This window comes from Aphelocoma coerulescens, chromosome 4 (genome assembly GCF_041296385.1).
Source record: "Aphelocoma coerulescens isolate FSJ_1873_10779 chromosome 4, UR_Acoe_1.0, whole genome shotgun sequence".
NCBI classification, from domain to species: domain Eukaryota; kingdom Metazoa; phylum Chordata; class Aves; order Passeriformes; family Corvidae; genus Aphelocoma; species Aphelocoma coerulescens.
The window spans coordinates 35,839,414-36,127,771 of NC_091017.1; the positions used below are offsets into that span (position 1 = coordinate 35,839,414).

General features: G+C 38.6%; 7 protein-coding genes and 2 long non-coding RNA genes across 27 annotated transcripts; 5 read left to right on the forward strand and 4 right to left on the reverse strand.

The window, feature by feature from the left end:
• Window positions 1–16,279: 16,279 nt before the first annotated feature.
• On the reverse strand, window positions 16,280–18,560 carry LOC138109026 (uncharacterized). The gene is made up of 3 exons (XR_011150209.1): window positions 18,501–18,560; window positions 18,096–18,190; window positions 16,280–16,343 (listed from the first exon to the last, which is right to left on the reverse strand). It is a non-coding gene; the product is annotated as an uncharacterized lncRNA (long non-coding RNA).
• Window positions 18,561–45,167: 26,607 nt separating this feature from the next.
• On the reverse strand, window positions 45,168–62,915 carry GASK1B (golgi associated kinase 1B). The gene is made up of 5 exons (XM_069013571.1): window positions 62,685–62,915; window positions 60,810–62,093; window positions 53,681–53,895; window positions 49,699–49,925; window positions 45,168–49,399 (listed from the first exon to the last, which is right to left on the reverse strand). The coding sequence occupies exons 2-5, from the start codon at window positions 61,804–61,806 to the stop codon at window positions 49,192–49,194; spliced, it is 1,647 nt and encodes a 548-aa protein (XP_068869672.1). The 5' UTR covers window positions 61,807–62,093; window positions 62,685–62,915; the 3' UTR covers window positions 45,168–49,191.
• On the forward strand, window positions 60,762–65,251 carry LOC138109709 (uncharacterized). Its single transcript, XR_011150663.1, has 3 exons — window positions 60,762–60,842; window positions 64,263–64,396; window positions 64,919–65,251. It is a non-coding gene; the product is annotated as an uncharacterized lncRNA (long non-coding RNA).
• Window positions 65,252–66,989: 1,738 nt separating this feature from the next.
• Window positions 66,990–88,868, forward strand: TMEM144 (transmembrane protein 144). 6 transcript variants are annotated; one of them, XM_069013573.1, is made up of 14 exons: window positions 67,014–67,085; window positions 68,903–68,987; window positions 69,263–69,345; window positions 70,449–70,645; window positions 71,784–71,906; window positions 72,902–73,001; window positions 73,604–73,684; window positions 75,653–75,734; window positions 76,447–76,520; window positions 77,409–77,527; window positions 78,834–78,953; window positions 79,423–79,520; window positions 81,466–81,519; window positions 82,423–88,868. In XM_069013573.1, the coding sequence occupies exons 4-14, from the start codon at window positions 70,507–70,509 to the stop codon at window positions 82,504–82,506; spliced, it is 1,074 nt and encodes a 357-aa protein (XP_068869674.1). In that variant the 5' UTR covers window positions 67,014–67,085; window positions 68,903–68,987; window positions 69,263–69,345; window positions 70,449–70,506; the 3' UTR covers window positions 82,507–88,868. The 6 variants fall into 6 exon arrangements, with proteins under 6 accessions (XP_068869677.1, XP_068869678.1, XP_068869674.1 ...); XM_069013574.1 differs by having other exon boundaries at window positions 68,903–68,980; XM_069013576.1 differs by lacking the exon at window positions 68,903–68,987 and having other exon boundaries at window positions 66,990–67,018.
• A 14,146-nt stretch (window positions 88,869–103,014) lies between these two features.
• Window positions 103,015–189,057, forward strand: RXFP1 (relaxin family peptide receptor 1). 13 transcript variants are annotated; one of them, XM_069013581.1, is made up of 18 exons: window positions 137,366–137,497; window positions 158,562–158,717; window positions 170,914–171,018; window positions 171,820–171,925; window positions 173,188–173,259; window positions 174,802–174,873; window positions 175,905–175,976; window positions 176,795–176,866; window positions 177,627–177,701; window positions 178,016–178,087; window positions 179,047–179,118; window positions 179,865–179,936; window positions 181,112–181,183; window positions 183,152–183,223; window positions 183,452–183,681; window positions 184,967–185,377; window positions 185,886–186,104; window positions 188,161–189,057. In XM_069013581.1, the coding sequence occupies exons 1-18, from the start codon at window positions 137,476–137,478 to the stop codon at window positions 188,460–188,462; spliced, it is 2,274 nt and encodes a 757-aa protein (XP_068869682.1). In that variant the 5' UTR covers window positions 137,366–137,475; the 3' UTR covers window positions 188,463–189,057. The 13 variants fall into 13 exon arrangements, 6 of the variants coding, with proteins under 6 accessions (XP_068869682.1, XP_068869679.1, XP_068869684.1 ...); XM_069013578.1 differs by lacking the exon at window positions 137,366–137,497 and adding an exon at window positions 141,153–141,288; XM_069013583.1 differs by lacking the exon at window positions 137,366–137,497 and adding an exon at window positions 141,153–141,288 and having other exon boundaries at window positions 185,165–185,377.
• A 1,426-nt stretch (window positions 189,058–190,483) lies between these two features.
• On the reverse strand, window positions 190,484–191,894 carry C4H4orf46 (chromosome 4 C4orf46 homolog). The gene is made up of 2 exons (XM_069012123.1): window positions 191,648–191,894; window positions 190,484–191,552 (listed from the first exon to the last, which is right to left on the reverse strand). Exons 1-2 carry the CDS (start codon window positions 191,807–191,809, stop codon window positions 191,397–191,399), a joined length of 318 nt encoding a protein of 105 aa, XP_068868224.1. The 5' UTR covers window positions 191,810–191,894; the 3' UTR covers window positions 190,484–191,396.
• Window positions 191,895–191,995: 101 nt separating this feature from the next.
• Window positions 191,996–211,738, forward strand: ETFDH (electron transfer flavoprotein dehydrogenase). The gene is made up of 13 exons (XM_069013585.1): window positions 191,996–192,105; window positions 194,020–194,166; window positions 194,591–194,820; window positions 195,706–195,787; window positions 196,059–196,177; window positions 196,511–196,588; window positions 199,187–199,333; window positions 201,110–201,250; window positions 203,172–203,315; window positions 208,157–208,325; window positions 210,080–210,262; window positions 210,613–210,834; window positions 211,138–211,738. The coding sequence occupies exons 1-13, from the start codon at window positions 192,072–192,074 to the stop codon at window positions 211,299–211,301; spliced, it is 1,860 nt and encodes a 619-aa protein (XP_068869686.1). The 5' UTR covers window positions 191,996–192,071; the 3' UTR covers window positions 211,302–211,738.
• A 329-nt stretch (window positions 211,739–212,067) lies between these two features.
• PPID (peptidylprolyl isomerase D) lies at window positions 212,068–227,319 on the reverse strand. The gene is made up of 10 exons (XM_069013586.1): window positions 227,176–227,319; window positions 225,295–225,435; window positions 224,740–224,846; window positions 221,165–221,353; window positions 220,286–220,408; window positions 217,923–218,029; window positions 215,225–215,366; window positions 212,953–213,039; window positions 212,833–212,875; window positions 212,068–212,300 (listed from the first exon to the last, which is right to left on the reverse strand). The coding sequence occupies exons 1-10, from the start codon at window positions 227,258–227,260 to the stop codon at window positions 212,212–212,214; spliced, it is 1,113 nt and encodes a 370-aa protein (XP_068869687.1). The 5' UTR covers window positions 227,261–227,319; the 3' UTR covers window positions 212,068–212,211.
• Window positions 227,320–236,099: 8,780 nt separating this feature from the next.
• On the forward strand, window positions 236,100–286,928 carry FNIP2 (folliculin interacting protein 2). Of its 2 annotated transcripts, XM_069013587.1 has the most exons (18): window positions 236,100–236,492; window positions 258,553–258,679; window positions 260,674–260,805; window positions 261,886–261,986; window positions 262,069–262,140; window positions 262,745–262,845; window positions 263,022–263,111; window positions 264,220–264,291; window positions 264,901–265,030; window positions 268,417–268,618; window positions 269,191–269,279; window positions 270,159–270,305; window positions 270,448–270,617; window positions 273,836–275,153; window positions 275,929–276,085; window positions 277,835–278,035; window positions 281,695–281,810; window positions 283,057–286,928. In XM_069013587.1, exons 1-18 carry the CDS (start codon window positions 236,398–236,400, stop codon window positions 283,133–283,135), a joined length of 3,399 nt encoding a protein of 1,132 aa, XP_068869688.1. In that variant the 5' UTR covers window positions 236,100–236,397; the 3' UTR covers window positions 283,136–286,928. The 2 variants fall into 2 exon arrangements, with proteins under 2 accessions (XP_068869688.1, XP_068869689.1); XM_069013588.1 differs by lacking the exon at window positions 263,022–263,111.
• Window positions 286,929–288,358: the final 1,430 nt, after the last annotated feature.

The following is a 288,358-nucleotide window of genomic DNA, read 5'->3' on the forward strand; positions in this document are numbered from 1 at the left end:
GGGGAGATACAGCAGCAGATGCACTGCTGGACCCCTCCCCTGGCAGAGAAGGTGGATGCCAGCAATTACCTGGGCACCAAGGGCTGAGAGAAGCTCCATATCTCCAGAGCCAGAACCCAAGAAGGGTCAGGCTGCTGGGCTCAGAACTGGGTAATGGGCAATGACCAGCCACAGTTCAGAGGCTGCTGGGTGTTTGTGGGAGCCTCTCAAGGATGCACAGCCTCACTGCTCCTTCCTTGTGAGCTGGAAAGCACTTACAGGGTCCCTGCATTTGATATTACCTACATATTTTGCCTCTTTTCCTCTCACCCACTGTGTCTGACTTAGATGAGTAAAGCTCTATCCTCTGTTACAGCAGTATAAAATAAAGGAACTCCGGAGAAGATGAGAAGTTACTCCAGGTGGTATTTGAGGGTTAATGGAGTAAAATTTGCTTCTGTGCCTGCAGCTACTGCCATTCCTCTGCTTGAGTAATAGAGCCTTAAACATTTAAGTGATGGATGTTAGTGCATGCCAGCTGCAAACCAACAGAGCAGGCTGTAAACACATTTTACCCGTTTCTCTCTTTGTTTTTTAATGCGCTCTTTTTCTCAGCCGAGATGCTCTCGCCTCTCCAGCATTGATTCACACTGAAATGAGTGGGCCCAGCCAGCCAGGGCAGGGGAGGTACAGCCTCATATGACTCACGGTGTTCAGCAAGTTTTAGTCATTGGGCTTACAGGAGCACTGTGGTTAGCACCCCAACTGCAGTATTTCACCATTGCAAATTTTCTCCCCTCTTCCCTCAGCTGGAAGAAGCCATTCTTGTGTATCTACAGGATTTTTTTGTTGAGGTGGCTGATGTGCAAGCATATGTACCTTTACATAACCCCCAGCAGCAATTTCAAGAGAATCATGTTTCAATCCATTAGATTGGAGGCAGAAGCTGTCACATTTGTGCAAGTGATTTCTTGTGGGGACGCAGATACTTGTTTTTCACAGGACAGGACTTGAGCTATTTTGTGAAAAATCTGCTTTCTTTCCTATATTAGATGGGGCTGTATTCCATAAATGAGACTGTTTTCTGTGTAGGTAAATAGTTTCATTAGTAAAAAATGCATTGGGTATGCTTAAACTGGGAGCACAGGGAATCTGCGCACTGAAGTGACAGCCCCAACATGCAGTAACTCAGAGTGCACTAGTCCTCCCCTGAATATCTTTCTTTTATTTGTTGGGAAACCCATGAAATGGGTAAAAAATGTCCAGGCACAGATGGTACTGAGAAGCCCTCACAGGGAACTCAGCTGGGTCACTGTCCCTAAGAAGGCAGAGGCAAAGCTGGTGAAGGACCCCAGGGACAAGTGATAAGGCACTGTAAGGTGCTGATAAGGTAGGTTTGCTTCGTAGCTGTAGCACTGCCATTGCTTGTCAAGCCTTCAAAATGAGCTGAGTGAGGCTTGTTGGAGGCAAGGCTTCTCTTTTTGGGTAGCCACATTGCTAAACAAGGGGTGCCCCAGGACAGGTCTGTGTCTAACTGAAGCAGTGACAACAAAATGCAAAGACCCAATTTCATTAGGCTAGGTGAACTAAGCATTTATTACCAGTGAATTTTTAGACTACACTCCAAGTGCACTTTCCTGTTCTTATATACATTCTTGGTGGCTTTTCAACTGCTGACTTCCGAAATCAAAAACCTACCTTAAATCTGACAACTGATTTAACTACTGTGCAGTGCCAGTGGTTTCTTTCCCTCTTGCTCTCCCTTCCTGCAGTGTGCTGGGTTAGTTAAGTGCAGAGGTGTTTGCTCCTTGCATGTTCCCTCACTGGGCCCCCACAGTAAAACACACATTAAAATGAATTCTAATGCATCATCGGTGCCATTTATTATTTCCCCTTCTTACATCTGCTCTTGAAGCTTTTCAGCTCTCTCTGCCCTGGAAGGTTCTGACTATCTGTAAATAAGGCTGGTAGCCTAGCAACATTGAGTGAATGCACTTCCCTTGCTGAATAACACTGGGCATAATCAAATCAGCTTCCTATGCTATCTGCAGCATTAACACTATGAGTTGAAAACAATTACAAATATTTCATGTACATTTGCATTACTTTGAATTGGAAACATTTTTCAGATCCTTCAAAAGAAGTCTGTATCCACGAAGTGAGAAAGAAACGTTCTGCTTAATAGCAAATAAACCATCTCCAGAATTGGGTACAATATTCAGACTGAAAGGATTGATTAACATGACCCCTCAAGGAGACTAAAGAGATGACAAACACCCTACCTGAGCATTTGTATTCACCAGCACAGACAACCAGACAATTTGGAGCTACCTTACATACGTGACAGAGGGACAACTGCCTTGTGGTACGGACATGACATTCTCCCAGGCAGGAAATGAGCCCATGTCATAAAAATTGAGCAGCTACCTACAAAAAAACAGTCCATAGCACCATCTATAATCCTTAGATCTGTCTTGCTCTAAAGGGGAAACTTGCACTGTCAAATTGCATTTACCACAACATATTTCAGGGGTGGAAGCAAGGCACAGCCTTCTCCCTCTCCTGTCATGCTTACATGCATGTGAGGAGCAGCACCATCCTGAAGGACAGATCTCCTGCTCCTTCCATCCCTTGCAGCAGTAGGTTATTCATCCTAGTATGAAGAAGGGTGGCATGGGTATTTTTTAAGAGAACAGTTAAACAAGTTAGAGCACAAAAAGCTGCTTAATTTTATATCAAAGTTATGTCAGAATAAATTCTTCAGTTTGTAGTGCAAGGTACAGACTTGCCATCTTCTTGAAAGCTGTGTTTTGTGTGAGCAGAACTTTATATTTTCCAGCTGCTACATCTCTTCACTTTAGAACAAGGAAATCTTTATTCTGCACTTTTAATTGACCTTTTTAATCTAAACAAGTTTGACTGGGCAATGAGTGAATGAATGGTTCCAGCATAATGTTATCACAAGGCAGAATTGGTGGTGCCAAGCACAAAAATAGCTCTGGCTTTTTCTCCTGTTTCTCTCCTCTCACCACTGATTAGCACAGACATTAGTAGACAGACAGCAAGAAATCCATTTTTACTTCAATTTATAAGCTTGGGTACTTTTTTTTTTAATTAATTATTGGCTGTAAAGATACCTAATTCTATAATAAAAGTAACCAACTGGAAGAAACAGAGATGCTAAACCCTGTTAGGATGAGGTTCAAATAGAGAATTCCTGCTGATATTTTTGAAAGCTTTATTTATACTGATAAAAAACTCTATGCAGCTTAAAATACAAATTTTTAATTCACATTGATATAAATACAACTGAATCAAAATAGACATTTCACTTTCTTTTCACGTTCAGTTCTGTCTAACCAGCTTATATTGCTGAAACCTGGCACAGAATGGGATTTATAGCCAGAGAAAGACCTTGGTTTGGTCTTTGTTACCAGCTTAAAACACACCTAAGTCTACTTTCTTAACTTAGTACCTAGCCCAGCATGGATGGGAGTGAAGATCACAGGCTTATAAGACAAATGCATTTCTTTCCTGATACCTCATTCCAGGCTCTGGAATCTAACACTGCCTGCTCTAAATAATTGTATTTGCCATCCTTTTATCTTCACAAGGTGGCAAAGCATTCTGCTCAGTAAAATCATTGCTTGCCACGCTGAGACAGAGACCTAGGAATCAGTGATGTGCTTGCCCTGAGGTTGTTGCAACCTGGGAGGTAAAAACTGGTCTTGCTACTTTGGGTGAAATTGGAGTGTGGGAGCAACTTCTCAGAAACCCTGGGAGATCTATCTGCCTGTTTCTCACCACAGTCTAACTCCTCTCACGCTGATTACTTCTCTTGCTGTCAACCTTCCCTTCCTTATTAACAGATGAGAGACCTCAGCAGAGTTATAAAGGAAGGGACTGCAGCCAGGCATCTCCTAAACTAACAGGAAGAAGGTTCTGACCGTGGGGAAACCTATAGCAAAGAGTGTGTCTGAAAGAGACGAGGTAATCAAAGATTAAAGCAAACAAAGAGGCTTGAGATGTGCCAGAGGGATCAGAAATGGAAGGTGAGACATGGAGTGGGAGACTGGCAAGCACAAGGATCAGGAGGTCTTCCAACAAAATGGAGGATGAAAGGACAGAACCATAATGTGAGAGAATTAAGATGCTACCAAGACTTACAGACCAAGTTACAGAATGTCAATGTATCAAAATAATGGAGTGGAAGATAATTGTCAACTGGAGTTGAAAAGGAGTGTAAATGCTGAGAGTGGGAGGAAAAGCAAAACAGTAAGGAACTACATTTTTGATACATGCTCTGACTGTTTACATTCATCACACCTATGCACTGTGTGTCTGATTTGCTTTTGAGATTAAGGGGAAGAATTTATCTTAAAAAAATCTTAAATATGCCCTTAATCAACCCTTTTCCTACTAGAAAGAATATTTTTTTGTTTTCTGTATCTTTGTTGGCTTTTCTAAATAGGACAGAACCATCACTTCCTAATGAGATTCTCTCCTTCCCCTAAATGCAGACAGATGGAGCTGCTCATAAAGAGCTGAAAGACTTGTCTGGAAAAGTAATAAAAATGTAGCATGACACCTGATCCTGGAGCTTAGGAAAACATTTTTGAGCTAATCAAAGAATGACCTAATTGAGGTTTATATTGTGGACAGATTGATTAACACACTGAAAGTGCAAAACTGAGAACCCTGTTCTTGTCTACCTGGCTGGGTATTTTGGGTGGGCAGAGTTAACTGTATATTTCGTTCACTAACATCTCAGACATTCTGTAACACATTTTAAAAATCAATTCAAGTACTGAAGGAAAATGGGCATACTTTAAAAGGGAACGTTAGGCACATATCTGAGTCCACGGAGCCTGCCTATGTAGAGGTTTGCCCAGCCCTTTGCAGGGCTATATAAAGTTGTAACACTTCCAGCTGAAAGGAAGCGGAGCGTGCCAGATCGGTAATGAATGATTGGTGCTCGGCTACCTTCAGATCCCCCCAGCCCCTCCTCATTTCTGCAAACAGTCATTATTTTCTGGAATGTCCTTTTGAAGCACATTTTTTCCTCAGTGCTGCAGTGCCCTCCAGTGCTCAGAGAAAACGTTTTTGCTTCCATTATCAGGAATCCAAAATACAGACACCATTTTATATCTAATTGTAAGACTGAACACTTCATGGTATTTCAGACGACTCTTTTGTTTGGTTTCCAACGTGTAAAGGCAGTAGCTATACCTAGCTGCCTCTTCCCAATGCCCTCTGTCACCCTGATCCAGCCAGAGGAGCTACTGTCAGAAAGCTGCCTCTTCCTTAGAAACCTGCACCAGAAGATGGGTCTGTGAATCCACCTGCACCACAGCCTCAAAAGCAGGCTGTGACTGTCTCTGTACCTGGGCATATGGCTGCTGCAGGGCTGTGACCCCCAGCTTGCAATGGATTTTCTTCTCCAGGGTATCTCTTTTGCTGTTTGAAACACTTTCCACAATAATCAAGATGCTTGAGGTGAATGATTATCACCTCAGTGAGTCCTATTCTGAAATGGGTTAGAATGCTCCTCTCCACGAAAGTGCTAGCAGGTGCTTTCTGGAAGTAAGCACCTGCTTACTGTTTTTCAAGAGTGATTTTTGAAGCAGTAAGTTTTCCCAAACACTTAATGATGCCAGCTATTTTAATGAAATAGCCTTGTTTAAGGCACAGAGTGAGTCTAAGTCGTTTTTTTATGTGTGAGTTACATTTTTGCCATTGTGTATCTCTAGTGCAGAGGTCTAAGAAATTACACCAAGTGCTTTCCTAAACACAAATGAGGGAATCAGCGCATCCAGAACAGCTCAAAACAACTGGTTAGATTCAAAAAAGTTTAGGGTGGTGTTTTCAACAGACTAAAGTAATTTGGTTTCAGGCTTCCAACAAATTACCATGAGAGCTGATCTGATAACAAACAACAACAATACAACAATAACAAAGAAAAAATATATATATACTCTGATAAATTGTGTTTAATGGAGGGAATCATCCCAGCACTCTCTTATCTATGCATTTTTCAGTGAAGAAGGCATTTTTTAGAGAAGTTGCCAGGTGAACTAAGGGTTGTATAAATAGTACAGAGAGAGCAATATCCCTCCCACATTTTCTCACTCTCTTCCAGATGTGAAGTACCTGACTGACCACTGCAAAGCTGACAAACCTCGATCAATTCAAACACTTGCAGATCAAATATGCAGCAATCTGGTAAATGAGATCAGTCAAATAAGGAAAAAGGGTTGGGGGTGGGTTGTGTGCAGAGAAAGAAGTATACACAAAGACAGAAGAAAGAAGGAGGTCAGAGATGAAAATAAGTACTTGTTCTCATGGGAAAGAGAGAAAGGATAAAGGAGCCCCTCAAATGCCTTGAACTTTCAACTTATGATCTTCAATCTCCCTCTACCTTTTAGATTGGCAATTTTGTAGTATTATGACCAGCTAGTGTAATAGCATAGCCTTTCAGGGAAAGATTTAAAATTACTTCTCTCTCTGCAAATGATCTACCACAGAAATTGAAAGCAAAAATGTGAAGTTGGGTATTGATAACAAATTGTGGTAGGTTTTGGAATTGAGAGACCCTTCTTCCCAGCATTTAAGTATGAATCTCATCCTAGGAAGAAGTACTTGTACTGTCAAAGATCTTTTTTCAGAAGACTTTCTAAACACACTAGCAGAGATCCTAACAAAAAGGGGAATGTTGGTGTTCATATCTGATTAGAAGCAGATGCTTGAGAATCAGAACAGACAGTATTTAGCTCGTAGTTACACTAGAAAGGCTCTCGAAACTTGTGCTTCATCTTTTTCTTGTTTATAAATCAAGAAAAGCTGTAGAACCTGACCTTTAATGGGAACATCTGGATCTGCTTACTTTCCCCAAAATATTGCCCTCTCCCATGGGTGTGTCCTCACCACGATGATTCCGTGTACAGCGATGCCTAATCTTGACAGACTTGACACAAGTTTACAGAATCTGCTCTGGCTATGGTTTTGAAGTACTGTTATCATCCACACGACTTTATCTGCACACACTCTGTGAAGCAGCAAAGTTCCTGACCAACTCCTGCAAAGCCTGCTCTAACCCAAATCTGCAAGGGTAGGTTTAGATATATATAGCATATACCTAGCACTCCAGGTCCTCGTTCAAAACTCTAGGTGAGGCACAAATAGAAGCTCTACAGATCTCAGCAGGAAAGACTGACCCAAAAAAGCAATATTGTTCCAAATTTTTCAAATGAGCTTGAATAGGAGTACTAATAGAGGGTATTCTCATTCTCTTAGTAGCATACTGTGTAAGATAAAATCCATGGGCTACCAGGGCTGGCCCAGTGCAAGGGTATTCTCTCAAAATTTTGAGGTTAAATTGACAAGCTAAAACATTTCCCAAAGCCACGGGTAACAAAGCTTCAGAAGCATACATCAAGTATGTGCAAGCCTTAGAAGTGCTTCTTAAAGGGAAATTAGGCTACAACTACATTTTTGAATATTACTCTCAATAGTTAATGACCTTAACCAAACCATAAAATTTGTGCATAAATTGTTATCTGATCAGTTAGCTGATCAGTTAAGTACATGGAAAAGGACTACCATTTTAAAAACCCTTATCATTGGCAAATGAATGCCAATTAATGTGATTTGTATTTCTGCATGTGTCATTGCTCTAGAACAGATTTGACTTGCAAAAATAGAAATCCATAATATGAACAATTAATCTCTAATTGTAAATCCACATTAACATGAACTAAGTAAGAACAGACACTAATTGCATTAATAATGCAATGTAACAGCGATCATTTGATTTAGGACAAATTACTCCTATTCAGCAAGATTGCTTTTATTGCTCAGTTTGCCCTAGCTATGTGAGTCTAATATGGTCAATAGAATTGTTTGCATGGCTCTTCTGTATAAAGTAATGTGACTGCACACCTTATTACATTTGTTGACTGTCTCAGTTGAAGAGCAATGCTGAAGTAGTAGCACCCATTAACCACAGCACTCCAGGGTCCATGGACACCATCCTGTGTCACAAACAGACACCTGGGGACACTTATTTTCCTCTTGCAAACATTCTTTTTGAATACCATCCTTTTCAAGCAGTTTATGTCCCAGACTGATCCTTGAAGGCTCAATTCTGATTTCTTATGTTTATTATAATTACATACATACTTGGGCACCATAGTAGAGAGAGACTCTTGTGCTCACTTCATAAACACCCAATATAAGCAGAGATTATTTCAGTTATTCTTCAGAAAACCTTCCTGTCTTGTATTATCAATCATTTTATTAGATACTAAAAATACTTACAGAAAGGTTCTTAGCCCAAGTATTTTACACCTTTGCACTCTTGATAGTGATAACATGTATTGCCAAATTTACAAATGTCTGATGTGTTTTCAGATTAGATTTAAGAGCTGCCATAGTAAGACTTTTAAATAAAAATCCTCAAGACTTTGAAAGATTTAGGAATTCTAAGTCACTTCTTTAAAAAAGTTGAATTATAAATTACGGCCATAGATTCTGATCTTACAGTGTAACAGGAAAGCTGTTACTGAATTTTTACTGTTGCAGTAACTGTAAAATTATATTCATAGGACTCATATGTGCAAAGAGAGTCTCATGCTCCTAAAAATGAGGTCAGATATATTTCTTTCACCTAACAAAACCAGTGGTTTTGTATCATTTCACTAAATGTGTCAACTGCATCCTCTGAAGTAGGGACCCAAGACAAATATATGTCCAGAGTTTGCAACTGTTCTCTTCCACACATTTGACTTTTTTCACTCTCCAGAAATAGCTGTTGATACATGTTCAGAAAAGACTTGGTAGCTGCCAAATACTGAACCAGGGGAGCACAGAGAAAACTGTCAGGGGGTCTTCCATCCCCCCAAAGCTCCATGGTGGGACTGGGTAGCTTGTGCTCACTCAGCAGTCAGAGACAGCACACTGGAGTCTGGAATGGCAAGGATGGGGCCAAATTTTCCCCACCTTACTGTACTTAGTTTTTTTCTCAAGTCCACCATGAGCAGCAAGTTTGGAAGAGAAAAGAAAGCTCTGGACTGCCTCACACTGCAGTGTAGGGAAAATCCTTGCTTTGCTGCACAGTGATGAATGAGATGAGGCTGAAAAATGGGAAAAATTAACAGCAAGGGATAGAAGCACAAGATTCAGGAGTGTGTGAGGGTAAATGGAAGCCCTTGACAGAGGGAAATCAGGAGAAGTGGCCAGGAAGAGGAGAAGGTTCGACAACATGCCCACCTTTTTGTCCTGGATGCTGAACTTACAGAGCCCTTATGTTGGATGTTGTGAGTTATGTTGGCTTTGCAAAACTGGCCCCCAGTGGCAAAAGTGATGTGCACAAACAAACCATTTGAGTTTAGAGTCACTATTTGCCTTATTTGACTTGAGTGCTAAAAAAGCTACATGCTTACATACAGATCTAATTTCCCTCTGCTCACAAACTCCTGGTCATTGATTTCTAAGCTAATAAATACCTTGAGAGTAGTCTATCAGCTCTTACTAAAATGTTTGCATTTCCCCAGAGTCAGTACAAATGAAAATATTTCTGGAAAATATAAACTGTTTTAAAGGATGTGTTCTTAAGTGGTGCAAACATAGGACTAAGTCATGAATACATGTGGCATTTGTGGCAAGGAACCTACCTGACGATGCTTTTACAAAATATTTTATTGCATAACTGGAAAATTATTATTGCTCTTTGGGTGAAATATTACCTGTACCCTAAATTTCAGCTGTATGGCAAGTTTATGACTAAAATAACAATGATAGGGGGTGGCATTGAAACAATATTTTGTGGCAAGACACCCTCATTTCAATTCAGCTGATAGGCATTGGTTTTAGGTGTTTGTTTATAGGAGGTTTTTTTCCCATAGCCATATTAAAAATTGAAAACGAACCGTAAGTTCTAATACTCCTTTCCAAGGTACATGAAATTATATTTCTGTGCTGAAATAAACCACGACTCATTAGCAGGGCCTTACTGTTACCACTTAAAACGACCTTCCATCCTGATTCTACACCAAGCAAACCCTGAATTATGGAAAGCATAATTTATTTTGTGTTTCTGTGCAGTGGTAGCTGAAGAATAGTGTACTGATACACACTTTATCCTCTGAAGTTATTTGTGAATGATGACGGCCATTTTTCCAAGGGTTGAAGAGAGAAATAAAGGCACTAGATGGCAGCAAACGTCTTAAAACTGGATTCTTCCTGAAGTCTGGCTGGAATCGAACAGATGTAGGTAGACTTACAGCTATGAAATGTCTTTTGGAACTTCTTCCATGGTTCAGCTGTTAAAAAAGGCCGCCTTGCCAAAAAGTCGGCGTTCTCTCAAGCTTCTGAAATGCAATTTAAAGTCAGAGCTTTTCTGGTGTCACTTTCTGGATCAAAATGAGAAAATGCCCTTTTTGAGCATCCCACCCCTTCTTCCCCCCCCAACCTGTACTTAATTTTGTATTAATTATGTGTAATTGCGTAGGGCTAGTTCAGATGTTGTCTTTGCAAAGGCTTAGCTGTAAACAGAGGAGGCAACTTGGGCTGTTTGTTATGTTGGGGTTCAGCTGTACTGTACTCAGTATCAGCTCACACTGCTCAGTGTCATCACACTTATTTAACACCCTATTTTCCCATCTGCAGCAGCTTTAGGCACACTGAATAAACATGTCCGTTTTTCATGAGTGTCTTATCTGCCAGTGCAATTTCCCTGAGCAAGATGATGTCGACTGCTTTGTTAACATACTGCTATTCAATCTAACAAATACCTCTTATGCTGCTGTAGTGGGAGTTCACCATAGACTTCCTACAGATTCTGGGAAGCCAGATGTTTCCTAAAGATTTGTTTTTCCTTTATTAGGAAAAAATGGATAATAAAGGTTTTGTATGCCCCTTTGTAAAGTGCTTGTTCACTGAACCAATTCATTAGGCAAACTTTTCAAGGGCTATTTTTATATCATGCAGCTGTAAACTAAGGACATGTAAGGTATAGGACTGAGCATTTGTAGACCTTGAGATGTTTGAGAACTTTCTATTTGCCTGCTTCATGAGGATGGATTCTGTGTGGTAGTGTACAGGCAGATATCGAAGCAGCTCTGAAACATTGTGCACACTCCTAATTTCTGCAGAAAGCTTCCTACTCTGTACAGATTAACTTCAGATGTACAGCACACACCCTCTGCAGCAACCTCACTGCCCAAGGTGTGCCCAGGAGAGGACTCAGGCCAGCTTTTCACAATAATGACAGGTAAATCTAAGGAAGTACCAGCTTTTTACAGGCTTCTGTGTCTGGCTGATTCTTATTTCAGCTCAGCCATATGTTGAATGTCTTCTCTTCATGCAAAAATGGATACCATTTAGCTGACTTACAAAGTCTGAAGATATTGCATGCCTACACAGGAGGAAAGAATGTACAGCAAGAATAAAACTTGGGGCAGGAGGTGAGGTGTGAGCCCAGTGGCTTATTTTCTTGCTTCACCAAAATATCATAATGCACATCTCTGACAGCTCAGACCTTACCTTTTAATTAATGGTCAGAACCCTTTCTCCTAAATTTATTTTCCAGCCTTCCAATCACAGATTTTTTTTTTTATTGGTTTTCAGTTCTGGTTCAAAGAACTGCTCCCTTGGGTTTATCTCCCCCTGCTTCTGGTTTGTTGTTTTTTTTTTGGACCTGCTGTTGCTCTTAAAACATGAACCATTTTCAGCACTTTTCTTTCCTCTTCACTGGAATCTTATCCATCTCTAAAATCTTCCCTTTGCCATAAAAAGAGGAGTTATGGAAAGGGGGAGGCTGTTTTAAAAGAAGTCTAGCTAAATTATTTTTTGCTGAAGTAACATTACTGAAAATCCTGACCTACAAACAAACTAGATGATGTTTCATGTTATGTTCTGGCTTTATCCTAGGCCTTAGGAATAGCTCCTGCAAGAAGCATAATGTCAAGCATTTAACAAATGCTTGAAGAGTTACTTTGGATCTAAATTCAGAGGCAGTATCAATCAATGTAGTATAAAATTTTTCAGCTCTTTCCTACAAGGCCATTTCTGGAATTGCTGGAAGCAATACTAGTCAGCTGCAGTGAATTTAATAAATATTTTGTCAGACCATGCAATTAAGTCTGGTGTTTATTATCCTGTAAACATTTATAGAGCAGCATCCAGCAGTAGTCTGTATGCTTTCTCTTATCATTGAAGCTCTGTGTTACACTGTACTAATGCAGCTTCAGGAAGCATTTTATTAGGAGGCCTTGAAGTAATTGTTAGGTTTAAATAAATTTTATATGAATCTTTATATAAATTAAGAAATAACTCTTGACATGGCTTGTTTATTAACCGTTAGGAATGAACTTCTTCAGATTCATGAAAGGAAGAATCTCCCTTGTGTTCAGTATTATCAGACACAGAAAGACGTTTACTTCTCCTTCCCTAATCCTCTGACACAAAAAAAAAAAAAAAGGAATTAAAAAAAATTTTAAGAGACAACCTTGATTTTATCTGAAAATGAAGTGAAAGGTTGGAAACTGGTTGCCAAGTTGGAGTTTTTTCCCTTACAAGGAAATGCAGTTTTGGGAACAAATAGCATTCCAGTCTTTTCCCCAGTGGGCATTATGCCATTGTACTTGCAGACATTGTGTCATGGAAATGTGCAAGAAGGCCTCAAACAGCTAAGAAATGCATTGCCTAGTTATATATTTAGTTTCTACTGTTTTAAAGCTACTGTCCACTCTTATTCAATAACAAAAATGACACAAGCTGAGACTTATTGACTACAAATTTTTCTGCTCTACAGACTTAATGAAAAGCCAAACTTTACATGAATTTAAAGTAGTTAATAAAATTTATTCTTACTGAAATATTTTAATGTTGGTAACAGCATTTTTAAGCAGGCATGTCTGTAGGTGATTCCCATGCTGGCCAAACTTTTCAGTGTGAGCAAGGAACACATTCAAAATTCAAAACAAAGCCTTTTTCCTTTTTATTTAAATGAAAATATTATTCTTTAACAAGAATTTTAAAGATATTTCTCCTTTAGCACTCCCTGCTTTCACAAGAGCTTTTAAAATACACATGAGAAAATTTATATCAGATACCCATCTTTCTTTTCTGATTTTCAAGGTAACTGTTTTATTAGTGGGATACTTTTGTAATTAAAGGGGTTTTCATTTATTAATATTCTTAAATTAATCTTTCTTGGGAATTTACATTTATTATGAAAAGTGTGATTTCTGCTTGGAGACCTTTTTATTCCTTGATACTATCCAGTAAAAACATGGTTTAAATCCACATGAGCATTTTGACAATCTATTGTTTTCTTGGGCAACACACTTTTTAGTAAAACACAAGTTCCTTTATAGTTCTCCAACTTTCATCATGCATAATAAAACATCAGTTCAACTTTAGATGTTAGAAATTCCTTTTTGTGACCTAATTCAGATTAGTTCTCAGCACTAATGCACTTGTGCTTTCTCCAGCCTGTTGCTGTTTGCTTGGTGGGGGGACCACACACAACAAATTTCCATCTAAGTGGGATATTCCTAACCTTAGTATCCTTCTGCTGTCTTGCAGGCAACAAAGTATATTTGAGATAAGGCTGAAGGACAAATGAAAACCTGTACTGGCTCATAGACTACTTCCATAACACTCAGTTGCTTGTGACTCTTCAGTATCATCCCTGTTTTCCAAGACCTGAGAGCCTACATCGGAAAGAAAATACACTTTAAAGTGCCCTTGAAATTTCAGTTTCATTCATTGGTACCACTGGGGTACCAATAATTCTTAGCATAGTAATATTTGGAGAATAAAGAGAATGGTTTGGTGGATTGTAGGCTACAGTTTGCTCTCAGGGCAGCTGTAAGAACACATCCAGGGAAGGAGCTTCCAACAATACATTCGAGAACTCTTGGGGACTGTTTATAGTTTTGCTGTCCCAAGAAAGGATGATCTGAGAAGTGCTTTTGACCATTAAATTCCTGTGGATCACATCACATTTTCCTTTAAAGCTGAACTTTCTTATCCATGGGTTCTGTACAGTGAATAGATACTGCAGTGCATGATGATAGAAATGTGCATATACAACGCTTTAGCAGGTGTTTAGCCCTTTTCAAACAGGACTTCATACTGGCTATTGGAAAAGATTAAAGCACCAGCAGGAAGTCCTGTACCTTTGCCACTCCAAAATAAGCAAAAACAAGGGCATTTTACTGATAAGATGCGCTTTATTTCAAATTATGCTATCAACATCACTGCACATTTTTCCTATTTACCCACACATAAGTGCAGATATAAGTTAACCTTTCTTTAAAGCTTTGCCAAGAGCAGAACAAGAATAGATGAAAGCTCGCAAAATCCCATGGTTATAGTTTACATTTTCAGTGCCCTGCTTTATGTGGCATTCAGATCCTTTGTATGCTCAAGGGAAAAAGTGACACTGGTGTCCACTTCCATTGTTGGTACTATTTTGGGCTCAACTTCAGTGTGAACTGCAATTACAGCAGAGCTTCCTTAGGAGGGATGTGAATGATGAACATGGTTTCCTTGGCCTTAAGATGAATGTTCTCTTCAATGTCATGGTATTTTTGTATATGTTAAGGACGTGATATTTTTAGCTATTAGAGAAGTTGTGCATTTTTCCTCTTTAGCCCACTTACTTAATTCCATGAAAAATATGTGTCACCACAGGTGACAGGAGTCAGCTCTTTGCTTTCTTAATAATTACTATTTGTTTAGTAAGTGGATTTGCCCACAATTTCTGTCTATATGACAAGCTGATTTCCATTCCTGCTTACTACGTTGGCAAGTAAAAATTAAAATTCAATTCATGCTGCTCTAATTCCATATAACAGTTTCAAGATTAAGTCCTCAGTGATAATAAGTAAAGCATTTATGACTAAGCACAAGTTATCCAACAACTGCTAAACACACATAAGAAAAAATATCCCTTTCAGCAACTTCCGTGTCTGTCCTGAAGCCTGGCTTCTAATAGCTAAATTAACCTGATAAATATGGATAACCAAATGATCAATATCTTAATCCATTTTTCAGAAAAAAATATATTTTATAATTTCTTAGCCTTGGCCTCTGTTCCCAGTAAAAAATCCTAGGTAATAAAGCTCATGGAACAGTCCTCCTTTACTCTTATTCTGGTAATTTACACTCACGAGAAACCACAAATTTCTACGTGCAAAATTTTTATCTAAAATGGCTTGTGTTTAGTTTAAAAAACAAAAACAAACAAGCAAACAAACACCCCTGAAGTTCTTTTCTGTGCTAGCAATCAGAAAATAAAAAAAAAAAAAAAAAAGAAACTGATTGATAATTCCCTTGTACTCAGAGGAAATGAATGCGAATTGATGGATTGCCACCAGAAATACAAATTAAACTATTTTGGATAGAATAACAACCCTATTACAAATCCAGAACATCTCTTCAGATGGTTGTTGAGTGACTATTAACAATTTCTGTACATACACACACACAGAGGAACAGTAAAGGCCAGAAGCATTTATCGAGCCGCTACACCAACAGAAGAATTACCACAGTTAGTTTGTAAATTGCCTTCCATATGTGACAGTGTGTGACTTGTTGTTCTGGCCACCACTGAGTACAATGAAAGCTTAAATTGCCATCACTACCCCAGAATACCTTCTTTAGAAGCTGATTCTGTGTTTCCACATGTAAGTCATCGCTCACAGTCAATGATTAAGTTGGGTGACAACAACCATGACTCGGCGACTAAAGATAGATGGTCTTGGGATCTTGCAAAACTAAATCTTCTCTCCCTTATGCATGCCTAAAGGGGCTACATCAGCCCACAGAGCTGAGATCCAAATCTGTGCCCTGTATTAAGGTTGTGTCCCACCCTGGGAACTGGCTGACAGAAAAACAGCAAACTGTTGGTGGCTGTATAAATTTATGCGTCTCTGGGAGGCAGGGTCATGGATTCAGCTCAACAGGGCACATATGCTGAATAGACAGCAACAAAAAAAGCTTTCTTGATCCATTAATTTTTAGCATTTCATTCTTAGTATAGTTTTTCCCAGAGCAGGACTCTATCAAAATAGTTTTTCCCTTTTTGCAAAGTCATAGCTTTTGTGAATGCCTTGGACGAGAAGGTTATCCATCACAGTGCAAACACCCCAAAATCCATGATCCTCCAGCCTCATGATTTCCCATAGTTTCAAGAAGGCAGAGCAGTCAGGAGGACTACAGCAGCTAATTTCTCTGGGCAAATGCTCAGTTTGCCCCTGCAAATACCTGGAATTGATCCAAAGCAGTGATCACACAGCATTGGAGTTTCCCCATTCCTCTCCTTGACGGTCCCTTACCAGGGTTTGAGGAGGCCTCTAAAAGTATTTGTAATATAATTAGTAAATATCAGTAATATTCTACATTTACTAACAACTTGTATGCAAGTTCAACATCTGTAAATGCCTACATGATTTACCCCATTATGGTTTGTTTGTCAGGCAGTGCTCTGACTTGACAAGGCAGAAAAGCCTGCTTATGAAAGCTTCACAAGCACACTGACAGAACAACACACTGTTTTCAAAGGCAGGTAAGATTTAAGATAAATTCATGAGGAGGAGTTATTTTTGCTCATGAATTTTCTTTACTTATATGTCAAAACTGGTTAATATTATAGATGCTCAAGTCAGTATCCAGTAATTTCTGCTCTTTTGCTTTTTCTTCTCTGGTCAATCCATCAGTAGTGCTTTCTATTAGTTAAAAGATAAATTACATCAAATAAGAAAAATGGTTGCTCAGCAACTCAGACTCCCACTGAGCCTGACAATGGTAACTGGAGGAAATTTCTTGAAGCTCTTATGTGCTAGCTGAAGGGAAAAGAACATTTATATTATTTTAAATACTCCGGTCATGAGTGGCTATAAATAACAATGAGACTTCTAAACAAAACACACCTTATTTTTTCAATTCTTCTTCCCAAAACAGGTAAAAGCTTAAGCAGTTCTGATCTGGGGATGGCAGTGAAGGGGGCAGAGGAGTGAATGAAACTAGCTCAATTTCATATTAAATTTCTATATTGTCTTTCACAGGTGTCTATTTCTATAGTCTGAAGGGCTTTCAGAGTGTTTTCTCAATGTCTATTAAATGACCAGTGATCATGGAACAGTAGTAATGAAATAGAAAAGCCAGAGTGTGTGTGCATGTGTGGCTCTGATTTTTGTATGGATGTTAGTACTGGATCATGCCTCCTTCCTCTTCCTGATCTCACTAGCCACACACAGCTAGGAAATGCTACAATGGGTGCTTATAATTAGGGCGGTAGTTAGTAACCATCAGTGGTCCCAATTAATTTACCAACTGATTGGATATGCCTCAAAAAAATCCTTGCAAGTTGTAGTTAATTATTGGCTTTATAACATTACCTTCCTGCTCCCTTTCCAAGCAGCTCTACTGGTCTAGAACTGACAGAGTTCTGTTCTGCAGTAACAGCACTTTGATCAAAGTCCTGGTTAACACAGGCCTGACATTGACCACATGCCTGATTTCTGCCAGTTCCCAGACACTGCTGAGGAATCTAACCTCACCAAATTCCTATGAAGAGATATGATAAAGCTGCCTTCTTTTCTATTTTGTAAACACTGCAGAACGTAAATGTAAGATTAATGGCTCTTTCACTCTAATAATGGGAACCATGTGACTTTTATTAAAGTTAATAGTTATCTCTATTCTTACATTCAAGGTCTAGAAACTCTTTTTTCTATCATCAAAATGTTAAAAAACAGTTGGCTCTTCCTAAGTACAGTTTTCACAGGACTGATTCTCAGTGTAAAAAACTGTAATGGGAAGAAGTATACAAATGCTAAGTATCTGAGTTAAAATTTAGTATAATTATAGTGCCAGCATTCTGCATCTCTTTGAGGTGGAAAAATTTATTTCACAGTCTATAATATCTTATTTTTGTATTATTCAATATGGGCAATTCAAAATGCAGTACATAATTAGTAGGGACAGGTAGTCATCTTAATTTTCTATTCATTAGTAAATTAATTGGTGCCCAAGAGCTGACATGTGAGAATTCAAACAATGCGGCGTAGCTCTCTTCCTAAATTTGTCAAATGTTTCTACTGTACCTTCACTGCTGTCTTCAGAATAATAGATGTTTCCATTCTCTGTTGTGCACTCAGGAAGCTGAGAAACATTTTGATACATCTTTGATTAAAGGCGCCTGTGGTTACAGAGCAAAACACCTTTAGCTGCCAATTTTGGTTTCTTCAGCTGAGAAATAAACTAGCACATTATGGGCATTACACAAATCCCAGTCTCAAACAAGATGTATTAAGTCATTTAAGGAACTTTGGGAAATAAAAACATGTACTTTAAAATTACCTTTAAATTACCTGTAGATAACACTGGTATGCTTTGATTGCTTCTTTAGAGGCCACCTTGTAATTTTCTGTATTTTCACATTTCTCTTAAAAGAGTGCATTTTAAAAGTTTTATTTTGAAGCAGTAATAAAATATTTTCAAATACTTACAACTTTTGAATGGTGTTCAGTGTTGAATGCAGTTTACTGCATTCACCCTTTTTCTGGAACCCATCTCTGTCCTCCAGCCAAAGGCTACATGTGGACTGGTTGATGACATGGTCAAAGTCCAGGTGGAGCTTATTCTGAGACAATGTGTCTTTTGGAAATATTTAGTTCAGGATCAGTATACATTTTTTTAAATCTTTTCTAGCTACTAGAGGATATGAAAATACTGAATGTGAAGTTCACTGCACACTTCGTAGGCAGCCTGAAGATACTCAGGAATTAAGCATTTCAATGATGACTGCTGATCCTTTGGAATCATGACTGACAGAGAATAGTATTGCTTGCCTTCAACATCCAAGTGAACAAGTAAATTCCTCCTAATTTCTTCTCCACCATTTTTATAACAGCTTTGCCCTAAGCACCTGGTTTTGTCACCAAGCTCTGAGACTTTCTTTTTAAAAATCTCTTGACAGTACTGACTGCACCAAGTGTATGTTATTTTTAGGTCTTATGGGACTGGAGTCCTGCACAGCATGTGACCTGTTGAGCCTGGATAAATGCATCCAGGTAATACCTCTACAGTGATGTTTCAATGCCTGAAAAAAATGTGATTGCTAGCGACTTTTGAAGCCTACTCTGTGGGCTGTATGCACAGAATTGTTACAATAAAACACATCAATATATGTATTATGCCAATATTTGGTATAATGAACTTTTCCAAATGTTTTCTTCTTTGTCCATTGTTTCTTTAACAGAGCTACATTTAAAAAAATAAAGATCAGTTCACTTTTAGAAGTGAGTTTCAAGCAAGGAATTCCACCCAGGATTTTTATTTTAGTATTATCTTAGTAAGTCAGTAATATCTCAGGATAAACAGACTGTTATGAGGTAGGATAATTGTTTGTGAATTCTACAGCACATCATAATTTAACCAAATATGTTAGGGCTTTATTCTTCTCCTCAGTTATGGGAGGAGTCAATGAAATGATGTTCTTTTAGAAAGAGATGGATGATTTCTCTAACACTTGTTGAATGAACTAGTGAATAAGCAGGAAGAAGAAATTCTCATTTTTAGATAGGCTTGTTTTCACCAAACGGACTGAGAACATCAGCAATGCTGTTTATGGACACCACTTGTGAAGCCCCTGCAGTGCTGTCAGCAGCCTGAATGGATATACTGCCTGATGCCCTGCAGAAAGGCCAGACCTTTTTCACAGGCCAGGTCACATTCTGCAGAATTGCTCAAAGCAGAAGCAAGAAGAGGAGATTTTGTGTACCCTCTGTGGCCCTCATCAGAACTTGTTGAATGCCCAGCTCTTTCTGTTGACAGGCTTTTTGTTGGCAAATTTGTTTTCCACTTCTTAAAAATAAAAGGTACAAGAAAATGACACTGAAGTAGAAATGAAAGCCAGAAACACTCCTCTGTGTCAATTCTGTAGTGTTTTGTCTCATTCTTATCCCTCCCTCTTGTTCAATTTTTTCTTTTAAATAGAAATGCCAGGACTTAAACAGAGATTTGAGACAAACACAAGGCACCACTGTAGATTTTTGTATGTATCAATGCAGCAATAAAGACACAGAATTTTGAAAATTTACATCATTCACTGAATGCAAAGAGACTAAATGCATTTTCTGAGAGAACTGAGAATGCTCTCTTTTTTTCCCTATCTTCAATGATTTATGAAACTTTTTATTCATAACAGATGTGTCCAGCCACACAGAGAAGTTTGACTTGTGAAACATATTTGTATTTTGAACTTTACTTAATGTTTCATATTTTTACATACAGAGTATGACCTGTGTATGAAGAATTGTTCATATTTTTCTTTTAAATGCAGTTTTGACTGGAGTTGTCAACACCACAAGCCATTATACATTTTGGTAGAACACAAAACACCAAAGGAATTCCTGGATTTGATGCAGACATTTCAAAGGGAAAAATGTCTATCTGGAGAGGGTACTCAGGGGTTACAAGTTACAAGTTTTACATTGTTTTCTGTTCTGCCCTGCTGGCTCTCTGCCCTGCTGACCGGGTTGCTGCCTTCGCCCTTTGACATTTACCAAATGGTTGCTAAAGTAGCTAAATATCTAAAAGGCTTCCAATTGGGCATCTTTAGAAGATCTTCACTCATATAAATGACAGAGATACACTTGGGGAACATCACTCAAAGTTGAACTTGTTCACCAACTGGAACTTAAATGTGTCAGATCAGGAAACTAATAAAACACTTCTGTGTTATGTTTGCTCTGATGAAGAGCCTTGCATTTTTATGCTTAATTCAACCTTGAAATGAAGGAATTAGGTTTGTAACTGTAGGTTTGTACCTGCAGAAGTCTTACAAGTAATCCATGACAGTGTAGAAAATAGAAAGTTCTGTTAACACACACATCAGAAACAATCAAGATGGAACAGGCCTAAGGCAGCCCTCTAGCAAGATTATTCAGCATGACTGTAATGACTTTTTAGTCCCAAAACTTTACCTGCAATAATGGTAGCAGGGTCAGAGAAGTGCAGATATTTTACATGATGTCACCTTTTCAGAATGTCTCAGTACACTGAGTACTTACCCCAACCTGACCTCAGCACAATTAGCAGCACACATAGCAGTTCTTTTCCCAAGCTATAAATTTCTCTTCTGTTTTTCTTTAAACTGGCTATTTGAAGGTAGAAATAGAGGGCAAAAAATGGATACCAGGTTTTAGCAAACATTGAATAATAAGTAAAGTGCAAAGGTGAAGTCACAAAAGCCTTAATCTTGTGGTGGGGATGGCAACACACAGCAGTGACTAGACCAGAGTCCTACACTGCATGAGACCTGAAGCCCAGGGCATTTAATGCAGGAAGAAATCCTTCCAGCTGTCATAGGCTCCCTGCAAGGATCTGGAGACCCTTAGAGAAGAATCTCCCATGCTCAGCAGCTGTCCTGGGTGAGAAGAACAGGAGCATTATGGAGCAGGAACAAGTCTCCGATGTGGAAGGTGAATACCTAAGAAATGACAGAAGCAACAAGGAAGATGGTACAAGTGCAAAAGGGATTCTGCTCAAAAATTCTCAATGGCTGTGACTGAACCAAACAGCTTTAATAGCAAGGTGCACTGTGAACCATAATGGTACAGTTAAAGTAGTAGATAAGGCATTTTTCTTCAGCATACAATGAAATAATTTCATACTTCTAAGAGTGAATATGAATACTGGCCACCATTTTTCATTTTACATGGTGTCATGCTACCCTATACCATTTATTCTTTAGACACAAGGTCCCAGATAATCAAATGGGGGGAACAAAAAGTAAAGCAGAAACACATGTTTCTGTCTCTCCAATGTTTTCATCTTCTTGTGACAGGAGTTCTGAAGCTTTCTTCTGAGATCAGAGAATTTAGCACCTATTCAGACAAAATCAAAACCAAGGAGACAATCTGATAGGCTCATTCACAGGAAAAATAGCAATGAAATGAGAACAGAGTTGACTAATAATACTTGTCTCTGATCTGTATTTTCAAGGTGAACCTTTGATAGATGTTTGAAAAATTTCATTTTCATGCAACACAGGTCTGAAAATGACATTCATATTAAATTTCACAGCTTCTTTCAGGTGTTTATTTATTTTTTTTCTACGTTGGAAATGTCTGTTCTATCCTTCTATTTTGGCACATTCTTACATGACTTTCAGGGGAAAGGACCCACTCCTTAAATTTACCCTTGTCAAAGGGAGTTTTAAACCTTTATGAGGGGCCATAGATATATAAATCATATTCCAAATGGTCCACTCCTACAGAATCTGAGACATGATGAAAATGACATAACTACCACTAATTCAACAAAATTATTTCTAATTGATGTGTCAGAGATAATAATTCAATGCCTGGAATTTTCTGGTTTTTTCCTGACTTGGTCTATCTTTAATTATGGAAATTTAAGCAAAAATGGAAGTAATCCTACCTTATTATGTGTCCTGACTCTCAGGGAAGTCTAAGTACTCCTTGTTTAGGTGGAAGTGATCTTCAAAATCATTATGGTAAATTAAGGAACATAGCACATGTAGCAAATGAAATGCACAAACAAGGACATAAAAACAAAAAAAAGTGCTTTATTTAGCCAGTCATCTGCAGCTGGGTACTGTACTTTGCAAGACAGAGAGAGAGAAGGATGAGAAATGGTCAGTTCATTCATTTCCAGGCTCACTTGAACAGATGCAACTCTAAAACTGCCTTACTGAATTCAGTACGGATTTAAGTTACTAGGTAAATTCCTAGGCCTCCCTCTGACTTCATTTTCTCATAGATATAAATGATACTCTAAAGTGTGCTTTGTGCACAGATCATTCATTTCACATGCTGCAACCAGTGCGATGCTAAAATAGCCTGGAAAAAGCCAATGAAGAGTGACATCCAGTTGCCCTCTGAAAGCATTACACATTTTTATCTCATACACTGAATTCTTTGTTATGGTCAAAACCTAGAAAACAAAAGATTTTTTTCAACTTGAAATTGGTACTCTTTAGTCATTCCTCAAAAATTTGCTGCTCCTCCTGCAGATTACCTGGCGGTTACATCAGGATGACAACAGAATGTCTAAGTGGGTTTTAGAAAGCAAGTAAGAAAAATAGGATGCATAATGGAAGAGTGGATCTAGATAAGAAACCACTAATAAATGTTTATAAAGTCACTGGATCCTCACTTGACCTGCTCTAAAAATATTTACTAACATTACAAGCTATTTCCACTTTTGTAAAGGAACAGCTCAGGCTAACAAAAATAACTTGCTATTCATAGGAGCAGAGCAGGGGAAGTAGCTACTTTGTTCAGTTATGTGAAGAACTGAATGGGGGAGAAATGTCTTCTCATATAAAAGCCAAGGGGTACTAAATACCCTAATGTTTTGGAAAACCTTGTTAGCTCTGTTTTCCCCCATCTCGTCAGTCTTTCTCCACAGGTGGTTATAGATTTCGAGGTAACAGGTGGTTCTTCTCACTTTGTCCTAGAACTTCTCTGCCTAGGGCTGTTCCCACTGTAGCCAGAGCTGTCTGGCAGACAGAGCCCCAAATCCAGCATCTACCATCCAGTCTGGCAGCAGATCCTTCAATCCATCTCACTTTATAACTTTTCTTAATCAAATGAATGGTTTCGTCGTTTAATACAGTTAAATTTGAAAATGTCTTTGCTAGAACATGATAACACTTGGTTCACTTGAAAAGACTACCTTTGTCCAATGTTTGCAGCAGTAAATTTAAACGTAAGTATTTAGAAAATGGAATTCTTATTTGCGGTTAGCTGAGGAATTCAGCAAGCACTAGCATTTTCCATGAAAGGATCTAGAATTGAAATGGAAGTTGACATACTGACATAATAGTCTCATTTCTGTCTATGCCAGAAGACTGCAGCAAGCTTTTAGTTAACAGCTTTGAAAAACATTGCTAAACACAAATGCTTCTATTGTAATACTCCAGCTATTTTAATTACAGCAACTAACAAAGGTTTTGTGTTTTCTATGCAGCCACCCAGTTCATAGTTTGAACAGGAGACATTTCATTTCTGGAAAAGTTCACTTGATACCATGACTTTTGAAACAGTTCTGAAGTTATGAAGATTCCTTATGATTTCTGCACATTTCCAACATTTATTAATAAATCCTGTGTCTTCATAGTTGTAAAGCATTAAGAGTATTTGAACACTTGCTATCAAAAAATTATAAATCCCTCTCAATATAGTTTCAAATGCTCCTCTGTAATAATTAGTATATAATGATTACTTCTGGGTGTGGATATGAAGTTGAGCCAGCTTTCTGCTTTTGTTAGTATTTAATGTCCAGTTATGACTGAAATCATAACTCTATATTTAGTATTCTAATTTAAGAAGTCATATTTTTGAAACGTTGAAAGATAAAGAAACTTTTACATTCCGGGGAACAAATAAAAGAGTGTCAGTGGGAGCTGTAGAGTGCTTTGATAAAACGAGACAAAAGCCATGGAGCTAGGTGTCTGACAATCATTTAGGAAGTTAATTTAGACCCCTCTATTTTTTGAAGTTTATTTTAGGCTCCTTCTTTTTTAAAAAAAAATTTGTATCTAGAACTATGATAAAAAGCAATAATGCAAAATATTTCCCAAACATCCAGTCTTACACCAAGAACATAATTCATTAAGTAATTTCTATTCTGAAATTATCTTTTTAATCCCCATTCAATGTTGATGAGTTACAATTATTGCTTTTTTGAGCTTATCATTGTTGTTTTAAGTGACTTTTTATAATACATTCCCATCAGTCATTTCAATTCTAAGACAATGGACTTTAAACTATGTAAACAACCATTGCAGGAGGTTATGAAAACCTACCTAGTAAGAAAACTGAACTGGACTGAGGTCTTGTGCATGTAGTAGAATAAATCATGAGCAAATTGATTCCAGCTCTTTTTTACATGACAATTTTTCTCTTAATGATTGGGAGTTATTTTAGGTATGTGGTATTCAGAACTTAGGGACTTATAAATCCAAGTATCTTAAAAACTGCAGTGACAGAAAAAACATTGAGAGATCTTTTCTCTACAGAGAGTAAACAAACCCCACATTTCTAACTCTGCAGCTTCCTATTATCCCAAGAGACTTTTTCTTCATTAGCACTGACATTAATTTTCCAGCAGCTGTGGAAGGATGGGTTGAACATACATTCATCTTCAAAATGTCATTGCTGCTGTTCTCGTGAAGCATTCTCTGACAGCCACTTGTTTGAACATCTAGCAAATGATTGGTCATGACAAATAGGTCTTTAATCAGAAGCAAATGATAACAGTGACAACACTTGTGTGTCACTTCTGCCTCTTTCACCTCTTCCTGCAGCTACTAGTATTCCTGTAGTTTTCTTTGGCATGCACAACAGACACTTCATTATTTTCTGTTCTTTAGCACCCAGCAGACTCTGGGAAAAGCTGTCATTTGTATTGCATGGCTACAAAACACATGATGAGCAGACAGGCAGGTATCAGCAACCACCTACACCTACAGGTTGAAATTTATATTTCTATATGAATTGTACAATTGTCCTTACTGCCAAGAAAAGTAGTTTTATTCCAACTTCCCAGAGCACTTTACAATGAATCACAAAAAATTTCTTTCATTAGATAAATGTGAAGTGGCTACAATACTACATAGCACATTTACTACAAAGCCCATTTATTCAATATAAGGGAGATAATTCATTATCAGAGAAAGTGAAAAAACATCCATCAGCCATAAACAACACATGCAAAATATGAAACAGATTTCTGAGCTGAGATTATGTAGAGATATAGCGTATGTTTGCCAAACTCAGTCCTATAGTGATAATCCCTTACAAACTTCTTTAGAAGATAATTACATTTCTCAACCAAGTATTCTAAGAAATTATAGGGAGTTGCTACCATTTCAGAAGTTCTTTAAAATTTATTCCCCTTAAAAACTGCCTTAAAATATATCCACTTAATGCAATTCCAAAAGTTCACTTGCCTGCACTTGATCCTTAGGGTAAAAGATAGAAACCAGTTGTATCTAAAACAATCTTGTATACCCTTCTGTTTTCCAAACACCAGTGATTTACCAGCTTCTTGAATGAGAAGCCACATCCACACCACAGTTCCCCGAAGAGCCCACCCTGTGTAAGCGCACCAAACCCTTCAGCCACTTGTCTCGCCCAGCTGGGCACAGAAAAGGAGGCAGAGGACACTGGAAGGGAAGGTGAGTACAGTGAAAGACTGCTTCACAGCGAGACACAGCTGAACCTGGCAGGAGCTGCTGGAGCACTTCACCGATGGGAGAATTGGGAGCTACACAAAGTCTCATTAGCCTTTAGTCCCTGCCAGCTTGACTTCACAGCTGGTGTGTATCTCCTGCACATGTGTGGTGTGTGGCAGCCAGAGGGGAGCTATCAAAGGCTCTGAATCAAGGGTTATGCTGCTATAAACACAAAACCAGCAGGATTTAGGGCTCCCTGATGAGCTGCATTCAGGCCAGATGGAAGTACGCAGGAAGCAAAACTAAAGGAATAGGATGCGGGTGCTAGTTGATCATCAAATCCTCACATTACATTTTATCACCAGATTCTGACCCATTACTTGTAATTTTCAGGGCTGTGGCATCTTCTGAGACAGTCTCTTTTTCAGCCCCATAAACCTATAAAAATTCAGACCTTTCCAGTGTCACAAGTAAGCCCAGTCAGTGAATAATAGCACTGTTGTATCTGAGTCAACTGATCGAATTATTTCTCATGGCTTAGAAGGGATTTCAGACATTAACAGCTGCTTACACAAAGCATCACTTTTTTAGTATGAGAAAACACGGTACTAAAATTTCACATGATTATTTCAGCTCAGGCTGAAATGTTGCTGGTTTAAGACTGGTCACATATTTGCAATTCACTTAACTCGTGTGTTCCTCTCCTCCTCATCCTAACCACTGCTTTTATAATTTATGTTGGTGTTCTCCCTAAGGCTCAAAACACATCCAACTCCATGCTCAGTGCATCTCTTGGATGTCTCTGATTACAATCAGCTTTTCTTTTACTACCAAATGTGACGTAATCCCAAAACATGAAATAATAGCAAATATTGATGTGTAAAATCCTGAGTGTTCATATTATAGAGTTATAGCAGTTAGAGATTAAATATATACATAGTTCATCTATTGTCTCTGTAACAGATTTAGATCTGTTTTATTAAAATTTAGGGTTTACCTTCTGCTCACATGATCTACAGTTGTTGCCAGAAATGTTGTTCACAGCTGCAGGAGCATCTAAGCCCCTTCTGACTCTGTGCCTAACCATGCCCTTGTGCAGGAAGGAAAATGGTGTCTATTTTCCCCTCCTCTTCTTTACAATCTAGAGATAGGACCCAATACTGAAATATGCAATAACCACTCACTGATTAGAGTTGCAGCTCCACGTCCTCCTCTACTGAAATTCTTGCTCTAAGCACGTTTCCTGCCTGAGGACTCTGTGCTGGAAGAAGGCAGGAGGCTGCCATTGGGCATGTGTGCCACAGGGCTGCCTGCCTCCACCTGGATATGCACTCATGGGATGCAAAAGTCAGGTCTGATGGAGCTTAGAAATATTGTGAATTAGCTGCCAGCCATAGTTTTGGTACTTGGAAGAGGCCAGCGCTGGCTCCTGCCTCAGCTTGGGTTAAGTGGTGGCAGAAACTGGGACCAGTAACTAGTTTTCGTCACATACCAAGCTAATGTGGTAGGTGTGCCATGACTCGAGAAGTTCTGACTTTCACTGTCAGGTGTTTTTTTTATTACTTGCTCCACGACCATCATTGGTGCCATCCTGCTCTTCCCAGTTACATTCTTAGTAGCATAGAGGTTCACTGTCTCCCAGACATCACAGGCTGAGACCACTTACTTTGTTCTCATTATGCCCAACAAAGGAATGCTGCTCTGGGTTTGTTTCATTTATTTTTTCTTTCTCTTACTTCACACCCTAGCTCTCCACTCAGTTGCGGTGCTTTTTTTCTGAAGCCTTTCCAGCTTATCAATGCCTTCCATATAACGTAGTGCACTGAACTCAGTGTGGTTCTTTAAGTGGAGTGAAATCAACATGAAGAAACACAGGCCCCATCTTGTTTTATCAGCTGGAATTCTGATGCAGCACCTCAGAAAAGATTTGCAGCTATATTTTGTAGCAGCCATAGTGTTCTTCAAACTCAGTTCAGTTTTGGTGTTCTCCCTCAGATTTAGGTTCTTTCATTCACTTGTCACTGACATAATTATTTTCCTCCTATTTATACAGACAAAATGCTTACAAAACTCCCCTTTTCTCCAGAGATGTGATTTTAAAAATTCATAACTTTTAGAAATATATCAGCCTAATTCTTTGCCACATAGTATCATTGTTTTCTGTTGATGCTTTTTAGTCTTAGATTCTCTGCGCATCTTCATTGCTGTTTTCATTGCTTCAATACTCATTTACATTTTAATTAATTAGTTTTATTTTATATCTTAATTTAGATCACTCATTAAAAATCCATTACTTTTGAGAATTAGCATTAAATTAATAGAATGGAATAGAAACATCTGGGAAGAATATAAAGCACATATAAATTATCTCCTAATTTGCCTGACTGCTTTCCAAAGGGAAAAGCTGAGGGAGAAATTCTCAAAACACGGACTTTGAAGAACAGGATTAAACTTCACTCTAAATGCATTATCTCTGAATTTGCTCTTGAGATATTTAGGATCTGTGAAAAAAAATTCCTGAAGTTTAAACAACAGAATTGTCACTCTTTTCCTATGCCCTTAGTAGCACCTAATGAGCTGCTTTTCAGGATAGTGACAACACTTACTCTAAACCTGTTGCAGAAAAGGGAAGTGAATGTTCCAGATGAACAGCTAGAAGGAGAATGAGATTCAGAAAAAGACACTGTTTTTATCTTGGGAGAAGCACTGCTCCATATAAGCACTGCTCCATAGAAATAAGGAGTTGACTAGAATAAAAATGGTGGAGATTCACATACACATATTGTTTCCCTAACTCAAAAGGGCATTCAGAGATTGGGAACTGATTCTGGGATATCAGCACCCCACCATTTACACTACAAAAATTAATCTCTGCCGAAGTGAACATATTGTGAAAAACTGTAGGTCACTGAAGGGATTTATAAATGCTAACACATTTATTTTATTCAGAAAACAACCAATAGTTTGCTTATTCGAGCAGGATCTGTAGAGGTGGAAAAGTTTCGATAAAAGATTTAGTCTTGACTGTGTGGGAAAGTTTTTTCGGTACATGACATTATGTCAAAAAATTGAGGCAAGAAAACCACGTGGCTTGTGGCTTTAACTGCTGTATTTTGCTTTGGCTTACCCTATGTCACTCCAAGAGGAGTTTTTGTATGCACAGCTGTGCACCTTGGCTCCAGGGGTAATTATGCTGGTATAACTGACAGAGTCTCTCTTGCAGGCAAACCCCTGGTTCTCCGAGGTCTGATGGATGGGGAATAGCTATGGCTTCAGGAACATCCTGAAACATTCACCCCAACAGATCTTGCCTAAACAGCAGTTTAAAATATCTGCTGGGACATACTGAACTACCATTTGAATGACGCACTGTGATCTTCTCAATCAAACCCAACTAAAGCAATTAACTGAATGGCATTGGTCTGACGGCCTTCCAATTTTGCATTTGTACCCTTCTTGCAGGCACCAAAAGGATTATGCCTGCTTGGATGAGCAGTGACAGAGAAAATGCTTCTTTCCATTTTCTCTGGCAGAAAAATGCCTCTCTGTAGTCTTCTTTTCCACGTGATATACATCCTTCAGCTTATCCAGGATTTCCAAAGTATCACACATATTTCACTATAACAGCCTCTGCTCTACTGCTTTTAAAATTTCAGCATAAAGAAAACATTAATCATCAGTCTTAACTTTCCTGTATTTTTTGTCTTCCCTGTGAGCAAGTCATTACAGTATGTCTGATTATTAGGAACAAGGAATAAACATTTCCCCTCTGTGAAGAACAGGAAACAATGTTTGGAGAACAATCAAGTCTATTCTCCATGGAAAAAGATGTAGCAATGGGAGAGAGGCCTGATCTTTTTCCAAATTTAAAAAAAAAAAAAAGAAATCTACTTTCATCTGAAGAAAAAGAAATTAGCTTATGTATTCACCCAGTCTGACCTCTTTTTTAAACATGTATTTCATTGTAAAGTACACTTAAATATCAAGTATGACTATGAAAAGAAACCAAAACACTAGGGGTTTTGGACTAGGTATTATGCTTTCATCTTGTGAAATTCTTGTTTATATCTGTCTGCCATGGTAAATTATGTTTTCAGCTGAGCATGAAAAAAAAATGCACAAGATACAAAGAGGGGCCGTTCCCCTACACGAAGAACACATGAACATGCACTGCCACCTGCACACAGCTGTGCTTTACATGGGAAAGTCATTCTGGGAAATAATACCAGCAAAACCAAGTGCTCTGACCACAGTCCAGCTGAGGTCTTGTAAACATTGACAGATCTCTGTGGTTTTCATTTTGTTCTGTATTTTTCCTAATATTTATTAAATATCAGGGAAAAGAAAAAAAATTAAAAGCCACCAATGTGTTTGGCAGCGCGTTGGTTACTTAATCAGACCCAGTCCAAAGCCATACATCTGTGTGTGTCTCCTGTCACCTGTCCCATCCCATTGCAGTTTGTATTACAGATCTCTGTTGCATCACATAGTTCTTCCCTTTGTACTAATAACTAATTCTTCAGTGTAGGGCAATATGTAATTTTGTTGCCAGAGCACCCAAGGGGCCACAATATGGTTCCCAGTTTGGCCCAAAGGGAGGAAGTAATAGATGCCAATTTTTAACTGATGAACAATGCTTCCCTGTGTGTCAGCTCAGACATGTGGTTTGTGCATCTGGGAGCTAAACACGAGGTTTAAACGTTCCCACTCGCACCCCACACAGCAGAAATTTGATGGAAATTTTTCTCCTCACTGTGCAGTCCAACAGCTGCACTGGCTGTCGCAATATTGCCATTAAAAGCCCTGGGCTGGCGCTCCCTCCCTGGCCCCACAACAAGTGCCATGAGAACGCTGCCATCTCAGTACACCACATTTCAGAAGAAAAAGCAAATTTACCAGTCACATGCAGCAATGATGTTGCCAAAGCTGATGGTTTTAGTTTTGCCTTTTTGGGGGGTATTTCCCAACTTACAACAACAGAATCTCAGGGAATGGAGACTCCTTTTTTAACTCATTTTAAAGCATATTTCCAGATCTTTCCGTTAGGGGGTAAGAAAAGTCTTGGAAAAAAGTGAAATATACACATTTGTTGGGCACAGTAGACAGGGGGCCACAGCAAAGAAGCTAATACTTAATTGTCATATTTTTTAAATCAGTCTTTTACCTCTGAACTCATTTTCACAGACAAAATCTTGGAGTTCAGACACCTGAGTTATTAAAACTGTAAAGGCTCCTTGCAGACCCTCTGCATGCTTAGAGCTGTCACATTTCCATCTTTGAGATCCCAGCCTTCATGGCTGCTTGACAGGAACAGTGTAGCTGCTCTGATCTTACCATGACCAAAAACGAGATAACAAGAAAGGGCAGCAAGAAGATCTGAACTGCAAAGGAAAATACACTGAATGGTGCCTGTCAGGTACAAATTCCTACTTGGAGCTCACAGAACACTGAGGAAACATTGTTCTTTAAAAGGCTTCACACTTAAAAATTGCCATGAACTGAAACTCATTCCATTATGCTACAGAGCTTAAAACACATCAAGAAGATGATTAATGCATATGGGAAAATTCAAACACTGACATGCACAAGGACATGAAGATGCTACAGAGAATTTGACCTAGTAAGCAGGAAATGTATGAAGCAGTACCTGCAGTATGTAAAGATTATGGGGGTTTTATCCCAGAAAATAATACTCCATTGGTGCTTGCCAAAGCACTCAGCCTCCATCTGACATCAGCATCCATCTGAGACCTTGTTGATTCATATGTGTAGGATAACCTTTCTGGCACATTCCTTTAAAATTACTGGTTGCGCTGTAGCTGCGTTTCAGATTTTACCCCCTCTAGAACCAGACAGTCTGTTAAATGCACTCAGCAAATAATATGTTTATTGACTTTCATGTTGTATTAAAAAGCTATTATTCAAAGGAATGTTCTCAATGGTTCATTCAGCTCTGGGCAAGGCTCTGCCATATGCGCTGTTGTTGACTGAATTTGCAAATCCTCCTACACATGCAGCAAAATACCAAGGCATCACAAGAACAAATTAACTTTATAAATCTCAGTCACCTTTTCCCTTTCCTTGAAACAATGCTGCTATTTGGTTATTTGCAAAATTCCACTTGGGATATAATGATCTTTAGTCCCAACATATCACTGCACTGCCACAGAGATACTAACTTTCACTTAAGCAATTAATCTTGAAAACTCAAAACATTTTTTTCTTTTTGTCTAAGAAATCTCATATCTGGGGGCTACTTTAAAAATATAAGGAGCAAATCTGTAAGTAGTTGTCTCAAAAGTGAGTACAGAGCAAAAGACGGACAACCATATCTTAGTGATTTAGCTGAACATTTATCATAAACTGTGGGAATATTCTAGCAAGTTATAATTAGCATTCATTAATCACAAAAATTGATTTATATTTTCACTTTCCATGCAGGTTTTAATGCAGATTATGGACAGGATTCTACCCACCTTGTGGTTCTTTCCTATTTTAACTCAGTTTTCAAACTGGCTTTTTTTGTTTTGACTAGCCTCTGCTTGATACTATCTCATTTGTAGAGTTAGAGTTAAAAAAACAAACAAACCAGAAGTTGGCAGTTGTACACTCCTTTGTATCTTTTTAATCATACTAAAGAAATTACATATTACTCAAAAAGTTAACTTCCATTTCCACTGGTAATGGAAAAACATTTCTGAATTAGCCTTATAGCAAAAAATTAGTCGTTCTGTTACATCCTGCAAAGAATTGGGTGTGCAACCCCTTCTGACCAGTAGGAACCCTGAATCCACTTACCCACCTTCATTTTTTGCAACACTGGGCCTTGTTCTTTCTGTACCTCCTGCTAAGTGTCAAATATATTTTCCTTTTTGAACAATACAAAATTAGGGCTATCTATGGACCTGTAAAAGAAGCAATCCTCTGGGAAAACAATAGCACAGTGGTAGTGACACCATTTCTAACCTGGCACTGCACAGCTCAAGGCCTGTTGGTTTTGGCACCAACATGGGAAGGATCTGCCATAGAGACATGCCATAAAGTTCTTGAAAGGAAAGACAATGTTTGCATTTGGTGTGTTCAGGAGTTGAAAGCTACCAGAAAGAGAGCTGCTGTGGCCATAACCTTTGCTAATTTCATAGAGTCATAGAATATCCTGAGTTAGAAGGGATCATCGAGTCCAACCCCTGCCCCTGCACAGGACGGCCCCAAGAATCACACTGGGATGCGATGCCTGAGAGCATTGTCCAAATGCTTCTCAAACTCTGTCAGGCTGGTGCTGTGACCACTTCCCTGGGGAGCTGTTCCAGTGCCCGACCACCCTCTGGGGGAAGAACCTTGTTGTAAAATCTAACCTAAATCCCTCCTGACACAGCTTTATGCCATTCCCTCAGGTCCCACAGTTGGTAACCACAGAGAAGAGATCAGTGCCTGTGCCTTCTCTTCCCCTCATGAGGAAGCTGCAGGCTGCAGTGAGGTCTCCCCGCAGTCTCTCGCAGGCTTAACTGACCAAGTGACTTCAGCAGCTCCTCACAAGGCTTCCCCTCTTCCCCCATGTTCACACCTCCCTTTTGGACACTTTCTAGCAGCTTTATATCTTTTTTTTATCGTGGCACCCAGACCTGCCCCCAGCACTCGAGGTGAGGCCGCCCCAGTGCAGAGCAGAGCAGGACAATCCCCTCCCTTGCCCTGCTGCTGATGCTGTGCCTGATGCACCCCAGGGCACGGGTGGCCCTTCTGGCTGCCAGGGCCACAATGACTCACATTCAACTTGCCATCGACCAGGACCCCCAGCTCCCTTTCTGCAGCGCTGGCCTCCAGCGTCTCATTCCCCAGTCTGTCTGTACATCCAGGGTTGCCCTATCCCCACACTGATATTATGAATGGTTGCATGTATGGAAATATTGCAATCAGCAAGCACAGCCCAGATACAAGACATGACTCCAGGCATGACATGAGAGCTTGTAGGAAACTCTCAGCTGTGAATGGAAGAGAGAAGACTGTGTCCTGTAGAAACTGCTCAGAACTTCAAAGCTGAATCTGACAGCAAACTTGCAAGTCTGAGTGACAAGCTGGCTGTTGATGTTGCCCACAGTGACAGGGGACATGTCTAAGAGGATTTGAGGAAAAACATTAATATCTTCATTCGACTTTAGCAGCTGGCAAGAATCCCATAAGATGATATCAGGCAGAGGCCAGTCAAAACAAACTGGAGGTTTGATATTTCAAGCCAGTTTAAAAAATAGAGACAATGAGGAACTGTTTGAAACAATGGTGAACTTTCAAATTACTTTTATAGTTGGTCTTGAATTTTTCCCAAAAGAACACTATCTTGGTGTGGAAAATAGCATGCAAAAGGGAAAAAATTCCTCCATTTCTGCATTTTCAAAGAATGGAAAAGGATATAGGATTAATATATATATTTGGTGCAAACTCATCTCCACTCCTCCTAAGTGATCCTTAGCAGCTGTCCATTTCACTGTCATCTCCCAACAGAAACTTTCAAATGTTCATGTTCTACCTTCCACTGGAGAAAATATGACCTTATCTGAGCTATACTGTATATTACATTTGCCACACTGCATGCATGCTGTGCCTGGCCTCACACCTGCTGGTGACTGCATGGATTTGCCTGGTGGTCACCATGCTGCTGGCTTGGTTTCACTGGACCTACTCTGTCCCTCTGGCTGGGGAAGGGGGACAGCACTTGTCCCTGCCAGCCTCAGCTGCCAGTCTGCCTCCGCTCCTGTAGGTCCCTGAGATAAATGCATGGGGACAAGCTCATCTGCCAGTGTTCTCCTCCTTGCTCTCCCCACTCCCAGAAGTGCAATTCTTTCTCTGTGGCTAGTGCTGGGAACCTGCCTTTCAATGCAAGGCTTTCAGCTGAATTGTGCTGAGATACACTTACTCTTGCTCTTGTCTTCTCTTGGTTCCATTTTCCAGCTAACTATGACAAGCAGCCCAGCCTAGATAAACAATCCCATACCTCAACCTAAAAAAGACAATTGTTTCCCAGTTCCTGTGTGGCTGGAAGGTGTCAACATCCTTCTGCATGATTTTGGCTCTGGCATTGTCTGTCTCACAACAGAAGGCTCCCTTGCCTCACAATGTGTCCTTGATTAGTTGTTCAGAGGATTACAAAGTCTTGCATTCACTTCCCAGAAGAGCAAGAGGCTCGGGAGAAACTTTACTGATCACTTCTACCAAAGTGAGCAAAAGTTTTCAAGGAGATGCTTTATGGTACTCATTTTCCAGCGGCTGACTCGACTTGCCATGCTCCATTAAGACAGCCTTGTGTACTAAGCATGCCTCAGAAATGGAAAATTGTGTCTTACGGTAAATTAGACGCCATCCCCCCAAAAAACCAAGATTAATTCCTACAGGATATGTGCTGGCACAGTTCCAAGCAGCTGGATTTGCACAAAGCAGCCTTTTTTTCTTTAATAGATTCTGGTGAAGTTTTGTCCCTGTCTGTAAAAATTGCCTGTATTATCATGAAAATAGAAGCAATTGAGCTTTCCCTGACCTGATCTGGAGGAAACATAAAAAAGTTGATTTAGTTATGAAACCTATTTAATTTATGCTCTCAAAGTTCTTCACAAAAGCTTTGTTGAAAACTATTTGGGAAAGCAAAGAGTGCCTCAAACATGCTGTTAATTACCATCTGCTTTGTGGCTGTCACCCATTCTGATTCCTGGGGAGTGCTCTAGAAGTTTTCTGTGTGCAACAATTGCGCAATAGTATCCAAACCAGACACAGAATTTCCTAATATACTCCAGTTTCATGCTGGAGAACTATTAAGAACAACTATTTGTATGGCTTTCTGGGATGCAAGGTTAGGTTTCCAACATCATCATATTGCTTTTGCAAATGCTAGAACACAAGCAAGGCTGTGCCCTAAACAGAGATCCTCATCTTGCATGAATGTTTTATTCTTCAACAAGGAATATCTTTCAAATAATTATCCTATGTTGAGCAGTCAAAAGACATTTAAGGATTTATTCAATTTTTAATTAATGCTTTCATCCTGTTTTTTGTTTTCAGTCAGGTCAGCTTTAAAATGTTTATAAAGCAAGATTGAAAAGCTCAAATAGTGAGTTCTGCATGACTGAATTAAAATACAAAAATAAACAAAACCATAATTCTAATACCATAATTATCTAGATGTCCCTTTGGATTTTTAATTTTCCATGGGGTTTTGTTTTCTGGGATTCTTTTTTCCTTTTTTGAAGCCTGTCTTCAAAGTATTGCTCTATTTTGCATCTTACCTCTTGTTTTTAAACAACTTAATTTCAAATATGTCTATAAAACCTGATTTTTAAGGGCATCACTAATTTCATTCTCAACATTACATGTATTTCAACCCCTCACCAGATCTCTCCTTATTTGTTGAAAGTCTGATCAAGCCTGGATTAAGGGACTGAGGCTAAGGAAACATTCAACTAGAATGTAGGAAGAAGTCTATGTGTCTGATGTATGCCTCCCTTTATTGCACTAGGCATCTTCATTTTGAGCAAAGCAATTTGAAGAAATGGGTGATAGTTCTTGAGACATTATTTGATACACTTGGAAAAAATATTCAAATTTTCAGGGGCAGAACCCTAATCAATTGTAATAACATGGTACCTCTGTTTCCATTTCTAATGTAGTTATTATCACAGGTCAGTACACCAGGGAAGAGTCACCATTCTCCCAGGCGAATCAAAGTGCTATCCAAATTATATTCAATTAGACACTTAACTACACTTACAAATCTGTGCTCTAGCTGTTCGCAGAGAGACATGCAGGGCACCCTGAAGTGCAAGAGACCTGACAACTTGTACCTGAACTGCACACCCATTCCCACACAATATAATTTTTTCTTTCTGCCAATGCTTTGTATATGCACATAGTTTTTTAACTACTTGCATCCTACCTTCAGGCAGAAAGAAAATGACACAGAACAGTATCTGTGTAAAACCTGAAGCTAGACCTCAGACAAACTCTGCATGCAAACTAAATCTGAATTTGAATCCTTCTAAGTTAACAAGTGCTTCCAAGACTCGAATAAAAACCATCTGAATACATGTAATTTTTAGAGTGCCCTGCTTTTTCAGTCCATAATATTTCCTAAATGCTTTTTTATATGTAACTGTCGTGGATGTGTGAAAAGTTTCATACATTTGAAGTTCTGAACTATATCCAAGCTCCATGAAACAGGCCCATTTAACAGGAGGTAGATCTATGTAGGTGTAGATAAACTACCTGACAGAAAAAATGCCTTCAGCTCTGATGCTAGGCTCTAACACTGAAATTGCTAACTACTGAAACACTTTCGTCTGCTCTCAGAGCTACAAGAAAAAACTATCACTACAGGAAAGCAGCTGCCTGTAGAGATACAGAAGAAACCCACAGAAATGTAGGAGATAAAAGGGAAATATGTGTTAACAAGAGCCAGTGGAAGCACACAGGGCTTCATTACAAGCCTTCTGGTCTCTCAGGGACTCTGCTTGACAACCCAACATGCCCTGTCTGAGCCAACCAGCTGGCAAGTGTCACCCCTTCCAGGACTTGGCTCTGAATCAGAATGGCCTAATTAAAGATTAATGCTCTCTGACAAAAATTAGTAACTGCTTCTCATGCTTCAGAGAATTCATAAAAATATTTCCACACTTTTATAAGAAAATTAAAACCATCTAATTGGATTGCAGTTTCAGGAACTGCAGGTATTCACCAGGACATCTTCTTATGATAGTTTCAAAGCTGATTTGAAGCTGTGTTTTCAAGCATTGTCAATCATTCAATTGACTGTCTTCCAAAGCTGTTATCAGATCCTAAGTCAGCTGTAACTCACAGCATTTTAGGAAATATTTTTCAATAGTAACATCAGCTTCATGTGAAATTTTCTATCTAGAGTTTAAAAACAAGCATCACATCATCAAAGTGAGAACTGAAAGGGAAGGCAACTGTTTCAGTGTGCCATACTTTTACTAGAGTATATCTAAAGTGGTAACTAATGAATGGCCATTTTAAGAACTGTTTGATTGCATAATTTTGTAACTAATTAATTAGTCTCATGTGGCATCTAAGACTATGTCTTTGATGAATTAGAAATCAAACATTATATGAATGAGCCCAGAAAAAGGTATTATGAGCAGGCAGCATCAGAATCAATGCACAGTTCTATCCTTTGATAGTTTTTCCTCTGTGATGCCAGGCAGAAATGACTCCCATTTTGTGATTAAAAGAAGTTTTTGTCTCAGAATTCATTGTAATGCTCGCACACACTTGTCAGCAGACATTTTGTAACAAGCAGAAAAATAGTTTTTCAGATGGCTATGCTGAAAAATGCTAAATTTTCAAAGTTTTCCAGCATCTGCATATTGTAAGAAAACTCACCCACACAAAACTGAGCTTTCTCCAAGAAAACTTTCTAGTATCTAAGCCTGTTTCATTTATTCATCTTTTCCATTCTATTTAGGCTTAGTTTGCTGCTTTATTTTACTTCTTCAGGTTTTGATTTTGATTGTCTCCTTGGAGCAAACTGCTTGATGACCTTCTATTTTGGAAATCACAGTTCTAACCCACCATGCCGGGAAGAACAGATTAGCCTGACTCTCAACTGAGTGTGTACCATCATTATCAGAAGCCTGAGCCAAAGGTTACCATATTCCCTGGGACTCCTGCCATTAGGTCCCCAGGCAATGTTCTACTGGATTTTAAATGAGGAATGACCTCTAGATAAAATGGCTGCATCTAAACAGTTTAGACATCCTGTTTTAGCTGGAAATGTATGTTGAGCTGAAATTAAAGATTTTTTTTTCTGATGTAAATATTCTGCTACACTTGATCCATATTACTTTGCAATGGGAAAGTGCAGCATTATGTAAAATGTAGCACACAGGTTAGCAGCTTTTGAACGGATTACAAAACCTGAACAAGCAGAGAGCTTTAAACTGACAAAAATACATGACACTACATATTTAATTGAAAGCTGAAAGATGTGCCAGACAGCACTAATGTCCTTCCTCATGAACCACATTTGCAAATTCTAATCTATCATATCCTTCTACATAGGAGGCTGTTAAATTGGTTTAAATGAAAAACCACTCTGAACTGTATTTGCAAAATATGTAGAATACTTGGATTCACAGAATCGTACCTCCTTGAGTTGGAAAGGACCTTAAATGTCATCCAGTTCCAGCCCTCCTGCCACAGGCAGGGACACTTTCTTCTAGACCAAGTTGATTAAAGCCCCATCCAACCTGGCCTTGAATGCTTCCAGGGCTGGGGCACAATTCCTCTGGGAAACCTGTTCCAGTGTCTCGCCACATTGACAGTGAAGAATTTCTTCCTAGTACCTAATCTACTCTTTTTCAGTTTAAAGCCATTTTCCATTGTTTTATCACTACATATTTTTTGTAAGAAATCCTTCACAGGTGAAAACTTCATGTGTGGATAGGAATATATTCATTTTTCATGTGTTCTTGTAAGACCCTTGGAGAGCATTCACAGGATATCTCTGTGACACATCTTTCCATTAACTCCAGATACAAAATCTTGTATCTGGAGTTAATGGAAAGATGTGTCACACCATGCCTAATCTAGAAATTCAGTGTTACCTACTGTGCTTCTGAGATTATAGTACTTATTTTAGAAAGTATAGAATGTATCTTGGGATCATTTAACATCCTGAAGCACCTTACACTAAAGTTACTGTAAAGAATTCTCTTTTAAATAACCACCAGCACAAATGAGAATCAGAACCCCATTAGGAACACATAAAGAACTAATGTGGATAACTTCGTTTCCATTTTTGGGAAATCATACCCAGGAGTGTATTTAAACATTGCTAATGTTTAGGGAGGAGCTGGGTAAACTGAGACAGAACCTAGATACAACCTACCATTACCTAATCTTCCATTAGCTATCTTCTTTCCAAATTATCTTGCTAGCCCCTTTATTGCCTGTGACTCATGATGTGAGAGACATATCACAAAACACAGCACTCTGACTGGGCAATCTCCTAATCTAGCCAGAATATGGTAAAAGCTGGATGTCTAGATGTAGGCTGGAGGAGATCACCTATTTTCATTGGGAATTAACAGCTGCAAACTTGGGCCAAAAGGGTCCTTTTCTGGAGGATCCTGGTGGTTTTTCTCCATTGAAAAATACAAAAATTGCATAATCCATATTCATTTCACTCCAGAATGCTTCAATGGATCTTGGTGACATCTGTTTGCCAAATGAGAAATGGGAAACAATTGCAGAAGTTTCCCTGGAACTGAAGGTTCAGAGTTGACACTTAAAGAATGCAGCCTTTGCTTTCACTAATGCAAGTAAGGACTTAATTAAGGACTTGAAACATATGCATGAGAAGGAAGGAATCTAGCAAAGCTGACCATACACTGGGTTGCAACACAAGCCTACTGTGGCTCCAAGAGGTTGTAAGAGTGGCCCCCAGGGATGGGGGCTGGAGGAAAGCAGATTACAGACAGCTACGTGAGAAACTATGGCCTCCCTTTATCTGGATCCCACAGTGAAAGTCATCCAAAGTGCAGGACTTTTCCAGGCTTTAGTCAACATATAGTTACAGGGAGGGTGGCAGTTTATAAAGAAATTTGGTCAAGGAAGTTCTCTTAATTTTCTTAAACTTTCATCCAGTCCTTAAAAAGTAGAATAGTCACAATATTGAGCTCCACAAGCTGTTTTTAAAAACTGAATGAGTATCAGACTACATTTTCAGATCTACACTTCTGAAGTACGCTTTTCTCTGATGATCTGCAGCCCCTTCTTACAAGGCATATTTACACAGTTTTTGGTAGGACTTATCCCCAAACCAAGAGAAAAAATTACTTATTTTTCTTTGCTAATTATACTATTACCTATGCTTAAAATCAGGGAAAGCAAATCGGTTGAAAATTTGACCATAAACTATATGTGGGAGGCAGGCTGCCAAGAAGTACTGAAACACATGTAAGTTTTGTTTTCTTAGCAGGAAAGAGAGCAATTGTGAAAGCCTGGGGATATCTACACTGGGTGGTAAAGCTAACAGCAGAAAATCAAAGAAATCTTAGCACTAAGCCAACAGTGTAACAAAAAATAGGAGTCAGCTCTTCATGTCCATGCAGATTATCACTCTGATAAGACTGTGATAGAGGGTAAGAATTCTTTCCCAGTATGGTGTTGACACTGCATAAGCTTTAATCTGTTGTTCTTTGGCTTTTGGATCTCTTGCTTCGCAACACAAACACTAACAAATTGACAAAAGCTGTGTTTGCACATTAGAGCTACTTGCAAACTAGCATTTCAAGTTCAAGTTTGGACATACGAGCACGCAAAGCAAAATGAAGTGGAAAGCTGTGATTTTAATGGGGATTTAATCTCTTTTGTTCTTTGACCTTTTGCGGCTCTCAGAATACATCAACGCTTCTGTCGCATGAGTTGCCTTATTGGCTTAGTTCATGCTGATACAGCCAAGCAAGCATTCAAGTGCAAGTGCAAGTGTAGGGTTTGATGGTACATGGCACTGTTTCCAACAGCAAGTACAAGGGTGCTAGCAGCATTACCTGATGGGGTACGAATCCTCTGAATCGGCCCAGCTGCGAGCCCAAGCGCAGTGACTCCTGCAGCTGGACAGAAAGAGCCTCAGAGCTCAGTCAGAAAGTAACTTTAGAAGAGTGGCTCAGGCAGCTGGCAGTGCACTGAGTCTGGGGGAAGCGCCAAGCCAGCTGAGTATCTTTCCTGCAGAAAAAGGCAGAACAGCACTGAAACAGGACTATAACACAATTTTCTCTGACTATAACACAAAAGTCTGATTATTGAGAAAACAGCATACTGCATTTTAATGTATATAATAGGGCCGTTTATTTCCCCTTCCCTTTTAAGCCACAAAGCAACTAGCAACCCTGTAATGGAAGTCTCTAGTCAGAAGTGCAGCAGGAACTGAACTACAAGGGGAACCCACAGGAGAAGAAGAACCCACAGCAGGAGAAATGAGGGTTACAACAGTGTTCAGTCAAGATGAAGCCAACAGTACTTTGTGGATTACCTGTGTGATAACAGGTCTAACATTCTTTCACTGAAGCATTAGAGAAAAGAAAAAAAACCCAGCAACTAGGCCTCTCAGATTTCTCATAACAATCTATCTCTCACATGAGCCCTCTGCAAAAATTCAGCTGGGTACACTCTAATAATATACAAAAGAAATAATTTGGGAGATTCTTTCCAAGCATTTTTCCATCCAGGCTGCAATTGAAATTCTGAATAGTAGCAGTGGTATCTGCTATAACAGGAATATTATATGGAAGAAAAACATCTGAGTAAGGGAAAAAGATGTCATGTTTGTTGTTGAAATCTGAGAAATGACTGGTATCACAATGACACTTCACATCTTTAGAGATCACCAAGAGAAAAATTCCTGGTTATTGATCAGCTGCAGAAGAGATTCACATTTTGTAGGGATCAGATGCAACATAAAAACTGCAGGTGTAGTGTTCAGACTTTTCAATGTAAGTCATTCAGTCCCAGAGGAGAAAAAGAGGGAGAAAAAGTTAAACCTATTACATTGAAAGAGTCAGCAAAATTTAGGAGTATACTGGGTATTCAAACATACAGAGCTGTCTGAGTTCAAAAACCTTCATTTTATAGGCTAGTGAGCTGTGATGGAAAAATTGTCCATGTGATCATGAAAAGTAGTAGAGTGAGTGAATGGGAGTTTGGGGAGAGAGCTGTTACAGTCATGTGGGCCTGATCATATCTCACATAAAATCCTCAGATATTTTCCTCACATAATGAGGGTTTTTAAAGTCAGATCTTGTCATATACAACAGGATGAATCCTTTCATCTTCCTTCAGGATGATGTTTCTATAAGGCAGGTATAGCTTTTGTTTGGGTATCACCTGTTTACTGCAACTATGCCACAGCTGTATTCAGAGCATGCTTCAGCCAGTTCTCACTTTTATTTTTGACTGCATATTTCTATTTCAGGAGACCTGCACAGGAAAAAAAAACCCAGGTGACCAGAAAGACCCTGTCTTAAGTATGGGATACATTCACCTATATCTGAAAATTAAGATGTGTGACCTGGAGTTGTTTCCGATTTCCCAGAGCACAGGAGCACGTTGGACTGCCAGCTTGCACCATCTGTCAGACATTAATTCTCACACTTCAGAAGGCTGGCTTTCACACAGTTAATAAATTCCATCCAAATCTCAAAGTTTTTCACACAGCCAGCTGAAGAATACCTCTGATAAGGCATGCTTGTACAGCTTAGCAGACCTCCATGGAATGCCATGCCAGCTTTTCCATTGAAGGAAATAGAGATAATGCTCCTGTGAATGCCGAAACCAAATGATTAAATAACAAGTAAATGTACTGCAGAAGACTAAAAAGGAAATAACTACTGAAACTGAACTAATTTTTAGAGAAAGACACTTATTTCAGTCAAATAATGGCACTGGTATACCCAGTGCCAAATACAGATAGGACAAGGCATCACAGCAGGAAAAAATGTTTCTGCATTTTTGTTCATTTAGTCTTTTCCAAAAGAACAAAATCCATGGAACTGCTTTTGGAAAACTATCCTTAGGCATTAGAAGGTTGCCATCTGCTTACTTTCTCTTCTTTCATCAAAGACTGAGCAGACTCACAACAAACCAAGCATCCCCATACTTGCAGATAAAGAGAATTCTCTATGTATATTCTTATAAATCAGGGGAAGCCTGAAGAGCTTACAACATTGCATGTGGCTGAATAGCCTTCAAATACAAAAATACGTGGAATTCCCTGCTGGGTCCCACCCAGCCCAGCAGTACATCTCGGACTGTGACACTGTGAGGTGAGCACATGAGCTTGGGGCATTATCTGTGACCCCTTTCCCCTATATTCACCAGCATCCAGAATTGTTGTATTAGGAATGTTAGAGGATAAAAGCTTGCCTAATTCTTACAAAGTCCATATATAAACTTGCTATGCTTGAATTTGTGTAATCCTCTTTGAATGTCCTGACACAGAGAAATATAGGTGAAATGGGCTGAAAGTCTTCAAAGAACACTTGTAGATCCTGCTGAAAAACACTTGTAGATCCTTCTTGGATCCCACATATATTGTTTAGAGAACTTACATTCTAAGTTCTATATTCACACTACATTTCAGGAAACTCTCATTAATATGTCAGTCTCCTAAGGTCTCCCTTTGACCTGAGGATTCAGTTCTCCAACCTCTGAGAATACAGATTAACCTAACTGACTTAAATTGTTTTATCCTGGAAATGGGATAATTCAGTGAAATTGCAATTAATTCCCACAAATGTGTCTGATAGAATTTAGCCTGAAGCATGCAGTAATGTGAAAAAATATGTAATATTTTTATTAAAACAGAGCAAACTACTTTGTGTGGGAAAGAGAATGTTTAAAAATGTTTCCACATCTTTGTGTTTCCCATTAGTCTCTCCTGGATCATAGCAAAAACTGTAAACTTCAGAGGCCAAAAGTTTTTAGGCTAATTTAACTCTGTGTGAGTCTCTATTCCACGTGGAGTTCAATGTCTCTCTGCTATTCCTGTATTTGCTCATGGCATGCTACAAAGTTTGCAAGTCATTGACCAATATTTCTGTTCTGGCATTATAAATGGGCATGGCCTTTTCTGCTCGATGTTTGTGTAAGTAGCATTGCCAGAATGGCTAAAGAAGGTAGTAAATACCAGTGCTGCAGTAACCAGAAGATTCACAGCTACACTGAATCAGCTCAGTGAGAAAGAGTTGCAAGTCTCATAAGTAAATAGCTAGAAAACATTTCTACAGAAAGATCCCTATGATCTGTTTTAGATTGTTTCTATGAAGAAGCAGTTTCAAGGCCATAGTTCTTTCTAAACAGTAACTAATGATCCACATATGACAACAATATGCATTATGGTTTTGTTATTACAACTTAGAGATCTGAACTGAAAATCTGATAAAGATATTTCTTTATTTTGTATATTCCTACATATTACATGACAATAGCAGCAGAGATTCAAATGAGTCATTACTTGTGAAAACATTGTTACTGTTCCTAATTAACGGACAAATAGACTTTTAAAATTCACAAATTCCAAAATAAAATGGAAATTCAATATCTATTATAAAACTTAAAAAAAAATCTGAGTTGATATCACTCTGGAAGTTTAGCACAGATACAAACATGTTGTTTTTCTCTACAAAAGATTATATAAATGTGCTAGCAAAAGAAGAATCAATCCTCTGAGAACAAAAGATTCATCTATTATAATGTTTTGTTTAAACTCCACTTGTGTATAAAAGTCCACTTTTATAAAGTCCACTTTTTTGTTTAAACTCCACTTGTGTATACCCAAAGTTGGACTTATGCTCACAGATACAATTCTACATGTAAACAGTAAATTGTATAAACAGTTCACTCTTTATTAGCCAAATTGACCATTTTCTAGAAACAAGCCAAAGTATAAATACATATACATGTATTTTTCTGTCTGCATACACACACACATGCATGAGAGCGTTCCCAGAACTGCTCTGGAAACCTTGTCCTTTAATGTACCCTAAATCTGTATTTGTAAGTTTGAAACCATTGAATTAATCTTTTTTTTTAAATTTATTTAATATAGTGTATTATAGAATACCCGCACAAGAAAAGAAGGAAACTGCTCTCACAGTGCTCCACAGTTTTCATATCCTCAGCTTCTGAAACATTTAAGACTATTAACTTGCTGGCAGGCTCCCAAGGAATTTTAAGGCATCTGTGCCTGTGCTACTTATTTTAAGCTCTGTCTTCCAATGCTATGAAATCAGCAAACTCTTTTGACTTTCTCAGTAATTCCATTTCATGTGGTTCTGGCTTTCAGGCAGATTCAAGAATGACATAATTGCCTTTTCCCACCCACAGGTTTTGCACTGTTGCTGTTGGTTACACCCTTCCACGTAATATGCAACATGAATCTTTGTCTGATCCCACATGCCCAGAAATGGAAGACAGCCCAGCAAAGAGGACTAAAAGCACAGTTTCTTGGCTTTCTATCAATCTCAATAGGTTGAGTAAGGCTTCTTTGGGATTTTTCCCCTCAGTTAATATTACTTTAGCTATAGTGCAGTTCCTGTCAGTCCAAAGTCATGCTACTTCCAAAGGATGTGAACCAATTTCCCAATACACTTTACCCCTGCTACTGAAGCAGGTTCTCTTAAATGTAGTAGCAGAGAATAAACAAACTCAAAGTGTTCCTTCTGAATTTTTTACTATAGCATTTATGCAAATTTATGCACTCAAAAAATACAGAATTCTTCATTTTCATTTTAAAAAATGCTAGAACTTGGCTAGTATGCATTCATAAGAGCTATTGCAAGCATATTTTGCATTATTAACAATATTGGATTAAGTACGAAGCTCCTCAGCAGCAGGATAAATATTACACAGAAGCCCATTCTGGAGTTTGTTATCAACATTAGAGAATTAGAAGCAATTTGCAATACTGTCTCACTGTCCAATATCACAAAGACTCTCCTGATTTACCTGAAGAGTATGAGAGTGTTCATACACAAAAGAAATATGGCATGCTAACACAGCATAGGGAGTATTCCTTTGCCCTTCGAAAGTATCCAGAAATTTTGCTTTTTACAGTTATGCTTTTGATGCTTGGTCAAATTTTTAAGTACTGCACAGCATTATGGCTACTCTTAAATCCAGGACTACTGAGAGGCACTGGTTCAGGTCAGCTTCAGGGCAATTTCATACTCGTAGGCAATGACATTGCTGCCTTAAGAGCTGGCACTGAACTGCCAGGCAAATAAAAAGCATGTATCATACTCAAGGAAACTAGTCCATGTCCAGAAGAAATGGAGAAGAATGCATCAAGTTATCACCATAAAAATAAATGACCCGGCCTGAAAAGATAATGGATTTTCTTGTCTTCTTTGGCACTGAGCCAATTCTGGAAAAAAATTACAACTGGGCAAAGTGAGGCAGTGACTCGGCATCAGGATGTGCAGTCTAAAGATAGAAGAGTTCTCATGGGACCTTGTCATAATCAGCTACATTCATAACTCTGCTGGGCCCTCTGCTAAGTTCAGTGCAGCTGAGAGTTGTGCCTTTCTCTCACTCCCAGCAGTGAGGGATAATGCATTTGAACAGGTATCTAGCAGGAAGAAACCTGTGAGATAGGCTAGAAAATGATGGCCATCATACAGTGAAATCCACTGCAACAGGAATTGCACGTGAAATGGATACTGGGGATTATTTCTTTCTCTAGACTCTGTTCACAGTGCAAGCCAAAGTAATACTTTTGTTTCCATGATGAAAATTATCTGGCTAATAAACTGCAGTATTTTTAAGAAAGGGCTAAAATGAAAATCCTATAAAATTCTACCTTGGAGCTGTTAAAAAGTCCAAGGCACTCTAAACCACTAAAATCCTCTCGAGGCAATAGTTAAGTTCTAAGAAATTTTAACAAATTGATCTTTCCTTTGCTGACAAAATAAAATAAAAGATTATTTAGCTGACTAAGGTCTTAAAATTTTAGTAAGTGTTTTTATCTCTGCCTATAATGAGATCTATTTCTTCCAGTAATGTAATTATTGTTAATGGTTTTTTGATACTAAGAAAGGAAACTGATTTTAGCTGCAGTGGAATTGTAGTTATTTAAAACATTAAATTCACCCATTCACAGCAACAGTGACATGAGACATTTTAGTTTGTCATTAATAACATTACGCAAGCACTTTCAAAAATCTTCCACACCCTATATATTTTTAGGACACATAAAGACAAGAGTAGCTATGAAAGTATCCAGCTTCTACCATTACCTCATGGCAAAAAGATGGTATTTCTCTAGAAAAATGGTAAGAGTCTTTCTAAACAGACAGGTAGAAGGTATATGTCATGATAGGCTATATCAATTGATATTTTATTTCTGGAGCATTTCAAGGGTAAAAATCTGAAGTGCTTATCCAACCTTCCCTAACAACCTTACCTGTGGGAACACTTGGGGCAAGTCATCAGCTAGAATCATCACCCCACAGTGGTCAGCCTTAATGGGAACCCAAGCCTGAACTGCTGGCTAGAGCTGAGCATACAAAATAAACATTTCCTCTGCTGAGTTTAACACTCATGTCATTAGGAGGTCTGCTTTTCTATAACATTCTCAAAAAATATTGTCAAGAATTTTGCAAAAGCAAAACATGTACACTTACTTAGCAGCATATTCACACAAAGCTAAAGCCATGTTTTTTTAAAAATACCCAGTTAATCAAGAAAATCTCAGATCATCCACCCACATATCAGAACAACTTACACTGAAAATAGTACATTGTAATGAGTGACTCAGGACTGACTGTACTCCATATTGGACACATAAAAACTGTATTTGTCAAAATAATTATTATTGTTAAAGCCATGTTCTCCTTGCTCTGTTTTTAAAATTCCCTCATGTGCAGCGCAAACACTCCTGCATTTAAAAGAGCTGAATTTAGTTCTCAGTTTTCAAAAGATCAAAATAAAATAAAGTAAAACAAGCCTTTGGAAATGTTGGCATTTTAGCATATCTAATAAAAAGACAAATTCCTGTACTATACATGTTTCAGCAAGTGTCATCAGTGTATCAAGTGCTTACAAATCTCTTTTCCCATTTAAATTTTCAATAAAAACTTCTACTGACTTCAATTAGGAAAGTAAGAGGAATCCAGCCTAATGTACTGAAAATCCTGTTGCTAATTTCCAAACAGTTTAACTGAAAGAGTGTTCATGGTACCTACATATTACAGGATATTATTTATTGTATCATTTGGTTATTTTTCATTTCACTGGTGACATAGAAGAGACTACACTGTGTTGAGTTGCAGCTGACATTTAAATGTTGATTTTAAACCATGTAAGATTTCTTATTTAAAAGAAAACTTGAAAGTTTGAGGAAAAAATAATGATATGAATTAAATCAATTTTACTGTCAGTTTTTGCCCCATAAAACATTTTTTAAAGACTTTCTTTCAGATGGAAACAAGACTGTTTCATTCATTCATGGGCAATACTTTGGCTCCATGTGCATTTATATAAGTAAGAAGAATTTTGGACCTCCTTTCTATTACATCAATAAGCTTTTCAATTCCTTTTCTGCCTCCTTGGCTCTCCCAGTATATTTTGTCAAGGAACAAAGACTGGAGCAACTTCTCACGTAAACGCTGGCTCTTCAGCACTGAAACTGCAGATGCAGGGAATCTGGAAAAGCATGAAGAAATTCATCAGTTTTTGCCATTACTCTGAATTGCAGTATTTATGTTGTGGTTTAGCAATCAATTGTACAAATATAGGCTGCAAGTCAGCAAAGGAAGTCTATGTATGCCTAATCATATGTATGTTAATTGTATCTTTTACAGCTGTGGGATTACTCATACATTTTTAGATACATCCTGTCAATGTCGTGGGCCAATGATATTTATTGCAGTAGCTTAGTGTCTCATACTCAAACCAGGAAGAAATTACCAATCTTTTTACAAAATTAATAATTTAAAACTTACTCATCGATTCCTTGTAGGATTTTGAAGTCAAGATTATCCTCATTTCTGTCAAAGAAACCCTTATTGTCTATAAAGGCCAAGTGCCTTTGGTCATTCCTTCTCTGAACGATGTGTGTCAGGTCAACAGCATCCTGATCATCACATTTCAGCTTCAGTCCTTGCTGCATGCAGGAATCCTCCTTGAGAGGCTTGAATCCACAACAGTTTCTGTCTAGACGATTATAGATCTGAAACAAAGTACAGCAGAGTGCCAAGTGGAAACAATACTGAAGTACTTGGGGCAAAGTGTCGGTGTAAAACCGCTTTCTAACACAGCTGACAGGAAAGCAAGCTCAGGGCAAGTATAATTAAAGACAGCAGTGAAACGGTATTGAAGACCTGGTCCCCTTACCTCAGGTACTGCTAGAAGCAATTTCTTAGACTGTGTATTTTATCTGCTTTATAGCCATGATTTGTTATGTCAGTAGAATTTTTTTAAAAACAGTGGAACAATACCACTGTGTAACTGGAATAACGGGATGGTGAATACAATTCTATTTTCTTTCTCAGAAATTTCTCTTTTTACATTCTCTATGCTGGAGAACAATAGAAATAGCACAGTCTGACACACACAGACAGTCTTCATTTTGTGGGATCTATTAGACTAACAGTATCCAAAATAACTGGAAAGACCAATAAAGTCTAAGATGGTCTCAGACCATCAAAAGCTAAAAAATGTAAGAACAGTGTATTTCTAATCGTGGAGCAGCCTCCCTGTGGCATATATTTTTATGACATGATGGTCTAGACTATTTTTTCCCATGCAAAACCTCAGTTATTCATCACACAGCACTTAGCTGGAAGGAATACATACATCTGGCCTAACTTCAGTGGAGTAGAAGTTACGCAAATCTTTCGACTTGGTCATTTCTATTCCCTTTCATAAACAATGACAAGAACAAGGCACATCCAGAGCAACTGATGCCATTTTAGGATAACCATCTAATACAGGAAGCATAAATCACTCCTTGTAAGTGTTTCTACTCCTGTTGACTAGATGAGAGTAAATATTCAACCTTGCTACAGCCTTGAGCACACAAATAGGCCCGGATTGCCCTTAGAAGTATCACCTGGGACTTCCACATGCCACACCTTTGCCCCTGGGCACAGGAGCCCCCTTTAAGGTCAGGCAGTTCAGCCCTCCTCTGAGCCCCCTTCAGAGGAGGGAGTGTGTGGAGCTGGTTTTCTGCTTCTTGTTCTGCTACATGGATGTTTCTGGGTTGTTGCTTGAGGTTCCTGCCTGGCGGCCTTGGAGCTGCTTTGTCTATGCCTCATGTTCACTGGGATACAAATGGGACTTGTGGCTTTCACCGTCCTTCCTGCTGGGCTGCCTTTCCTGCTGCTGGTTCTGCCTGTCCTAGAGCGGCCTTTGGCTCCAGCTCATCTTCTCAGAGAGCAGACCTGCTCCTGCCAACAGATGTTTAGAGAGTGGAAGTCTGGTCTGGTGCATATAAGACTTAGTGAGTAGCTGATCAAAGGTCAATAATTTTTTCTGTCCTTTGTTGTTTACTGATAACTCTTCAAACTGCTCTAAGCACAAAACCATTACTGTTCACATCAGCCTTCTAAAATTACAATTTTATTTTTGTAACATCCAAGCAAAATTAACTGTTAGGACTCCACCTGATGTAGAACTTTTTTGCATGTTGAAATTATAAGGCCACCTCTTTCATCAAATGAAAGTCTGAGAATTGGGTTTGTTTTGATTTTGTTTGGGGTTTTTTTATATGTAGTTCTATTACTAGTAGTATTGCTGACAGTGTTCATTTCCAAATATCAAAATCCTGAGGAAAGGAACAGATTTCTCTTTCTCTTTCTCCTTTCATGAGCAGCATTCATTATCTGAAGGCTATAGAGCCCCTCTTGCTTCCAGCATTCTAGCTCCTGGTTCTTTTATTCAACCCATCCAAAGGTAAAAAAGTAAAGTAGTAAAGCAGAGTCCTTCTAGAAAGACTCCTTTAGTGTATAGACCCAATTCCTTTGCACCACACTTACTACAAGCATTAAATAGACAATGATCATGTTCTTACAGCCTCTTCATAACATCCTGCAACATTTCAGTGCTAAGACATAATGATAGACCACTCTGGAATTGATGCATATAGTTTAGCATAATTTTTTGTCATACACTTATGTCCATAAGAGGTCCAAACCCCCAAAATTAAAGAATCTGTTTTGCTTGAGTATTTGCAGAAGGCAAGTAAAGGTCAACTATAAGCATTTTATATCCTGCTCCTATGGTTTTGCAGCATCTGCAACCAGGGATTAGGAAGACCTATCAGAGGTACCAAACCTGTTCTTCTGAGGGAATTATGTTTAATAGAGAATACTTTTCACCATTATTCTTTATTTCTGAATGACTCATGAAAAACAGATTTTATTTTTCTTAATAAAGAACCCCTTCTTGGCATTTTTATTGGTTTTAAGTTTTTATATTTTGCTGCTGATAAACTTTGAGAGCACCCAGATAAAATTGTAGTCTTTAAGAACTATGAGACTCACTTTCACACACTTTCTGGTATGCATGTTCTTGTCTGGTAGGCAACTGGAGATATAAATCACTCTGATACCAGCTACTAGTACAAGAGTAATTTGCTTCTTGTCATGCAAAGTTCAATCCTGTTGTATCTTATCTTAACCAATCACTCCTTCTGGATAATAGTTCTATTATGAGTATTAAAAACTTGCTTTAGAAGACCTTGGAATTAGATATCAACATAGAACTCACAAGAATTTTTTAACTGTTAAATGAGAAGACAACGATGGCATAAAAACATTAACTCTGACATAATCTGTAATGTTCCTATAGGGGTGCTACTATGTTTAGCAATAGATTAATCCATGCATGACTTTATACCCATTTCTAAGCATTACTTGGTCATAATGAGACTAAAGATGGAGTCATTAGACAAGTGGCAATCTATTTTTAGAAAAGAATTGAATATTCTGTTCAACATAAAAAATGTGCAAATATCTAAGTAAAAGCAAAATTTAGGACATTCATTCACTCTAGAACAGGACTGAGAAGAGCAGGGATAGGCTAAGCATAAGCCAAGACATGATTTTGACAAGAAATGTGACTCTATTAAAAACTGAATTACGTGAACCAAACATGATGCATAAAATTAATGCTTGCTGCAGTTTCAAATAAACCTGTAATTGCTGCAGGAAGTTCAGTCATCTGGACCTGTCCAGCAGGTCTAAAGTACTGCCATAAAGTACTGCCATGTCTCAGGAAACCATAAAATTATCTTCCAGATGGGTGGCTCAGTTCAGGCCTTGCTAATGGAGGGAATGTATTAATACTCTACTACAGAACTGCTGTAACTGTGGCCACACACAATAGCACTGGGCAGCACCCCAGGTTGGTGTTATTTGGAGAGCTAATGATGATGCACAGTACTTGCTCAAAGAACAGCAGATTATCATTCATCAGTTGCTGCTCTACTCTTTCTTTACTAAGTCATTGGCTAGGTTTTGGGGTTTTTTTTTAAAAAAAAGGAGAATTAGCCACTACAACTGTTACCTTGCTCCAGATTGCAGCTCACCAAAACCACTTCAGTCACCTCTTGGGGCTGGGGAGGTGCAGGAAGGACCATACAGTAAATAGAGATTTACAGCTCTGAACACAGGCAAGATCTCTGTTTGGAGAAACAAGGAGTGAAGGAGAAACAGTATGCCTGCCTCAAGGTGAAATAAATCAAGGCAAAAGCCTTTGCTTCCTCTTTAAAAAGAAATGAGTCAGTTAGGTTCCTGCCTGATTACAAACTGTATTTTAGATATTTTAATCATAAGAAATAACCAGAAATAATTTCAAACTATGCAAATGCCTCTCTTCCCCATTAAAAAAAAAATGAAATACACTAAAATTACTTTTTCTAAAAATCCTATATTTGCTCACATGACTTTTGAGGCAAATAGTTGAGTTCAGTAAACATTTTACCTGCAATAGAAAATCAAAGAGTGCCATCTTGGACCACTCATGATGATGGATTTCAGTACAGCCCCACTCAGCTTTGGGAACTTTACCATTCTGCCAGCATTTCTTCTTCAATAGCTGCTGATATTGTCCCCATGTTAACCTCACTGAAGAATGGGTACTATTATCTGTTGGACTCAGTGAGGAATCCCAGAGAATAACAGGACAGGCTTGACCGCCTGAAGAAAAAGGAAAAAATATCATTAGTATAGTGCAATACTGCCAGTTTTATTTGATTGTTCTTTAGACATTGCCTAAGCATTAGTAATTATACCATTTTACAGATCTGGTAGGACTACCAGCCAGGGACTAGTATCTTGACAACCTTTGGTTAATGTGGTCTTATCCTACATCCATAACCAGCCACCACAGGAATGGAAGCATAGGCATAAATGCCTTTGATGTATGAAAGACTGTCTTTGTTTGAAGCAAGAGATTAATGTACAAAATCATACACTAAACCAAACCATTAAAAAGTTTCTAGGTAGGTTAAAAGTCTACAATGCCTCTGTGAATCAACGATGTATTTTCCCTCTGATTCTAGTGAACTGCTGATTTTCAAGAGCTGGAAACTTATGTCAAAGGGGTTTTCTTTGCATAATGGATATAGAGACACCACAAATTATATACTCAAAGTGGATTTATTTTATTATTTTTTTAAACCTATAATGTATGACTCCACAGCTCTGAAAGGATATATGAGAATACTAGGGAGTGTGAGCTTAGCATGAATAAACAACTAGACAAGTTTGGGGGTTTTTACCTAGATATGAGATCTGTTTTGTATAGCAGATATTTTAGCCAAATGCTTTAGTTCTTCTGTGTAAAATATATTCTCCTCTTCCCTGAAACTAAGACAGAAGACTTCTCTTTGGTGAATTCTAGTGCTCAGCTTCACTGTGAGAATAAACATCATCAAAGAATTTAAAATGAGCTTTTCCAGTATAAGAACTGATAAATATATTTCACACGACATCAAGTAACAGACATATCTATCTTATTAGGAAACTGTCCTTTTATTCCTGATGCAATGCTACTGCTGCTTAAACTGCCAAGGACCCATGACTGACCATGGTTTGTACACATTAAAACAAAGAAATACTTTATATTTTAGGGTGTGTAGACAGAAGATCAAAATATGTCTTGGTACAGAGAGGAAGAACCATTTAACTGCAACGTTTAACTGCTGTTTACTAAAAAGTGCTGGAACACATATAAAGCTTTAAAAAATTATTCATATTCATCTTGAAGTTCAAAGAACTGAGTCTACATTATTGCACAATTTATTGCATAGTTAAGTGCAGCCTAAATTGTCCCTTTGTCTTCCACATGCCCATGGAGACAGAGAGATCTGAAAAAAAGCTTTTAAAAACAGATGAAGACAAGAGGTCCAGGTCACCTTCTTCAGAAGCAAACCAGACAGAAAATAGCACATGGAAAACAGGTATCAGTGCCAACAGCGAGGTGAAAGCTGCCAATGTCAATGCTCCATTTGTAAGCAGCCAGGACTGTGAAAAACAATCTCCATACAGCTGAATCAAAAAGCAACTTGTTCAAAGGATGCTGACTGTTGTAAAACAACAGGTAAGAAATTATCTTTGCCTATTCCTAGCACTGAAACATCCAAAGTTCCATCTCCCACTCGCCAAACACGCATGACAGGCCCTGCATGCAATCCAGCCCAAGAGAAAAGCCAACTCCTTTCCAAACCAGAATGTACCTGATCTTCTCTCTGCCATGGCTTGAACATACAAGGTAGTCCTTCCAAAGCCAAGCCAACCCAACAACCCACCACCTCTTTAACTTCCTTCCCAGTTGCCCAATGTTTCCTAGAAAGAATGTCCTTCCATTAGGAGCATCAATCTCTCTTTCTTTATGGTCAGTATTACCTTTATCAGCACCATGCTCCACACTCGCCTCCACTGAAAAAATGTGCTGAGAACTCCTGAAAATCAGGCTTCTCCTCTGCTGAGGTGCCTGAGTAAGTATTTAGGTAATTCATTTGGGAAATCCTACCCATTTCTCCAGCTCTCTCACTCTGGCTTTATCATCTACATTGTAGATGACTTCAGCCAAGTTAGGTCAGCTATGGGCTAGGCTCCTTTTTCAAGACAGTTGGAGAAAGTCTATAAAAGCATCACCAAAAAAAAAAGGACAGCTTTCTTCAGGACCAAATCTGGTCTATTATTTTTGTATCTCCAGTAACAACTTACATAACTATTCATGAATTCTGCCACAAATTAAATATATAAACAGTTTGCTAAGAAAACAAACATCTCCTGTCTACCCAAAAAGGACATGATAAACAATAGTAATATAAATACTTGAAAACTAAGAATAATATCATGCCAGTTTCCATTAAGATACAAAACCATTTTTAAAGACTAGTCAAATACCGGAAATGTTTGCATTCAGAGGAAATGGGAGCAGAAAAGATGAGCCAAAAAAAAATCTTTCAACTCTGTAATATAAATTGGATTACAGGAATATGAGACAGCAGCTTCAGTAAAGAGCTGTGACTCAAATTTTTGACACTTGCACAAAAAACATGAAGATGCTGAATTAAAGCAGATAAGGGGTCTGATTCATAGCTGCATGACCCCAATGAAATCAGAGGAGCTTTTCTGATTCAAACCTCATGACGATGGGGCTGAAGGTACCTCAACAGTGAAGAGACCTACAGCCACAACTGGGAAGGTTGAGTACATTTCAGAAAAAGACCAATGTATTCTGTGTTTCTTTCCTAGTCAGCTTTATATATTAACACAGAGGGCTACTGCTTTTGTCTGGCTGCAGCTGCACTGCACTGAATCTCACCCAGAGCTGATTGGCTTAATTTTATTTTTATACACCATTTTAGATCTATATATCTACTTAACTATCCAAAGGCAATCTTCAAAATTGTATGGTAAGGATTTTTCAAAACTCATATTGAAACTGTCTTCCTAGTAATTCACACACATTTTTGAATATCAAAGTATTTCTAAAAATGTCTTAGCTAAGTTGAATAAGCTAACACAGATGAAACCTGAGGCTGCTGAGACTAGACCACCTCAAGGTACTCAAACTGCTTCATGTGCTGCTATGTGATGTATCACTGCACGGCTTCTTCAACACAGGCATCATCTTAGATTTCCACACCCCACACCACTTTGAAAATAAACTGCATGCTTCTAAGCTACATGTGGTTAAGAACCACATATTGCTCTTGAAAACATTACTCTCTCATCTTGTGCTCTGACTTATAGCTACAGCATTTTTTCTAACTTCCTCGAAAGAAAATATTTTCAAACTGGCCCAGAAGATCAACATGAAAACCAGAAAACTTTCATGAGGTAGTTAAACCCTTTCTCCATTGTCCACTGTAAGGCAGTACATCTCACCACTGCCACATTTGCAAGAGGCAGTTTAGTTGTCCATGTATTAGCAGGAAAGGATAATTCAGTATGGAAAATGGCATACAGAGCATGATTTTTAGAGCTTAAGTTTTTAGGGAAAATATATGGAACAGAAGCAGAAAGCAGAGAGAAGTTAGGCCATTTGTTTTTCTTTCTTCCCTATGCACCTCATGGCAATATTCTGTCCTGTGCTCATATGGATGTCAGTATTAAGGAATGCATGAAATGTGCATCAGTTGCTCTCTAGACTGCGGACTGTATTATTGCTTATACGTGAACTTCTCTACCCAAAAGAATATTGGAAATATGTCTGTCATACCCCTTTGAGAGGTACAACACTATATGGAAGCATTTTAGAGCACTCTGAATGCATAAAGGAGGGATAGATTTTTATTCTTTGCCCTGACATTAGTGATTCATATTGCATAACTTTTGACGGGATGGCAAGAGCAGGCTGATAGCACAGAAAAAACTAGGACACCATTTATGATCATGCAGAGGCCAGTAAACCAAAACAACAAGTGCAACCAGTGGAGATATCATGTCATTCATCTATTTGCACTAAACCAACCACGAAAGGTGTTACTCAAAGGAAAAGCTTCTTGCATGTTTGGGGGAAAAAGGAGGTTCTGGACAAATAGTGGGCTCAATCTTGAGCTAAAACAAAAATAAAAAAGGTGAATGGAGTACACCAGTGCTTATTATTCTCAATTCTCAGCACAGGATGAAACATATTTAGTCAGACTCAGGATATCAGAAAACCAGAGGGGAAGAGAGGTAGCAGTAAGTTCAGTCCCTCAGCAAGTGGTGCAACAAAACTGCATAGCAACAGCTATTGTACCAAAAGCTGAATAAAGAGCCCAGTCCTGCTGCTACTATCCAAGAAGCCAGGGTGCTATTCTTACAGCTGCCAGCTGAGACAGAGAAGCTAGCCTGCCCCAGCCCACAGAACTCCAGCTGCAGCTCAAGCCTAACAAACACTGCCATCGTCCCACCCAGCAAATGCAGTTGCTGAGCTGGAGGCCATGCATGCAGTCATTTGACTTAACTTCTGTGCAAAGGTCATTAAGGAAGGGCTGTGACACCAAGCAAGGTCACTTATGTCTCTTCTATTCCTCAGGTTAGGGTTATGAAATAATGAAGTTTCTTAGTGCTGTGGTGACATCATTTGACCATCCCAAAACTCAGACACATAAGGGTCACGCTCCATTTATTCCACAAAAGACAATATTTTATGATTATTTCTTGGTGTTTTACAAGTTTGTCCTTCTTTTTTTATAGGTGTTTGGAGACATTTTTCACACCTTGTAGGTAGCAATGGAAGTAACAAATAACTGCTTGTGTATGCACAAAATCATGCTCTTTTAGACTGCTATGCTCAGCTCAAAAGGGCTTTTCCTACCTATACTACCCAGGTTTTTTACATTCAGTCAATTCATTGTAAAAGTATGAGAGAAAGAGTTACCATACCTAATTTTTCCATCCATAATGGATGATGGAAAAATTAGACAAACCACAAAGAAATTCAGTTAACACTTAAAGGGGTTTACAATTAACTAGGGAAGGTGAGGGCACCAGACAGGGAACTTGAATACAGTATTTTGCTAGACTTTAAAAAAGTCAGTGTCAGATCTGTGGGAATAAGGGAAATAGAACCTGTACAGGGATTTACTAAGCAGTTCTTTGAAACTGCTTTTGACAAAATGAATGACAGTTTTGAAAAGCCCATTTTTTAAGATTTTAATGCTACATCAAACATGTCTTGTTGGATCACATCACAACTGAGGCAAGCTAAAGGGATGTGTCGGGGAGAGAGATATGTCAGCCCAGAAATAGTGAACATTCATACACACATACACAGTCTCTAATCCTGCATTGCTTGCTTTCCCATGTGAATAACTGATTCACACAAGCCACTCTGTAAAAACCTTTACAGTGCCCACCTACCTTAACTTAAACACATACAGGTCATTGAAATGAGCTAATTGCTCATTTTATTTTTAAGAATATATTTTTGTTCATTTTCTAAACACAGATATTTTCACATTATGCCAAACACATGCATGTAAATGGTAAAGAGTTCAAGTAGTTATTAGGCATCTGAATTCCAGCATATTTCCAGGCTAAAGAAATCATGAGGGGCAAGGTACAGTCACTGTTCCAAATGCTCTGTTCAGCGTTTAGCTGGAAAAAATGAAGTGAGACCAAAATAGTGTTATTTCTCTTCTCATCACCTAGCAACACTCCTCTTGCAATAGGAACTTAGCCAGTTATGAGGAAAAGAAAATTAGAGGGCAGAATGACACACTCTGTCCCAGACAGTCCAAAGCATACTGTAAGGTGACAGACACTGAGCAACACAATGCACAATTAGCCTAATAGCAGTTTTCCGAGGTTTGCAGTCTGTCATCTCTGCAGCCACACTGTGCAGAGTTCCCCCAACCGAACTGCCTTAATGCCTCATGACAGCTCTATAGCAATAGATCTTGCTCCTAAAAATAAAATAGGCATAATGTATCTTCCATGCTCTGCAAGTATGAATAATATTCAGAAGCCTCCAAACTGTTGTTCCTAGAGATTCATTCCCATTGTTGTACAGGCTGCCAAAGGGAAGGTTTACAAACAGGAAGACACTGGAGATCACGAGGTTGTCTTCCTGCTGTCAAACTTTACAAAATCATTCTAGCATTACTTTTCTTTTTAAGAAACACAGACTGATATTAAAGTATTTGGTATAAGCTGATTTCAAAGCAAGAAATGAACAGCAAAAACACAGCTAGCTACTTTTGCAATGATTCATTAAAATGCCACATAGTCCTGTTGGATTGTGATTTGTGGCTGTACAAAAATAGGAGTTAAGCTGGAGACATATTTAAGAAGGTAGCAATGTTTAAAGTAAACTTCTAATTCAAATCACGTCTGAATTCTACCTTTAATTTCACTAAAGGTTAAAAATCAAATTTTGAATTGGAAACTCTATAGTAATCATGTAACAGGCATATTGAGATATTTACTCTGTGTGTTTCTTTGGATAATATATAGATGTGTGTAGTGAACCTCATAATGTACAGCAGGATTCACTGAAATGTAGTTTGTTTGGGTTTTAACTACCAGAGGAAAGGGAAACACTTTTTAAAAAATTTTCAGTTCCCAAGGCGATTAGTACCACAAAAGAAGATTCAAGCTTCTGCAGGAAGGTTCCCTACCCCTCCAAGTAGATTATTCGACCCCTTTCCTACCACCTGAGAGATGAATTTTTGTGCCAAGTTTCAATAGTATTTTATTAAAGTCAATTCTAGAAGATGAGAACTTTATTTAAAAAAATCAGAAATGCTCATTGAATCACAGAGATTCTGGAATCTCTTTCACCAGTTTCACTTCAGGCAGTCCGCACAATGTCATGCAATCTACAGATTGCTCTTTCTCTTTTTCCTTGTTCCACACTAGTGTGAGGAAACTGTTACTGCCCTCAGCAACTCTATGATATTTGATGCAAACTTTGGGGTATTCATCCTTTGGACAGGATAACGCCACTGTACACACAGACACTGGCTTTATTTCCCTGTAACAATGGGGTTAGTTCTCAGGCTCGCAGGAGTTAAAGGGGGTGGCTGCTGCTGCCCCACAGCTAACACAGAGTGGGAAGGAAACCTCTGCACCCCACCTGCAAGCTGAAAACCATAGGAACATGTTACCTTGGAAGAACTCTGATCTCCTGCTTACAGAAGGTAAGCTCCTGTTTAGCCCCAAGATCCGGTCCAAATGAAAGGCAAACACCTCGCTCATGTCGAGAGGTCTTTTGACAATTCCACAGTGTCCTTGATTACAAGCAGTTCCCATAGCGCTGGGACCTCTTGCAAATACTACCAGGACTGCTTTGTGTGAAGGTACTTCTTGAATGCTCTCAATGGGAGAATCTGCCAGCATGCGCATGCTTAGGATGTCATCTTTGCTCATCCAGGAGGGAGAGCTCTCACTGTAAATCCTGATATTGCTTTCCTCAGGCTGGAGCTGTGCCTTTACAGCTCCAGAAATCCTCCCAGGTCTCTGGTGACCTCTCTCCTTGATAGCCATTCCATTATGTCTGTGTCCATCCAGTTGGTGCTTTCTTGCCTCCAGAGCGATTGCTGCTCCCATTGTGCCTGCAGCATGTGTGGCCCTCCCTGGCTGTTGGGCAAAGGCCTCTTCCCAGCCCATAAAAGTGGCTTTTGAAAAGTGTTGCCCATAGAACAAAGGGGTTGCATTTTTCTTCCTGCGCTTTGGCTTCACTGTGCCTCTGATGTTGGCAGGCTTGCTGCGCTTGGACCGCAGGGTGATATAAACTACATTGGGTGGCAGCAAGGTCCCATTGCTACCAAGCTGGGGTTCCTGGAAATTGGGTGGTGACAGGGTGCCATCCAGTGGGATGCCCAGAAAAGGAGTTTGAGCTGCATCTTGGAGACTCCTGGAACTGATCTTTTGATGTCCTCCTTTGTGCTGTGGTAAAACATGACCCACTTGGCTGACAAGGAATCCCAGGTAGATCACACAGGCAGCGCCCACTAGCAGATTCCTCCTTGTCCTTGGGCGTCTGCAAGTCCAGAGCCTCAGCACCCGTGAGGGCCACAGGCAGCAAATAAACAAGTTTTTGACTTTACCTGGCTGATCAAAAGGGGTCATTTCTCTAGTGAATCCACATGATGAAAACAGCATAAAGTCTTCTGTACATTCCAGCCAGGATGATGATGCATGATTTCCCTTCCCCAATTTCTGTTTCTCCTTTTCCAAGAAGCTTCCAGCATGCGTGATGGACAGAGGCTACTGATATGCCTGGGAAAGTGGTCAGCACTAAGGATGCTGACACTCCACCTTCTCAAACTGTTGAATTCTTATCAGCCATCACAGGGGAAGTGATTGGCTTCAGAGAATGAATGGAGCCAGCTGCGTAAGCAAAGTTTACTGACTTGTAGCCTAAAAGATCTATGTATCTTCTTTGAAAACTGCAAAAAGAAAATAGTAGCATTTCCTTTCATTACTCACAAATAGCATCTGTGCCTCTGTATTTTTCAGAGAAAAGAGGTTCTAGATGAGACAGTATGCATGTAGAAATTTTTCAGGATACATCTTTTACTTTCTCAGTACAGTATAAATCAAACACCAAAACAATTAAATACAGGCTCAATTTGCAATCTCAGCTGGATATATTCCAGCATTAGAAAAAAAAGACGGTCAAACCCAGATCATTATCTTTTTCTTACGAGACAAAGTCTTAACTAAACCTCATGTTATGGAAATGCTGTAAATGATCCAAATACGAACCAGTGACTGTAGTAGTTAAATATGCACATATTCACTAATTTAAAAATATATTAGAGTGCCAATTTCCCTGGTTGACTATGAATATAGTTCCCATAATTCACAGACACACACTAAAGTTAAAAGATGGTTAATTCTCTTCACTCTTGTGAAGCCATAAAAAGAATCTAGCTATAGTTTTTAAAATAAAATGACAGTGGCTTATATATCCTTTCCAAGAAGCAAAGAATAAGTGCATATTGTATATATAATGCTATAAAAATAAAATTTCTTACCTATTCAGCTTGACACATCCTTTGTTCTGGTAAACTCCTTAGGTTAATAAAAGTAACTGAGTAAAAGCTGGCATCTAGAACATATTTCACTTTTGAGTATTGTTCACATTTAGGTATTTCATTGCAAGCTAAGAACTGTTGGGAAGCTAACTTTACTGAGAGGTTGTTGCATATGAACTGCTATAAACTTACATGAACCTCACGTTATAAAAAATACCCCAAACCAAACAACCCCACACACAAAACCACAGCAACTTCTATTTTAAATTCTGTAATGAAAAGTCCTGTGAAGTATGTGCCTTTCAAAAGTGCATTCCATCTATTTCTAACTCCTGAGAGCCCCCTAGTGCACTGCATGCAAATGTACTGAGGAAATTCCCTTTTCTGCATTTAGTTTTTTGGGGCTTTTTTATTTTAAAATACCGCCCACCCCCTGGATTTAAGAACTTTTGGGAATCATATATTGTTGTGATGAGAAATGAAAAAACAGATAGCGAATTTTAAAATGCTATTAATCTGCTACTAAACAGCTCAGGAGCTCATGAGTGTCTCCTATTTGTGCCTTCTGAAGTGAGGCATAGTATAGTCCCTGTACAGCTGGAAAAGTTGAGGGTGACAGAAGTTAAGGGGAAAGCTCTGACATCTGACTCCTTTCCTAGTCTAAGTATAAAATAATAAAATGGATATGTTCACTGTAATTCAAAGTAATGGAAATAGTCTCCTCTTCATAGGTAACACTAAAGGAGAATAGACAGTTAAGAAGTTAGTTTATGTTTCATATTGGTCCAATCTGAATTTATAAAACTTTTTAAGTGGATTTTTTTAAACAAGCCATCACTTACCTTTACTTTTTGTCTAAATATATACTGTCAAGTTAAAATTTCAATATCTGTGCCCATTACCAGTAAAAGAGCCTTCCTATCATCTGTTTTTCCCAAATCTGAGTTTTTTAGAGGAATTGTGATTGTATGAAATATCTCCATCCATTTCAGTTCTTCTCTCTTTTTTTTTTAATTCAAATCTAACTGATGGGACATATCCCAAACAAAGAGAATTTATTCAAAAAGCTCCAGACAAGCTGCTTGAGTTGGAAATGTATCACACTGTTTTCAAATACCCAGTTCCTGCATGTACACAGCACCTCTCTATTACAACCAAGCAGCACCAAAGCACAGTACATTCCAGTTACTAACAGCTCTCCCCTGCTATAACAGTTCTCTGAAATTCTCTGTAATCTATGCAGTCTTTCTACTGTTACTCTTTAAAGATTATCTGGAAGAAATTATAAAAGGATATGGAGAATTGTTCTTCACTCCTCATTTCATTTGTAGCCTTGAAATCGTAAGGTGGTGTACACACTGATGTACAGTGTTGACTGCTGGGGTTTTTTGAGGCTTTCTATAGCAATAATATTTCCTTTATTTCTCATGTTCAGAAGAGAGAACTCATGTTCTTTGGAATGGATGGTGGTAGAAAATCAACTAAATAGAATACAGTATCTTATTAGTTTAACAGATGTTTGCCTCTAATTTTGGAATTTTAAAAGGCAGAATATCAAGTGACTTTTTTTTATTTCAGCCTTTGTGGTGTACAGCTCCAGCGCCCCAGCAGATACTACAAAATAATGAAGGCTGAAATGACTATGGAGTTGTCTGGAAAAAACACCATTTCATCCTGTTTCACAAGAAACAAAGAAAATGCATTTTGTTCAGGTGGGTACTATTCTTCTTTCTGGAATCATTCTAACCCAAAGCTACTGCAAAGCACTAAAGGGCACTACTGAGCTGAAACAGTACTTCTTCCGTCGTCATAAAATACTTAAGACAAACTTTCAGAACAAACAGACTGAACAGCGGTTGTTGTCTGACCAAATTCAGGCCTATATTACTTCACTCTGCTACCTACAGCTAGCCTGTAATGTCTATCAGATTTTGTATTTGTTCCTTGCTCTAAACTGTACCAGTGATATTGCCATCTGCATCCATTAAACTCAGCTTTTCATGTAATTTCTTCATATACCCATATTTCATGGTCAGTGTTGTTCCTTCCTAAGGTTAGGAATACAGGAATATAAAAACTAATATAGGTAAATAGCAATGAATGGAAGAGGGGAATTTAAGAAGTATTTTCTAGTCCTTCACAGTTGTAGGTATAATGTATAAATGAGAATGAATAGCTGGACTAACTATTTACAATTTTTTCGCTTGTTTTTTGTGGTTTTTTTTTTCATTTAGCGTTGAAGATCACCTCCACCTATACCTGCATTTGTAAAGGTTTTCTGCTGGTGCCGGACAAGGGGCAGACTCTGAAGCAGCTGGTGGCCTGCACTGCTGCCAGTCTTCCCATCAGGCAGTCTCTGGCCAGTTTGCAGAGACAGGTGGAATGTGCCAATGCCCAGCAATCACAAGGTCCCATGTGTTGACTTGTGTCAAGATAAAGATCCCTGGACACCTGAAAGGATGTGGTTACAGGCTAGGCTCCTTAATGCATGTGCTCTTGCTTTCTATGTGCAGGCAGTTCAGTGTAAAAGGTTAACATTTTTCCTAACACTTTTTTTTTTTTAATAAAATAACACAACACATATACTTGCACATTAGAATTCTTTTTTTTTGCAGGCTACATTTGTGATTATCATACAGAACATTATTCCTCTTGGCTGCATTATAGCTGTACTGTTTCCATAGAGACATTCTGCTGTTCATCTCAATGACATATGAACAGACATTTATGTTAAAATGATTGCTAAATGGTGCATTCCCAGCTTTACCAAATCCATACTACTGACATCTTATTCTTCAGAGAAACAAAGTAAGCCCTTATTACAGATGATGCAAATTTGATTTGCAAAATATGAAGCATTACTTTAGAAGGCTCATGCTGTGTTTGTAAGGAGATCAATTTGGGCTGCCATCTGGAAACTGTACTTCAAGAGTACAGAGAGAAATGTTTGCATCGTGACTAAACATGCTGACTAATAGTCTGTGCTTTAACTGGTCTGGATCAAATCCTTACAGGGAAATCTGCAAAGATCTCTTCTTGACATCATGTGAAAGATTTTTTTCCTACTTTATTTTGGTTGCCAAACAACACAGGGGTTTCGAGACCAACAGGTGGTATTTTTTGTGCTTAAGAAAAGAACCTGGATGCCCTGATGGGGCTCAGGGGTTTTTCTTGCCTTGCTGCGCACCACAGGGCCAGCAGCTGTTGCATGGCCTCAAAATGTCCCTGCCTTTCCCGAGATGCCCACCCCCCCTGCAGGTGCCTTCAGCCCCCAGCCCTGTGACAGCCTCCAGCAGCCAGCGAGACCTCAGGAGCGAGAGGAGCTGCAAGGAGGCCATGCTATCCCCTCTGAGAGCAGCCCCATCTTTGAACTACGTGTTCCTGCGCAAGTGTTGCCAAAACTTGGGTGCCTTTTCTGGAACACAAGTCCTATGAGGAGCAGCTGAGGGAGCTAGGGGTATTTAGCCTGGAGGAAGCTCAGGAGAAACCTTATCACTCTCTACAACTGCCTGAAAGGAGGGTGTAGCCAGGTGGGGATTGGCCTCTTCTCCCAGGCAACGAGGGTCAGGATGAGAGGACATAACCTCAAGCTGGGGAGGTTTAGGTCGGACATTAAGAAGAATTTCTTCACAGAAAATATTGCAATATAGTACCCAGGGGGATGGTGGAGTCACCGTCCCTGGAGGTGTTTAAGACTGGATGTAGCACACAGCAGGTGATGGACTGTCTGGCAGGTGGTGGAGTCACTGTTCCTGGGGGTGCTTAAGACGGGAATGTGGCACTTAGTGCCCTCCATGGTTTAGTTGACATGGTGGTGTTGGGTCACAGGCTGGACTCGAAGATCTCAAAGGTCTTTTCCAACCATTCTGTGATTCTTCAGTTACGGTCACAGCACCGGCCTGTTGAGGCCACAGCCGCAATTCCACTAGGGAGGGAACTGTCTCATCCGCGTGCTTACGGCCGAGAGAGGAAAAGATGCTTTTATCACGACATGAGTGCATTAATTTAAGGATTCCTCCCCGCCAGACGGGAAGCCAGCGCCTCGGGACATCCGCTCTGCCACGGCGGCGAGAGAAAGGCAGGCGAAAACAGCCCCGCAGTCGCCTCCGCCCCGCTCCCGGACAGGGCGGAGGAGGCCAGTGGGCAGAGGCGGACGGGAGCAGGCAGCTGGAGGCGGGCCGCGGCGCGGGGCGGCGCAGGCGCGGGCGGGAGGCCGCAGTGAGCGGCGGCGGGGCCTGTGCGCGGGCTCGGCAGGAGCGCGGCGGGAGCGGGCGCGGAGGGGCGCGGGCGGCGGGGCCGCGGCCGCACGGAGGGACGGGATCGGGGATCTGTCGGTACGGGCCTGTCCCGGCCGCCTTCCGCCCCGAAGCGGAGCGGGGCGCCCTAAAACTGGCCGCGGCGGTGAGCCGGGCACAGGGCACTGAGGGAAGGAAGGCGTTCGGCTGGACCGGGGTCTCGCGTATCCCCGCGGGGTGCTGTCCCGAGCAGCCGGGCTGCCCTGCCGCGGCCCCGGGGCCGAGGGCCGGGCTGTGTCCCGCGCGTAGCCCGGGCCTGCCCCGGCGCGGTAGCGCCAGTGAAGCCACAGCGGCTCTTGTGGAGCTCTCAGCTGAGCATTTTCCTTGTTGCGTGATAGCACTTAGTGAAAACAGTGCCCGAAGAATGTCTTTTCAAAGACTTCACCTTAGGGAAGCAAAGATACATTTCTTGAGCAAGGGCCCCGTCAAGGGTTATGGTGTCACTTTGGGGGCGTCTCTCTGAGGCACCTCGGGACTGATAGGAGTGTCCTAAATTAAAAGTGAAAGTATCCACCCTTAATGGTAAATGGATGATAGGAGAAACGTGCAAATAGACAGTCAGTGTGACATGCAACATTTGAAAACACACACTCAATTAGCAAAGAGGTTCTTTGGAATCTTGGCAGCAATTTGGATCACCATTGAGGTGAAAGCTCTCAAAGACAGGCCTCTTGATTTCATCCCTGTCTGCAGAGACCGCAGCAATGTGTTGCTGTTGCAATAAGTGAGCATCATGATTTGTTGTGGGTAGAAAATGGTGTCATATTTCTGAGGGAAGCGTGAAAATGCAGCCCACAACACTCAGTGGGGTGAACTTAGTAGGCTAAGAGCTGTGTGTGCCAACAAAATTTCAACATCCAACAACAAAATTGTATTTCTTCTGCTGCGTGGGAACCCTGAAGTGCCGTTCCCGGTAACGGCAACTTAGCGGAAAAAAGCCTTCAATAACAATATCAATTCCAATTGCCTCTGCTTGAGTTTCCGATACAACCACTATGCTTTAAGATCATAGCAGCTTCAGCAAATGTTCTGGTTTGGCATTTGTTACCTCTAAGTCTTTGGAGGCACATATGGAAATACATCTGGCAATAACATAGGATTGAAGAGAAGAGGCTCTTAGTGAACTTTCAGGAGCTCTCTGATGTAAAATGTATGTAGAAAAAGTATAGTCAACTTAAAGCTGTGTGCCAGTTTTTTATTTTTTCTTGACATTTGATCATACAATAGCAAAATTATTTAGCTTGGAAGGGACCTCTGGAGGTCATTGGCTCAACTCCCTGCTTAAAGCAGTGCTGTCATCAAAGTTAGAGCAGGTTGCTTCAGACCTTGTCTGATTAAGCTTTCTCTTGAAGGATTTGAAATGGAGTTGAAAGCTGGGTCTGAAATTTAGCCAAATTTGGAAGAAAGTGTCACAAGCTTTGGAAAGTTACAGAGTTCTAACCAGTGTGAATGAAGCATACTCTTGCTTAGTTAAGTGGAAGCTGTGTTTCCTCTCCATTTTTGGGGTGAGGATTCTGGTTCTCCGATTGTGCGAAAGTCTTCACTGTGCACAATGCAGAGATTCTTGGAAGATGTATTGCCCTGCAGCACTATTCTCTTAGTAGATACAAAACTGAAATATTTTTAAAGTAACATTTCTCTATGCAAAACTAAAATGACTGGCAAACCACTTTAAATAAATAAGTCATTATGCAGGTAAGATACTAACAACCTTTTAAATTTGAAGGCAGAAGTGGTGATTCCAGCATTCGCAGAGCTGCAGGGTAATCAGCTTTATTTCTACACCTTTAACAGCAGGAAGGTCTTCTGGGCAAAACCCAACTCTTGTGCCCTAGTTGCGTTAAATGTTTTCACTCAGAGATTCAGGTTTGATGGAATGAAGAAAGCTGATGTCAGCTTTTATGTCTCTTAATCTGTTCACAGCATGTCTTAGTGTATCCTGTGAAGTCAAGTCTCTGAAGAAATCGAAGCATTATTGCTTGCACTGCTCAGTGTCTACAGGTCCTGGGTAAAACACACTTTGTAGAAGAGTGTTAAATACAGTTCTTGGAGAAGCTTATCCTCTAAGTAGGAAAGACGGATGAAGAGTGAGGGAGAAAAAGATAATATAAATGGAAGCAGCTGTGCCATTGTAATGGCGTGTCTTTTAAATGTCATCACTATTTCTCTTAAATGCTCAAGATAGAAAGACATTGACATCTCTCAAGGGGAAAATTATAGAAATTAAATTGTTATATTAGTTGTGGAATCAAACTTTTCATCTGCTAATGCAAATAATTTCAGCAATCACTGGTGGCCCTGCTGAAGCTGTGGATGAAAGCAGATCAGCAGATACAGTTTTCAGTATCCTAAGGACTGTGGAGAAGGTAAGACTAGGTAAAATAAGATGAAAGAATGTTCACCAGCTCAGTTCTTGTGCAGAGAGTGTGGTCACAACACCTTTTACAAGACGTGGCAAAATTTCCACCATCCTATTTCAGCTTTTTTTCTCCGGGCAGTACCTAGTCCACCTACAATGGGAAAGGGCAAACGGCACTGGGATGCTTTTGGATTCAGTGTAAATAGCATTACTTTGACAAGAAGATTGCATGTGTATTACTATAACTATATTAAGTATCCTGTTGCCATTTGAAGTTAAGTTTCCAAATGCTTTTCTTATATGTAGTCTTTCAAGTGTGGTATGAAGATTATGTACACAAAGTTCATGTTATGGTGCTTGTCCTCAGAGACACCTTTTCTGTCAAAGTTCTAACTCGTATCAAAAGTATGTGTGCCACATCTGTTGAGTGTAACCTCAAGATGACTCTCCCACTTTCAGAACAGTCAGAGGTATTCTGGGATTAAAACTATCTTTGCCTTTATTATTATACTTACGTGGATTGAACAAAGAAATCTTAGAGGCTCCCTTTGCTCCCCACAGAAAAATGAACCTTCCTTCATATTTTATATTAGCTAGAGCAATCCCTGTGGTTACCTTATGATTCCATATTGATCCCAGTGTGACACCTACAGAATCTCTGCACCTGTTCCTGACTACTCGACTCTGCTGTACCTGCTTCTGCCAATTAAGATTTTGTCTAACCCCGGGTTTTTTTGCACACCCCATTGTCCCCCCCCCCCACCTTGGGTACAGGAATAAGGAATATTCTGATAGAGCATCTCACTAAAGATCAGTTCTCCCCATAGCCCTTGCCATGTTCAAGTCCTCATAACCTTTGAGTGCACCTCTACATTCACTTTCTGTGTCTTCCGACAAAACATACAATATTGATTGGGGATTGTTATGCATCTGTTCTGAAGTCACTTTATTCATGTTTTATGGCAGGTTTTCATGCAGTTCTACAGTACACTTTGCAGTTTATTTCAGTTTTTAAGAGATTGATAAGTAGGGTCCTTTAAGTTCCAGATTTCTAAACTAGGTTGGTATTATTTAATAGTCCCCATACTTAATTCCGCTCTTTGATTTCAGATTCTGTAAGGACCTGCAGCAAAACAACTCCACAAAAAGAAGCACCTTCAGAACAAAGATGAATATTGGGAAAGCTTACAGTGCTGTTAACATCAGCAATGGAACAGATCTAGCTATTGGCTTTACCTCTTCCACAGTAGCTGTTCTTCTATTTGGGACAAATTTTGTGCCTGTCAAGAAATTTGATACTGGTGATGGTAAACTTAATTATATTCCTTTCTTTGGTTTGCTATTTTTGCTAATAGGAATAATATTTTACCAGCAAATTACTAGAGTTTCAAGGCTGTCATCACAGCCTTAATCCAGAGTGTGTTTAGTTTTGTCTGCTGTTGTTAGGGTATAAAGCAATAATAGAGCTTCAGGATGTGGCATACCTTTGAAGAGCCTTTTTATATGTTGTGCACGTCGACAGTGATGATGTACACTTCACGAGAATTTCACAATGGAAAGTGAAATGTCCTTTGTTCTACGCTTGTGGGGATTCTCAGATACATATGGTGTTTTTATAAATAAGGTGGAAGTTGTTGGACTTTGCAGCATTGCCTTTCAATTGCAACCCTAACATAAAAACAAAAACTGAAAGTCTAATAATTTTATATGGTGACTTGGTAAGAGGAAACAATTATTCCTATTTCCTACTTGGAATATTATCACTTTACTAGGTTTGTGTTCGATTTCCATGTTTACGTGAAGCACGACCCAGTTACCAGATCCCTAGATCCCTAGATGAATAAATCTGCCATTATTGCAATATAGTACCTGCATTGCAGTCTGGATATAACCTCTGCTCTTTGTGCCAAATATGACCCTAACAAGACAATCTTAGGCTTTCAAGGGAAAGTCTAGCACAGCTGGCATAGAGTTAACAAGTCTGCCTGACCCTTCAGGAATCTGCAGAGGTAGAAGAGATCTGTCACTGACCATCCTTAGTGTCCAGGATTAGTGGAAAAGCTTCAGCTTTGAAGAAGTTTCATCCCATGCATGCATCTGTGTTAGCAGCTACTGGGGTGGTGGGAGAAGTTTGCAGCAACTGAATGTCATATTTGTCAGAAGTCCATCAAAATTTTCATGTGTTTAAGAATCAGAGCTTGTTGAAACTTTGTCTAGCAAAGTGTCTTTTGCAGCTCTGTAGGAAGAATGACCGAATTATAACCCACCCTACAAACACATCCTTTGAATAAATTGTAATGTGGTTCCCTGAAATTCACAAAGGAGGTGGCCACCTTTTTGATGTTTTTCTGTACTGCTGTATCTAAGGTAAACATATTCTGGTAAGAGATTCACACATGCGGTATTCTACAAATTCTCTGTTGTGTGCCTTTGATTTTTCCACAGGCATGTTCTTCCAGTGGATTCTCTGTGCCTCTATATGGATTGTTTCTTTAGTGGTCAATTTGATCCAGAATTGCCCCCGGTTTTGGCCTCTAGCTATGGTTGGAGGTTTTGTGTGGGCTACAGGTAAGGAATAAGAGATTCCAATTCTTGAAACTTTTCCATATATAAGATAGTACTTATTTAGTAGTGTCTTGGGGTGACTTTATGATGTGTACCCCATATCGCTGCCCTATGCCCAGGAATTAATTTTTATGCCTTTTTGTGCCTTTAAACTGAGCCTGAGAGGGGGATGGAAAAACTGAGCAAAACTTTCTCAAAGCAGTTTGTAGCTTGTTCAAGGTCACACAGAGACAGGGACTTTTCTTTCCAGCTGTGGCAGGGGAGGGAGGAGGCACCCGGCTCGCGGCTGCCCAGTCAGCTTTTGGCCAGTTGTTCAGTTTCTTTTTCTCCAGAGAGAGACTGAGAGTTGAACTTTTTTCCTTCCCTGGAATTTCGGATTTTCTCCCTTTTCCACTGGACTGCTTCAATATCAGAACACATCAGGAGGACTTTCCACTGAGCACAGAGGGCCTGGCCCTGGGCCAAGCCCCAGCTCCGAGGAGACCAAAGGGAGGACTCGAACGCTTTCCCAGGTTTTTTCTCCACAGGGAAAGATTCTACTATTTAGCATTACTTTCCTTTTCCAGTGTGTTTGTTAAATAAATAGTTTTTATCTCTTTCACTTTCCTTTGAGGAAAATTTATTTTTTCCTGAACCTGGTGGGGGAGAGGTGGTGACCTGCCTTCTCTCAGAGGATGTATTTCTAAATTTGGCCAAACTGGTGCAAGTAGTTATGCAGTTCTTTAATGTCTCACTGTTAATGGAACTTTACCCTTATAGTAAATACTGGTTTATTATGCTTATTTTGTAAGAGGCGAATTCACACAAAAAATAATGTTTAAAATTATATGGAGGAAAAGTCTATGTTCAGTGTATTTATTTTTTTAAAACCCTGTTTCTTATGACCTTGTAGCTTCCTAAATTTCTTTGCCTTCTGACCAGGCACAGAATCTAAATCAAATATATACAAGTTCACATTCTATTTTTTAACTGATTTCAGTTTTGGTTTTGTATTTCAGGCAATGTTACAGTTGTCACTATTATTAAAACTATTGGCTTAGCTCTTGGTCTTTTGATATGGGCTTCTTTTAATTTGCTGACAGGTTGGGCAAGTTCAAGGTAAGTAGGTTTTAAATCTTAAGTCATTACATAATTAATGTTACCAATTCTTCATTAATAACTGCAGTGAAAACTCACCTGTAGAATCATAGAGTCATTCAGTTTGGAAAAGACCTTTAAGATCATCAACTCCAGCCATTAACTTAACACTGCCAAGTCTACCATTAAAGAAGATTTATCCTATGTATTAAAACTTTCTCCTTCTCAGTGGAGAGTATGCAAGTTAACTATTTTAGCTTTTTGTATTTCCTCTGTTTTAATAGAAAGAAGAATGCCCAGTGATGTTATTGAGTCGATAAATAATGTATTTCTTTATGTAAAACTAGTACATATTTGTATTTTTTCTTCTGCAATGTGATCTGATAAAATAATTTAATTTCAGTTTTTAAATATATATATTTAAAAACAACACACGTTAAATTAAAGGTTGTTTTTGTAAAGTAGACATAGCTTTTTGCAAGGCAACTGAAGCGCTGATCTAATACTGAAAATATATACTTAAGCAGAATTATTTACATGAGTCAAGACTTCAAAGGCTAGGTTATAATTTAACTATTTGTATAAAATCAGTGCAACTAAGTGCAACTGGTTAAATGTTCCAGGTTTGGTTGGTTTGGAATTGACCCGGAAGAGGTATCAAGACCAATCTTAAATTATATTGGAGCTGGACTTTCACTTATAAGGTAGAAATTGATCCTTACAATGCATTTCTGTTATGTAAAATATATATTTAATAACCAACCACCAGGATGATTTAACAAGAGAATTAATATATTGGAGAATTTTTGGCAATTTACTACGAAATTCATGAGCTATCCACAGCTAGCTGGTCAGTGTTCATGTAGAAGCAGACCTGTTATCCAGTACAGGGATGAAATGGTTATCCATAAACACGGAAATATATTTTTATGCTGGTAGGCATGTTCAAGGCAAAGCAGAGATGCACAGATTACCTCCCTAGCTAGGTTATTCAAATGGTTCACTTCCCCAAATGCCATGGGAGGACAGACTGACTAGAAGAATTTCATTGAGAAAACCTCAGATTTCTGATGTTGCTTCCCTCAGTCAGAGGTACAAATCTTAATCTCATAACTATAGAAGATGCCACAGAACCCCTTCCCTGATACTTTGGGGTCCATGAGAGGACAGAGGCTTTGCATATTTTCCTGTCTGTAGTAGCTCCATGCCTTGTAAGTCTTAGGTCACACTTCAAATTCCCACACAGTGTCTTCCTTCACAATCTTTGGAAGGACTTTATTCTTTCTTTTTGCTTGGTTTTTATTTGTACGAGTGCAAACATTTTGGTCCTAACACAGAGGAAAGAGGATCTTTGGTTATGTAGCAGTGTTCTTGCTTTCCAACTGGGTGGCTGGGAAGATGGCCCTAAATCCTAGGGGCTTTACTGTAAGTGTGCTGGCAGAAGATGCACGAAATGCCTTTCAGAAAAAGAGGTTATTAAGAACATGGAGATAATGACGCTGTTTCTGATTGGTAGGAGAGAGCTGCTGCCTTAGAGTCAGGATTTTTGGTTCTGCTTTTCTTCTTTCCTAAGAGTCTGCAGCTTTGTACCCATTCCCGTTATATGTGGCACGTTAGTTTGGGAGGTACTGAGAAAATAGAAGCAGTACTGCTATTCCTACCTGATAAATTCATGCAGCTCACCACCTGCTTCCTGTTTCTGAGATATCATGGAGGAGTGACCAACAGGGAAAAAGATTGTGACCAAACATGTGTTCCTGGCAAACTGCATAAAGGCTGTGCATGTTGCTCTGTGAAGCTCAGAAGCAGGCTTTTCATTTTCGCCTCCTGTGTGGAATCTGTATGTTTCCTCTGGAGGAAACTGACATCCTTTTATACCTATGCTTACTCTGTCATTAAGAGATGAATCCTTCTTCAAATAGAAACAGTTACAGTTAGAGGAAGAAATTCCTAGATCATTAAAATGTTTTTCATAAAAGTAAAAAACAGATCCTTCCAGTTCTGATTGCAGGTATTTACCTGATCTCCTGTAGGCAGGATTAAGAGTAGTAATATTACCCTTTCTTCTCCATTTTATTCACTTAATGCATTGAGCAGCACTGAGCAATATCCCTTCTCCTTCCGCATGCTCACAAGGCCCTGTAGCAGCAGTATTCCATCCCTCACGTATGATAGAACGGTAAAAATTAACATTTTTCTGTCAGCATAGAGGCAATTCTGTGCAGGTTTAAGCTGTTCCATATAGAATTTTCAAGCATGTGTTCCATTTATGTGTGATTTAATACAAAATGGCATTGTTAGCTACAGCATCTATTGTTAATGTGGTTGTAACTACACACTGTTAAAAGGTGTTTCAATCACATTACATGAGAAGAGAGATCTATAAAGTGATACAAAAACTGATTTATTTCCTTATTTTCACTTGGGTTGTCTGTTAGCTAAGTTAAATTAATAACTTAAAATTATTATATTTGTATATTTCATAACTTATTACGATTACATATATATATAACTTTAAAGCAATTGCATTTTTTAAATATACTGAAATGACTCTAGGGTTATAATGAAAACAAAGGAATATGCCTCCAGATAAAACTTTTGTCTCTGGACACTAAATGTTATGTCCTTATGAACTGACGTGGTATTTATTTGGTGTATTTTTCTCTTCTGAGTGCTGTCATATTTCTTTTTATAAAAACTGAAGTCCAGAGTTCTTCAGCTTCATTAGAAAGCACACCTTTACTGAGAGAAAGTGTAAGTACTCTGCAGTTGTTACTTTACAGCAGTGAAAGTACATATCCATTTTAAAACAAAAAATGTGTTAGGTTTGCTAGATTTATGGCAGACTACATAAAACAACATAAGTATGTACTGATTATATCTTAATCTGTGGATCTTTGATATCATTTTGAATATTAGCAACAGAAGAGGTATTCCCAAGTGTTCTTTCTTATTTGTCAGCTTTAGATGTCTTAGAAAGTCCATTTTCATTATGATGGAGATTACATAAAAGACAAAGAGTATTACTTTCAGACAGTATGTGAGAAGAGGAAGCAATTTCAATTAAACGTTAGCTATAAAGCTGTGAGGGTGCTTAGGTGAAAGGCTGGATTTTTGCCAGGTTGCTGAGCCAGGAGATTGTCAAGGGTTGCTGACTGTCTTCATCAGCTGTGGCCAGTGGTTGGAGGCCAGTGAGGGGTACCAGATTGGCTGTCGCTCCTTTGGGAGGCAATAGCAGAATATGCAGACAGCTGGAGAGCCACAGGCTCCTCCTACCATTGTACCTGACTGTTAGAGGTCAGTCTCAGTGGCTCCCTGAACAGAGGGCCCTGAGAGTTTTCTAGCTGTGCTCAATACTCACTAGAGGAGCCAGTCTACCAGACTAAAGCACAGAAGACAATTTGATTGCACATTTTAAGAAATCAAACTAAACTAAACTTGCATGAAAACTCTTGGTTTTTTGCAGTCTATTAATGATTCTGAAGATACCACAGAGGACTCATGGGTGAACAAACTTTCTCCAGCAAAAAAGAGACTCATGTAAGTTGCTAACAGTTCTTTTACTGGTACAGAGCAAGTAGCCAGAGAAAGTAGTTAAACAGTGTTAGAGCAGAATTTGTCCTGTGGTTTCCTAGCGAAGTCACACACTAATGAATAACAGCTTTTTACATAGTAGTGTAGCGTGCATATCTATATATGAATAGTTGCACAGTTATTTAGATTATTTCATTGGCACTGTTGAGTGTGTCTAACCTTACCAATTAGGTATCAGGTACTCCTGTGAAAAAATATCATTTGGCAAAGTAAATAACAGTATCAGCTCAGTAATTACAGAGCTGGGTTTTATCAGCTGGTTGATTAGCACTCCAGCATAGAAGAAGCCTGTGCTAATGACATGCTTCCAGGTGTGGTTTCCAAGCGAACACATCTGGGGAAGGCCTGGCAGTATGGTAAGGAGACAGTAGAAGTGCTCCAAAGCTGAAGCAAGGAGATGGTGTGGGGAGTGGAGCCTACCAGGAGGACAGCAATTTGGAGATGGAGAAGGGGACTGAAGAGGCAATGAACCTGGGACGTTATAAAGATTATATAGATTGCAACAGCAAAGGTGAGGGTGGAAGCATTTTAAATTGAATTTTTGTTTGTTGTTCCCTAGCTCTGCTTTTAGGAAATCCTAGTTAATTTCCCATGTCATTAATCTAGATTGCTGGCTTTTGGGGCAGGAATTGTCTGTGTTGCTTGACCACAAAGTATAGTGAAATTAAGTGAACCATTTCTCTACTAGAAAATTTAAATGTGCTAAAATGTATTATTTTTATAGCTAGCAATTTTTTTATGATGTACAGTTTTTACCTGCAGTACTGGGCTCACGTGTTGTCTATTTCCTTAATTCATGCTAGGCTGTTTTCTCCAATTTTTGTTCTTTTATAGAGGCTGTAGCCTGGCTGTAGTAGCTGGAATACTCTACGGTTCCAGTTTTATACCAGTACTTTACATCAAGGATCATGGAAGAAGAAATGAAACTGTATACGCAGGAGCAAGTCAGTTTGGTAAGGGCTAATAGACTGCTTCTACTTTATTTCATCGTTGTGTTCTCCTGCTTTTTTAAAGGCATAGGGTGAAAACCTTGATATGCCTGAAAATATACCATGACAATTTATCAGTTCTGTACTACTTTAGATGTTGTCATAATCATAGCCCTAGCACTCCTTTTTTCTTAGAGGTGAATTACACCATTAAAAAGACTTGAGAAACATCCCAAAGACTACCATACGTAACTCACAGGTATGCTTCTGAAGGCATTAAATATTAGCACTCCCAAAATACAGAGTTTGTATGAGTGGAGAAGGAGTTAAACAAGGGCACGAGCTTGCCAATTGCCAACAGCAATAAAGGAAGAGAATATTGGTCATAACTGATGAGGAGAACAGCTATATGACAATATAAGTAATTAAAACCATGTCGTTTTTTAAATTGAAACTGTTTAACATAAGCCTAATTACCAATTTCAAACTACATTCCCCCAGAAATGTTTTCCTTAAGGTTTAGGTTATACTTTGTCAGGTAATGCCTGCAGCTGCTTAAGAGCAAAGTACTGCTGAGAACACATAATGTTGCCATTGTCATATACAATTTCTCTTGAATACTGCAATGTATATATTCCCCAGCCAGGCAAAACAGATGTTGTCATTACCATAGCTGCCTTTCCTGTTGAGAATTTACAGCTCCAAGGAGACAAGGATCACTTTGCTGCATGCTTCTGCTTTACCATGTTGGAAATACTCTCTTCAGCACATACAAAGTCCATAAAGGATTTGTTATTATTCATAATTACAGTGATCAAAATTACAATACATCCTTCAAGATTAAAAAAGGACAAAACTGAGCCGTGTTTTGCTTACATAGTCTGTGCAGTTGTCTTGCCTGTAAATGTAAAGAACAAAACAAGGATACAGGAATACAGGAACATAATTGTAGATGGTCAAGAGAGGTTGTAGTTGTGTAAAATCCCCACCCCAGTTTTGTAGCCTCAGCTGAGGATTTTCTCAAGTTTTTATTAAATTAATTGAGTAATGTAATAGAGTTCTAAAAATAACAACTCATAGAAATGCTCAGAAGCCTGTACTAAATGATGGAGTCAACGCAGCATTTAATTCATGTTTAATAGGTGTTACTGATTGTATCCATCCACAGTTAAACTGGCAACTGAGTTAGTCACAATGAGATTTGAATTTGAATTCTTAGGAGTAGCACCTTTATGCGTTTTTGTCCATATGAATGCTATCAGTGAAAATAATTTTGTTAAGATTAATAACTGGTATTTTTGCTAACATCATTCTGTAATTTCTCTTACAGATTTAGATTATGTTTTTGCACACTTCAGTGGAATATTTCTTACAAGTACCATCTACTTTTTGATCTACTGTGCAGTCAGAAAAAATAAACCATATGTTTATCCCCAAGCCATATTGCCAGGTATGTTTTTAAATTAGTAGTTCATTTCAGTTACTTCTTCAGACCATTTTGCAGTGATTAGTTTGAGTTGTGTGTTGGAATTGTAGTTCACCTTTCAAGTATCTTCATTTGACTTTTTGTCTATTTTGAAGGGGCACTTCTATTAGGTTAATTAATTAAGGTTGGGAGACAGTGATAATTTTTGTTCTATTCTGAAACTAGAACAAAATGACATTGCAGATTTTCAAAAGCTAACTGCCAGAGTGCCATTGCCCAGAAAATTGTGAACTTTAATTAATTTGCTACTTCAATTGGAGTACCTGATTTTCATCCATTGAGCATTGATTTAGATTGCCAGAGCCAGCTTAAAGTAGTTAACATACTAAAATACATAGATACAATTTCTGTATTATGCTATAAGTGTAAAACTTCCACAAATTGCTGCCTGGACCTTGCTGTGCATGTTTTTGATTGGGATTTATTTTTCTAGGGTTTGTTTCTGGTGTGCTTTGGGCAATAGCCAATTGCTGCTGGTTCCTGGCCAATCACTATCTTAGTGCTGTTGTCAGCTTTCCAATAATTACTGCAGTAAGTATATAAAGTAAAATTTCTAACTTTAAGAATTAAAATTGAATGGGTTTTTACCCTTCTGTTTTTTGGAATTGAGTTGAAATTATGATGGGTCTAGGGCATTTTTAGGCAAGAGTACAGTGCCTCCTCTGCTTGTCTGTGATAGTCTTTGGATTTTTAGGAACATGAGTGACTTTGACAAGCATCATCTTGGTCAATGTCAAGCATAAGAAAAACCAGAAGAATTGAAAGTGTGAGTCTTTAGGTTATGTAAAAGCCAAAGCTTTGTAGATGGAATTATATCAATATTAACTATTAAATTGAAGTGATTAAAAGAAGAATTATTTTATGCTTTCATCCCAGGCAGTATATTTTGGTCTGGATGTTTTTGAATTTGTGAATTTTATCCCCTAGTAGTCGTTTTGCTTAATTAAGTCAGGCTTTTTTTCTTTTTACATTTCTTGAACAAACAGAACAGATTATGTACTATTGAAAATAATGTTCTTATGCAAATGTGTGGAGAATAGGTTGGCCTGTTCTGTCTCTGTGTTACTGCTGTTCATGATGTACCTTTAAAGCATAAATTCCAATCACTAGGTAAAAGTAAACTTTGCATTTACTCTCTTGACACTGTACTAATTGGTGACGCAAAGGTGGCAAATGAGAGTCAATAAATATTAAAACCAAAGTTTTGCTTAACAGCTGTATTTTGGAAGCAAACTAATGAAACAACTTTAATAGGGATTAAGCTTTGCCTCAAGATGCAGTAAGTCAAAATAAACTCTGCAGTATGCCACCAAAAAAAAAAAACCAACAAAACTTGGGATCATTCTAATTAGAAATGGAAGGATTAATGGAAAGCTGCTTTAGTAACGTAGTTATTGGTATGCCTAAAGGGCAAGGATATAAAATAACAAAATGAAAAATGTAAGGACAGCAGTGATGAGAAACTGACTGTCTGGACTGCAGGTTCAGAACTGCTGCTTTATTTCACCGTGGAGAAAATTTTCAGAGAGGTATTCATCACATCCCTTTAAGACTTTGTTTCCCTTTTAAAGGTGCATTCCTCTCTCAGCACACATTATCTAGAAAGTGAAATAACCCCTCAAATAATAGTTGGTAATGTTACTAGGAAACAGCACCCACACATATATTCAGCATGAGACACTTTTTCCTGTCTATATCTGTGTCCCATCAGCTGCATTGAGGATGAAGAAAGGAAGGTCACTGGCCAAACATCTGTCAAGTGTTTCTCAGAACAGCTCTAATGGGAAGTATTAACAGAGCCAGTTTTTGTTTCATATTCAGATATTTTCTCATCAGAGATGAAAATTCAGATCATTGCTCCCTCAGGGGAAAAACTGTATTATCAAGACTGCCTGGAAGTTGCTGTTGTGTATCACTGTTTGCTGTTAGCCAGGAAACCTGTACAACAACATCACAGATAATCAGGAGTTTCCCTGACCTGTCTCCCTGGCTGGCTCTGTGCTTTGTCCAGATGCCAGCTATACAGGAAATACATCTATGTTCCAGTCTCTTGATATCATACTGAGCAATAAAATCAAACTTTGTCCAACTAGTTAGTCATGCTAATAAAGGAAATGTTAGGAAACATTGTGCACTCTAATTTGGACTAAAGTAAGGCATGTTATTTGGAGTCTACTGAAAGAACATGTAACAGCTGGAGCAGACTCTGCAGTGTAATTTAGAAAGAAGTTGTGCCTACTGCAAAAAAAAAAAAAAACAGTTTCTTGACTCTTTAGCCCTTCCTGAAGATTTTATTTTATCTTACTTAGTAAATATTTCACTGATGCTTATGCTTTTGTCATGAGTGCTTTACTTATACTGAATAGAAAGACCTAAATGTGTTATCCAGACAAAATTCAACCACCCTGAGAGCAGTAATGAGAAGGAGTGAATTTTAATGAAGTTGTGTAATGTACAAATTAATGTTATTCTTTAGGGTCCTGGCCTTGTTGCTGCAATGTGGGGAGTCCTTGTATTTAAGGAAATCAAGGTAATGTTATTAGGTCTCTTACCTAATACCTCTTGCTTGTCTCTAGCCCTAGAAACAGCATGACTTGGTATACAGCTGTATCTCAGATTTCTCCTCCTTACAAGTATTGTGTTATGAAACTGAAAGTGATATCATGCAATTTAAATTTTTCCAAGAAACATGAAGAACTGTGAACAATTTTTAGAGGAATGAAGATTTTAGTTCCATAGCTGTATGAGGAGCAGTGGATGTAGATGAAGACTGTAGCACAGCCAGGAGGCAGGATGCCAGGCACAGCCTGAAGACAGTTTTCATTTGAGCCAGTTCTTTCAGTGGGGGCAGGGTAATGAGCAGTTGTCCCAGTAATCACATCAACAAGTAGATTACATTTTTAGGGTCAGGTTCAACAAAGGATGCAAAAATCCCACAGAGGTTGATTTGCCTTTGTAATTACAGTGTAATGTAAAGATCCTAAACTGATACAGCAGTGATTGTCTACAACAAGCTAATTTACTGGATTTTAACATATAGGGCAGAAGTTAGTTGTTTAGTGGAATATGAAGGACTGAATGCTTAGCAGTGTAATACCAGGTTCTCTTTGCCAATCTGTCCAGGATCCAGAGGTACTTAACTTGCTATTAGAGATGATCTTTCCCACTATTTTTGGTGACTGTGTGTCAGGCATCCTTGGATCTAGAACTAGAAGTTCTGTGTCTCCTACTACAGATTAGTGTTGCATCACAGTAGAAGATCACCATGTTCGTTATCCAAATCTTCCTAACTCTCTAAGCCTTTCATTCTTTTAATACATTTTAGAATAATTTCTGCCTAAATGAAACCTAGTACTTTGTTTTACTCTTTTTTAAAGTGGTATCAATAATGACAGTATGATATTTTCATTTTTCTCTTCTTTTGCCTATACAGGGACTGAAAAACTACGTGTTACTGTCAGTATCATTTTGCGTCATTTTGGCTGGTTCACTTTCCACAGCTTTTTCTAAAGTTTGAAAGGACCTTCTGGACCAGTAGATGGTGCTAATGTTTAACACAAATAGACTGTTGGTAGGTCACAATACATAATATTTTTCAAAATGTATGTCCAACATTTACCGTAACTTGCTATAGCCAAGTGGAAAATGAAAACATTTGGCGTGAAAGAAAATATGGAAATGTTTGTTTCTGCGTTTCGTGGAATAGTAAGAAAATCAGAGGACTTTATTAATCAAAGCTAAATGATTTTATTGTTACTAATTATTAGCTTTTTTCATTCAGGTGCTAAACTTCATGTCATCATAAATTGCAGTTTACTGTTGTGATGGTGGATAGTGATTTTCGTTCTTAGTCTGGAATACTGTATGTGTTTGCAAGCTGATTTGTTTTATTAAAACATTTTGTCTTACTGGCAAATGTAAGATACGTCTTGAAATATTGCTTATGAAACTGATACACATGAAGGTAACAAAGCTTTTCTTTTATTTAGAAGCATTATTCTTTAAAATCATTAGTTTACATAGAAATGTTATCTTCCAGTCACTTCAGACTTGTGAAGGAAATAGAGTTAAAAGGGTGCTGGAAAATAAATTACTTTTGTTTCACAATATTTTCCATAACCACCACCAACACTGTGGTTTTCCTACTTGTGGCAGCTAACCTTTATATATGCAGACCATGTTGTCTGAATCTCCCCTTAGCCTTTTCTTCAGTACATTAGACAACTCCAGCTCCTGCAGTCTTCCCTTGCTTGTAACTTGCTTGTAATTTCTCTTTATCTTTCCTGATAATAGAAAGGTTTGGCTGCAAGGGACCTTAAAGATCATCTAGGTCCAACCCCTCTGCCAAGGACAGGGACGCAATTCATTAGACCAGGTTGCTCAGGACCCCATCCAACCTGACCCTGAACACTTCCAGAGATGAGGCATTGGTAGCTTCTCTGGACAGGCTATTCCGATCTCACCATCATCTGAGTAAAGAATTTCATTCCAAAATCTAGTCTAAACCCAAGCTCTTTCAGTGTGAAACCATTGCCCCTTGCCTTGTCACTGTCTGCCTGTATAAAAAGTCCTTCTCCCTCCTTTTTATGTACCACTTTAAGCTTCTGGAAGGCTGCAGTGAGGTTTCCCTGAAGTATTCTCCATGTTGGTCTCTCACTAAGTGGACTACATCTGTGTAGAACACCAAGACATGGCAGTCAGGCTTTCAAAAACCAAGAAGTGCAGCAGTAAGATTATTGGAAGGGTTCCCTTCCAGTTTGAAAGCTCTTCTCACAGTTACACATCACAGCTTTTTGCCGTCATGGCTTGATATCGTTAACACGTTCAAATTGCAACCATAATTTCTCCTTTCTCCCTTCCACCTTTCTTTGTCTGCTCTTCACCAGATTTGATCTTAGAACTGTTACTCAACCTGCTTTTTCCCATCTTGTGTTGTTTATTCCTACCTGGGTGTCAGAACTTGGTGTCGGAGAGGTTTTTCCCCTCTAAGGCATTTCTCTGATTTTGGTCTCTGTGTTAACCCTGTCCTCCAACAAGGTGGCAGCATTTTTCAGCCAGATGTTATCTGCAAATTTAATAAATGTACTCTCTAATTGCTGTAAATAATTAATGAAAATGCTGCGTGATACTAGCCTTTACTTGCATTTTGGTATCTAATACTGCTTACTTTTCAGGGAACGGTTGATTAACCTTTGAATACAATTTTCCTGTGTCCTACAGTGCTTTTACTTAGACTGTGTTCTTGGAGCTTTTACATAGCATGTGATGGAACTGTTCAAATCAAGGTATACCATGTGCTCCACCCTAATACCTGATACTGGAGAGAAAACTGGGAATTTTTTCTGTCCAGTACCCAGGTCAGGCACAATTTCTCCTTGACAGAAACTTGACTGTTACTTACCTAGCCACTGTTCTATCGACTCAGGCAAGGAAAAGTAATCTATTCACTGTGTTTTCGAAGTAACTTGAATTAATTTGGACATTTATTAATTTCCTTGTTTCTGTTTAATTTCTTAAAGATCAGTCTTAAGGGTTCCCATCTTAAATATTCCAGGAATATAGTCTGTGCCAGAAAGTTACTGATAGACAAGGAATTGGCAAAACCAAAATGCAATATCCTCAGGTTCCTCGATTTACAGATATGCTTTAATATGGCAGTTCTTCCCCGTCATTTTTTTTTCCAATGTCCCTGTTCACAGTTGTGTTGACAGTGGCCATGATCTGTTTATGACTGAAAGAGCAAGGGTGCTGTTCATTTCTGTTTACAGTGTCATTGCTGAATAGGGGCGAATTATCTCTTATTTCCACACAGGTACTGACAAAAATACTAAACCTTTAACTCACTATTGTGCTAAAATATTAAAAATGCAGTATGATATTTCTAAAGATGGTGTGGTTGCAGCACTAGTGCACTTTGATGCACCAATGCAGCTGCTCAGGCAGGATCATCTGTTTAGTTTACCACCACCTGTTAGATCACCTGTCACGTTTGGCTAAAGTCTGCAAGTACACTCTGGTCAGTGAGGAGCGTACTCCTCACTAGTCTGTGTGTTGGAGTGAAAGCTTCTCTGGACTCAGGCCCAGAGGGAAGCCAAAGCACAGGGGTTGAATTAAAACTTTTGGACAAGCTGAGATACATGAAGTCACACTAAAGTGATATAGAAATATAGATTTTTAACTTTTAGTAGAAATATATGCTACATGCCTTAAACATTAAAATGCTGCAGCAGAGACCTTAAACACAGTTCTTACTGCAGCAGTGTTACCTTTTCACAGAATTCTTTACTTTAGACAAAACATAGATGGAACTATACTGTTCACATTTTTTAGATAGAGTGTTCACATAAACAATAAGAGCTGATAGAAACTGTACACACAAATCTGTGTAGTACCTATGTAACACTTGTGTAAGGCTTACGACTGTTAGCATTAGACCAGGATAAGTTAAGAAAAACTAGAATCATGTGTTAATCTTATTGGTCAATTAACAAATATAATTTACACTTCTATGAGAAAAAATATAGAGCATATATAAGAAGCTGTTTTCTGCCTGCTGTTTGCTGTTGCTGCTTAGCTTTATCATGTACCCTTCAAACTCTGCCTTCAAGAAAGCTATGAGACTATGAAATAAAGAACTTAGCAGAACAGCAGTCTGCTCTGCTCTCTTACCCTAGTCCGAGAAAGAAGGGTAATCCATCCAAGCTCAACTTTTATGTATAGTAATTCATTAATGTCTCAGTCCTGCTCTCTAGGAGGTGCAAAGGCAGCAGCAGGACAACCAGCCTTGGGCAAGCAGGTGACAGCAGCAGGGGCAGAGAGGCAGGTCCCTGCCCTGCACAGCCCCTCTCCTGGCCAGCAGGAAGCTGTGCTCTCAGTGAGCAGTCAACTCTGCAAGAAACATCCCTCCTGCTTCAGAGGGCCCTCCGGGCCCAGCGCAGGCTGTTCCCGTGCCCCTGCATGCAGGATGGCCAGAGGATGCTGATATTCCAGCCACGCCTACCTGTGCCTGGTCCATCTTGGGAGCAGCATGGATGCAGGCACACTACCAGAGTTTTGAAACTCAAGGGCTTCATGGTGTCTAGAATTGTGATCACTTTAGGTAAAGAAATGTCACTTGAAGATAAAGAAACTCGGATGCAATATTCCATGCTGAACTGGCCTATGGGAGATGTCATAAACCTTACATTCTGTTTATCATCTTTATAACAGCCATGATTTTAAAGGCTAGGGATATTAGATTTACTACGGGAAAAAATCCCAACCAAACAAGTAACCAGAGGGGTTTTCTTCTTCACAACTAGACATGGATCCAGCTCAGCTATGTAGAAGGTACAGGGTCCTGTGGCTGCCGTTATTTCCCTGGTCATGAGAGGCAGTACTACAGAAGAACTTCCTTCCTTTCTGCTTTCCCTTCCTGCCCACCTCCACCCATTCCCTGGGATAGATGATCTTAGAGGCTCTACTGTCTTTCTTGAGGGATGCTCTTAAGTTAATTTCTAATATGGGCACAGCATCCATCTACTGGATATGATTACAGGAACAGTTAAATCATCCAGGGCAGAAGCACCTTTGCATTTCCTAGTTTTTGTACAAGATAGCTGGCTTTCTGAAAAAAAAAGACAAAAACCTGAGCTCCTGTCCGTAGCAATTGCCATGTAAATAAATGTTTGTAGTTTGATGCAGTTCTCCAGTCTATGTTTAAAGCTATCAGATGTGCAGACTTAATTGCTGACTGCTAGGGTGTTAATTAAAATTATTGCTTGTGACAGCTCAAGTGTGACCTTTATTAAAATGTTTTTTAGCAGCTATCCTATTGGATTTGACTTGTTGACTGCAAGAAAAAAATCCCACCTCTTCCAGCACTTTCTGTAAAAAATCCCATGTGGTTTTCCAAAATAGTTTTTGTGATGTTCACTTGGAATATGTTGTATAAATATTCCACTCATTTCTGAGATTTTCTTGGTCTTGACGTTTCTAGTTAGAAATAACACTGTTACTTCTTTCATGCAAGGGTAGTGGATTAACAGCATGTTTATAGAGCTATTTGTACAAAACAGTCTGGCAGTGACCGAGTTTAGTAAGAGAAAATTCTACAGCTAATATAAATTATCATGGTTCTGTTTATATCAACATATTTTTGTATAAATGGAAGAATCACATTTCTTGGAGAAAATTAAACTTTCAAATGTTTGCTTAAACAGATTTTAAGAATATGTTTGAGCTTTAAGTATTTTTCTCTGGTAATACTTAGAGGTAAAGAAGCCTGTAAAATATAGGTAAACAGAGTTTTGCAAGATTTTTGTGCAGTCTTGTGAACCAGGGGAATCAGTGTCATCTGTTTTTAGAGTTGCCTTACCTGCTTATTCCTTCCTCTGTGTTTATTATCAATGGGTATTTTGAGGCTCACTGCCCTTTCACAGTTTTATTTCTTCATATTCTTAGTAAAAATGATTTTACCTGGAAAAATAATTTAAATACAGTTGTTCCTGTCTTCAAATGTAAACAGTGAAAACTGGCGCTTTTTTATTCCTATATAAATTTTATATTTATTTATATCATAATTTTCTTTTTCAAGGTAAGTTAAATACTATTTCAACTGTCTGACCTGATCGATGAGCTTTCTTGCATCTGGCCTGAAAATAAAATGTAAATTAAGGTGCTGTATGCTAGCAATTAGTGTCTGTTTGCTTTTCATTTTGACCTTGTTTTCAAATAGAAAACTGATGTTTAATGCCCTATTCCATAATTACTAAATGACTAATGAATTCCACTTTCCTTTAGCTATATGTAATGCTGATAAATAGTGACTATGGAGCATCTTATTTTAATTGCTACTGCTGAAGTGGTGATTTCTTACATTCTTCATGCTTATCATAGAATATTTTTAAAAATCTAAAATATATTTCATTTTTAGCGTACATACCAAATAGTTCTTGGGTCTCTTACTGCACTGAAGGGCCTGTTTGAGAGTCTAACCTGAGAGAGGAAATAAAGGAAGCAGGACCTGCGTTAGTCCTGCTGCTGTCAGTGATTCAGGCAGTCATTGTGCAAGTAAGTTGGAATGATCTCAGGTTTTGGTATTCACATAGAAACAAATTCACTGGTACTGACTTAAATCACACCTAGAGGTACATTAGTTATTTCCTACGTCCTTGCATTTTTCATGCTGCAGATCTTCTAAAAACATTTCCCACAGAACTGGGAAACAAACCACACATCTCCCAGGCCAAAGCAGGGAAGAGGTGGGGAGGGAGAAGTTTTTCACATCACTGCTTAATAAAATGAGAGAACCAGAGGCAGCAATTTTTCTGTGCCCCTGGGTTTGCTGCAGTGAGGGAAACTGTCACAGCACTCTGAGCTAGTCTCCCTGAGCCTGTAGGCAAACCTCCAAAGACATGGTTTATTGTTATCATTCAGGGACCAGAATAAAAATGTTATTTGTGGCTAGAGGCTGGGGAGAGCAGCACTTGTTCAGGAGTTGCAGAAGGGTAACTGCTCCCCACCTGTATTTGTACATCTGAGCTCTGATCCCAGCTACGGAAGAGCCCAGGGAATACAAAGGCTACAGGCTCTTCGCAGATCCATCTTAGGAGAAGGGCTGATCTAGTCCATAGATAGCAATATTTCACATCAGGTGATGCCCTAACTCTGCAGTTCATTTCCAGTTGACTTTGTGCGCAATTGGAAGGTCGGAACTTGTATAAAAGTGTATCATGGCTTGTGCTCCTTGAAGCAGACTGCGCTCATCATGGTCAGAGGAAATGGTTCAACTGTTGGCTTGTCTTGCTTCCAGATGTACTTGCAGTGAGCATACATGACCTCATCATCAATTTCTGCTTCACATGTTTGTGTCTAGCATTTTTGAGTGAAGTAGTTGAAATTTAGTCCATAAATCCAAAAGCTAGCATTTCTAGCTAACTAAAGTTTTATGTGATTAAAAAATGGCCTTGTTTGGATGTTTCCAGAAGTTGGCAGAATATCACATTACGTGATGTCGGTAATGTGATCAACGAGATATTTGTTACAAATAAATTAAGCACTTGCAACTTGTGACTTGCAACACACGTGTTTTCTTGACTTTCGAGAGGCTAGTCACCACAAAGTTTCTGCCTGTACTCTTCTAACTTCGCAGACATGGAAGTAAAATGCTTGTCTTTTTCTCTTCTTCATTGATTACACTGATTATAGTTTAGAGCCAGATAGATTCCTTTTCTTAACTTAGTAGGCAACAGTTCATTCAACGAAGCAATGGAGAACTTTGCAAGAAAGGAAGATAAGCTGAACTTTGTAGATGTATTCCTATATGGGTTTGGTGATATCAAGCCATGCTATTCTTTAGAAAATCACCTTTTCTTACTTTTATTTGGCGTCCCTAATGTTTCTTTTTTTTATAGTGGTAATCCAGTTAGACTGATCCAATTAATAAACTTCTGCTACTTAATCAGGATTTCACTCATGGTTCTCATTATGTGGGTCAAGTTGATTAAAGATTATGCCACTACCCAACTGTTTGCTGACAGACACCTTGCAGCAACACCAATGGATAGGATTGTGAGGGCAGTTGTGGACTTACAGGCAAAAAATCAGCTACATTAACTTTCTTCACTGTGAAGAGGTTACCTAAGGAAATTGTGGGGATTGGGAATAGCACTTTAACCTAGCACATTAAGAGCATGTCCCTGCTACTATTAATCTGATTGTTGGGACACAACTGCTCCTTCCTAAAACCTTTTCTTTCCTCTTTGTTTTACTTTGGTGAGAAGATTTAGCTTAATTTTTTATTTTTTTTTTTACCTGAAGCTAAGCACTTTGCAAACATCTGTAAATTTACTATGCCCTGCTAGGCCTGCAAATTTATTTGTGGCTTATCCTATATAGTATAATTTCCATGCCTTTACAGATAGAATCTTGAGTTTAGTAGAAATTCAGTCGTGGCTGCTCTAAACACAGTTTTGCATATGATTTGTTCTTTATCAGCTATGCCTTACACATTGCATATTAAATATTGTCTGCTGTTCATGGCTGGGGCTGTTTAAGGATGAGATGTGTAAAGTTTTGTAGTCTCTTTCAGTTTTAAGTCTTCACAAAGTGTCACTGTGATAACTGCAACTTAAAACACAAGTATCTTGTTTACTGGGCTACCATGAAATATGCCCTGATAGGGATTTGGAGACCTCTTGCATTTCTTTCATGAGGAAGATCCAAAATGGCATGGTTAGACTCCAGCAAATGGATTTCTGAATGGCTAGAAGGCACAAAGAGCTGCGATGCCATGAAATTGCTTCTGAAAATTTAAAAGAATATAGCACTTCAGCAAAACTGTTCCCTTCTGTCTTACATTAGTTTGTTATATCTGTGTATCTCTTGCTAAAAACGTTCGCTTTGAGATTGATGGCAAGTTGCTGATGGAAAATTAGTCAGAATATCAAATTTTAAGGCTACCATTAAAACATTGCAAGGAATATCAGATTCAACTGACCAAGTTATGTGTATCTGCAAATACCTAAAGGTGTAAATATCTATATATGTGTGTAGACATGTAGAGATATACTCTAAATTAGGTCCTTTTAGTTAAAAAAAAAGGTCTGGAAGTTTTTGCAAGTAGCTACCTGAAAATGTCAATTCAGTGATTAACAACAGTTGAAAAATGCTAGCATGTTTAAAATTATTAAACAGTAGCTGGGCAAATATCACTATGCTAGTGTATAATTTCAATTCACTGATCCCTGAAATACATGTATAATGGATTTTTTAAAGTCAAAGAGAAACAATATAATCTTCCTTTTTACAGAATATTTCCTAATTTAAGTAACACAGGACCCAGCGTGAATTATAGAACCAAAATGTGCTAATAACATGTCCATACATTAATAATAAGAATCATGTTAATAAGGATTGATTAGTCACTATGGGTTATGCAAGAAAAACTGAACTCACAACAAAATGATTAGAAATGAGGTTTGAAAGACAAAAGAGAGTGACTTTTTCAAAGAAAGCATAATCAGTGTTTTGGAACTTATTCTCAGAAAAATAATACCCATTAGTATTATAAATGGGTTCTGAGGCAATTAGTGAAAGATAAGGCCATTTCTATCAGTCACTACAGCTGATCTAAACAGAACCTCTGGCTCAAGCCCTTAAGTCACCTGACTTCCAGAAAGAACTATTTCATAATAGAAACTTTTTAGTTCCAGACACAATCAGTCAAAGACCAATATTTGCAGACTTCAGTTATTCTATTATATATAGAGAGCCTATGATACTCATTTCATTTAGATGGTCATATAAATTCCATGGCCAGGTTAAGCACATAAGCACCTTTTCAGAGTAATTTTTCAACAACTCTCATTATTGAGATGTTCCCAAGCAGTGCAAGTGTTGTGGGTGGTACTGACACCCCATGCTTAAGCTAGAACCTAAACTTTATCATTTAAAATCTGTTTACACTGACCAAGAGCATTAAACTAAAAGTCAAAACTTTAGTAAAAACTCTGAAATATTCCTTCTAACACAGAACTTTGCACTGAAATTTCTCCATGTAATCAACATGTGATCTCATAGTACACGTGGGGACCACTTTTGATTAGGGGTGATTGTATTTTTTCTTCAACTTCTGTCCAAATTTTTCACCATGGTTTGTGTTGTCATGACAAGCACAAGGAAGTCAAAAGGCAAAACTCCAGAAAATAATAAACCAGAAAATGTTGAAGAGAGATGACTGAGAAAAGCAAAAGGAACAAGCTAGTAGAAATTAATGTGATGAGAAATATAAGCAGAACATTTATGTAGGACTTTCACTAGAAGGACAATGAGCTTTTAATTAAGATGTGGCAGACAGGCAGAAATTCAAGAAATACAGATGACAGATCAAACCAAGAGGAAGATGATTGTCTTTCCCTTGCAGTAATAAAATGAAGAAGCAATGAAGTTAGAATAACAGTTTCTGATTATCTGACTTAAGGGGACTTTCAGCCACGCACTTTGGCATATTGAACTGATTATGCTTCTAATTTAGGGTCTGTGGCATGTTTTAGCATAACTTTTCTCAGATAACAGCTTGAAATCTCTGTCTTCCAGCCTTACACAGTGAAGTAAAGGAGGCTGAAAAGAGCAGTCTTTGTAAAATTTTATCTGAGAATTCTTTCCATATTTCTCCCCAACCACAGCAATGTGTGTGCAGCATAACTTATTTTCCTGGTTACTCAAGTAGTAATTCCATTATTTCTCTGTGTGTTTGTTCCCAAAATAAACATGACTTGGCAAAAGTTTCCATTGTATCTTCATTTTGAAACCTGTAGACACAAAAGCTGGCTAATAATGTTTGAGCCTATTAGAGAAATGACATAGTAGAAAGGAAAAATAGGGGTTTAGTCCTCTTATGACTACTTGAATGTCTATTAGATGCAAATTCATTTCGAAAAAGTGTCCTTGTATGCAACTAAAAATAGGAGTCCGTAGTTAGGTCATTTTTCTGTCAGTTTCATAAGGGACATAAATGCTGTACTACTTTACCAGGAAAATAATCTTCCAGTTTAAAGTACAGTTCTTAAAAAATAGTATTGAACTGAGCCTCATGCTATCATTTTATTGATAAGGCAGTGTCTCATTTAGTTCTCCTAATATTATCATTTTTTTAAAAAAAGATAGCTTCAGGGAAGAAAATACTGCTGCTGGTGTTGTGATGTAAACTCTGCTGTTTTTCATATTTTTAAATATTTAAGCCTAGGCCCAGAGCCAGTACATGGAAACAGGAAGTATGCATCTATTGATGCCAGTTGGAAGGGATTATCTTGTTTTCCAGAATCTTGTCTTCCACTTTAAAAGGAGATTTGAGAGCACGTCCTTCAGCTGGAGAAGTTTCACAAGAGGATCTGAATGAGCTGTGTGAGAAGCTCAGCAGTGGGTGGAGTTGCAGTTATCCAATGGTGTGCCCACAGACCCATTAATAAGGGGGGCTATGATGTGCCAGTCTTGACAGGAGAGTGAGTCAGGTGGACAAAATGTGTGTGCCCAACTGTTCCTGCATTGTGAATTGGAGTGTGAGAGAAAGAAAAGTAATTTCCTAAGAAAAGATGTTCTCAAAAGCAACTTCACTGACAAGAACCAAGGGCAAGGTAATGTTAAGGAGTAACAATGTGCTTTGGTCAGGAAATGATAAAAATTGTCTCTCAATAGCCAGGATGCTTTGAACTATTCAGTAAAATATTCTTATTTTGGCCATACTGTGTCTGTAAGCATGGGCAGCTGCAGAACAGAAGGGGTGGGAGATCTGTCTCTCCCTGTAACCCCACCCTTATGCAACAGTGACTTATACAGAAGAAAGAAAATCTTACTCCTAGAATCAAGGCCTGTTTCTGAGATAAATATTAAAGAGATTTTTTTTTTTATCATATTGCAGCAGGTATCAGAAGAGACCAGGTTTTCCTTTTAAACATGGATAGGAATACAACCCACTGATTACATAGCAGTATCATCAGCATTGCTTTTTTATACCTCCCCCCTTTATTTCTTCTATACTTCTACATTGTGCAAGAGCAAGTCAATGTGGTTATCTGCTGCAACATTTATTCTGTATTTTTAATACACACATTTTCCAATCAGTTGCAAATACTGAAGATTCAAAGAAATTGTCATCAGCTGCACTGAGTTGTCAAATGGTTTAATATGAATGATTCAAAACACTAGCATGTTTTTTGGGTTTTGGGGGGGGTTTTTTGCATTTTTTTACATTTCCCATTTTTATTTAGCTTCCTATGGAGTAAGATCTGAGAAAAAATATAGATGTGTATGTAGATTTGTACAGAAGCATAAATATACATATATATATAAGATTAACTTATTTTGCTACAGTAAAATTCACAGCAGTGAAAATCTGCATAGCAGCATTACAAATTCAAGACTGTCAGTTGTCATGAGCAGAGATTTCTAATGCAATTTTCTCACTAAAAGTAAAATCAAAGTTGTCTTATGCCAAATAACCATTGCAGATGTACATCCTGGGTTGCCTTATCACTCTGAGGAGGGAAAATTATTCTGGCTTTCCTAGTAAGATAGAAAACCAACCTAAAGAAGTTATGCTTGGACTGTTCAGTGCTAGGGAGAGGAAAACTTTGGGCACTGTCCAAAGCAAAGTATGCAGGAATGCATTTTTAAAATGCTTCTGGGGAAGAGTTTTATATACTGCACCAGAAGACATATTTAATCTGAGGTACTTTCTCCTCTTTAGCAGTGTGATCAATAAGCAAGTCAAACAAATGGAGAAAGCAGTGTTGTTCATGGATAGTTTTGCTTTTCAGTCAGAGTGAATCGAGGTGTCACTGCCTTGTAATGGGTTTGTGACATCTGCAAAATATTGGGAAAGAAAAACATGCTAGGAAACTTCATTTTAAACACAGTTATAAGGGTTTGGGTTGGGAATTCTTTTCATTTGGTATCGTTGGGAGGTGTGTATATATGAATAAAACCTCTTCTAGCCCGTAAAGAAATCCCCAATTTAAATTACTTATGTATCGGTTTGGTTTTTTTTTTTTTTTCATAACAGAATACCTCCTTACAGCAAAGAATCAAAATAAAGGAAGAAGTTGGGAGAAAACTCATGTGCTACAAAGATTTGCTAAAACTACTAAAATGCCTGAACTTCAGTGCAGATATAGAGAGTTGTTTTCATTATATGTCAAATAAAACCCCAGTTTATTGAGATACAAAAATTTTTGTGCTAACTTATTCCAAAATACTGCTGCAACTTGGAAAGTGCCATGGTGATAGGGGAAAAAATGTTACTGTAGCACAAAAGATTCAAATATTTTTCTTACATCAAAGCATAACAGAGGCTGTAGATGAGTACGACATTTCCATATTATTATAGGTTTATAAATAATATGTATTTATGATTTTAGGGATGTAGGACTCCCACCACTGACTGGTAATCCTGATTCTTGGATGTTTTTCCTGGAGGAAAACTGGTTTACCATCAGTTAACTGCACTCTTGTCTGTAACAGAGAAAATCCTGCAGATGCCAATGCTGATTCAGGCTTGATAAGATAATCACAATGCCTATAGACAAAAAGCAGAATAAAATCTTTATCCAGAGAGAGTAGGCACTGTGGAATCTCTGCCTATGATACGAACAAGCTATGCTCATGCAGGACAGGAATAGTTCTTTAGTTTCCTTAAATTCCCACAAAAATAGAGTTAGAGTTTTCTCAGCAGTGCAAAAGGATCAAGTATCAGAACACACAGAAATAGGTCTGGCAGTAAGAAAGCTGAGCAATCTACCATGATGTACTTTAGGGAAATCTTGACAAGCCTTAGTGGGGAAAAAAGTCTGTTGCTCTGAAGAACTGTTCATTGCCATGGGCCTTGGAGTCTAGGAGAGTTCAGTCCACACTGATGGCTTGGTAAGATGTTTATCCATACTGTCTGGACAGAACTGAGAGTGTATCTGAAGATTTTGACCTCTTTTTCTTCTAGAAAACACGGGGGAAAAAAAAGGAAAACCCCACCTTCCTAATTTTTTTAGACAGGACATATTGAAAACCAATAGAAAAATTATTGCTGCTATTGGCTGTCTGAGAAACTGACACAAATGAAAGGTAACACGTGAAAGAGAACACTGTTCACATATTTTCTTTAGAACAGAAGTGCACCTGCAAAAGAAAAGGCATTCCCTGGTAAAATCTGAACTAAAACTCAAAATTCCATCAAAAGAAAGGTGTCTATTAAACTTTAACGTGCCCTTTCTCACTCGAAAAACGTCTCAAGAAATGTATATGTTAAGCTGCTGGCTCTTGCTTCTAAACCTTTTCAAGTCATAGATTCCCAGATGTATTCCTCTGCATGATTTTCCAGTTCAATAGCTTTCAAATTGTTTAGTTCCATATAAAACATGAATTTTAAATATGTGTAAATTAAAAGTGCTCTTACAGTGAAAAACATTTACTTTAGCAGATTCTCATGAATAGAACATGAGCCATTATCAGGACAACAGTGTTCTTTCTGAGAGTCTGCTTTAAACAGCTGTATTTCTCATTTTCACCTCCATTCATCTTCACCCAAAATTCAGTTATATCATGAGCTAATCTTTTTCTTTGCTTCTAGGCATAGAGTTCAGATTAAGATCTTTTAAGAAAGTGTAGGAGTTTAGGAGGATGTAATAATGCCTAGGTGGAAATAGGACTTTTGAAGCACAGTGTTGTTTGTTGAGCTTCTAACTAATTATTTGGTTGGAAAGTATGGCAAAATCATCTGTTGAGGAAACAGTGTTTTAAAGATGAAAGCTCATATGCAAGTCTTAACTAAGTGTGAACTAGGCCTTCTTATATGATTCAGGAGAAAGAAGACATTTCCTGGGGAAATTTAAAGGCTCAGAGGCCAAGGCAATTTGGGATGTGATCTTTGAGAAGAGGTGGCTTTCCTCCCCTCTCATGGTTTAAATCAATTAGTTGAAGGGATATAAAATGAATGGGCATAAGGCTATGTTTCAGAAACTTCATTTCCTTAGTCTCTTTCAAAGTCTTCAAATAAATCTCCCCTCTTCAGTGACATTCCCTTCAGTTTTTGTTTTACTTCAGGCAATACCTCACATTCTCATTTACACAGTACACGTCCCATTTTTAGAGTATCATAGAAGACATCCTTATATACACATTCAAAATTCAAAAGTTGCTTATTTTTCTCTAGTTTTCAGATGGTTCTTACATGAGAAGTTCCTTTATAGCAAAATATGCAATTACTTGTGCCTTTATGGTAAGAGAATAAAGATCACTATCCCTAATATTATTTGCATAGAATAATTTATCTAATGATTATTACAAAGAGAACTACAAATATGTGTCTCACTCATTTCTTTTTAAAGGAATGTTTGAATTTTTGGCTGTGGTATAGAACAACTATGCTATAAGGCTTGAAAAAAAGGTCTAAAATTGCATATATAGATTCAAATTTCTAAATTTTTGCAAATCAGGGACAAGTCTGTCTAAAAATCAAACTTCTTATCTAATCCCTCTTCTTCTTTGAGTTTAATTAATAAAATCAAAACAGTAAATCTGAACAACTACCTCAATATTCAGCTCTCTCTAGGTGTATAACACCTTGATCTATGTATTAGCAAATAATGGTAAAAGTGGTAACATTTCAAGTAAAAGAAATGGGAAAACAACTTGGTGATGTTAAACACACTTTTCAGAGTCCTCTTTCTGTTGATGGCTGAGCATCATGTTCTTAAACATGAAAATAAGGGCACACTGAGGAATATTTGGTGATTTTGTTGTCACTAAAACTACCAATAAGCAGTAAATAAGACATCATCTGCAATATAAAACAACAACAAAATAATAAAGGTATGCTCTTTGTGCACATTTTAGTCTTATTCAAGATCTAATGTAATCTTTTTAATTTTACTACCCACGACCCCTCTGAAGTAAATGGTTACAGATCCTCTGAGGTAAATAGAACTTACAATATAACTCTAATATTTTATATTAATGCAAATCTACCTTACCTGTGGGCTAGGAAGATAGAAGTGACACAGAAAGCTACGTAGCCAAGTGTTTTATTGATTTTATGCAGTTTTGTACTTTAGAAGTGTTTATTTTGAAGGGATTAATAATTCCAAAATATTTTGTACAGATTATTCATTAACACAGAATTTTGGGGGGAGGATTACTTTAAACCCAGCACAAAAAAGAAATTCCTGGCACATCACATTCTTTTCTAATGTGCCATTCAACAATGTTTGATTGCTGTGCTTAAATTGCCAAAGTTATTTATATAGCTAGATATTTTTATTGCCTTTGGCTTCAAATCTAAAAATGAATTCACAGACATCATTACTGCATAGTCCTTTGAAGAGACTCTAAGGTCTCCCAGCTGCACAAGCTTTAGCATTCTACCCTAGCACCTTTCACAATGCATCAGTCTCTGAGCTGCACTTTATTTAGACATTTATTTCAGAAATGGATGCCATGAATTTTTGTTTGTGGCTGTTTGAATTCAGCTCACTCACTGGGATTCTGTTACACCTTGTGCTCAGGCAAATTAACATCTGAACAATGTTTGTTTGTTGATCTACAGAGTGATTCATTACAAGCTGCAAATCACAGTTACTTCTGGGAAAGCTGCATATTGTTAAAGTGTGCCTTGCAGTAAGTAGAACAGCTGAGATAATTGTAATTTGAAGCTCGAAACTTTTAAGGTTACTGCAGTACAAACACAGGGAGATGAGGTTTTAGGCATTTATTTGAATCCATGTATAATTAGAAATGTTCATATGCTTATGCAATTGAATTTATTAAAGAAACTGTTAATATCATCAGGAAGTTAACGGGAAAATAATTATGTCTCCGTTATGCTAGGTAAGTAATGAGCTAATAATGTTTTTCTCTTAGCCCATTATGTGTGTCTGTCTCACAACATGTTTGCACCTGTTGTACAAATAGTGTTCAAAATGTACCTTGGATCATCAGGAAATTGAAAAAAAAATAAAAAAAAGAAGAGAGTTCCTAAGATGGGAGATGGTATAACAATTATTAGACTAGATTTTTAATTTCAGTTTAAAAAAATTCTTTTTCCTGCTTTTAATATGTTTGTATCATAAATACAGTAGAATTCTCTTAATTGGTTTTGAGAGTTTTGGAAAACTCCCTGATAGATGGAATTTCTTAGATTTTAGTCTTCTATTAGAAGGTATTCTGATAAAACTGTCAGATGCTAAGTTGAAGTTTTATTAAAAAGTTCATAAACTGGAGTTACAGAAATGTCTTTCTATTTTTTTTTCCACAGGTCTCTAAAATAATTTCTAATGAAAAAAATAGGGCAGCTTCCCCTCATATTGAAGGAAAACAAATTCCTCTCAAAACTAATGTGGAAAATAATTCAAGCCTAGACTTTTAATTGTAAATCTACAGTCTGATTCCTATCTCTTTAAATTCCATATTGTGTCACACAAAATATTTTGCAGACAAGGTTGTTTATGGTGCTGCATTAGAATTTACAAAGAACAGCAAGATGGGCTCTAAACTGTTCCCTCTCTGGAGCAGGGCTTGTAAGGGGGCCCTGTAGTTCATCAGTCAGGAGCCAGCCATGGAGAAAACTTTCTCAGCAGGTTATTTGACCCTTTCTGGAGAACTTTCTTTCTTCAGCATGTTACTGATTTGTTTATTTCTACTGGCAAAACCTATGCCTGTAAGTGTTATTTCACTGGGTGAATATTCGAGGTACGAAAAGTTGTTCTCTCTAAATAGCTACAAATTTTATGTTCAGGGAGCGACAGTGAATCCTCTCAAAATAATTCTTGTTTTACTCTCTTTGCTGTATCATACTGAAATGATGTGGAATTGAGCCCAAATTGGCATAGTAGGTAATTCCTAAATTGCTACATTTCGGGATCCAAATTTGGGGATCTCTTCTTTCACTATGTAGACACATGGCACATTTTCAGGAGACTGAATAGACCCATCCTACCCTTTCAAACACGAAAAAAAGAGAGATTTTCCACTATTGTTGTAAATATGTTGTAGTTAGGAAGCATGTATGATTTAGCTTCAAATGCTGCTGGTAGAATTGACAGTTTAATGAAATGTCTGTGCAACTTACTAGACTAAAGAATTTAGTTTTATCTAATTTCACTCTGTGAGATGGAAAAATGCTTTATTTAATCATTGCCCCAGAAAGTGTAGCCTGCTGGGAAGGTAAGCTTGTAAGAGCTATTAGAGACTTCACTGCAGTTCTGTGAAAATATAATGCTTGAGTCTATAAATACAAATTGTAGGTTTTTCAGAGAAAACTTTGTATTAATTCTGTATGTCAACTATGAGTCTATTCACTGACAGATTACTAATTTATTTCTGTAAGTTAATGCTGTGAATAAGCAGAATAGGACCAGAAGCTATGCTTCTATCTAGCAGGCATGATGGAACCATACAGGAGAAGAGGAACAACACTAGGGAAGAGATAGTGAACAGAGACCTTTAATATGGACATAAAGTGCTAAGCAAGCTGAATAAATCTGAATATAAGAGAGGACTGACAAGAAAACCCTAAACAAACGGTAATTAAACTTGAATCTATACTCCAACCTTCTTCAAATATCCCTTTATTGATCTTGAAAACTAAGGCCTTCTCAGAGAGAAAAGGAAGTGTGACCAAATATCTTTGTAACAGCAGATTATTTTATTTGTGATAATCTCTTCAGTTGTTAATAATGGAAATTAACAAAAACATATGTTATCATTAAATTTGGAAATAGTTAATAACATTAGCAGACTACTGCTGCATTTTGCCAGGTGTAGGAAAATCTGCATGTTTATGGATATTCTTTTTCTTCTCAAACTAAAATGTCTTGGCAACTTGACCAACCTTGTTTCTAGATCCTTTCTTGTCAGAAACCCTACATTCTTCTCAAAACATTCTCCTGACTATCCTCTTGTAAACTAAACTCCTTATGCAATTTTCCTATGTTACCATGTCTTTTTAACCCTCTAGATCCAACCGAGATTACCCTAAATCCTCCTCAGTGAGCTTTCTGCTCCAGACACCAGGAAATTGAGAGTATGAAGCTGTCATGAATGCAGAATGGATGAGCTCAGTTTGGGCAAAATGCAATAGAACAGTGCACACATGCAGGGGTGTTTGACAACAAGGATAAAATGAAGTAATTAACACACTTTACTTGTAAGGTTGGTCCGCTTAGATATTTTAGAGGTTGTCAAATTGAGAGAAATAAGTTAGAGTACATGAGAAATCATATGCAGAGCTCTGGATGCAAGTGTTATCTCTGGCCAGCCCTTGTACCACGCAGTGCTACTAGACATTCCCAGTGTGTGAGGTCTGGGGCCTCCAAAACCTTTTATGTTCACTCTGTGCAGCAGTCTATGAAAGGGAATAAAAAAAGTAGAAAAATGCCAAAGGAACATATCAGAAGCCTGTCTTCACAGGTCTCACATTATTTAATTAGGACAAGATTATTTCTGTGGATGGGGACAGAAAGAGACACTGGCCTGGAATGGGCAGCTGTGAACACAGAGCATCCACTGAGAAAAGCTCAAGCCTCAGTGGGCCCTGTGTTTCCTGGTGGTCGGTTTCAGTGTTTCTCCGTGGTTACCACAGTGACATCATTGTTTTGTTGTGGTTTACTAGGGAAAGAAGTGACTTGTTCTTGATCCCAATTATTCACCTTGTGTTAGTTTCTGTGTTGTCATCTCTTTCCTTTGTTTAAAATCAAATTGAGGAAATAAATATTTCATGAACATTTTAACTTAATTGTGCTAAGGAATACAGAAAGCAAGAACCCCAAAAAATGTGTATCAAACAACAACTTTGGATTACTTTTCCAGAATATGAGGGAAATTCAAAACTCAGAATTATAATGGGTTCATTTTCAGATTTTTATAATGCAAAATTGAGGCTTGTTCTCTTTCTGTTAGTAATATGTCTTGCAGATGAAATTTCATTCTACCACTGCACCTTTCCCATCTCTCCTTTTTAATAATCTTTTGAGTCCTTTGTTTTCTCTTATATCAGCTCTTAATTCTTAGCCTTGCAAGTTCAGAACTGTCATAAAGCTCTAAATACCTCCACCCTTTCTTACCTGGAAGGGCGAGGCAGTGTGCCAACAGCATGTTGGTTGTCCACTCAGGCAAGAGGAGCTCAAATAATATTTTAAGACATATTATAAGTCTCATTGATTGGATTTACATTTGGCATTATATAGTTATATATTTATAACCAAAAAAACAATCTAATTTTAAATTGCAGTCATGGGGAAACAAAGGAGTGGTCACATCTTTTACCAGTATATGATGTCTCTTCTGCTTTTTGCAGTTAATGTTGCTTACTGTACAATAGTTAGGTAAAAAAAATTCTGGTATGAAAAGTAATAAGAATGGGGGGAAAAGACTTCTGAATGATATCTTCATATTTTTTTAGCAAAAAACTCTGAAACTAGTGATTTCCGTAGCATACTGAGTCTTTGGGATTGTTTCATGTCCTTTTTCATTCTTTCTTCTTGTATTTTTACAAGGAAAAAGCAAGTGTTGGCAGAGGTACTTGTCCAAGTCACTGCAACCTGCATTAGTTTAATATTCTCCTTTATTGACAGCTAAGTTAATACAGCAGCATTAGACTATTGTGGGGTTCAAAATGTTGTGGTGCTTGTTCAATTGAAATACACCAGCCGAGGTGCTTAAAGTTGAGAGGCTGTACCAGCAAAACTGCGTTTTTCTCAGCAGAGCTCACGTAACTCATTTACCACATTGGTACAGTGTGATCTCTTTAATACACCCTCATTTATACCAAGAGTGTTTTGCTTCTTCCATACCTGACTATGCTGGCATGGTAAAGCACAACTAAATTGAAAATATTTATGAATACAAATGCATGCTCTTTCTCAACCTTAAAAACCCCTGTGCAGGCAGAACAATACATTCCATCATGAGCAAGTTAAGCAAGAGGCATGTTTCCCCATATAATTTTTCTATTTCTATTTGCTATCCTCAGCTTAGCTTACAATTTTCCTTATTTGTGATAGTTCCCTTCCAACTTTATTATTATTGGGCTTGTTGATATTTATATTTTTTAAGACAAATTTGTTCCTCTAAAGGAGATGTCTGTGAAAGAGATTTTATCAACAGAAGGATTAGCTTCTTTTTCTTCATCCTTTGAAAGAAAGTTGGCTTTGAAGGTCTTATCACTGCGCTAAAGATAACATTGCAGACTGTTAAATCACAATTTGATTCCTCAAAGAAAATTAATTAACCTTCAAATGTGTATTTAATCACACATCCTATGCATTTCAGCACAGCTCAAGCATTAAGTACATGAGACATTACTTTTCAGTAAAAAGTAAAATGAACAACATACAACATTTGAGAACTAGGAATTTTAATCAAAAATACGTTAAAAGAATATAATTTGGGATCCACAAGGCTGGGTTTGTTTCAGATCAGTGTTGCTGAACATTATTACTTGACAGCTGCTCTGCATCAGCTGTAATGAGGTACTGGTTACAGTTCACAGCCAGCTGACAAGGCCCTGCGTAGTCATTGCCCCCCAGTGCCACAAATCCCCAGTTTACCTGGGCAGTGGGGCTACAGGACAAGGATCAAACTAATAGCAGAGAGGCAAGACTCATCGGCAGGATAATCTCTGCTGCCTTTCCCTGGGATACATTTTCTCTTTCACAGGTAATTACTTGGAAATTTTTTGAAAATTTTCACCAAAATCTTTTCAAGGAACTTTGAAAACTCTCAAGTTAGGTATCTCTCTTCAAATCCCTTTAACAAAGTGCATTCAATCTGATGTCCTTTACCAAAAGATCCATTAACTAAATTAATTTGCTCTAAACAGGGACATTTCTACTAATGCTGGGTTTTTTGTTACTTCTTATGATCTTTCAACTATTTCAAAGAGATGCTGTCAGTATATTATTTTTAAAAGAAGCAATTTCTGAGCTCTGGATTTAGCTAGAACTACTGCTAAGACCATGTCTCTGTTTTAAAATGTCTCTTACAAAGTACTTTCTTTCCCTTTGCCATCTTTTTTTCCAGTGTAACAATTTTCTCTGACACTTTCAACTCAATAACAGGAATTTTCGACTTTGAGGTTGGTGACCTCCTCCTTTATAAAAAGTCAGCTTTCAGCTACTCTGCATTTTAGTGAAATAACCTCATAACATTTTCCATAGCAAGATGCTATGATGTAATTGCTGCTGAATTATGATCACTGCAAGATACTATGAACAAGAAAAGACTAACAAGCAAAGTGAAGTAATAGCTAAGTGTATTTTCTTTATATAAATAGTCTCTTGCAAAATTTTTCTGCGTGCAAGTTTTCCTTTAATAGGCATTGTACTACAAATGTATGATGTTGGTGGAAGATACGCTCATTCTGACATGGAATTATTTAAATTGATTATTTCTCAAGACAGCTGTTCCTTTAACATATGGATGAAATTATTTCTTTCTATTGTCAGCTGGAAAAGAGTTAATTAGATTCTCATCCAGGTGTAGAGACAATTAGGCTATTAGCTATTAATAAGGCACCTGACAGACATGAGGCTTCTTCTCCTCACCTGTGCCTTGCCAAGATATTACTTGTATTAATTGTATTTGGTTAATGCTGTACTTAGGAAGATTGTTTTTTCACAAATACCCCTTCAAAGAGGTTTCTTAGTTTTAGCTCTTGGAGGTTTCACAAGCCATCTGATGATCGGTAGGTATTATTTAGAGTATCATATTGATGATTTGGGTTATACTGTACTGTTACTTTTGCTTAGTTGGAAGGCTGAGGTATTTCAGTTGTAATACCATGCCTAAAATTCAGCTAGGAACCTTCTACATTTTACACACATAGTACAAAGAGTTTGAAAACTGTTTGATGTGCACCTACAATAAACAAAAAATGTATTGAATGGCATTATTAGCTTTCTACTGTTCCTTCAAGAAGAAATCAGATATTTCAGGGTACAAGCTGAGAATGCTTTTAGTATGAAAGCTGCTTAAGTTGGGAAACAAACTGCCATTGGATAGGTGTGCTGTTTCCTTAAAAACAGAAACAAAACAAACAAAAAAATCCCCTTATATTTTAGTAAAAGAGAATTTAGTTAATAATAATTAATTATAAAGCCACTCTAAATCTTGAATCTTATGATTCTGCTGAATTTAAATCCTGAGAAAGATATATTGGAAAAAAACTTGTCTCAAAGAGGACTGTCTGTGAGAAGAACGAATTAAAGGGACGTTATCAAGGGCCCTTTCCATTTGTGCTCCTTGTCATGCAACATCTTTTTTTGCAGATTTCTCTTTCATAATTTTAAAGAAGTGGGGAATACTGATTCTGTATGACTGCTAACAGGGGTTGCATCAAGCTAGTGAGTGATCACCAGTGAGGTTCCTCAGGGCTCCATGGTGAGGGGCCTTGAGGGGAAGCCATATGAGGAGCAGCTGAGGTCACTTGGTCTGTTCAGCCTGGAGGAGACTGAGGGGAGACCTCATTGGAGTTACAACTTCATCGTGAGCAGAAGAGGCGGGGCAGACACTGGTTTCTTCTCTATGGTGACCAGTGACAGAACCTGAAAGACCTGAAGCTGTGTCAGGGGAGGTTTAGGTTGGGTATTAGGAAAAGGTTCTTCCCCCAGAGGGTGGTTGGGCACTGAACAGGCTCCACAGGGAAATGGTCACAGCACCAGCCTGACAGAGTTCCAGAAGTGTTTGGACAATACTCTCAGGCACGTGGTCTGGTTTTTGGGGCTGTCCTGTTCAGGACCAAGATTTGGACTCAGTGATCCTTGTGTGAGTCCCTCACAACTCAGGATATTCAATGATTCTGTGATATCTTCATTATTTGCAACAGTGCTGGACCAGTCCAGCTCACCCCATAGTATGAAATCTAAAATGTGGCTTTGGCTCCTGTTTGGTCAGAGTTTTCCAGAATGTGCTTTCTAAGACTACTTTCAACAGCTTTTGATATGTACCATTTAATGGAAGGAAAACACAGTGATTGTCTTACACTGAGATTCCAAGGACATGTTATGCCTTAATAAGTAGAGGAGGAGAAAGCATCAAAATTACAGGAAATCCTTCTGCAAGGGTTTTTTATTGCTTTTTAATCTGATGAGAAATGTAAAATAAACTGTGCTAGGCTTGATTCCCAAATTCTGTGGCCATCAACAAAAAATTATGTGGCATTATTGATTTCAAGGCCTTGGCTGCAGAGGACAAATTATTTTTTGCAAACACAACAGTAAAATGTATATCTCCTGAAGGGAGCCTTGCAGTACCTAGAAAACAGCATGATGTTGGGGTCTTTATGTGACTATATAATTTTACTCTTTGCAAGTGAATTTTCATTTTTGGTAGATAAATAGCCACCGGTCAGATTCACACAGGAGAGAAATTACCAATTTTATTTTCATTTATTTGATATGAGGACTGGCTCAAGGCTGCTCTGGTCCCATTCAATGGCAAGCTTCAGAAAGGCTGCTCTAAAACTGAGGGGAGCTACAGTTCAGTGATACAGCCACATCAGAGGGTCTCCACAAGCCAGAACTGAAAGACCAAGGCATAGCACTGAGTGTGCTGATTGCCAGCTTCCTTAGTAGTCATCTGAATTGTGGAAAAACTCAGGAAACAGAATAAACAATCTTCTGTTTTCCACCTGTCAGTGTAAAAATAATTAATTTGGGGATTTAAAAAAAAAGAAGTGGTTTGTGATCTGAAATACATGATGTGAAGAAATGCTTTCAGTCTACAGACCTCTTTAAAGACAAATGTGAAAGGTTACTGCTTGACTGTAGGCTTAAATTTGCTGTGAATTACTTACAAGTTCATTAGTTAGCATTCCACAAATCAAAATCTGTTGAATGCTTCCATGGAAAGATTTTGTGATGCAGGGAAGGGGCAATCTATAGAAAATGTTTCTGTCCTCAATTTAAACAGACATTGCTTTGCAGCATGTGACTTGTGCATAGATATGCAAACAAATACACTATTTTGAACAACTATGGCAGAGCAGTTTGTAAAAAAAAGTAGTCTAAAAGTTTGAAAATATTGCAGATATTCACCTCTTGAGAAATAAGGCAAGAAAAAAGGAATAAAGCAATGAGCAGTAGGTTTCTCTTTAGGTTATTTTTTATTTATTCCCTTCCTTCTAAGCAGAAGCAAACAATTTATTCTCTAGAGCTCCGAAAGGTTAATCACTTGCAGGAAAATAAGAATGTGAAGAATATCTAAGTAATAAGAGCTAAAAATGTCAGACGCCTGGGGATAAAGCAAATATTTCTGTGTTTTTCAAATCACTGGCTATTGTGATTTTTTGAACACAAGGAAGGATATTATTTTAAATAAAACACTACCTGTTGCATAAGGGGAATTGTCAATGGTTGCAAAGTAAAAAAAAGATCAGTTTGGAGGGGGTGAATGACTGGGTAGTATTCCCTTTTGAGTGCACCAGTAAAGTACAGGAGGCAGGGAGCTGCTCTGCTGTTGGAAAGCACACTCCCCTGCATGCCCACCAACAGGCAAGCACCAGCTGAATTCTTTTCAGACCTGCCAAGCCATGAGACTGGGTTCTGTAGGAGAAGACACTCAAAGTTAATGGTAGAGTGTATTCAAAGGGTATTATACCACCCCTTTCCTAATCATCTCACCGAGCAAGGAAAAGTAATTGGATCATTGCACATAGAAATCTGTTTTCAAAAAATTTTGTTTTTCTTTACAGAAGTTTTTTCTGGGTCTTTCTCAAGATATTAAAAGGAGTGGTTTTCTAAACATGCTCAGAAATCCCTATTTCTGAGGTGGGTTTGCATCTGAACACTGCAAGTGTATCAGCTAGAGACATTCAAGATGTAATATTTCACCTGTAACTTAGGCGCAAGGGGCAAATGAAGAATTTTTCAAGGTTTATAAAATTCCTGGGATATGGTCTCTCATTACCCTTTTCAGTAGATTACTGTAGTTCCTTAATCTTGTCCTACTGCTGCAGAGAGAGAATCAGTATGTATTTTACTGATTTTACATTTTGGATTTAGGGTCTAAGAATGGAACCATATTTTAAAGCTGAATGGTTATTTCAGAAAGTTGATTCTCTAGTTGCTGTAGCCAAAAAAAAAAAAAAAAAAAAAAAAAAGCACTTATTTGCAACATGTACATGCTTTTGGTTTTGAAAAATCTGGAGATTATTATTAAAAAAGAAAATCTTGCTTCTTAACTATTTTCTATCTGCTAATTTGTTTTGTGTTGCTCTCAGTCTTCATGACTGCCATGCCCAAAAATTCATGCAGATTTGTAGAAGCTGGTTTGCAGAAGTGTAAATTTGACCTCTGCATTCTCCTAACTTTTATCACTTTATAATCTGCAATTAAGTGATTGGAAGAGATTGCCCTAGTGGTAAATACCATTTGAATGAAAGACCTTCTAAATCATGTTCTGATTGTACACTCCAATCTGTTTTGTAAGGCGTGCTCCTGCTACAGGTTGTAGCCTGCTTTCATTCACTTGCTTCCTACAGACAGGTTAATGATGTTCCTGCAATCCAAGGCAGTCCCAAAGCAGGCAGAAAGAGAATGGGGCTTTGGCTGCTGGCTTTTCTGTGGCTGACAATGAAGGCATTTAAACAGAAGGTTTTTTCACATAGTACACTTTGTGATTGAAACAGATTTACTGCTTAAATGACCCGACCTTTTTCACAGTTGGGCACAATTTGGTTAATTTTGTGAAGGATTTTATCTCCCAGGGCAGCATGTTCTGTGGATACACTAAATGATCTGTCCTACATTTTAGATGTATCAGAGCCAGAGTTAATTAAAAGACATACATTCTGTATAATGTAACGACAGCACTGAGGCAAATCCTGGCTCCCAAGGAAATTATCTACGCTAACCAAAAGTTATTTTCTCTTTACACTGTGTAGCTGTTTCTTTTATTAAACTTATTGAAACCATTTTAAGCTTTGATGTTCTGCAGTTTTGGGATGGTGTTTTTCATCAGATGTTATTCATCCTCCTAAGGCATATGTTCTGCTTTCAGAGCAGATATGGGTACGCCACAGTAATTTATTCCTGTTTAAAATTAAAATGCATTTAAATTGTACAATATTGGCAGACCTGGACATGATAGTCTTCTTTACTTACCCACATGGCAGAAAATGCATAAACTATAATAGTGTCAGTTTTTCTTTATTAACCTGATCTACCACCTGTAAGTGAGATAATGGTTTGTTCATTGTATCCTTAAAAATATATGTATGTCCTTCTTGTATCTTTCTCATCTAGAAAAATGTCCTCTCCTCGTCCCATCAGTTTTGATGGCATCTTGCTATGGATATCCTTCTCCCTATTCTGGCTATGAAAGTCTATCAGACAAGTTAGTTTTTGTACAGTTAAGAAACTAGTCATGGAGATGATTCCTTTCATTCTTCTATGGGCAAGTGCAATGGGCTCAAGGGAGCTGACTTCAAACAAGTTGGTGAAGAAATTACAGGCAAGGGCTCTATAATGAGGACCAAGATATTTTTGAAGCAGTCCAAATACAGTCTCTAGGATTACTTCAGTGAAAAGTGCCCATTTAGATCTCACTGAAAGAGCCATGTCCTTGAATTTTAAGACCATCTTATGAAGAATATCCAAATAGCTTTCATTTCAAACTAGCAAATGCTACTTCTTGCTTTCGAGAGATGCATGACATTTCTAGATTTTATTGTGAGGATAATGTTACAAATATCCACTTAAACATACAAATAAATTATTCATTTCTTCAGACCAAAGGACGTGACCTTTTTGGTGCAAGAATTCAAATGTGCTGCAGAGGTTTATGATGGATAAAGTTAAATTGATTCAGTTTGTCAACGATGCATAGGGTATCCACATTTTTAGAGCACTGAATACTTTTTGGATCTGTTGTATGGGATGCACTTCACAACAGACTTCATTTCTCTTTCAAGCACTGTTAGTAATAAAGCAGCTTTGTAGGTTTGGGCAGGCATTTTCTGCTGCTCTCTTGCCACACAAAATAATGTAATATTAGCACATCCAAAGAAGTACCGAGTATATCTTGTCCATAATTAGTTTTCTCACCTCTGCCATTTCTAACAAGTAAAGGGTTCAACTCCTTTTACCCATCATGGTTAGAAAATTTCTCCTTATACCTGTCCTGGTTTTGCACGTGACCACCATATGCTCATTTATTCTGAAGGCAATACAGTTTTATAGCCCGTTTCCTTCATTAGTGTTTAATCCAGCAGATATACCTAGAGGGATTAAGTTTATTCCCCTTGGCCTTAATTTTTTCTATGCTAAATTATGCCACTTTCTTTTCTGTCCTTTCACAAGAAAAAACCGTGGATCCCTTCTGACAGGTGCCCTAGTAGCCCTTCCCACTTTGCACTGACCTTGCTTTAAAAGCTATTGCACAGAAAGATTCTGGTTAATATTTTAGTTCTGTGTTCATAATGTAAGTGAATTTTTGGTGGGGTGTGTGAACTGAGAAGTGGACTACAAAGGAGGAGCAATCCTAAACCAGACTCATTACTCTGAACAAGGTGTCAGACCTGAGAGAGGTTGAGGAGTGGACAGAGCAGCTCTCTAGAAGCTGAGTAAGAAAGAAACAGATACTGTTTCAAGGCACTTTGCTTCTGTAAGGCTGTAACTCAGCAAAGGCAATAGAGCTTTCTCCTAAACTGTGATCCTGGAAAGAACCTGCCCTGAAGGGAAAAGAATGGGGACATCAGTCTGAGAGAGAAGGCAGCTGAGTGACCTGAAGCAGAGCCAGAAAACTGAAACAAGGTCACTTTCTGGTTTGAGTTTTTTTCAGAGCTGAGCTATGATCCCAGAAAAGATGACCCTCTAATAGCATCTGAAGTGAAGAAATGAGTCTGTAAAGGTTGTTGAGGCACAGAACACATGATCAAAATAGCCAGGCAAAGCAGCTTTTTTTATGTTTAACATATTTTTTAAAATTTAAGTTCATTCAAAATGACATATGTTGGAGGATGCTTGGTGGGGAAGAGAACTTAAACTGATTGTAAATATTTATTTGGTCATCTCTTTTAAGAGGCCAAAATATGTTCCAAATACTTTCCTTAAGAATAGCTCTGAAAAGAATGCTACATAGCATTTGTAGCAGAAGCAGCTAGTTGTCTTAATTGTCAGAGCTGCTGCTTGTGTCATACATAAAATCCCTATTAGTGCTTGGTCTTTGCATATTAAGTGCTTTAATTAATTTTGAGTTAAATATTTTTAAATTGAATGTTAAAATTAACCCATCAGCCCAGGTACACAAATCAAGTTTTATTATTTTGGTTTTCACTCGTTCCAAGCTGTTCATTTGTGCCCTTCCCAGTAAAAATCCCCAGTTAAAAGTTCCCCAGTTAAAATCCCTTTTCAAACATTTATCACTTGTACACCATAAGAGCTATCTTTCCTATGTTTACTGTATACTTTTACAAGTGTTTTAAGATGTGTTGGATGTATTTTTTTTATGTTTTACTTGTACCTTGGTTTCAAGGCAGATTTTAAAAACCCCAGTGTCAACAAACAGCCCAGCCCCCATAGCCATACCCCCGTAAGCTCCATGACCCTTATCTCAACTAATACCACCCCTCTGACAAGGAGGAGCCATTGGTGGACAGAGATAATCTGTCAAAGGGAAAACACCAATCACCTTAAACCAAAGGGGTGGGCTGTGGGCGAGCAAAAGCTATAAAGGTGCAAGAGAAAGACACCCCCACTCTCATTTCCCCTTCCCCTCCAGCTTGCTAAGTTCAATGCTGGAGAAACCTACTCCTTTTCAGGGGCCTTTAGAAATATATATTTCTTTTTGACCAGCCTAGCACTGCAAGTTTCTTTTTCTCTACCTGAGGTCCAGTGCTGTCTAAGCCTGAAGATCTCAAATCCCTGCGCTCCTGGGGCATACCTCCTGAGCCACTAGGATCCCAAAATTTTTATATTTTGCTAATTTTTGCAATTTTTCAATTTTTCTGTTTTAATAAATTGTTTTAATTTCTACTAAGAGTTGTCTCATTCCTCACAGCTTGTAAACTGAATCTTTTGACTGCTTCAAATGGGCTCTGGAGTTCCAACAGACACAAAATCCAGCTCTGTGCACTTGTGTTTTTATTCAGGATAGCCTAATAAGAGACAGCATTCTTGCCACTCTTGTAATAAAAAGAAGCAAAAACTGGGTGTACTGACCTGAATTCATAATTAACAACTCCCCATTCATGTAAATTATACTGAACTTTCTTGGCCTTTTATAAGGCAAACTGACATAGCTGGGCCTTCATCTTAACTTAGCTCTCCTAAGTTAACTTATGGGAGTTTTGTTAGCTGGAGCAAAAAATAATTCTAACTGAAAAGAAATTCATGGAGGCAAATTTTTAGTCCTCACAAGAGAAAAAATTGATAGAAACTGGGTGGAGTATCAGGAAATCTTATCAGTGGCTAATTCTGTGCCTCTTTCTCTCATCCAATCACTTCCCCCCTCCCCTGACAGGAGATCTTCAGATTTAGAATTTCCTGGCACCTCAGTTGAAGGTGCAGCTTTGGAGTTCTGCAAAGGCATTCTAGATAGATATGGCATGAAATTAGTTACGTGCAGTCTGAGAGTTTAAGAGCAAATTACAGCAGGGTAATGTCTGTGTAAGCCAGGAAGGAAACAGAATGAAAGTGTAGCTCAGATGTTGTGTTGGCTGAATTCTGGCAGCTGCTGGACCTGCCCATGAGCCATGCAGGCATCTGTGGAATGCCAGGTCCTCCTCTCTGACAGCATTGGACATAGTGTGTGCCTGACAGTCTCAGCTCCAGGAGCTATAAAAGTAGAAAAAAAGAAAAAAGCAAATCATCAACCAAAAATCTGCTACAGCCTGTTCATACTGAGTGTCACTGCGGAGTAGGCATCAGGCATTATTTTCTGATGCTTACCTTTGGGATACTGTTGGCTCATGATTCTTCTCTACCCACACTGCTGTTTGGGATCTGAGAACACTAACATTAGTATTTTGACCTTTTCTCCTTTTCATTTCTGAAGAGCTAACAAATGCTTCTTCTCTCATCTAAATACTTCTTTTCCAAGAATCTGTCTTCTTTTTTTCCAAAGAAAATAAGCTGTCTTCTTACTTTATAAACCTCTCATCATTCTCATTCTTTTTCTTCTCTATTAGCCATTTTCTTTGAGAACATGTTTCAAGCACACCCAGTCTTGGCCCAGTGAGACCCCACCGGTATCAACTGAAATAAAATAAAATAATAACCCTTTCCTCATATGCTTATTAATGTGCATTGGTGTCACATTGAGATTTGGGGGGTTTTTGCAACAATCTATATGCTTTGAAGTTTTTGGTTCACTGTAACACCAGAATTTGTCCTAGATGTCAACACCATGTTGAAAATCTTTAAAGCTACTGCACAAACCTTTGCTCTCTAAATGTGCATCTCTTTCATTATTTAAAATATTAAATAATAGTACACATGTGAACCTGTCTTGCTCCCATGGAATATCTAAGGGATGTTTGTTTGTTTTCCTTTAGGACGAGACACATACAGTGACTTTGTGCAAATCTTTGTATTTGCTTATACAATTCTCCACAGCATTGTTACCAAGCCTGTCTACACACAGAGTGTAGCAGAAGTTGCTCTGATCATTCTGAGTTTGAGATAGATCCTTTTAAGGAGGAAGGTATAAGTCTTTGTTAAGACATAAAAATTACAGAAATAGAAATAAACTCTGGTATCAGTTAACCAAAGGCAGAGTGTGGGGGTATCAATAGTCAATCAAACTTTGTCTTTACAGCTGCTTTTTTTTGTTGTGTTTTTTTGTTGGTTGGTTTCTTTAAGAGTTAAGATATGTGATGCCTCAAGTAATGAAGAAATCATGAAAGAAAATCAGATTATTGTGGATAACTTTCTTTTTATAACTCTCTATGCAAACCTGTTAGTAGTTCAGTATTAAATATGTCCTGTTTTTCTAGATTTGCCAGTAAAGTCTGTGAATAATGGTAGTACATAAAGACATGTTTGCAGCACAGAGGTTTAAACAAGCAATGCTTCTTGTTGTCTCTATAGGAATCACTTTTCAAGGAATTTCTCCTGGACACTACACTTATTTTGTGGTTAGAGATATAAAAAGGAATTCTACAGTGCTTTACTGCGACTTCTTATCTGAACAGGTTCCTACTACTCTGGGGAGGGGACCTTACTGAGTTTGTAATGGAGTCCATCAGCTGGGCACCAAAGGCTGTTTTGTTCTGGTCCCTCAATAGCTGGCATTAACAATATTCACTGCCATTGTGAATGGGGTTAAGGTGACCTTCTGTAAGTCTCCTATTCATGTAATTTTTTTATTATTTTTCTATAGGAGTTCATAGAAGATCTGCTACAATTTTCGGGATTCTAGTTAAGGAAAAAATGTAGTTTTGATTTTATCTCTTCGGAGTGATTGTGACTGAAATCAAAAGCTAAAACTTACATTTCACCAAAGTGTGAAGGATCATGTTGAATTTTATTGGGATAAAAAAACTACAATTACTCAAGTAATTTCAAATACTCATTCTCAACTGCTCGAAGTCCTTCAAACAAAAGCTGATGTAATTTTTTACCTTATCCAGTTTTTATTTTAAACCAGCTCACATACTTTAAACTTCTCCTCCATTTCTACTTTAAGGTTAACAATATTTCCATCTTTCTGGAAATTGTAGTCCTCCCTCAGTTGAACTAATAAGCAAGAGTTCTTAGTTCAACTTGTTTCCTAATCATCAGTCATGTAGGAGTAATTTTTTCTCAAGATCCTTAATTTTAAGCTTCATGCTCAATATGCTGAATCTGATAATGAATTATATCCAGGCAATTTAATGTTCTTTATCAATTTTTTGTTGTTGGGGATTCAAAAACTAAAATAACCCCATCAGAATTCTTGCACTTAATGTCCCAGCTTGAAAACTTTCCATTTTTTATGGACTAATAGGGCTGTGTATTTTCTTGTACTTTGTCAAACATGTCAGAGCAACACCACTACAACTTCAAGAATCTTAAACCATGACAGTGCTGTCATCTGCTTTGTATCAACATCATTTTATGGGGTTTTAGCACAGAGGACAGTTTCCTGGGAAAATGAATATGCAGTTTTAGGCTTGTTTGCCCTGTGAATGTCAAAGTCTAGTTTGAACTACATTATGGTTAATGGTGATGGTTTTCTATTACCTCTGACAGAAATTTGATCCCACTTCTGTGAATGATGTTCAGAATTTTACTGCACTCTGACATATTGCATATCTCACTTGTTTAAGACTGAGAATGTAGTTCTTGAATCCCTTGCCTATCCTGTTTCATTAAATAAAACAAGGAATTTCATTCCACTGGGATTAATTGGTAGCAACAGAGTTTCTACAGAACATTATGCACTTTTAAACAATGCAGTACTCGCTTTAGCACAGCTTCTGCCAAACTAACATGCTGCGTAATTCCATTTGTATACCTCTGTCTTATGCTTGAAATGGAGGAAATATTATGCTATTTTTGCTTATTTCAGTAATTATTCAGGGATCTGAAAGAGTTCCCTGGAAAAAGACCTTCTGAAGGATTTGCTCTTCCTAGCAAATCACACTCTGCCCAGCTTGTTTTGTCATGACTTTGGGTAAACAACCGAATGAGGATGTTGTATGAAGATGAAATTCTTCTCAAGCAATTCCTCACCAAATGGTATGACTCAAGGAGACAGCTTGATCCCAAGCTGTACAGGAGGGCAGTGTTTTTACAGTAAAACTAATAAAAATTGTTAATAGCTAAAGACTATAGGGATGGTTCTGTTACAAAATCAGCCAGGCAAGCATGAATCAGTGTTAAAAGTGATATTTCTACAGCAACAAGGATGGTCAGCACCTCCAACAGAGTAAAGCCATCCTGCTCACCAGGCACAGTGCCAAATGGCTCCCTGCTCAGTTGTGGACTTGCTATCTGGTGTTAACCTCTTCATATGCAAAGATTAATCCATGTGGTTTAGCCATTTGCCTCAAGTGTCTTTTCTGTTTTAAACGTGACGTCCCCAAACCAATACCCAAAGAGTAATACCAGTCCTAAGTAAAGGCAGATTTACTGGGGATCTCTCTTAAGTTTCTGTCAGACCATCATAATCTTTTAATTTGTTGCTGCAGACCATCTAGTTACTTCCATATTAAAAGTACTGGAAGAGATACTGTAGAACAACAAGTCTTGGGGAGGTTTTTGTTCAAATTTGTCTCTTCAACTTCTTCCAATAATCTACACAACACTCTTTGATTTAATGTGTGTCTTTTCTTTTCCTTTCCCTTCTAATTTTTTTGGGTTTTGGCCAATGCTTATCCCATTTTCTTTCCTCTCAGTAAGTATAATCTAAATTGCTTCCTCCAGACTTGGGGTTCCACTTCCACTCAACTGGAAATCATACAAAGCAGTTCTTTATCTTATGAGAAATGAGAATGCATTTCACATGCCATGTACTCTCACTAAGAAAACATTGTGCTGCTGCACAATGGGAATGCCCACTACACTCTTGTCAGTCTCTCATTTCTCTTGCCATACAATTAAGTATTAAAGGAATTCTTTTGCATAGATCTCAGATTAATTTGAAGATCACAGCTCTGAATATAATTTTGCTGATTTTTTTTTTTTTAACCTGCTAGCCAATTTTTTCTGTGTTGTGAGGGAAGAGTTCCCAAGCAATTTTTCTTTTTTTTTTTTTTTTTTTTTGGGGGGGGGGGGTGGAAATCTGCATCTAAAATATCATGTGTTGTGCAGAGAGTTATCTCAAGAAAAATGCACTCAAACTTCCTTGTAATTATGAGGTTCCACAAGTTTCTCTGTTCTTTGGAAGACACCAGCCTACTTCTCTGAGTGCTGTTGGCTTTCTCTGTAGGTTGGCATGAGGAAAGTACAGCCATCATCCTGCTTCATTCTTATTTTCTTTGTGACTGAAACTCATTTTTCTTTTACATGTATATTATCACAAGAATATGCTTTTGTCCTTCTTTCCAGTTCCAATCTGTCATGAGACAAACACTACTGAAGCTCAAATCTTTTATGGTACATAAAAGGTTTTCTGTCTCAGCCATTCTGTCACTGCAATTTTTTTCAACTAAGGGACATCGACTCTTTTGTTGATAACTTTTGTTGACTGTCTTGCCTTTTACCATGAGTCTTGTAAGCACTGAGTGAAAGGTGTGAAATATAAAGTGAGGATGATTTTAGATGACACAAACTGGAAATTAAACAAAAAACTAGTCAGGCTACACTTAATCTCAGTTTGCCACTGGCTTTAAAAGAAAGTGATAACACTGTTACAAATCCAAGTTGAGCTCCCTCACCATGACTTTTTTTTATTTAGATGTATAGTCTCAGCATAAATTTCCTTCTATTTCTGGACATTACTGCTTCCCAAGACTGCTCCTGTACATCCTAAGGTTCACTGCTGACAGGATTAAAAGTGCAGCATTTTTCACTTCTACCACCCTATGGTCACTTGGGGTTCATGAATCAGTTCTACAAGACAAGTCAAATAATTCATGGCTTTGAGGATAATTTTTTTTTCTGAAATTTATATTATTAACTCTTGAGATAATAGTTCCTTACTTACAAGGGAAAGACCCGAAAGAAATGCAAAATATCTCTATATAGTCCCCATGTCATTTCCCTTATCAGGTCTGACCGTTTCAGACAGATCAGTCATCAGGAGGTTCCTCTTCCCTCTGTGAGCCCACAGAAAATCCTGTCTCTTTCTGCAGTTGTGTCTCAGTCCCTTGCCTGGTTTTACAGCCTTCTGTTATGAAACATTCCTCACTCTTTCATTCCCTCCTTGGGTGCTGGACACAAACATCTTCCCAACTATCTCAAAACTTAAGAGCCTTGAAATAAGAAGTCCTGAAGTCCTGATTTGGCAGGTGTCCCCTTTGTTCTGCTTCCAAGGAAATACCACCATTTTCTAAAGTTGAAGTAGGCTGTGTAGTTTTCCCTAATCCCTACCATTCCATTGTTCATATATATCCTTCTGACAAGTCCCAAAATTTTGGTGACCTTTCTCTTTGCCTGGTTTCCAATGCTGAAAGACAGGTGACACCCAAGGGTTTGCCTGATTGCATTAATAAATAATGTATTCAGTAATCTAACAATTTAATATCCTCAACCGTAACTAATAAGGTACACACAGGTGATTCTTTTTAGCTGACCCCTGTATGCTAACTTTTCAGTCATTTTTTAAAATAGTATTTTGTTATCATGAGGAAAAGAAAAAACATGTAATTTGATTTTATTGCATGTTTAACCTGATTTTACAGTGAGTTATCTTAGAAGAGACAATCAGCAGTTCTAAGTCCCTGCAGAAGTAAATGAGAAAAGATATTAAAATCATGTCTACAGTCTTTAATGGGTAGATATAAATGTGCTAATCAGTCTAGCTCCAAATCCATCAAAGCAAAGGCACATCAAGTAGCAGAGGTTCACAAGGTCTAGATAAAAAACCCTTTCAAATATTCTGTTAGTCTATGTGTATGAATTTACATTCTTAAATAGGCTTAAATATGCACAAGGAAAATGGATTCAGCTCTGGGCTATTATCATGAAATATTGTGCCACATCTATTAATAGAAAGTAATTTCAGTATCTCACTATCTAAAGTCAGTGCCTGAATAACTCAACTTTAGCACAACACTTTAAACAGTGTTAGCAGCATGATTTAGTGGGTGTGGAGGGACATTTTTGTGCTTTTGCAACATGTAGGTGAATATTGGACTTCAAAAAGAGAAGACAAAGCATACTTTATTTCTGTGTGCTCATCCAGGAAAGCGTGTTTGGAAAATCTTTGTTAGAACTTCATGCAGTAGCTTATGTATGATCTTGATTATATCTGAATATTCAGGTTACACTTTAAAAATATATAAAAGAGATCCCTCTGCCATACTCACCTTAACTTTTCAAATTCACTTTATTCTGGGATGTCACAAAGATGCTAGCTGACCTGATTCAGTCAGAACTCCTTCTAAGACTAGACCTGCAGTATCCTGGCAATCCTACAAATGCATCTGCATTGCAGTAATGTGAAGAAACATTCTTTGCACCTAAGTGCTACTTTTTAAAAATGAGGTCATATATACCTGAGATATATGTTCTAGAAAACCTGAGAATGAAAAATCATCCATTTATCAAAAGTACCTTTAAAGAACTTTGATGTAGTAAGGGACTATTAGCTTATTTTTGCTGTCACCAAGACACTGCCTTCTGTTTTGTCCTATTCAATGCCTTTTCATTTTGTAGTCAGATGCCAAATGGTATGTCTTCTCTGACAGTCAGAATAGCATTCTCCTACTCTGAATAGAACAGCTCCCAAAGAGTTCACATCTACAGAATTATTAGCACATGCCTATTTCAACAGCGTCTGTAACAGTACTGCTACTTTGGGTACTGAGCCATGAAGGCAGCTTCCCTTCACTTTCAGGTTTTGGTGAAATTTCATGAGAGGATTCTTGGGCAAATATTTTCATTCATAGATAGGGAATGCCAAAAGCAAATTAAAGTCAGTCAGCCTCTGTTCATTATCTCAAAATCTCATGAAAGTCAGAAGGAGTATCAAAAAGTTATAGTGTGGTTTGACTTGGAAAGGACATTAAGGATCAACCCCTTCCACTAAGACACTGAAGGAAAGAAAAAATCATGTTCTGTGGTTAAAGACCAACTTTAGAAAAGTCACTTCTGGTTTTTTATACCATTTTAAAATATTTTGCTATTGTATTTCTTCTGACAATACTAAGAAGCAGTCTGAAGAGCTTAATGTTTGAATGTGGCTATTGCCAACTGGCTACTGCTCCTGCATTCCTTTTTATAATGTTATTTGCATATGCATACCATTTATCTCTGTTAACTATTCCATTATATATTGTTATCCTGTATAAGCAATCCAAAGAGGGCACTGTTAAGTGGTAACAACCAAAAAAAATCAACTGCACAAAACTCCATGTCCCCTCCAGCCTTACGTCTTGTATAAGGTAGTGGTTTTTCACTAATTTCCCTTTGAAATACTGCTATAATACTACAGATCAAAAGAAAACCTAGAAGGAAAGACTTGAAGGAAAAAAAAAAGACAGCAGAGATCTGAAGCTGATGGGAGCTGCTCTCTGCTGTGACTTTTTTTTTGCACAAAGCCTTGGTACAAAATAAGTTATCAGTGCTATTAAAAAAAAAAAAAATCTAGTGATGGTATGTAATGTTGTTTTCTGACAGAAAAGCCTTTCATAAAATCAACATAAAACCTGGGAGTTTCATACTGGAAATGGCAACTACTAGTTTGTTCAGTACTAAATATGTGTTTGATTTTCTTTTAAAACTCTAGGCTAAAGTTGCTTTTAGGAACTTCCAGATATTTTATTTGCTTCTTTACTTTTTTTACTCTCATCTTCATCTTAAAATCCCATTATAATTTAACATGCAGCTTATATCCACTTATAAATTGACTATTCATCTCGTATAACTCTAGGGATATGTCCCAGAGGAGGGGAGAACACAGGCTGTGAAGCTTTTCTGAGACAGTTCAGAGCCCAAGATCTTGCAGACTTTGGGATGGCTCTGGCAGCTTTGTTTTCTGTGTGATAATACAAGCTCCTCCACAGGGTAAAGGGAAACAAGGGGAAGAAAAATATAAGAAAGGCAGGCACATAAAAGCAAGACAACATGGGAAAAGGGGAAACAGAGGAGAATATGTAGGCACTGGTAAAAATCTGGGGGAGGGCTACAGGAAGAAGAAAAAGGGATTAAAATCTAAGGGAGTGGAATCAGGAAAAGAGGAGATGGGAAGGAAAAACAGGTTTCAAGTTTCAATGGTAAAGTGTACCACTGCTATAAATACTCTGAGAACTATAAGAGAGGTAAGAAGAACAGTCTGTGATGTGGTGTTTGGGAGTCAGAGCGGAATAAAGGGAAAATTAATCACTCATGAGAAACGAATACTTTATTCAAAGCATAGAATTATAATAAATAGCCACATTGCTCACTAGATACCTTGTGCATGCAAGGCAGGCACAAGTCTTTATCTAGAAACCATTTTGTTAACCTATTATTAACTTCTGGCTGTTGGGCTCTGAGAGGTAATATTAAGAAGGGAATAGGAGACAAGTCTTATGTACCGTGTCAGTGCCAATGGTGTGTTCAAAGCTTAGCTGCTGACATTATAAATTGCAAGCTGGCCAAATGGCAGCCATGCCTGCTCTTTTTGCTCACTCCCTCCCTTCTCCTCGTGCTTTTTAAGGTTTGCAATTGCACAGCAAACAGACACAGCAGAAGGATTTATTTACGGAGACCACAATTTCATACCTCCTCATTAGTTTCCATTCCTTCTGAGAATATAAAGTAGGTGTTACAGAAGGTCAATATCTTCTGAGAATAGTTCAATAATATTCTGGCCCCTCTGCTAAGTGTCCTGTACCCCTAGACACCCAAAAAACAGCAAGACAATTTGTTAGAGAGTGATTTTATATTTCACCTTGAGAACTAGGATGAATTTTGGAGTGAGTATTTGTTTTTGCATGCATAAGTCCCACATTTAACATTCCATATTTGGGGGGCAGGAGTGTCAAAAAGTATAGATTCTAAATACATTTATTCTTACTGTACTGGTGTGATACCATATTTCAAAACATTGTGTTAACATGCAGCTGCTGAGCTACACAGTTTTTAAGGCTAAGCTTTCCCATATTTCAATGGGGTCAAGAGAAAAGGAAGAGAAAATTAAATAGTTATCTTCAAAGCCCACCTTGCATAGAGCCACTATGTGACCTGAAGCCTGCTTTGGGGGAGTTGATGAATAAAAAGGATGAGAGTTGCTTATATTATTTCTTATAGTAAAGTTTAATGAATTATATAATTAAATATATGCTAACAAAGAATATTATATTAGCATTGGGTATGCAGACAGATGGTGCAATAAGTGCATTTTCATGACATTGTTTTATGACCTCAAACTATACTATTATGCACAGCCCTTCATATTGGAGTATCTGTCTGGCTTGAAACATGTGAACAGTTCTATATTATTTGAAGAACTCAGGACATAAGGAACCAAGTAAACATTAGAATATGCATTATGTAAAAATATTTTCAGATAAATGTTTGTTGCAACTCTTCATCTTTGTTAGCAGAGACATGCTGTTAAGTGCAGTCAGTCAGGCTAGATTCAGAGTCTGAAAGAAATTGAGTACTGGGAGAGAAAAATGTTATAACTTTTATGTCCTAACCGTAATGTAGCAATCTGTGAGGTTATAATTTAATTCTACAAAATATGATTATACATTTTCCCCAGAGTCAGATGAGTTCATTCAGATGAATCTTTCATTCCAAGAATGCCTTGAATGTGCTTGAATATTTCTAGCTGAGGTTCTGGCTATTCTGTTCCCTGTAGCACCAAAATAAAGCATAAAGCACAACTATCTGCATATACCAGAAGTCTTCATCGCCTACAACCACTATCTGTATTTTATTAAAAAAATGAAAGAGTTGTAATTGCTAAATGACATTCAAATTATTATCAGCACACCTTGCAGAGACCATTAGGATGAATATCCCACTAAGATTTCTTTGTTCACAGACTCATACAGACACCTGACCATCATTATAATAAATTACCACAACTGAGAGTCTCTGGTCATTTTAATGCACAAGCCTTTTTTTAATGGATTTTTTGCCTTTTTCAGTTGCTGAACTATGAACTGCATCATCCCAGCTTTAGAGCACTTTCTGTCTTTTTTCTCTGGCTCTATGAACAAAGGAGAAGGGGAAGATAGCAGGTTTGAAAATTTTAAGCTTTGCAAGGCTTATTGTAGATGGAGAAGCATCCTTGCCTGAAAGATACTTTCTACATGGCTGGTGGGGTAGACAGAGACATCACTGAAATCAAAGATGAGTCCTGTTCAGCTAAGGACTCACAAGATGTCACTCCACTTGTGCAGGTGACAAGGAAACAGAAAACAAATCTGTTATCACAGGAAATACTATGGAAAGAGAAAGATGGAGCAAGCTGCAAAAAAATAGGAAAAGGTGTCTGTGTAAGCTAATCTTATTAGCTATGCTTATAGTAATTGAGAATGGGATTTCATTGTCTAAGGGGAAGTTTGAGGTAATTAAGAGGTGTTAATATGCTCTGAAAATGATGGTGTGTCCCAGAAGGAAAAAAGAGAAGACTTATGAGCAACATCAAATGATGTTCCTGAGTGCAAGAACCTTTTGGCAGGTAGCTAGAAATTCAGAGGAGAATGGAAAGGACAAGGTTTCTATCTTCTCTGATTTCAGTCCCTTGATTGAGTTGGAAAAATTTCAGAGATTTTAAATGGAATTTCTTGGATGAGCAAGAGAAAGGAGCATTATTGCTCCTGGCAAAACTTCATGTTAATTATAAGATAAACTTCGGGGACTGAAAAATCAATGAATGGTTTAGTGGAAAAGTTATAAGGGGAAGGATAAAAAATACCCATTCAAGAAGAGCTTTGCATGTCTGACTTGCCAAATTGTTGGACTGTATTTTTGTTCTCTTTGCTTTTAATGACATATTAACACATTCCATAGCACTGGGGATCAGTATATTTTTTATACACTACTTCCATGAAATGATTTAAGGGAGTATCTGAAACTTAAATTCCTGTGTAAATCAGAGACTTTCACCTCCTTTGCCTTTATGTATGTGAAATTGTAAGTGAAATCTGGCAAGCCAAGGACATGGCTAACATAGAGATGGGTAGTTCACATATTCAAACCAGAATTCTTTCTGTGCATCAGTTATCATAACAAGCTTTGATCATATACTTTCTGTATGCATACTGGCCCATGCCTGAGTCAGAATATAGGGAATCAATCTTTTCTTCTTTCCCTCTAAAGACATATTTAGGTACTGAGTTATGAGCCCTTTCTAACTGCCAATGTTTCATACACTACTAAGCTAAGTTGATTGCAAACAAAATTAGTCAGTCTACATGCATAGAACAGACATATTCTTGCCTTAAAAAATTACTAATTTGGGATAATTCTGACCATTCTTTTAATAGGCCAAAATGCTGTCTTCTGGAAGGGATAGTCAGCACTGCTATTCACCAGTAAACTGAAGGAAACAGCAACACCTCAACTAAATAAATAATAAATGTGGATTTGATAGCTGCCTCTGGGGCTATCACAAACATCTGTTTGTGCTACTGTGTAAGTGTGCGTGAAAAATTATCCCTCTGGAAAATGTATGCTTTTATTCTAAATACTTACACATAAACTGTATTACGTTATTAGGTGCCTCATATAGCCAGAAGGATTTAAGTTCTACACTCAGTAAATTTGGGTAGCAAAACATAAATTTGAGTAACTTTGAACAGGATTCTCACACAGAGCTTGAATTTTCTATTTCCCTAAGCAGATGGTAGGAAAACAGTTGATGTGGCTATCAGCCATAAGCACAAGGCTTTGAGGCTGGTATTTTTATTCACTGATCCCAGTGGCTGTCCTGCAAAATGCATGTTAGCTCCTGTTCTCCTGTGCAGATCATGAAAGGTTTTAGGGAGGAGAGTGGGAGATTGGTCTTCTTAACTTCATCAGAAATAACTGCTACTTTCCACCGTGAGAGCAACAAGCACAGTTTTACTAAGGACCCATGTGAGTACTCCCCATTTTCAGCCTATTGTGGCTGAGTAATGTTACAGGAACAGACTGCTTGAGGAAGTACTTGCATTACTCCCTAAAACGTTAGGTGATAACAGAAGCTGCCTACTAGAGGTGAAATAAAACACTTTTCAAAGCAATGGGCCTTATTTGCATATCAGTCAAAGGAAAGTTAATCAAAATTAACATAACTACTTTGTCTGAATAATGTTAGATCTAAAGTGTGCAATTATCAGATGTTCAATATTCCTGGTTCATGATCTTTCATTTTAATTACCTCTATTACTGGAAGTTATTCTGTTTAAAGTACATTCTGATGTCAGACACTGTACATTAAACAGTTATTAAAGATCTAAAACTGCAAGATAGCCACTAAGTGATATGAACTGTCAGGGCTTTGAAGCAGTATTTGTCCAGAAAGGACAAGGGAAATCTTATTGCAAGGAACGCCAGGGCCACACTGAAGGAAATACTGATCAGAAAATGGTTTCCTTCAGACGTTTTCCTGTAAGAGTTGCAAATAGAATTATTCTTTTCCAATGGCTTTACATGTTCATGTACAAAAAATTTGTGCAGGAAGTGGTTTTAAAAGGCTTTGCATTTTAATGGCCCTTTAAATTTGAATTGAAGACTGCATGGATCTGGGATTTTTACCCTTGGTTTCATGTTTCCTCCATGGTCTGAGATAATTTCATCACTTGCATGTCAAGTTGGTGCTATTTAACTTTCACTTTTAACTAAGCACAAGAAAACTGTCTTTATTTTAAATCTTGGTAATCGTAAAAATATGTAAACAACACTTAATGGAGGTGGGGTTTTTTTCTAGGTGTTAACCTCACTGCCCAGACTAAAGAAATGCTAAGTTTGGCTAATGACGTGCACCACTACTCAAACTTATAATACAAATAAGAGATAGAGTTTTTAATACCCATTCCACCCTATCACAAGTATTGAAAATTTTAAGAATGAAAAAGGAATAGGATTATTAGTGAATTTCAAGTAAAGCCAAAGAAAAATATTTTTTGTATTCATTTGGATGATCAATTGCAGTAAATTACATTTTCCTCAGATTATTTGTCAATTGGTGTAAGAGAGATATTTATATCAGCTATCTTGTGAAAATTAAATTGCTTGCATTTTAAAAGTGATTAGTATTCAGCATGGATGCTGAATCTTTTTGTTGCTAGCAATTCAGTGAAGTTTTTCATAAACCATATTGTCAGCAGTTTTGTTGCAGTAACAGGCTGAGACACATGGTATTCTGCATTTATGAAACAGCTAAATATTTTGTCATTCCCTATTAAAAACAGCGCGAGTACAGGAAGATTTTCAGCAGACAAATGCTCAAATCCTGAAACAATCTTAAAATGCTTTCTTTTTTACCCCCTCACTTTCATTAGGGTAAACAGAGTAGTCATGGGGTGCAATTGAAGCTACTACCACTAAACCCAGCAGCTGGATCACAGTAAAGGACTTGAATCAAAGACATCAAGATTGAGTCATGGTGAGTTGATTTTGATCACTAAGAAAATCTATAGAATTTGCAAAGGTAAGAAAAGAAGATTCTGTGGGAAAGCCAGATATAAGTAAAAATAAAAGGAAAAAGAAGAAGAAGAGCACCATCTCTTTCTTGAGATGGTAATAAAATTAGAGTGGTGTGGGCACTATTTTCAATTAGTCTTGTACATCATGACAACACACTTGCTATCTTACTGTTGAAATAATGCAATAAAAATCAATGTTCCCTGAGTTCACAAAACTGATCTCTGAAATTCCTATACCAAGGAGTCTTTTTTTGCTTCCTTAGGATAATTTACATTATGTCACATTTAAAAAGAATATTAAACAAAAGGAAATTTCATTAACTGCTCTTAATATTGGAATTGGTATATTCTAGAAAGGAAGCAAAACAAAATCAAAGTATCTCACACCTCTGCCAGAACTAAAATATATTTAACTATTTAAATCTTGGTCTATTACATCTGGAAGAATGATCAATAAACACTGATGGTCCATCTCCACCAATGCTGACTGTCCAGCATACTGAAAGACAGATGACAGAGTGACTTTTCTTGATGGTTTTTCTTCAGTCTTAGAATGAATTGGCTGATGAAAATGTCCATGCAGGAGAGTGCTGTGCTGTTTAAAGAAGAGTCCAAAACAAATCTATTTTCCAGTTCTACGGTTTTTTATTGTTGCCTGTCTGTGTGCTAGCTAGAATTTCATGCTGCCAAATCTGATTGTAGGATCAAAGTCGTAATTATATAACTTTCCCCCTCAGGAAAAGTATTGCACAAGATGTGATCTTCATTCATTGATCGCTTGTACTGAAACTGCGTTCTACAAAAGGAAGAAAAATTTTTAAAATAAATCAGATCTCTGGGGAACTCACTGAAACTGTTTAACTCAAAAATTTCTTCAGCTAAGTCAGAGCAGCTCATGATATTTTTCACCTGCAGACCCCAAAATAATTTCAAGAAAGCTATAATAATTTCTGTGGTGGGTCCTTAGGGAAGCAATTGCCACCAGTGAGAGTTACTCCTTTTTTTCCCTATTTCCTACTCTTAATTTCTATAGAGGGAGCCAACAAGAAACTGAACAACAAACTAGCCTAAAACACCTGCACCTGCCTTGAATGGGTCTTGGCAGAGACTGTGCAGTCACTGTGTGAAAAGTACAGTGTGGTGACATGTGTCACAACTGCAGAGGCCACCCCATGGGGACATTGCCAGGGAGGCTCTGCTGCTTCTCTCCCCAGATAGCCACTGGGCAGCTTTCCCTTCCTCTTTTCGTTTTCCCTTGTGGGTTTCCTGTGCACCCCTCGTCCCCCCAGCAAAAAGAAAGGAAGTTTTCACCATTAGTCTGTGTGTGTAATCAGCCATGAACATTCCAATAAGTCTGTGTACATAAACCTGTGCAAGAAATAAATAAGAACACAATGTGATCACTCTTTAAAAATTTATCTTGACATTCCCTAGGACTAGTGTAACTACAACAGCTTAATGAATGCACTGGCAAGTGGTATTTTGATGTTGAACAAACTTCAGATAAACTCTGAGGATAGCATTTTTCCTCCATGAGTTATATTGCATATCTGCTATTTTATCCAACATTTTTTATTTGTAATGTAGCTACCATGGCTAACAGCTAGGAATGCAATGGGAAAAGTGGGAAAATGGAAAAAGTATAATTGCATACAATGCCATATATCATGTATAGCTGCAGATAGCAGAGTAAACAAGCATGTGCTTCTCTCACTCTTAACTGCTACTGAGTCTAAAGAAGAATCAGATATTTCAAATACAAACAATTCTGGGGAACAGTATTAAATAAAAATTCCATGCTGCTTTTATCAAAGTGTAGTACTTAAGTGAACTGTATAAACTTGAATATTCTTTATCATGCTTTTTTTAAAAATGTACTTACTGCAGACTTCTCACTGTGGAGATGAAAACACACAGGTGCAATTAGAAAATGATTCAGTTGGAAGCAGGTGAAGTTATATGTCCCCAGAAACCAATCAGTGTTTAAAAGAATATATAAACTAATGCATTGTTACTCTTATCTTGTTTTATTACTTGCTGTTAAAGTAATCACGTGCACCCAAATATTTTAAAACCTAAATGTTAATAAGTTATACTACTCAACATATACTTAGAAAATAACTTCAATGTTAACTCAGTTGATCTTTTTTTAAGCAATATACTTGATTTAAAGGTAGCTCTGGGCTACCTGTGTATAATTTCCAACACAAGGAGACTGAAATACTTTCTAAACTGCAATTCTTTCTTCAGGAGAATACATGTGGCATGTAATAAAGGAGGCCATAAGTGGAGAGACACAAAAAAGAAGAAACATCACAGGAATGCTGAAATGGTTGTTTTCATCAAACAGATTAACTCGAGCCAAACTGAAAGCAGTCTGGCAGACTTAAAATATGGTCTTATCAAGAATATTTGGTGACTGTGAGTAAAAATGTAAACATCAGTCTTCAGCAGTCTCCAGCATTTTATAATGGCAGTTCAGAACTTCTGGGAGTGCATATATAGAAGCTAACTGCAAGTATCCTATCACAGCTCCCTATTAGTCAGTACTGCTTTCCAATAGAATGAAGAAATTTAGAATAATCCTCGTAAATTTCACTGGAAACACAGGAACATTAAGTTCTTATTACAGACATCTGGATTAGGTGCCTAAAGCTGGAATGTATGAATTAGCTTTTTCTATTTCATTAATTTGCTTTGTTTGGCTTTTTTTGTTCGGTTGATTTTTTGGAGGGGAGGTTGGTTTTTGGGGGATTTTTTGGGGTTTTTTGTGGGGTTTGTTGGGTTTTTTTTTTTTTTGGTTGGTTGGGTTGGGGTTTTTTGAGGGAGAAGGAGCTGGTGATACAAGGCAGTACAAAGAAATAGTCTTTTCATAGTTTCTATACATGAGTAATCAGGGACACTAGGAAGCCTGCTACCCACATTTTTTAGCTCAGCTATATTTGTTGTCTAATCAAATTGCCTGGATGAAACATCTAAATTGATCCAACCTCTTAACTCTCAGGAAAAAAAAATTGATTTAGAGGCCAGTAAGGATTATGTGACTTGGTTTCACCTGTTGTCTCTGCCCTAGTGAAAGGAGCCCCTCTAGGTATTGCTCTCTGAATCATTACAGAGCAATTGAGCATCCCTTGTGGCCTTAGTCAAGAAGCTATGGGAGGCTCACATATGAGCTTCATAGGCATTGCTGTTCAGCAGAGTTTTTGTGACAAAGCCTGACATCTCTTTAGAAGTGTCATGTGAGAGCAGCCCAGGTTTTTATGACTGTTGTTTGGGGAATTTACCAACTGAATAGAGAGCAAAGATGCTGACATTAAGTATATGAAGCAATGCTGAAAGTAGGGATTTCTACTTCAACTCCATGTATAAACTGGCATTTCTTTATCAGGGCAAGCCTAATGGCTGCCCCATCATCTCACAAATTAGGAATAGTTGCTCACCATCTGTGGCCCACAACACAAACCCCATTAGGAAACCACATGAGGCTTAGCAGTCTCAGAATCATGCCCAGGTCTGCTGCACTGCTGCACTTGTATTTACACCCCTGCTGTGAGGGGAAGGCCTGGGTCTGTTTAAGGTGGCACACATCAGCTTACTCCACACCCCTTCTAACAGGACCAACAAATGCATTTGGGAGCAGCTTTGTGCAGATGCCATGGGAAGTCCATGTGCTCTTGTGAAAACCACTGGACAGCACACAGCAGCAGGAGCCTGAGGAAACAGCACGCAAAGGTTTTCCCTGTACCTGTGGCATGCTGCAGCTTCCTCAGCGTCCTCGTTCTAATCATAAGTGAGTCTCAGGGTGGCAGAGGAAATGGGAGATGCAGCACATAATCACTGGCCACACCACATGGGGAGATTTTGAATGATCAGCTCCTATGTCATGTGCAGTTTTGCCGATCTTGAAATATGGCAAAGTACATTGTACTGACACACTTTGGAGCTTTCAAAGTACCTGCTGATTGTATTTTTTTGTGCTCCTACAGAGAGGGAACTGCCAATCTGCATGGGGCATATTGTACCCAGTTAATTTTATAGGCCACGTGGAAGAGGGGCTTGTGTCCTTGCTGAATAAAATTTCAATTTAAATGTAACTCTCTGCTTGTTGTCTAGAAATGTAGAGTCACATTTAATTGGCTTGCATTGATCATTTGAAACTGCTTATTAGAGTAAAGCAGTGTTTTGACAAAACTGTAGCCTTCAAATAAATGGAAAGAGAGGTTGCAACTAGCAATTATATTCAAATTTTCCATTTACCAATATATGGATTTATGAAAAGCACATCTAAAACGCCAAGATTTCCTGGGATTTTTTAACTATACACAAAAGTGGAATCTCAACACAATTAAAATGTGGAGGTTAACAGAAAAGCATTAATGTTTCTTCTATATGTAGTTCTTGATCTGTGTTCCAAGGAAATACTAATGGTTTTAAACAGGGATAAGAGTAGTGCACCACAACTAGAATGGAAGTCTGCAATATCCCTTGTAGGTAGTTAAGCATTTATAAAGGTATTTGTACAGCACCAAATACAAGTAAATTAGTTCTTCTATTTGCATAAAGGTTTTTCAAACCTGCTGACAATTGTTAGTGCAGCATTCAAGTAAAAATTGCCTTGCCAACTTACAAAGGAATTAAATATTTTGCAAAGAGCACCTGTCAAAGTGGGGAGAAAAAAAACCCAAACATAAAACCAGTGAAATAAGTACTGCTTGACTTGGACTTCCTTTGGTTTCATTCTCAAAACTTTGAATTAAGAGGAAAAACAAAACCTGACTGATCTGACCATTGCCCCTGGTTCATCTTAAGAACAGCTGCAATACACCTCAGCTTTGCTGAAACAAACAGGGTTTGTTGACTGTTTCCAAGGGAAGGAACCACTCCCACGAAGTCACAAGCTTTGCCTCTGCTAGTGCTCAGTAATCCCTTCATCATGTTGTCAGAGCACAACCTTTATATTTAAGTCCTTGAGGTATATGCAAGGGAAAAAAGACTTCTTGCTGCCTCAGTGGTCTGGTTAATAGGCATTATCAGAGCTCTTATTGTGGCAAATTCTGCTTCTAAGCAAACTTTCAATAGCTCTATTGTGACTTGATTAAACTTGTTTGTTCTATTTTTACACCAGCCTTGCCTGCTGGTTCTAAATATATTACACATTCACAGCTGAAGATGCCCCTATCTTTTCTTCATCTCTTGTTCACACTTTTTATTGACAACTTTTGAACTATTGAGTAGCAATACCCACTAAGTTGCTATGTGGGCTGTGCTAAACTTTAGCTTGCAGTTTCATGTACTGAGTGGGACTTTTGATGAAAAGGACTTTAAAATTTCACACTGAAAAAATATGATGATTTTGGGGGAGTATTATGATGTTTTCAATCTTTAAAATAAAGGAGCAGAGTTTTCCCGAACTCTCAGTGTCATCTACACAGAATCTGTGGATGAACATGATTCTGCATTACAGTGTTTGTCATGCCACAAACTGTATATGTTTACATGACAAATGACATTTCTGGCTTTTATAAACTCATTATAATCCAAATAAAGTATGCATGTCTTAGCTGTAAGGTACTCAAATTCTGATCAGGCAATAAGTAATAAATACATATTCTCTGTTCTGAAATGTAACCTAGGGCTTCTGTGTGCTGTCATGGTTCCAAATGGAAAGTGTACTTATGTCATCTTTGGCCATGTGGATAAATGAGAAGCATTTTACAAGTTTTAAGTCTGAAAGCAATAGCTGTATGGAAGAGGGAATATGGCACACATATTTCTGCAGAAATTTTCCCCAAATGAGCCCAAACTATATATGTGTAAAGCATAGTTTATATAGTGTTTCCTGTGGTCATTTATTCTACTGACTAACTACCCCCACTATTAGGAAGTCATGCATTATTTCTTATTTGTGCTTATCTGGCTTTCAGCTCTTCACTGCTGTTTCATATTACATCTTTCTCTGCTATATTAAATATCCCATTAGAACTCAGCAGAAGTAACTGCAGGAAAGTGCTTATGAACTATAATCAAGTTACATTTTGAACTCTATTTTGAGAAAGTAGAGCGAGTAACTCACTAAAGATTTTATATTATATTTTAGCATGTTCTCAGCATTTTTTCCTGGTTTTTAACTTCCCTTTTCACTAATTTAAATTTATAGAAACTGTTAGGAAAGTAGGTCAAGTGTTCATGAACCTGACTGTGTGCAAAGACAATCATTAAACTCTGTAATTGACTTAGCCAGATATCTGTTCAAGGCACCCTGGGGCCAGAGACGTAGAAAGATGTTAGACTTGTTTACATGTACCCCAAAATGTTCTTTACCTACTTGCCTCTATTTGTTGCTCTTATGTTGGCCAGATGATCAGCTTGAACTTTGGAGTGAAAACATCCAGATAAAGAGTATTAAAAACTCTTAAATGCAATTCCAGGAAAGAGCCTTCACAAGACATGTAAAGGTAGGCACAGCCCCAACTGTATCCTTTCTTTTAAGTTATGTGTCCAACAATTTATTGTTCCTCTTGATGTCCCTCTCTAGCTGCATCTTGGTTTTGTCCTTTGGTTATTTGATTTTGGCCAGCATGCCTGATCTATACCTTTATAGGTATAGATCATCTTCAATGATCTGGTTTAATTCGAATTTGCAGTATGGTTCTTTCCTGCACTAGGAATTAAAAACTACTGGTTAAACCTATCTGTTTTCTTCATTACTCTGCCTTTCTTCCCCCCAGAATAGTTCTGTTTACACTTTTATTCTAAATACTGCACTGCTAAGGAGCTGCCAGATTTCCTCAGGGTTATTTTAGATCAGTATCCCAGAAGACTTCACCTATGAAACCTCTGATTTATGAAGTCTGCTTTTTGAAGCCTGCTATTTTTGCTTTTTTTATACTGCAGCAGCTTTTCGAGCCAAAGCTTTTCCGCAGCTGTATTTTGTCCAAACATGTCAAAAGTTTCAGACCGTTTTGGGGTTTGTTAAACCACATGCTATAAAGAAGAAATAAAAATCGTGTACATGCAATAAGCATGCAGGGAATAATGACTGCCTCGAGGTGGCAGCTTTTCAAAGGACTTTGTGATATTTTTTATTTCATCTCATGAGGAAATAAACAGGAGAGGAGAATTCGCCCCAAAGGAAAAATTTGTGCACCATTGCAGCCAAAATGCAACATTTTTAAAGTGTGTGTGGTAATACACACAGCTAAAACCACATGACCAAAATGGGAATCTTATGCCAAAAGAAACATCAAATTAATTTAAAGCAAAACAAAAAAAAAAATCAGAAATTTTTGGAGAATTGCCTGCCTCACCTTGGTTTTCCATGACTTTCCATGATCGGGCCACGAAGAAAACCTCTGAGAAAAATCTTGTGACTTGCTTATTTTCAGTAAAAATTACTCAGACATATCTTGCTTGATGATGAGATGTCCTAAGAAGGATTTGATCTGCAACACTTGTCAAAGGGACTCTACAGAAAGAGAATGAGCAGATAGCTCAAAGTGTAACTGTTGTTGGTTGCAGCAGTATTAAAATCTGGCTGTCTGATTTCAAAACCAGGTGATGATGTTTGCATGGATCCCACCATGGGTTTAGATTGCAGGTTACAAATACTTCTTTAAAAAGGTACAAATTTCCCAGCTTGTTCTGGAAGGACACCAGAGTACCTCTAGCGGATGGTCTGCATGTAGAATGCCTTCTGCCTTGGGGTTTTGGATTATACTCTGTATTATTGGAATGCAACTATTTAAGCTAAAGCTACTTCAGCACAAGTTATTAATTCATCTTTTATAACAGAAAATTCAAAGGCTTTATCTATTTATAGAGAAATAGAGACCAAGAGGAAGACAATACTACTAGACATCTAAATGATGCCTGGATAAAGCATGAGAAATACAATGATTGTTTCTTCTTAGAATTCTACCCATCAGTTCCTATTTATTTGTTTTAATATTTTGGGCAATTACAAAATCAGAAAAGGAATAATAACTAATAATCTGTTTTTCCTCAGAGACCTGATGATTGAAGCTGATGTCTAGGAATGTAGATAATCAAAACACAAGCATTAAATTGTGTGAGATCAAAACCTTTATACGTGCACCACATCTTTTAAGCAAGCAATAAAGGCTGAAGCTAAAAACTGCACCAGCTTTTTGAAATCCCAGAGCATCTATAGGAGTAAAATTCATTGCTAAATTGCTGCTTTCGGGCCACTGGAGACATAGTTCATTATCTGCAACTTTTATTTCACTTTACTTCAGCAGAATGTAGAAACTAGGTATTCATCTGCCTGGGCCCTCTGAAGACTTAATTTCAGAGCACACCTGTAGGACAAAATGGAGTCAGACTCCATACAGAACATAATGATGGCCCCTGCTGTTTCCTTTAATGTGAGCATATGTCAGCACCAAGCAGCACTGATTGTGTTGCCTCCTTTCATGTCAGAGCCCAACGTTTAAGGCTTTTGAGCCAGGTGAGAAAAATTTCATTCAATGCTTTCATGTTTGTGAAGAGTACACAAGGGATCGAGGGTAACAGAGCTGTTTCTTTTAATGAAGCTGCATTCCTGAACAAAAAATAGTCCCAGACTCAGCCAGAAAGAGAGCACAAAACACTGTATGCCACTACAATTCTAGCTGCTCACGCACTTGTCTAGAATTTTTGTTGTATTATCCCTATCACAGAAATATTTCCTAAAATTAACATAGAAATCATCCTGGAATAAAATACAAAACCAGGCCAAATCCATTCTTTGATGTTTTCTTACTCTTCATTAAGATTATACTTTATATTCTCAATTATATGAGAAAATTCAAGATAATTGGAAATAAATACCATCAAGGGGAAAAAAGACTTTTATAGTATTAGTCAGCCAGACACTTGGGGAAAACACCAAATATTGTTAGTTGAAATGTAAAACTGTTGTTTAGTCTTACAAACCTGTAAATTTCAGCTGTGTTTCAAAACAAAATCAGAAAACAGAGTAAGAAAAAAATCCCTGGAGGTCATAGCTTCCTATGGTTTAACCATACATTCTGCGTGGTTACTTTGGAAAGGTTTTCTCCACTTGTATTACTCCCAGGGCTTTAGAACTGCATGCTTAGTATTGAAATCAATTTCTCATTTTGGTTCAAGCTGCTCATAGAAATATGGATTTTTTTTTTTCATGCCCAGTTTAGTTGAAGGAAAGGAAGAAAAGCTCACCTAAATAAAAAGAACTCTGCTAATATAAGCTCCTTCACAACAGGCTATCAGCTGTCCCCAAACCTAACATCTTTGCTAGTTTTGTCAAGCAATTTTCATTTTACACTTCTCAAAAGCTGCAGTATTAGATACAGATAAATGTTATACTTAGTAACTGTTTGCATCCAATGTGTATCTGTGTAAAAGAACAATCTAAATAGTACCCCAAGCAGAACTTAATGCCCCAGTGAATTTAGCTCCTGAATATTTACCAGCATTAGGAGAATGTTATAACACTGATCACTTGTAATTATATAGCAGTGACCTTGGGATTTCTGAATTTCACAGTTCTCTTCTGCTCTCTCTGTTCTGTTTTTTGTAGGCTGTTTCAGAAATACAAAATTAGATTTCTAAATTAAGGCACTACATAAAGGCACTGGATTGGAAACCATACCTACTTCATAAATTCTGGGTTCATTCTAGAGAATTTACTTTCTTCACAACAGTGCAGTGGCAAACTGTGGGTTTGGATAGTCCTACACATAATGTCTCAAATGCATTCTTCAGTGGTTCCCACTTTTGATAGTGTCTTCTTATATATTTACCCTTTAATAAGCCCTGCTTCCTTATACTGTAACTCTCATCCTCTTCCCCCTCACTTCTTAGGAGTTTTGGGCGATTTATTGCTTTGGGGGGGATTTTTTTTGTTCACTTTAACATATGTTTATTCTACATGTCTAATTAGCTGTTCTTTTCTTGATTTTAGGTTAAATTTTTCCTCAGTTCAGCTTTTCCCTTGAAGGGAGCATTGTGGGTTCACATGTAAAGGCATTGATGAGTAAGCAAACTGTAAACAGTTCAGAAGGCTCTTGGTGTCCACTGAGGGTAATTTCTTAATCCAGGTGGTAGACAGCCCAGATGTATTGCCATTCTGCTACCACACATGAATTTCTCTCTGACTTTAAAGTTGACTTTGATAATTGTCTAACACAAAGGTTTCATAGGTGAGTTACTTAGACACCTTGCATTCTCAAAGCTGTATAAACTATATCTTTTTAGAGTACATTCTATCAAAGTATGATTTAATTGTCAATGTTTATATGTTTGGTACCGTCTCATGTTCAAATATGTAAATAAATTCCTCGTGAACATTTTATGAACTTTGCACTTTTGATATGCAGCTATTCATACTAGGGTCTGCGTTTTCTTCTAGAATCTTGGGTGCTGTAAAACAAAAATTGCACTGCCTCAAATAGGAAAGACAGAGGTACCTAGGAAAGAGTCATATTGAAAAAGCAGGATGTCATGTGCAGTTCCTATAACTGCATAGTTATAGGAATTGCATATAGTTCTATATTTCTGCATATAGAACTATAATTCCCAAATGGTATAACCTAACAAAGCCATTAACATCATACCTGTAATAGTACCCAGTCATAAAAATGCTGTTAATGTTTTTAATCAGTCAAAAGACTGGAAATGGCTGGTTAGGAAGAGATACCATTAGCAAGGCTTATATGTTTGGTTGTTTTTTAAAAAAATGTCCTTTCTGCATTCTAGCGGCAGCTTTGAGTCAGGCACACCAGTGGGATTTTATTTGATTTAGTCAAAACACCCAGCTGGAACAAACAGCTGTAGAAAACTGGGAAAAATGAGGGAAGCAATGAGCAAATTTGCTCTGACTGTGGCCTTCCTTCACACCAGCTGTAGCAGGACAGCTGGACAGAGTCACCAAAGCACCCAGTGGCAGAGGGTACTTTTGCAGAAGAGAGGAAAGCGTTTCAGTGAGCTCAGAGCTAAATTACTGCTGCTTATACACCATTGTCATCAGCTAATCTACTGTCCCATCTACAAAGAAAAGACATGTAAGGGAAAAATAGTCATCCACTAATCCCTCCTCTTCTGTCTGCTCTTTTCTTGTGGAAAAGTGAAATTCTTTGTCCTTGCTCCCCTCCGTAAGATGCAGCCTGAGACCTAGCAGGGGAGTTATGATAACTCTGCAGCTGGGAGCTGTCACTAGAGCCAAATTTTGTAAAATATCTTTAGCTTAAAATAACTTAGCGGAACTGATTTCTGTCTTGAGACTCTTGGTGGATACACATTTGCAGTAAAACAAAAAGTTTTTGCTGTGTTTCTGTAGTAAAACCCTCCAGGTGAGAACATCTAGCTCAGGTAGTTTTTCCAACAGAGGAATGGCTCTCCCCTTTCTCCAAATGCAAGTGCCAGTAATCCCAGCTCAGTTGTAGCTGTGCTGATGAAAAGGGACTGGAGAAGGAAGTGAGAAGTCAGGAGGTCCTACAGCACAGGTGCCTCCTCAGTTAGCCTGGCCCATTAGGTCAGGTGTCCCAGGCTCTTCAGGTTTTGGGTGGTAGATCCTATTAAATCTCTGTAATTGTGAAATGGGAAAAGTAATCTTTATCAAAAAATAGTCCAATTTTACAGTACTACTTGAGGCACAAGTATATGAGATAGAGAGATAGATAAAGGTACTGTAGTACAGTTTAACATTTGGAAAGAGCTCCTGTAAATGAGGTCTTTTCTATCTTTCTGTACTTTAGACATTCCTGTGCTTCTCTTAAGAGCTCCTTTAGTTTGCTCTCCTCTGAACTCAGGAAACCTGGATGTAGGTGTTAAATGAGGAATATATCCTCTAAAGGTAAGAGTTATCCTGTAAAATACGAGTGTCTTATTCTCAGTTGTACTGTCTGCAAAGTACACTGACTGAGCTTTGAAAGCAGTGTAAATTAAATATAATTAAGCCAGTTATGCTCGTTTGCACAGCTAAATCTTTTGGACTGTAGGATTGATGTACATAATGAAGAATTTAGATTTTAAATGGTGTGTTCTGAAGCCTTATTAGCTATTCACATTGCTGTAATACAAAACCTAGAGTTTGGTCATCAAATGGCTGAGAAAACAAGAGGGTCACCTTGGGCTGTCACTTCTAAATATGAACTACATAATCTTTCATGACTGCAGATGGCAACATGGGCCCAGTTTTATTTCCAGTGCTTCATCCTGCACTTTTTGTGTTTCACTAGAACAGCAAAACAGCTGACAATCTAGTCAGCATTTTCAGCTGAAAATTTGCTTTGAGCAATTCTTAGTAATAAAACCATCATTGGCATAGCAATAGTCTTATGGGTCTTCAATTTGATGCATGACATAAAGCATCCTTGAAAGCATTCCTAACTAGACCAAGGAAAATTCCAGCTTTAGGAAAGAGCAGGAGTATATCTGAGATCCATATTACTCAGTACTTGGAGAAGCATGGCAACAGGTAGACTCTGACTGAATGTGTCAGTCTCATGTAGGCTAAAACTTAGAGATACAACTTTTGTCCCACCTATACAGCGTTTGCTTGGAGCTTATCAGTTGTAGCATTGAGCCACGGTTTGGTGTACAGTATTTGTTAACTTTTGAAAGAATAGCTGCAGCCTGTGGATAAGTAAACCTTTTTCTTCCAGCTAAAAAGGAATTCTAACTTATTTCCATAGTAGCAGATCTATAGCTTAGTGTATCTTTATTTTTAATAATGAAAGTTACAATGGTGGTGCATGCTATGGTTTGCTTATTTCTATGAAGTTCCTTCTACCTAGCACCTAATGTGAACAATAGAAAAAAGAATACAAGGTGATGGAACTTCACTAACAACTTATTTTAAAGTGTCTAATAATTGCAGTTATTTAATTCTAAGTTCAAAATTTGATTTGAGCACTTTGTGATAGAATCATGAGGTGACTCTTCTTGATAGCAAACAGAAATTATTTGGATTTAATGAAGCATTAATGTATTCTTTTAGTTTGTGGTTTGGTGGCACAATGTTTGTTGAATGTTTGGAGGGGGTTGTCCCCCACAGATCTGACAATTAAGTTCCTTCAGTTTAGATACTCTTTAGACTGAATTTCAATTGTAGAATTGCTGTAAGTAGAGCTAAAAGCAAATACTGATCCCAATGAAATCCAATGTCTTCTCAAAGCTGTTTGAAAAAAAATGCAATTCTGATGAGTTATTTCTTTGCTGTGTAAGGAATCAACATATAAAGCCTATGGTTTTCTTGAAAAGAGTTCTTAAACACCAACACACCATAACTTTTTACATTTTAGTCAAGAGGGAAACACTTACTGCCTTTCTAATAGACAGACATGTTTCTTCTAGTAAGAAGTAAAAATGCATTAGAGTAAGGTAAGCCAAAGCTATTTTTCAAAAGCTGGTCTCTCCTCCTTTTTCTGCTCTGCATTCCACAGTTCAGCAATGTGTGTGTTTGTAACTCTAGCTGCTTGATTTCAATATAATTATACGGAAAGAATGGGCTGGAAACTGCTGCTGCTTCTTTATGTGTTATTATGAATGTGTAAGAAGTTTAGAAGAGGGAAGATCTCAGTGGATTTTCCATAGTGCAAATGTTTATTTGCAGCAAAATTAACTTTAATGAGTATCCTTGCTAAAGGTCCTTGAAAAAGAGGAAGGCTGAAAAGTGACAACTCCCACTGGGGCTGAGCTTCAGAAAATATGTGTGAGTGGTATGTACCACATTTGGGGGTTTTCCCTGTTTACTCTGAGGTAGAATATCTTGAACTTTTGTAGTGGGTCAGACTGCTTTTTGAAGAAGCAGCTTGCTTGATTTATTACATTATCAGGTGAAAGGATCTACTCCAAACACATGTATGGTTCCTACAAATCTCAAGTAGTTATGACTAGATCAGAAGCAGAAAGCCACAGAGGAGACTATACAAGAAGGAAAATCATTTATTTAGAGTGTAAGTTCTGTCTCGCCCTGCACTGAAGAGGTAAAGCTTTTATTTTACTTTTCCTTGAAAGAATATTTCACTTATTTTTCCCTTTCTTGGTTCAGTTTCTTCTTCTATTTTCTCACCTTGGTAGAGGTTTTCAGCTCAGGCATTAGCCCTAGAGTATGTAAGAGTTAGATTAACTCTTAAACAGTTGTTTGAAGCAAGTGTGATCTTACTTGATATGCTCAAAAGCTAGTCCTTACCTTATAAAAGAAATATTTTATGGGTGTCTAATCCATTTGATCCATTTTTGCCTGTACATTGCCTGTTACTGGTGCTGTTGTAGTAGATGTCAAAGTACTTCTTGGGGTTTCCATAGACAACAACCTTTTTGTAAACCCCTCTCTGTTTTGTATTCTTTTCTATTGGAAATCGAGAGACTGGCGGTTCATAATGTCTATTTTGTAGACAACTTTGCCATAGCAACAATGTGGACTTAGCTTTTGACTGTGACAGAGATTTTTCTCGTTTTCTAAATTCACCATTTTGTGGATGTTCACATGTGCACATATTTCCTTAGTCTGGGAAGCTCTTTTCCTTCAGTACCTGATGTAGGTGCTCACAGGTTACCAGTGCTTTCTGACCATTGGCATCCTGACAAGCTGTTGACTCCAACAAGTTTTTTTTTTAATTAAAAAAAAAAAAAATTGAAAGTCTGAAAATCTTTGAGTCCACATAAAATTTAACTCCTCTCGAGTTCACCTCAACTGACCAACTTGCTTTGAAACATATCTTGCTGTGCTGCTAAATGTTAGCCTTCACATCATAAAACAGATTTTACCCGTATGACTGTTTATGTGATGTGGAATGCCATGGTCTACTGGTGACAGTAAAATCAAGGGGCAGATAGGAATGTCTCAAAGCATTCAAGTAAGCCAAAAATCTGTGAAAAAACTTTTCCACATAAAGATTATATTTTCAAACATCCCTTTTTGTTCTTTCAGATTGTTTTCCTTGGCACTAATCATGAAGAGTGGTTAGTGTGTAAAAGAAGTGACATGCTGATATTGGAAATAAATTACATTGTGCATTTTTCTGTATTTCAATGATTCACTAGATTGCTACAAAGGGACTGTATTTATAAATTTCACTTCCCCTTAGTTGAAAAATCTCCAGTTTTTGTCTAAACTTGAGAAAACATTTGGTTTCAAACAGATTTGACTAAATAAAACTGTGTTTTTCAGACCTCTTGCAGCATTGCAATGTTAGGAAGAAAAATAATGAGAAGGAAGAAAGATTGGACTATTGATGACAGTTCTTGGGACCTGTCTGTGTTTTGTGCAGCAGCAGCTTTCCCTGGGGCAGAGCTGTGTCCATGCACACAGCCCAGCCTTTGCCTGCCACAGAGCAATCCCATTCTGTAAGGCAGAGCCTGAGGAGACAGTGTGATCCTGGAAACTTTCATGTGCCTCTGTGCCAGAGAGGGGGGAGAGAGGGAGACCTAGAGCAAAGGCGAGTAGGGAGGAAGGCAGGGAGAGAAGGGAGCTTGCTTCACACACTGCTGAAGGCTCTCAGAGGCAGACTGTACGAGCAGCACTCAGGCTGGTGTGCAATTCAAAGGACAACATTCACTGACTTTATTCACTGAATCGCTGAAGGACAGATATGACACCCAACTGCTGCTTCTATATGTTCTTGCTTATTGGTACCAAGGGTAAGTGTCCCTGGCTTGCTTTCTTGTTTTCAACATTGTAGATAGCTGATAAACTTCAAGAGCAGATTTCTTTTAAAAACTATGATACCTCAGTGTTATTTTACATTTCTTCATGTTAATTATTTTTCAATAGAATCGGAGTGTAATGCAGTCTCTCAAGGTTACTAGCTACATGTCAGGATCAGATGTTTTTGCACTTAATGCCTTGAGAGTTACTATTAATAGTTATGAGCTGAAATTTAAATATGAGAAACAGTTCAAACATTGCATAAATACTTGCTGTAAATATTTATTGAAGATACCTACAGAACTGACTCATCTCAGGTGCCATGAAATCCGCATTTTAGACTCAGTTCAGTAGTTTGAAGTGATACTGTGCAAGTGCTACTAGAATTGGTAGCTCTCGAAGGGCAGATTGTGTTCAGGTAATAGGAATTTTCAGCATGATAGGAAGTATAGCATGCAAGAGGGAGACTGAGTTAAATTTCAGTTTTCCTTCAGATGAAAATCACTTCAGTGTGGTGGGAGTTACACTGGACATTCTGCTTACTTTAGTAGCGTTTTCTTCATTTCATTTGAGTACCGTCTTTGTAAGGGCTTCTTATGACTTGGTAAATCTTGTCTCTGTGAAGCTGCTGATGCTGATCTATATATCTGATGCTGATGTTGAACGTTCCTCATGATTATCATTTTCTTTAGCTGTAATTATTATAAATTGCTTTCTGTTCTGTCAATACTAAAATAGTGTTTCATTAATTGTATAGATGAAAATAGATACTCTTATAATACGAACAGTTTTGTTAAACTTATAGCAGCAAAAGGCTGGATTCTGTCACCTTCTTCTGTATTTTGCAACAGCTTGTTCTCTCTCCTGCTTTTAAATGAAACCTTTCTGGGTTCATGTGTTCATACAATGCTTCTTAAGATAAAATTTGTAAGGGGTATTGCCCCCACTAGGAGTTTGGGAAATAGAGCTCCATACACAGTTATTTTTCTAGTTGCAAAACTCAGTTAAATCAGTGAAAAAACTCAAAGCAGTTCTTTTATGTTTTAGAGGAATACATAATTGTGAGCTGCATGCATGAAAAAAACAGTGATATTAATGTATTTGGAATTCAGAAAGCACCAATAATGACATCATATCAAACCTGTGAGCAAGGTCTGGTTTCATATGCACCTGCATTTTCCGTGAGCTATAATTCAATATTTAAAGGTAGTACTTCCAGTTATGCAGAATAAAATTGTTTTCAACAAATCCAGCCTTTTTACACTACTGCTTTCTATGACAAAACATTAAAACATAGAAACATTCATAAAAGATATGCAAATTGTTGTTATAATTTCTGCTGTTAAATCTCTGCTATGGTGTTTATAAAACCTATTGAAATATACTAAAGCATACTGCAAAACAGGATAGCAGATGAGCACTGTGAACGAAAACAGGCCTACTAGTTATGATGGCCATTACCTTTCTAGATGTTCATTGGCTCATCACATATAGCGATGGCTCGTCTAGATTTGTTAAAGTGAGAAGCAGTGAGTTCATAGATTAAGCACAGTCATGCCTGGAGTCTCTGCCACCTGTTAGAGCTCTGTTTTACAGCAAAATTAGTTCCTCTTTAGTGTCACATCTCACCTTGCTCAGTGCACAGTTCACAGCCTCACTGCCTTTTGGAGTTTTAGCCAGCAAGCTGAATTGTAACCACATCTACAAGCTGGCTGATTTCATCTGCTCAATAGACTTAAGCTCTGCTCAAGCCTTTAGGCTAGCTGATATTAAACATTCCTGGAGTAAGTATAGCTGTCCTTAGAAATTGGATGTTTGGTTTGGGGTTTTTTGGTGGACTGCTACAAGTTCAGCTGCATTTTGTTGTGGAGGTTTTTATGTTTGGTTTTTTTTGTGTGTTGGTTGGGTTTTTTTAATTTCTACAATGGCACAGATCCTCCTAATTCTTTAAAAAGTAGAACAAGGAATATATATCATACAAACACTACTCTTGTCTGATTTACCCGTGTCCATCCAAGCTGTGTTTATTTCGTTCTCTATTCAACAGCTAAAGCAGTACAAAAATACCTTCAATCACTTTTTTATTTTACTCTCTTCCTTGAGATTCTTCATTAAATCTTTTTTTAATATATGAAAACCTTTCCCTCCAAAATCTAAATAATCAAACTAATTCAAGCAATCAAGCTTTTTACGCACTGACAACTGCCTGACCACCTTCCCATGTGGAATACCAAGTGTTTCTTTGAAAACAAAGCAGTATCTATATCATATTTTTTGTCAGCACAACAGCAGTGATTGTAACATGGAGGAAAGTAAATTCAGACTCCAGCTGTGGAACTGGCAGCGCTGGATGTGTAGCTAGGATGAACTTCTGCCTGGGTGGGTCCCCCCCCTTGCAAAGCTAGCAGGTCCCTTCATGTGTATGGGTGGCATTGCACTGGCTGCTGCTGCATCTTTTCTCTTAGCAAAACAAACAGCTGGAATTGCTGCAACCACTGTAGTGCATGGCTGTGCCTTTAGCGTCCCTTTGATTGCCTTTCTGAGGCAAAAGCTATTTTATCCTCCTGGACTTTGGCTAAGTGACAGAATCTCAAACAATTCATTTATCAATTATTAAGCAAAACAGGAGAACATTAGTATTGAAAAGTATTCAAAGGGAGTTCCAAAAGGGATTTGGCAGGCTCCTTGTGAAAAACAATTACAACTCTCACTGTTTTAACCCTTTATGCTCTGTGCCTCTACCTGATGTTTCCAATCCTATTTCTGCTTGTACCTGCAGTTCCCTTTGCCTTCTCTTTCTGTTCTCTCCTCTTTTTTTTTTTTTCCTTCCTTTACCCTCGCTTTAAAATGCCAAGGAAAAATTTCTTTAAGCCATCCGAATCTCATTACTTGTTCTGGAACTTCATGCAGGTGACAGCTGTTTTCAAGGCCAAGATCTTTTATATCAAATGCTTTCTGTCAAATGTGGGAAAGAGACAATCCTGAATCCTTTGGAAAACTGCGAGTTTATGATTGTGCTCCTGTTTACATAGTTTGTACATATTTTAAGATTCCTTCCAAATTTGTAAATAGGAAAGTGAAATTACTTCAGCCTTTGCACAAGCTCAAATAATCATTGTGTAATAATAATATTTGGTTATTTCTTTCATTTAACTTGGGCATTAATCTGACTGGTTTTCCTGTAGTTAGAAGAACAATGTGCATCTTGTGTGAATATATATGTACATAACATGAAAATCAGTATATTTACAGAAAATCAGGAATGCAGACTAGATTTCCTGAGGAAAATTTACTCTAATATCAGTTAGAGGGAAGTGAAAAATCTACACAATGTTAAACTGAAGCTTTGAAAGTCAGATCCTGCAACTGCTGTTTGGGCAAAAATGTTTTCACCTCTTTGTTATCAGCACCAGGAGCTACCCTGGTGAGGAGATGAAAACCTGTATTGACTCTTTAGAGCAGCTCCAGCAGACTCTAAACAATTTACTCTAAAATTTTGTGTGCAGTCTGTGGACCTCGAGCAAGAGGACAAGCAAAACTTTACCAAAATTTTTTCTGAATGTGAGGAATTGATATTTTGCCCACATTGATGAATTTGGATAATATCATATTAAGCAAAGCCTTTTCTTAAACAAGTAAGTACTTTTGAAGTATTCCTCTACAATATCACTGTGCCTGAGAGACAATCCTCTGACAGGCCATCCCACTAGAGGCTTTTCAAGCCTGGTTGCAACAAAGTAAAAATTACCTTTTCTAATAGATGTTACTTGTTGCTAGAGATCAGTATGACACTCAGAGGAACTGTCACCAGTCATCTCAGCATGGGTTCTCTGTTGGGTGCCATGATTTTGAAGCCATCAAATCAGACTTTGATATGGCTGGTGCAAGGCTAGGAGGCACAGGAAGCTGAGAAAATCAGGAAGTCATAATTAATGTGTCTGAAACACAGAGGAGGTGAAAATGTATTGGGAAGGACTGAAAAAAGGAGAATGAAAGCAGAGACTAAAGGGACAGGTAGATGGGACAATGGAACAGAGAGGTGAGGGAAAAGACTAATGCTACTTAGAAAGGGAAAATGAAAATCAGGAGGACTATTAGTCTGGGAGAGTAGAGACTGACGAAAGGGATGTGAGAGAGGGAGCCAGCAGGGCACAGTAAATTAATTAAAGGAGAATGACAGGGAGTTCTCAGAGAGGGGAATGAGCATCTGAAGAATGAAGTCAGAGGATGGTGAGATGAGAACTAGGATTCTGCAAGAGGATGAGATGATGGGAAGCAGGTGGTGATCAGGCAAGAAAGGATGCAAGTGAAGCAGCCGGGGTGAGGCAAAAATGAGACTGGGCAGAAAAAGGAGCTGTGCTTGGTAGGGTGAACACTGTGTTACAAAGCCAGAACAAAGCCCAAGATTGTCCTGTGACTTACTGTCTCCTTTCAAAACATCTCCTCCTGAGTAACACCTCTGCTCAGAGGCTGGTAATTAGCACTGTCAGATCACTCTACCCTCTCAAAAAAAAAAGGTCTGGAGCGCTAAAGGATCTGAACTAGTGATGCAACATGGTATCCTGCTATAAAATTCTGGTGGGAAACTGATTTCCTCTTCTAAGAGTTAATGTTATCTATGTCAGAGAAAGTTATTAATTTTGTAAACTCAGTGCTTAGGAATTTAGGCAAAGGACACAATCTTAATTTGTCCTATGTGGCCCTACTGAATTTTCTTCATGTTGTAACTCCACAAAAATGCATGCTTTGTGTCCTGCATTATGAGATTGAATCAAAAGTCGTGGTGAATTATGCTGCCTGTGTGACCGCTTCTTCATTTGCTGTAGAAGGTTAGGATAAAATGTGGATGAGGCTGGGGATTACAAAATGAAGGCCATTTCATGAAGGCAACTGAACTTTGATGTGGAAAATATTTCTCTTCCTGTTTCTTGCTGTAAATGCCTTACAAATGGATAATAATTATATAGCAGATTTTCTGGCATTTTTGGCTTGATCATCCTGATATGTTCATTGCATGGCTGCCACTGACATCTGTAAAAGCTGTGCCTTAAGTAGTCTGTGAAACTGATTCTGAAAGCAAAAACCTAAAATTAGCAGAAACCCTTGCCATACATACGTTGATGTCTCAGCTCCCATTCTGGGCAATAATATCATAATCTAAACTGTATTCAAAGCAATCTCTGAAAACTTAAAAGTGGAAAGTCTAATTATTGTAGCTGTATAAGGAACTAATTAGGACTCTAATATCATAGCTTCTAAGTGGTTAAACTGTAGACTAAGCATCAAGATGCCAGTAATACACCAGAAGACTAATCAAAGCATAGGAAAAAATGCCTTTAGTATCATACAGAGGTGTGTTATCAGAAATGTATGAAATTTAAAGATCTTGAGCTTGCATTCAGGTTTAGATTATATGTTGCTGATAACATAGAGTGGCTGTGTATAAGCAAAAAAGTAATGCTCAGTATTGTGCTCACCCCCTGCTCTGTCTCCCCCAATGCTCATGGGGGATCCAGCATGTGACTAACTGGTGTGACAGGGCAAGACAAATATATCAGGAAGAAATGAGAAAACCGGGGTTTGAACAAGTCTAAGGAGCCACCAGCCATGGCCTGATGGGGAGATCCAGCCCTGGGAGGACAGGCTGACCTCATGTCAGGGGAAGAGGGTGAGCAGGCAGTGGGAGGAAGAGCCCAGCAGCAGTTACACGGATCCTGAGGGATCTGTGCACATGAGGTCACTTAGCAGAGTTTATCCAGAGAGAATGTTAAATCACCCAGTCCTCTATAGCACAGGTTGTTGTGTTCCACCCGTCTGCTCTGTATCAATCTTGAGGCTTTATTTGGTTAAAATGCTTTTTCTCAGTCCACTACTTGTTTCTACCAGAGAAGAGCAAGTGTCAATATGGCACTAGGAGTGGGAGAGACTGTACAGTCACTGAGGTTCAAAGATATGCACAGGTCTGTCAAAGGAGGTGTACATCACCTCTTTCTCCTCTGTTCTGCAGAAGAAATAACTGGCTTGACCTGGGAGAAGAGACTTTTCCCATCATAGACCTGTCTGTCAAGATTTTGCTCAACACAGGGAAAAAGGCATAGTGCTTGTAAGGGTGGAAGTGGTATTTCTTTAACTTAGAAATATATTTTTGCCCTGTTTTGTTTTGGTTTTCAGTTACAATTCAAAAAAAAACACCTAGGAATAGATCAGCTCTTCTTTGGAATAAGCTAAGAACAGCAGCCCTTAATGAAACTTAAGTTTTGCACACATCATAGTTAAAGCCAAAATTTGGGAGGGGGTGCGGGGGGGAGAAAAGGACTACATTAATGAATTTAAAAGCCACATGGTTGAATTTATTGATAGTCGTGATTAGTATTTAGTAGCAATACAGTTGACAAAGATGATCTACATTTTTAGAGGTTTGATTCAAGAAGGCCCAACTATCATAAAAATACTCTCCTTGACCTCATTTTCTGGACTTCAATTGCATGTTAAAACATGTGAATCAACTCTTATGTAGTCTTACCTGGAAATTATAGACACTGGTTTTCAGACACGGATTCTTTCTAGTAATCAAATAATACTGCAAACATTAATTTATAAATCCTGCTTTATCTTCAGTATGGGTTCTCAGCACCATGCAGAAAGAGTATAGCCACTTTCTACTTTTCCAAAAACATATCAGAAACAGGTATTGAACAGCTGGCTTTTCTACACCCCTAAGACTTATATCTTACACTCATGTCTTTCTTTTTCTTAGTATCTTTTAGCAAAAATAAAACACCTTGTACATCTTTCTGTTCTTTTTTTTTTTAATCTTTCATTTACATATTCACTGCTTTCACATCATCATTTGCCTAGATTTGTTTCTTGCCCAGATAAATATTTTTTGTATTTACGGATGTGCAGCTTTGAAGACTCTTACAGATAGTTTGCAGTGTTTTAAGTACTGGGATATGATCTCATAAGTAATAATTATTTTATTGTGATATAATTCTCTTATTCAAGCTCTTAAAAGAAAATGTGCCTAGATTGTGACATCAGATAACACATAAAAATGTATTGAAATCAGGTATCATAACAAAATATATGGATCTGTCTAGCAACATCCTGTACATTTTATGTAGGGAAGCATTAAGAGCTAAGAATATTTAATAGACATTCACCGAATAAATTTAGGTAACTGTATAGGTCAAATAAAGTAAGGACCTTACAGGTTTGGTTTTTCTTTTTTTTTTTTTTTTTAAAAAGAGGTACACTCTTTAATATGATAGACATTAAAAATTCACCAGCACCTTGACTTTAGATCGTAAATGTCTTCCTGCATCCCACTGTGTGTGATTTGAGCTGTCAAAGCATTTAGCTGTGATGCTTTCAAAGCCTTGGGATAAGCTGTGTTCTGACCGTTCCTCTGCTCAATCCCCTTCCCACTGTCAGGATGCAGCTGTCACAGCAGCCCCTCACCAGTCCTGAGGAGACCAGGCCTGCCTTTTCCTAGGCACTCTCCTGCCTTGCCCCGGAAAACCCTCTGTCTGAGTCAGCACATCAAGGGTGGGGTGAGCAGGGACCCCACAGAAAGGTGTCACAGGACCAAGGGGATGCAGCAGGTCACCCTTGGGGCAAAGCTCCCCTCGTGCCAGCCCAGCGCCCTGCCTCGTGTGCCGCACCACGGACGGGTCCGGAGAGCGCTGCTCTGAGTGGAGCCATGTCCACAGAGCAGGCTCTTGGTGCTGGCAGTGAGAACGCAGTGTCAGGAACAGACAACATCTCCTTTAGCTTAGATGAAGTGGCAGGAAAGGAAGAGAAGGAGGATCTATAGACTATGTGGAGGTTAAATGCACAGCAATCCGTGCAAAAGTATTGCTTTGCCAAACTGCATCTAAAATGGAGGCACACTTCTGAATGCTGTTTCTTGTTATATTTTCTATTTGGGCTATCCAAACAACTTACAAATACATGCTGCTAATGTGACATTTCTTTATGTACATTAATAAATGTATAAAATCTGCGAGTTATAATTTAAAACTCTATTGCTCTTAATCTGCATGGACATTTTGATACAACCTGCAAAAGAGGAAATAAGTCAGATGTCTGTGGTCATGGGGTCCAAACAGCTGGAGTACATGATGTGAGAAGTTTTTCCAACCTAAATGATTCCTCGCTTCTGTGGTTTGACCAGCTAACATTATTCACTTTCCTAAAGTCAGAAATCCTATTAATTTGAGATAATTTCTGTTTTATGCATTTTAACTGGAGTGTCACAACTTTTAGTGGTGAGTTATGTGTACTCATACTAGAATACAGCAGAGATTGGAAAACTTGTGATATTTGAATCAAACCAAAGATTAATGAGTCAGAATCCAATAATGATGCATTTATTTAAGCACAGTCTGCAAATTGATTTTTCACAAAATAGTTCTGTGAGCACTTAGAAAACATATTCTCTAAAATACTTTCAAATTATTTTACTTCAAAACAGAGCAACAAGGGGCTCCATATTTTATAATACTTCGGGAGGGTAGAATCTCATAGATTTATAGGGCACAGCCACCTCCCAAACGTGAACTTGTAGTTCTGTATTAAATTTAAATTCTTAATAGTTATAAATTGTTCTTAGTAAAAAAAGTATGTGAATAAATAAAATGTATCAGATAATCCTGTCTCCAACTCACCAAGAAATAATATATTTTCATTGTTACAAAATTAATCTTGAGTGTGCTCCAGAGCTTCACTTCAAATTATGCTGGCTTAGTTCCATTGTAAGAACTATCATTGCAATCCTTTTAGTCGTTACTAAAACCACAATAAAGGGAGAAAAAAGAAAAATAAACAAAAAACCCAGATTCGGTTTCATATTTCAAATACTTCGTTAGGGCTCCCAAGACACTTTTTTCTCTGTCTGGAGTCTTAGAAAAAGCATAACTGAGATTATTTTTAAAAGACTTACTTAAGATTTTGCTACTTGGGAGGAGAGGAAAACTAGTGGAATCTGAAATTGTGGCTGATGTGCAGCTTGCTTAGTTCTAGTGACTCTGTAGCAAAGTAAGAGACTAGAGAGCAAAAGAAGATGGAGAAAGAGATAATAGAATTTCCCACTGCCACCCCTCAGACTTTTCCTCAGACTGTTTGGGCTGGCTGTCCTCAAACCTATTTTTCTACCATCAGCACTGCAATGTGTTTATTCTAACAGGTTGTTGCGGTTTTGTGGGGTTTTTTTCTCCATCACAAGAGCATACCAGAGTTGGAATAAATTGCATAACTTAGCTGTAACTTCTGTTTGGTGTGGATGTGAGAGTGTAGATACTCAACAGGAAAAAAATGGAAGACAGGCTTGCCCTTTTCAACAGAAGAAAAGTTAGACAGTGGGTTACGATCTTTTAGGTTGTTTCTGCCTTGAGGGGTTAATTATACCCAGTTAGTTCTTTGCTGTTCTGCTCCTTTGCAAATAATGTATTCTCAGAATATTCTACAATCCGAATATCAGCAAGTAATTTCCATGTTCATTGCCCTTCTAATTTCATCCCTTTTTCATTGCAGCTTTCTGTTAAGGCTTTGCTACAAGTACTCTCTGTCTCATCTGCTGGATTTCTTTTTACTTCCATGCATGAATGCACATGTACACAAACTTCCTCCTGTATATGATACTGTGTCATGAAGTCACTTAAATCTGCCTTTTGTTTATGGAAACTTAAGAGAAATATTACAAATGTCTGTTGTTTGTTAATTTAAATAATTTAGTTTTCACTAGTCAGTGTTTCACTTTTGCTTACTTTATGCATGGCTGACTGGACTAACTTGCTGAAAGCAGCAAGTCTGAGATGAACTTCTTTACAGTAATCTCTAACTACTGCCCTTATATATTTAAATTCAGAATGCTGGTTATCTAGATGAGATGAAAGATTGATGCTTGAGGGACACTAATTTATTGATAAACATCTGTCCTTAATCCTTTTGGCTAAAGTAAATTTTCCATTATTGGATTGCTCAGATTTTTTTTTAAAAAGGAACTTTCATTAGCTTACTACTGAGTATGTTATGAGACATAAAAATAAATGTAAGATACATGGCAAATACTGCAATAGAAGCCTTTTTCCCTAGGATTCCAAAACTTCAAAAATGCCATTCCAGGTATGAAGCTTCAGAGATCTTTTTAATTTTTTTTTAAATTTTATGTTCTTAAATCATTAACTCATAACTGGTATGTTTCAGATGAGGGGGGAAAAACATTACTTGCAACAAAATTCTTTTCTCTTTGGGGCTTATAGAACCAGGCTAAATACACTCAGTAGTAGTTGTGAGAAAGAATCAACTCCTGGGAGAGGAGTTTCCTTTATTTTGATGGCTAACCATTCCCTTTCCCGGCCTTCCAGGTGGGATGATACCGACTAGCACAGTGTATTTAACACCTATAGATTGATGCCTTCATTTCTATTCAATATCTAACATCAGCATTGAACAAAACCCTAGTGTTTCATATGTCCAGCTTTCAACTTGAGATTGCTCTGCTGTGAAAAATAAATTAGTGAAATTGAGGAGTTACACTGGTGCAAAAAAACACAGGGGCAAAGGAAAGCTTACCTTGATGTATTTTCTGTTGGAAATCTTGTCAGGATATGGAGATAGAACTTGTTTCTAAACAGAAATAATAGTCAGATATCATTCAAATTCTGTTTATTTTGGGAGAGGAAGAAAAGGAGAAGTGGAGCAACAGAAGAGTTTGGCTCTGTTCATTAATTTATGTCTTAGTTAGACACTGTGCTGAACTCTCATCCTCTGGGAATGTACTACAGAATTTGAGGGTTTGGATGCAACTTGTTTTACTTCATATTGGGGTTTTTAGAAGTATTATCTCTTTCAGCTCTTTATGTGCATCAGAATCTTTTTATTCTAAATTCTGTGCAAGCAGAACAAAACAACAAATTAATAAAAGGTATAAAAGCCAAATCCTCTGGCTAGGTGCCATATCACCCGTCTGAGTTGCTCTACTGGCAGTTTCTGGCCCTGGGGTGGATTTATCTGGCAGATAGACAACAAGGATCTTCCAACCCTTTAACTAGATTGATTAGACTGAATTATCTGTGGCATAACTGATAAATAGAGATGTTGGTATGAAATTGGAGGTGATATTTTCAAAAAGATAGTATAAATTTTCTGCTTTGGAAAATGCTTCTGAAATGAAAGCATTGTGTAACCCACAGCAAGATATAAAGGTACGTTATGAAATTAAAATCCAAGATAATTACCAGATTAGCATGCAACAGTGATAATATATGAGCCATGTTTGCTAAAATCTATTGCACTATATTGTGTTTAATGGAAACAAAGATAACCTCAGGTGTGTAGTTCAAGTGCTACATATTCCTAGAGTGACATCTAAGATAGTTTGCTAAAGATAAATGTAATGCAATAAAACTGGAAATGTATTTCTGGTTGCAAAAGTAACAGCTAAATATAAAAAAATTGCTATTGCTTTGGAAATGAATCTGTCATTCTGAATAAACGATATTGTGTCACTTGCACCCAATCATATCTAAAATTACAAGCACAATGCATATGCAATATATACATTTATAAAATGTTACAGACAACAGGGCTGGACAATTACCAAAGCAGAGGAGCAAATTAGGGAAAAGGCAGCGTGGTGATAACAGTTTAATTATGCTTCTGTGAGTACCCTGTACAGATGTTTAGATACTTTAAGCCACAGACACTTTGCCTCAAGGATTAATGCTAAAGAATCTATTGCCACTAGACCAAGGTCTATTTTAGTCTGCAAGTTTTGCCCAAGGTATTGCTCCAAATGTGTGTACATTAACAGCACTAAAGTACAGGTTTATAAACTCTGTTTTGTTCTTGTACAAGCTGGAATCTATTTTTAATATTCTATTTATGGACAGTTTAAAATTTGGTTTTATTGATGTTTAAATAATATGGGATTCCTGTTACATATTCCGAGATATCACTAGAAAGAAAATTTTAGGAGAGTCTTTATAAAATTACATGGTGAAAAAAACCCCACATTCTCACTGATAAAGTTATAATAAGTTAAATTAAATTATGCAGAAGTTAACTTTTTATTTCTGTCCTGAAATACAATGGACTAACTTCATCCTTGTCTCAGTCATATATTATTCCAAAATCCCTTGTTTAGTGGGAAGAAGCTGAAAATTCTGAACAAAACGAGGAAAATTAATCTAAGAATGATCTTCATCTCTTCATTCACTTCTTCATATTGTTGTAATGGTCAAATTCAGACAACAAATTAGTTTTTAAAAAGATCTTTTTAAGATGTCCTATCTTCTTTTTTTCTGTTATTTGGTGATTCAAATGCATCTGATCAAAGTTGGTCAGTCACTTGTAACTACTATTCTTTGTTAATAATTAATTAAACATCTTGTAAGTTGAAGTAATTCATAGTTATAAACTTTTATAACCTTGTTCTGATGATTCATCATTGAAGGTAATAGGCTTATAAGGTCTGTTCTATATTATGTTAAAGGTTTGTCAAAGCCATTTCACATGCTCTTAATATACCTTTCAGCAGAAGGGGATATTTTTTAATCAACTGTCAGCTTGAAGTACCCAAGATAGCACAAAAATTATGGGTGAAATTGATTCTAACTTCAGTACTTTCTGTGTTGACTCTGTTTTATTTGAACAAAACATTTTGTATCAAAGGAAGAGTATTTTCAGTCTTCTGTTTCTCCAGCCCATCTCCCACTGTGTCTAGAAGTACAGCAACTAAAACAGGTTATGTGAGATGGGAAAAGTACCACCAGTTTTGCATGAGCCTCTTTGAAGAACTTGGGCTTTTGTAGGCAAAATAACTTTCCATCAGAAAAATGAAGGGTGGATTCTTCAGTACCATAATCATTCCTTGGTCCTTGGCATCTAAGGAGCCTTTTTTAGAAGCAATTGGATTTCCCCAACCACTTCCAAGTGCTAACTCACTCAACGTGAGGACAGACATGTTAGCTTATTTGGCTGATGGAATTAATGAGTCATTTTGGACTGATAACACTGGATTTCATGTTAGTCAAATCCTTGAAAACAAAAAAATGTTTTCCTGCTATTACAATATGCCTTTATTTGAACGTATATGCGCCACAGTTGAGACTGGTGTGACTAGTAGGTATCAAGAAATGAGTAATGCTTTTGATTATTTTAAGTGCTTATGACTCAGTCCCATCAGCCCAGAACCGGTGCCATTACAGAGTCATACTCGCTTGGTTTACGAAACCTACAAGTAACTGCGTTAAGTCTACGTTCTTATAGTGCACATGTCCCTTATTTTGTTTCTCAAACAGCACTTGTGACCCAATCTCTGTATTTCAAAGAATGCACAAAACCAGCAAACCTAATGAATCAATTTAGTTGGAAGCCAAGCCATGTTGTCCTGGGAACATCTTGTTCTTGGCTTTCCCAAATGCGTTCCTTCTTTCGATTTCATTTTATGAGAGCTAGAAGAGGGGCTGTCATGTTCTTTCCCCGGTGATTCTGCATTCATGTACCAGAGGAAAAAGCCTTCCCATCTATACTAGATGACAACCCAACTCCTGTTTATTCCTTTAGCAAAGGAAAGCAGAGTTAACTTAGTCTTATATTTAAAGACAAGCAGGAAAAGTTATCCCCTTTCTTCTTCACCGCAGGCATCTGTTACAGCAATAAGCGTCTCGAAGCAGCCGGCCTGGAAAAGCTTAAAAGGTGCACGACAGGAATTCTTGTTTTCTTTTTGAAAATTTGAGATGAATTTGGGGGATTGCAGGGGGAACCCTAAGCACATGACAGTCAGAAATATTCAATTTGCAGTATCATAAACACGCCCTGCTAAGTAGAACATTTTTCTGTATTGAGACAACAAGCGTCTTGTCACAAAGAGGTTTTTTTGTGGTTTTGCTGTTTGTACTGATACCAACTCACCTATATATTTTCTATTTGTTCTTGAAGTATTGCAAACATTTGAATCTTTATGCTGAACATTATGTGAAAGAGAAATTTTCAGGTACAGAATAGCTGAAATGTGTGCAATTATCTCTATTGTCACAGGACACAAGAGACAATTTTCTGTATGAGGTATACAAAGAGGCTTTTTTACTTGGTGTCTGTAAAAGCAAACCTTCTGAAATAAGCAAGTCTGTCACAAGTTTATCGCTTTTGTCCTCTTTCAGCTGCTAAAAAAAAAAAAAAGGACAAACAAGATACAAGAAGAGTGGTTCAATTTCATATAGTGGAAAATCAATCAGATGCAGAAAAGCCAACACCTTTAATACGACATCACAAAGATGGAGTGATAGATCCTTATCTTGACATGGTAAATTTCACTGTCAGTAAAGTCTGTATTTGCAAAACAATAACAGTAATTTTTAATTGCTGTTGTCGCAGTGCTATCTTTGCCCATTTTCCTCACATAGAAGACTGAATTTTAATTTCCTCAATCCAAAATTGTTTGAATATTATCTTATCTTCTGTCTACCTTTGTCAGCTCTGCCAAATATTTCCTCAGAGAGTTGGGGGCTTTTCCATACATAAATCTCATGCAACATGCAGGGTCCAAGCTTCTGTCTTTTTTGCATAAACAAAGTGATGTTAACAAGTCAGTGGACAAAGACCAGTGCTTTCACTGATTTTATAGCTAGGGTGAAGTTGTTGAGTTTTGAAGCCTTATTATCTCCTTTCCCAGGCAGATATTTACATGCCTGGGTAATCCAACATAACACAAAATGAGTAATGCAGAGATTCAGAATAGATATCATCAAGGCTATAAATGTACAGAGAATTCAAAACATTAAACATCATGAGGGATTTATTCTTTGCGGCAGAGTACAGATTTCTAAAATGCAGCAGCAAATTCATTAATTAGTTCAGGGATTAATACTATTTGAATAATTTATAAAAAATTTTGGAACATGCTATGAAATTCCATTGAATGGTACTGTGAGAAGATAAATGCTTTCATTTGAAATTTTAAGTGCATGGAGATCAGCCCCTTTAAGCACAAGGTTCAGATCAGTCTAAATACGTCTATAGTTTGTAGGATAAAAAGCTTGACAAAATGTAAGAGGTTTTTTGATGTTTTGTTTTGGATGTTTTCTTTTATGGTGGTTTTTTCCATACTGGTGTCTCTTACCAGATGGTTTGGTAGTTCCTCAGATTGTAACAGGTAACTGCACCAAAGGGAGCCTCAGCTGCCTGCTCAGCTCTTTTGCTAAGAAAGAGACTTAAGACACTGAGTACTACACATATTCTGTTTGCTTAACACTATGCCTGCATAAACTTTTTTTTGCTACTTCTTTTTGGGTGGAACAAGTTAATCATAATGCTCTGAATACAAGGACAGAACAGCAGAGAAATTTACGAACAATATGCAAGTGTGAATTCACCCTGGGATTTGGACGTAGCTGTATTTTTGGTACCTACACGTAAAAGGCTTGAGGGACTAAAGCTCTTTTAGCAGTTGCATAGGTTATACAGTTGTGGATAAAAGGAAATCAACTTTTCCAAAATCATTCACTGGTTGTTAACTGGAATGTATGTGTTTCTGACAGCAAGGATAATTCTGCACATATACAGGATACAGGATATTTATCTCAGTTTTCTGCAGCTACAGCTCTTACATTTCAATTTTTCAGAGTTGTAAACATTGTCAAGGGCTTAACTGGAAGAAAATTCTTCCGGAAGAGATTTCTTATGAATCTGAATTACTTGATTGAATTTCAGGTGATTTCTCTTAGTCCAAGAGGACAAAGAGTGAAAAAAATCAGATGTTGTCCAAGAACATATTCCTTGTTAATCTGGGAAAGTTGTGTGAAAGATTTATACTTTGTCTTTGAAAATAGCCTGAAAAAATAGTTGCGTGTTTCAGAATTAGCAGTTTACTACCTGAACAAGCATCACATTATAGTTAATAAAGTTTGTAGTGATTATTTGAACTGTTCTAGGACACCAGTAAAATTTAAAATAGAATTTTTATTTGATTTTTTGTTTTTTTTGGTAACAGTATCCATTAAGTCAAATGGTAGCTCCAATAAGAAAGTGATACTCCTTTTTGAAAGAGCTTCAAAAATTAAATTAGCAGACTCTTGCAGAATGGTAGTAGGTAGCCTTACTGAAGATTTGGAAGTGCAGAACGCTGGGTAGTGTTCTGTCCTGATGATGATGTCCTCCATTTTCAACATATTGTGGATTGAACAAATTTAATTCTAGAGTAATTTTAAACCCTCTCCATAGTATGCTCTTGGGAAGAAGATAAGACAGTAAATCTGCCTTGGCACCCTGCAATCCACTACAGAAGAAGTAGATCTGTCATGCTTTTTGGAAAAAATAGTGATGGCAGAATTTGTCCCTCGGGTGCACTGGTGGGACTGGTAAGGCATCGTGCATCTGCAGATGTGGGTAATTGCAGGTGCTGCAGCACAGAGAACTGAAGAACAGAGGACAGGCTGAGTCCTCCAGCGGGCCTGGCTGTCCCTCATCAGCATCCCTCTACCTTTCCCCTCAGCACTGCTTGAATGAAGTCCTGTGTTCTCTGAAATTACTTCCTATAAAGCATGGGCTCAGTAGAACATCTGTATATCTAAACTTCACACTGATATATTCTCACCAATATCTCCACAGTTTTTGGATCAGACTGACCACTCTTCTGAAGGATTCATTATTGGCCCCTTCATGTTGTCCTACTCAATTTTCAGCAAAACTCTGTTCTTTGATCCTTGATACATTTACACCAAGAAATTTCTTTAAAATTAGAATATAATCAAACATAAATATATTTTACTTTTTATAAAAGGACTCATCTATCTAGGTCTAAAATTTCAGCACAAATTAATGTCATAGAATGGTTTGGTTTGGAAGGGACATTAAAGATCATCTAGTTCCAACCACCCTCCCAGGGGCAGGAATACCTATAGCTTCTCTGGTATATTGTTATCATAAATTAATTTCTAGTGCAAAGGGAAACAATCCTTTAAAATAGTGGCCTTCAGTCATTTGTCTTGTATAACTAACATTTTGATCTTATTATGAAGATGAATAGGGAGGAATTACCTGTTTGCTTTATATCAAAGGAAATTTTAATTAGCTAACAATAGAAAAGATTTTTGCCAATTTTAACAAGTACTTCATATACTATTTGTCATTTCATGTCCAATGAATTAATACATTTTTTTTGCTTGATATTCACACTCAAATGTAAATGGATACTTACAAAGGCATAATATCAAATACCTTTAAACACATCATAAAGTGAACATATTTTTTCTGTTCTATTTAGTCATCTGTGACTCTTTGGAAGATCGTGTTTCTGGAGCTGGCACCAGGTGCCCCCTGGGCTACTTTCCTTGTGGCAATATCACGAAGTGTTTGCCCCAACAGCTGCACTGTAATGGCGAGGACGACTGTGGGAATCGGGCTGACGAAGACAACTGTGGTACGTGGCTGAGACTTCTCTTTGTGTCTAGCACCTGTAGCCACTGAAACCCAGGCAGTGCTCACACCAAACACTGGGCTGTGGAGAGTCAGGAATAAGAAAGCTACATGTTTTGCAGAGGATGCAGCAGGTCTGCTTTAGCTAACAGAGCCACCCAACAAACTATTTGCTAGAGAAAGAATAATGAGCCTCATTTTTCTTTGGATATGGTATCAGTTTATCCAATTTTTTCCCTGCTTTGAACTTCTTTGTACATGTCATTTTGATGTGTACAAATGGATGTATGTGATCAATCAAAGATTGTTGTTGAGGAGAGATACACGTGTGCTCCAACAGAGTTTATGAAAAGCTTAATGGGACCTAAAGCAGGAAACATAATTTAGAAGAATTTTCAAGGTTTTTCAGAAATCAATTATGCCCTAATTTGGGACAAACATGTGCCTCTGTGAGTGTACTGTGCAAGCTGCACTACCAGCAGACTTTGGGGGTGGAAAATGTAAAAATCTCAGGGCGTACACATAGTCAGGTCACTTCTGCATGTGGCTTTGTCCTTGTCACTCCTAGCCCCTCTGGATGGTAGCTGTGACCTTGACTTGGCTTGTAGGCTTTACCTCTACTGCAAACTGGGTAGGGCCAGGGTTTGCTGGGGCACTCACCTGTTCATGCAGCTTACTTATGAGCATGGCTCTGACATCTCTCACTCAGAGTTTGGACACAGCTCGGAGGTGGCACAGGCCTGGGATAGTCTGGCAAGGGGCCCCTATATTCTGTGAGGAGAGAGCTTAGCCATTTGGTTGTGAGCTAAGACCACAGGGAGAGAAAATCAACTCTAGCACGTTTTATTTACTGTTATTGTCACCTTACATGCAGCCTGGATATTTTCAGAGGTGCTCTCCAGAGCTGCTGATCCCTGGCAGATAGGGGAAGTAAGCTTCCTATTCCTTAGTAGTTTTCCTGTAGCCACAGAGGAGAGCCACATGCACGGTGCCCTGCCTCACACTCTGCCTCCAGCTCCCCAGAGCCAAGCAGCTGAACTGTTTGCCTGTCCCAGACAGGCACATTGCCATCACATCTGGGTGGGAGGAGTGGGAAGAATTAAAATATTAAGTAAAACTTCCAAGCTATGTATACTGAAAGAAATTTTCTGAAAGAAATTTCAAACAACATATGGTAAAAGTATTTTTCACCAGCACTCTCAGAAAAGTCAACAAGGTCTTGAAAGTAATTCTTCTCACTGCATGTGAAGCTGATTTGTGCACCTATGTGAAGTATCTTATGATTATACCGATGAAATTTCAGTGTCTTATTCCATATGAAAGTGATTTTAAATTCTAATCCCATCTAATGGACCTGCACAATTTTGTAGTTTTGTATCATTCACTGATGTTGTAAACATACTTTGTGTTGTAAATAACCAAAATCCTTTACAAAAATGGCTTACTCTATTCTTTTTCTGTAGTCATCTTGACCTACAGTAGCAGAAATTGCTGGTGATGATGCCCTCTTATGTTTAAGAAGTCCAAGGACCATAAACAGTTGCTTTATCCATATTTCTTTTCTGTATAATACCACAAAATCCATCTTACAAGGACTTGATGAAAGATACAGCTTAATATAATGTTAATTAGGTTATACACAGTTTTGTAATGGGAGGTACAAGACAGTATAGAATCACAGAATTGTTTAGATAGGAAAAGAAATTTAAGGTCATTGAGACCATTAATCACAGAGCTATTCACATCTCATCTTATTACTGATACAGAACTGAGGTATTCTTGGATTATGATTAACCAATTTCAAAAATTCAATTAGGACTAACACGGGTTATCAGTGAGCAGGGAGAGTGCTGCAAGAAGTGATTTATTATTGAGCCCTGAAGCAACAAATTGTAAACTTTAAGTCCTTTGTAATGCCTTGGTGTTCTTCTATAGAAATGAACATACAAAACAATTCAGCTGTGCTATTGAATCCTCTTCCGTGTATAGTAATTCAAGAATGAGTTAGCCTTGATTTTTGAAAACCTAAATTACAAAAGATGAAGAGTGTTTGCATTGACTCACTGGGAAAACTATACTGCTGGTGTTTTTCTCATATCTTGACTCCCTCTTCTCTTTTAGAAATCCATTATTAATGTAATATTCAGCAGTGATGTTTTCTCAAAAATTAGTATTGCAGTCAAACTTTGTTGTACAGTTAAAGAAAGAGTCACTTCCTTGTCTGAGGATATGGAATATCCTGCTGAGATTTTCTGCAATGACTCCACATGTAGTAAGTGGGGAGATCTTTGTGGGATAATTCTGTTTTGTGACTATTCATCTTGCTTAAAATACAAGAAAAGAGGCTTCAGTGATTGATTCCTGAGACAGAGAAACCATCTGTCTTCTTTTATCCCTGCAGTTCCTAGGACCACTTCAGTATGCCTGCCTCAGCCAGCAGTTATACCTGGCTCCTTCTTCCCATCTTTTTAAAATTTACAACTAGTTTCCAGTTGAAGTCATTGTCCCTGGTTACACAAAATAAATTAAAAATTAAATTTTTCCACTATAGTAATTGTTTCATGCAGTGCCGTTGGAAATTTTCATTTTATCCACGGGTTATTCTAATTAAATAGCTCAACTTTTCAATTCCTGAACACTTTTGCATCAATTTGAGGAACTTTGAGGTGACCAGTCTACAGGATTCAACCCAACAAGTGAGGGAGGGAAAAAATCCATGTAGAGCCTCAAAGGAGTTCAGACATACCCATTTTTTTCTTTTTTTTTTTAATGCATATATCTCAAACAAACCTAGGTAAACCAACTGTCTCACTACTAGTTTTGTCAGTAATGATAAAGCACTGTCTTAAGCCTACAGTAAAACCAGCTGTATAGCATGGAAACACAAAGCAAAATATCTCATTAGATGTGTCATTCCAACTATCTTGTAGTGATTCCTTCCTTTTTCAAAGAACAAATTTGTCTCATTCCCCACTTCATTTCTATAAAGAAATTATATCTGTAATCTTTGTAAGATTATATTTGTAAGAAATTATTGTTGTAAGAAATTGTTGTTGTAGTCTCTGAGATTATTTGCAGTATTAATCCTGTTTCAGGCACTGTGGGCCTGGTAACAGCAAAACATGATTATGAATATTTCAAGCTAAACCAAATCCTCACTGAGAGATGTGTTTTCAAATGTGCTGTAATCACTGCTCATATCCAGCCCAGGCACATAAAGATTGGCTTTATGGTGCCCTCTTCAATTCTGCTTCCTCTTTTACTTCCACCCTCCTCTCCATGTCCAAATAATAAACTTAAAACTAAGGTCCAGAATAGTGAAGATCTCAAATTAGGATCACAGGTAGAGTTGGGAACAGACTCAGGCTGCTGTGTCAGTGCTTAACCTCAGGGTGTGGATATCCTGCTTGCCAGCTCAGCTTCAGCATTTCTTCCACTTCGGGAAAGGAGTGAGTTATAGCTGATATTTCACAGTAGAGTGAAGCCACTCATCTTTGAAAACTCATGCCTTTGCCACCTAGTTTGTTTCCCAAAATCAATAAAATACTGTGTGTGATACCCTAATGGGGAAGAGCTTGAGGCTATATAATAAACTGCAATAAGAAGAGGCAGCTGGCAATTTATTATGCCTGCACTGATGGGAGGCTCTGCTTGAACTATGGCTAGATAACCTTAAATGTGCATAGAAAATGCAATCTTACCTTTTGAAAATATAGTCCATCAAGTAGAAGCGTGTCTCTCTACAAATCTGGCATGAAAATAATATTTTTAAATAAAAATAATTTAAAGTTTTGTCATTTTTCATAAAGATTATGGTTTTGAGGAATTTCCTTTTTTAGACTTGAGAGAGCACTAAATTTTACTCTGCTGTTCTGTTCCATGCTCATCCTTGCTGAAGCACAGAGTTCTTAATTTGGCTGAGGGCATTGTGAAGAAATTTAGCCTCTATCATGTTTCACTTGGAGTTCCTTTTGTATCTGTTTGCAAAATTCAAAATGTGCAGGGAAATAAGATATAGCAATTCCAGCATGCTTCTGTGCCCCAGCTTGTTTAAAGATCAAGTTGGCAAAGCAACTTTTTACTGTCTTGTCCTACTGAGACTGTTTGATTTCAAAGATAATGGCCTTAGCCTAATTTTCCAGGGAAGAGTTTTCCCATTTATTTACAGCTGTAAGGTTTGATTCTGTAGCTAGTTGGCATTTATAGATGGGAAGTTAGAACATTTGTTTACTTCACTGATTTTTAAACATGAACAAGGATAAATGGGCATAACCACAAATTCTGCTCACCTAGTGCTGTGGCAGTGTTGACATGGGAATTGTTCCTAAAATAAGTAACAAATATTTCTTACATCGAAGACATTACTGCTGCAATGTTTCTGTTAATGCAGTCTAAACAAGCCCTAGGCAAACTCTTTGATGTCCAGTGGCATACTAAAAGTGCCAGGTACATATTCCCAAGTACAAATTCATGGAAAGAAGAGTTTTGAGATCTCTGCCTTCACAGTGATGTTTAATGATAAAACAAAAATAGAACTAATAACAGTAGATAAAAACAACAGTTGATTAATGAAAAACAAAAATAACAGAACAACAATATTTATGATGTAGCTTTTCACTGAGCCTACATGTGTTTTATCATGTCAAGGTGTGTGTTTGTTTAGATGAACAAATTTTGACTCGTGAAATATTAAAAAAACATATGAAAATTATATCATAACATAAATGTTCTCCATTCATTTGGAAAAAGATAACTAACACCGCCAGTAATCATCCATGGTTATTTTTGTTTTCAAAATATCTACTCTCTGAAGAGCTTTAGCAACACACAAAAATAGTTCTTTCATCTGTTCCTAATTAAATATTTAAATTTTAAATATTATGCTTTATTTTCTTTTCTTTTCTTTTTAATTCCCTCATATGCCTTCTACTTAGAGGGCTGAATGAACAAGTTTTTGTCCTAGATAAGGGTCAGCTTTCCCTGACTAAAATTATCCTACTGTTACATGAAATGATAAAAGCATAGTGTTCTCAGTGGAACAACTTTTGTGTAATTATCTCTGCTGGATACAACACTGGGTCAGTTCCCATTTTGTAGTCATAACACACTAATTACAAAGTGCTGCAAAAATCCTTAATGCAGTTAAATTTTGAACCACTGAGAGACTGAATAGATGTATTTCCTGTCTGATGTTCTAAGACCTTTGTTGCAATAGTTCCTCATTCCATACATTCTGCTGGATCACCAGCCTGATTTCTTCATCAGAACTCTAAATTAGCTGTGATGTTAATGTGATGCCAGTTTTTGGGGAGAAGCCTCCTGGTAAACTGCAGTGAAGCTTACCTCCATTTCTTGTTTCAAAACCATCAGCTGTCAAATTTAGTTTGGAAAAAATATAGAAACATAATCAGACCTCAAAAGGTACTGGGCTTTCCTCTGGACTTTGCATCCTACCTGGCCAAATTGAAAACATATTTTATATGTCTGGAAGACTGAGATTAATCCCTGTTTCTCTGTTGCTAATATAACTAACACTTTGTGTCAGCATCCTGTAGCTACAGGTTCTGAAAATCTCTTGTATGTAAAGTAGAGTTGTACTCATTTCTTTATCAACAATCCTGCTTTCAGATTTAAAAGTTTTTCCTAACTTCCATTAGGGTTTGATGGCACACAAACATGCAGTCAAAATCTATACAGTTATTGGATTAATCATGTTCTGTTCTAATTTAAAATGGAAACAATATGACTGATGTGATATCTCCAGTCACACCACCTGGCTTATGAACCAAAGCCAAGCTCAGTGAGAACTGACCTGGACTGACTCCACTAAAATCAATGGAGAGACTCACACTGTCTTCAGTGAGCAAAGAATCATAACCTACCTGAGTTGGGAAACTAATAAAAAGCTCATATGTTTCAAAAACCCAATGTTTGTTACTCATGTACCAGCCTTCCTCAATAGATCTGGAAAAGACTGGAAGCACTGTGCTAGCTGTGGGGGCTTTTTCCTTTAGATGAAGTTGTAGTCTCCTGCAACGTGTCACAAAAAGAGCAGATATAATATGCTGTCTCTTCCCATGCAGTCTGTGATACATAAATTTTATAAATAAATTCCTCAATCTTTTTTATCTCAAGCTGAATTGGTTGAGTAGGTACAGTTTATGCTTTGTTTAAAATTAGCGTTACTGTCCTATCACACTACTGAATAGCTCTTATGCTCCATCTCAGAACTGGTTGTTAATCTAGGCTCTTCATTTATTACTAATAAATCTCTAGAGGAAGTGTTTATGTGCAAGTAACACTAGTGCAAGTCCTATTTAGAATTAAAAGTATTTTAACATAAGAATTGTAAAAACTGAAAGCACCAGAATTCTTATGAATTTCAAAACAAAAGTCACAGACATTGGACCTAATCCCTTGCACTTCCACAAACCAGACTCTTTTGCCATGAATGGGACATTAAAAAACAGCAACTACTGTTACAGGTTTGACTACACTTTACGTACAAGAAATAATAAATGGAGAATGGAAGAAAAAATGTGCTAGGGTTTAATTTTTTTTAAATCTTTTTTTTGTAAGCAGTATCTTTAATTACGTAGAGCAGTTAATGGAACAAAGTATCCTGGGCTATTTTGAGAGCACGAGTTTCCTGAGTGTTTAAAAAGTTGGTTTCTGGCCAATTTTGCTGATCGTTCTGCAAAACTCTTTTTTTTGGCAGCTAGGCAATGGTTGCAGTGTGTCTGCATTTGTTTTTTAATCACAGTGTCACGGCCACATTTTTCTAGTCTAGTGAAGCAAGAACAGGCATGCAGATTTAATTTGTTTCTGACTCCAGAGGAGTTTTTTGCTGGCTAAATGTATTTACCATTGTGTTGCTCTCAGCCCTGAGAGGTCTCTGAACAAAGGATAGCATTCCACTCCCCAGTTGTAAAGTTCACTTATAGACATTCACTAAGCTCTGTCGAGCTCCCAGGCTGGAAATCACACACAGAGGTTTCCAAAAGAACTGGGGCAGGGAGTGGCTGTTTGAAGTCTCGCACCTGTTTGCCTCTAAAAGCACAGACCTCACCTGTTATCGTGTGCCACACCGTCACCAGGTGACTGGCTTGCTAAATAAGTTACAACAGACCACCTCTCTTTCTAAAAGGACCTATAAAAATTCAACAGGATAAACATAGTACCAATCTATATAATGTGATGCTGTTTTCATATGTGTTTCTTTGAAGGTCTGTAAACTAACACAGAATTATTGCTGTTCTGTATATTCATTAAATCACCTCCTAGATTTCTGTAGCAGAAATCTAAATTTCTATGGGGTATTTTGAAACATCTGTACAAAAGATATATGTTTTAGTATTACAAGATTGTTCATAAGGGATGAGAAATTACGTTTTTGTCTCAGCACATTGCAGAAGACCTTGATGTGTTTATATTTCAAATTAATACTAATAATAAATGATGTTATAGTTGGTGCCATGTTTTCCTGGCATGGCATTTTTTTCTCATCATACTTAAAATATGAGATTTGAATGTATGAGGTGCTATTCAGTTTTGAGCCCTAGATAGAAAATTCTGTTTATGAAACATACAGTAAATACTTGACAGTCAATAGTATAGTCAAAATGTATCAAATACCTGGGAAAAGATAGAATTTTCAAGCTTCACATGGAATTTTTTCATATATGGCCAAATTTTATTGTCATTCCCATTCATCCACAGTATAAGGCACTGAAATAATAAGGTTTACTCTGATGTGCAAATATCGGCACATGGAATAGCTTTGCTGAAATTTTGGGGGTTTTTAATCAATTTTGTTACTGAGATTTTTAAATACTGTTGGTAAATAAGAGGAACTTGCATTTCACTACACTTATGTCTCTCTTGGTCTCCACTGTAGTGGCTTACTGCCAAGGGAACTTTCAAGAAACTAAAGGTTTTATAGATTCATTCATGCTATTTAATTTTAGAAATTGAAAATACTTCAAGAAAAACAGAATAGAAAATCAGAATAATTTATATATATTTAAAGTATTGTTACAAAACTAGAAAACGCTATGCACTTATTTCACAGGAATAAAGATGCAACATTGAGAAGATGTTTATCTTTTGGAAATTTGAACCTGCCTGTTTTCTTAAAAGTTGCACTAGCCTAATTAAGTTGCTTTAAAACCAAAAATAAACTTGTGTAAATATGTAATCTGGTTCATCCAGAGAACTGTAAACCTCATGCAAATTGGTTTGTTTCCTGTCTCGTTTACTGTGATAGCATTGTAACATATAAGCTACAGACCAGCTACATGTGATTTCAGTTAACCAGCAGGTACAGGACACATGTGTGCAGTGTCACATGCAGTGACATGCAGATTGGTGTGGGGAAATTGTCTTTGAATTGATTGATAAGGTGTCCAGCTCTAAGTTCTTAATTTTTTCTGCTTGGAAATTTAAACTGAGATAGTGAAATTCCCTGCCAGTTTTGAATGCTCCAGGTACCGCAGCCCTTGGTTTTGTAAAATACCTGTGTGGTTTTGGTCTTGCAGTAAGTTATGAGGCTGTATCTGGATGCTCCAACACTGTGGAAAAGGGCAATTCTATTCCTTCATCTGTAAATATTTTTAAAGGAAATGCTTCTTGTCTGGAGGACACAGGTTTTCCTTGTACTAAAAGATATCTCTGGGAAAACCCTGACATCATTCCTTACCGCAAGAGAAAGTTTATTTGAACAACTGACAAAAAAGAAATATGTCCACAGGTTATGACCACCAACAGCCATGCAAAATCAAAGGGTGACACAGAGTCTCTTTAGAGTGTTTGTGCATTTAACTGATAGCATTTCCCTGCATAATAACCCATGGTCGAGAGAAGGGGGAAGTCACATGGATAGCGTCCTCATCATAAGCTCCATACTAAGTAAGAGATATGTCTTTAATTGAGAAAAGAAGATACTTTCTTGGATCTGTCACTGAAATGATTACTCAAACTTGTAGTTTTTCAGGATTAGCATGATCTTTCTCATTTCCATCAGAAGTGGTAATTGGCAAATTTCAGCAAGAAACAGCATATTAATCTGTAGTCAGATAAATCCAGTTTTCCAGCACTTATTTCACTTATCCCATGTAGAGGAAGACTTGATGATATCTTGGTTTCTGAGGTCTCTTTTTTTTTACAGAAGCACAGCCAACATAATCTACTTTAGAACAAGCTCAGGGTAAAAGCAATTTCTCATCTGAGCTGTACTCCCTCAAATGATAGATTTGGGATTTCAGGACCAGTACTATTACCAGTCATTTCTTAAAGTGTTTGGAGAACCTCGCCTCAAAAGAGGTAAACAGGTCACAAACCTTCATGTAAACTCTAAATGGCCACAAAGTGATTTACAGTTCTGCCACAGAGTGCTTCACCGAATGGTTGTACTAAATACACTTATTTGCACAATACATTCTTTCAGGATTTGACAAAGGTTTGGATAAAATAGAGACTGTCCCATGCTTGGGCACAAAATCTGGCCCAAAGTGTATCTTTCTGAAGGTCAAAAGATGTTCAATAACTTGTTTTGTTATATTCAGATATGCCTTTTTAGTTCTAGTAGAAAACATGCCATGAGAAAAGCCCATTATTTAACATGAATTTACTAGAAACACAAAACAGCTGGAATAATTCCAGTACAAAATAATCCATCTTCTCTGTGAATTTTTCCCTTATTTTTATGGCCACTCAAAAATACACAACTGCCTCTTCCTCAAAAATGCTGATGAACCTCCCCTTTGTAGCAAACTGCTTATTTCCATTAGTGTGGGAGGCACTGCTCATCCTTTTTCTCTGCAGATGTGAAATGCATTGATGGTCACCTCTTGTACATGCTTTGTCACATGGCAAAGCATTTTAAAAGTACAAAAATGTGGAATAAAAATCTCATGTATCCACTCCTTAGTGTCAGAACCAGGGAAATGCAGAAAAATTATATGTTCATTGGCTTACAGGAGGATTAGAATTTATGACTCCTAACTGTATATTCGGAATCTGCAGACAAGTTGTTTGTTTTCCAAAACTTTCTATGAACATAGTTATGAATTAGAAAATCCAAGAGTGTTTTGATAGTATATTCCTGACTGAAAAACATTTATTTGAGGTGATTAATACTTCAAGAATAATGTCATTTTTAAACCATCTTTCCAATGTTCTTTTTAAAAATCTTACCTTCTCCATGTATGCTGTATTCCCACATGTCACTGAGTCCAGTCATACAAATGAAAGTCAATGGATGTGCTCTGGTTAAATATGCAGGAATAGTGATAGAGAAACCCTCATTGTGGTCCCATCTACAGGGCAGTAGGTTTTTAAGGCACTTGGCACTTGACAAAGGATTTGTTCTCATCACTTCAGCAATTGTACATTCCATGCTGCAAGCAGTCCTAAAACTGAGCTTCTTTTGAGCATTTAAAACAGGCAGGAGCAGGTTTGCCAAGTACCTTTCATTTTGTCCAAAATGCATTAGGCTGCTTCTGAATATTAGTTTAATGATCTAGACTGGCAAAACTGCTAATGGATCAAAGTAGGTGCTCTTGAGGAAGTTAGTAAAATGTTCTTAAATGCCATATCAGGTCTGTCTTTTCTCTCACTAGAGCAATTTCTGAAGACAGGCACTTATGATTGCTTTGAATCTTTCATCTTTCCAATTCATGCATAACAAACAAATAACTAGATAAAGGACAGTTTGTCTGAAGTTACTTAATCTTTCATAATATCATTAATCAGCATGTATAACAGATCTTTTCAGCTTAGACAGCAAAGAGGCAAGCATCTCTCAAAAACAGCTTCATCTGTAGGCAGATTTCAGGAGATGCTTTCAAGGAAGTTTCTCTGCCTGTCTGAGAAAACAACAACTGACGTGTAATGGGACATGAAAAATGAGAAGCCATTTCAAAATGGGAACAGTTGCAAAGACGTAAATATTTTGTATTTCTCCTTGCCTATTTTGAAGCCAATATAGTAATAATGCTTAGTTAAATATAAAGATTTATAGAGAAATGTCCATGAGGAACTGTATTTAAATATACCTAAACTATTAACCCGTAAAATTACATGGGTAAGGACATTGCCAGTACATCATAAAGGTGAATCTAAGACTAATGACTAGCAAGGCAGAGCCCTCCTGAGAGTTCTCATACAAATGTTGTTTTGCAGTAGGTATCCTTGCAGTGTGCTGCTTTCAATTGTCACAGATGCTTTGGCTTACCAGCTAGTGAGTGCCAGCCCAAGGAGCATTTCTGCTACTGCTGCATGCTCATTAAAAGTGATGCTTTAAATTAAAATCGTGTGGGCCTTGTCAAAGCTGAAGAGCAGTCAGATTCAAATTAAGAAAACTAAAGTCAGACTCAAATCAATAAAACTAAAATCCAGTCACAGCTTTTAAAGGCGAGTTCCTGTTCTCTTTCCAGCTGGTTTTGAAAGCCGCTACCTGATCAGTTAATTTATGGATCCCAGTTATACAATAGACTCCCAAGAAACAAATAACTAACAGATCTGTAGTTATTTCTAGCACCACTATATCTAGAAGTGTCCATTTGTTGGAAGGAATTGAAAGATTTGCTCTTAAATTTTTGCTCTTATAACCATAAACTGTTCAGTTCCAGTACACCTGTGCACAGTGACCAAACTGGTAATATGGAATCATGCTTTGTTTAAGATGCACATTAAGCTTAACATGAACACTCTGACTTGCATATGTTACACAAGTCCCTCCTTCTCTTGAAAAGCAGTGTTCCTTTGGTCTTCATCTAAATTTTCAGGAAAGAACTTACAGGCTGTGATAGTCAGAGTCATAGTAATCATGCCAACTTTCCTGACAAAGTGGCAAACCCACGTTTAAGGAGGTCAGAAAATACGGTTCCCTCTCATTTTAAGACTCCTATGTAAATAAAAATTTCTGAAGTCACAATTATATTTTTTTCTGTGACTGTCATAGAAAATGTTGTTGTTGAAGGTATAATAAGCTGTTGCTACTCTGCAGCTCGTATTGTTTGTAGATATGTACGATTAAGAAGCTGTATAAAGATAAAGTTATCTAATGCTCTGGAATAAAAACCGGTATTAATTAGATAAAAATTGATGCAAATAATTAAGTGAAGACATTTATACCTTCTATTTCAATATCTTCTGCTTGTGGTCTATTTATGCTGTGTATTTTTGGTTTTTTTTATTAGAAGACAACAATGGATGGTCACTGCAATTTGATAAACATTATACAAAGGACAAATACAATAAACTGAAATCTCTGTATGCATTTCAGACAAAGACACCTGAGTGCTGTAAGTAATCACAGATATTATTTGAGTGGTTATTAATGATGATTCCTAGAAAGAAATACAGAGCAAATATATTTTTATCAGGAAATTTAGTGCAGTTTCACTTACGGTAAAACAGAATTAATATCTCAAATTAACAAATGTTATTTTGAAGTTAATTTCAATTCCATTAAGGATGATTCATTTTCTGTAAGAGAAGTGTCAAACATACTGCAATTAGCATATGCCAGTTAGGAGGGTAATATAAATGTTTATCTATATATGCTGATACCACTGGAAAGAACATGGAACAGGCATATATTTCAGAGTGAAATGAAGGCAACATTCCTCCCGGTTCACTTTTTTAAACATCAAATGAAATTTACAAACCCCCTCCACTTATGCAGGTCTTTGTACAGAGTTTTGATTCTGCTGGCTACTATGATGATCAAAGACTCCCTGACCCATTCTTGACCCATTTTCACCCATAGAATTGTGCTCCTTCTAGTAATATAAGAGTGCTGAATAATCTAAGGAAGTGCTGTAAAAAACCCATGCCAGTTTCCTGTATATCATGCCTAAGGTTCAAGAGCTTTCACAAGCTCTTTCACTGAGGTAATATGATTTTTTGTGTCCCTTGATATTTATTGTTAGATTCCTCCCAGGTCTAAATCACTTTTGTAAAACCATGTGCCTTAATTGTGTTTAACAGAGCCTGCTATGTCTGTCTTTGTGCTCGTTGTTCTTTTATACCGTATTTCTTTTCTCCATGTCCCATCACACCACACGTTCCACCTTTTGCCCCAAGTTCTTGTTCTCTTGCAGTGGCTGGTGATGTGCCAGCAGAGTGTACCTGCCAAGGGCTGGAGATCTTCTGTGATGATGCCAAATTACGTGCTGTCCCATCAGTCTCTTCAAACATAACCATAATGTAAGTAGAGAAGTAACATGGTCTCTTGCTCTGCTCAGGTTTGACTGTCAATCCTCCAATCTTTTCACAACTACAGCCTTATAATTATGATCAGCTGATGCTTGGGAAGCACTGTGTCTCTCTGTTTACAAGTACTCTAACATCTTAAGTACAGATTTTCCTTACATAAAAGAGGAGAAAAGAAATTAAGAAACCAAAAAACTCTGTGAACTGATAATTTCATGTTTGTAACAGTGACTTGAACTACAAAGAGTTTCAGTATACCTAAGGAATTCTACAAAAGAAATGCTTCCTTTTAAGATGCAATGCTTAGAACCTTTTCTCATTCTATGATCCTGCCAATATTCCTAGTCTGTGCTCTTGTCTATAAAGTAACCTTGAACTCAGTGGGATGCCCTGCTGGAGCAAATCTATTTAGTTCTCATTTGATGTCTCTGAATACACTGTTATTTCAAGGAACTTAATGTGGGCTGAGTCATCATGCAGATAGGTATGAATAAGCCAAACTTTTTTTAAGAGACCGGAATATGGTTGATGTGTACTTGATTTTCACATTGCTGTTTGAGAGGCAGTTTTAGGTGTGGTGAGCAGGGAGCAGCATCCCGTGTCCTTACCTGAGGATCTCATTTGTAGGTCAGGGTTATGGATCTTTCCATATGGTACCAGTCTCACACGTGGCTGAAGTTCCCCTTGCTGGGTCCATGGTCAAATACTGCAACTCTTCATGATGAAAAGTGATGTGGAATGTCAAATATCTATTTAAACTGGCTGCTGGCTCAGGGTCAACAAAGAGATCAACAATACTGACCCAGCTGTAGCTGTAGAAAAAGCAGTGAGTAGGTTCAGCTGGCTTTCAGGCTAAATTCTCTTCTAATCAAACCATGTCCTGTGGGAATTTTGCTCTTGACAGGACATTTGAGTGTCCCCAATGGAGTTGGGACATAGGGATGCATGAACTGGGACATAAGCTCTATCTGCATTTGAGGTTTGAAATAAATCTGTAGTTTATACTCAGATCTTTTTAATTTTTAGGTTTAACTATTATTTTGCCCATTTTTCTGGGGACATGCGGTTTTTCTTACTATAATGTATTTTTCTTACTGTTTGAATAGATACAATTATACAGACAAACAAAAGTAGCACATTCAGGTGGTTTCATGCTGGTTTTGTTACTTAGCAGTGTGAGAGCAGCCCTTATTAAATAACAAAAGCACTGTAGGCACCTTGGACAGTAGTTTTACTGTGTGCATTCATTCCTACAGGTCTCTTCAGAGGAATCTGCTAAGGAAACTTTCTGCTGATGTTTTCAAGAAATACCAAGATCTTAAAAATCTGTAAGGGAGTGATGAAACATGAAATACCTATCTAGTGCCTAAAATATTCATCCTTTCCTTCTCCCATATGTGCACACACAGAGTTAACATTTAAGTAACAAAAGTGTGGTTTGTCTCACCCTTTGCTACCTTGTGTGTACCCTGTTTGGCTCAAGTACCTTGATTTGACATCTGTGTTTTTGCAAAACCATACTTTCTGCATATTTAATGGGTTTTGTTTATAAACCAGTTTATACCAGAAAAAAGCAAAACTTTAATTTTTGTCTGAAGGATGTTGCATTTATAATAAACAGTAATATGCCAAAATAAATTTAAGTAACTTAATCAATTTATTCTGGAAACAAAGTTTGGAAACACAGACTTCCCATTATCATGGGAAGCTCATTCCCATGGCACGTGGTTTTACTCCTAATTATGTCTGGTACTGATTTGATAATGCCCAATGGGTCAAATTATTATGGCAATACAATACTGTCTTATGTTTTCCAGAGTGTAACATATATGCTGTTCAAAAATCATAGCCTTTAACAAGTTTTCTTGATACAGAAGTAGTGAAATTAAAAATTAAGTATGCAGGGCTTCTATGTCACCAATTTAAAATGTTCTCTAATGGGAAATTGCTGCACTGCAGCACCATCTTGCGTTCTGAAAGCTAAGTCCCATTATGTCCCTTAAACTCTTGAGGTAAGTGTTCACTAAAAGAAATACATCCATACCTAACTGTACAAAATGTTTGTTTCTAATATCGACTTCACACCCTTCTGAGAGATAACTTTACATTTTCCAAAAGGTCTTGAGCAGCGTTTGACAGAAGCCCATTTTGTAAAAGCCAAAGTCAGATTTCTTATTGCTGTTTGTCAGGAATGCACCTAGATGCTTCATTAAGTGTAATTTAATTAAAGGAGTTACGTTTAAATATCATTCAGAGAATTACATTGTAACACTTTAAAATTATTTGAAAAGGATTTAATATTTGCAGTTGATAATATTTTTTTCAACTCATTATTTCATCAAAATAGATTTTAAAATAATTCTTAAAATAGATACAGAAGATTAGTAAGATTTGCTTTACCTTTTTATTATATTGTCTTTAAAATGTAGCATCTTGAGAACTCTCTGACATTAAAAATGGAATATTCAAAAATTATTTTAATTTGTCATTTACTGTGCAAAATTTTGCTTGTAGCAGAGATCTGGGTAAACACAGAGATCAGGTCACAGAGGTGAGAACTGCACGGTTAGGACCTAATCAAGGATGTCACAAAGAATTACTCCATTGTTCATCTCTGGCAAAGCAAGCATCCACTTGAATGATTTCTGTAATTTTGCTCTTTGTGTGAATTCCTTTAAACACAACTGCAGTCTTTGCAGCTATAGCTGTGAAATGGTTGTTGTCAAATTCAAGGTGTAATAACTTTGACAGCTTCTTTTAAAGTATCAAATGTGCATTCAGTTTAGCCGATAGATTTTAATTGGTTACTTATGTTTGCTTTAACTTTGCTTGTTTAGAGAATAAATTGTTTTGGGTTTGTATCTTCTTAGGTATCTCCAGAATAATAAAATCAGAGTCATATCTGAACGTGCTTTTAAAGGTTTATACAACCTGACAAAACTGTAAGTACTGCTTTTAGAATACTGAAGTATTCAGTAGCAGCAGGCAGAGCTCTGAGAGTCACTATGGATGTGTCTCTCTATTTGATTCCATACTGTGAACTTCCAAAACTTTAATTCAATGGTTGAATTGAGAAAGCAAAGACAGACTACGAGCTCTATGTGCAAGCTTATCTGGCAGGACAGTACTTTGAAAAGACAAACTGGCTCCATACTTCAGTCCTATTGCCCAAATCCTCAGAATGGAAGAAGGAGACAGTATGGTACCCTGCAGAAAGCCAAAGAAAATGAAGAAAGAGTAAAATGAAAGTGAGAGCTTGTGGTGGATGAAAACTCTTTAAGACTGTGTTTTGGTTTACAAAAGCAATTCAAAGTAACCAGTATAGGTGATGAAGGAACACTTTTTTTCTTTATTGTGCAGCAACTTTTTGAAAGGTGCTTCTAACTTTTAAGGGAAATGCTCAGTGAAAGAGACAACACATAAATTGCACTGTTTGGTTCAGAATTTTTACTGCAATGTTTTCAAAAGGAAAGTTTTTAATAGTTGTACCTCTTATTCTTTCCATCACACAAATATGGTTGATTATCTGTTATTACAGCTGCTGTTATTATCTTCCCAGACCATTTATAGTACCCCTCCCCATTCATTTTCAGCCTTTCTTTTTCCATTATTCTGGTATCTACATTTATGACTAATATCCTTAACAAAGACTGAATGGGTTCCTGGACTTTCATGGAACAAATCAATCCACAGAAGGGAACTGGAAAGAGACTAAAATATGACACAGTGAAAATATTTAGCTGGCTGTGCTTTCTTATAGATAAGACAAAGTGCTCTACATAATTGCTCTTAAAATCCTTACGAGAGAGAGTCCTGCCTTGCTCTCAAGGTCATGAAAATTACATAGTAAAAAATAATAATTATGAAAAAAATAGGAGTATTCTGATAAATTATCAAGGAAGAAATAGTCTTAAAACTCATTTTCATGTGTCTGCCGCTAATTAATCATTCCACTCATTCATCTTTGTTTTAGATACCTGAGTAACAACAAGATAACAAATTTGGAGCCTTTTGTCTTTGCAGACCTCCACAGACTTGAATGGCTGTATGTTGTTTTCTTATTTTTATGTTTATTTACTCAGTAAATAATTAATTTTAAAAGTAATACATAAATATTTCGATTGCTTTCATTTTTGTGCATAGCTTTACTTTACACATGTTAATAACTAAGGAACTCCTGTAAGACTGTGCTAGATAAAAATGCAATTGGTTTTGATGAGAGCAGAAAATAGTTCTTGAGCCTAAATGGCTTCAATGGTTGATGACTTATAACAATAGTAAATAATGTTTATTAATAATTGCTTTTTACAAATGAATACATTAAATAACCCAACTACTATAAAACAGTAGATGGATATTTTTGGGGCAGGTCTTTTCCTGTAAATAGTGCTTTAAATGTCCAGACAAAATTACTGTCAAAACCTGAAATATTGGTTTATTACTGCTTTTCAGACAGATTTTGACTAAGTAAAGTTATTAAAAATAAGCAAATGATACGTCTTACATTCTTCTGCATGTTTGAGACTGTTGGATTGCCACAGAATACTGTTAGGTTATGCTGCTTTTTTTTACAGAGAATCCATTCAAAATGTCTTGAGCAAAGGATTTAAAATCCTCAAAGGAAAACACTTTTTCTAAGTTGAAAGTAATGATTTTTTCTAAGTTACTTTTTTAAAATTACATTCTTCTGAAAGGAAATTAATTCAATTAATATCTTAACCTGACAAGGAATAGTGTGTTAATTTTTTTAAGTAGTTTGACTGAACTTTTGAAGAAATTCACTGCAAAGCTTGTTACTTTTTATTATCTCTTTAAGACTGAAGTCAATTATCAATCTGATACATATTTTGCTGTAATTTATAGGATAATTGAAAACAATAGGATAAATCGGATCTATCCATTAACATTCTATGGACTCAAATCCCTTATTCTTCTGTAAGTATGAAACAAGATAAAAAGTGTTACTTAAAAGAACAGAATAGGAGGGGCATATGCATATAAAAACCTTTTTACACCAACTCTTTTTGCTCACCCCAGAGTGCTGGCAGTAAACCTGCAGCTTTTCCTTACGCCAGGCAAAATGTGCTGGAGTAGGAGGATTTTGGCAGCAGTGGATATGCAGTGACTGGAAAAGTAGAGGGAGAAGGGTGGGGAAAATTATAAAAGGTGTCACTGGGAGGGCAGCATCGAGGCAGCAGCACCACTGGGTTCCAGGTGTCCTCCAGAGCCGTGGAGTGACACGAGGAGGTCCCACAGTCCCTGCCCCTGGCAGCAGCACGGCCCCCATCCCCAAGACCTCTCTGTGGTCTGCCACTGCCCTCTCCAGCCCGAAAGATGAGGAACCCTCTTCCCCTGCATCCCAGAGGGAAGCCTGCCTCCACATCCCACTTCACGCATCACCCAGAGAAGTTACATGTTCTGGCTGAATAGTAGATTTGTATTGGCTTGCTACATTTCAATTGCAGTGAAGTGGAGTAAACATCTTTCCTGATAATTAGCAAGCTAAGGATAAGATACTGCTGCACAGGATGCCACAGGGAAAATATGTGGAAGTTGAAGAAAATAATACTACTTTCAACACTATTCAAGATTGGAATTTTTTTTTCAGAAGTACATAAGAGACATTAATTTTTTTTCTGTAATATAACTGTACAAATATAACCAGCTGTACTATTCCTCTTTTTATTTTTTTCAGAGAGATGATGAATAATTCTCTTGCTCGTTTGCCTGATAAACCTCTTTGCCAATATATGCCAAGATTAAACTGGCTGTAAGTCTACCTTATTTCACTAGAATAATATTATTTTTTTGTCTTTGCATGGCACTTCCATGCCACTTTTTCTAATGGGGTGCTGGATCCTGCAGAGTGCCTGCTGGGTCACTGCAGGGCTAGTGGTCTGAAGCCATCAGTTAAGTGTGCAGAAGTATTACATGTCTGCCTCCCACTCTCTTCTTTGTAGGCAAGAAGTTCTGGTAGTATTTTTCTTCAATTACCTTAGAATAAGTGCCTATTTTTCTTCAATTACCTTAGAATAAGTGCCTGTGTTTATTTTCAATGATTGATGGGGTTCTTTTATATCTCAGAGACCTTGAAGGCAACCATATCCATCATGTGAGAAATGCCACTTTCATCTCCTGCAGCACTCTAACTGTATTGTAAGTAATTGGATATGCTAGCTAGCTAGAGTGAGATGTGCTTATACTGAACAGCCAAGTGATTCATTACAGCTAGTATAAAAGTTTCCTGAGTATCATGGTTATTTATCTCTTGAGGATATTAAATTAAAATGTTTGAAGGGAGCACCACACAGAATAACTACTGTTTACAATTTACAGCAAAGTTCCACATTGAAATGTGTAACTAAACTTGACTGAAGAGATTTTGGCTGATACTAAGATTTAGAAATTTTCATTATAACCTTTTTCTTGGAGTCAAATATCTCATAATGAGAACCAGCAAACATACAAAACATATAGCTTGTGGCTTATTTTGATTGGCTGGTGGGTTGGCTGGCTCATCAATTTTAGAATTTTCTCCGAAGTTTCTTCAGTGGTGATGTAACCATCTTCAGAAAATCCCTTCTACTTTTTGGTAGATTAGTAGGCTCCATGGTGTATGTCACTTTCAATTTTTAACTCTTCTGCAGGACCCCTACACTTGGTTTTCTCATAGTTCTTAAAATCCAGGTTGTTCATTTAAGGAATAAGCCCAGTGGTAGGTGCAATAAGGGTGAATGAAAAGTTGCACAACCACGTGCCTGTGTCTGAGATATGGTTAGGTCACAAGCCTTCCAGCCCACTTAATCTTCCCTTTAATTGGCCCTCAGCCACTTTACACCAGCCTACCATGGGTCTATGATGTGTGTATATATATGTATATATATATATATATATACACATATATATGCAGAAGTACATGCGTGTATAGGATGGATAGGCAAAAAAATTTATTTACCAAATGATAAAATGGCAAACCTCTAGATGCAACTACCTTGTTAATAGAATTGGGCAAATATTTGAAGATGCAGAGAACTTTTAAAATTTATATAAAATCTTCTCTCCAAAATCAAATAGATATCAAGAAGAAGCAACATAAGTTTGTTTTATTCTTTCAGGGTGATGAGACGAAATAAAATCAGCTCCCTAAATGCAAACAGCTTTTCTTCTCTCCAGTTGTTAGATGAATTGTGAGTAGATCTCTTCTCTTATTTGTACAAGTCACAGAGTTTTGGGATTTATATTGGAAATATCATTCATCATAAATTCTATTTCATGTAACATGCTCAGGAGATGGCATCCTTCCTTAGGGTGTTTTTTTTAATATATACTGAACGGGGAAGAAATAGTCAATAAAGGACATAGTCTGTATCAGTCATACTGGGGCTTCTGCTCACAGGATCATTATGTTCCCTGAATAGAACATTGTTTAACCTTGCATCACCACAGTTAGGTGCATGTGTGCCTTCAGTGTCTTTTAGACCAGCTTGGCAGTTTTGGTTGGACTAAGAATTTTATTCCTGTGTTACTAGGATTTATGCATACTGAAAGTAAGGTGAAAGGTGGAGGTAAAAAACCAAGGTAAAGATGTGCTGTTTAGTCCACGTGGAAGAATTCCCATCATGAAACAATATGTTTAATTAATTTCTAAGCTTCTACTGGCCAAAATAATAGTATTTTACTTTCTTTTTGTTGGAAATAAAATAGCAATAAATTATGTATCTGATGGTATGAATAATGAGACAAAGAGAGATCTGATAGATATAGTTTCCCACCTTGTTTTAACATCATTCTTTTATAGTTCAGGTTTCTGATAACATATAGAATAAATAATATCCTACTTGGCAAATAAAATTGTGTATATTGAAACTGAAAAACTATTCAGTAAAATTACTGTGTGTAGTAAGGACTTACTGTATCCTACCTGTTTCTGCAGAGACTTGGCTAGCAACAAGATTGAATCACTTCCTCCATACATATTTAAAGAACTAAAGGAACTTTCACAACTGTAAGGATTCTTGGTTAATATTATATATAACTGTATATTTCTCATTTCATAGGATGCTTTCAGTCATATATGCCAGGAAAGAGAAGAGCACATTTGTTTGTATGCATCATTTAAGTTCTGCCTAAAAAACACTTATGCCAAAAGCAATTCTATATAGCATTTTGTCCAGAATAATTTTGTAAAAGATGTGCATTTTCATGTCCCAAAGGACAGCATGTTCAAATTCTGCCTTTTTCTAGATCTTTTTAGTACACACAAAAGGAGCTATGCTAGATATATACTGAGAAATTAATAATTTGACGGGAATTTTTAACATGATACCCGGATTCAACTCTAAAAACAGATCATAAACTTGTAAGAGCATCATACAGATGCCTTGTTTACAACTGTTTTGTTCCTGAAAGAGTTCGAAAAAAACACAAGGTAATATAAAACCAGACAGTTTCTCTTTTTCCCGTTACACATACTTAGGCAAATTTTTAAATGCTGCTGTTGGAAAGTCCCAGTCTTTCTTGCATAATCTGAAAGAGACACTAGTCACAACACTGAAGATCTCTGGAGGAGAGGAGGTAGTACTCAAATACAGGAATGACTTATTTTGTGGATTTTCCAGCACAATTGGGATCCAACACATACATTGGGGCAGCCAAGTGTGTACAGCTGCATTTATTGAGTTTGTGCATTTTAATTACAATTAAAAAAAGTTATGTGGAGAAGTAAAAAGGGACATACCTAGAAACACTCTTGCACAGAGCAGCAGCATATAATGCTATTTTTACATTCTAACTTGTCTCTGTCTCTTGAACTCACACCCAAAATCAAGTGTAATTTATTTCTAGATGCATGCAGTTCAGTTAGGTTCTTTTACTTAAAAAGACAAGTCTGGAGAGTTTAACAACTAAATATTTCTGTAGTCAAAACCTTTAAGCATCAGGCTGGGAGGGGTGGTTGTGTGTGAGTGTACATGGCAATAGCACACCTGTGAAGCATCTGATAACTCTTTCCACTGGCTTAGGAAGTTAAAAAACATGAAATGATTGTTAACATTTGTAGTTGTAACTGCCAGGTGTACAAGTCCCTCCTTACTAGTAAAGTAAATGGGTTATGTAGATTGCCTTTGTTTTTGGAACAAGCTGTAAGGAATGTGGCCAAAGTCACTTTTGTTGTATTTACAGGAACCTTTCTTACAACCCCATCAAGAAAATACAAATAGACCAGTTTGATTTTCTAATTAAACTCAAATCCCTGTAAGTATCAAGTTTTTATATTTTAGCTATATTTTCTTTTTGATTATGTACATCTCCCTCAGTAGGACATGGTCCAGAATTTGTTTTTTAAGAAATTGCTCCTGAAGAGTTTAGGGGGAGTTTTTGCAGGTGCACTAACACAGCAGCTCTAACTTGAATTCTGCCAGCAAAGCTCCTCCTAAAACTGTGAGATAGTGCAGCAACAATCTTGCAAATCTGAAATTATCCAGCAGTAGATTTAAGTACATCTTCACTGGTCACTTCACATCTGAGGTAACCAGCTTGGTGTAGAGCACAGCATTGGTTCTTGTCAGACATCACCTCAAAACCATAGAATAGTTTGTTTTGGAAGTGAACTTTAAAACATAGTTCAACTCCCCTGCAATGAGCAGGGACATCTTCAACTAGATCATGTTGCTCAGAGCTCTGTCCAACCTGACCTGGAATACTTCCAGGGATGAAGTATCTACCACTTCTCTGGACCACTTATTCCACTCTTTCACCACCTCATCATAAAAAATTTCTTCCCAATATCTAGTCTAAATCTACAATTTTTTCGTTTTAAACCATCACCCCATGTCCTACAGCAACAGGCCCCATTAAAAGTGGTTGTGGAGATTAAAAACCAGATGTTTCCTTGGACAGAGGTGCACTAGAAGTTTATGATCTGACCCATGAGCTGTAGCCAGCAGTACACATGCCTTTGTTGATCAGACCAGCTTCCTCACAGTGATTTGGCCTCCTGGCCAAATTCAGCTGAATTTGGTAAATGGCTAGTGAACTGAAAATACTAAATCTGTGTAATTGTCATGAAAATAAGCAGCTGAGAACAGAAAATAATAACCAGTTACCTCCTTACAGTCAAACTAAAGCATGATTTTATCCATTTATCTATTATTTAACACCAAAGAACTCATACAACTCAGTGATCATGGCCTTCTATATTTTTAGTTTAAAAAACTGTTAAATCTTGAGATAAATCTATAGGCAGCTGTTTGTTGGCAGTTTGTAGAACACCAGTTCCCTCTTCATATGTTTGATATAGTGAAAACAGTTGGGGAAAGCATTCCCCAGGATTCCTTGCAGCACTTAAATAAAACTAGCACATTTCCATTTTGGGGCTTTTTCAAGTCTGCCAGCAAAAATGCCCACTAACCCACATCAACTAACCACTAAGTCTGTACTTTTCTCCATTTTTCCCTAAATGTGTTCAGAACTCACATGAGTATTACATTCAAAGCTTTGAACAATCATAAGGCTTCCCACAAGCAGAACCAAAGACCTCTGACCAGCTGCACCTCTAACCAGTGAATGGGATGGACTGGAAGGATACAGAACTTGAAGTTCTCAAAGATCATCTTACAGAGTTAAACCTTATAGATCTAGCACTGCAAGGGGAACTTTTGCTGCTTTCAATATATATATATAAAAATTTAAAATAAGGAATCCCACCTGTGTGGCAAAAGAAAGCCAGCATTTTCTCTCACATGCTGTATTCTGTGTCCCAACTTCCTGCTGCTCTTGACATAATGAAGACTGAGTTCCTGGGTTGGTTTGTTTGTCTAGTAAAGCACTCCCTTGGATAAAAGACAGAAGAGATATGTAAAAATATTACTACTAGAACAAGTTATTATTTCCCCAGAGATGATGAAAGAACATCAGTAGAATAGTAATTTGAAAGGGTGACATATTAATCAGAGATTCATGAATTCTCATGACTGAGAGCAGCACTAAAAGAGTTGGTCATGAATCTGGAAGAACAGTGAGTTTATTAAATTTGCAATTCCTTTTGTTCCACTTTAGACTTTACTCAGACTTTCTAGTCAAGTTTCAAAGGGATGACAGATTAGATACAATTAAAGTTCTTCTCTAGTTTCCTATAACCATAAAATCACAACTAAATGCTCATAAAATTTGGGTTTTACTGCTGAGTTTCTATGGCCTTTTACTGAGAATATATTTTTACAGCAGCTTGGAGGGTATTGAAATTGCAAACATCCAGAGGAGAATGTTCAGACCCCTGAGAAACCTTTCCCACATGTAAGTAGATTACTCTAGTTTTCTTTTTTTGGTCTGAATTTTACAATTACGGAATACTGGATAATTGAAAACAAAGGTGTGGGAAAAGCAGCATGTACGCAGTTGTGGAATTTTGACAATTTTCAATTAATTTTTCTTCTTTCAGAATGTTTTCTGAGTAGTTACTAGAGAGTTTTGATATTCTGACAACTAACCTAGAATGATCTCTTACCTGTTTCTCACAACCAGATATTTTAAGAAATTCCAGTACTGTGGGTATGCTCCTCACGTGCGCAGCTGTAAACCCAACACTGATGGAATTTCCTCCCTCGAGAATCTTTTAGCTAGCATCATACAGAGAGTGTTTGTCTGGGTCGTATCTGCCATCACCTGCTTTGGAAACATTTTTGTTATCTGCATGAGGCCCTATATCAGGTCGGAGAATAAGCTGCACGCCATCTCCATAATGTCTCTCTGCTGTGAGTACTCCATGCCTAGAAAAATATCTTTTTAGCCTGCTCGTAGTGTGTGTGATATTTGTTATTATAGTACAGTGTCATATTTCCAGCATTGGATTAACTGTACTTTCTTGATGTTGCAAATGACAATACAAAATGCTGTGCCTTATATACCAGGAGGTCTCATTAAATGCTGCCTTTGGCTGGTGGTGTATTCCAAAGGTTTCATGTTTGATTTTCGTGCTGTGGGAATTCTGTCAAATTCCCACTTTCTTCAGCAAGAAGAAACAAAATTCCAGTATTTCAAATTCCCACAAACCTCTATTTTACCATGCATTTGTCAGTAAGTAGCAATATCTGCATGTAATTATTGTGTTCAAAAGGTCTATTTTTTTCACAAGCAAAAGGTTGCTTGTGCAAATATATAAAATGAATCTATCCTAGCTTCCCAATATTAGGAATTGGGGTGGTTTTTTTCATTTTAGTCCTGAAAGCAAGACAATTTTATGGATAAACTACTTGGCAGAACAGTCACTACAATCCAGAGTTTCTCAATACAGGAGAGTCTATAAATACTGCACAAACGCAATTAGACGCATTTTGAAAGGTAGTTGTCAACCTTGTATAAGATTATTGCAACATTTCTAAATACATCATGTCACTGATTTTGAAACTTTGTTTTTCCCATGGAAACAATCTGAACACTAGGCAAAATTTTTAGCAAAATAGCCAGGAAGCCTTCAGTTCTGTGTTGACAGGTCATCTTCCCTTACTAGTCTTAGTCTAGTCATAGACTAGACGAGTCTTTGCACATGAGTTTTGAACTAGCATAAGGTGGAAAAAACAAACTTTGAATCCAGTGGATGGCCTACTCAAAGAAAATTATCTTAAGCCAAATGTTAATATAGAAATAAATAAAGAAATAAGACCTAATAAAAAGGGTTTGCAAGAATACTTCTATAAATACAGCTGTATCTTTTTCTATTTGGAAACCAATTTTACCAGAGCTTTTAAAAATGGAAATAGGTATGAAACATAGACTGTCAGTCCAAATGAAAAGGAAAACCAAAAAACAAAAAAGTTATCTAAAATTATACTGCCTTAATTGTAATTGATAATAGCATTCCAGATGCAATATTGATTTCATATCTATGTATTAGCTAACTTGTAAGTATGTACTTATATATATTTTTTTTATGTGTGTGTGCATGTGTATATGTGTGTTTGTCTGTTTTCCAATATACATATACAGAGAGAACGGGAAATTCAGATGTGTAAATAATGATGTTAAGCACTGTGCCCACAGGTGCTGACTGTCTGATGGGAATATATTTATTTGTGATTGGAGCTTTTGATCTTAAATATCGTGGAGAATACAACAAGCACGCTCAGTTGTGGATGGACAGTATTCACTGTCAGTTGGTTGGATCGCTGGCTATTCTGTCTACAGAGGTGTCAGTCTTACTGTTGACTTATCTGACTTTGGAAAAATACATCTGCATAGTTTATCCTTTTAGGTGTTTGAAGCCCAGAAAATGCAGGACAATTTCCATTTTGGTTCTTATCTGGATAATCGGGTTTGCTGTTGCTTTTATCCCACTGAGCAATAAGGAATTTTTCAGGAACTACTATGGCACCAATGGCGTCTGTTTTCCTCTTCATTCAGAACAATCGGAAAGTTCAGGAAGTCAGATATATTCTGTTGTGATTTTCTTAGGTAAGTTGCATTTCTTCTTTATATACTGTTAGAGCTGCAAAAGAACCAAGATTCCAAACAAATAAGATAGATGTGATGTTCACACCTCCTTGGATTTAGATGCTCCAGCAAGCATTTAAAGACTATTTGCAGTATGAATATTTTACTGTATGAGATGTGTACCCCCCTATCTTAAAATGCATGAAGGACTGAGAAAGTAGAAAGAAATTATTGACCATTATGTTCTTGAATTAACAGCCTTTGTTAGGGAAGTAGAGCAATAGTAAGACCAGAGAAATATTTCGTTTTAACCAGATAGCAGTCATTTGCCAGTTATCAGTGAATAAAATCAATACCTGAGTAGAGGCAAAAATTCAGTCTTCAGTTGAGGACAGACTCAGATTTTCTGGCCACTTAATTCCATGGGACTAAAAGTTTAGATGAAATATTCTTCTACCCAGACTGCAAATAGGTGATGTAGAATTGCCATTATGCTTTTAAATTATAATTCATTTTAACTTTTAAACAGGTGTAAACTTGGCAGCTTTTATCATCATTGTGTTTTCCTATGGGAGTATGTTCTACAGTGTTCACCAGACAGCTATTATGGCTACTGAAATTCGGAATCATATTAAAAAAGAGATGATCCTTGCTAAACGTTTTTTCTTCATTGTATTTACTGATGCACTATGTTGGATACCTATTTTTATCTTGAAACTCCTTTCTTTACTTCAAGTAGAAATACCAGGTATGTCCTTTCTTTTGTGAGGCTGTTTCAACAGGGCCAGCATGAAGTGTTTCTTCTACTTCAGAAGAAAAAGAGTTTAATGAAATGAACTATATTGCTGAAATTAACTTCATGTTCTATATCTGTATCTATGTACACACAATACAATGAACTATATAGTTTTGCTCTTTAATTGAACTATATTACTATAACCATCAAAGATTAGCCACCTTTGACTTACATAAAAAACTCCAAAGTTCAAATCATTCAAGTCTGTCTGCATATGGTATCTATATAAAGTGTAGAAAATATACTTGAAAATCAAGGCTGAGTTGCATTGGCTTTTCTCATCTTATGACTTTTCCTAGTTCTATTGCCTAAGCAACTCAAGACAATATAGTGTTTCCTATCTTGATTTAATAATGTAACTTATTCTGAAATAACTTTATTTTACAAGCTGTTATTTATAGTTCAAATCATTGTTACATAAAGCTCTGCTTATCTTCCTCATGCTGTGAGTATATTCCCATGTAAAAACAGTGTAACCTAAAAGATTAATACTGCACCTTAATTTTTTCCTTCACTTTTCAATACCAGTACATGCCAGAAAAAAGTCTCTTTGTGTGGGGCTTGTAAACCCTGTTAGAGAGGACATGTGAGTGTGAACAGATCAGCAACAGCAGTTTCAGACTCAGTGTGCAGATGTATGTCACAATATTATGTTGGCAAGAAAATGTTTTCGCTCACAGGATTTTGCCTTATGTGCTGACCAGAGGGTTGGGAGTTGAGCTTTTCAAAGTCTGGACTTGCTTTTCAAAGGTCTGGAAGTTACACTGGTTATGTCAAATATTCAGTTATTTTAAATCTTCTAAAATGCTTCTTCAAGAAGCTATCAAACCACCTAAGATATTTGAAAGAAAATATTGCTACAAGTAGAAGCAGGTGGATTATAAGTCAGGAAACCTTGAACAAATCTTGCTGAATCACAGGGTGATCTTGGATTCAGCAAATTAATGTTCTGTGATAGGTAAACCAGATTAAACAGTAATTACTCGTTTCATGAAACTAGACATGACAGCTACCTGCCTGGGTTTACACAAGTTGTAAACCTCTTTTGATAGCTTTTGGTTTTTGTTGGTGATACATTGTGACAGCTTTAGAACCAAGCACCTGCTTGTTTCCAAAACTGTAGCCAATATGATGAGAGTCAACAGGAATGTATTGATACTGCAACAAAGTTGTAAAACTGGAGAGGGGCAAGGAGGGGTGTCAGGCAAGGAGAGTCGATGAAGTTTTTTGTGCCTCTTGGGACAGTTCCTTAACAGTTTTTATAAGTCAAACAATGCAGCAGAGGGCACCCACTGACATCTTTCAGCATTTTAATCCTGTTCCTTCTCCACCTGCCCCTCAGGTAACTTATCTCCCAAACAGTAAAGGATGAGAAGGGGATGCTGTAAAAATGCACAGATTGACATAGGTGGGCAGCAAACACAGAAACTCTTACCAACAGGAAAAGAAGGAATAAGGAGGATGTATACAATGCTCTTTTTCAGGGGAGGAATGGAGAAGTCCTGGTGCAGAAGAGAAAACCAGGCTCTGAGGGGATACAGGGAATGGAGGATACTGTTTTGAAGGAAGACAGAACATCAGGGGCATCATTAGGACTGCATGTCATCAATCATGGGAAGAGGATAGGGAACAGACATCACAGGAAAAGACAGGGAGCAAAGCAGAGACAAAAAGTTTTGGGGCAAGAAAAAGGGGCTCAGCCAGAACAAGAAGTCTGTCAGGGCAAATAGGAAGCTACGGCATAGAAAAGAGATAACTGGAACTACTGAGAGAGCAATAAATGGCAGCTTTTGCAGGGAGTCCTGGAAACAGAGATAGGAGGCTGTGCAAGTGTAACAGCAAGAAGAAAAAGAAAAGCACCTGTTGTGCCAGGAGCTCAGCCTAAGAGCACACGACCTCCCCCTCTCACCAAGAAGCTACACTGTGTTGGCATCAAGTGCTTATGTTAACTAAAGAGTGCAAACACTGGAATGCATATTACAGCTGCCTTTCTTTTTCCCTCCCTAAGGTACCATAACTTCTTGGGTGGTGATTTTTATACTGCCAATAAATAGTGCTTTGAATCCTCTTCTCTACACTTTGACTACACGACCTTTCAAAGAAATGATTCACCAGGTTTGGTACAACTACAGGCAAAGAAGATCCAAAAGAGCTAAAGGCAGCCAGAAACCATATGGTCCATCATTCATTTGGGTAGAGATGTGGCCAATGCATGAAATCCCGCCAAAGGTTACGAAGCCTGTGCTTTGTACAGACTCCTCGGATGCTTCAGTGACTACACAGTCAACAAGACTAAATTCATACACGTAATTCCATTTTGAACCCTCATGGTGACATCGGCACTGTTAGCTTCACATCTGTGGGCTTACTGCTTTACAGCCACGAGGAAAATGAGGGAGGTGTGACATCAGGGCTCACGTGAACCACTGCAGGAAGAAGAGGGAGCCATGTGTCTGTTTGCAGGTAGAACTGGCATTTTACCATCTCACAGTAGTACCTGACATTTTGACAATTTATCCTAGATCCGAATGAGAAATCAGTTGTTTGGGGCTTTTTTCTTCCAGAAGCCAAGTGTGTGAAAAAAAAAAAAAAAATTGTCATTTGAAACATCTCACCCTGAAAGCAGATTGTTTCAAAATCATCTGTGTATGGAGAAGTGTGTGTGTGTGTGTGTGTGTGTGTGTATTTTCTTTTTCTTTTTTAAATTTCCCATTTCAACAGCAGATTTTTATTAAAAGAGTTAATTGGTTTCCTTAAGAAATGTATTTCCTCCTCAAAGTTTCTGACTGGCTCTATTTAGGCTGCATCATCTTAAAAAGCTTTAAGGAGCAATAGCTGTAAGAAAAACATTTAAATTTCATAATTAGGTCAGTTAACTATATTTCTCAAAGATAAACAAGTGAAAATTGTATTCCTTTTATAAATTTACTATTTGACTCAAGTAAAAGCAATAGTGAAATTGTAGTGATAGTTCTAATACAGCTGCCAGGTTGGACAAGGCCTTGATGAGCCTGGTCTAGTGGGAGGGGTCCCTGCCCATGGCAGGGAGAGGCTGGGACTAGTTGATCTTTAAGATTCTAGTTCAGGCAGAATCAGAACTGTGGTGAAGAAAAAAATAAAAAAGGAGAGGTTTGGGGATTTTTTTTTTTCCCAACTGAGTGTCCCCCAGCTTTAACTGGTGGAAGTTTCCCCCTTCAGAAGAGTATCTTACTCTGGAAAGACTGGACTGAGTATCCCAGCATCTTGCTGCTGCTGTTTTCCTCACTTTTCTTAATGGGCTACCAAAAGTAGCTCACCACAGCTTGCAGACTTCAACAAGTTCCAGTCTTAAGATGTCTCTCTGTGTAGCAGGGAGATGGTCAAACAGAAAATTATCAGTCTTAATAGGTGTCATGACATCTACGTTTTAATCACTTTGGACATCTGACTGGATGCTTTATAGTTAATTTAAAAACCACAGCCATTCAGCACTTTTTGAAGCATTATTTTACTTCCCAGAATTACAAGGGTAAAAAACAGGTATCCCATCTGAAACAATCCCCTAGAGGCAGTTCCTTCACACATTCTTACTGAAGATAATCTTTTCTATTATGAATTATTACAACTTCCCTTCTTCTTTCAGTACCGTATTCAGTCTGATGGCCTAGAAGCCCAAAAAGGTAAAAAAATGCTTTCTTTTGCATTGATTTGAAACTATTTAAAATTAAGTTAAAAGATACTTCCAATGTTTGCACTTAACTTCTTAACAGTATAAGAAGTAGAATTTTGAAAAAGTGTGACTCACACTTCAACTGTTTACAGAACTTTGGATTATCTTGAAACTGAAGATTGTTTAGCATCTTGTTTCCACTACTGTATGTTCTACTGAAATAAAATATTATCTGCTGAACAAAATGACTTCTTTTCCAAGCTGTTTAGCAACATTTTGGGTTATGGGGGTTAAAAACAGCTAAGCAAAATCCTGCCAAGTGGATTGCCTTTAACCAGAGCAATTAGAACTCATTTCAATAGAACTTCCTTACTCTGAGGGGCAAAGCCCTCTCAAGGACTGTGACTGCCTTTGATGAGATATGCAAGGATCCCTGACCTTGCCATTACTTGTTTTTCACTGAACTTCATTACAGTTATATTCGACGTCACCTTTGTTTCCTTTAGTAACACAATAATAGTCAATACTTCAGAATTTTTGCAACATGTTTATTGTTTTGATAAGCAACTACAGTTGGTCTTTTTAAGTCCTACTAGTAAAAATAAGGCCGACTAATAAGTCATGGCAGCATCATGCTCTCCTGCAGCCTGCCATTGCATTTCAGCATTACTATTTTTCACAGTGCCTGACAAAGGTACAGGAGTGTCAGTACAGCTATTTATTGCAGATCAGCAATCTTTCAGACCAAAAGGTTCTGTTGACAGTAAGCTCTAACTATAAGACTAGTCACTGTGTAAGGCAAAAATAAAAAACAGGACCAAATACTGAAAAAGCTCTGAAGTGCTTCCCCAGTGACAGGAGAATACACGTCACAGATTCTTTTCTAACTAATGGAAGTTTTTACTTACAGTTCAAAATAATCCGTCCTATCAGTAAACAATGCTGTTAAACTTCTACCCTGCAGAGATATATGGTCCATCATAAGGCACTTTATTACAACAAAAGGTAAAATTGTTTGCAGTAATAAAACATCTTGCGAAAAATCTGCAGCTTTACAGACATACATTGCAATACTGCTAAAAATAGTAAGGTTTGGGATATAGGATTTTTCTAAAGCTCATAAATAAGCCACAACTTGACACATTATCCCATACTCAACGTGAAGAAAAAGTGTGCATAACAAAAAACTGAAGTTAGTTCAAATTTCTCTGGAGTTGGCAGGGTTTCTGCTGGTGACAGCTCCTAAAAAGGAGGGCTGACAATTCTTCATCATAGGACACCACTTTCCTACCAGTAATGAGTTCTGAACGTAACACACGTATTAACTTTGTATCTATCACGTTCGCACAGAAGAAAAAGAAAGAGTATGAGATCGCTTGAGCTTCAACGAACAATCTGAAGGTCAAAACTGATCCCCTAAACAAAGTTTTTTTATTCGGAAGACTTACATAAAACATCCATACGAGAGCCCCCAAGTATTTGTGAGAGAACTCTGGGGGAAAACAAAACTCCACGTGAGCTCCCTAAAAGAGGTGGTCGAAAAGAACCCCGCCGCCGTCCGACACGGGCGGGCGGCTCGGCGGGCAGGGCCAGCGTCAGCCGCTGGGCTTCAGCGACTCGTAGCCCTCCCTCAGCAGGTCCCGCCACGTCCTGAGGAACCGGGCGTTCTCCGAGCACTTGGTGGCCAGCTCCTCCACCTGGGCCGACACGGCCGACGTCGCCTCCAGGATCTTCGCCAGCGAGAAGGCGGCCTGGAGGGACAGCAGAGAGGTTGGGGGTCGCCGGTGCCCGGCCCCGTCCCCGAGGGGGTCCCGGAGCCCGCCCGAGGGCAGCGCGCCGCACTCACGTCGCCGATCTGCATCTCCACCTCCTCCAGCAGCTCCCGCATGTTTCCGCCGGGCAGCTCCGGCGGCCCCGACCCCTCGCTCCCGCCGCGGACCCTCCGGGGCTCGGCGCCGGGCGACCCCTCGGGCACCGCCGCCGGCGGCAGCGGCCCCGCCTCGGCCATGTCCCGCTCGGCTCTCCCGCGCCGGGCGCGCCTCCCGCCCGAGCACCGCCCCCGGCACTCCCAGTCCCGCTCCCGCCGCCCGGGGAGCCGTCGGGTTGGCAGCGGCCGCGGCCGCCGCCCCCCAGGGGGCTCTGGGAGTTGTAGTCCTGCCGCCGGGGCGGGGCGGGACGCGCGGCCGGGCGCGCAGGCGCGGCGGGGCCGAGGCCGGCGGGGTGTGCGCAGCGCGGTCGCGGGAAGCGGAGGGTGTCCGGGGGCCGCTGCCATGCTGCTCTATCGCTGCCCGTCCGCCCGCCGAGGTAACGCGCCGGGGCCGGCCGGAGGGGCCGGGGCCGCGGCTGGACTGGGCCGGGCTGGGCTGGGGCGGCCGTTCGGCGGGGCGGGTGGGGCCGGCGGCTGGCGCGGCGCCGAGGCAGAGCAAAGGTCGCGGCTGGGTCGCGCCGGTGTCCGGGCGGACGCGGGGCCGGAGCGGGGCCCGCGGGCTGGGACCCCGTGGCTCCCTCTGCCCGGGGCCTCTGTCTGCCCGAAGGAGGGAGGGCAGGGCTGTGCGTGAGCGCTGCCCGCTCCCGAGCTCTGTGATGTTGACGTGGTTTATTCACCTGCAGCGGGGTGCGTAAAGGGATGGGCGGGTTTTTTGAGCGACACTAGATGTCACCTGCTTTAAAGGGTAAAATAAAGCAGTGGAACGAGGGCACTTAGTTGGGAAGTAGTTGCGGAGACAGCATCCCGACAGCTGTTGCTAAAGGGCTGCCGCAGAGCAAAGTTTCTCCTTGGGGATCGCCTGGCTCTTCCCATGGCTTTCCGAGTCCGTGAGCTCTCGACAGCGTGGTGGCACAGGCTCAGTGCGCTCCCTGGGGAAGACTCTGACCGTCCAGTGTTTGCACCCACCTCTGTTATTACCAGACGCGTTCAGAGCAGAGTTTCACTTCTTTTACATGTGTGAAGTAATTGATTTTTAAAAATATCCTGGGTGATTCTTACTACCATCACTTATGTTCAAATAAAAAAATCCTGAAAGTTAAATTAAAGTTTCATGAAATACAGGTATGGGTGTAGTTGTTATCAGCCTTATGGAGTACTTGTTCTCAGGTGCTGCCTGGTTGCAGGTAAAGGATAACTAAGAATCATGAGGTGGTGTGATAATAGCTTTTAAGTTACGTTGGTTAGGTACAGATTTCCTGTTAAGCAACCAACATGGATAATACTTGCTAACTTGCATATAGAGACCTGTACCCTGACTGTCACTGGGCAGGGTTATGACACAGGATGCTTGTGCTGGCCTTGCCAATTGCCATTCTCAAGTGAACATTTGTCATAGCATGCTGGTGATTTTACTTATGTAGTTTTGTAGAAATACTCCATGTTAAATATGGTGTTATTCTTCATCCCTGAAAATAGAGAATTCTCTAAGAAAGAAAAACTATTAGTCAAGGCACTTTGGTTCACAGACCTTTTAACTATAACTAGTTTTCATACTAACTGTACTAGGTTGGTTTAATACAAATCACACACGCTTATTATTTGTTTCTAAAAGAGGAAAATGATGGCACGTAATAGCCCTCTGAAAAGAGTCCTGGTTTGATAATTTGAAACTTTATTTTTGGTCCATTTGCTTACTAAGAAATTCTAATTTGTTCTTGCAACAATTACTGTATCTGCAGCAAAGGTAAAGGTTACCTGTATCTGCTTTATCTTTGGCTAAGCATACTTGGGTTTAAGTCTCTGCTTTTGTTGTAGACTGTGGCAGGTACTTTAGATGACCTGTCTTGTATTAGTAGCCCAAGCTGTGTGCCTCAACATGTGTTGAGATGTCAGAAGAGCTAAACTTGCATGTCCTGTTTCTACAGTTTGGTCACGTTTAATGCAGTCTGAAATAAATCTTTTGAAGTTCAAAACTAAATAATTAAATTGGAACTTAAAATGTGTTTCACCTGTATAGACACATGTGTCAGCTGTGTGGCCTGTGTACTGCATGAAGAATGCTTAAAGGGGAAGCTTCTTCCCTCCCTTTCCCCCCCCCCCCAATAAAAAACTACACAGCATCCTCCTAACTTGAACATTTAAAAATCCATGTTTCTGGTTCCTCATGTTAATATCACCTGGTAGCCTTTGGGGCAGGGAAGCTGTCATACTTGTTGTGCCACCTGTGTCTGTGAAATTTTGAAAAATCTGGAAAACTACTGATTTGACGAAGTTGCTTCTTGTTTTTGCAGCACGTCAGTGCTTTCATGCTCTAAAGTTGATAAGGAAAGATTGCCTTCTATCGCTGCATGTCTCACGATGTGCCTCTACTGCCTCTGTGCCTCGCATAACTACACATTACACAATTCATCCTCGGGACAAAGACAAACGATGGGAAGGTAAAAACATTGCATTCTTTAAAAGCTGCTTTATTATTATTATTATTATTATTATTATTATTATTATTATTATTGCTGAGTTTTAATGACACTAAAATGTGTTGCTGTTTTTTTCTCTTTATGGAAATTCTCTATGCTTAAATACAGTACTAATATTTCAAATGAAGTTTTTGGTTGTTATCTCATGATGAGTGTCTTCAGTGCTGTACAATAGCATCAAAAGAAACTTCATGCTTGTTTTTAGAAAGAAAATATACAAGCAGCTTTTGGTTTAGTGATTGTCACAACAAGATTTAGTTCTGTTCAGTATGTATCTGCTTGGTTTTTCAGTTGTTCTTACAGTGAGGGTTTAGGTTTAGTGAGAGAGGGGTTGGAAGAAATTGGAGATTGGATTATGTTATTATCTTTTTTTTTTCTATTGAAGGGGTAAACATGGAAAGATTTGCAGAGGAAGCTGATGTTGTCATTGTGGGAGCAGGCCCTGCAGGCCTTTCTGCAGCCATTCGACTCAAACAGTTGGCTGCTGAGCACAGCAAAGAAGTGCGTGTTTGTCTGGTGGAAAAGGCTTCTCAGATTGGTGCACATACATTGTCTGGTGCTTGTCTCGAGCCAAGGTCCTTAGAAGAACTCTTTCCAGACTGGAAGGAGCGAGGGGTATGTATAAGCATGTAAATACTGAAGTTAATTACTAATTGCTTGTAATGAACTTCATCTCTGACTCATTCTGGTATGAGTTAGTACCTGGTACCATTAGTAATTAGTACCATTTTAAAATACATCGATGGAACAAAACAAAAACAAGTACCTTCTTTTTAGTCTGTTTCCTCTAGTTCGACAATGCTAAAAGTTTTCTGTCTACTGCTGTCTAATGTGGCCTTTGCTCTTTCCTGTAGTAGTCCTACTTCATATACACAGTATGTCTGGTGCAGCATGGGGTGCCCTGCACTTGCTGCCTCTGTGCGGAATCCAGCTCCTGTGCACAAGTAGGAAGATGCTTGGTTCTTACCAATGACAGGCTTGCTGCTTCTGTACAGTAGCTCTTCGTGCAAATGGCACTGAGTACGCTGACTTCTGTGCAGACACTGTGGTGTAACAAAGGCCTGAGATGATTTTAGGAGGGCCGATAGCAGGAAATGAGCTGCCATCTCTCCCAGGACAGCCATCTGACTTGCAGCCAGCTGCCTGCTGTCACCTGAGAGCTGCAAGAAGTCAACCATCAACTCTTTGGTTTGCCTTACTGTGACAAATATGCAAGTTGAGCTGCCTTAGAAAGGTGTAGAATATTGATGTAGTACAAGCCTGTGTACAATAGATGTTATTTGCAAAGTTATATTTTATATTTTTAACCTCAGTAGTTGTGTTGATTCTTGCCCGATGACTGCCTCATAAAGTACTTTATCTTCTCTTTTGTGATACCTTCCTATAGAAGTGCTATACTAAACCTGCACTTGACTGCCAGTTTGATTGTTTGATTTTGTTGTTACTGTTGGATAGGCTAAGAAAACATAACTCTCTACTTCTTCTGTTTTATTTTTGTAGGCTCCACTTAATACTCCTGTAACTGAAGACAAGTTTGGAATTTTAACAGAGAAATCTAGAATTCCAGTGCCAATTCTTCCCGGTAAAGTTTGGTGAGGGAGAAGAGAGTCAACTTCCTCTGTGTCTTTTTCAACTTCTCCATGAATCAAAACAAGTTTGATTCAGTGTATTGCAGCAAGTGTATGTAGAATGTAATAGGTTACAGTGATACACTCTGTGTAGGTGATGGCTGTGATAACAGATGACACTACCTTGAAGATAGCAGCTGTAGATGTGACATCTGCTGTGTACAGCCTCAGTTATTTTGCTTAGTGTCCTATGTTTTATATGTGTGTGTGTCTTTTTTTGCCTAGGACTTCCGATGGTTAATCATGGAAATTACATAGTACGTCTGGGCCACTTTGTGAGTTGGCTAGGTGAACAAGCAGAAGCTTTGGGTGTTGAGATATATCCAGGCTATGCAGCAGCTGAGGTACTAATGACATCAGTGTGTGTATATGAAAAGTGGAGCCCCTTTAACTTATTTTAAGTTTGGAGCCCCTCTCAGTGCAATCGTGATCATTTGTACCTGTGCAACTTTCCTTTTAACAGATATATATTGTGAAAACTGTGTTTCTGTGTCTAAATTCCCTGGCTCAGATCTAGCAAAGTGCAAGTGGATCATGCAGTATGTGAATGAATGTGTAACCTTCATGTCTGACCACTAAAGTCATGGTGCTTAAAAGTTCTGCTTTAGAACTTTTAATGAATAGATTCAAAGTACAGATCATTACAATGGTTTTTGTTTGTTTAAATATTTCCAAAGGTACTTTTTCATGAAGATGGCAGCGTGAAAGGGATAGCAACTAATGATGTAGGCATTCAGAAGGATGGAGCACCTAAAGTAAGTATCTATTCTTACCCATAACTAGGGGTCTAATTATGGAAATTGTGATACACCTGCTTCTACTGCCATCAGTAGTCTTGCTGCACCATGAGAAAAGGTGTAGAATTCAGTACCTGTCTTCCCTCTCTGTATTTAACTGGATCAATTACCTGTGAAAGTTCTGGTCTCAGAACATTGTAATATTCTTCTGAGATTAGTAGAAAAAACATTTTCAGAGAAGTTACCTCGAAGGAGATATTGTAAGGGTGTTTGGCATATGACAAATCAGGAAACAAAGGAAAGAATTCCAGGAACTCCTGGAAAAAATGTCCAAAGGCGAAATAGAAGGCCTTAGTCCAGGTGGTAACTAGCAACATGTAAGAGAGTGTGCTTCTGGCTGGTTTGGTTTTCTTGATATTGACAGCTGCAGTTGCACTTGCTGAGAGTGTCTGCCTTGTTGGGGCAAGGTGCATACTGAGTTGTTGTACCTTTATGCTGGTTGGTCATGTTTCTGCATCTAGAAGGTGACGTGACTACCTGCCCTAAGTGTCAGACTTGGATTTTTGGTTTTTTAGTGGAATCCGGAACCTGCCCTAAGTGTGCTGTTTCCCTGTATAATATGTTGGGAGAATGTAGCACCTCAGAGTTACTCGGAACAACTTTCACACAGAGTTATTTGACTACATAAATTAGGAGTACGAGATTTTACGTAACATTTGCTTTCTTTTATGAAGTTTTTTTCTGGTTTCCTATAGTTTCAAAGAGGTATTCACTTTCTCATAGAGTGCGGGCTATTCTTCCCCATTTAAGGCAGGGAGTGAGAAGAAAAGACTCGTTCTTGTTTTGAGAGAACATAGCCAGTGGAGGAGTAATTTATTTTTCCAGTGTAATATTGTGTATGTGCTGTAGGGGACAGACACGCTCTTGTTTTCCAGTGCATGTTTTGTCCAGAAGGTGGCACAAGTAACGTGTGCAGCTTCTGCGGCAGTAAAGCTTTGTGGGGGTTTGTTTTAAGATGGGAAGCAACGATTTTAGGTGTATTTTTTAACATCCTCAAAACATAGTTTGGGTTTTTTTTCCCATTTATTCTGGAAGAATGTGTCTCTTAACTTCTTTAATGTACATAATAAGTGTGCCACTACTGCAGCTTTTTTTACTGCACTATCACTCAGTTCAAGTGTTCTAGCTGTCAGCTGGTCAGCTGGTACTGCCTCCAGGGCACAAAGGCTCAGGTAAATAGATATAGTTTGTATAACCTCCAAGGCAAGAATATCTTCAATGTGTTTATACAGAGCCTAATCAATTAGACAGTGGTTAATGAGTAGATTTTCACCTTGCAGTCAGCACCAACCAAACAAAAATGACAGTGGTAAAAATACATTGTAGAAAGTTGCACATTGATTCCTGTGTAGATACTGGAGAAGGTTGTTAACTATGAAATATGACTCTGTTGCATTACTGAAATGTTTCAAATTCGCTAATTTCTAATATTTACATGTCGAGTTGTAGTTAATTTGTTTTATATAAATCTACTTCAGAGTGGACACTAGATATTTTTAATCTTTAGATCAGGAGGTAACTCTTTCTTTAGTATTTTGTAAAACTGATTCATGTTCACGTTGACAATCAGAAATTCAAAGAGTATAAAAATTTGGCAAAATCTCGTGACTCCTGTTCAAATGTAATTCTCAGCTAGAGGGAACATTTTCATTTGCTAGGCTTCTTCAGAGGTTTCCAGCCAGTAAGTTACAAACAGATTGCACCTGAGAGACAATTAAAAACAGAAGCAGTAAGCTTCTTTTGGACCTATGCTGGCTTACCTTGAGATGGTTTAATTGGGTACTGCTGGAGGTCTTCATCCAAAACTGTTTTCCTTGTCTTTTTCAACATTGAACTTTCTGACTGAAATCGAGCTTTTTTCTTTATAAAAAATTTGCAAACATAATCTATATTCTTGTCCAGTGTGCTCACAGATGCAGGTGATGTCCTAATACAGCAGTATGCCAACTCCCCTTATTTGGTTCTCAATCTCGTTGGAATTTTTAATGAGAATTTTTTTATAATTATATTTTATTTAGTTTAATTTTACTGTATGTTTTAACATGCAAAGTTGGAGTAATGTCATAGTATCTTTATTCTGAAGCAGTGGGTCGTTTTGGGAGCAGGGCTGATGCAGGTTTTTTGGATATGGTAATTCTGTTCAGTCTATGTCGTGTTGGGGCACACACAATGTTTTTATTGTAATGTGACTTCATGAGCAAAGATTAAAGTGTGAGGTTACAGGTAAAGATTCTTTGTCTGTCAGAGTTTCTTTGCACCATGTGCATGAGCAGATCTGATAAAAGTATCCTCTGATCTGGAAAAGATTCTCTTTTTCAGGGACAAATACCAATTCACTGTAGTGCTACTTTACTGGAATTCCATTCCAAGACTTGCCAGGGGTGTGTCATGGTTAGGTGGAAAGGACAGCTGAACTAGAACCAAAGTTTGCAATGGTTTTTAGGTTTTGAGTTGTGTTACCAAGTAGTGTAAAATCACTTTATTACTCTCCATTTTCTTGCTGTCAGTTTGGTGTGGCACAGACCTAACTGCTGATGAAATGCTGTCCTTTTGCAGGCTACCTTTGAAAGAGGCTTGGAACTCCATGCTAAAGTCACAGTCTTTGCTGAAGGTTGTCATGGACATCTAGCCAAACAGCTGTACAAAAAATACAACCTAAGGGAGAACTGTCAACCCCAGAGCTATGGCATTGGATTGAAAGAGGTATCACTTGCATAATTTTAACAATTAAGGAAAATACCGTAAGACTTTAAGGTAGCTCCTGTTTGCTGTCTAGCTAATTTGTGTAAGACATGAGAATTAAAGATTTTGGGTTACACTTTCAGACTTCAGAATCTTTGCTGTTCTGAAGCTGATCAGAGCTGATGCTTGCTGAATGTTGTGACTGTTCTGATTCAGCTGCTGCTTCTCTTGTATCTGTTATAACTAGAGGTACCTGTGAATCCGCTCTGTTAAGATTTTCAAATTAGTTTCATTTGTGAAATCTGTTTTCAATACTTGTACTAAATGAGAGAGGGATTTGTGCTGCCTAATTTTGGGGGGGTTTAGTACATGAGGAGGGAAGAAAAGACTTTCTGTATATTAATGAAAGAGAGGGAAGAGAGCTGTTCCAGATGATGAGTTGTGGTCTCTGAAACACCTTCTGGATGAGCCTTTCTTTAAAAAAAATCTCCCATCATTGGGCATATAAAATTGGGATAGGAATGAGGTTTCCTTTTTAAAATATTCTATACTCAGGAAATATCACTCATGAAAAGGAGCTGTATTATTTTAGAATATGTTCAGAGTTTTGACCATTACATATTCTTTATTTATTACTTTAGGTATGTGCTTACAGCTACAAAATATTTGTTAAATGATGAGTTTACTCTTCTGTAGAGAATAACCACTCTGTAAATATACAGCAGAATCTTGGTTACAGTTTCTAATACTGAAGTTGTCAGTAAAGAAGGGTTTTCCTGTAGAGTTCCCTTGCTTCCAGATGAGACTGTGTCTTCTTTAGCAAATGGTGCAGTCCAGTAGGAGTGGATCTGAAGTGGAGCAGTTGGTGCTCATGAGCTGATATCTGTACTATGCACTCCTCAGGTTTATTTTTATTTTGGACTAGCTGTGATCTAGTCCCATGGACTGAGTGCCTTTTCATGACTGGAATGCTTTAGATGGACTTTCAGGACCCAGTCTTTTAGTTTCACGTGAAGGAATCCAGTTCATGCCTTCCATGACTGCTGTATGATGGGAATCAAAGCACAGTAAGTGGGTGGAATCAGAAGTCCCATTCAAAAATGTGTTCTTTAATCTAAACTGGAACTTTAATGTAGACGTACCCTCCGTGCCTGAGCTGATCTTATGGTGCTCAAGTGCCCCTCTGTCATTAGACTGTGCCTGGCACGTATCTCCATGGTGAAAAGATGTTTTGTGAAATGAGCAGGAAATAGACTCACTCCTGAAAACATGAAAATGCTTCTCTGAGTTCACCATGGGTCAGTGGAGCACTGGAAATGTGTAGGAGACAGCAGAGACAGGACAATTTGTTTGACAGAAAATATTTACATCAACTCAGGCATATTGCTTTGTCCTGACCTTGAAAACTTACAAGATAATTCATAGAATTGTATGAAAAAATAATACTCTTAAAGAAAAAAAGTCAACATAAGCATTGCATTCTGTAGGAGAAGTATCTGTCAAAGTCACTAATATTAGGAATCTTGTGGTTGAATGAAAATTTTGGGTGTAGTACTGCAGTCTCAGTCACATTTTCTGATACACAACATTTAAAGAAAGAGAGGTATTGTGAAAATCTTCAGTGGTAATCTAAAAAAACTGTACTTAACAGCTGGCATATTGCTGTATGAATTTTTGCATTGCTCATAGGAGTAAATAAAATTTCTCCTATATGTGATTGTGTGTTTGTCTTTGATTATTTATTGAAAGGCCATTACTTTGCAATCTGAAGTAATTTTTTGGTCATCTTCATTTCAGTTATGGACTATTGATGAAAAGAAATGGAAACCAGGAAGAGTGGAACATACTGTAGGCTGGCCTTTAGACAGACATACATATGGGGGATCCTTTCTTTATCACTTAAATGAGCCTGAACCTTTAGTTGCTCTTGGATTTGTGGTAAGTGAAGTTAGTTTTTTCATGCTTGCTTGTTGTTTGACCTTCATTTTTTTGCAGTTTCTTTTCTCTCTTTTAATGAGAAAATGTAAATACAAGGATAGCAACAAACCAAATTTAGTCCTTTCTCAATCTTAATTGTTCTTATGCCTGTATTAGGGAAGGCTAATTTGTCATATTCATCTATCTTTAATCCAGTGTCTTTTATTGAGACCAACTAGAAAACTTACAAATAATTTCTTTGCAAACCAAGCAAATTTTGGTAAAGGCAAAACCAAATGAGTAATCAAAACTGTGCTCAAAAAATTTTTGCAAGTTAGGAAATCTAAATCACATGCACTTTGTACATTTCCTAATTCATGTGTTAACCTTGTGTGTAACTCCATTTTTTGAGAGAAGCATATAAAGTGGAAGCACTGCTGTGCTACAAGCAATATCCCTTTCATTTCTGAGCTCTTCACTTTGTTTTTTGTATTCTCCACCCCAGCTGCCTTTCTGAATTGGGCAGGCAGCTTCTTCCTGCTTATTGCCTCTTTATCAGAAGCAGTGAGATCACTAGAGATAGCGTGATGTCATTCTGGCAGCCAGTTGATGCAAGGAGCAAGGATTGGAAATATTCTCTATCACCTACAGTTCCAAATGAAAAATTCACTATTTACCCTGTGCACGTGCTTGAACACAGATGTTGTAAGAGTCAAGCACACAAACTGGACTTTTAGCAGCATGGGACTGAGCTGACACTTCTGTCTCCTAGATTTCAGAAGGATTACAGAGTGTGTGAAAGACTCTATTTCTGTCTGTTTTGTAAGAAACATTGAGAAAAAACTTTTTAGCGTTTTTCAGACACGTGTACTTGTCCTGTACAGATTTCCAATATTGGAATTAATAAGTACATACAGTAGATATTCAAATTCTGTTTGGTTTTAGAAGGGCAGAGAGCTCTGATTCTCACAGAGAATGGGAGGTAATCAGTAATGTTCATAATCTCTCCAGAGAGGAAAAAATCAATTTCTCTGTCAACACACAATCACCTTTTTGTCTTTGAACTTCATGCCTATTTCAGTCTGAGATGATTCTTGCAGTAGGGTTATTTTACCCTTAGTTTGAAACTTGTTCATTAATTTTATCCTGTCAGCAAAGTAGATGTAAGCACTGCTCTAAAAGCAGCGAGCTGCCGCAGAAATCAGAGTCTTGATTGCTGCTGACTCCTGATATATATTGTTCTTTATCTCCAATAAAGCTTACTGGAACCAGAAATAACTCCTTTCTCAAAAGACAAAAATTCAGCAACAGAATTCTTTTTAAGAATTTATCTTAAAGATGGGAAATACAGAGTATGTATTTGGGCAAATTCTCAAATGCATAAGAATCCTGGACATCCAGCCCACTGGCAATCTTTTTTCTCCCATTTTGTGCTTTCATCATTGCTTCCCTGTGCTTTTGGCTCAGCTAATTGGAAATTATAATTGACTACTAAACAATTTTAAGAACTGTTTAAAGTATGTGAGCACAAGGATATAACAATCAAAAAATAATTGTTTACCTTTTCCTTCAGCTTTTCTAGGGCAGAGGTTGAAATACAAATTTAAAACAAGTTTTCATGCTTATGCCACCCATTAAACCATGCTTAATTTAATCCATTTTATTCCAAAGACAGCTGAAAGGTGGTTACAATGCAATTAAATATTTTCCATGTTTCAGGTGGGGACAAGAACAAACCTGTAGCAGCAAATATTCAGACTTGCTTCTGCTGTACCATTAGTAGAATGTATTTTTGCTAGTAGTTTAAGTAGAAAGATCCTGAGGTTGCTTTAGTAAAAACTTGACAAGACTTGATGCAGTAATGTGCAATTGTTTTAATTTCAAATTTTTGTTGAAATTCCATACCTTATTTTTATTAATGTGCACTTTTTCTTTTTTTAAGGTTGGTTTAGATTATCAAAATCCCTATTTGAATCCATTTAGGGAATTTCAGAGGTGGAAGCACCATCCTAGTGTACAGCCTACTTTGGAGGGTGGAACAAGGATTGCCTACGGTGCCAGAGCATTAAATGAAGGTGGTATCCAGGTAATTTTTTTCACAAAGTTTTTAACTTTGAGTTCTCTATAGCCACGTATTTAGTGCTGTAGATTTGGGCTGCATGCTATACCAAATGTTCTGCTGGACAGAAGAACATAGGCTCTCATACTGAAAATCTGACATATTCACTTTACTTTCTAGATGAAATACAGAATTATAGAAACGTTTAGATTGGAAAAGACCATTTACATCATTGATTCCAATCACTGGTCCACCACTGCCAAGTCTGCCACTAAACCACGTCCCTAAGTGCCACATCTGTAGGTCTTATCCAGGCATGGCGACTCAACCACTTCCCCGGGCAGCTTGTGCAAGTGCCTGACAACCTTTCCTGTGAAGATATTTTTCCTAATATCCAATCTAAACCTCCTCTGGCACAACTTGAGGCCCTTTCCTCTCTTCCTGTCACATGTTATTTGGGAGAAGAGACTGACCCTCACCTCAGTACACCCTCCTTTCAGGTGGTTGTAGAGAGCAATAAGGTCTCCCCTGAGCCTCCTTTCCTCCAGGCTAAACACCCTCAGCTCCCTCAGCTGCTCCTCATAAGACCCAAGCTCCAGACCCTTCATGAACTCTGTTGCCCTTCTCTGGACACACTCCAGCACTTTAATGTCTTGTGAGGGGCCCAAAGCTGAGCAAAGGATTCAAGATACAGCATCACCAGTGCCGACTACAGGGAAATAATCACTGCCCTGGTCCTGCTATTTCTGATCCAAGCTAGGATGCTGTTGGCCTTCTTGACCACCTGGCACATGCTGGCTCATGGTCAGCTGGCAGGACTCCCGTGTCCTTTTTTGCTAGGCAGTTTTCCAGTCACTCTGCCCCAGGCCTAAGGCACTGCATGGGGCTGTTGTAACCCAAGGACAGGACACAGCACTTTTCCCTCACTGCATGTCAGTATAATTGGCTTTGGTCCATAGATCTATCCTGTCCAGATCCCTCTGCAGCAGATAAACACTCCCACCCAGCTCGGTGTTGCCTGTAGACTGACTGGGTGCACTCAATCCCCTTGTCCAGGTTATTGATAAAGATATTAAACAGGGCTGGCTCCAGCACCGAGCCCTGGGGAACCCCCCCAGTGACTGGCTGTCAGCTGGGTGGAGCTCTGTTCACCAACACTCTGAGCCCAGACATACTGACAGTTTTTTACCCAGCAAAGAGTGTTTGTCCAAGCCATGAGCAGCCAGTGAAGTGGAATTTATATTGCAGTCAAATATGTTCAGCAGCAAAGCCCACAGACAATCTTCTGTTTTGCCTGGAATCTTGGGGAAGACAGGGTAGTACTACTGATCTGTTCCTGGGGGGTCTTCCAAATTACTTGTTTATCCTAGCAAATGGAACTCCTTTTCAGTGCTTGAGCCTTAAGTCACTGATGGTGCTGAATTTGTAATGTAGTTTGGCAGGTAAATCTTTACCTCTTCACATACAAATACCTTGAGTCTCTTCCATGCACAACTTTGAATTTCTGCTTTCTTGGGAGGTGGAATACTTTGTTCATTTTGTTGACTTAAGTACTGTAAAAGGTAAAATTTTGAATATGTATTCATCAAGACTTATACTCAGTTGAAAGGGCTGGAAAAGCTTGCCAAGAAAAGGATCTGGAGTTTATATTTAACAGTTTTAAAGTACTTTCAACCTGTTAGCTTCTCATCTTGAAACACAGGTCATGGCAGTGTGTTCTCTGTACTCCCAGATCTATTTTCTAGATGCTCCTTTCAGTTTGGACCTTAAAACTAGCCTGAGTGTTTATGATCTGCAGCCTGTGTGTGGGGCCATTCCACTCTGCCCTCTGACTACTTTGCCTTTCCTTTTTGAACATCTTCTTCTTAGTATAAATGTGGCTTCACGCTGTTTCTGCAATACAAGTGGAGTTTCTTCAGCAGCGTCACTCTTGTCACAGTTGTGTGGAGTTAGGCTTTGACCCCAGTGTGCATTGCTGGGAGTGAGTCATGTGGGTTCAGGAAGCAACTTCTTCATTACACCCATGCTGCACATTTAATCAGTCTGAGCGTTGATTTTGTCCACTCTGCAGTGGAAATACGTCATATCATGCTGTAACATAGCTGTGTTACTGGCTTATTTCAAAAACCATTGCCATTCCATTATTAACACAGGAAAGATGCAAAATACCAAGATGTTTTAATCTAGACTTTATGCAAGAGGGGCTGCTTTTTCTACCCTGTGCACTGGTTTCTCTATCACAGATAGTCATTGAATTTCTGGCTTTGGTGGAGTAGCCAGATTGTGACTTTAGTTGCATCCTCCTTATACTCAAAACGTATGGCTGAAAGAACACAGTATTTTTTGAAGTCACTTACAGACATTGTGCTAAGTTACACAGTCAGTAGAACTAGAGCTCTTGCACATCTCTGCCTCATCTTTGGACATCTTAAACCAACACATCCTTTACTTTGCACTGTTCCTAATATAAAAGCATGCTTTGTTTTGTTGATTTTTTGGTGTTTTTTCACATTTCCTGTAGATAGATTTGTCTAGTTGATCATGAAGTCACTCTTTTAAAATACTGTTTTTAATACATGGCTTCAGTAAAAAAAAAGCTTTATTGATGATTCACTTAGGAAGAGTTTTAAGATTAGCTCTTCTTTTGCATGTGTTGCTTTGATTAATAACTGTAGCAGTCTGACTCATTTGTATCACTGTAGTCCAGGAATATTTTCTTATGTAAGTCATTCTGTAGCTCCAGTTTTTGATTTTGGTAACAGTATTGCATCAAATAGGTGTAGAGAATTACCGTCAACCTCAGCTTTTTGTGTGTTATAGATAACCTTATGGCCATGATCTTCAGTCTTTAACACAGAGTGAAGGGGGAAGAAGAGTACACGTGTTTTTTAGGGTATGTGGAAGGCAGGATCACAATTTAGTAGCTTAATCTCTGTAGCTACTATTTCTTAATCTTATTAAAATTGCAAAATGAAGCACTTAAATTCCCATGCACCCTCTATTTCATCTCCATTTTATCAAAAACCTTTGAAAGGTTTAAGGGTTTTGTGGAAAAAATGAAAGGTGTTGCAGTTGTTGAACAGTGTATGCTATGAATATCGGGGGAAAAACCTTTATATTGATGACCCATCTAAGTGTCAAATATTAGACTCACTTAACAGATTTTAAGCCCTGAGCTGAGCTAAGGGGAGGAAGAACATGAGGTTTCCCATCTTTCCTGCTGGCAGGAAAGACTCTGCAGGGAGCGGGTGTCTCCCCTTCTCCAAAGCAACCTTATTTTGTGTCTGTATCTCCGGGGCAGGGAGGTCTTATGCCATACTGGCATGATGTGTTTCTTCAACTAACTGTGAAAATAGACACCAAGTGCCATAGTACTAGTAATGAGAATTACTGCCAAAGCTGCAGGATGTGCTACCTTTTGTGTTCCATGACTAATCTTTAATCTCATTTATTCTTTAGCAGTATGTTGGTCACTATTTGCATATTATGTGAAACAGTGGTTGCAGAAGAAAAGTACTTGATCACCATCTTTCTATGCAATTCAAAGAGCCAGTCAAGAAATCTTTCTATGCTTATGTCAGTGCTGCACCATTGCATCCTAATAGATCTAACAGAGCAGCTGTTTTCTGTGAAAAGAGAGAACATCCTATATACTTAATCCCTTTGAAATAGTGTTATGTAGCTGAACTTAAGACTTCTGGTCCCAGAAAAGTAAGTTGTAGTTGTGTTTTCAGCCTGAATTACCTTTCCTATGAACCAAATCACTACATCCCTGATTAAACAAATTGCACAGAACACAGAAGAAATGCTATGTAATACTTTTTTTTAGTGATTGCTATATGACTATTCAAAAGTAAGCAGTCCTTGGTGACTAGTAAAGAGCTAACACCTGAACAAGCAGAAGAAACAAAACTTTTGGTTTGGGTTATCTTAAAGTACAAGGGATATATTTTTCATTAAGTAAAGCTACTTGTTTAGGGTAAAGCTATTTAGGCTACTGCAAAATTAATTCTTTCCGACTGTTAATAAAAGCAGGATGCTAGATTAAGAAGTGCTGCTCATTACTAAAGACTTCGGAGGAAGGGTATGTTCAAAACTTGCCTACAGCAATTTTAGAGTTAGGCATTGATCAGAGCTTTCTGCTCAAAGTTCTCAGTCAGTCTGCATTTTGAAGCTGTTCCCTGTCTAAAATCTGCATCACCTTGGTAGCTGAGGTATTCCTTAGTTAATATAGGTGTATAACATAGTACATTAATATTATTGGCCTGACATTTGCAAATCATCTGGCTGTGTTAGGTTTGTGAGTGGACCATATTCTATGACATTATGCTTACAGAACGGGAGTAAGATGGTGATTTTGCACCAAAATATATTTGTTGGCTGGTGAGCAACTTCTAAAATAAGGGGGAGGGGGACAGGCATGATGGCATTGTCCAGTTTCACAGAAAAAGATTTGTGGAAAAAAACACTGTGAGATGAGATGAGTACAACTTACTGTGTGGAGATCAGGGAAACAAATGGGGGGTTGGGATTTTATTTTAAAGAATTCACTTGAGGCTGAAGGAGGAAAACTGTATCGGTGGGGGACACTGATGGAGTTTTGTTGCAGATAAAGCAGCTGGAGAGAGGATATAAGGAAAATGTTACCACTTTCATACTCGGCACAAGTACCACGTCTGTGTTCCTGTATGCGTACTACACTAAAATTCCTTGACTAAGTGGAGTCACTGCTGAATGTTTAGAGAGCACACATGCAAGTCTGAAAATGGAAAGGACACTCAAGCCTTATGCCAGTTTAATTTCCAGAATGTTATTTTCACTTTAAAAAACAAGAACAAAACCACCACCTTTTTCTGTTTTCTCTTCAGTCAATACCCAAACTCACCTTCCCAGGTGGATTATTAATTGGTTGCAGTCCTGGACTCATGAATGTTCCCAAGATCAAAGGAACACATACTGCAATGAAAAGTGGCATGCTGGCTTCAGAAGCCATTTTTAGTCAATTAATCAACGAAAACCTCCAATCAAAGACAATAGGTAAGATCACTGTACTTTGAGTTGTAATTACCTTGTGTTCAATTAGAACCACCACCAGCTAACAGCAGTAATTAATCTGGCTGAAGGAATTAGTTGGAAATGTGAATAAATCATGAAATGGGTGTGTTTAAAATTTATTTTATTATTTATTTTATATATTTTATTTATTTACTATTGATAATGTCAAATGATTTAAGAAAGAAATTGCTCAGTTATTCATAAGTATTGATCCTACTCCTAGAACCTCTAATGACCATCTTAAAAGTAAGATTACGCTTCCTGTATAAGTAAACCAGAATACTTTTGTTCCCACAAACATGTTAAAAAGTAGTGCTTTATGATTCAGAAAGTGTTACTGAAAGCCTGTCGAAACAGGAAAAAAGAAAGGAATAGATTAAATGTCAGCAAAACAGGGTGAGATTTTTCAAATTTGCTCTTACTGTTAGGATACTGTTTTAATTCAGTCCATTTTTTCTGTCCTTTAATCTTTTAGTCGTCTCAGATTGAGATTATGTGTATTTTATTTTATATGTAATACAAGCACGTTGAAGTAAGCACCTGCTCCTGACCACCTTTAAACAAATCACCTAGTGATTTGTTTAAGCCTTAGTTGTCCCATTAAATCTGTTAATAAAGTCTGGAGAGAGAGAGAATTAGAATTCCAGTCACTCTGGAGATAGACACTATAGCCAGGTGCCACATGATGATCGTTTTAGAAATCTCCTCTCTGTACTGGTGGATTCAGGCCTAATGAGCTCCCATGCAGCTGAAATGTGCCATCCACAGAAGGTGTGCTGAACAATTAAAACTTCAGCTAGACATGCTAAAATGCTTAGAATCCATCTGAAGCTATAAACAGTGTTGGTGGGGTAGTATGCCACTCTTGTTTGATTATGGACAGGTTTTATATGTTTTCTTCCAGTCCTGTCAAGACTGGACTATTACAGCCACTTTCCTCTCTTTGCAGGGATAATGGGCTTTGTGGGAAATACAGACTGAAGCATGCTTTTGATATATAGAAAAGGCTTAAAACTGATTATTTAGAGCATTTATTCCTATACAGTAGTAATGGAGAACGGTGAAGGAAAAGCTCTCAAACAATTTTCATTTGAAGAAACTTTTTTTTTTTTGAGATAATTACTTGACTTTAACTACACTGCAGTAGATGTGTCAAGTGTGAAATACCTAGTGTTTGCAAAGAATACAATCAAAGAGTTTAAATCAGAAGTTTGCAGTCAAATAAATCTCATGAATGTGCTGATTACAAAGGGAGAAATGATCTAGCACTGGCATCATCCATTGGGCCATAGCCATAGTAACTGAAATGGGACTGTGGTTGCAAACTTGTATGGAAAAAGCTTTTGAACTTGACATTAGAACTGCAAATCTGGCTTTGGATCACAGGCAGACTGTCCTGGTCAGCACTCAGATTCTGAGCAAGTAGCTGTTTTCCCACAGAGGTGCCAATGTAGCCACCTGTCTAATATTTTGCTGAGGTTTGAGGCAATTTAATGCTGCTTGTGGCTCATTCAATAGAGGCTACAAAGGAGCAGTAGGTATCTACCAACAAAACAGGTCTCTTGATTCAAGAGGCTGAAACATGTTGTGTAGTATATTCCTAGCTTACAGTTCTGAAATTCTTATTTTGCTGACTTCATTGCTAGCAGTTGCTTTTATTCAGCATCTGCTTTTTATTTCAAGGATAGTCTTCATGTACTATAGGTACCTAACAAGTAATGAATGTACTGCCCTAGGACTTGATGTGCAAGAATATGAAGAGAACCTGAAAAAGTCCTGGGTCTGGAAAGAGCTGTATGCAGTGAGAAACATCCGACCATCCTGCCATAGTGTACTTGGTGTGTATGGAGGGATGATATATACAGGTATATTTTATTGGCTACTGAGAGGAATGGAACCATGGACATTAAAACATCCAGGTAATTTCTTTATCTCCTGAAGAAGATTCTAAATTTACAGGTCAGTCTTTTCTGGTCTTAGTTTCAGCTGGTGCACATCTGGTCCAGTGGTGAGGCGTTAAAGTGTGCAAAGGAAATTGATAAAGAATTGAAGCAGACTTTGTCGTATTAGCTACCATATAATGTAAATGAAGAGATTAAAACAGTGTTTAGTACAACTTAGTATAGTCTTTTGTCTTGTGAAAAAGGCTACCTTTTATGAAGTACTTCATTCTGATGACAAGGGAAGTTAAAACAGCTTAGTTAAATTGTTCTTGAGTAACTGCAAATTACAATAATTCTATACTGAAATTTATTAAAAATATATTTAGGACCAGATTTTGCTCAGCTCAAGCCGGCCAAAGACTGCACACCTATTGAATACCCAAAGCCTGATGGAAAAATCAGTTTTGATCTCCTGTCATCTGTGGCTTTAAGTGGTACAAACCATGAACATGACCAGCCCGCTCATTTAACTCTCAAAGATGACAGCGTCCCTGTGAGCAGGAATCTGGCCATATTCGATGGACCAGAGCAAAGATTTTGTCCAGCAGGTAAGTAACAAAAATGTGTGTGTCAGCTCCTTCTGCAAGATGAAAGACTAAGTACTTCAGTAGCCACCTGGCCTACTACTTACTTCAAGCATTCTATCCTAATTTTCCTCCTAGAAGGGGGTTCAGTTGCAGGTCTTAAAATATGCCAGCAGTACTTTTGTGATGAAATAACTATTAAACATGGAAGAAGAGAATTAAATCACATTAGTAATATATTTCCCTCATTACAGTTGCTGGTAAGTAGAGTATGCATGCAGGGGGAAGCTGTTCAGCAAAGTGATAGCTCCCTTCTTGTCTTTGCAGGGGTCTATGAATATGTGCCTCTGGAAACGGGAGAAGGATCAAGGCTGCAGATAAATGCTCAGAACTGTGTCCACTGCAAAACATGTGATATTAAAGACCCAAGTCAGAACATTAACTGGGTAGTACCTGAAGGTGGAGGTGGACCAGCTTATAATGGAATGTAAACTGATAGGAGATCTGTTCAGTGACTTATCACCCACAAATATGTTGGAGTATTTTATGCTGCAGCGTAATTAACGTACGGCACTGACTTGATTGTTAAAGGGTTTGAGACTAATGTGCCATTCTGAATTTTACCTATGACTGTTGCATTAAACAGAAAGTTGGTGCCTTCTGGTTAAACCCTAGCCTTATTTGAATAGGACTTCTTTACAGGAGCTGTATGGCAGGCAGAAGTTCTTCTCAGGACTGACAAAGGAGCCTTGGATCTTGGATTTACTGCTGAAGTTCAGTGATAAAAGGAGCCATATCCAGAATTGTGCGTCTGGTGGAGTAACTTAGTGCCCACCTTAAAAAAATGTATTTTCTCTCTCTAGCTGGAGTGATTTACTATATGTAATCCTACCTGGCAGTCAGGGAAATAAATCAGTTTAGAAAATTTTCACTGCTTTTAAGTGTTACATTTTACATCAAATTTACAGTTGGTTTTTTTTTCCCTGATGATAACAGGGAATACCTATTGTAAAGTGGGTTTTAAAAAAAATAATACTTGCATCTTCATTCTATGTCTACCAGCATTTTTATTCCTTCCAAGAAATCAGGCTGCTCTAATAGAAACAATGAAGATGCCTAAATTGTCTTCATGTGAAACCAAGCTGCTTAGGAAGCACTATTAAGCTGTGAAAACAACCACCAGGGCTTTACACATTAGAGAAATACTTTCGTTGCACAAGACAAGTTACTACAGCTTAAAAAAAAAAGAAAACCACATCACCTTTGAACAGTTTGTCTTTATTATTAAGACTTTTGTGTTGTAAACACTGAAAACTGCAGCAGAGGGCAAATGAAAGAAGCAGCTCCATTTATCCTTTTGCATGAGTTAGTGCATAGATTTAAATGTTTAGGGAAAAAAAATCAAGCAAACATTTTAGCATAAGCTGCTTTCTCTTTCTCCTTTTGGGCTTTTATCTTCTGCTTGATTTTGAGTGTTTCCGTCTGGATAGCTGCTCAAAAAGAAAATGACAGAGTTACAGTAATCTCTTTACATTAGGTCTCCTCATAGGTTAACACCAGCTCACTGCTGGAACTTGCCTAGGTTATTTAATAAAACTGCATTTAATCTTTGATTAGGTCAGATACTAGCAGCAAAAAGCTTGGTCCCTTGCTGTGTCTCACCTGGTAAGATAACCACGTAGAGGAGTGTGTAGCAAGGATAGTATTGGTGCCAACACAGAACTTAGGAGCTAAAAGCCTCACCCAATTAGACCAGGAAATTAAGCTAATAAGAGCCCTGTGAGATACAGACATAGTTCAAGAGGAATGCTGCTGACCTACATAAGCAGGTTTTCCAGTGCAGCAGAATTATCACTGCTGTATAAAATCAGGTTTTCCACCTCAGTGGGTTCTGTGCTCAGAACATCAGTGTTTAAGAAGCCAGCATTTTAGGCAGCACACTGGTTTGAATTCCAACTGAACACTACCCTGGATACTTTGTTAAATTCTTAAGGGAATTTAAAAAGAAACAGCTTATTTTACCTTTGTCTTCAGGGGCTATTTCATGAGCCTTTTTAAGATCAGCCTTAAATAAAAGAAAAATATAAATTAATGATCTGATGGAATTTTAAATTTAAAAGGAGAAAAAAAAGTGATCATTACCAGTGCTTGGTCGAGATCTTTTATTCCCTGCCATCCTTGAGCCCGTCTGTAGAGAGCTTTAGTATTTGCTGGATCTATTTTAAGAGCCTGTAAATTTAATAAAATTGTCACATTAACATTTCTTATATTTCACAGCCTCCCATCTCCACAAATGGCACAATTCACACCAGCAGACAATCTTCACAGTTGGTTTGAGGGTAAGCTGTCAAAACATTAACTGTGTAAAAGGGAATGCTATAATGCAGCACACTGAATAGCAAGTAATCAGCTTCAGTACCACTGCACCAAAAGTGGTCTTTTGTGAAGGATGAGCATGCACGAGGCCCAAATGGAACAGCTGTGTGTGTGTGTGTGTATATAGATAGCTGTCAAGACTAAGGAGTTGCTGCAGTTCAAATTATCCTAACCCTGAATCTCACAGTGCAACTCTCTATTGCAGCTCCTTCCTTGACACCAAAACCTCCTCAAATGGCATCATAAATAAAACACAAGAGATTTCCTGTGAAGGTTGTTTTCACAGTGGGCTAGAAAGATACATGCAAGGAATCCATCTCATCGTGCTTCAGGAACTTTGCCAGGTTCCAGTCATTACGCCTTTTCTGAGCTGAATGTTTTCAATAATGTGTATATGCCAGCTCTAATATGACAATATCAAAATACAAAATACAGTGGCTGGGCAAAGAGATTGTTCCACTACTGGATTACTTTGATTATTTTTTTCAGAATACATAAAATAATTTGGTCAGCTAGCAGCTACCTCATCTTGCCTGCAAAGGTCACACTTTTATTGCAGTTAGTTCTATAGTGTGTCTTTATTATTTGAAAGAATACAGTTTCTCAGTGTTTAGAGGAAATGTCTTTACAGCAATTTGTTGCTTTGTTAATTTAATTTATTAACTTTAAATCATTAATAGACAACACATCCTTAGTTTTTAAATCACTTGAGTACTGGCTGTTAATATGAAGGAAGTATTACTGTGGGTGCTCCTCTACTATAAAGCCTTCAGCCTCTTCTGTGTCAAGAATTAATTGTCTGGATTGTATACAGAGAGGCAGCATTCTTTGGTTTTACCTTGACCATTGTGTGTACAGCTATTTCAAAGCAAGGTTTGTTTGAACAGGTACAGCTGTTCATAATTCCTTATTTACACCAAACAATGCTTGTATCCCAGGTTGTTAATTTAAATTGCTTTGGGCCTTGTGAAATCATAAAAGTGAAAGTATATTGTTTCTCATTAACAATTGCCTAGAACTTTATTAGCTAATTTTAGGAAACTGGTGTTCTGATTAAAGCACTGACACAGTTATGAGACATAAGCTAAGTACCTTACAGAAGTCTATTATAGCTATGGAGTTACCTTTATCTAACAATTCTTTAATCTTAAAAAAAAATGACAAGTACTATTAGTAGTAGTAGTAATTTCCACCTGTAACACTTCTGTTTCTGTTTTTACCGTTTTCTAGGTGAGAGGTATCACATTACACAGTTTTCCTATTTTCTTCTTTCCTCATTCCCCATTTCTGAATATAGGTTTATGAAAGTTTTCCACCATCAGCAGGCTAGAAAGCAAGCCAGCTTTCTAATGACCTCACACACAGTTTAGCTGAGACTCCTGCTTTCAGCACAAAGCCCTAGGAGATGCTGCTCAGGATCCTTTGCTAACAGATAAGAGCATTCTTTCCTCTGTTTCCTTCAAAATACTAGAGTTTTACTGAATTAATTGAATACAAATTTACTAAATTTGCACTATGTCCACATTATGGTTCCTTTTTTTTTCTTTAATTCTACTGGTTTTCTTTTTTTCCATATTTATCATTACCTTGGTTTTTTCTTCCTATTCAGTCATTTTATTTCACCACTAAGCCTACCTGGAAGGTTAGTTATTTAGTTAGAAGTCACTGCCATGAATAAAATACAAGGCCATCAAATCTAGAAGCAGGTAAAATATTATGCTCATACTAGTCTTCCAGAGAAAAGTATTCCTCTTTCACTGAACACAGGTTAACTCTTTGTAATGTAAGAAGCAGCTCTGCAAACCAAACTGACAACGATGCATATTTTTCTGGCAGTAAGCAATAGGCCTCTTTTGTTTGTTTCTAATGATTCATTCCAATTTCAAAATCTTTTTTAAAAGCCACATATTGGAAAGTTAGTACTAACTTCACCACTTTGTTTACTTTCAAATCATAAGCCTGTCAGAATACTCTTTAAAAAAGCTTTGTAGTCCTATACAGGCCAATTCTTGATCAAAATACTCAATGTTACATTTACCTCTGAACAGCTCTCAATGGCTCCCTGCCAATCTGACAGTTTTAGTTTGCAAGCACCGATGTTTAGAACACAGGTCAAAGCAACAGTCTTCAACTTTGGTTTGTCTGTCTCCTCTGCCACTGCTTCAGAAGCTTCTACATACCTGCAGAAAAACAGATTCACACACAACATCTATTAGTGATGCAACTTCCATTTTGTCCTGCCCTTAGCTATCTCTCCACAGATATGTGTGAACTGGCCTATCCACACTACTTCTAAAGTAGCTCCAATTCAACTAGTACAAATCTTTATTAAACTAAATACATAAAACCCACCCTAACAAAAGCCAGTCAACTCACTAAGAAATGTTTTCCTGTAACTCTCAGTCCTCCACTGTACTAGCACATTCTTTTTCTTAGACAAAAGTACTATTCTACTGCAGGAAAATAGTAGAGTTTATTTTAGTTTATTCTCAAAAGACACGCTGCTCATCAGTGCCAAAAAATCAACACCACCACTGCACCTTCCATGTTCACAGGAAGCTTCATCTCTTCTTCAGTTCCCTCAATAATCTTTTAATTAGCTTAGGCATTTGTGGCTAAAATCTGAAGCTAACTTTGCTTTGTAAAGGAGTGGTTTATGAGCATTAGTAACACCAACCTTCTTCCCCCTATCTTCCTTCATGACTTTTCCTGAACTTCAAAACTGACACTAGTTCAGGACTGAGCCACAGCAGTTACTGCATCTGTTTCAAAAGCAAATTTCTTAATTTTCAATGTGCTAATGCTCTCTGGTTTTTATTTCAAGTGGTAAAGGTCTGCTGTGGATACAGAAGTTTTAACTCCTTAATGGCCTAGTTGACAGAACCTTTGTGGGTTTTATTTAAAAAACAGAAATTGTCCTTGCACAATTTAAGCACGCCATGAATTAATGCAGTCTTTGCAGATCAGTGCCTATGTAAGTTAAATTTTTGCATGCCCTGTCTTTTTTGTTGTTTGTATGCAACCTTTGGATCACAGAAATAAGAAACACTTAAAAAGTAAATTAGATGCAGTCCCAGATGCTTGTTCCAGTTGCTGAGCATCATGCAAAAGATGAGAACAGAAGAAAAAGAAAAAAAAAGTAAAAAGGTAAGGGGAGTTATAACCCAAATCTATATTATGTTCAAAACAAATGGAACACATGTATAATATTTATAAATCACACCAAAACATGAAAGACTGCAACCATTTTGGAAATAAAATTAGAGCTTTCAAGTCAAAGAAATCAGTGAAGTGAGTATCACAGGAGATAGTAAGAAGTAGTATATTTTTTTACAAAAGGAAGGGGTCAAATCTAACATATAAAATATTTTTTTTAAAAAAGGCTAAGAAGCAACAGAACGAGAAAAAGAACAGAAGATTGTAATAGTTACTGTAGGTGAAAAGAAAAAGTCAGCATTGTCAGATGGTGTGCCAGGTGAACTGTATGTAAGCCATGGGATACCCTGGTAAGAGCTATTCTATTCCTGTCAGTTCTGGTGAAGCGCAGCTAAAGGTCACCCTCCTACATGAAGTGTTAGATTCTGAGATACAATAACACAGCACATCCATAGAAGTATGGCCTACTGGGAAGAGCTGGAAAGATCAGATTTGTTTAGTCTAGAAAAATTACTATGCTTTCCACCTACAAGGGCAAATAAGCACCAGAGAAGCTCAGACAGCAAGACCCTTCACTGGGTGTGCTTAAAAGTGAGCAAGACACCTAATTTTAAGGGATAGTGTAACTCTACCTGGCATTTACCTAAGAATAGGGAGAGAAAATGGATAGCTACAACACAAAGCTCCTTAAAGATCCAATCCAGCCTTTTTTATGTATGATTTTCAGCAGGTTTGCATAGGAATCCTTTTTACTTTGGGGTTTCTGTTTCTATGATGGGCTTTTTGAGGGCAGGTTGACACATTGCATCTTGGGTTAATATCTGCAATTAAAGGATTCATTTTATGCCTCAGAAAGATGTCATTTATTTGAAACACAGTCTGCTAAAAACTCAGCTGAAGCATTAAATATGCTTGAATTATTTTCTTTCATTATTGTTACTGCTGCTTAACCAGTGATCATTGAGAAAGTTGGGATAAAGGTCAGTAAGTATAACTTTATTTTTAGGAGATGTCCATATACTCAAAGCAAAAAGCAGGAAAACAAGAAAGGAGCAGTATAGAAACAAAAGCAAAAAGACCATGGTTTGGAAGGCAAGTCTGAATTATACATGTAGTCAGGATGATGGTATGGACCCTCAGAAAAAAAAAATAGTAGTGAATGAATAAGGGCCACATTTGTCTTTTGAACTTACCAATTTCCTAAACCTATTGCTTTTTGTAAATTATAGAACTTTTTTATAAAAAAAAGTAGTTCCCTCCCTTGCTGTCCATTAACCACCTTGAATACTACTGTGCTTTTCTTCCCAGGTATGCATCAGCACAGCAAGAGTATTACAAAAAGAGTATTTAGTCAGTTCTAAGCAGTACTTCCTGCCTATAGCTCTTACCTTGCAATGAGTAGAAGACCTACTTGATCAAGTAGCTAAAAATCAACCAGGTGTTTTCCAGATTCAGAAGGCTCTTTGTTTAAAAAAGGAAAGAGCACTGCACCAGGCACCTTTTAAATGCACAAATCATTGCTTAATAGCAGTATTAATTTGGGTTACAGGAACTACCTGATTGAGTGATGAGAGCCTTACCGTAAACTTTTACTATACTTTTTAGCTGCCATTGCCCAATTTTGCGATTTGAAGAAAGTATTTCCTATATTCTTTGTGTCTTCTGCTATGGCCACAATCTTGTCAACCTAATAAAATAGATGGGAAATATAAAGTATGAATGTATTTACAAAAGAAGTCTTGAATTAACTAATGTTTAACAGTACAATCCCAGGTCCATACTCCTTCAAGGTTTATAAAATCTCAGAATAGAAATACTCCAATTTTAGACAAAATACTACCTTCAAACCACTTCTGTGATATTCTCTACTCTATGTAACACAAATGTCTGAAAGATGAAATTCCTAGTGAGTTTTCTACAGTATAAAAGGTGAGAAAATACTAGAGAAGACATAGCAGTCCAGCTCTTTCCCCTAAATGCTGTTACCCACACAGGGCTATATATAAAGGTGTTGACCATTATTCAAAGAAAAGAAGGTATGTTAACAATTAAAGTATTCAGCCAATGACACTGAACCGTGCCATAAATCAAATCCCTCCTGATGGGAGAGAATATTTCAAAAGTCCTTGCAAGGAGTTTCAAAGAATAAAACCAGACTTGTCCTGGAGTTGCAGTGCTGCCAGATAGTTGTTTATTAAGTCTTACCAGAGGAACAGAGCCACGAGCGTGACCCAGGCATAACACAGAGCACAGAAAGCAGGAGAGAAGTCCCATTATCAAGATTTACACAGACTTTTAAAGGTAATTTAACCAATGGTTACTGAAAACATACATTATTTTTACTTTCCTGCCAATTATTCAGTAACACGACTAGGAACTGCGGAATTCTTTGTCCAATCATCCCAAATTACTTTTACTGCAGAAGATGGAGCAGTAGAAGAAGAAGGTTTGGAGAACAACAGCAATCCTCCATTTTGATATTTTCTGCTCTTATCTATTTACTACAAAGAGAAGCCCAAAACCTCCAAATTTTCACCCTGTGACAATCTTACATAGTAGTCTATCACCTAATTCACACCACTGTATTTTCTAATTCTTGTCTGATCTAGGCAGTTTTTTTCCAAGGTTGGAGGTTAAAACAGTGTTGTTCAGGGGGGTAAAAACCCTTCAAAACAGGCAGAGAAATATTCTCGGCACTGTGGGTTCCTACAAACCAAGACTGTCTTATTCCTGATTAAATGTTGTCTTCCGCTTCTCAAAACAGTACCACTCATGTGAACTCTGCACACTCTCAAACTGGAAGTCATATCAACACAATTCTCCTTCTCTCTGAACATTTAAAATATGAATGGAAGGAGAAAAGGAACAACTGCCTGTCTTTATCAAATCCATCATTTCTATTTCCAGAATCGTATACATTTCAAGTTACGTTTCCAGTGGCAATAGTTTATAATTTCTGCTGTCTATACCACAATTGTGTTAAGCTCTGTCAAATATATATATTGCCATTTGTAATACTATCTGTTTACACTTCTACCCTACTAGAATTGGTAACCTTGAAAAAAACTGATCAGTGTGAGACCAATCTCACCATGGTTTCTGCAGCTGGTTTATATGAACAAGTTTTAAGTTAAAGGACACAGGCACCTGCCAACTTCAATTCTGCACCACATGAAATGCTGTCCAAAACCATTTTGTAAGTCAAAGTGCTTCTCAATAGCCGAGGAGTTTGTTTTCTAGCTCAAATGGATTTTTACTATTCTAATTCTCTATTTGGAATCTACACATGCAGCCCCCTCTTCTTCCCCCTCTCACAAATCAGTGATTTACACAGTTTCTCTAGTTCACCTTCATGAGAAAGTAAAAACCTGCAGATGAGCTGCTTTCATCAGTCCTCTCCCTAACCCCCAACAACAGATCTTCCTTCAGCTTGAACAATCTAAAAAGTAAACAACTACTGGGAATTGAGAACAGGCAGCTCTGATGTAGTAAAAATCTTTTTAAAAGGCTGATCCTTTATTTCTAATCAGTGGGGCAGAGTTTGTTAAAGAGTGGATATTTAAAAATTTTGCACAGAAAAAGTGTGTAGGTAACAACATTAAGTTAGTCATCTGCAGGTTGGAGTTCTAGTAATTGCAATTTGACACTAAAGCACAAACAAAAGTAAAAAGAAACCAAGAACAGAAAATAAGTGTGACAATTGTAAGTAATTGAGGTTTTAGTTACTGGAGAAAAAACATTGACTGCAATTAGCACTGAAAAAAAAGAGAGAACAATACCTTCCCCCAGCCTTCTCTTTCTTAAACTAGAATGTCACCATTTAATCAGGACCTCAATCCATTCTTAAGAAAAAAGCTTAATGAACATCATCACAGCCACCATCTAACTCAGATTACCTACAGGTTTTGCAAGCTGTAAAACACCTAAGAAGAAAAATACTTACATCTTTCAAGTCTATATCTGAATCTTCAGGAAAATCTGGATGAGCATCTCCAGATCCATCCTGGGGAATAATTCCCCAATCATCTCCTTCCTTTAGCTCTCCACATTCGGCGATGACACATAACTGAAAAAATCAAGTGTAAATAGCAGTATTGCTTATTAAGATAATTTTTAAAAAAACCCGTAACTTCCAAGTGCTCTTTGAAATTTTTGAAATTCCATAAAAAGGCTTTTTCATCTGTTGTTTGGGTGCATTTATTTCAGAAACCCATCACATCATTAGCCTGTCCTCATCAAAAGGTTTTTATCACACAAAGTGTCGCGTTCAGAGGAGCAGCATTCCAAAAACACCATACCCACGCTTCCCAGAGAGGCTGGAAGAGGAACTGGCAGCAAGCTGAAGTGCAGCAAAACACAAGACATGGAAGTTCTACTACATTAGAGAATATGGTTTTTCTTCAACTGCCAAGTCTTTTAAAGTTACAGAGGTATTAATTTGTCAAACACCCACAAACTGGTATGACCTACACACCAACTGCTTTTTCAGAAACATGACTTCTGACATAAAAATTACAAGAATTACGTATCATTTAGGTGGGATTGTGAATTCCACCTTTTAATTTCATCGCCCATCCTACACTTCTAGCAAAAGCTTCCACCCTCGCAGCTGTGTTGAACAATAAATGGTTTGTGCAAGGGAAATGTACAGTGCAAGAACAAAAGCCTCTTAACAAGGACAGTAAAATGGAAATTACCAGTTAGTAAAAATAACTGGCTAACACTTAATTGTTCTAAATATTACACCAAGCATTTAAAAGAAATGATTATGCATCATATAATGAAATAATAAACATCTCTCAGTGCTTTGCATTTTGCTTACCTTAGCAGGATTTTCTCCTTTTACTTCAACATTTTCTAGTATTTTAACTACACCCATTCCTTTGATCACTTGGCCAAACACCACATGTTTCCCATCCAGGTGAGAAGTAGGCACCGTTGTAATAAAGAACTGAGAGCCATTAGTACCAGGTCCTGCATTTGCCATGCTCAGCAGGCCTGGTTTATCATGCTGCATTGGGGGGAAAAGAAAAGCACCATCAACATTTAAAACGTCTGTTATAAAATCATATGGAAGATTCTGTAAGGCTGTTCATAAACATAGCCAGGACAGCCATAACAACTTGGTAAACCAGGCAGTTACATACAGCTGGCAACTAATATTACCTCCTGTGACTGAAGAGGGCAAATGCTCAGCACTGGGTCTTTACTTGCTCCCTACCAATCCAGCAAGCACAGCCACATGTGTGACTTAATGCTGTAACACCTGTCTGCTGCTTCTACACTCCATCCCCTGCACAGCTGCTGAGTTTAGGCAGATCACCTGAGAAACATGTAAAACTCCTCACTGAATTATTTAAGACCACTGGCCTTAAGAAATGAGGCTAACAACCCCTGAAACCAACTTCAGTGTAATACTGCTAAGATGGGTATGTTATGTTAATTTTATAAGGGCTACTCACACCAAGTATGGTGTAGAACTGTGGAGTTTAGACGACTGTGGTCTTTTATTATTTATGGGTTGGTGGTTTTGGTTGGGCATTTTTTTATCTCCTTCACTTTCCTAGAGACACAGTTTTCAATCTGTTGGGATTTTTAACCACCTAATTATTTTGCCATTTAAGCCACTAGGCCACAGACTAAAAAAAAATTGTTAAACAGCTCAGTGTAAGAAGATACTGTTTATCTTGCTTCTTGCAAGTACTTTTTCCTTTTTTGAATTACGACTTTTCTTGTTCCATCACATAGATTATTTTGTTTTCACCTGTACTGCAAAAATCTGTTTTTTGTCTGTGTTGTGAATGTCTTGTTTAACTGGTGTGACCCAGCCATGAAGGTATTATTCTCCCCAAGCTGGTCTGGTTATTAAGTGCAAGGAACTCCATTTAATGTTAAGTCAGGATGTTATAACCAAGACACTGGTACATATCTAAAGCATTCAAGCTGTGGTATTGCTAAGAAACTTGATACTGTGGGGAGGAGGGGGGAAATAAATTATGATAGCACAGAGGACATAGAAACAGACCTTAGAGCTCAATGGGAGGTTGATTAGTTTGGGATAACAATCTGAGACAGTCTTTAAGCATCTGGTTTTTCCCTACATTCTCTACCAGTTCAAGGAACCTGTTGTTTTGAAAATTGTTTTCCCACACAGTGTTTGGATTTCCATGGTGGTAGGGAGAACTCGGTGCCTAAACTGTTCATCTGGTCATAAGGCACAGTAAGTCTGAATCTTTGAGTCAGGATTTGGTTTAGGAACTCTGGGAAAAGGTTCTACAGCTGAGAGCCAGAATCACACCCAGCCAACAGAAAGCTACTGGAATCTTGGCTTTGTCTGTTCTAACCTTGAAACTCACTCACCCTGGGAGTCAGAGATGGCACATAATGGAGGAGCCTGTGTTCCAGAGCAAGAGAAGGCAGCTGGTAGGGTTGCAGCCTCCAAAACAAATAACTGACATTTTGCACCGTAGTTGCTGGCAAACAAGTTAAGCAGAAGGGTTGCCCCATAGCAGATTTTTGCAAATACCATTTGAGGCTGGTCACTGCTTCACTGCCCAAGGGCTGTAAATCTTACATTTCTCCCCACCTCTCTCCCCAATTACAGCAAATGCTAGGCAGCAATAAAAACAGTAAACAAAAAAATAAGTAACAGTAAGTTCTGGTGTTCCCTTATAAACCTGCCTGCAGGTTTACTTTTGTCTGTAAAGATGTGGGGGGACAAGCTGGAAAGTTAAAGAGAGCAGTCTGGTGCCTTCAGTCTTCACATTTATACACAACCCCATTTCGTCTGGGACCAAGTCTCAACATTAGTCCCAAATTATGGAAGTCTCTCTGTATAAAGAAAACTGTTGTCACTCATGCATTTTCTTGCTGTGAGTGTTTTGAAAAACACTGCAGAAAGATGGAGTGTCTTTCCCATGATGGTTTCTGCTGTCATTCTGTAAGCTTATAAAGCAAGCAAAAAGATCTGGACAAAATCGGATTCTCTGACAGATCTAAGGCTTGCAAAACTGTGCCACAGTAACAGTGCTTGGGGATTGTGTAAGTTGGGTGTTCCACAACAGCAGAGCCGTGAGCTGGAGAAGTGACATCAAGAAAAGCCTAGTGTGATTGATCTGAGATAAGCTGACTACTGACACAAGTTTTGCAGTTTACTGCAAATTTGCAACAGTCCATGCAACCAATAGAAGAACAAACAGTTCCAGTGTCCTCAAACATCAACAAAAACAACTCTTTGTTTTACAAGACAGAGAACACTTTGCAGGGCTGCTGGAGTAAGTGCAAGAGCCAGTGAATTTCTACGTAATAGAGGCATTTTAACTCCCAGTAAAATCCTAACATACTTGGCCAACAGGTAACAGGAATCAAGCTCTCAGACTCTGTATGGGATCCAAATGGGTTCTTCAACTCATCTCTGGCACTTTGGCAACATTTGTTATAGCTGAGAATTCAAACAAGTACAGAAATGGGAATCACTTGCATCACATTCATAATTACCTCCAGATCTCAAAGAACAAAAAAACCTAGTGACACTAAGTCATCTTCAGGGAGGTAGAGATCCTGTGACAAGTACCAATGAAGAGATACTGTTAGCAGCAGTGCTGTGGGCCCCACCAGAGTGTCCGACTTCAGAGAACACAACTGGAATTATCTTTATTACGAATACTGGAGTCACATTTCCAACTATTGCTCCAAACTTAAGTCCTTTAAGTCCTATGAGGAGTGGCTGAGGGAGCTGGGGTTGTTTAGCCTGAAAAAAAGAAGGTTTGGGGGTGACCTTATCACTCTCTACAACTATCTGAAAGCAAGGCTGAGGGGGGCCTGTTCTCCCAGGCAATCAGCAATAAAGTAAGAGGAAATGGCCTCAAGTTGCACCATGGAAGGTTAAGGTTGGACGTTGGGAGGAATTTCTTGACAGAAAGGGTTGTTAAACATTGGAATGGGCTGCCCAGGGAAGTGGTGGAGTTATCATCCCTGGAGGTGTTCAAGATATGACTGTATGTGGCACTTAGTGGTATACTCCAGTTGACAAGGTGGTGCTTGGTCAAGGGTTGGACTCATTGATGCTGAAAGTGTTTTCCACCCTAATTGACTCTGTGATTCTGTGAACTTGGTAAAGGATTTTGATGTCTGATTAGTGGAGATTGTTGTATTTTTTTTCCTACAATACTGCTTGGGGGTGGGTACAACTGCAGCCAGGGCTTTGCTTTAACCATGGGATAGTTGATGTCTGTAAGTTTTTTAGTCAGTGTTGTTCAGGAGTCCCCTCATTTGCTATCACACATAACGTGATATGAAAATGGCTAGCGCCAATGCTGAGAATTGTTATTACTGCAGCAGGAGTAACATCACTGAAACTTCACAAACTGAATAGAATTAGTGTTTACAATAGAGTACCTTATAATGAAAGTTTTCATCTTCAAATTTTTCACCGTATATACTTTCTCCACCTGTGCCATTTTGGTTTGAGAAATCTCCACCCTGGACCATAAATTGCTTAATAACTGTAAAATAAAATAGTTATAAAATGTATCAGCAAGGCACAAGAAGGCACGAGAAAAAAAAAAAAACAACAACTCTAAGATGAAGAGTAATACTTGTCACCAGCACCTAAATGGGACCAAAATCCATCTTTTATTTACCAAGTGTCCCTTAAGTACTCCTTTTCAGTTATGTGGCTATCACTTGATACTTAAACCTTTACCTGAAATTCATTTCAACCTGTTTACAACTCAGAGTAAACTAGTTTTGCGAAATTACTAGTAAATTTATAATTTACTACTATCAATGCATGGTAAGAACCCAAGTCATTAGGAGGATCAAAAAGTCAAAAACTCACCTTCAGTGAAGTTATTTAACAAGTACTTGAAATATTATTTAATATTATTTCAAATACTCATGGCAGACAACTTTAGTTACCAACAGGAAAACAGAGGATTTCAGAGAACTTACTTCTGTGGAAAGGACATCCTTTATAATGGAGAGGTTTGCCAGTGGTAGGCCCTATTCCTTTTTCTCCTGTACATAACGCACGGAAATTCTCAGCAGTTTTAGGTACAATGTCAGCAAATAATTCAAAGACAATACGTCCAACTGAAATGACAAAGAGAATGAGACATTTTTAAGTCTTGTCCTTGGCATGGCGATGTACTGAGCAATGTATGTCCAAAGAAATTAATGTTTCAAGCTTTATGGTTATTATTTAGATTACTGTTCAATTTCCATTTTGGGGTTGCTCCATGGCAATTGCTGGCAGAGTTCCATTGGGTTTTTAGCAAGGTTATTTCCAACAACAAATTCCCCTGTCAAGAATAATGTAGGGGGAATAAAGACAGATTCTGCCAAAACCTAATGAAAATGGCAAACGCATTTTCTGTCAAAAAAACCTGTGTGGGAAATCACACACACATATATTAAAGCCAAATTATGTATTTTAATGTGCACACTTATTTTATGTCAATTTTAATATAGATGTAGTTTGTTCAATCAAAAGTAGATACAATATAAAAAGACTGCTTTGTGGAGACTTTTAATCCATAAAAAAAGCTTATGCCAAACACACACCTTACTCTTCACTCTCTTAAACCTGAATTTTACTAAGACACAGTGGTACTTAATATGCATGTGAATAATGGCTATTTACAGTTAGAGATAGCACAAACAATTGTTAAATCCAAAGCTGTCCATGTTTTAAGTGAAGGAAATTAAACCTGAGTAGCTAACAGATCCTGTAATAGCCGATAAATGCATTCTGTGCCGAATTGTCACTCCTTCATAAACTGGCTTCTCACAGAGTTATTTCTCACTCCTAGCAGCCGCCATCAGTTGATGCTCCTGTTTTCTCATCAGCCTCACAGTCAATTAATTAACATAACTTCACTCTACCGGAAGCTAAATGTAAATATATTGATTCTAATTAATACAGGAATGAAAACAAATTAGACAACTGAAAGTCAATAAAAGGCAAATCATCTCACAGACTTTCTTCTTTTATTCTTCTGAGTAACAGAATGAATAAATGAAAGGCAATATCCTGACAAGATTTAGGCAGTCTCTATCTTTATCCACGCAAATTTTTTAAACCTACGCTTTCAAGTAGTACCCCAGCTAACTTGCTGTTGTTTCCTTATTTCCATTTTGACCGTTTGCCCAGATTTTGGAACGACCTCTGGCAGCACTGGCGCTGCCAAGAGAACCAGGGCTGCCAGCTTCCCTGAGCTCTCACCCCGCAGCCCCCCACTGCCGGGCCGGCAGCCACGCAAGGCTCGCCGTGCTGCGGCAGGTGCCCCGGCCGCGGCGGGGGCCCAGGGCCGGCAGGCGGGGGGCGGCTCCGAGCGAGGCCGCGCTCGGCACAGCGCGGCACGTGGAAGGCGGCGCGGGAGCGGCCGCACACGCGGGCGGCTCCGGGAGGCGAGGGCGGGCGGGGGCGGCTGCCATGGGAACGCGCGGCACCGGGGCAGCGGCGGCGGGTGCGCCCCGACCGCCGGCATCGCCCCCGGCACCCCCGGCCGGGCGTCTGTGCTGCCATGTTGCCTTTCTCTCCGTGTTCCTCGGGCCTGCTCGCTCTGGCGGGGGCGCACTGGGCCCCGCGGGGAGGCCCGTTCGCGGCGGGGCCGCCCTCCTGCTCCTCCCGCTGCCGGGGCTGTGCGCTCGCAGCCCGCGGGGGCAGCGCCCGGCCCGGCCCGGGGTCCCCCCCATGTCCGGAACGCTGCGGCCCGGCCCGGCCCGGAGCCGCTCCCGCCGCTCCTGCAGCCCGGCCCGGGCCCCGCGCGGTCCGCACAGCGCGCCCCGGCCCGGGGGGTTCGCCCGCGTCCCGTCGCGCCCCCTCCCCACCTCGCTCGCCCCCGATGTCCACATCGAAGAAGGCGCGGGGGTTGCTGGCCTTGCTGGGCCGGGCGACAGGGGACGGGTGCGACATCCCGCAGCTGGCCGCTGGCGCGGTGGCTCCGCCCGCTCGGCCGCCCGCGATCCCGGCCGCCCGCGGGTCGGGGCCGCTCGGCGCTCCTCCCACCGGGGGGGTGGACGGCCGGTCCCCTTGGAGCCGAACCCCCAGAGGGCTGCGTCGTGCCTCCGAGCGGCCTTGTGTGACTCGGACGTAATCCGCAGAGAAGGAGCATTTCTTTCTCGAGGTTATACACACATACAAGGCCTGGAAAGATGGGGAAGGAGCGAGGGTTCAAGTTTTGCCTGGGTTTATGTTTCATGAGAGAAATGGCAGGCTCTGTGAAAAGTGGTGATCCATGGTAAAATGGGCAAATTGTCAAAAGTGACTGTTACCCCATAAAGGCTGAATAATTCCAGTCTTCCTAAGATCTGACAACAAAATATGTTTCATCCCAAAGGTAGAATATCACGATAATTGCTCCAAGACAAATCTCTTTCAGAACATTTGTGTTGACCAAGGGATGTGAGTACTACCAATACACTTGGTTGGGGCTCCTCAAGGTGTAGGATTCCCAAGCAGGTGAATGGTTCAACATGGTTCAACAATGGCCACATCCTATACTCAATGGCATCATGGAGGCAAGGTACATGTGGCAAAAATAGAAGTGGCAGAAGAGTGCTGGGGTCTGACTCCTGCAAACTTATAGTCCTTCTGGGAATGCTGCTGATCAAAATGAGCCTCTTTATTTCTTGGACTCCTCCAATCTATCCCAGAAACCTATACATTCATTCTTTGATTCACTGTGTCCTCCAAAGGCTTTCTCCTCTGAGTCATGTCTGTATGTTTGGACTTGAGCTTCCTCAAGCTGGTTTTCATCTATCTCTCAATATGTTCTCAATAATAGATGTGTCAGAGGCCAGTTGTAGTTCCTAGACTGAAGGAAAAGATAAAGTAGCATTGATATTTATAACTGCAGTCCATATACTGCATTGTAATCATTCCCACACATCTGCACAGATGTTGGGTAGGAGAGGTGGTTGGCATGGAGTGCTGTTACACACTGCATCTGGGAACCCTTAACAGAAGGAAAAGCCATCTGGGAACACTTAGTGAGAAATCAGTGGAACCACACTAAGGCATTTCTCTTTCTGAGCCAGGTCACGCAGCTGTGTCAGGGATTTCACATGCTCCACGATGTCAGAGGCCACCAAAGCTTTGAGTCATCTGTAATTCACGAGGCATTTGGCCACGGTCACTGGCTGAGATATTTTTATCATTACACTTAGCATAGATGAGGTGCCGTGGTATAGAAGCTGTCTCACCAGCAATGGGCACTTGCCACCCAGAAAGCCAACCATATCCTGGACTACGTTAAAAGCAGCGTGGCCAGCAGGACGAGGGCGACTATTCCACCCTTCTACTCTGCCCTTGTGAGACCCCACCTGCAGTGCTGCATCCAGCTCTGAGCATCCCCAGCACAGGAAGGATGACAACCTGTTAGAGCGAGTGCAGAGGAGGGACACCCAGCTCATGTAAGGGATGGAGGGATGATTACAGGACCTCTTCTATGCAGAAAGGGTGAGAGAGCTGAGATTGTTCAGCCTGGAGAAGAGAGGGCTCTGAGGGAGAGCTTAATGCGGCTTTCAGTACTTCAGGGGGCCTATAAGAAAGAGAGGGACAAACTTTTTACTAAGGCCTGTTGTGATACGACAAGGGGTAATGGTTTTAAACAGGGGCAGGGTCAATTTGGATTAGATAAAAGAAAGAAGGTTGTTACAATGAGGGTGGTGAAACACTGGAACAGGTTGCCCTGAGAGGTGGTAGATGCATAATCCCTGGAAACATTCAAGGCCAGGTTGGACAGGGGTGTGCACTACCTGATCTAGTTGAAGACGTCCCTGCTCATTGCAGGGGGGTTGGACCACAAGACCTTTAAAAGTCCCTCCCAACCCAAAATATTCTATGATCTCAGTGAGTCAGTTGCTAGCCAAGTGAGTACAGTCTAGAGGAGATTTCTTTAGCAGACATCAGAGTAAAGTGTGTGTTGTTGGTGTGTGTCCCCCGCAAGAGCTGTTGGCAGCTTCCTCTCAGGAAGAAGCAGTGATTCATTCTTCCAGGAGTAGACTTATTCAGTCCCTGCAGTTTTTTTACTGGTGAAGTTGGAATAGCCTAGATTCTAGATGAGTAATTCTTTTTACACTAGTTGCTTGGAAGTCCTTATGTGCAAAGTACTTCAGAGGTACAAAGAAAGAGGCATCTCTGTGATAGTTTGGAGACATGAGCTGAACAAGAGAGAAATCAAGTGATTTTCTCAGTGTCAGTAGGAGATTCTGGAAAATATGTGAGTTGAATTAATATCTCCCAAGCACTGCAGTAGCAAAATTAGTTTCATATTAATTTATAGTCATTGGCAGATTGTAAAAAACAAGCATAGTGTGACTTCTGTCAAGAATTTACTGAGTGATCTCATGTTCAAATTCATATATTAAATTATACCCTGAATTTATATACAAAAAACCTCTTACAAAGTCAGACTTACTTTATACAGTCCTCTAAAATCTGTTTTCAAGCAGTAAAATCACCCCTGTGATCCTCTAATGTTTTGTGATCTTGTAATTTAGAAATCTTTCCTATCACCAAAATACCACTTATCTTTTGACACTTCCAATAGTTTATGTAGTAAATACCTGTAAAGCAGTGCATTGAAAATACTCACTATAACTTAATAATTGTTAATTTTTTAATTCAGCTATTTATTTATCCACACATACAGTTTTGTAGTAAAGTAGTTTGAGTATTATTAATAGATAAATGTGGTGTGAGTGCTAAAATACTGAAGGAAATGGCTTCAAGTACAGGTCTCTCCTTCACTAAGTACATCATACTTGCTGGAGTATGACCCTCCAGCCTAATTAAACTCAAAGATCAGCCTGTTACAAAATCTTTGGGTTTTGCCTCTTCTTCCCTCCCTGACTAAATAAGCAATCATTGATAAATGCATAGAAATGCATAGAGCATTCTAAAACTGGTACTCTGATGGAATACACAATAAGCAAATTTATTTCATAATTATTCTAGCCTGTAAAATCGCATTCACAAAAGAATAAACTGCAAAATGAAGATTATTTGCAGTTGTTGCAGATTGTGTTAAGATGGGCAAATATGTACACATACAGACTAGGATTTTTTCTTTTTGTTTTTCTTGTCTTTGTTTTCACCTTTAAATCTGTGTTTGACACTGTGAAGAAAATAGAGCTCAAATATGCTAATTTCACTGGAAAGTGAGTGCTTTGGCTCAGTGCATGACTGCATTGTCTAAGGATATTAAAAGCCATTTTGCTTTGTACAGAAGTAATTATATGTGGGGTTTTCATTGGACTGAATTGCAGCTTCAGAATATGGTGCAGTACTGATGGGATCCATCTGACAGGCAATTGAAACACATATCAGCTTTTCAGAGCAGCTATCAAGAAGCTCCCAACATGCAAACATTCTTGGAAAGGATGCTTTCACTGCTTGCTGTGAAATAGAGCAGCCACTCAGCCTTCCCTGTGCCGTGTGACACACAGGGTGCATCATGTGCTGTTCCCATGTGACCTGGCACATCAAGCATGTCACCTCCATGAGAAGCACACGAGACAGAAAAAGTAATCTGTTTTTTCGCCATCAGGTTTATTGTTACCCATCTGCACCAAGTCTTTTTCTGCATAAAATTGAATAAAGAGATCCCAGATTAAACTCATACTGAGCAGTTATTAACTCCGTGCAGATTCCTCTAAGTTGAATTAAAATGTAATGTTAAACAATGAAAGAACCACATGTTCTTGTCTGAGGATGTTTTAAAAAGAAAATTTTTCCACACAGAGCTGACATGACAGAAACTGAAAATAAAGTCATGCATTTACTTGTCACTACCTTTCAGATCTGCTGATCCCTGAAGAAATGGTTAAGAACCAAGTGAGAATAAGCAGACTTTTTGGCTGTGTATCTTATGTCTGCTTAAAACTTGTTTTAGAGGCAACTATTCAGAGTAGTATTTAGGACCTCAGGATGTGAGGAGGCATGGAAGAGAGTGCCTGTGACTTCTGATAACAGTAGAAGCCATGGCTTGCAAGGAGAGGCCCAAAGTGTCAGCTAGCATCTGGTCACTGCTGCAGCACTGCAGGATATCAGTTTTGTTGCTAAATTCCTGCCCTCGGTATTGATACAAATGTATGTCCTGATATTAATGCAATTTCATGTAAATGCATGTTTATCACAGTTACTACCAAAAGGTATTGAAATACCAATTATGATGACTGCAGTCTTTCTTATGTAGAAAATGTTTTTGGTCTGCACCTAATGTGGGTAGGATGGAGTCCAAAGTGAACTGCACCTGCATGGACTTAAAGACAAGAGTGCAACCAGCAAATAGGAAGGCCCATGGCAGATTTCACCATTGAAAATCTGGGACATGAGGATTTCCAGCTAGACTTTGGATGGAGTCCTATGCAGGAGAGTCACAAATACAATCTACCAATGCTAAGAACTTTGTTGAGAAGAGGAACCAAACCAGGTTCCAAACACGTGTTTGAACATTCACAGGTATGTACATTTTCAGGCTCTTCTGGAGGAAAAAGTAGTGTACCCTTGTTTTAGGAAATTTGACAAGATACATATGTACAGTAGTGATTTCAGAGTACTGCAAATACTTATTACCTTCACACAATCCAATTCTCTCCATATTACTTGATATTTATATTGTGATGATTAAAAGAAGACATTCCTCATCTGGCCATTCTCTTTGCCTCTAACACCAAAGACTATTGAAAACTAAATGTTTCATTACATACATCAATATTTCCCAGTAATGTTGAAACAATTAAATTAATATTTCCGTTCAAACTGTCTTTGGTTTTTAACTGACTGTGTGTTCCATGTAAAAAGACAGGGAAACTGCTTATCTGTATTATGGCAGCACCTTTGTTCAGGGACTGGGGAAAGTTGCTGCAGCAACAGCTCAAGTTATGTAATGCTTCAATGAAGGATGAGTAAGCTGGTTTGCAGGGGGCTGCAATCCCAAGCTTTCTTTTTTCAGTTTCTGTCTCTGCTTGTGAAGTGAAATACATTTTACAATAGGTTTTAAAATCCTCTGTGGAGAGCAATTTAGATTTAATGTGCTAAATAGTAACAACAACAATATGGAAGGAGAATAATTCTAGGTATTTCTTAATACCACATTTTACTTGGCATGTTTGAATTGGCATTAAAAACCGGATTTTATTTATTTTATAGATTCAAAAATATTGCTGATGCATTGCAAAGGGTAGCAAGACTTATCTGTGTTCACGTAACCTAAACAGCATGAATTACCACACTAAGCAGTAAATCATTAACAACCATCTTGGATTAACAAACTTTTTGTTAAATCTTCAGAGTTTACTTGTTCTGGCCTCTGGCTTCTCTTTGCAGTACCTCCAAAGCCTAGTTCTGACAACAGATGCTTAGGAGCATTTTGGATTTGTGCATTTAGGACTGAGCAGAGTGGAAGGAAAGCATCCATAAAGGAACTCAACATTTTGTCCAGGTATAAGTGATGGAGAGGTGAAGTGTGACTTGGGAGACTTGGCTTTTAATCCTGCCTGTCCTGGCTATCAAACCTGGATACTTTTTCAGGAGAGAATCTATAGAGAAGTTTATGCCCTATGAAACACTGATCTACTTTTCCAAGCATTCAGCTATCCCAGGATATGAATGATCCTTTTTATGTATTGACAGTTTCCTATCAAAGTCACATCTATTTCTGCATTGAGAATCTGGCTCCTTTTCTGACTGAATCTTAAACAATTTCTCTGCACAGAAAGAGTCTGACCCTCAGGCAGAATATCAGGTTTTGATTTTTAAATGCCATTTTTATTTCCTATATTTCGTAGAAGAGTGAGGGCTGTAGACACCCTATCTTGCTGTAAATTATCATTTCTTGAGAGCTGGTATAGCTTTTTTCTTTACATCTGCTCATATTTTGCACTCTGGGGTTAGTGAAAAATCACTGCATTTGCTTTGCCAGGTGTTCTTTGTAGCCAAACTCTCTTCGGGGTGTGACAGTGTGTACTGATTGTGAAAATTATTTTGTACTCCTTTGCTGATTCTGCTGTTTTCCCTTCTTTAAATTTTTTTTTTTTCCAGAAATAGCCTTCAGAACACAAGTGTCTTAATGTGTTGTTATCAATTTCATTAGTGATGGTCACACACATTAAGAGAAAGCACTGGAAAGTAATTTTGCACTGAGCATCAGCCAACACGTACGGTGCATTTACACTGCTATTTGTGAAGCCAGTATCCCAAGTGTCTTCCCTGACTTCTTCTTGCTTCACATTTTGGAGTGGCATCCGGGCCTACAAGGCGGATCATTTTCAGATGAAACTAAACCAGATATTTTTCAGAAACACATTCAGCATTCTCCAACCACTGACATGCATTCTGCTGACAGGACCAGACTGCAACCGGTCCAAAATAAAACACGGTAAAATATTTGTGGTGTGGACATTGGGAGACAACTGGTTGTTAGTCTCTGACTCTGCCCCCACTGGTCAGCACTCCTTGCTAACACTGACGGACCACAGAGTGGCAGCCATGGTGTTTGCAACATTTAAGTTTCTCAGGACTGTTCTTAGAGAAATGCAGTCCAGTGATTATTTCTGGAGCTGGACGCCTAGATTCTCATTTGTGTTGATTACTGTGTCATCTATGATGTCTTTCATCTTGTCCGTCCACACCCTGCTATTCACTTCCCTTTCCATGTGCTGCCATCATTGTACCCTCTCTCTTCTGTCCTCCAGCTTTGGTTGAGTGGATTGACTCTAATGACTGGGGGCATTTGGTGATTATAGTGGAAGTAAAGAATCAAAAGTGGTAACAACATCCCAGCTAAAAGATTTACATTGGGTATTCAGTCTCACAGATGAAGTGGTCTAAGCCCTTCTGAGAATGGACCTCTGTACAGGATCAATTGAGCATTACAAGATTCAATCTGGTGTTATCGAGGGTTCAGCTGATCAGATTATCAGGCCACTAGACAGTCACCTCTTATTTTAAAGAGAAATCAGCTTCTCCAGATGTTGAAAGGCTGACTCCAAAATACATCCACCACCTCTTCTTCCACTACTGGATGTTTAGTTTGCAGACAACTATTGTAGTGATTCATTACAACTATAATAATAACCACCATTCTCCATGTCTCATCTTCCAGTTTCCTAAAAAGTGCAGGAAGTTACTGTGATTCTGCTTTTCCTGGGCTTTTGGGGGGTTTGGCTGGTTGGTTGGTTTTTGTCACTATGCAGTGACTTAGCTGGTTGAAAAGGAGCATTTGAAGTCATGTTCTCTTGGTAGGTACATCAAGGTGTCATCCTGCTGCTGGGCAAAACTACACAAACAACCCTTTCCCTTAAGTTAAACAAACAAACATAAAGTCTCAAATGATACCTGAATACTGTAGCCTCAACTAATTATTTATGAATGGAATCAATCTGTTAAATAGAATTGAGTGAAAATAGGCACCATCCCAGCAGACCTACCTTCCTGCAAATATATTGCTGCTTGCCTGGTCAAAGACTAAAGTAAAAGTTCAGATTCCCTGAGGGAATCACAGTATTTCTACAATTATATGCCAGGGATTCCTCCATTACAGATATTCTAGTCTTGACTCAGAAAAAAATCAGATGAAAACCTTCCTGGACCAGACAGATTGGTGCATGGAGCAAAACGAGGGATGTGAGCTTCCTGAAACCCAATGGATTTTTGTCAATCTGTGGGTTTGGCTGATATGAGGAAGATGGGAGGCCACGGACCCCACATTCTGCTGTCAGCCCAAACAGGGAAACAGCCCCTTCTGATGCAGGCAATGCTTTGTTCTTGCTTCACTGCACAAATGCATTGTTGTAAGTCACAAACACATGATTTATACGTATGCACACACAGGGCACACATATGTATGCAAACACAGTTCTATATATAGAACAATGTGATGTAAAAGACACATTATCTGTGTGTGGATGTGGACAAAAAATACAACATAAGCCGGCAATGTGTTCTTGCAGCCCAGAAAGCCAAGCAAATCCTGGAATACATCAAAAGCAGTGTGGCCCCAGCAGGTCAAGGGAGGTGAATTTCCTCCTCTGCTCTGCTCTCGTGAGATCACACCTGGAGAACTTCATGCAGTTCTGGTGTCCCCAACATAAGGAGTTGGAACAGTTGGAACAAGTCCAGAGGAGTGCCACAAGGTTAAGAGCACTGGAGCACCTCCTGTATAGAGACAGGCTGAGAGATTTGGGGCTGTTCATCCTGGAGACGAGAAGGTTGTGTGGAGACCTCACAGCAACCTTCCAGTATCTGAAGAGGTCTACATGGAAGCTGAAGAGGGTCTTCAACAGGAACTGTAGTGATAGGACTAGGAGTAGTGGGTTCAAACTGAAACAAGGGCAATTTAGGTTAGATATTATAAAAAAATTCTTTACTGTGAGGGTGGTGAGGAGCTGGAACAGGTTGTTCGGGGAGGTTGTAGATGCCCCGACCCTGGAGATGTTCAAAGCCAGGTTGGATAAGACCTTGGAAAACGTGGTCTAGTGGGAGGTGTTCCTGCCCATGGCAGTGCAGTTTGTGACTAGATTACTTTTAAGGCCCTTTCCAGCCCCTTCACACGGACTCTCAGTTCGACGTATCGGCGCTCACCGCGGGCGCGGTGCACCCCCGGCGCACCCGCGGCACGGCCCGGCCGGGCCCGGTCCCTTTAAGGGCCACCCCCGCGCCTTACCACGTGCTGGGGGCGGGGCGGGGGCTCCGCGCAGCCAATGGGGACCGCCCGAGGGGCGCGGCGCTGCCGGGCTCCGTCCCCATCTCCCGTCTGCCGGCGGCGTGCGGAGCGCTGCCCTGCCCGGTGCGCCCTGCCCGGTGCACGGCCGGTGTCAGTGCCGCCGCCCGGGAGCGCTCGGCCCCTCGGTCAGGTGACGGGCGGCCGCCGGGACCGGCGCGGCTGAGCGGGCCGGCGCTCCTTTCGCCTCGCCTCGCCGCGCCTCCGCGGAATGCTGGGCGGCTCCGCAGCGGCTCCGGGGATGCTGCCGCGGCCGCCGCCGCTCGCCGCCCGCTGAGCCGCTTGCAAGGGGCGCGGCGGGGCCGCCGCCGGGCGGGGCGGCGGCATGGCCCCCACCTTGCTCCAGAAGCTCTTCAACAAAAGGGGCGGCGGCGCGGCGGCCCCCCACGGCCGGGCTCCGGGGGAGGGGCCCGCCTTCAGGTGAGTGCGGCGGCGGGGCGGGCGGCCGTGGGCCCCGGGGGCTGCCCCCGCGGGGCGGCAGAGAGGCCGGCGTGGGGCGCAGGTGTGCCGCAGCCCCCGCAGGGTCCCCCGCCGCAGCTTCCGGGGGTGCGGCGGGAGCACGGCCGCGCCGGGGTGGCTCTTCTCCCGCCTTTCCCTCTCGTTGGAGCTCTCAGCCATTTTCTGCGCGAGTTGGCCGTGGCACGCCCGGGAGCCTGGGGCGCTCGCCCCTCGGCTGCGGTGGGGGAGAGCCGCCGGGCCCCCGTCTGGCGTTTGTGTGCAGTTGCTGTGATAACTCGTGCCCGGGTCTCATCAGCACAGGAAAATTAAGAAACGGCTTAATTGTTGTGACCTAAATACACGTGCGCAGTCTGGTGACCCACTAAGCATTAGGCACCTTTCACTGCTCCCCGCTTTTGATAGCGCACATGCTGAAAGGTGAGGTTCAGTAGCTGTCGTTGCTTCAGGGTTTATGTGTATAACCTTTATGTAATTGAATTTCTGAGAATTGAATTGAATTGAATTGAATTGAATTTCTGTGTAATATTGAATTGTTAGTGTTTTCTGAACCTTCGGGGACAGTGTTTTGCTCAGGCTGGTGCTTTGGAGCTTTGTTCGTGTGACATCTGTGCTGCTCACAAGACCGAGCGGCCCGGTGAGCACAGTGACAATCACATGCATGCCCGGTAACCTCTGTGCCTGTTTTTCTGTGCGGCATGAGTTGACTGGTCTTGTGATCAGATGGTACACAGGGTTGAACGGGAATCTGGGCTTTCACTGCTGAAACTACTAAGGATGGTGAGGGAGAGCGGTGGACAGTATTTTGACCCACAAAATGCCATAGTGCCAAGTATGAAAGATCACAGTCGTGGAGCCATTATAATTTCAAAGATGGTCTGTGTGGGACATGGCCATTTGTGTGGCTAAAGTTGCGTGATCGTGGAGACAAATAGTGTAAGATGAAAATGTCAATATGTTTGGGTTACAAGGTGATTCTTTTGAAAGTGATTTGTCACAGTATTGGAACTGCGTTCATATTAGAAAACAAATCTGGTGAATTTTGTGAAGCTGTTGAGTCTATATGTTGTACTTGTAACTGCAGGTTACTTCTGTGTAACTGCTACTTACTTCTTGTAGCACTTGCCTTATGGGTTAAATATCTCCTTTAATATGGAAGAAAACAGTTTTCTGGTTTTTTTTCCCTAAGATATTCAACACTTGGTTTTCAGTTTGAGTAACATTTAAATGATGTGATACTTCAAATAAAAACTGTTACAATAAAAATACTGCTGTCGGTACCCTTCACTCTTTTTATCCCCTATTTTCCCTCATTCCTTTTCTATCTGACTTCTTTTGACAAACCTATGGTTAATAAAATTGTTTGAAATATTTTACATGTGAATGGTTTTTTTTTGTTTGTTTGTTAATATTAAATTCTTCCTTATGACTTTTAAATATGCTGTAATGCTTTTTCTTTCTTCCTGGTGATCTGTTCATGATCTGCAGGAGCATACTTACAGGGTCTTAGAAGCTCTGCTGCAATGCTTTTAATAGACTTTCTGTTGAACAGTAATCTCTGTTTGAGTGGAGAGATGTGATTTGACCTAAGTAAAGCAGGAGACTTAATCCTTTGGTAGCTTCTGTATTAAGCATATACTGCCAGTCAATGTTAGATGTAAAGTGGCAGAATCATTTTCTAATGACAAGACTCTCTTTCTAAGGATTTTTAGTTAGTTTTATTCATTCCAGGTTTTGTTTAGTGAGGTCTGTCCACATTCAATATGTCTCGCAGTGTTTAGCTTTAAGGAGCCCTGTAAGACCAGTAACAATCTCTATCCTTGGACTTTCAATTGTTATGAAAGCCTTGAAAGCTTAAGTGTATTCACACACCCTCCTTACCCTGAACAACAGAGGAATTACCAGAAATCTTTTTAGTAGATAATGCCTCCTCAAATTAATGTAATTTGACGACTTTTTTCAACTACATTGTTGGGACGCTTTGTGTTTTCTGGTCTTCCCAGGAACACCAGGAAAAGTTCTGTTGCAGAGGTCCATCAACCAGGCTTGAGGTTTACCTGTAACAAGTACTGTATGTGCTGGTTCTGTTGCACTCTCTCGTTTGATGGGAGATAAATCTTGGCCAGAGGTCCCCGCTGCTTTGTCTCTTTGGCTCTGAAGGAAACATCGAGCTTCAAGGTCCATGCTGCTTACCAGGATGAGCTGGCACAGCCTCAAAGAGCAAGAGACATGGTGCCTGTAGATGAATGTGGAGCCACAGGAAATTATTTCCTGGGTGCACGAACATAAGCATATTAATTTGGCTCAGGAGTGCTCTTTTAAAGAAAACCTCTAAATTGTCTCCACTAACTGCACTTTGGCTCACAAAGTGGCCAAGTGGCTTTGGTGCATAAACTGGATTCCTGTTGGAATGAATGAAATTAGAAAGTGTATTCCAACCACTAATGGGTATTCAGGCCCTGGGACCGTACTACAGCTGATCAAAAAATAAAAAACTCCAGAACACAGACAGTGTGGGTGTCAGGTCCTTAGCACCAATTAATGCACTCTGTGGAGCTAGTCTGGTTGGGCTGCACTACATGTTCACATGAGCACAACCCTTACGTGCTGGGTGGGGAGAATGTAAACATGAGGTGTGGATGCTAATACAGAGCTATTAGGATAGTAGGACTTTCCACTGGCCCAGGCCTCCCTTCAAGATAATGGAAGTATGAAGTGGTGGAAGAGTAATAGTTAGAATTAAAGAGTAGCTTAGTTCTTTTTTTACAAAAAGAGAAATTATAAACCAGCTGGAGAAAAGGTGTGATTAGTGAGATATTACATTTTGTTCTAAGCAGTTTTGTACACAGACTTGAGCTTCTGTTTTTTTACTGCTGCTTCTTGCCTCCCTTAACTGAATATATACATATGTGTGTGTATGTGTGTGTGTCTTTACATATGTAAAGATGTGTGTGTGCATATACACATACCCCTTTCAACAGAGACACTTAAGTGGCTGTAATTCAATATATTTCTCCTTAGACTCTGAGGCTCTGGGAAAACCCTAATTACTTTGTGTGCAAGCAATGTATATTTATGTGGATGAATTCCCCTGAAACTGCTTATTTCCTTATCAAATGTTACTTCCCTTACAAGATCGGTTTAGCGTAGTTTGTACTATTTTTTGGAGTGCTACCAGGGTCATCTGCCCAGCAGAATCATAGAACAGCTCATGCTGGAATGGACCTTAGATATCGTCTAGTTCCAGCCCCTGCTGCCTTGGACAGGGATATCTTCCACTAGACCAGATTGATCAGACCCCCAACATTTCCAGGGATGGGGCATCCACCACTTTTCTGGGCAAACTCTTCCAGTGTCTCACCACCCTCACAATAAAGAATTTTTCCTAATATCTAGTCTAAACCTATTTTCCTTGTTTGAAGCCATTCCGCCTTGTCCTGTCACTACATGCTTTTTAAAATATTCTCTCTGCATATTTCTTATTGGCTCCTTTCAGGTACTGGAAGGCAGCAACTCGGTCATCCCGAAGTCTTGTCTTTTTCAGGCTGAACAGCCTCAATTGTCTTAGCCCTTCCTCATAGGAGAGATGCTCCATCCCTCTAATCATGTGTCCCTCCTCTGGACTTGCTCCAACAGGTTCATGTCCTTCCTGTGCTGGGACCCTCAGAATGGGATGCAGCACTGCAGGTGGGGTCTCACAAGTGTAGAGAAGAAGGGCAAAATAGTCCTGGCCCTGCTGGCCACGCTGCTTTTAATGTAGTCCAGGACACATTTGGCTTTCTGGGCTGAAAGTGCACATTGCTGGGTCGTGTCCAGCCTCTCACCCAGCAGCATGCCCGAGTCCTTCTGGGCAGGGCTGCACTGAATCTGTTCATCCCCCAGCCTGGGTTGATACCAGGGTTTGCCCTGACCCAGGTGCAGCACCTGGCACTTTTTCTTGTTAAACCTCTTGAGATTCCCATGGGCCCACTTCTTGAACTTGTCCAGGTCCCTTGGGCTGGCATCCCATCCTTCAGGTGTACAGACAAGCACAGCTTGGTGTTTGCAGATTTGCTGAGGGCGCACTCAATTCCATTGTTGATTTTCCCCAAGGGACAGCACTTGTCACTGATGTCCATCACGACTCTTAGCCATTGACCACTGCCCTCTGGGTGTGACGGTCCAACCAATTCCTTACCCACTGAACAGTCCATTAAGTTTTAGGGATTACATAAGGTATAAACACACAGTATCTCAAGACTAGAATGTCTCAAGTGCTAAGCATATATTTGAGTAAGGTATTGGGGGTGTTCCTAAGGAAATTGGTATGGGTTCCAGATAGTTTGATTTTACTTAAACTGATAGCAGTTTTTCTGTAATTGTGTTTACCTGATTCTAGAAGAAATTTCCCATCAGTGCTTTTCAATACTTTTCAGCATTAAATCTGAGGTTATCCTTAAGCTGCAGGTTCAGACTTCACCTTAATTTCGGTCTTTGATTTGGTTTTGGGTTTTTTTTTTTTAAATGAAAATAAATGTCTTTGGAGTTTTTGGAAGACTGCTTTCACTGCTGAATGTGTAATTTCTGCATTGCAGCCTGATATGAAATGTCTTTGATGTTGGTATGTTTAGCGAAGGACTGTTGTAAAGTAGGGAATAACCTCATTTTATGTGTTTTTTTTAAAAGAAAGGTTGTATTATTTCAGCTGTGTCTGAAACCTGCATACAGTCTATTTCTCCAGCTTTAAGTATCAGCTGCTCCTTCTGGTGTCTATAATGGAACGGATGTCATGTTGTAGCTGCAGGATATCTATCTGGTAACAGTTTGTTAGCTTTGGTATATGAGATCATTTGTTTGGCAGCTGGTACTAGTGATTCCTTTGGTCATAGTGCTGAAATGCTTGGTGAGATCCTACTTGCTAAGCATTATTTCACAGCATTTGTTACCAGCCTGGCAACATTCCACCTTCTGAAAAAGGAAAGAAAGCAGCAGTGAGCTTGGAGTCTGCTTGCATGTCAGTTTGTTTAAATGAAACACTCCTCGGAATGTTCTTGTGACCTAACTGGGTTTTTTCTTGAGCTTCTTGCAGTTTTGTGGAGATCCACACATCAGTAACGCTACTGAGCACACATGTGCATCTTCATACATGGAAATATCCTTAAACATCTGGCTGTAAACCCTTCAAAAAGCATTTGAAAGAAAATCACTGTTTGATATGCTGTAAAAGGGCAATCCAGTCCAGGGCCGGATCTGAGCATGGGGGCAAGAAAGGTGAAAGAGCAAGTCTAAACCATACACCATTTCACTGCCAGCTGAAGGTGAGCCTTGAGATGCAGTATTTCACCTCTGTGCTGGCATTAGTCTTTCATCAGTAAAATGACCTAAAGAATAAGTTCTGCAGAAAGAGATTTATTACAGTCTCACTCAAGAAAGCAGCTTAGAGAAGAAGTGATTGAAAGTATGGTCTTTTGACATGGAGACCACACTTCCAGCCTGGGGCTTTTTTGAAGGAAAACAGACAAACCCCAAGTCCTCTAGTTTTGAGCTTTGCAGGAACTAAGGCCATTCTTCTTTAGTTGTTTGGATTTCCCTTCCCCTAAACACTGCTGTCACTGAACAACCTCTTGGTTTCCTCTAGCTTTGCTCTGGGACTAGCTCAATCTCTCTTAAAGTTGCAAGAAGACACCCTGTTTCTTGGTTGGTTTTTTTTTCCTTTGCCACAGATGACTAAAAAATTGTGTGGAAATGCACAAGCTACTGATATTCTGGGAGAGATGGATGTACCTTGGTTATTTAATTTAATTCCATGAAAAGATGCATTATTGCCTGACAGTCAAATCAGTTTTGCCTGTAGGTTATCTTATTTTTGATTTACAAGTAACTTATCCATGGAGTTCCATGCATTGATTCTTAAACTGGTGTGCAGTTTGATAGTAGGTGCTTGATTCCTTATACTTAGGGCACTTTTGCTGTTGACATGTCCAAAACTGGGTGAGTGAGTACTGTGCCACATACTATGCTCCGTGGAAAGTGTTTTGGGGAATAGTAGCAGCAGAAAACCTTGGAGGTACCTCTCCTTGTTGAAAGCAGGAAACACTGCAATTTAACATGGTGATGCTAATGCTGTAAGGGAATACCTGTTGACATAAATGGTTTGATGTGAATGAGCAAATAAAGCTGCTTGGGGCTGAAAAATGTGGACAAGCATTCATAAAAGCTGAGTTTGTAGAGACATTTTTAAAACTGATGCAGAGCTTTGTTGCAAGCAGATGCTGGCTTCATATAAACTTAGATAAACTTTGTAACTTTTCTTATGTAAACTAAGTTAAAGTTGCAAAATAGCTTTATTAAAATTTAGGGAAAAGGAAGGTGGAAGAGTTTTGACAAAAATGTTTTAGTCATTAGTCATCATGTCATCCCACTTCCATGTTGTGCGATGTAGGTGTTTCCAATGCATGTCCTTTAGCTGTTGCTTTGGTCTGAGCAGTGAGTAACAGCAGAGCAAATGCCCTCGAGCAAATGCCCTCAGGGAGTAGATGTGACAAAGTAGGTGGGGTTAGGGGGAACAGAAAATGGAGTAATTTTTCTCATATAAGTAATTCCTTGTTTGACATTTCAGTATTATTGAAACTGCTGAGGACTTGTTTTGCAAAGAAAATTCTTTGAATACTAATACTCACTACATGTGCTACAAACCTTGGTGATGTACCTGTTCCTTTAAGAATTCCTTCTGACACTAACAATCACGTGCTTTCATCCTGTATTTTGCACCTTAGTGATGTTCATGGAGAAGAAGCTTCTGAAGAGTAGATTCAGTTCTGGAGCCATGTGTTGTGCTTTATATTTGTAAAGAGTTACTTCTAAGTGCACCCTTGATTAAGAGCCCACTGTCGTCTTGTATGCAGCTTAGATGAAATGTTGTAAGAAGAATGTTCTTAGGCTGTCCTAATTACCAGTATTTGCTATGTGAAGGTTTCCATGGGTACACTTCTTAGGCAAAAGATGAGGAATGCAGTTCTGTAGGGTGGTGGTGAACAGGCTTGCTAGAGAGAATAAGCAAGAAAAGGAGGACTTTGAATTGGGTACTTGTGTGAAGACAGCAAATATTGTCTGCACTTTTTCAGTGTGCTTCCTGTGATAGTGTCAGATTACTGCTGATCTGACTAGCAGGCATGGACACGGCAGGTCACCTTTGCCTGCCATGAATCAGCTCCTCTGTGTGTGCTCCCCCTATGCTGCTTTTTAATCGTCATGCTCAGGTTCTTCTCTGTTCTGCTCTCTCCCCGCCTTCACAGTGCCTTTCTCAAGTCTCTCCATTTGCACTGTTTGTCTGGGTTTGTCACTCGAATACCTTAGTAATGTCATGCTTTAGTATGCAAGGCTGGGATCACAAGACAAGCCACTGTGCAGGCTACAAGGCAAAGTGTTCTGAGGCACTGAGAGGATGAGCTTAGGAGCTCTGGCAACAGTGCCCGTGTCTTCCCCATGTCGAGTAGGGCAAGGGCAGGTGCGTGTACCTGACCAGCAGCTGAAATGTCTTTGGTCAGTCAGCACACTTCTGGGTATTGCTGAGGTTCTTCGAATAGTCCTGATACATGGGCATGAGGATTTACATCACACTTGTTGCTGAGTTAAAAACTGAGTCATGATTTTGCATCCATGGACTGTGCTGAAGTGAAACTTGAGCTGTGTGTGATGTAATTACTGAATCGGTATGGAGCTTTCTCTGCAGGATGCTCTCACTTCAGTGCAATGCAGCTCAACTTTTCTCCTCCAAGGTGCTCAGAGAAGTTTTAGGTGTGCTAATGAAATCAACTGTATTAAGTAAACAATCTGACAATATTTATTTTTCTAATAGAGGTGCTAGCAGTCTGCATTTGGTATTAGCACTCTCAAACTAGGAATCTGAACACAGTAGTACTTAATTTTTTGTAATGGAATCGGGAAGATTTTTGCAATAACAACTCTTAGCTTTTGCTTTCATTGCGTTTACTGATTTTTGTGAAAGAAAACAGAGGCTTGAATGAACTCAGTGCTCTGAATTTCTGTGCAGAGTATTTGCACTGAATTCTGAATCTGGATGTTATCCAACACCTGAAATTGCTCCGCTCTCAGGGTTAGGTTTGTTAATGCACAGCTCCAGGAGTACAGAAAATCTGAGCAGAGTACATTAGATAAAGTTTTTCAAACCCCAGAGAGAAGGCTCTACAAACTGTTGAAATCATAGTTCTGAGCAAGTTATTCTTAAATTATTATATTTCACTGAATGTGGATAATTTTACAGAATGTAATATGATGTTGTAATGTTAAAGCCCTCGGTGGGCTGTAAAAGACATTTATTAGAACTTTTCTAAATCTGCAATTCACAGAAATTACTTTATGTTCAGACAAATTTTTGCTGTATCTTTTGTTTTTCTATGGGAGCACACGAGCTTGTCCAACTATTACTGAAGACTTGAGTGCTCGTGTCTGTCATATTTCCTTGCCTTTCCTTTCACATTCCCCCAAAATGACCTTTTAAAATCTTCCCATTTAACAGTCTGCTCTCTAACTTGCACTCTAAAATGGGTTGTACTTTTTAGGACTAATTCTACTATGGGAAAGCTCGTGGGCCTTTTGTTTCTGAAGTGTCCTGGCTCGTTTAACAGGACTAGAGGTGAGCAGAGACCTATGAGGCTGCAGGGAAGGAAGGTGCAGGCACAAGGAATAAGAAATTTGGTGCAGAAACTGCTTTCTCAGCTGTGCAGCAGCAGGGTTAGTCCATGCATGTGAAGATTCTGGTCTTGGTGAATGGCTCCAATGTTACAAGAGGCTACTGCATTCTCTTGTGCCGTGCTGGGATCGGGTATTGGCTGGACATTTGTCCACGGTAGCGTTGACAGAATAGTGCTGAAGCCCTCTCAGTCATGTTTGTGTAAAGGTCAGTGATAGAGACAGCTCTTCTTAGAGTAGTCTGTGTTAAGCTGTCACACCGTGCAGGAATGGTTATGGAGGGCTAATCCTCAGCTGTGTTGAGAAGGCTGGAGTAAAGTGCAGGGATTTTGTACCCACTTCAGTTCACTTAGCAGACAACCATAGTGATGTGCATCTGAGCTCTACTTGGTCTTGGCTTTTAGCCTGGAGGAAGGTTGCTCTCATGTGTTAGCCACTTAAAACAGTTTCAGGAGTGCAACTTCTGCCCTTCTAACTGTTAAAAGCATTTCTAGATCACATCAAGTTAAAGAATTGGGAAAATTAATCCTCTCTCCTTATAAAGGTATTTATGAGATTTGGCTGTGGATATAAATCATGCTTACAAAGCACTAAAATTATTTCAGATACAATTCCAAGTTTGGGAGTGGGTAACACCTGATGACTTTGGTACTTGTGAGATGTGGGGATATATGTCAGTCACACCCTGTGGACTAGATCACATTAGAGTTCAAAAAATTCAGGTACTAAATTTTTGCTGTTCAAAAGTTCCTATTAGCAGTCTTACAGAGAGGGATATATTTGGGAATGCTTTCGAATGGAAGGAGGGAAATAACATATATTTGAAAACAGCTGTTTGTTTGTCACTTTATGGTAGCACTTGGTGAAAATGCTGTAAAATGCTTATGTGTAGCTGGACTGGATAATGGGTGTAGGGATAGGTATGCAAAGAAGACAAAAATGCAAACAGAACAATGTATTTTGTAGTGGATGTGGGTTTTTTGAAACAATCAACTCAATGAACCCATGTGCACACTGATAATGCATCTGTCCAATTTCTTTGTTTTTAAGCAAAACACATCTGTGTGGAGTACCAAAGATGACTTGAACCTCTAAATTAAACTTTGTTTACTGCTTAAAGAAATAATTCTGTATTTGTATTGAAATGTGTTGGCATGTGAACTAGAAATTTGATTGAAATTCAATTTGAGTTTGGCTTTTTGTTTGCATTACTGAAGTAGTAAAAGTTGACTATAGTCTCCATTAGAGTTGTATCCTTGGGCCCTGTTTTGACAGAAAGTGAAAAGAAAGTGAGAGTTTGTATTTAAATTGTATTTAAATGAAGTTTTCCTGAATCTGTAGCTGTTAGGATGGCTCCTAGTGAGTCTGCTCTGGTAGACTTCATCTCAGGAGTAAATCAGGTCTGTTATAAAGGATTTTCTTGAACACTGTTCTTCTGGGGAACGCTAAAGGAGCTTGACCAATTTTTACCTTCTTATGAGGAGAAAGGTTTCTAATTTGTCTAAATAATTACTACATAAGCTTGCTGACTGAAATTTGTTTGCATCTATCAGTGTGCAAATCATTTTCTTATGGCAGGACAAGGGTGCAACTGGATTTTCTGTGTGATTTTTAGTTTTTTGCCCAAATACTTCAGGACTGATGGGCTGATACTTGGCAGCCCAATGTTAGCACATTACTGGGTGCGGTCAGCCATAATTAGGTACAAACCTGACTGGATAAACTTCTAAGTCTACCATAATACCAGTGTTTTTGAGAAAATGCTTGGGATCCTATGTGAGTAGTTTAGAGTGGTTGGCCTGCTTTAAGGAGGGGAGACTGTTTCATAACTTAATGACTATTTATACATTCAAAGTCCTGCGCAATTGGTGGTAAACAGAACGTAAGTCTTTAGCATAGTGGCTTGCAGCAAGGTTAGGTTTGCCCATGCCAGTCAGCTGCAGGACTGTGGTTTGGTTGGTTGGTTTTGTGTGTAGTCTTTTTTATTGAGAAGGTGTATGGTATGAGTGATTTAATTACCATGACCTTCTGCACATGGTCCCAAGATGTGATTCCTCCTTCCATTTCCAGTGAAACTTGAAAGCAAATATGTCTAAGCCTTGAAGATTCCGTTCTAGTTACTAGAAAGCTACTTTCTGTGATGTCTACAAGAGAGGGTTAAGGAAAGTGTTTTGGATGGAATAGACAAATTGTCATAACAACAACAAGAGGAGCAAAACATATTTTTGGCTATAATTGGTGAAAAATGCCGGAGCTGACGTTATATCCGTCCATGTTATCATTTCATTCAATCTAAGTCAGGATTTCCTGGCATTCATCTAGACTGAGGCAATGGACTTTGCTGTTCATGCTATAGCAACTTTTGGGTGATGAAGCATGGCTTCTTGGGGATGTGTTCTTTCCCACATTCTTGCCAGTTGGGTAAATCAGTACATTCTCATAAATATTCAACTTAGTTTTTTCCCTTCCCTCCCTGATTATTGCAGACTAACTTTTCAGTTGCAATCTCTGTTTTACAAGGATCAAAACACATCTTGTTCTCACAACAGTTTAACATAACCATTTACAGAGGCCTCACCAATATTAATTACCTTGTCTGGTCAAAAAAAGCTGGGCTGCTTCAGCTCTCAGCACTGTTAGAGAGCCACATCTGATATCTTTTCATATATTAGGAATTTAGGAGGTAATTTTTTTTTTTTTTAAGTGAAGTGATAACTGCTGAGTCTGTGCTTTTGGGTTAGATGAAACTGACCCCTTCTGAAGCAGTTTCCTTTGAAAGAGGAACATGGATAGCACTTGCCTCTAGCCCTCTTTGAGAGTGTTCTTCTGTACAGTGGGAGTGCGTGTTCAAAACTACGACGAGAAATGGGGATTTGCAATCTTTCTGCGCCCCTGGTGAGAGTACCCTAAACTTCTGTCTGTAAAGCTTGAAAAAGTGCCACATCCTCTGGAGTTCACAAAGCCCTCTTGTGAATGTAGCCTTTTCACAGTAGAAGTAGAGGAAATTTGTAAAGAAATGCTGTTAACCTGCGGGTGTTTTTAGCTACTTTGAGTGAAGGTGTTTGTGTGTATTATAGCCGAAAGAATATTTTTCATTTAGCTAGGAAATATTGGAGGGGAATGTTAAACACCAGGCATTTTTCATATCTCTGAATCTATGTATTTACTCATGTCTAATAAATAACATTTTTTCTTAGTAATTTTTTTTCATATTCTAAAATTACTTCTTTGAACAGGGGTTTGAAAGCTGTATACAGATCCTTTCTTAAATAAAAAGAATAAAATATAAAATATAGGGCTTTATAGAAGAGGCAGAAGGAACAGGAAAGAGTAGGCAACCAAACCCATGCCTCAGGATACCAGCCCTAAGGTGTGGTGATGTCTGTCTTGGCCTGCTCACTTATGTAGGAGATACAAAGGTCTGAGATCTGTCAGTACTTTAGTACAGCACTGCAGCACAGTAAAAGCCTGTACAGTGTTATAAATACCAGATTCTGCCTTGTTTGCATTGTTTCTCAAAATTCTCTTTCAGAGGCACAATGTGTAGTTTCTTCCTTGTGTTCAGGAGAAGGTGGGGAAAGACAGAGGCAGGATAAAAGATTTCTCTTAATCTCATTTTCTGGCAGAGGCAGTTCCCAGACGTGCCTTGGCAGTGTCTGTATTTAGTAGCTGTGTTCCTGGCCGCTGGCCCAGTCACATGGCGCCGCTGGAACAAGTGACATGGGAATGATGCATTAGCTGAGCCCCAGCGCTGCGTGCCGGAGGAGGTGGGGTGGCCTGGCCGGCCCGGCCGCCTGTGCCCGCCTGCTCTGCAGAGATGCCGGGCCCAGCACGGCGTGCTTCCGGATGGCTGCTGCCATTTGGCCTGAGCTGCTTGGCTCCAGTGAAAGCTGGAAGTCAGCTATTGCAGGTGCCTTGAAAAAATAAACAGGGAAAGAAGAGGAGTCTAATCCTAAAGAGTGTTGAATTACAAGCAAGTCTTCGGTTCTTTGAAATGATAAAGATCATCACTATGAAACAACTTCTGGAAAATACTTGACTTACTTTGGGTCAGCTGAGCTCTCCTGGCTAATAGAAGCTACGGAGATGAGGGCAGAAAGTGGGATGGAAGGGAGAAAGTTGGTTAAGACTGAGCATGGCTTTCTGCGTTGAGGAAAGAACTAGGTGGTGGACCTAGGGTGCTAACCTTATTGCAGACTTTGCCTTTCTTTGTTTAAAGACCTAGTTTAACAAAACCACACTTTTCTTAATGGTAAAACACAAATGCATGCATTTTTTCTTGCAATTACAAGTCTTTAGCTCTTTTTTTTGCTAATGAGGAATTCCACTTCTGGAGCTAGCAACTGAGAGCACTGTCTCTGTGCTATTTGTGGTCCTACTTCAAACACATTGTACTTGCTGGGTGTGTTCTTTGATTAGGGTTTTGTTTTGTTGTGGGTTTTATTTTTTTATTTCTACATTATTACTGAGATACTGTATGAAAGCTAGCTCCCAAACTTCAGATTTGTCAATAAGCCAGTGAACAGTGATTCCTGATAACTTGTAGAGGTTGGGTTGTGACACACTGGTTTAATGGGCTGCTCTTTCTGTTTGTGGAAGGATGATGTGTGCAATTTATGGTGACTCTAACTTGTGCAGGTCTGTTTGTTAGCCTCTATCAGCAGTGTGTGTGCGTCTTGTCGTTTTTTTGTGTGTGCCTGTGATGATATTGCTTTGTAGCAACATAGATGGTGAAAAAATGCTTCCAGCCTTACAAAAATCCAGTATATTGTCCTTTCCTAAGCAGGGGATATGTGGCATTCTAACTTTTCTGTGAACAAATATATCCAATATTGTTTTTCGTTTCATTGGTGAACATACAGAATTATGCTAAAAAAAAGTCACCTTTCTGTACAGTGATTTGATACTGAGAACTTTATTTTTCTCCACCTGAACTCTTTCTTCAGGAAAATCTATCCTGAGAGAGAGCAGTGCTCCAAATAATACCTTCCTTCACTTGTTGCGTGACTAATCTGTAATGTATCCCGCCTAACTTGTGTGAAACTAGTAACTATGTATCATGCTTGAACACGGTAGTTCATCTGAGGTGAATAGAGCTTTACCATATTAGGACTACTTTAAGTCATTGTGGAAAAGGAATGTGGTGTGGCATCAGCACAACTCTTCCATATCTGAGGTTTTAGAAAGAGAAGAAACAATGCAGGGTAAATGATTCAAATTAGGAGGGAAGAAGGGAACCTGTGTCTTCCACATGAGCTATTCAGTGGACTAAAAGAGGGAAAATCATCATTAAGCAATCTAAAAGAGATTCCACTTCATCTTTAAACATGTGTTTTGGCACTAATCCTGAATGTCTGGGTCTAGGCATTTTTTGTGTATCAATTTTGCTAAATGTATGTTTTGCAAAAACAAATGCTCACTGAAACAGCAGGTATAATTCAAACTTTGTTTTCCTAAGCTTCTCTAGCTGCTTCTAAAAGCTGTTTGGAAAATACAACATTACAGGGGTCTCTGCAAATATTCTCTTAGATTTGAAAACAGCACTTAAGTTTTAGTGGACAGCTGTAACTTATACAGAAAATTATTCTCAACTACCTTACATATATTTCTTTCCTCTTTTCCCCACCCCAAATTTTCTGGGTAAAGTGTTACCTTGAGTTGAAATAATTTAGGCAATTGTCTCACAGTGAAGATGAAGGACAGGAAATGACCTACAAACAGAGCAGGTGACATGCTGTCACATAGCCTAGAAAAAGAGTGATTAAACCCTGCTTCACAGAGGATTACATCTGCAGAGTGGGACACTTTCTTCCATTTTCTGTATTATCTACTTTATGGACTCTGGCTGTTTTGCATGTGTGGATTTATGTATTATTTTGTTGTTTAGAAACTGTTCTGTGGATTTTCAGTGTTAATTCTCCAGGTACTTCAGGATTTATATTATTCTATGAATGATTACATTTACAGATGGGGTAATGTTGTGAAGCACATCTATTTAGTGAGCTTACAGGAGCTCCTTGTTCTGATGTCTGATGTGAATTTGATAGTTTGATGAATGTTCCAGAATTTTGGTTTGTTTGGGGAAAAGGTAGGACAGAAGCTAAGGCTGTGAATTCCTGATCTTAGTCAAAGTGTATTATTTCACTTATTTCATTCACACTTAAAAGATAACTGGGAACACTGGTGTTTAAAGTAGTCCTCCTCAATGAGGTGAGGGCTATAGTTGTCCTCTCCTAAATCATTTGAACCACTTGAGAACAGGCTGAAGATTTCACTTGTTTGCCACACTTGGGAGGAGGAGTGACTGTGATCCAGTGCTTGTCACTTCTCTGGTGATTGAAGCAGAGCTGGTTTTTTTACTACTATATGTTTCCCTCAGCAACAGAGCAAGTTGTTCAACTAACCTTGCTCTGTTTTTTTGCTTCACTTCTGTCCAGTGTTTAGAGGTTGGGGTTAACTGAGATTACAAAACCATTTTAAGGGTGCTGTGCTATTTAGCAGGTAGCACGTAGCACTAGGTTTTGAAATCTTGCTGTGTTTTCTAACTCTACTGCTGTATTTCTGGTTGACCATTAACAAAGTTATTTTCCCTTTTTAACCTGGAAGGGAAATTGCAGTAGGGCTGTCATCTTATAAAATGTCTAAAATTTTACTGATGGGGAGAAAGCGTATTCGAAGCTCATGTGAGATGTGAATTATGAGCAGATATGTGTGGATAACTTTTTTTTAAAGCAAAGATGGGGAAGAGAACTTTGTTCTGCAGTAAAATTACCAGAGCCTAATGGAACATCCTGTGTGTGGCTTTGGTCACTGCAATACAAGAAGGAGGGCAACAAAGATGGGGAAGGGCCTTGGGGGAAGCCATATGAGTAATGTCTGAGGCCGCTTGGTTTGTTGAGCCTGGAGAAGAGGAGACTGAGAGGAGACCTCATTGCAGGGTACAACTTCCTCATGAGGCAAGAGGAGGGGCAGGCACTGATCTCTGCTCTGTGGTGATCAGTCACAGGACCCAAGGGAATGGTCTGAAGTTGGGCCAGGGGAGGTGTAGGTTGCATATTAGAAAAAAGTTCTTCACTCAGAGGGTGTTTGGGCACTGGAACAGCTCCCCAGAAAAGTGGTCACAGCTCCAGCCTGACAGAGTTCAAGAAGTGTTTGGACAACACTCTGGGGCACATGTGTGACTCTTGGGGATGCTCCAGGAGTTGGGCTCGATGATATTCTGTATTCTGTGATCTGATTCCTTTGTTCTGTTCAAAAACTTAACTTGGTAACACGAGTATTTTATTAGATATTTTTGTCATCAGTATTGCCATTGAATTATTTTAAGAGGCACATGACTATAAATTCTCATCAAGCAACTTGAAGTCTGTAGCAAACCTTTTCTCACTGTTTTCCTTCATACTTTTAAAAAAAAGCTTTTCAAAGTAGTAGTGTCAAGTTCTTGTCCAAGTATAAGCAGTATTTGTCCTTAGAAGTAAAAGCATTACAGTGCAGAATATCTAGTGTGTTTCTTGGTGGTTGGGTTTTTTAAATCGATAACCATATGGCAATGATGACAGATTCTTACTTGCTTCTAAGCTATATGAGGTTGCTAGGGGTTGTCAGATGACACTTGCTCACATGAGAGCCATTAACAGGGTGTTGTAGCCAGTGTTAGAACAACCTTGCAACTAAGGGCGAGTCACTGCAAAAGCAACTATGCTTTCTTTTTTTTTTTTTTAAAGAGGCCATATGGTTCAGTCTTGTGACTACATAATTGCCAGCTACCTAAATCACATACCAGGAAACAAACATAGCTAAAGTCAATATTAGCTGTTGTATCTGCTACAGCTTTGCACCAGGCTTGGTAGGAAAACCTCTGACAGCAGCAAGAGCAAGTCTACGATGGCTTCTGAAACCTGAAAGTCATGTCTGTTCTGTCTGGAATAATTGCAGGAGTACATTAGCTACAGCTGTCTTTTGTATTAATGGCTTATAGAATATATGAAGATTGCTTTGCCTTTTTTCCCCCCAACTGGAAATTCAGCAGACTGTCTTCCTTTATGGCAAAGAAAGCTGATGGCAAATTACCATTGTTAATGGTTGATCGATAGCTAAGAAACCTGCTTGAGGCTATTTCTCTTCAGCAGGTATTTAGTTTCTTTGAGGGAGCTTTACCAAGAGGATTTGTAGCTAAGAAAATGTGTGGGGGTACACCAAAAACTACAAATGGCACTGGGGGACAAGTAGAAAGAGCAAGAAACAACGACGTACCGCTTGGAAATAATCTCTCTTGTACCAAATTGGATGAAAGAATTAGCAAGTCTTTGAGAGACCAGAGTGTCAGCTGTGCGAACAAAGTGACTAGACTGCTGCAAAACAGGTATGCATGTAACTTTTTTGATGTACGTGATTTTTGACAAAGAAGGGACATTTTTATTTAACACTAGATTTATAATCATGTGCCTGAAAGGATATTTTGTAAATGGTTGAAAAAGTTCTGTTAGAAGCTTATTCTTGGTGATGGTGCTGACTGAAACTCTAGAAAGTCTTTCCTGTTTGAAACTCAACCTACATTCTTGACTCTGATGTGTAAGATTTATGTATATGCAAACTGAGGCATAAAGGGTAATTGCCTTTCTTTTCAATTAAGGTTAAATAATCTTACCTTCTCTTTCTAGTTTCCTAATTAGTTTCCCCTCTTTTACTTTTTTTGCCACCTCCTGTGTTAGTGGGTCAAGGAGCAGACAGGAGATAATGCTGTCAAGCGGGGGAAGAATGGAGAGGGGAACCCTCTGCTTTACTTGTAAATTACCTCTACTTCGAACATTACATCAAAGTAATCTGAAGCGAGAGTAGTGTTTCTTTGACTTTTGTGTTATCCTTTTCAGACATGTGCCAGCATGTCTCCGATGTCTGACTCTTTACAGCTATGTAACTGTGTTGAAAATATGTTTCAGGGTGGCTTTTTCCAAGTTCTAGCACCGAAGGGTGTTAGAATTAGTATTCTGCCTTCAGGATTGCTGGTCTAAGAAGCAGGAAAATATAGATATATAGAGATGTTTCAGCCTGTTTGCTTCTCTAGCCTGTAGATGTTGCACTGAAGTAGTGAGTGGTTAGTCACTTTCAAAAACAGTTTAAGGTCAACTGAAGTAGTTTTTGAATATAACCGAATAGGTCACTCTTCAGTTACTGCATGCATGCTGATAATTATAAAGGTGAGGCAAAAGCTTTCTTTGTAAAGATCAGCATTTGGAGATCTATATTAACTGAAAGTATTCATTCAGGGCAGAATGAGGCTAAATTTTTGTGACTTATTTCCAGAAACAAGTAAGAGAGATCTCCTTGCCGCCATGTCTCATAACTGCAATTGGAGAAATGTTGAACAAGCCAAAGGAGAGTAGCTTATATGCAAGTGTAGGAGAAAATAAAGCAAGCTTAAGCTTCTCTGGGGACAAAACTTTTCAGGATATCTGTAAGCTGTTCCAAATTTGTGGCTTTCTTTCAAAAAATAAAAAAAAATTCCTTAACATTTTAGTTTCTCTAGTAGACCTGGTTCTGCTGTCCTATGAACACAGACAGCTTGATTTGGTTTATTTATTTTGACTTGAAGATAGTGTTTATTAGTTCTTGCATCTTCCACGTACAGTAAAGATACAGTCTGAAGGTGAGGCTAGGTAAGCTGACCTGCTCAAGCAGATTGATGATGTTGAAGGAGCCACTTCTTCCTTTGATTTCTGGCATCATGCTCTTGTCCTTTTTCCCCTTGTTCTGGCCTTGGCTTTTCAAGTCCTTTTGGAACTGGCTTCCCGTAGGGAGTCAGCTCACTAAGCAGACAGACAACTGACTTGGGAACAAGAAAACTCAATTAACATTCTAACTAGCCTCAATACTTATTTGGAATGTATCGGGAACGTTTTCTTTGTGCCCTTTCCTGAAGTTATGTAGTTTCATGGACAAACTGAGTTAGTGTAACTCATGCTGCCACCAAGAGGTGGAGGTTCCACTGCCTTCTCCTTCTTCCTTTTCCAGATATGTTTCTGATCCACTTTCATGTGCTTGGACAGATTTCTGTTGCTGCAGAGAATTCAGTTTACAGAAGGGTCCAACAATTACCAAAGCAGAGACACAAGTAACAGGAAGGGTCACGTAGTTAGAGAAAGGGGTGAAAGGATACGTGGAGCTCTTACTTTTGTGGTTAAATAAGAAAACATGTTCAGTCAGAATAGCCACATTTAACCTGAAATGTGAACATATACACAAGCTCATACTAATTTAATTAATTCAGCTAATTTTTAAGAATATGCAGGACCTGGCATTGCTAAATAAGCAAGAAGCTGATATAGAGGTAAGGAAGAAACATTTTAGGGTTTTGGTTTTTACACATGTGAAAACAGAGCTGACCAATGAGTCTGTGTACTGTCTGTATTCTTCAACACTCTTTTTTAGGAGATGATTGAATGCTCCCACTGTCCCTGTTTTAGGGGATCTATGTTATATAACCTTGGTTAAACAATAAAGGGTGGAAGTACTGTAAGCAGTGCTCATCAGCTTTTGTGACAGACATAAACATCTCAGTCATCTGACTAGTCTTGGGCCTGCTGCTGGATTCCATGTTAAAGTAATGGGACTACATGGACTTATATGCCTGTGTAAATTGCCTATAGATATGCTTGATGTTATCAAATGAGGATCTCTTCTGCAATGGGTAGGACTGCTACAGGAGCTGCATCTGTAAGCAATGGCATCATTAAAATATAAGTTTGATATTTGGTCAGAACTATAAGAAGCATTATCTGAAATTACTTACCTAGATTTGGTTTGCTAGTCACATAAATCTCTGTATGCTAGATTTTATGTTATTTCTTAGCTTGTTGCTGTCTGGTACTAGAGAATCTGTTTGTCGTTCTGACAGATTGCAGCAATCTTTAGTTCTAGCATGTTGTGTGGAAAATGCTGTTAAATTGGCTATTACTTCAACATAAAATCCAGTTCATGGCTTATGCAGAAGCCAGCACTGCATGAACAACATGATGTTTGCTTTAGTGCATAATGAGGGAGTTCATTTCTTCATAAGGAAACCTGAATTCACACAACCCAGCCTGCATGCAACCTTGCATCAGTGGGCCGGTGCAGGGCTAGATTGGCTCAGTCTGTGTCTGAAATGAATCTTTCTCAGTTTAGATTTGCAGGCCTGTGGTCTGAAGTATGGATGCTGCTGTGCCAGTCATGGAGGTAAATAAGGCTTTGCTCTGGCATAGAATTTAAGCTAAAGCCATAGAGATGTACCTTTTCTTTGTTGTTGAAGGAAAGACCTGCAGCCTTTTAAAGAAAACAGCATAGTTACTTGAGGTTGTCTGTTGAAGAAAGTGTGAGAGTAAATAGGTAGCTGTGTAACTGAAGAGGTACTGGGATATCTGATACTGAAGAGTATCAGATTCATGTGGCAGACTAGGATGAAGTGTATTGATGGCTCTGACTTCTCTTGCATTATGTATAACTGGATTTTGTAATAGCATTGCACAGGCAGTGGGCTGAGAAACTCGTAACAGACATCTTAAACAGATGGTGTAGTTGCAGCTCTCTGTGCATGCGAGGTGTGTAGGATCTTTGTTGGGCAACTATCAACAATGATATCAGGTCTGGTCTCATGCAGGTTAACGTAATGCTGTGACTGCCTTTGAAAGGGAAGAGTTGAAAAGAAATCTGCCTGGCATTCCCAGCAGTTCTGGAGGCAACATGTTACGTACACATCAAGAAGTTTCCTCACTGTGGATGGCAAAACAGCCTTTAGCATTGTTCCATGATGGGGAACCTTGCATATTATGAACATACAGCATACTTGTATCAGAATACCTTACAGTGAAGATAGGTTTCTGGCTTATTCTGTCCTAAGATGTTTAAAAATAGAATAAAACCTTCCAGACTGAGGTCTTTCGGGTTTGAAAAAGATGCCTATTTAGGCTTATTTTTTTTTTAGCTACATAGAGCACAAAGAAGAAATTAAGCTGGCTTTACTTAAAATTATTTGAAATTCACAAGTCTGCAAGTGTACTCTTAAAGCAGTTATCCTGATTCTAGCAGGATTTGATAGTGTTTACCTCACTATTGATTTATGGATGTTGACAGAGCATGGAATAAAAGAAATAGAGTGATAAATTCTAGTCTTTTTTCTGTGTAGGGGTTTTATGCTCTTCTCTCAGTGCTCTACCTTTCATTTCTGTAAGGCACAGTTTGGGAAAATTCCTAAATGAAACCTCGTTTTGGGTGGAAGATCAGTGTGGCCTTGACTGAAGTCTGTTATGCAATTTGTTAAACCAACAAGTATTAATAACAGTTGTACTCTCACCCCCAGGTGCAGACCTTCTAGGTCAGGGCTGGGGCAATGTAACTGAGCATCAGTGTTCTGTGGCACTGCTTTATGCAGTAGTAGGTTTTTTTCCATTGATTTCAGTCTGCCAGCTACATAACCTGAAACGTGTTTTCTGTAGCTGAAGCTGAGACCTAGCAAATCTCCATGCTCTGATATGCAGACTGACTGACTCCCTTTGGAATTGGGAAGTGAGGTTTCTTGTCATTGCCATGATGCTCAGTTTGGCTCCTCAGCCCCTGTGGTAGTGCAATGTGACAGGTCGTGTGCTGTGTTGTATCTCTGGAGAATGGGCAGATTCTGGCTTGAGAGAATTGTTTTGCTTCAGGTTGAATTTCAGTGGTATCTTGCTAAATGTACTAAATTTTTTTCATTGTAGTTGGAGATCAAGTCTCAGTAATTGATGGCTGCTCTGTAAACCCTGAAATGTCTCAGAAATGGGGGAAAAAGAATGGAACAATATAAACCTCATCTATCAGTTGCAAAACTTAAACTTTGGGAAAATCTTAACTTACATTGCCAGGAATTAGGTTTATGTTGTTTAGAGAGGGATGAGAGAGGGTGTAAGCCTTGTGCCTTTGAAAAGCTGTAGTAGAGAGGATGGTAATCCAATGTTTTATTGCCACTGAGAGTATTGTATAAAATAGCATGCTTACCTTACAGTAATGATGATCTGGGCTGTGTACAGAGAAGAGAATAAGAGTTGTTAAAGGCCTGGAGCAGATTGCTGAGACAAAGTCTTGTGTTCTCTTTCTGGAAAATTTTGGAAAAATATTGGATGAAAATTGGTATGGCTGTGCCTGCCTTTGTCAGTGAGCTTAGACACTCCTTTAGAGTTCCTTTTTTGCTCGGAGCTATGTGATTTACACTCTGGATTCTGTAAATGCTAAGTAAAAGATGTATTTGCCTAATACCCGTTTCTTCACTTAAATAAACCTGCGAAGTAAACGCACTATTTTAACATCTCGTGTTTCTACTCCGTAGCTGGTCCTCTTCAGAGTTTGACTTGAATGAAATCCGCCTGATAGTTTACCAAGACTGTGAGAGGAGAGGCAGACAGGTCTTATTTGATTCCAAAGCAGTCCGCAAAATTGATGAAGCTGTGGTTCAGGTATGAAATGTTAATTTTGCTGTTGTCCTTGCTCTTTTGTTTTCCTTTCCAAAAGTAGTTATTTTAATAGGACAGTGTCAACTTCTTAATTTTGTGATCTTTCACTGTGATAGCTGCAACAAGGATGTGTTAGATTACAAAAAGCCTATGAACATATCTGCTATTTGGTATTTATAATGTAAGTATGGTATTCAAACTTAATAGCTTAGATGAGATGTACTTTCAGGCAAAGAAATCTATTTCCCTAAAGACTGAGTATTTCTTGAACCTTTCTGATGTTTGACTGGGTTTGCTTTTTGTTGTTAGCACTAGCTGTGCAATCCCTTTGTTCCAGTGATGGCTACCCTGTGTCTAAAGGTGCTTTTTTTTCCTGTTGGTATTTAGATTAGTAAAGTTGTTGTCTTTATGTGAATTAAAACAACTTCACTGGCTAACCATGTTATGTTGTGTAAGCATGACACATGGCAATATATATGGCCATGTAAGTTTTGATGACACATAGAAGCAAGAGCAGATGCTGTCAAGATGCAAATTCTTTTTGCTTCCCTCCAAGCACACAAATTGGGGGGTAAAGCTTTCAGCTTACTTAGGTCACTTTAAGAATAGTAAACCAGTAGTGTTTTCTGGCTTGTGGTAGTTTTGCTTGGTTTTTTTCTGCTGCCTCTCTGTTTCTCTTCTGCATTGAATTATTTCAAATTTTTGTTTGTTCTGAAGTTTTTTTAGAACCAGCAGCTTCATCTTATTAGAGTAGCATGGTTTATTGCAGATCTGTATATATACCTGTATAAACCATATAAGAAGCCAACTTGTAGAAATTACTTACAAAGGTGCTTCAAAAGCAACAATCTCTATTTCAGTCACACTGTAAATATACCATTGTGCTGAATCAGTAAGACTGATGAGCATCATCAGCTGATGTCTGATCATCTACTTAAGAGCGTAAATGGGTCAGATTGGTTGTTAATCTTGCTTCCCCTCTTCCCCCCACCTCCCTCCCAAAATCAGGGTCATTACTTTGTATCTTAAAATTGTTTTAAAATAAACGGCATCTTAGCAAAAACTACATTTCTGGCTTCATTTAAATACTCAAATTATTCCACTTGCTTTAATACTTTAGCTAAAAGTTAGCTACAAAATGTCCTATCAGAAACTCTTTATGCAATACTGACATAAAACAGATTATAACCTCCCTCATAACACATGATACAGGCTGTAATCTGTTTTCTAGCCAGACACTAATCTAAGTACCCTTTTAAAACAGCCAAAGTACTTTGAATGCCATGCAAACACATAAATCATTAAAAATGATTTTGCGTGTTTGGTTGTTATCAAACAGCAAAACTAAAACTTGATTAATTTTAAATTAGGGCAAAATTACTTTCAAACTCAGTCCTGTTTAAATTAAAGTCAAGAAAGCATGTGTATATACTGTGCATTTCTCTGAAATATAGTAAAGCTTATTCACATTGAATATTGAAATACACTGTATGTCTTTAACCTGTTAATACCAAATGATGGATTATTCATCCCTTGTTTGTGCTGGCTCTTCTTCTGTTTTAGAAATCTGTTAATCATTTGGGGAGCAAGAGTTACATGCAATTTGAGTGATTAATTTTGCAAATGATTACAGGAATTGGTTTGTAAGAAACCCATAACCTGAGATTTTGTTTACATAAATTTTGGCAAATATTACAGAGTAATTCATAATAATTGGGAATGATCTTCCCGTGAAACTGACTAATTACTCTGTTTCTATGTGATACTATGAAAACCTATCTGACAGTGTAAATATGAGAGTAGTTTTCTACCTGCTCTAATGCTGGCATTCAAAAAAATATTTTTAAACTGATACATACTTTTTAACCAAATAAGAGTATTCTTTATTTCTGGCGCTTTCCTGTAGTTTAAGAAAGTTCTTGCCATGGTATGTTTAGAGATAAGAGTTCTTATATTTACTTTAATAGTTTTTATCACATTGTTCTCTTTTGACATAGAAAATGGCAGACGAGGCTTCTGTAAAGACTTCTGCCAAGAGCTGCCAAGCAACCAATGGGAGCAACGTTTCTTCTCACAGTCCCTCCATCAGCTGTATGCAAAATATCAAAGAACAGATACCGAAGTATCAGGTAATATTTGTTACTTTGTTGCTTTTATTTATCCATTTTACTGAAGAAGTTAGTTTATAAAAGCCTTCACCTAGACGCATTGAATGACTTAGGCTTCTGTTACATTGCAGCTTAATCTGAACCTTGAGATAACTACTCTCTCCTTAAGGGGCTATCGAATAAGAACATTTGTGGGTGCATCTTAACCTTTTGGTCTATCTTGATCCTATCTTTCAAGGAGTTGTGAAATACATCTAATTGCATTTTGTCATAAGAGGGTTGTAAGAAGCACTATACTGTTATCTGTTCTTGTCTACTTATGGTTCAGGTCAGTTCTGAAGAAGCTGTTGAACATGGTATATTAAGAGTCCCTTCTGTCTGTCTCACTATAACATTAAATTTTTAGGTACTCTGGCTCTATCTCAGTAAAAGCGTTAGCATTTCACCTAGAAAAATGAAATTTGGAGCATGGATAGATCAAGGTGGAAAAAGAAAATAATTACATTTAACTGGAAGGTGATTTTCTTCGGAATTAACAAACTTCTCTTTGTATTTACTATTGATGTTCAGTCTTTGAAACAAAATAAGCAACTGGTCTGAAGACTGTATTTCTAAGTATAATCACAAATTATTTTCCAATAAAAAACCGTTTCCAAGAAGCTTTCTACAAGAGCAGGAAAGTTGAATTTACGTATTTGTATAAGGAAGGCAGTTTATTTTTTGGGGATCCAGACCACAGAATCCAGGTCCTGTTAACGTTTGCAGCTTTTATCAAACACTGTTACATGAAAATGTTGCTGGACATGACTATTTCTTTGGAAATGCAGTAGATCTTTTTTCTCTTTCTTGCCCTTGGAAGTCCCCCTGGAACAAGGGTAGCACTGCTCATCTAGTGAGCAAAATGCAGGATTTCTTCCTGCTGTACTTGCTACACCCACAGTGTTAAACCCCCACTGAGTGCACACTGATCTTACTCTGCACGGAAAAGATGAACTTCTTTGTATTCTCTGTTCCAAATGCATCACTGTGGCACTGTGTTAAGTTGAAATAGTATGCCAAGTTATTTTTGACTTTGCTGTTCCCATGTTCTTGTCTGTGTAGTACACCAGACCAGCCTCTGATGTCAATATGCTGGGAGAAATGATGTTTGGCTCAGTGGCAATGAGTTACAAAGGCTCCACCTTGAAAATTCACTACATACGGTGAGTGTCCTTTTCTGTGATGCACTGTCTTGTCAGGCACTTGGAATTGATGACTCACTGAAATGACTGTTTATCCTTTCAGCTCTCCCCCACAGCTGATGATAAGTAAAGTCTTCTCAGCCAGGGTAGGAAGCTTCAGTGGAAGCAACAATAAGTAAGAACATCTTTTTTTTCTATATAATTTTTTTCCTTTCCTATCCAGTGCAGTTGTCTTTCTTTCTCCTTTTGTAGTTCTAGTAGAAAATCGGGAAGGCAGCTGTGGAGAAGAATTCTCTTAATAGTTGCTAGTTAGACCAGCCATGTTTTTAATTAAAAGAAAAAAAAATCCAAGTTTCTACTTTTTCATTTGTCCAGGACAAGCAATAAAGTTCAGAGGTTAGGTGCTTTGGACAATCAAAGCCTCCGTCTCTTCCTGCTGTCAGAAAGGTGTGAGGAAGGGACATGTTGAGAATACTTTGTCCCTGTATCCCACTTCTGTTTCCTTCAACAAATATGCTGTTCTGTTTTACCTCCTCCACAAAATGGGCAAATATGAATAAACTGAATCCCAAATGTGACATATAATTCAATTCCAGTAATTCAAATATAAAAAACAAATGCCTGTTTCCTTCCAGTTTCAGAAATGTACTTGCTCTTGAATTTGGTTGTAAAGTTAATGTTCAGCCTTCTTTTTTTATAAAATGAACCTAATTCTTAAGCTAATATTAATGCCTATTGATCACAGTCTTAAGGAACAATGGCTTTTCCTCCTATTTTAGCTTGCAAGATAGCTTTGAATACATCAACCAAGATCCCAGCCTGGGAAAGCTGAGCTCGAATCAGAATGGTTTGGGAACCTGTCGCAGTGGAAGTAATTTAGGTAAATATTTCCAGGTTCTATGTCTTTCTGACAACACAAGGCCATCTGTTCGTTCAGTTTTGGCTTTTTTTCCCAGTACACCACCTCCTTGGGTTTTTTGCTTTTTCATATTTTTTTTTACCTTTTTATTTTTTTTCATTTTTTTCCATTTTCTCTACGTTGCTTTTGTTTCCTAGGTGTGTTACAGCTGTGTAGCAGCAAACTGCTGCAGGGTGTGTCTGAAGGAGGTCCCCTCCGGCTCATCCGCAGTGCTTCTTTCTTTGCAGGTTTGTGTGGAATGCCAGCCACAGTGTGACCCATCCATATGCACACACAAATCCAGCTCCTTCTGAATCTTTGCAGGACATGCATAATTAGTCTCTAGAAACAGACGGCTAAAATAGTGACAACAGGTGTATCTGGCATATACTTAAAAATATGTCTTCTGAACAAATGGCTAAGTTACTGTGTTTAATTTTAAAGATATTTTTATGCAGTGCTTTTAAAGGTGAATTAGCCCTTCTGTTTCTTAGAGGACTTAAGTTTCCTGGCTTATTGCTGGTTTCTTGCTAACATTGCAGGTGTCTTGCTGGTGTACAGCTTTTTCTTATCTCTTGCTACATTTTAATTTGAGGGCAGACATTCAAAATTCTTGATCTAAGCCTGTGGGGCTTTAAGGGGTTTTTTTCTTTAGCAATGTCAATTTCTTTAATTCTCAAAACTTTAAGCTGCGTAAAGTCTCCTTTTACAGGCAGAGTGATGATCCATGCAGGTGGGTAGATCTTAGGCCTGATTACTTCTGTTAATTGCAAAAATATGAACTGAAATACAATGCAGTTTCTTCACAACCTTTGCAAATCTTGCATGCTCTACAATTTGAGTGACTCTGCACTACTAACACTTCGATGTAATGTGACATAGGCTGAATGTTTCTTACTGTGAGGCTTTGGGGACAGTAAATCTCTGCTTGGCAAGTGAAACAGAAGCTTTTAATGGACCTTGTGTTTGACTATTTCATTATGATCTTTACCTGTGTTAAGTGACAATCTTGCACACTCCAAGTTTATCACGAGTGACAGATGAGGGTACCAGAAGCCCTCACTTTCAAAGCATATCTGATTTCTGATAATGCAGACTGGTGTTCATATTCTTAAGCTCCTTAGAGATGTTTTTACATTGCCATTGGGGTGAATAACCTTCCTCTAGTAACGTGATACTCAGCACAGGCTACTGTTTGCTGCCACCTCTCTTCACCATCCTGCTGATTTTGGGCAACAGGACAGGATGTAATTTTTTTGGTGTACGACCTTGAAACTTAAACATTTTTTTTAAATGCTGACAAATAGTATGATGAATTATGTAATATTTTCTGTTGATCTGGTCTGTTTGTTTTAGCACACAGCACACCTGTTGATATGCCTAGCAGAGGACAAAATGAGGACAGAGACAGCGGCATTGCTCGGTCAGGTATCTGCTGTCTATCTTGTTTGCCTGCTTTTGTAATTGTTACAAGTCCTTGGTGCAGTGATTCACCTGAAATATAGACACCTCATGACCTGTAAATCCATAATTATTTTTATCTGCTAGGTGGTTTGCCCTCTGCATTTGCCCCAAGCCTTAATGCAAGAATATTTGTCATTACATTCTTTGTTTACAGCCACCATGTTCTGGGTTCTTAACCGATTTATAATTTGGAGGAAGAACTGGTTGGAGCCTTTACTAGAGCAAATGAAGAGAAATTTTTTTTACACTGAATAGGAAAATTATGTCAAGAGGACCAGAAGTAGTCCTGTCTATTGTAATGGGAGGGCAACAACTCTTGGGAGAGAACACTTTTAATGAGAATAAGATAAATTTTAGTATGTTCTGTTAGGGAAAATCTCTTACTTTATAACAAATGAATGTCCTCAAGCAGCAAGATTTATTTAAAATAATTTTCTCTCCTGTTGCAAGTGGGAAAAATATCAGCAAGCAAGAGCAATATTTGTGAGAAATTGTTGTTAGGATATGAAGAAAAATATTTAACCAGCACTCTTTGTGATTCATTGTATGTGGGGTTTCTTGCTTTCATCATAGCATCTCTGAGCAGTCTTCTGGTTACTCCTTTTCCATCTCCAAGCTCTTCATCCTCATCTTCTAGCAGCTACCAACGTCGCTGGCTCCGAAGTCAGACAACCAGTTTAGAGAATGGAATTATTCCAAGGTGGTGAGTGCAGCACCTTTCTTCTTACAACCACTGTTTGGCAGTCATTTAAGCTAAACAGAGCTTAAGCCTCTTTTCTTTAAAAGTACAAATCCTGTTATTAAATGTTCTCGACTCAGTCTATCTTCTGTGTGTGTTGCATAAGATTGCCAATATAAAGATTAAGTGTTGGTTGAACATGAACTTCAAAGCCCAATTTGAAATATAATTATTTTTATTGAATACTTAGGCTGTATATTAATATGGTGTGAATGTATAGGCTGTGTATGAAGCTATGTCCTGAAAAACAAACTAAACTGTTTCTGAAAGAGCAGAGCATCCTGTTGAGATGAAAGTGACTGTAACAGCACTGCTCCCATAATTACTTTATACTACGATGAAGTCTGACTAGTGAGCAGTTAGTGAAATTTTGGAGTAATAGTCCATGATGACTCTCTTGGCTGGTACAGGATGTTCCTGATGTGACTTCTGCCAAAACAGGAAGAAAAAAAAGCTGTGATCAAAAAGCTTGGCTTCTGTTTTGGAATTTTATTAGCTTTTGTAGCTCGGTGGCATAACAAAGTATGGAATGCAGAGGACTTTTCATAGCTAATACGCAAATTCTTCCCTTGTCATTTGCAAAATAGCAAATGGTTCTTGATTATCCTCTCTCTGTACTCATCCACCTGTACCTAGAGACAGCATGGAATTAGTGGAGACCTAAAAGAAATTCGTGCTATTTAGCCTCTCTCCTTTTTCAGTTAAGAGAAACATAAAAGCTCCTAGTTAAAATATGTATTCAGTAAAAAATAAAAATTAAGCCTCTTTTGAAAAGATTTCTTTCCCTAGTGTCAACCAACACTTGCATCTTTTTTCTAGATATTCTTAGTGAATAATTTTTAACATGAAGAATCGTGCCACAGTACTAATGTAGCAGTCATGCCTTCTAAATCACACTTGCAGTTGAGAATAAACTAGTTGCTTTGAGTAAACTGAAGTAATTTTTAGTCTAGTTTCCTAAAGAAATAAGGCTGAGAGCAGCCCTTGTAAAAAAAGGTTAAAACACCTAGGGTAAATAAGACCCTTTCACCCCACTTTAAGAAGTAGCCAAAATTTCTAAATACAAATTTCTGCGAAGTTTTCTGAAAGTTACAAATTGTTTAGAGAAAAGTAGCCTCTTTGGGCTGCTTATTCACTGTAGGGAGTAGGTTTGTTTTGGTTTTTTTTCCACACTGGAGAACCTGTGCTGGGGAAAAATACTGGAAACAGAACATCATTATTTTCACTGTCTAGAACTATTCTTGAGCTGGGATTCTTTCTAAGCCAAAAAGCCTCTTCAGATACTTGTTTTCTGGTTACTTGCTAGAGGAACAGTAGGCTTCTGGTTGAACACTTCAGTGCCACAGAGTTTGCACCCCAGTTTGTACAGCCAAGATTCTACAGTCTCTGTGACTGATGTTTTAAAAGGCCAATAGCTCAAAGAAATTAAGATGTCTAGTTGGAACTCCACATAGTCGATTGGCAAGCAAGCTAGATTAGCAGTTTTGTTGAAAAGGCTTCTCTCTCAGACCTAGATTCTTCAATTTCTGTTCCTGGGAAGCAGTACAAAAGCTTGTGATGTTTCTTAGATGCTGACTGACCGTCCTTTCCTGATTTCCTTGGGAATTTCTGTCTCTGCATGCAAGCTTCTGAAGTTCAAATGAGGTTATGTTTTTGTCTTGAACTCTGTTTTCCCACAAGCTGGTTTTATTGTATGTTTTATCCTGTGTTCATGGACTCATACCTCTGTGATGAGAAATTTTTGTATATTTAACTTTGCCAAACCAATTAAACTGTAAACCACTTATTTTTAGAATGGACTTAGAATGAATGCTTAGCCCTGAGTCTTTCCTTTTGTTAATTGCTTCATAGTGTTCTATAAATACTACAGACTCCATTTCAACATAATTCTGATATGAAAAGACTTCAAACTTTTAATTACCACTCACTGGTATTGCAGTCTTACCTTACAAAGAAACTCCAAAACCAAGCTATTTCCAGATGAGCTGCTGCTCAGAATGTCTCCATGGCTTTCTTGTCTTTTTTACCCTTTTCCCCTAAGTTTCTCAGTAGATTAAAACCCATTATTCAGTTGAAGTTCCTTACAACAGACATTTTGTCCATACTGTTTTACTTATGTATATAAATGATATATATAAGATGTTTTTTTCATGAAATTGATCAAGATGCTTTAAGCAAGGGAAAAAATAGTAATTTTGTAAACCCAGCAGTATCAATATCTAGCACCACTAGGCTAGTATTTATTGAAGAACAGGGTGAGGCAGTTGCCACCTTTTTGTATAATCACAGTAAAACTTATGCTGGGCTGAGACTTGTGGATATCATCCAAATCAGTTGCCTGTGCAAAGCACTAGCTTGGAATTTACAGCAGGTGTCTACGGAACTTCTGTGATGAAACCTTGAAAATCTCCAAGGATGGAGATTCCACAGCCTCTCTGGACAGTGCCTTCCCCTTGACTGACCATTTTTTTCCCCATCTGACATTATCTGCAAACTTAGTGAAGGTGTGTTTTGATCCACAGGCCAGGCTGATAATCAAAACATTATTGATCCATTATTGATCCTAGTAGCAACCCATGTGTAATATTGAGAAGGAACATAATAGTTGAAGGAAATGTGGCAGAGCTATCAAGGAAATAAACAGAACTTGGGGAAATAATAATGGTTGTAAAATAGCCACTGGGTGGGTGGGTTTTTTCTTTCTGGTGTTTTTTTATGGTTTTAAGCAGAAAATAAACCTTTCTAAGCGGAAGTCTCCACAACTTTGAGCTGGGAAAACATGTATTTGTAGGCATTAAGTTTGTGTTTTCACAGGAATTAGTAAGTGGTGACATTTTGTCTTCAGTTAAAATAGAAAGTGTTTATTTTGTATGGTGGAGCTATATAGGTAGTATAGAGTATACGTTTCCCAACTTTCCTCATGAGCAACAGTCCAGATTCAAGAGCATCATAGATATGCTGCTGAGCACCTAGAGAGGAGCTTGAGTGCTAGATGCCCCAAAGTTACCTTTAACCTTCATTGGTTATGATGTTGTGTGATGTATATCTGTTCCCTTTTCTTCATCTCCCTCAAAGATAAATCCAGGAGGGAATCTAATAGTTCTGTTTCAGAGGAAAGTGTTCACACCAGGCCTGTCTGGGGATTGTCTTTTTCCTATTTGAACAAGGATAGGACTTCTCCATCAAAATGTCAGGTATCCTCTGTTCAGAAACATGTGACAGCGAAGCCTTATGTAGGCTGTCAAAGGAGCCCTACAAATTAATTACCTTCCACTGTACAGAGAGCTATGGACAGAAGCTGAATTATCTCTCAATGTATGAGTAACTGTCCTAACAAATCTGTCTTACAGGTCCACTGAAGAAATGTTTAGTATGGCTGATGAAAGCTGCAGCTCCAATCCTGCAATGGTTCGGAGGAAAAAAATTGCAATCAGCATAATCTTTTCTCTGCCTGAAAAAGAAGAAGCCCAGAGAAACTTCCAGGATTTCTTTTTCTCTCACTTTCCTCTTTTTGAGTCTCACATGAACAAGCTGAAATATGCAATAGAAAAGGTACAGAATACTAATTTGGCATAATGTGGAAAAATAAATGTCAATCAGAATGAGGTATTCTAGAATCTGATAGATGAAGAGTGGGAGAAGGTGCGTGGTTTCAAGCTTGCCTCCCTCCTTACACATCCAGTCTTGAGCTTGAGCCCAGTGTAGAAACTCAGCATTTGCTGAAAGAGGTGCAGTTTCTTTTCTAGACAGAATTAGAATGGAGAGTTTTATGCTATGTGTGGTTTTTCTTTCCTTCTTGCCATATTTCACTATGAGGTTTTCTTGACTTCCCTAGAGGCTGTGGAAATGACGGTACTCTATCCTTTCATGCAGTGTCTAAAAGAGAGAGACAAAATATTTGTTTCTGTCTTCTTACTCTCAGAAGTGTTCTCATCTCCCCTGTTGTCCAGTATTAGGGATTGGCCTCCTATGAGGTGGAGGGAGGTTGGCATTTATTGCTGTCCTGAGTGGCTGTATAGGATTGGGGCTAAATGTTAGCTATTTTGACATGTTAATGAAGCTTAAAAAGGTGAAGAATGTGAATCCTTTAAGCAGCTGTTTTGTGTCTTTAACTCTTAATCAAGGCCATGATCTCATGTAGAAAAATAGCAGAATCCAGCCAGAGAGTGCAGGTTTATATCAGCCGTGTCATGGATGCCCTGGGAGAATTCAGGTGAGTTGATGGAATTCTGAATTACAAGGAGAGCACTTTTCATGCCCCTTGAAAGATATTTGTCACTTTCAGTTATAAGCAACTGAATGTAAGGTCTTGTATTTTAGACAGTCTTGAAGTTAGTGTATGTGTGTGTATGTTAGTGTATGTTAGTGAAGTTAGTATGAATTTTCTGCATTGGGTATTGGGTAAATGTTTTCAGAAAACTTTAGCAAAACCAGCTCAGCCGTTTTCCAAATGAGAATGAAAGTAGTTCTGTTGCACTCACGTGTTCCTGGGATTGTCAGTTAAAGTCTAAACATCTCATCAAGAGCTGGCTCCTGCTGATGCCTGTATGGTTGGGTGGATTGATGCACTCAGGCATCAAGTGATCTCCTAGCCATAGATGCTGAACAATGTAACTGGCAAGAAAGTTGCAGTCAAAAGCTCTCTTTTCCATACTTAAGAAAGGAAGGAATGGTCAAAGGCTGAGAAAGTCAGCCCAGGAGAGAGAGAAGGCTTTGGTGGAATGGAGTTTGTGATATCTGGAATGTGGAATTGAATCTGTGTGATGAATAGAATGGATTCTTTTTCCCCTCAGATTTATTTATGAACAATTTCTCTGAATAAAATTTGCATGGGAATGCAAGAAAGGGAAGCCAAATAAGTAATTCATATGAAGACACTAGGTTGCTGATAGTATGAATTAAACAGACTAGTGTTCTGGCCACTAGTAATTAATGGAAGAGTAAAAACTCTTTCAGTTTGTTTAGTCTCCTAGATCTTACGAGAAACAAATTAAAATGTGGACAACAGAAGAGGAAAGGGGCTACTTGTATTTATTTGCCGAATTGAAATATGCATGTTAACACTTACATTTTGGGAATTTTCTTTGAGCAGAGTTACCATCTGGAACCTATATTCTGTTCCAAGGATTGCAGAGCCTGTGTGGCTTAACATGATGTCCAGCACCCTGGAAAAGAATCAACTATGCCAGCGTTTTCTTAAAGAATTTACATTTCTGATAGAACAGATCAACAAAAATCAGTAAGCTTCCCCCACTCCTCCCTTTTTCTTAAGAAAAAGCTTGTGTGCTTCCCTGTGCATGTGCATGTGTTAAAGCATTTAATGGGATGTTCTTTTGCTGGTGTTACTTCGGACATACTTTTTTTACTTTTTTTTCCCCTAGGTTCTTTGCTGCTTTGTTGACTGCAGTGCTGACATATCACCTGGCTTGGGTCCCAACAGTGATGCCAGTTGACCATCCTCCCATCAAGGCCTTCTCTGAGAAGCGCACATCCCAGTCTGTGAACATGCTGGCAAAATCTCACCCATATAACCCTCTGTGGGCACAGCTGGGTCAGTATGATTTGGAAAGCTTCAGATTTTTCTATAACAAGCAGCTTTGTGCGTCCACTCCTTTTTAGATAAGAGCTACTTGTGATCCAGGTCACATTGGCAGCTACCAATAGGTGTCTTTTGCCTGGTTAATCAGCATTTGGAAGCCTTTTTGCATATCCTGCTTTTTATTCTTCTTGTTACTTGCTGACATCCTCTGTTCCACTGTCTCATTAACTTACAGAAGTATTAAGACAGTGCAAGTGCTGTGAATGGTCTGAGCAGTTTGGGAAAGAGCAAGATGAAGTAGACTGGATTGAAAGGAGTTATCTGGGCCTTGGAGGCCCTTTGTAGTTGAAATTGGCTACCTCCTTTTGTTTAGTTCTCACATAGCTAGGATAGACAGCAGGGCAATAGATTAGAAATCTGGCAACTGGCAGTACCTCCATTCACTTACTGTTACATGAATGGGCTTGGACCAAGAGTTTTTTCTATGCTCTGTGCCTCAGCCTGGTCTCTGCCAAATATTTTATAGTTGCAAATTATCTTGATACAAGGAACTAGATAACTGATGTCAAATGAGTAGGTGAATGAAAGCTGAGAAAATAATTCTGTCAGTGGTAAGTATTTGACAATTCCTCCTCTTCTTGGCAGCAGATGCAAATCTGACATCAGACTGCCCTTCACTTCAGCTGATATATACTATATTGTCATGTAAAATAACACACATGCACACTAAGGCAATGATGTGACTTACTCTGTGATGCTGGTGCTGTTTCTTGCTGATTGTCCCAGTTAGGCTTGTTATTCTCAATAACCTCTGTGAAAGTAAGGATTGCTACTTTGGTCGTGTAGTTGTAGTGAATTGTTTCCTGGTTTAAGGTGTCTTTTAAACGCAGTGCAGAGGTTAGACTGAAGGGGAAATTAGAAATGTTCTTGTGGTGTTGAGGACAGAGCCAGGCCTGGAGTTATGAAAACCAGCTGGACTGGAGGCGTAAGCTCGGTAGTAGCTCTTGTGGTGGCTCCCAGGAGTCACCACTGGTGACTAGTCAAGAGTCTGTTCCTCTTTTTGTCTTGCCAAGTTCTCAGTGCCTGAACTCAAAATGCTCTCTGATTTTGTTTCATTCTTACAAAGCTGGAAAAGCTGTTACTGGGTGGTTGCAAAAACTGATCATTGAAAGTGAGAGGTTGCCCTCTGCTGGTCTTATTCTTTAGGCAGAGGGAGGAGAAACAAAAAATCTAGTCTTGGTGCTTAAAAAAGGAAATGACAAAGGATTTTGATGTGCCTGTCTTTTCATCTTCAGACCTGTGCTTTCATTAAATATTACAGATCAATTGCAATTACATACTGATGCAATTTTAAGTCCCTCTGTCAGGAGGATGTACTGTCTCTTAAACATCTGCTTCAACCTAATGGTATTAACACCAAGTATTAGTATGTTTTGAAGATCACAATTTTGACTTTTTGTATTGTCTTATTAGCATTTATACAAAAGCCAATTGTGCAAATGAACCTGAAGCCTGAATCTGATTTCCATAGCAACTGTGCTCAACTCAAAAGTAAAACAGCATATTCCAATTTCATTTCCAAATTGCTTGTCCTTGTGGCCTACCAGCCTTTGAGATGAATTGAGTAGTCTGAAGCCCACTTTTGGTTCTTGAGGAATGAATTTGCTGGCTTGTTAGGCTCTGGGGTTGGTTGGAAGGGTGTTCCTAACTGAGGGAAGATGACGCCACTGATGCCACCACCCAGGAGCCTCTCCAGTGCATCACTGGCGTTATGGAAAATGGCAGATCTTAGCAGGGGAGACAGTAAGAGAGCCATGGAATTACTGTCTCACTGATCCTTGTTTTGTAGGAACGGAGCTGGGAGCCTTATTCCTTTTGTGTTCTATTTAGTGAGGAGGAGGCTGGACACAGATGTGCTCTTTGGGATTTTTTTGCTGTGTTAGTGTTGAAACCAGGGGCCCCGTTGCCCTTAAAAGAAACCTTTCTGAAGCTCTGTTTATAACTCTTAATGTAGTGTTGCTTCTTGAGGTCTAGTAAAAAATCCTGATGGCAAACTCTGTCCAGAAGAGAATTTGAGCAGCCCAGAGGAGGGATTTAGCACCTAAAAGCAGTCTGGTAGATTAGCAGCTATCTGATCAAGCCTCAAGGCAGAGAAGCCTGCTTTCCATTCTTAAGGTGGCTGAAGAAAATTGAGCTTTTGCTGGCTGTCTCCCCTGTGCTGGTGAGATCAGCCATAGTTTCGTTAAGCAAAGACAATTTAGTGAGTGTTCTGTAATGGGTGTCAGGTGAACCCAACTGGGTTAACTCAGCCAAGGAATAGACACTTTTTGAGTTAGCTGATCTATGTCCAATAGGCCATGTGAACATTCCCTTACAGCTATCTATGTTTACTTCTCCCAGAACTCTGGAGCGGAAACCCTTTAGCTGATAGATGATTATAAGCAGCTGGAAAATAATTGCCACTCTCCCAAAGAAATATGTTAAGAGTAGGATACATATGACCTTAGTTCTGTTAAAAGAGCAGTTCTTCAGGATAAATAGCAAATAAGTAGTTCTTAGGGGGACTCAGATGAAGTTGTAGTAGTGCCTACCTTTCATATTGCAGTTGTGTTTTGGTTTTCTATTTCTCCACTGCCCTCTGTCAAAGTTAAATGCTCATGTGAGTGAGGTTGGCTCTGACATACACAGCACGTTAAGCTAATATTTATTCCTGTTTTTCTTTTTTGATATCTTAGTCCTGAAAAATGTAATTAAGATTTTATCTGGGTAAAAATGCCTGTGTTTAACAGAAAAGTCACTGCACTAAAACAGAATAATTTTGATGTGAAAGAAAATTAGTAGAAATATAGAAAATAGTATAGCTGGCTTCAGAGTTTTGCTGGATCCACATTCTTCTTTGCCTCCTCTTGTGTCAGTTTCCAAATGATACTATCTTGTAAACATTGTGTAAATAAAAAACTTAGTGGTTCTGAACAGAAAGAAAATGAGTAATAGCAGCTAGTTCCTCACAAGAACACCAAAACACTTCTGGACAAAAGCCAGGTGTAAGACGCATCAGGGGACTTCCTTTGTTACTCTTTGTTTAAAACTTTTATGAATTTACTGTGAAAGAAATTAACTGTCTAATTTGTGTCCATAGTAAACGGTGTTTCAAAATGTGTTGAATTTAGGCAGTATAAGTTATATTACAGCACAACATAAACCTGTGTAATTTTTCCTTTCCTGTGTAGGTGATCTCTACGGTGCCATAGGCTCTCCGGTTAGACTGACTCGAACTGTTATTGTTGGGAAACGCAAGGAGCTGGTGCAGCGCTTGCTCTATGTTCTCACTTACTTCATCCGGTGCTCTGAGCTGCAGGAAAATCAGCTGACGTGGAGTGAGAAGGCTGGGGAAGGAGAGCAAGTGCTAAATGGAAGCAAGATCACAACTGCACTAGAAAAGGGAGAGGTAGAGGAGTCTGATTATGTGGTTGTCACTGTTAAAAATGAACCTGCTCTCGTGCCTCCAATCCTACCTCCAAAGAATGATGGAAATAAGAACAACAGTACTGCAGAGCGGGTGCATGAACCAGAAAGCACTCAGGCTGTCCCAGTCCCTTCAAAAGAAAAGAGGGAAGCAATAGGAAAGGCCAGTCAGAGCTCTGAAACATCTGTTGACTGTCTAACTAGCAGTTTCTGTAAAGGAGGAGCTGATTGTAGGAAAAGAACTGTCACTGATACAGGAATTGTATCCTACCACTCTGAAGAGTCATCTAAATTAGAGGATGTAATGGATGTAAAGAAGAGCAAGAACCAGAATGAGAGAAAAGTGGAAAAGCAGTTTTCTAGTAGGTCGTCTGCCCTACCTTGTCCTGAAAGGTCTGGCCACAGGAGTTCACACTTAGAAAAGGTCACTTTTCAGATTGGAAGTTCAGCATCACCAGAGTCAGACTTAGAAACTCATAGAAGAGAAATGGAAGAGAATCTGAAGGCATTAATTAAAAATCCAGAGGTGATACATTGTGCCTCAAGTTCCATAAATCTGACTGTGGATGCTTCTCAGAATCAAGCAGACAGTTGTGAAGCTGCCTTTACATCCATCAGTAAACATGATGTTTGTTATGCACAAATCCCACCATGTGAGGAGAAGGAAAGTATACTTAACCAACATATGGAAAGTAAAGGAACTGAAGTGAATTTAATGGACTCAGTATCTAATGAACTGCTTTTGCCCATGGATAACATAGAAACTGTAAAATTGCCAAACATGAAAGAAAATAGAACTTTGTGCTCTGGCAATCTGGAGAACTATTCTTCTGACTGCGTAGAAGCAGATTCTGCTGTCAAACAGGATTCCTCTAAAGTAGGTGCTAAAGATGTCCCCTATGGGGATTCTGGAAGGAAAACCTCCTTCAGAGTTGAAGGGGACATTCCAAGGAATGAGAGTTCAGACAGTGCTCTTGGAGCTAGTGATGAAGAAGGTGATTGTTGTATCCCTGATGAAGTTCATCATGATAACATCAGCAAACGACTTGAAGAATTTGCAGAAGTGGAACTTCCTTTGCCAAGGTAAAGTAGTCTGAACTAAATGGAGTTAAAAGCTGTAGCTACTTTGGAGTTGTTTAGAGTTTCAAGTCTGAAATCTTCGGGGATCTTGACTAAGTTCCTTGCAAAACAAATCAGTAACAGACAGTGATGTGGTTAGAATTCCTGTAAACAGATTTGGCAAAAATAAAACAGAGCAGGGTCAGGGTAGTGAAGTTTTATGACAAAGGTATATTTCAAATGCCTAACAAAAGGGGATCAAACTTTTTATGTAAACTGACTGAAACATTTAATGTAGACATGTAGATAGAACAGCTGAGGACAAGCAAAACTTTGATTAAAAAGATAACTGTTCAGATTTGACATAATTAAGTCAAATACAGATTTGGAATAAACATGGGCATGCTGTTTGAAAATTTTTAAGCATTACAGGTGCACATGGAGTTTGATACTTAAGGTCAGTTTCTAGACTCACCTTAAGCATGAGGATTGAAGAGAACTCAAATTTAGCAAAATTGTAAGCTGCAGAACAGGGAGCTTATACATCCCACGAACTCTAGTGCATAAAAGTTTGCTTATTTACAAATTTGAAGAAATCAATGCATTGTTCATTTCAGCTTTTAATTTTTTTTTCAGAGACCACCAGTAGATGTTTACTGGTGTGAATATTTATCTAATCTTGGGGTACAACTGGTGATTAATATTTGCAGTAGAAGCAGGCGTGACTTTGCATTCATGTAAAATCTGAATGCAGTTTGTGAAGCAAGAATCTTATCTGGTTTGTATTTCTGTATTTCAGGTCAAATACCATCAGCAGTCAATGCGTGAAAAACTTTGGAAGATCACTTCTGGGTGGTTACTGTCATACATATATACCTGATCTAGTGCTGCATGGAATAAATAATGATGAAAAACTCAAGCAGTGTCTACTAGCAGATCTACTTCATGCAATGCATGTGAGTTAAAGTACTGAGTCAGAGTAGGAGTTGTGATATTGCTGAAATCTACAGAAGCAGGTTATTTCAGTAGGTTACTTTTTTTACTTACCTGTTCTGAACAGCCACACCTGCCATGTCTTCCTTCTTGGAAGATGTAAGCCCTTAATTCATTATATGCAAAGCCTGTTCATGCAAGAATCATCTGCTTTCCTTTATTACATTTAAGGCTTCTCTTCAAAGATAGACACAAGGAAGATTGATTGCAACTTCAAGTTACAAACAAGGAAGAAAACCCTTGAGCTGCTTCTCATTTCCATCACAATAGCAGACAAAATTACCTGTATTTCAGAAAAATTATATGCAAGTTGAAACATCTTGTTTTGCCACTTAGTGGCATGTGTTGCAAGGGAGGTAAAGTCTTGTTGAGCGCTGTGTGATACTAGTCTGTAGCAGAAATGACTGACTACAGAAGGTAATTGTCTAGAGATAAGAACTTTATTGTGTTGTTTCTCTACTGTAAGTACTCCTAAACTATAAAATTTATAACTAACCTTTCACTGGAATAACTGTGTGACCTCAGTATGCAATTTAAAATACTTATCTAGTAATTGTCAGCAGCTTCTCTCTATAGCAGTTAAGAATCATCCTGCTGGCATGACTGCATGTACTATCCAGAGCAGTGATGTGTGTGTATGTAACTTCTTTTGGCAACATCAGATTGGTCTAGTATGATGCTGTCTCTTCTTTGGTGGAGGACAAGTGGACCATGGGCCCACAGAGCTCTTGCTGCCAGGATAGCCAATGCTATCCTGGGGTGCATTAGGGAGAGCATTCCAGCAGCTCAAGGGAGGTGAACCTGTCCCTCTACTCAGCTCTAGTGAGGCCACATCTGGAGTGCTGTGTCCAGTCCTGGGCTCCACAGGCCAAGAAGGATGAGGAGCTACTGGAGACAGTCCAGTGGAGAGGCCCAAAGATAATTAGGGAACTGGAACATTTCTCAGAGGAGACTAGACTGAGAGGGGATCTCATTAATGCATATAAATATCCTAAAGGCAGGTGTCAAGGGGAGTGGTGCTCAGCAACAGGACAAGGAGCAATGGCCATAAACTAAAATACAAGAAATTCTACCTCAGCTGCTGAGGAAGAACTTCTTCATGTTGAGGGTGGCAGAGCACTGGAACAGGCTGCCCAGGGAGGCCATGGAGTCTCCCTCTCTAGAGACATTCAAAACCTGCCTGGACTTGTTCCTGTGTCACCTACTCTAGGAGACCCTGCCTTGGCAAGGGGTTGAATTAGGGGATCTCCAGAGGTCCCTTCCAACCCTTGCTGTTCTGTTACATCCTGCTTGATTGTGCATAGTAAAGTCCCTCACATATCTCTGAAACATTTAATGTACTTCCACCGTCACTGGATCAGTGTAATTATTATGCTCTTCATTTTGAAAGTAACTAATCTCTTCAGGGTAGGTTGAATACATTAAGAAAAATAAAATGGAGTAGTGATTTTGAGGCACTAATTAAAATTAAATGTCTCGACCAAATTGGCAGTTAAGACTTACCTGATCCAGTGTTGCTGAATGTAAATCTTGTCACTGAAGTTGGTATTCCTTGTCATTTTTCGAGATGTCTTTGGTTCCCTATTGGACAAAAATATTCATTGAATCACTTTCTTATTTGCTACCTCAGTGTTTATAAAAGTAGAACCTCAAACTGAGCTGTGGAAATGTATGTGAAAGTATCACATAATTGTATTTTGTTTCTGTTGCAGCATCCAGTGCTAGATGAGCCCATAGCAGAAGCTGTCTGCATTATTGCAGACACAGATAAGTGGAACGTACAAGTAGCTACAAGCCAGAGAAAGATGATGGACAGTATGAAGTTAGGCAAGGATGTTCTGGTTTCGAGTCAAGTATCCAGTCTGTTGCAGTCTATTTTACAGCTTTACAAACTCAACGTCCCAGCTGACTTCGTAAGTATTTCTTTATTGAAGGCTGAAGCTAATGAAAATTGTTCAGCTCAGATAGCAAACACAGAGTCCTGTACACTGTGTTGCAATATCAATGAACTAATGCCTGAAATAATGCATAGCTGTTACAACATATTGAAAAGAATCCATGCTGCAGTCCAGTAATGGATACTGGTTTGGCTGTAATTTACATTAAATAGGTCAGATTAAAGTTAACAACTCCAAAATACATGTGGCAAAACCTAAGTTGTTTAGGCAATTTTAGTATGCCCTCATGTGTTTATGTCTAGGAGTCTTATATTTGTTTTTTATATTTTTTGTGCAAGTTCCACTCTTCTCTACTCTGTAAGTTGTTGAAGTGTCTATCTACCAAATCCTGGTTCTGGCATACAGCTTTCTATTCTTGGAGTCTCTGTTCAACCCCATGCAATGGATGCCTCTTCTGTCTCCCCTCCAACTAACTGTGCCTCTGTTTGTTTATTTGACCTTTCTGTTTTGTACCTATTTTAGCAAGTGCTGTCTTGGGTAGCTTTGCCGATGGCTCCATAGGATTGATGGGATGAGACACCTGGGAGTGGCTGGGTTGCAGCAGGGAACGTTACTTTGTCATGTCGCACACTCCCTATCCCACAGCATCCTTTCCTGTCCTCATTTGTAGTGGAGTTCATCAGAGCAAATCAGTACTGCTGGTTTTGCTGATTATAAAAAAATTGCCCACAAGTCTCACTGCAGAACTGTAATACAGCTTTTATCATGTGATTGTAGGTGAGGGGAGATGGAGTGTTTTTTTCAGTAGTCACCCCTTTTCTAATTAACAGAATTGATTTGTCCTTCAGCGATAGCCTTGAGGAACTTTGTAGGAATCCTTTGTAATGACTGTGCCAGCAGATGGAAGAGGAAGATCGAGCTAAACTCTAACAGCTGTAAATAGTATTGGTTGGCACTGTTTTGGGTTAAACTGGTGGTATTGATTACACTAAGTCTTCAAGTCAAGTGCTAGGCAAAATATGTCGGTACATTTTTGAGTGTTTTCTCTGGATTCTTCTGAGTGTCAAAAAGTATGCAACTGGTTGAAATTGTATCCTAACACTAGCACAGTCACACCTTAAATTCTGGCATTTTTAAACTCAGTAGTTGGTTTTGCAACTGAATGTTCTGTCCAGTGTTACCTTAGGATTTGTGTATGCAGTTTCTATATGATTTGTGTGGTTTGGGAGGGGTCTGGAGGCAGAGTGATTTTCAGGGCTTTTTATTTCCTCTTTCCTTCAAGAAGGAACTGTGAAGTGACAGTGCTAGTAGTTTGTAAATTTTTCATAATCCGTGTTAGAGACACTTTGGTCCTTCTGTCAGTGGATTTTGCAACTCTGCTAAAATGTCAGTGCCTGGAAGCTAAGTGTTCCTAAACTCTAGGAGACATGTGACTTTTAGTAGTATTTCTATTGCTTTAAATTTGTATTTATGTATGTAAACATATGTACTGATGTACTAATATCAATCAGAGATGACCACAATGCAGTATGTTCCAAGTTTCCTTTAGGAGTGCATATCTGTTTACATGTAGTTACTATTCAGATGAATAAGTATTTTTGGGGTTTAGTGGTACCTACAAAAAACAACCCAACTTGAGACCAGATGCAAGGCAAGTGGTGATATCTTGTGCTGCTTCAGACTGATAATTGTGCTGCAGAGAGCTTTGCAGTGTGCCCTGGTGAGAGGAAAGTGCTGATTGCAACTGCTGCATTTCAGCAATATGTCAAAAGTTTTACCTGCACCTTTAAGCTCAGTTTAAGCTACTCTTCTATTTTTAGAAGTTACTTGACTTTTTTTCCATTTGGTCAGTGAGAAAAACTGCAGAGGAAGCTAATATAAAAAAAAAAAAGAAAAGACTTGTGGACACTGGACAAAATGGATTCATGTACCAAGCTTGTGGGGAGAAATGTCTTTTGATGGTATTCAGAAGGAATAGGTCGTATGATGTAAACAACCCCTCTTTTAAAAAAATGTGTGATTCTTCCTTACTTGCTCCCTCATAACTTTAAAAAAAAACAAAACCATAACACAAATAATGGACTTGAAACACATTGAACTGCTACTTTGAGACTCATCTGCATGCCCCCCTGAACAACTGAGAAAGTGCTCATAGGCTTGTTGCATGAGGGTTACCTGTAATGGAAAAGATAAGAGCACTTGCTTCCCTTTTGACCGGAATCAGAAGTGTTATGATTATAATGACTTGAGTGAAAATTTGCTTGAAGCAAATTGATCAAACAATTGTCAAAAAGCTTCTGCCTTTCCTCCATTGGTGGCAGTGATTTTACTACCATGTAGCACATTTTTTAAAATACCTCTTCATTTTCCGTGATTAAGACTTGATATTAGCTCATTGAAAGAATAATTAAACATCTTCATCTTGCTCCAGATGATCAGAAAAATACATATTAGGCTACCTACAAGCCTGAGTCTATTTTTTTTTGCTCATTAGTTTTTTAATTAACAAAACTGGTTTCACCAGGTCTCACTTCTAATACTTAGGGTTTTCATTCAGCTCGCGGTACATGGGATGATGGCCTGAAGCTATTTGCTGCTGCTCTTTCCAATTGCTGTCTGTGCCTGCTGGATGATTATATGTTTGATAATGTGAGGTTCTGCATGTGCTTCCTGCTTTCATCTCCTGATTTCAGAGAGCTGAACTAATTTAGCTTTTTTGAAGTGGTCATCCCTGTGAAAAGAAGGAATATATCAAATTGAATGTACCTTTGTCCTAGAACAAAATACCTGATAAGGCTTCCCACCTACCCAGCTTGCAAAGACATGCTGCCTGCTGACCTTGTCTTGCCAGAATAACCCTTCTCTCTCCTTGAAGCCAAGGTTCCTCTGCTCTTTGGTAGTTGGTATATGAGAAATTGCCATGAATCACATGACTGTATTTAAAAATAATATGCATTTCTAGCATTCCACTGCTGGAAGAAAAGTGGAATGATTAAATTGATGTTTCAACTTGAACTATTACCTTTTGGCAGCCAGCATCAAATGTTTAAGCAATTTTAAACTAGAAGTACCTAGGAATCATGTAAACAAATGCCTAAAATGGATTTGTAGCTTAGTTGCTACAGAAAAGCAGTCAGCAAAAGAGTTATAATTTTGTGATGAAGAAGGTACTGGTGTCTTCCACGTCTTGAGTCTTAGTTTCTTGAATGGCACTAGAGCCTTAGAGCTAGAATGGTAATTTTAGAAACTATTGTCTAAACCGAGTCTTTCAGAAAAATAGTACTGACTTTGTAACAAGGACATCTTGATCCAAGAATTCTGGCTTGATTCTTAGTAAGAAGTCTTGAGTAATTTTGAACCTCATTAAAACTGTTTAAGTTGGCAGAAACACAGTGACTTACTTGAGTGGAAATAGGGGTGCAGTTTGTGCTACAAACTTGCTGCCCGAGAGAGCTGGAATGCCCCAGTTCTATGAGGGGTTTCCTGTTTGTGGTGTAGTATAAGTTTTTAATGTTTATGGTACAACTGTAATAAATCCAATTGCCTCTTCTAGATTTTGGAGTGGAGGTTTAGTTTATCTTCTAAGATCCAAGGTAAAGCGATAAGCTTACATTTGTGTAATATTTGCATGCGATTGCAAAAGCTGTTCTGAGGTTTTTGGTCTGTGTTTACAGTGCATAATGCATCTTGAGGATAGACTGCAAGAGATGTATCTCAAAAGCAAAATGCTTTCAGAATATCTGCGAGGACATACAAGAGTGCATGTAAAAGAACTAGGAATTGTATTGGGGTGAGTATTGCAGGTATCAGTCTAAAGCAATGGCAAAAGCTGGGGCACTTATTTTTCCTTTTCATCAGAGGGTTGACAGCTTGTTCTCACAAGGATTTGCTTCATATTTAACACTCCTCTTTCATGTGCCTTATTAGTGCAAAAATGGGTTCTACAGAGCTACGTGGAAATCAGGAGGAGACATTTATACTGCAACAACAAAATACTTATCATTCTTAAGTCTTCAGAATTAAGAGAGTTTGGGTTTTGGGCATTAGGAAGTTATTCATGCATTCATACACACTCTCTTCTGTTGTGATCTCCTTAATGAAAACTTCATCCCAACAAATAATTCCAAATTTTTGGAAGGTCAGGTGGTGCATTTGTATCTTAAGGGAATAGAGGGTCTCAAAAAACAGGTGTAGAAAAATAAACAGGTGTCCTGATCAGCAGCTGTCTTCTAATAATAGTACTTGATTGGCATACAGCCTTTAGGGATCTGCCTACTGACAGCAGAAAAGGGGGAAGAAGTAAATACATTTTCTCAAGATGTTTTTTAGCACTATAGATTAAATCTAATTTATCTTTTTCCAGGCTGTTAAAGATTTCATACTCAGAAATGTAGCTGTAAATAGTGAAACCCTGAAATAAGCACTTTTCTCCATGTGTGTATGTGTTAAATATATATAAAACATGTACATACGTTCTGGCCTCTGAGCAGCTTCACATTCGGAAATGGTTGGAAATTGATCACTGCACTTGAGAGATGTTCCTTGAACTGTTATTGCATGATAATTAATAATGCTATCTTTTTGTCATTTTTGGTAAGAAAGTGCTACTATGTAGTGAACTGAGTTATAGTCAAAACCTGCAAGGCATAACGTTCCATAAGCTGATATCTAGTACTTTGTTAAACTGGGCTTATTGGTGCCTGCTCACTGGTAAGACTACATAACATGCTAAGACTTGTGTTTTAGCAAATAAGTAAAAGGTCTTTTCTTTAAACCACAAAAGATTAAAAAGCACAGAATGTGATACTGCTCTCTTTTGACTTAAGTGCTAGCATACTTCTTGGTTTTAAGCATTATTTACCTACCTTTACTGGTATTATATGAGTATTGACAATAAATAATAATTAAACAATGAACTTAGTAATAGCAAGACACTTTCAGTTTCTTTAAAGTGGATGAAAAGTATTATCTTGTGTTTCTCTTGCAAAAGTGACTGTATATTATTTTAAAGTCTGTCTCTTTTTTTTAATTTCTAGGATTGAATCCAATGACTTGCCTTTGTTGGCTGCTATAGCAAGTACTCATTCCCCATATGTTGCTCAAATACTCTTATAAATTAAATTCTCAGGATAGTCATTCCCTTAAAGTACAATTATGAAAATGGGAATGTTGAATGAAGAACAGAGGTGCCAAACACTGGTAAAGGGGAGCACTGATGAAAGCAGGTGATGACTGTACTCTACCACCTTCCGATTCTGATTTCAACCGGATGTTTTATCGGAGGACTTCAGTTTACATAACACAAAAGGCATTCAGGTTTTTCTTACAATCTCACTTCTGACTTAAAGCAAGAGACTGCATCCTTGCATTTTATTTTTATTCAAAGGACAAAAGTTAACACTATGTGGCAGACCAGGTGCTGCCGTCCAAAACGCTGCTCAAAACCATGAAGAACCAGTTAAAAGAACAAGTGGGTTAGAATGGATTTCGTAATACTATGCTTGTGAGTGTGGTGTGGTGTATGTTTCTTTGCTGGCGAGGAAGAGGAGGAGCTGTAAACTCTGTATATAGCATTCCTATACACAAGTGTATTAGGTGGGACATGATTTTCTTGCAGAGCATACGCGTGATTTTGTATAGTAGAAGTGATGGGCTCAGAACAAGGAACCTGGATTCAGCAGCCAAATGCCATGTGGGAATGGATGTGTGCGTGAGGGTAATGTGACTTCCCTTTAAGGACAAGAGGTTGAGAGCTGTGGCTGCTTCTGTTTTAATGTGGAGGCATTCAAGTGGGCCCATGGCTGCAAGTGGAATGGAATGGACTTCCAAGAGAGGGATTTTGTGGGAAAGCCTTACAGAACTTCTGCTACAAGTTTACATTTGTTGCTGATGCAACTTCAGTAACTGTTGATTTGCTGTATGACTGTGGTCCTGGGAACTAAACTTGTCTTGGTGTCATCAAATATTGCTATCTCCAAGGAGTATGAATTTGAAAAACTTCTGAACGATGGCAGTGCTGTGAGCACGTGTCTGTGTGCACATACACCAAACAATTGGCACAAACTGAAGACAATCGTATTGGGGAAATACAAGACAACAAACAACCCACACCAAACCTTTAGTCAAAAGTATTAGTTTTTTCCAGCTACAAGTTGTTGCTCTGAGTAGGAATAAAAGAGGAACATTGTTTGAAGTAAAATGAAATGTAGGGGCCAAAACCCCCAATGTTTGATATTACTCTGAATGTTTGCAATTACCCTTTTTGATTCTACAGAAGTCTTGAACTATCATCCAGGTGCCTTTCCTTACTAGGTTAACTATTCTGACACCAGAAACTACTTCTCCACTAGTTGATATTGGCCTTTGGTGTTTCTAGAAAGCAAAATAAAATTTTGTACTTCACTGTTTTCACGTGGTTGATTAAAATGAATGTAAAAAATACTTATTTTGCATAAAGCACTGTTAAGCTGGAGATGAAACTATGGACCAGACTGAGGAGAGAACAAAGGATCAAAACATTCTTAAATGGAAAACTCAGTGTTGGACCGTTCTGTTGTGAGCCGCTGTGGATGCGGTGTCTGAAATTGTCATCTTGCAAGCAAATTTCTGGCAACACAATTGCTTGAAAATAGTGAATTCTAATAAGAAGCTCCTGGTCACCAGTTGTGAGTTCTCCTTGTTGGTAGTTACAGATTTTTAACACTGAAGGGACACACTTTTATTAAAAGTGTTTTTATTTCCTACTACCTTGATGTTTGGACTTTTCTACAGTAAACTTCCAATGATTTGAAATAATGAAATGTGCTTGTTGTGAATTGTTTAAATGTGATGGGGGTCTTGATTAACCTTGTGTTGCTTTTTGAGGGAAATAGTTAGACTGGCCTACTGTGAAAAGAGGTTGTTTCCACGTGGAGGGATACTTGATACTCTGATACAACACTTCTAAAGCTGTTCCTTCTATGTTGGTTTTCTGACCTGACATTCCAAATGTTTCTTTTATTGCATTTTCATACTTCTCCCTAGTATTCTGCCTAAAAAGGCTAAAATCTTTCTATGGTTCAGGTTTTCTCCTCCTGCTTTATAGTTAAGCAAACTTTTCATACCTTTGGTTTGTGAATCCTATCTGCTGGAAAGTAAATTTATCTCTGCATATGGCTTTTAGCAGATACTACTTTCTATTTCACAAGGTTAAGACAAAGAACCTTAGAGCAAGTCACGTATTCCTAAAGTACCCTCTTGATGGAGAATGTGTGTGCATGTGTAAGACTATGAAACTGCTTCTCTGAGTGTATATAGAAATCCTCATGTACTTTCTCTATTTCATGTCACTCTTAAATAGTAGCTGAGATCATTAAAAGTCAGTCCAGTTCTTTTAAAGTATAAGTGGGGTTTTTATCTGAACAGACTCTTGACAGTTCTTCAAAGAAATATATGGTAACATAAAGATGCTTTTGTTATCACAGAGTTTACTAAAGAGGACAGAGGTCAGCAAACATTCAGTAATTTCAAGATTAATACCATAATCAATAATAATACCCAATTTTACCACATCAACTGTTTAAAAAAAAAAACAACCTGCCTTTGGGCAAGACATCAGTTAATTTTGTGGTGGCATGGGAGCCGATGGTCAAAAGTACCTGTATTTTCTTCAGCCCAGGCTAAAACTTTATAGTTCTTGCTGCTTTCTCTAACATTTTGCTGCTCTTTGGAAATTACACATTGAACTATTTTAATCTCACAGTTTTAGTTTTGGGGGAAAGAAAATTCAAAATGAAAGCTCTTTATTACCTTTAGAAGGCTTTAGACTAATGAAAGCTAGTTACATATTTCCCCCTCCACCAAATGTACTACCTCAGTTGACAGGATTCCACTTTCTAGGGCTTTCTTTTGACTCGAAGTCTTTAACTTGTTTTCGGTAGCATCTTGATGTTTATGTAAATTGGTGTGGCATGACAGGGCAGTAAGCATTTACAGATGTGTTTTTTAGACATCTTTAGGGCATGTTTCTGTTTTATTTTAATAGGATGAAAAGTGATATGAATGTACAGCTGTGTTGAAAATTGATAATGTAGCTTAATTTTCAAATATTCCAAAGTTATTTTTATCAGTATTATGTAGGTTTTTTGTAAACTTAGACATACTTTCTTGGTTAGGTGGGAATGCACAGTCTTTCCAAAATCCCACATAAATGCAGTTTACACACTGAAATTTAAAGAATGTATGCTGTTTTCAGGCAAGACTAAACCTAGGGGAGGAATGAACTGCTAAATTGTAGAATTCAATCAAAATTAATTCTTTAACCTCAAAAAATATCAAGATTTAGACATTTTAATTTAAGTAGGTACTCTCTGAACTAATCTATACAACTTTTGTCCCCAAAAAACTAATAGACACTGATCCTGTAATTCACATTTCTGATGGCATCCTCCAGAATTACAGATTGATTTTCCCCACTCCCTATTGTAAGCATCTTTACTCTTAAAGTCAAAAACTTTTTTCAGATGCATCAAACTCTTGTATATAAGGTTTATGCAAAATGATCACTTACCCTTCAAGTATAGCTTCTACTTCAATTAAAAGGACCCAAATAAAAATTAAGTCTGAACTACTGAATATAGTGTAGACATTTTCCTTTTATTTCCTTTTTTAAATTTTTTTTTTGTGGGTGGTTTTTGGGGGGGCGGGGGGTGGGGTTTGAGGTCAAATGAGGTAATTTGACATACATGGCAAGTTTTCCATAGTAGAAAAATGTGTGTTGCTATTGCATGTTTGGAGAACATAGGCTTTTTTAGGAATGACTGAATACCAATGTCAAACTACATGGTTTTTTTCTTATAGTTGTTTATGTGCGCTATCATTTTGGTCAATTTCTTTGCGGCATTTGGTGCAATAAACTTTCTGAAATCAACGGAAGTGGTATTTGGTATCTTCCTTCTTAAAGCTTCTGAAATAGCTGTTCTTGCTGTAGCCGAGGTCTAACAGTGCATGGACTATTAGATAACCCATTAGCAAAGTGAATAACTGTTATAAGAAGTGTCTAACAGGAATGCTGCACAAAATTTGGAACCTGGTTGAACACTACTGTCATCTTTGGAAGCTTTACCCCACTTACATGTAAACAGGAGCTCTTACAGTGTGAAAAATATGGGCAAAAATAGTGGAAAATGAAGACACTGACTGTTAGAATAGGTGGTGCAGAGGTTTCACACCCCTGTGTGGCTGGTACTTAGCTCTTTCCATAAGCATTTGAGCTACCTGAAAAATGTGTTGCTATCAGATAATATGTCCAGTTTTTAAAATTGCTCAACCAAACAGGAATGAGTGACCCCTCGTATCTACTAGATTATGAAATGGTTAGTGCATTCGATGTGAATTAGTTTCAAATAAAGAGGTCTTTGATTTCTCTCAGATCTTCCATATGACTTTCTATTTAGTATTCTGAAGCTTATTGGAAAATCCTTATTTAGAAATAAAAACAGAAATGAGATGAGATGAGATGATCAACTGTAATTGTGCTTCTTTGAGCAGGTCTGAGTTAGTCTGATTTGTAGGGTGTAAGCATTTCTTACCTGTAGACTGAAATGTTTGCTTATTGGTCTGGCTAACAAGGACTGGAAGTAAGACAGGAGGCCCAGGAACTTTGGCATCAAGGACTGGATAGTGAGGAGAAAACCCAGTTACCTGCCTGGTCTTTCCTCCTGTCGTACCAGCTGCATCTGCAAGCTGCTTATTCTGTGCCCTGCTCTGTTGTGCATTGAGTCCCTTATAGGCAGGTGAAGTGTGTTTGCAGGAAAAAAAAACAAGTGCTGCAGGGTTAACAAGTGTGATTGGGCTCAAAGGGGCAGAGGGGGAAGAGATGGTACACCTCATCTAGGAACAGAAAAGGACTGAGATTGCTCCAGTCCCTCACCTCTTTGATACTTGTGGACTGTCTTGGTGACTTGTGCAGTTCACCAACCTGTTTTTCCACTCAGGCCTTGTAAGACTCCATGAAACTCCTCTGCTCTGATTTCACTACTTTAAAAAAATTGTAGTTAAGCTGTTGGTCATATCAGCTGGTTGAATTTCTTTCTAAAGGGCACTTAGCCAGTCTCTCAGAATCCAAATGTTTGGGATGCTGGCAGGTTAGGAAGAGGGTTAGGCAGGGGCTGGCAGACATAAAATAGCCAACACTGGGAAGGGGTGGAGACCTGCATTAGTGAATACTTACATGGTATGGCTGAGAGGGCAGCCAAGGAGCTTTCAGAACTGACAGCTGCAAAGGAGAAAATAATACCTGGATTTGAAAAATTCTCAAACCCTGAAGTCAGATTCTATGATTTGTTCAGAAGATGTGAC

What these genes read in the sequence shown, in the direction of transcription:
- GASK1B (XM_069013571.1), bottom strand. Translation starts at nt 61,806, where the DNA reads ATGCTGTTTTCATCATGTGGATTCACTAGAGAAATGACCCCTTTTGAT. An exon ending in TCTTTGATTTTCTATTGCAG is followed by an intron (nt 49,926 to 53,680) that starts GTAAAATGTTTA and finishes ACTTTGTTTCAG; the next exon opens with ATCTATAATCGTCTAGACAG. An exon ending in ATCCTACAAGGAATCGATGA is followed by an intron (nt 49,400 to 49,698) that starts GTAAGTTTTAAA and finishes ATGCTTTTCCAG; the next exon opens with ATTCCCTGCATCTGCAGTTT.
- TMEM144 (XM_069013576.1), top strand. Translation starts at nt 70,507, where the DNA reads ATGAATATTGGGAAAGCTTACAGTGCTGTTAACATCAGCAATGGAACA. An exon ending in CGCAGGAGCAAGTCAGTTTG is followed by an intron (nt 77,528 to 78,833) that starts GTAAGGGCTAAT and finishes TTTCTCTTACAG; the next exon opens with ATTTAGATTATGTTTTTGCA. An exon ending in GCTTTCCAATAATTACTGCA is followed by an intron (nt 79,521 to 81,465) that starts GTAAGTATATAA and finishes GTTATTCTTTAG; the next exon opens with GGTCCTGGCCTTGTTGCTGC.
- RXFP1 (XM_069013578.1), top strand. Translation starts at nt 141,240, where the DNA reads ATGACACCCAACTGCTGCTTCTATATGTTCTTGCTTATTGGTACCAAG. An exon ending in CTCCAGTTGTTAGATGAATT is followed by an intron (nt 179,119 to 179,864) that starts GTGAGTAGATCT and finishes CTGTTTCTGCAG; the next exon opens with AGACTTGGCTAGCAACAAGA. An exon ending in CTAATTAAACTCAAATCCCT is followed by an intron (nt 181,184 to 183,151) that starts GTAAGTATCAAG and finishes ATATTTTTACAG; the next exon opens with CAGCTTGGAGGGTATTGAAA.
- C4H4orf46 (XM_069012123.1), bottom strand. Translation starts at nt 191,809, where the DNA reads ATGGCCGAGGCGGGGCCGCTGCCGCCGGCGGCGGTGCCCGAGGGGTCG. An exon ending in TGGAGATGCAGATCGGCGAC is followed by an intron (nt 191,553 to 191,647) that starts GTGAGTGCGGCG and finishes CTGTCCCTCCAG; the next exon opens with GCCGCCTTCTCGCTGGCGAA.
- ETFDH (XM_069013585.1), top strand. Translation starts at nt 192,072, where the DNA reads ATGCTGCTCTATCGCTGCCCGTCCGCCCGCCGAG. An exon ending in CAGACTGGAAGGAGCGAGGG is followed by an intron (nt 194,821 to 195,705) that starts GTATGTATAAGC and finishes TTATTTTTGTAG; the next exon opens with GCTCCACTTAATACTCCTGT. An exon ending in AGAAGGATGGAGCACCTAAA is followed by an intron (nt 196,589 to 199,186) that starts GTAAGTATCTAT and finishes GTCCTTTTGCAG; the next exon opens with GCTACCTTTGAAAGAGGCTT.
- PPID (XM_069013586.1), bottom strand. Translation starts at nt 227,260, where the DNA reads ATGTCGCACCCGTCCCCTGTCGCCCGGCCCAGCAAGGCCAGCAACCCC. An exon ending in AGGATGTCCTTTCCACAGAA is followed by an intron (nt 224,847 to 225,294) that starts GTAAGTTCTCTG and finishes TTTATTTTACAG; the next exon opens with TTATTAAGCAATTTATGGTC. An exon ending in AAGGAGAAAATCCTGCTAAG is followed by an intron (nt 220,409 to 221,164) that starts GTAAGCAAAATG and finishes TGATTTTTTCAG; the next exon opens with TTATGTGTCATCGCCGAATG.
- FNIP2 (XM_069013587.1), top strand. Translation starts at nt 236,398, where the DNA reads ATGGCCCCCACCTTGCTCCAGAAGCTCTTCAACAAAAGGGGCGGCGGC. An exon ending in GAACAGATCAACAAAAATCA is followed by an intron (nt 270,306 to 270,447) that starts GTAAGCTTCCCC and finishes TTTTTCCCCTAG; the next exon opens with GTTCTTTGCTGCTTTGTTGA. An exon ending in TCAACGTCCCAGCTGACTTC is followed by an intron (nt 278,036 to 281,694) that starts GTAAGTATTTCT and finishes CTGTGTTTACAG; the next exon opens with TGCATAATGCATCTTGAGGA.